The following is a 258,319-nucleotide window of genomic DNA, read 5'->3' as shown; positions in this document are numbered from 1 at the left end:
TTGGCAGTGACATTGATAAGTTTAAAGGAGGAGATAAAGATTTGTAAGGTAGATAATGACAGAATAATACAGTCATAGGAAAATTTAGTAGAGGTGAATGTAGTAATGCTTCAGAGCTTGTCGAAATTGCAGCGATAATGACCACTACGGATCAGTCATGAGAAGGAGGACAAAACTAATGGGGCATATGGCAATGAGTCTCATCGTAGAGACAAGTCAGATCGACCTTACACCATATGATATGGCGAACTGTTGGACACTCCGGAGAGGAGAAGGGATAGACACAGGTATGATTCTAGTTCTGATTCAGATAGGCACTATGATCGTCATCAATATCATCCTTATAGGAGGATTGATAGGGGGTATTTGTTGGATGAATTTAAGAAAGCAAAGCCACCTACTTTTGATAGGGAAATGAAGAAACCACATGATGAAGAGGCATGGTTTCTTGCCATGAGGAAGTTCTTCAGGTTGCATGATTATTCAGAGAACATGAAAGCTAGAGTAGCTACCTTCAGTCTCAAAGGTAAAGTGGACATTTGGTGGAAGATGTGAATAATGTCAAGTGTATTCATGACGAATATTTGTCTTGGAGTGAGTTTGATCGGATATTTAAGAAGAAGTACTTGTCAAAAAGGTACTTTGATTACAGGGAAAAATAATTTTATGAACTAAAGATGGGTTCTATGACAGATGATGAGTACACTAGCAGATTCTTGGAATTGCTAAGGTATATGCCTTATCTTACTAAGGAAAAGGCCTAGCTTCAGAGGTTCATTAGTGGATTATCAGTTGCATTCAAAGACAGGATTGAGTTCAGTGAGCCTATATCATTGGAGGAGTCCATTCGAAAGCTAAGACATTTCAATGAAAAATTGAAGTGCAAAACTAAGACTAAGTCATACTGGAGAGGTGATGTAAAGAACAAAGGAAAATGGGATAAAAAGTGAGCAAGACCACATATTACAGATAACAAGGAGAATTTTTCACCTCCTAAGAAGTTCAATGCATTAGATAGAGGACAAGGACATTGGCCTTAGGAGCAGAGTAAGGAGCCCATACGTTGTTGGACTTGTGCCAAAGACCACCTTAGGAGAGATTGTCCGTAGCATTAGAGTGGTAGACCTCATATATACAGTGCACAGGAGGTGTAGACTATTGGAGATGTAGTTTAGAGTATTCCCCATATCTATGCAGTCGTGGAAAACAAGCAGGCTGAGCATTAGGCATCTATCATTTAGCTGGATGGTAAGCTCTGTGATCAAGTTATTTCTATTTTGATTGAACAAGGATCTAATTATATCTAAGTTAGTCCTGACTTGGTGGATAGTGTGGTTTGAATAAGTAGTTGCATGCAAAGTCTTGGTTAGTGCAGTTGGCTACAGGTACGAAGAAGCGATTTCATCATTGGGTAAGAGCTTGCGCATTTGACTTAAATGGTATGCCTACCACAACACATTTGAATGTATTACTGTTTGGTTCATACAGTATGTTGTTGGGCATGGATTGGTTGTATATTCATAGAACCAAGGTAGACTACTATGACAAGGCCATCGAATGTGTTGATGAAAATGGAGGACCAAGAGTCTTGCAGGGTAAGAAGAAAGCCACATTAGTTAGGATGGTGACAACAATGCAAGAAAAGCGTAGCTGCAAGAAAGGGTGCAAGTTATTTGCAGTACATATTTCTAGTGATAAGGGTAAGGAGGTTGAGGATGTAGAAGTGTTGAATAAGTACCCAGTTTTATAGTAGTTTAGGGATGTATTTCCTTAGGAAATTACAGAGTTTCCACCTCATAGGGAGGTATAATTTTCTATTTAGTTAGTGTCAGGGGCAGCTCCAGCATCGAAAGCACCTTACAGGATGAGCACACCTAAGTTGGTTGAGTTAAACTTGCAGCTGAAGGAAATGTTGGACAAAGGATACATTAGGCCAAGTATATCACCATGGGGTGCACCAGTCTTGTTTATGAAGAAGAAAGATGGTACTCCTAGATTATGCATTGATTACAGGTAGTTGAATAAAGTGACTATCAAGAACAGGTACCCTTTGCTGAGGATTGATGACTTGTTCGATCAATTGAAGGGAGCAGCAGTGTTCTCGAATATTGACTTGAGATCCGAATACCATCAGGTACGCATCAAAGAGGACGACATATATAAGACTGTGTTCAGGACCAGGTATGGGCATTATGAGTTTGTTATTGTTCCATTTGGCTTAACTAATGCTCTAGCTACATTCATTTGTTTAATGAATAGTGTGTTGCATCCATATTTGGATAAGTTTGTTATTGTGTTCATTGATGATATACTGGTATATTCTAAAAATGAGGAAGATCATGTTGAGCACTTAGCAACAGTGTTGAGGTTGTTGAGAGAGCAGTTGTATGCTAATCTCAGCAAATGTATTTTCTTTCATATTGAGGTACACTACTTGGAACGTGTTGTCTCCAAGGAAGGTATTGCAGTAGATCTAGAGAAGATAAGGGCCATCATGGAGTGGGTATCTCCTAAGAGTGTGGATGAGGTGAGATCTTTCATGGGCTTGGCAGGATATTACAGGAGGTTCATCAAGAACTTCTCGCGAATTTCTTATCCCGTTACATCATTGCAAAGAAAAGGTAAGAAGTTTGAATGGATTAAAGAGTGTGAGACTAGCTTTGAGTAGCTTAAGTAGTTGATGACATGTGCACCAGTACTACAGATTGAAGATATGGAAAAAGAGTTTGTAGTATGTACAGATGCTCACAAGAGAGGGCTTGGTGGAGTCCTTATGTAGGATGGACAGGTGGTCTGTTAGGAGTCCCGAAAACTAAACAAACCCAAGCAGAACTACCAGACACATGATCTTGAGTTAGCAGCGATTATACATGCACTGAAGATGTGGAGACACTATCTTCTTGGCAAGCAGTTTGTTCTTATGAGTGATCACATTGGGTTGAGATATTTGTTCGACCTGCTGAATCTGAATTTTAGGCAGGTTATATGGTTGGCCACAATCAGCGAGCTTGACTTCGAGATAAATTACGTCAAGGGTAAAGAGAACAAGGTAGCAGATGCTCTTAGTAGGCAAGTACAGGTGAATCACTTAGCATCTATGAGCTCTTGTGGGACCTATTTGCAAGATAGGATCTCGCAGGCAGGACAGCAATGTCATGGAGATTGTGCACACGTTGCAGCGCGATGATAGTACAAGTACAGGTACAAGTCATGGTGCAGGTGCAGGTATAGGTAAATGTATAGGTAAAGCTATAGGTGGCAGTATAGGTACAGACATAGGTACAGGTGCAGGTGCATAGGACTTGGATTATTGTCTTACAGCAGATGGATTGGTCAAGTTCCAAGACATGACATATGTACCAAATAGCAGTGAGCTCAAGAAGGTGATCTTAAGTGAGTTTCATGCGAAATTGTATTCATGTCACCTAGGCTATCAAAAGACATTCACAACGGTGAAGAGATATTACTATTGGCTAAATATGAAGAGGGATGTAGCAAAGTTTGTGGCTAGATGTTTTGATTGTCAGCGAGTGAAGACAAAGTGCAAACATCCAGGTGGACTGCTATAGCCGATCACTATCCCGGAGTGGAAATGGGATATTTCAATGGATTTCATCACAGGGTTACAAAAGATAGTAAATCAGCATGACTCGATCATGGTCATTATGGATAGGTAAACAAAGGTTGCACACTTCACTCTAGTGAAGTCTAAATTATCAGCTAGTGATGTGGCACAGGTATTCATCTAAGACATGGTTAGACTACATGGTGTCTCGAAGAATATTGTGTCAGACAGGGATGCGAGGTTCACTTCCATGTTTTGGAAGGAGTTATTTGCAGGTTTGGGTAGAGAGTTGGCCTTCAACACATCTTATCATCTGCGGATAGATGGACAAACAGAGAGGGTAAACAGGATTTTATAGGAAATGTTGAGGTTGTATGTGATGCATCAATAGTAAAAATGGGAAGAGTATCACCCTTTGGTTGAATTGGCATACAACAACGGTTATCAAGATTCATTGAGAATGAGTCCTTTTGAGGCATTGTATGGGCGTAGTTGTAACACTCCCATCAATTGCAGTGATCCAGTTAGCAGGATATTGATTGGACCGAATATATTATCAGACATGGAACAGGATATGCAGGTAATCAAGAAGAATCTTAAGGCAGCACAGGATAGGCATAAGATCTATGCAGACATGAACAATTTGTTCAAGGAGTTCCAGGTTGGGTAACATGTGTATTTGCACATCAAACCGAAGAAGAGCTCCTTACAGATTGCATCATGTTCCAAGTTGGCACCACGGTTTAGTGGACCCTTCAGTATCACCGAGAGGATTGAACCAATATCTTATCGACTTGCATTGTCTCCGACAATGAAATTCCATGATGTTGTCCATGTCTCATTCCTCAAGAAGTATGTTAAATATTTTTATAATGTGATTGATTGGTTTGTATTGTAGGTGGAACCTAATGGATAATTCCAGTAAGAGCCTCAATGTATATTGCAGAAAAAGGTGCTCATGCTCTGGAACTAAGAAATAGAGCAAGTTAAAGTGCAAGGGAATCACTTTGGGCCCGATGAAGATACATGGGAGATGGCGGATTAGATGCAAGCCATGTATCCTTCCTTGTTTTCCGATTGAGGCAAAGCAGCTTTGATATGGTGGTTTGGTGATTGCTTATGGTGGTTGGTAGTTGCTTTATGGTGGTTTAGTATTTTCTTATGATCGCTTGGTATATGCTTCATGGTGGTTTAGTATTTGTTTTATGTTGGTTTAGTATATGTTTTATGGTGATCAATATATGCTTTATGATGGTTGATATATGTTATATGATGCTTTGATATATATGCTTAGATATGATGATGATATATGTTCAATATATGTTTTGATATATGATTTGGCATATGTTTTGGTATATATATTTTGATAATGTTGTTATATGTAAACTCGTGTATGGATGTAAATATTGTAACGAGTTGTGTTATAAAGCTCCACTATGTGGTATGTGTGTTATGTTATTATGCTATCATGACGTTGTGATGTTATATGAGTTGGCACTCAACAAAATGATCATTGTAAATATCGTAATGAGTTGTTTTATAAATTTCCACTATGTGGTATGTTTTCATGTTGTCATGATGTTTTTTTCTCTTGAGCAGATATTTCATTGTAAACCCCATTGATTGGATATTTCACCCACAAAACCCTTGTGGTCCATTTTCTCGCAAACCTAGTTCCCTATGGTTGTGGGAGTACCTCCCAAGATACAAAAAGCAACACTCCCTCTTAGCAAGGAGGTTCTTCCAATGTACGGAAGTAACCAGTGACATCAGCCCATTAGGTGTCCACCACTACAGCATACCATGTAGAATGGACCACACTATCTCAGTAGTGTCTCTACCTCATCAAAACCTATTGATGGGTGGAAATGTATTGCCAATAGCAAGGGTATATCCCCAGTGTAGAGTCCCAACTAGATTCTACACCATTTGGTTTAGGAGTCCCATATGGTATGTAGGCCCGGCAGCCATCATATTGCTTATAGTTATCTTTGGAAACAACAAACAACAGTCATTAGTGACTTATGGAATTTAAACACTTGAAACTTTATGCATATAACAACAACTAAATAGCATTGGCATGAATACTAAGAGAAGTAGTGTTAGTAAAACTTCAAATAAAACACATGTATTTAGTAAGATTAGTTCATTGATAATAAACAACTTTATAACCAACAATCTCATGAAAACATGTCAAAGTGCACAATTCTATACATAATATATGCTCAAATCAATGAAATAGTTCGCCAACATAAGCACACAATAAGCTCTACATGTACCATCTAATCATCGCAAGAGAAATATTACAATGATTGATAACACATGAAAGAATCATACACTTAGGCTCAAAGAGCATCAAAAGCATAAATACTCATAACATTATCACATGAAAATTCCATGACATCCATAAGTGGAAGTGCAAAATAATTATTTGCATTCGAAAAAGGTATATTAGCTCTCAAAAAATGTACACTAATTTAGTCCAAAACTAAAATTCCATTACATTGAGCCATGAGGATATATTTATAGGAAATGTGATGACCTTTCACCTACTCTTATGACTCTTGAGTTTCCTCATGACCTTTCATGTTCCTATGTGACTCTCTACTCTACTCTCTATTCTACTATTAATAAAATACAAACTACATGAATATGAAATAAATGAAATACTATCAATCAACTAATATAGTAATAGAGATGTATGGGACATCCAAATGTAGTTATTTTACTAAATATGCTTGTCAAAGCATGTACTCCCCTGCAATATTGAATATCTTAGGTTGTAACTCGTCCCCATGTCTCTGAAGGCACTCTAGAGCATCTAGTAACAAGGTAGGCTTCTTCTCTGATAGTCGATTTCATAGGGTCATGAGCTTAGTATATATCCTGACAAGTTCCACCACATAATGGGTAATTTCTTCCTTTTTAACCTCCAAGTCTTCTTTGACAACAACTTGCTTGATGGGGTTCAAGAATGCTTGGATTTCTTGTTTAACTTCTACCTTATTCCATGTTTAACCTATCGTACCAATGGAAGGGAGCTTGTGTAATTCAATAAGAGATTCTAGCCCACTACGCAAGTGTTTCTATGATGTTATTACCTTTTCCAAATCTCTAGCTAGTTTGTCATGCAAATGTGCCTTGATACGAACTAAAACTTGTTAATTTTTAATGTACCTTGGACAAGTGGTTTCCAATGGGTTAGTCCCTACATAGGAAAAAGTGTCCAAAATAATTATTTTCCTAAGTGTGACTTTATAAAGTGAAAGTGACTTTATAAGTGGTAAAGTCAATGTTAAATTATAAAGTGAAAAGTTACTTTAGACATAAAGTGCAATGTAGGTAGTTTATTTAATGGGTGAGTTAAAAAATAGAAAGAGAGAATTAAATGCACATTTATTCTCATCCCTTGATCTAAATGAATCTGAGCCATAGGGTTGCCCAAAAGTCATTTAGGGAAAGAAAAGGGGGAAAAGGAAAGAGATACTACATTCATTCTTCATGAGCAGATTGGAGAAAGGAGGCTGAGAGATGGAGAAAAGTTCTGAAGGAGAAATTTGTTGCAGCAAGATGAAGGAGTGATTTCTGGGCAAAGATGGGCATGGAAATCAAGGCATAGAAGATAGCAGAAGGTACAGTATGAACAACATTGAATGTTGTGAGTTGCACATCGTTCAAGAGAAGTTTTTGAAAAAAATGAAAAAAAAAACTATAAAGTACATACAAAGGTATGAAAATTTGTACAGTTCGTACGGAGTCTATGCAGTACACATTTCCAGCTTCAAGTGGGAATGGAAATCGAGGCAAAGTGGGCATAGTTTTCAAGGAGTTTTGGTTGAAGAGATAAGTTGTATTTTGTTGTTTTGTTTTGTCTACAAATTATTTTTCCTGAACTTTAAAGATAAATAAATTTGAAGAGCTCTCTAACAAGTTTCCCCCATAGAAGATTGAAGGGGTTTTTCCTAGGTCTAAGTTGACCAAAAATCTATGTATTTTTACTTGTGTTGCTAGTTTGGTTATGTCCATATTTATTTTTAGCATCTGTTAACTGTCCCATGTGTTTTAATTTGAAATTTTCATTTCCAGAATTCTATATGTTGAATGCATGTTTATGGGAAAGGGAATTTAATTGAATGGGAGTGATAAGGTGAAATTAAAATTGGGTTGGGATTGCAGGAAACTTTTTTTTTGTCATCAAATTTCAACATGGTATCAGAGCTACAGGTTGAAAATTGTAGTTTGAACAACAGAGAGTAGTCAGGGACAGCAAATAGTGGTTTGAAAAACAAACTAAATTTTTGAACAGCAAACTCAGTTTGGACAACAAATTTATATTTTGGGACAGCAACGTGAAATTTCACATAGACTGAACTTTTGGGACAGTAAGGTGTGCTGGAAATTTCATTTCTCCATTTTATTTTTTTGTAAATTTTGGAAAGCATTCATGGCCATGTTCTTAAAGATAGAGGATAGACTGGATGGGATATCCAACTATGTCATTTGGAAGGGAAAAATTCAAACAGTGTTTGAGAAGGTAGTAGTTTGGACATAGTGCGGCAAGTGGTTGTACATCCTACTGCTATAGATGAACTTGTTGAATTCACAAAAAATAATGCAAATAAAAAAAAAGGATTTTGATGGACAGTTTGAAGGATCATGTGGTTCCTCAGGTGAAAGGAAACACATATGCATATCATATGTCGAAACCTCTAACCACTCTCTATCAAAGTACCAATGAGAGCAGGAAGATGGTACTCAAAGAAAAATTGAAGAACATCGGAATGACAAAGGCTGAAAGTGTAGTTCATTATCTTGGTAGGGTCAAACAGGTACGTGATGATTTGACTGCTATTAATGAGGCAGTTGCACCCACAGAGTTAGTCAAGATATTTGTAGCGAGACTTCCTAAGTCTTTGGAGGTCTTTGGAGATCTTGTTACCTCTGGGGAGAATCTTCCCAAATGGGGCAGATTCTAGGATGATTTTGTGCAATATGGGATACGGAAGACTGGCAGTGGTGGGGTGAAGATAGAAGATGAGGAGGATGTAGCCTTGACAGCCAGGGGGAAGAACAAAGTGAAGGCCAAGAAAGGGCCTCATCAAATGGGGCTAAGGGAAAGGAGGAGAAGAATAAGAAAGATACGGATATGTCCGAAGTCAAATGTTGGGCATGTCAGAAGATGGGACACTATGCTGCTACATGTCCAGAGAGGAAGAACAAGGAGAAGAAGGTTAGTGCAGCTTCAGCAGAGGTGGAGCAGTTTACTTCACATTTTGACCAGGACTTTGCATTTATTACTTCTACATCTAGTAGGAGTACATCATCCGATGTGTGGTACATAGACAGCGGGGCTACCATCCATATGACAAGTGCACAGGAGTTCTTTTCAGAGCTTACAGAGAGGGCACTTGATATTGAGATTGTACTAGGATATGACCACACTGTGAGAGTTGTTGGTGTGGGGACTGTGACCTTTGAGAGGGAGTATTTTCCTCCTTTGAAGGTCATGGATGTTTTGTATGTTTTGGGGATGAAGAAGAACTTGATTTCAGTGTCTACTATGGAGGAGAAGAGGTTTGACATCACTTTCTCAGGAGGGCAAGTATTGATGCATCTCAGGGGAGCTTCCATCACTTCGGCCAAAGTGATTGGAGTCTGCTCTGGGAAACTATACAAGTTCAGTTTTTAGTCGGCAGGAGCATTGGTGAGTAGCACATCTGGTAGCACTCACACTAGTACCACCAGTAGTAGAGACTTGTGTGAATTATGGCACTGAAGGATGGCGCATATGCATCATGGAGCTTTGAGAGTACTGAGAGAGATCACTACTCGAGTTCCCGATTTCAGTGTCTAGAATTATGATTTCTACAGAGGGTGTGATTTGGGAAAGTACACCAAGTTACCATTCCCAGCGAGCGACATCAAATCTACAGGTATACTAGACTTGATTCATACTAATGTGGTTGTATGTCTCATGTGTCTTTGGGTGGTTATAAGTATTATGTTATATTCATTGATGACTACTCTAGGAGGACTCGGATATATTTAATGAAGACCAAGGGTGAGGTCTTTAGTTGCTTTAAAGAGTTCAAAGCTCTTGTGGAATATCAGACAGGTAGGAAGATTCGGTGTTGAGGTCAGACGATGGTGATGAGTACACCGATGGTGGGTGTTCTGACTTCTATGCATAGGATATTGTTCGGAGAGAGTTCACGGTTCCTTACAACCCCCAGTAGAATGGGGTGTCTGAAAGTAAGAACAAAGCTATTGTTGGGGCTGCTAGAGCGATGATTCATGATCGGGGGTTGCCTTTGTTTTTGTGGGATGAGGCCTGCGATATTGTTGTTTATCTTCAGAACAAGAGTCCTCATAGAGTATTGGGGAATATGACTCCAGAGGAGGATTTCACTAGAGAGAAGCCTCATGTGGCACATCTTCGTATCTTTGGATGTCTCACATAGCCTTATATCCCCAAGGAGCAGAGGACGAAGCTGGAACCCATGGCAGAGAAGGGTATATTTATGGGTTACAGTGAGACTTTGAAGGCCTATCAGATCTTCATTCCTTCTAAATGGAGAGTGATGATTAGGTGGGATGTGAAGTTTGAGGAGGAGAGGGCCTATCAGAGATCATGGGAGTATGATGAGGGAGAGTCACAGACTTCTCCTCAGCAGGGAGGTCAGGTATAGGGAGCAGGACCTTAGGGTTCTAGATCGACTAGTACAGGAGGTATTTCAATGTCAATGACATATGGGGCACCAATGGTGAGTTCATCGAGAACTTCTTTAGGGAGTCCTTTAGTACAGATTTCTCATGGCACTTCAAATGACATAGGCATAGGTGCCAATACAGGTTCTTCGAGAACAGGTGCTAGTACAGGCACACCAGGGTCAGTTGGTAGACCTTCAGGTTCACCAGACTAGGGGGGAGAGGATGAGGTTCCCTATGGGGAAGCTTTTTCGGGGAAGAGGAGGCCCAAGTGGCTTCAAGACACCTTGAAGGAAGCGGAGTCCGTTGGTCCTCCGAAGAGGGTGAATAGGGAGAGTGTGCCACCTGAGCAGTTATGTAGCTAAGGCTACCAGCATTATTGACTCTAAGCCTACTATCTATGAGGAAGCTGTCAGCCAGGAGGTATAGAGAGAGGCTATGGTGGAGGATTATGCCTCTATAATTAAGAACAATGTCTAGGAAGTGGTGCCTAGGCCTGAGAGCAAGTCATTTGTGACTTCCAGGTGGCTCTACAAGATCAAGCATGTTGTGGATGGCAGCATTGAGAAGTTCAAGGCAAGGTTTGTGGCTAGAGGGTTCTCACAGATAGAGGGAGTTGACTATGATGAGACCTTCACTTCTGTAGCTCAGTACACTTCTATCTATTCCCTTATTTCTATTGCTGCAGAAATGGGTTGGCAGATCTATCAGATGGATGTGAAGACTGCATTTCTGAATGGAGTTATAGAGGAGGAGGTGTATGTTGAGTAGCCACAGGGCTTTGAGGTACTTGGACGGGAGACCCATGTATGCCAGTTGAGGCGAGCACTCTACAGACTTAAGAAAGCTCCAAGAGCTTTGTATTCGAGGATTGATACTTACTTGCAGCAGATGGGTTTCACGAAGAGTGATGTAGATCCAAACCTATACTACATTGTTGTAGGGGATGATTTTCTCATTCTTGTGTTGTATGTTGATGACTTGTTCATTATTGGGGCAGAGAGATTGATTAGTGGTTGAAAGGAGGATCTTGTTATGGAGTTCGAGATGAAGGACATTGGGTTGATGCATTACTTTTTGGGGCTTGAGGTGTGGTAGGAGGAGGGGCATATCTTTCTGGGGCAGGGGCAGTATGTTGTAGATGTGTTGAGTAGATTTCACATTGCAGACTGTAGACCCATGTCTACACCTATGATCACCAACTAGAAGAATCTTCATGCTTCAGATTCTAGTTTGGTGGATACCACATTGTATAGGCAACTTATTGGGTCCTTGATGTATCTGGTCAACACTAGGCCAGATATATTCTTTGCAGTGAACACACTTAGCCAGTTCATGGTTGAGCCCAAGAGGGTGAACTGGGTAGCTGCGAAGCACATTCTTTGCTACAAACAGGGGAATGTTGATTATGGTATAGACTATAGGTGGGGAGATGGAGTGAGGCTGGCAGGTTACAGAGATGCAGATTGGGCAGGTTGTGCTTCTAACAGGAAAAGCACTTCAGGTTGTTGCTTCGGATTGGGTTCGGAAGTTTTGTCATGGTTCAATAGAAAGAAAAATTCAGTTGCTTTGATCTCTCATGGGGTTGAGTATATGGCTGCTAGCCAAGCCAGTTGTGAGGCCATTTGGCTTCACAAGTTGTTGTATGGCTCATTTGATCAGGAGTTGAGCCCGACGGTTATCCACTGTGATAATTAGAGTTGCCTTAAACTCACGGAGAATCCATTGTTTCATGATATGTAAAAACACATTGACATCATATATCATTTCATCCGGGACTATGTTCAGAAGGGGGTAGTGAAGTTGGAGTATATATCAACAGATGAGCAGGTGGTCGATGTTCTCACGAATTCTTTGCCAAGAGGCAAGCATGTCCATTTCAAGGAAAAAATGGGTGTGGTGAGAAACACTTTCCTTGGTAAGAGGGAGTGTTGATTTTTAATGTACCTTGGACAAGTGGTTTCCCATGGGTTAGTCCCTACCTAGGGAAAAGTGTGAAAATTAGTTATTTTCCTAAGTGTGACTTTATAAAGTGAAAGTGACTTTATAAATGGTAAAGTCAATGTTAAATTATAAAGTGAAAAGTAACTTTAGACATAAAGTACAATGTGGGTACTTTATTTAATGGGTGATTTAAAAAATAGACTCTAAAAATTAAATGCACATTTATTCTCATCCCTTGATCTAAATGAATCTGACTCATTAGATCTTAGGGTTTCCCAAAAGTCATTTAGGGAAACAAAAGGGGGGAAGAAAAGAGAGACTGCATTCATTCTTCATGAGCAGATTGGAGAAAGGAGGCTGAGTTAGAGAAAAGTTCTGAAGGAGAAATTTGTTGCAGCAAGTTGGAGTGATTTTTGGGCAAAGTTGGGCATGGAAATGATGGCATAGAAGACAACAGAAGGTACAATACGAAAAACATTGAATAGTGTGAGATTCACGTCGTTTGAGAAAAGTTTTTGAAAAAAAATGTACAGTTCGTACAGCGGTACGGAAATTTGTACAGTCCATACGGATTTCGTACAGTACAGTTTGTATAGTCGTATTCGTACATTACATATTTCAACTTCAAGTGTGCATGGAAATCGAGGCAAAGTGGGCATGGTTTTCAAGGAGTTTTGAGCTGAAGAGATAAGTTGTATTTTTTTGTTTTGTTTTGTCTGCAAATGTATTTTTCCTGAACTTGAAAGATAAATAAATTTGAATAGCTCTCTAACAGGTTTTTAGCGGAGAAGATTGAAGGGGTTTTTCTTGGGTCTAATTTGACCAAAACTCTATGTGTATTTTTATGTGTGTTGTTGGTCTGGTTATGTCCATATTTATTTTCAGCATGTGTTGACAGTCCCATGTGTTTTAATCTGAAAATTTCATTTCCAAAATTCTATATGTTGAATGCATGCTTATGGGAAAGGGAATTTAACTTAATGGGAGTGATAAGGTGAAATTAAAACCAGGTTGGGATTGCAGGAAAAAAAATTGTCATCAAATTTCAACACAACTTTACCATTTTATGTCATTATTAAATCCTTCCTTGGGATTGTTGCAGGTACATTCAGATACTAATTGTTCCACTCATATATGTTTTCTAGTTGCACTGGCCAGCTTAAGCATTGCTCCTCTCTCCTTATATTCTCTTTGCATAGTTGGGAATGGTGACATAACCTAATGTAGGTTTGTCATCTCATGGTAGACCAATTACATTACATCTTCTAATATTGATGCCTCTCTTAAAATAGATGATTGTAATTCCTTGATATGGGAATGGGAAACAATTAAGGCTTGGTTCCCACTTTGTTAGTTGTGTGTTTATTTTCTGAGAAAGCTAGCTTTGCCTTTAATTTTGGATTATGTTTCATTAGCAAGTTCATGTTCAAATCTATAGCAGTTAAAAAATGGTTCTAGTTGAGGCTATCATCTATGGGTTCATGGTGGTATTGAGGACAATTTCTTTCTTTGTGACCACTGATATGGGACTTAGTTGGATTCTTGGCATATAATTACGCCTTTCTTGCATGATTTAGAATTGAACCTAATCAAAGGTGAGCCTAGAAATGTTAAATACCTATTCCTCTTCTTCCTCTGGAATGCCCAGTTCCTGTAGCGGAAAATGCCCACCGTTGATGGGAACAGATGGTGGAATATTCAAGGCAGGCAATTGCAATTGCATCTATGATCCTTGTGTTTTTTTATCACTAGTTGCTTTGCTCTCTTGCTCTCTAAGAATATCTTGCTCTATTTGTTTGGTCGGAGCTTATTGTTTTCTTTTGGCCTCTTCCTCCTCTTTCTATTTAGTTTCTTCATATGCTCTCTTTCTTTGCTATGCTTCTTGTAGTTTCTTCTTCATTTCCTCCTCTTCTTGTTTCTTCTTTAGTTCCTCTTAATGTTTCTTCTTTAGTTCCTTTTCTTATTTCTTTCAATCTTCTTATTCTCTTTTCTTCCATTTTGAGTCTTTCTTCTTCCCTTTTCCTCCTAATTTCTTGTTTCTTTTGAGTTATTTCTATGTTTCTCTTTTCGAGGTCTTCTTTTCCCTTATTTTCATGTTCTTGATTTTTTAGGGTTTCATCTTATTCCTATTGTTTTTGTTGGGTTCCTTCCTACGTGCCAGCCTTTTATTTCTTTTGTTTTTATTTATTGCTTTATTTCCCCTTATTTCTTTTAAGGATGGTTGCCCTAGCTTCCAAACACATGCTTTCCTCGGTATCATAATTTGATTTCTCTCCCTCTTTTTCTTGTTGCTCATTTGGTCCTATTATCATGGAATCATTATAAAAATTTTCAATATTATCATCATCATCTTTAAAATGAGCATAAGACCATCCAAAGCTAATTTCCTTACAATGTGTGGATGCAATACCTTTTGATTCATATTTTTAGAACCTTAAATCAAAAAAATAGAAACCATTCAAGTCCTTAGCTTCCACTTCGATCTCCTTAAAGTTATCTAGGGTATATTCTCCAATTGTCAAAGGGAACACGGGCCATGGCCCCTTTTCACCTTTTACTAATGTTTTGGACAGCTAAGTAGTTAATTGATAGGAAACCTCCTGTAAAAGAACCTTGTCTATCACTAGCGTGGGGAGAGCGTGAGCAGGTTTTTAAGCGCCAAAAACCTTAATATATGTTGCTTCTTCAATAGGAAACTAATCTACAACATTAGGGAGTGTGTTCCTGGCCCTTTCAGACATGCATGGAGGATCTTCACCAAAGAGTGCAAGATACAAAGGAGCAGTGAAAGATTCTGCAATCATTTCATACATGCCTTTGCAGCTTGTGCTCCAAAAGCATTTATAATGAATATGTACAGGTTATTGCACTTATGGGGACCATTTTAAATTGAACCCCTCGAATTCACATTTTGCACAAATTGCTTCAAGGAGATAAGAAGCCATATAAAATTATGATGATTGACCTTTCGCTAGATTCTTGGTTGCCTAAATGTTTGACTTGATCAAGGATAAAACAACCTTATTTATAGAAAATGTAATGACCTTTCACCTACTCTTATGACTCTTGAGTTTCCTCGTGACCTTTCATGTTCCTATGTGACTCTCTACTCTACTCTGCTCTCTATTCTACTATTAATAAAATACAAACTACATAAATATGAAATACTATCAATCAGCTAATCTAGTAATATAGATGTATGGGTCATTCAAATGTAGTTCTTACACTAAATATTCCTGTCAAAACATGTACTCCCCTGCAATATTGACTATCTTAGGTTGTAACTCCTCCCCATGTCTGTTAAGGCATTGTAGAGCATATGGTAACAAGGTAGGATTCTTCTCTAGTAGTCCATTTCATAAGGTCCTGAGCTTAATATATATCCTAACAGGTTCCACCACATATTGGGTAATTGCTTCCTTTTTAAGCTCCAATTATTCTTTGGCAACAGCTTGCTTGATGGTTTCAAGGATGCTTGGATTTCTTGTTTGACTTCTACCTTAGTCCTTGTTTCACCTATCACACCAATGGAAGGGAGCTTGTGTACTTCAATAAAATATTCCAACCCACTAAGAAAGTGCTTCTATTATGTTATTACCTTGTCCAAATCTCTTTCCAGTGTGTCATGCAAATGTGCCTTGATGCGGACTGCAACTTTACCATTTTATGTCATCAAAAAATCCTTCCTTCAGAATGTTTCACGTGCATTTGAATACTAATTGGTCCACTCATATATGTTTTCTAGCTACACTGACAAGCTTAAGCATTACTCCTCTCTCCTTATATTCTCTTTGCATAGTTGGGAATGGTGATATAACCTAATGTAGGTTCGCCATCTCATGGTAGACCAATTACATTACATCTTCTAATATTGATGCCTCTTCTAAAATATATGATTGTAATTCTTTGATATGTGAATGGGAAACAATTAAGGCTTGGTTCCCACTTTGTGATTGTGTGTTTATTTACTCAGAGGTAGCTAGCTTTGCCTTTAATTTTGGATTATGTTTCATTAGCAAGTTCATGTTAAACTCTTTATCGATTAGAAAATGGTTCTAGTTGAGGCTATCATCTCTAGGTTCATGGTGGTATTGATGACAATTTCCTTCTTTGTGACCACTGATATGGGATTTAGTTGGATTCTTGGCATAGAACTTGTTATCACCAAAATAGGACCCTGATAGGCTGTTGATCAGACTATCTCAGTATAACTATTTCAAACCAATCTTTTAGCTAGGGCTTAGCCTCCTTAGCCTGAGAGGGCTCTCTCAAAGGGTTAATGATATTGATTAAAGATATGGATAGATGGCTAACTCTATGGTTTGGATTTTATATGTTTGTAGATTGGAAGATGGAGACTTGCTACCATTGGGCTATGGAGTCAATGACAGAGATAAGGACAACAAATAGCTCTTCTTATAAAACTGAGGCTTTTATATACTTCAATGAAAGAGTGACACATTCAAGAAAGTCTCAATAACTTGAAGTTCATAGGAGTCAGAGCATGTGGGCATGAATTCTGAGTAATGATACATCAACGTATTCAAAAGGAAAGAATTTAAAGTGATAGATCATAGTTTAATACCTAAAGGAAGTCAGGGCATTCAGCATTTAAACATTCAGAACATAAACTCATATGGGACCACACAGTTTATAAATGTATACAGGAAGTCAGAGCACATTCAGTGAATTCTGAGTGATTATACATCCATACCACTGTAAGAATTAACGAAAGGACAACATCACATATTCTGAACATAAAAAATCCTTCATGAATCCTGAGTAATAAGCATTAAGACTATGGAAGTAAAGCATTTCAAAGATAAAAGATGAAGCTCACTGAAGTACACTAAGAATCTCAGCTTCAGAAAAGTCCAACTGCTTCTGTATATATCAATCCCTGCATAGCATTTACAAAAGTAGTCTTTTTCTCTAACATTTTCCAACCCTTTGTACATCAGCTCTTCTGCTATATATAGAGCTCTTTACACAACTTAGATTCCTCTTCTAGGATGAGGAAAATTCGAATTCTACCTGACCTGACACCTAATGACACTCAAAACTAACTATTAAATGCAAATGACACCTAACTAGCAGTCCTAGAGACCTAATACAACTAGGAGTGTATCTCCTTATCATGATTACAACAACCTTATCTAAGCATTAAACACTCCTTTTGACAAACAAAAATCCATGAAGTCGAATTTGATGAAGCCCATAACCTTCCAGCTGGCCCTTGATGACTCATCCTTTTGGTGTTCCTAGAAACTAGGAGACTGTCCCTTGCTCTGTTCTGGCTGAAAAATAGGTCTTGGGACAGAGCTCATAACTTCTCGTAAAAAATGTATTTGGAAAAACTGAAGGAGGCTTTTGTGAACCAATCCATGCTGAACAAAAACCTCTCTTGGTTTTTTGAAAAACCTTCCCTACCTCCCAGAATGTGTCTTTGAAAAACAGGTGTAAAACAGGAGATGAAAAACTGCACCTACAGCAGTTTCGTAGCGCAACTTTGGTCATTAATTTCTCTCAGATCATAATGTATTTGGAGAAAGTGGAAGAGGTTTTTGTACTTAAGTATATTAGGAATGAAAACCTCTTTCACTTTTTAGAGATGAGTTTTTTAACTGCTCGGAAACGCTCCTAGAAGTTGACTGGTTAAAAACAAGGAGAGAAAGTTCCCCCTTTTTATGCTTTTCATTCTTATGCTTGTCTTCGAATCCTTCTGCTGACCATGTTGTCTCCTTTGCTTGATGTTTATACCTTGTAAGTAATCCCTTTCCTTGAATTGGGCAATCTCAAGGTTGGTAGACATCAATTTCTTTTCTGACTTCCTCAAAGCTACATTCTTCTTCTTGAGTGCTAACTGCCTTACTTGAGTTTAAATGGAAAACTCTGATGTATGTTGAACCTGAGCTTTGCCATGTGCTTCTTATGCATGAAAGGAGCATGAGAATAACCAAGACCAATTCTCCCTTACCTTACCCTTTTCCTTTGAAATCTTTTCAGTGATAACAGTGGCTCCACTTGGGATAGTGTGCCCTTGTGGTACACTAAGAACTCGCAGGTCCAGTGCCTTATCCTCTTATGATAAACGGAAATTTGTTTGACAAGCATCCCCTTTAAGCTTCTTGGGCCTTCACCTCGGGCTTAAACTTGATGATCATTGTGAGAGAAAGAAATCTACCACTATTGAAAAAAAAATGCTCAGTCAACCTTGAGCTTATTTGCATTTTCCTACCTACCTACCCTATTAATTTCAAACTTCTTTCAGCTCAATCAATGTGAAATTTCCAATGTAGCCAATCATTTGTCTTATCTGATGTTTGATTTCTTTGACTGCATCGGAGTTCAGAGCCACTATGATATTGTGATGACCACTGCCACTGAAATTGCCTCTGATCTTCATAGAAAAACTGAAACACTGGAGAGTAAAACTCTTCCATATATTTGGCTATAGGATCCCAGAATACATGATCAGCTTGATGATTCTTGTAACTTTCTGGTTGTGAAAACTGATCTTCAACAACAGTGTACTCTTCCTCAATCGTGAAAGAGAAAGGAAGCAACACTCTCTCCTTGTGTTCTGCCATAGAAAGCTTCTGAAAATAACGATCATGATTATGAAAACTATATGCCTGAATTTGACCTTGTAAACCTTCAATGTCTTTCTCAATGTCTTTAGCAACTTCATCCAAAAATTTCATCTTATCCTTTGCCTTGCACTCAAATGATTTTAGATACGAAGACAAGGACAAAGAAAAACTTTTATCTATTTCTTCATTAATATGATCATCATTCCATTGTTTGAAACCTTGAATTGAAGGAGAGTTTGCCACCACATCTGATCTATCTATCCATTCCTCCAAAAACATAAGCCAAAAGTCTTCAAATGACTTAATGGATTTGGTAGGAAAGCTTTCAATCCACTGTTTACATTTCCCTTGAAATGAATCATAGAACAACATAATGCAAACATCCTCATGTTTAACTCTAAGAAGCTCTGTAAAATCACAAAATTCTGATATATGCTTCAAAGTTAAATTCAAATCTTCTCCGTTGAATTTTGGACCATTCCTTAAAAAATATGCATCCTTGGGAAAATGATTTGGGAAACCATGAATTCCTGAAAAATCTATGCATGCATACCTTGAAATAAGAATGGTAGCATCTAGGTCCTTCATAACTCCAGTGGAATCACCATGAATGTATGAATTTTGAATTCTTCAACAATGGAGTCGCCAAGGTAGATTGCAGCCTCGAAAATTCTTCTGAGCTCCTGCTACCTTCAGAAGTTCAGCTTCATGATTTCGGGAACGAATAATCTTCAGACTCCTGGCAGACGCACCAAAATGTTATCACCAAAATAGGACCCTGATAGGCTGCTGATCAGACTATCTCAGTATAACTATTTCAAACCAATCTTTTAGCTAAGGCTTAGCCTCCTTAGCCTGAGAGGGCTCTCTCAAAGGGTTAATGATATTGATTAAAGATATGGATAGATGGCTAACTCTATGGTTTGGATTTTATATGTTTGTAGATTGGAAGATGGAGACTTGCTACCATTGGGCTATGGAGTCAGTGACAGAGATAAGGAAAACAAATAGCTCTTCTTATAAAACTGAGGCTTGTATATACTTCAATGAAAGAGTGACACATTCAAGAAAGTCTCAATAACTTGAAGTTCATAGGAGTCAGAGCATGTGGGCATGAATTCTGAGTAATGATACATCAACGTATTCAAAAGGAAAGAATTTAAAGTGATAGATCATAGTTTAATACCTAAAGGAAGTCAGGGCATTCAGCATTTAAACATTCAGAACATAAACTCATATGGGACCACACAGTTTATAAATGTATACAGGAAGTCAGAGCACATTCAGTGAATTCTGAGTGATTATACATCCATACCATTGTAAGAATTAAGGAAAGGACAACATCACATATTCTGAACATAAAAAATCCTTCATGAATCCTGAGTAATAAGCATTAAGACTATGGAAGTAAAGCATTTCAAAGATAAAATATGAAGCTCACTGAAGTACACTAAGAATCTCAGCTTCAGAAAAGTCCAACTGCTTCTGTATATATCAATCCCTGCATAGCATTTACAAAAGTAGTCTTTTTCTCTAACATTTTCCAAACCTTTGTACATCAGCTCTTCTGCTATATATAGAGCTCTTTACACAACTTAGATTCCTCTTCTAGGATGAGGAAAATTCGAATTCTACCTGACCTGACACCTAATGACACTCAAAACTAACTATTAAATGCAAATGACACCTAACTAGCAGTCCTAGAGACCTAATACAACTAGGAGTGTATCTCCTTATCATGATTACAACAACCTTATCTAAGCATTAAACACTCCTATTGACAAACAAAAATCCATGAAGTCGAATTTGATGAAGCCCATAACCTTCCAGTTGGCCCTTGATGACTCATCCTTTTGGTGTTCCTAGAAACTAGGAGATTGTCCCTTGCTCTGTTCTGGCTGAAAAATAGGTCTTGGGACAGAGCTCATAACTTCTCGTACAAAATGTATTTGGAAAAACTGAAGGAGGCTTTTGTGAACCAATCCATTCTTAACAAAAACCTCTCTTGGTTTTTTGAAACATATTTCCTACTGCCCAGAATGTGTCTTTGAAAAACAGGTGTAAAACAGGAGATGAAAAACTGCACCTACAGCAGTTTCGTAGCGCAACTTTGGTCATTAATTTCTCTCAGATCATAATGTATTTGGAGAAAGTGGAAGAGGTTTTTGTACTTAAGTATCTTAGGAATGAAAACCTCTTTCACTTTTTAGAGATGAGTTTTTTAACTGCTCAGAAACGCTCCTAGAAGTTGACTGGTTAAAAACAAGGAGAGAAAGTTCCCCCTTTTTATGTTTTTCATTCTTATGCTTGTCTTTGAATCCTTCTGCTGACCATGTTGTCTCCTTTGCTTGATGTTTATACCTTGTAAGTAATCCTTTTCCTTGAATTGGGCAATCTCAAGGTTGGTAGACATCAATTTCTTTTCTGACTTCCTCAAAGCTACATTCTTCTTCTTGAGTGCTAACTGCCTTACTTGAGTTTAAATGGAAAACTCTGATGTATGTTGAACCTGAGCTTTGCCATGTGCTTCTTATGCATGAAAGGAGCATGAGAATAACCAAGACCAATTCTCCCTTACCTTACCCTTTTCCTTTGAAATTTTTTCAGTGATAACAGAAATTACGCCTTTCCTGCATGATTTTTCATTAAACCTGATCAAAGGTGAGCCTAGAAATGTTGAATACATATTCTTCTTCTTCCTCTGGAATGCCCAGTTCCTGTAGCGTAAAATGCCCACCTTTGATGGAAACGAATGGTGGAATATTCAAGGCAGGAAATTGCAACTGCATCTATGATCCTTGTGTTTTTTATCACTTGTTGCTTTTCTCTCTTACTCTCTAAGAATATCTTGCTCTATTTGTTTGGTTGGATCTTATTGTTTCCTTTTGGCCTCTTCCTCCTCTTTCTATCTCCTTTCTTCATCTGCTCTCTTTATTTCCTCTGCTTCTTGTAGTGTCTTCTTCATTTCCTCCTCTTCTTGTTTATTCTTTATTTCCTCTTCATGTTTCTTCTTTAGTTCCTCTTCTTATTTCTTTCGATCTTCTTATTCTCTTCACTTCCATTTTGAGTCTTTCTTCTTCCCCTTTCCTCCTCATTTCTTGTTTCTTTTGAGCTATTTCTATGTCTCTCTTTCGAGGTCTTCTTTTCCCTTCTTTTCGTGTTCTTTCTTTTTTAGGTTTTGATCTTATTCCTGTTATTTTTGTTTGGTTCCTTCCTATGTGTCAACCTTTTATTTCTTTTGTTTTTCTTTATTTCTTTCTTCCCCTTCTTTCTTTTAAGGATGGTTGCCCTAGCTTTAAGAAACATGCTTTCCTTGGTATCATTATCCGATTACTCTCCCTCTTTTTCTTGTTGCTTGTTAGCTCTGCTACATAATCCAACATTTGAGGATCAAATGTAGTCCTGATTGGGTTGTTTGCGCACAGAAGGATGCCCAAAAATTGATACAAAGTGCCCCAAAAGCCTTCAAAAATCAAATCACAGGCTTAAGGATCCGCATTAATCTCAGCCGTTGGAGCTGGCCAATCAACGGTCCAGATCGCGTCGGCATATCGCAAGTCGGGGGAGGCAGCGGCAGCGACATGATACATCGCCGATGAGCGATCGCCGATATCGCATCGGCGTATCGCTATCGGCATTTACAATGGAGCATGGGCCTTTTATGTTTGCAATCCGATGGGCCGGACCCGATGGCGGTATTAATCCTTTTTGATAAATTTTCGGGTCCGCAGCAATATCGGCGCTTCACCAAAGATTGGGGCACAGGACATCGCCGATGAGCGATCGCCGATATTGCATCGATGCTTTCAAAGAGGGCAGGGCCTTTCGCGCATATATATATTTCCAACCCGATAAGCCGGATCCGATGGCGTTATAAGTTATTTCTGATAGATTATCGAGTCCGCAGCGATCGCCGATATCGTATCAGCGTATCGCTATCGGAGATTTCAAAGGGGCGGGCCTTTACCATGAGTTATGTTGCAATTGCGATGGGCCGGACCCGACGGCGTTACAATGCTCCATTTTTAATGTTTCAAATCCGCGCCCGTCGCATTTTCATTGTTTTTTATGTATTTTCTTTGTATAAAGAAAATACAAAGGAGGCCTTGGGCAAGTGCCAATTGCGATGGGTTTTCGGATCCGAAAGGGTTCAGAAACAAAATATATATATGATTCAAATCTGCCAAAGCCATTTTTCATGATTTTGCAACAGTTTTACGTGTATTTCTCAAATATTAAAAAACAAAGGGTTGGCCTGTTTAAATATGTATTGCGACCCTAAAGGCGGACCCGATAGTTGAATGAACCATGCCCAAACCTTTTAAAGTCAAGGTTGAAACAGTGATGGGCGAGAATGAATAGTGTAGCAGCGTTTCACTGTTTTAAAGCCAAACAGTCATGATTGAGTCGTTTTAATGATTCATCAGCTGCCATTAATCAAAAGTATGGCCGAGGAGGAAGCAGGACACCGTTTATCAGATCAGTGCATTCAATGGTTATGGCTCCTTTGGTATTTCACGCCACCTTCTCAAAGGAGGACTGCAGAGCAACAGAGGGGTCAAATCCATTTACAACACAGCCAGATTTGTACCAGAGGCCCACTCCTGAATGTAAATGTGGTTGGTGACCATTTATGGGCTCCTCCACGCATGGGTAGCAGAGATATTTTGTAATGTAACACCATCTATACTGAGAACACAGATGTAATGAAGGGATGAGTGTTAGATGAAGGTGACTCTGTTGTAAGGTTCAACTTCTGGAGACTGTAACTACCTTGTAACCTGCAACGTCTGGTCTTCATTTCCAGCTAATACAAGCTTCTTTTGTTGTTAATTGCTCACTTTCCACTTCTCTTTCTTGTTCCAGGCTATGCCTCTTTGCATTGATTCATGTGTTGTTAATGTTTAGCATTAGAGGGGCTATCATCCCACCTCTGTGTTAGGATTTAGCATGTATCATTGAACGTGGATGCAGGTTTCTGTTGTCTAATGCATAGAGAGTTGTCATCCTGTCTGTGTATTAGAAACTAGATTTACAGACCTTTTAACTAGTTGCAGCCGGCCATCACAGGGTCCTGTGCATCTGCTGGTGTGGTCAGTCTTCTCCATTATCACCTTATCCTCAAACTGTGAGTAATTGGTGGTTAAAATCCTTGTAGTCTAGCGGTGTTCACCCATGTCTGGAGTCAATCATAGTAGAAGTGGTTATCTGGCTTGAATATGCAGCATTTGTTTCATTCATCCACCATTTATCCAAATATTTTGTTGAATTTGTAATGCTCCCGAGCATCACCGATATGCAACCTAGGTGAGTTTCTTGGGGTGATAACATTGCTCATTTGATCTTATTATCATGGAAGCATTATAAAATTTCTTGATATTATCCTCCTCATCATCTTTAAAATGAGCATAAGACTATCCAAAGTTAATTTCCTTACAATGTGTGGATGTAATAACTTTCTATTCATATTTTCATAACCTTAAATCAAAAAAATAGAAACCATTCATGTCCTCGGCTTCCACTTTGACCTCCTTAAAGTTATCAAGTGTATATGCTCCAATTGTCAAAGTGAGCACGGGCCATGGCCCATTTTTTACCTTTTACTGATGTTTTGTATGGCTAAGTAGTCAATTGATAGGAAACCTCTTGTAAAAGAACCTTATCTATCACCGGCGTGGGGAGAGAGTGAGCAGGTTTGTAAGCGCCAAAAACCCTAATATATGTTGCCTCTTCAATAGGGAACCAATCTACAACATTAGGGAGTGTGTTCCTAGCCCTTTCAGACATGCCTGGAGGGTATTCACCAAAGAGTGCAAGATAAAAAGGAGCAGTGTGTAAGGTCCCACTTTACCAACCATCAATAGTGTAGAGAAGTAAAGGTCACATTGAATACTATTACTCAAATTTTATTCTTATTTTATTTTTGTTTTACTTATTATATGACTAACTTAGCTATCATGTAATCATGTTCCTTCAACTATTTCAATGTAAGAATATAACATAAGAAGTCATGGATAGATTTCCCTTAAGACCAATTCCAAAACACATTTCCCCTCAAGTTTAAACGATCATAACATGTGTTCTTTTCATACTTATACATGATCTCTAAGTAAGAGTGGAAATAAATTCTACCATAATTCCATGTGCGAACATTAAGCTAGATTGACCTATTTGATTTCCTAGATTATGCTAAATAAGCTTCATTTATTGACTCTTGATATCATAACCACAAAAGTACTATACTTCTTTTAAAAAATCACATATAAGCGTATGAGTATTAACCTACCTATAGCAAGGTAACTGAGGGAAGAATATGTTTCTCTTCATCAATAAATCTAATAAATATGATATTTTTATGAAATGGAATCACAAAATATATTGACCCAACAACATTTCCAAATTCATCAATTAAAATTCCCAATCCCAATTATTAAGGAAATGTTACAATCATGAGAATTATATAATGAGTGTCAAAACAAAAGCAACTACTGTTACTAATTCATAAGCATGTTATTCTTCAAAAAGTGTCTTGTAAAAAAATGAAACTACATAAACTGGACACAAGTAGTTGTTTTCTACAGTCATTGAACCACAAGAATGCACCCATGAATACATGTAGCTCAGACAAAACTTATTATGCTCACTTACGCAAAATCCTACAGAAAGTCACTATAAAATTGTTTCCAACAACCCCCCTTTTTTATGAACGGTTTAGATAATAAAAGTAACAACAATCATATTCTCTATTCACAATTCAGAAAATTATTAAATTAATTTTCACGTTCATACCAAAAACTTGTAGACATAAGAAGCTACATCCATCAAGTAGTCTATTCATAAATTTCTAGTACATAAAAACTACGGTAAGTAGGACTTTTACTCTAACAATTAATGTGCTTAAAAACTATAGCCATTCATGTCTTTTGACAAACACTTTGCATGACGGTAAGTAGGAATTTTACTCTAACAATTTATATGCACAAAAACTACAGCCATTCATGTCTTTTGACAAACACTTTTCAAACATGCAATCTACAGCCATTGAGACATTTTGACAAACACTTTGAAAGCATGCAATTTACAACCATTGAGGCATTTTGTCAAACACTTGGCAATAATGAATTTGAGATTCTTCTTCAATCTATTCAACTCAGAAAATTCACAAATTGAAACTTCAAAAGTTGGCATCTTAAAATAGGGACTAAATAATCTTAGTTTTTCTTCAAAAACTCGAAAACAGATGCATATAATTGACAGCAACAATCTGTAAAATCACCTAGATTTTCGATATGGGTTCTGCAAAGTACTTTTTTGCAATCAAATGGGGGGTTAAATGGCCAAATTGCACGAATACCCCCTGATGTTGAGCAGAAAAGTAACAAAATGTTCCAGAGATGCAATTTATTAAAACAGCAACAACAAAAACATTCCTACTATCTCATTTATCACTTTGTCAAACACTTAGTGTGCAAACTTCATATGTAGCTGAACATGGAGAAAAAAAACTCAAATTTATGATAGTATGGAATTGTAGTCAACTCATGGAAACCTGCAATGGACAAAAATTCATTATAAAAAGAACTTAAAACATTGGCAACACATTATTTTTTTAACCCCCCTGCATGTACATTCTCAACTACAGTTGCCATTCATTATTGGTTAGCTCATAAATAAATCTGTAAATATCTCATAAACATTCACAAGTAGAAATTTCCAATGAATTTTAAAGTTGTACAACACTTTTAAATTAATAATAAACTAAAATTTCAAGAATGCTTATGAACATACCTGGCAGTGTATTTATACAATTCCAAAAAGATGGAAATATGCTCCAGCTCCAATGAGATTGTGCTCCTGCTCCAATATCCTTACCAACTCATTGTGAACCGTCTAGTTTTCCTCCCAAACATATCCAAGGAGAACTTCTCCCCTGGAACCCCCTAGTTGTAAGAGCTCACAAACATTACCAGAATATAACAGTAGATAGATATCCAAGACAAGCTGAGGAAGATAAGTTTCACTTCCTCCCAACACCATTCATGGTCAGCTCCACCAGGAAGAGCTACATAGTAATTTATATTAGGAATTTCAAAATGATTTCGAAAGCAATTGGATACTCTCCAAGTCTCTCACTCTCATAATATTTTTCAAATCTCTCCAACTCTTGGTATCACAATGCACCTCCCTCCTCCTAAGTGAGAATACATGAGACACATATATATGAGGAGCAACAAATTTTTGTCATAAAGGAGGAGTAATATGCATGCATTTATTCCATTTAGAGGAGTGTAACTCATGCCATTAAGGAGAGGTATGCATGCCTTTGTTAAGGATAGTGTAACTTACGCATTAAAGAGAGTGTAAGAGGAATCTTTTATGACATGTCTTTAATGAGTTGAAGAGGAATATGCCATTCTTTGATGGGTGCCTAAAATAGAGTGTAATGAATTATTAAAAGAGAGAGATTTACATAGAGCCATGAAAGTCATCAAGGAGAGAGGTGTGAAGTGATTGAGGAGATGAAGGTGACTTGTAAGTCTCTTTTAATAATAATATCATAGTCTCATAAAAGATAATAATAATATTAATAATATTGAGGATTAATTCGAGATTGAACGATTAGGATTGATTAATGATAATTTAAGTAATTTTCCTTCAACTATACTTGATTGCCAATTATGTAAGTTGATTTACTATTTTGGAAAGTCATGCTTGAGATGCTATACATGACTTTCTATTTTTAGAAAATCACTCTAGGATTGTTAAAAAGGAGGTTTTATTAAGGAAATTCATCCTTGAGCTTCCCATGAGTGGTATTTTTCTTCTGGAGAATAGGGATTTCATACCCCTATTGCATGCATCTTCGTGCCTTAGTAGATTGAGGACTTCGTGCCCTGATCTACTCTAAAGATCCAAGATTCCACACCTTGATCTTTTTAAATATTCAGGACTCCGCGCCCTAAACATTTTATTATAGATACAAGACTCCATGTCTTTATCTTTCATGGATTTAGGACTTCACGCCCTAATTTCCATGGCTTCTCATCTACTCTGCTTTGAAACTCCACGCTTCACCTTAAGGTATTGATTGTGAGCTCATACCCATATGATGGTTCGTTGGTAAGGCCTTGTTCCAAGACCTACACACATCACAATCTCATAGATCAAAGGAATCAATGAATTTCATAATTAACTTATTCACATTTTACCAAAGATTGTGCATGACTTCCACAGCCATTTTGGTTCTAGAGAAATGACTTCCACAACCATTTAAAATTTGAACATCCTTGTTTTAAAATAACCACGTTCCATATCACATCCTTCTCAATACAAGATTAAGCATATAGGAAGGTTGATGCAGAAATGGAAACCCTAACCCTATCTCAGGCAGTCGTTCTGAGCAATGGTTACGGTTAACATTGCACCGTTTCCGCTATAACCGCCTGATCCCTGCAGAAGCATTGTCACTCTCCATTACCTGCTGGCTACCTTCCATGCTTCCTATTTTCATCGCCGCTTTCCATTATCACCGGGCCTAATGCATCATGGAGGATATGGAATTAGAGGAGGTGTATTGTTCCACCGACCCTAACCCTGATATTCCTATTTTTCGTTGCCCTAACCCTACGCCGGCTTATTCTGCTCACTGGGAATCATCTGATCTTCGTACCATCTATCCTCCCATCATTAGTCTTTCCGGACCATCTACATCCAACCTCCCCTTCACTACCCTCTGCATTGATTCCCCGGAGCTTGACTGCTCTCCGCTCTCACCAACAACCCTCCACCTGCTTGATGCTTGCTCTCCATCATCCCCTCCTTTCGAACCCTCGCCTTCTGGGGATCTATTGTGCTCGCCGCCCTTCGCGCCCACATTTGGGGCTGACCAAGTTGTCATGCCTGAGAAGACCCTGCCTGAGACTTTTGTCCCTTCTACCACTGTTGTGGCGTCTTCCTCCACAATCTCATTCAGTTTCTTCAAGACCCCGATCATTAAGGTCTGGAACTCTGCGTAGAATCACCACCAGGGGAATTAGGGCTCTCCAGGCCCTCTACAATTCCACCCAATTGTGCCTAGATTGGGCAAGCAGAAGATTAAGTGTGTGAAGGCCTCGAGTAAGGACCTCACCCTTAAATTTGGGGAAGGTTTAAACATGGGAGAGGTTGTCACTACAGCCAGTAAGGTTTTGGTGGGTAGGGTTCAGGGTCGTGCCTACTCCGCAAAGCGGCTTAGCCTCTGGGTCAAGGAGATTTGGGGCAACATATTCAAAGATCTTCCTGAAGTGCAGACATTGCCCCACGGTTGGTTTGCGCTCTATTTCTTGCAAGAGGAATACACCAATTGGGCACTTGCCAGATATTGGCACATCGAGATGGCCCCGGTCATGATGAGGAGATGGAGCCTGCTCTTCGACCCTGAAAAAGAATAGATTGGGGTTGGACCATTATGGGTTAGGTTTCCTAGACTCCCTCTGCAGTATTGGTCCGAGGATGTGTTTGTCTGTATCAGGAACATGCTAGGAACCTATTTGGACTACGATAGGTCCTATATCCAATCCAGGAACATGTCTCTGGCTCGCATATTGGTACATCCTGATACGAGAGAGGGATTAGAGGAGAAAATCACCTTGCAATGAAAGAATTTCACCAGGATTCAAATCTTGGACTATGAAGGAGTCCCTTTCAAATGCTGCAGGTGCCACATAGTTGGGCACCTATTCAAGGAATGCCCATTGGTGCGAAGGGACTCGGACTCTCCTAAGGGACCAGAAGGTGAAACTACAAAGGCTCTTGCATCCATTCCAAGGCTGACTTCTTCAGCTACCTCAGTGATGAACAAGAAGGGGACTCCAAATCAAATGTTGACTACAAGCGCTCCACGTCCTCCCTCCTCGTCGATGACCCGATCGAGGGTTGTTGCAGAGGCCGCTCGCTCCTTGGGTGGCCCTCCTCTCCCTGACTCTGTATTTAATTTTTCTCCTACTTGTTCTGCACTGCATATGCACTCTGCATCTGCATTGGTTCAGGGTTTCACCCCCCCTCCATCCCCTGTCCCCTCGTCTCTCATTAGTCGATTCTCTCAACCACTCCCCCATCCTTCCCTCCTGATATTCCTCCCTCTTCCGCTGAATTATCTTCTTCCCTCATGGGTCCCCCCCACCCCTACAACCACAGACCCTACCTCCCCCTCTCTGTGGCATGCTCTATATCCTCTAGTTTGGGACTGATCCCCCCTTCTCACCCCCCCAAATCCATCAGAGGTCGTAAATCCCATTTATCTAAAGTCATCCTAGTAGCCGGGGCAGAAGTGGCTTCGGGCCGACAATCATCACTTGACCGGGTTCTTAGAGCTTTGAACACCCTTCCTAAATCGCCCTCATGAAGTGGCTCTCTTTTAATTGCAAGGGCCTGGCTAGCTAGCCCTTAGATGACTATTTGAATCTAAGATTGTAGACATTATATTCATACAAGAACCAATGGGTGAGGCTAACCTTACCTCTTGTATTCTCCGCTCCCTAAAGCCTGGGTGGATCTTTCAATCCCTTGATGTCATAGGGAGATCTGGAGGATTGGCCCTAGGATATAACCCTCGTACTATTAACCTCAAGGCCTCCTGGGGTGGAGTTGGTTTCATTAGCATGGACATTTTCTCATCATAATTGGGAATAGATCTTCGATTGATCAATGTATATGGCCCATGTCAAAACAGAGAGGCCTTCTGGAACCACCTCCTTAATCTATCCCTTACAACCTCTAATAATCTCATATTGGTCAGTGACCTAAACTTCTCCATAGGATTTGGGGAATCATGGGGGTCAAATGCACAGGTGGATCCACTTTCGAAGACTATGGATTTATTGCTCGAACAACATCATTTGACAAATATCCCAATGGTAAATTCCCTCCCCACCTGGCGAAACCGGAGAATTGGTGAGGCAGCGCTGGCCAGGAGACTAGATCGATTCCTCATTAAGGACTCTCTGGTTCAAAAACTCTCCTTATATAGAAAATGGGTTGGTTCAAGAGGATTATAGGACCACTCCCCCATTTATATGGAGATCACAGGCCCCTCTTAGAAACCAAGGTCACCATATAAATTCAACTCCACCTAGCTATCGGACCCATCATATATTCAACTGGTATCTAATTTTTGGTTATCAAACCCTCCATCCTTGGGGAGAACTCTGACAGAAGGCTTCTGCACCAATCTCACTAAACTCGAGAGAGTTTCCATTAATTGGGCTAAGGAAAAAACAAAGAGGGATGACCAAACCATTGGTGATATTGAACAGACATTGGCCACTCTTCTGGATGATCAGAGTCGGGGTTTTACTTCAATGGAGGCAAAGACTCATCTTATAAATTTGGAAAAATCAGAGAACAAAAATTTTGGAGAGGGAAGAAACTTGGCAGCTCAGAAACCAAGCTGTCTGGCTAAAATCAGGAGATGAGAACACCAAGTTCTTCCAAAAATTTGCCAAGGGAAGGAAAGTCAGTAATACTATTTGGAATATGCCCATGGAGGATGGGGGCACGACAACAACCTATAATCAGCTCTCCCACCTTGGGAATTCTCATTTCCGAGAACTCTACAAGGATCCTCATGGTGCCTCTCTCGCTGAAATTGTCAGTATTGTGGGACATTTCCCCAGCTTTGTGGACATGGAAATGGCTGAGGAACTCACTTCCCTGTCACTCAGGTGGAACTAGAATGTACTCTAAAATGGTTCAAAAAAGATAAGGGTCCAAGGTCGGACGGCTGGATAATTGGATTCTACCTCGCCTTTTATGAGATCATTGGACAAGACCTGCTCAAGGTGGTGGAGTGCAGGACTAATGGGTGTATGTATGAGGCCATCAACACCACCTTCATATCCCTGATTCCTAAATCCGACTCTCCCTCATCTTTCAATGATTTTCGGCCTATTTCCCTTTGCAATTGTCTATATAAAATCATTGCCAGATTATTGTTAACTGGATCAGGCCCATCCTATCCTGCCACATCTCCCCTGAGAAATTCACTTTCCTCCAGAATAGACAAATCCATGAAGCAATCAGCACTACCCAAGAGGCCCTCCACTCCCTCAAAACAAAAAATCTAAAAGGGGCAATTCTCAAAATTGATCTAGCTAAAGATTTCGACCGGGTCAGTTAGCTTTACATTAAGATGATCCTCACCCACCTGGGTTTCCCCCCTCCCTTCATCAACTGGATCATGTGTTGTATCACCTCGACCACCTTCAGTGTTCTCATTAACAGTTCTACATCACATTTCTTCCACACTGAGAGAGGTCTTTGGCAAGAATGCCCACTCTCCCTGCTCCTCCTTTTTATTGTCATGGAAGGGCTCAGCAGACTCATTGCATCAACCAAGAGGGAAGGGCGATTACAAGGGATAAAAATGACTAACTACTGCTACCTCACTCATCTACTTTTTGTATATGATGTCCTCATCTTCCTAAATGGAAGCACCAGGGACTCATCAACTTTCCATGAAATTCTCATACTATTTTCCTTAGCTACTGACATGTAAGCAAATCACTCCAAGTCTACCATCACCCTTTCCAATGCAACTCCCCCAGAAGCTAGGCACGCACATCAAAAAATTTCCTTTTCAGAGCCATCATCTGGAGGATGGCCTCAAGTACCTAGGGTTCTGGATCAAACCACATTGCTACAGAATAGCTGATTGGATCTGGCTTATGGTTAAAATTGAAAGGCGCTTACAAAATTGGAACCACAGATTCCTATCTAGAGCTGGTCGGTTAGTCCTCATCAAATCATGTCTTGGAGGCTACCCCAGTCTATTGGATATCGTTGGCTTGGATTCCTAAAGGAATCATCGCCCGAATTCAAAAAATCTACTGCAGATTCTTTTGGAACAGATATAAAGAGGGCAAACCATTTGCTTGGGTGGGATGGAAGCACATTGCCCTCCCCAAGAAATGGGGAGGATGGGGACTAAAGGACTTATCAGTCTTTGCACATGCTCTTGCTGCCAAGATGGGATGGATCCTGCTCACATCACAAAACCTCTGGACTGAAGTCTCCTACCACAAATATATATGGCCTCATCATCTCTTGGATTGGATTCGACTACCCTCCTGGCCTCGTACATGGGTATATATGGTTTGGAAAGCAATTTTACATACCTTGCCTTCTATCAGAGAGGGTCTAGCTTGGAGAATAAATGATGGTTCATTGGCTCGTATAGGCATGGACCCATGGACAGGAGGGGGGAATTTGTATCAATTACCTCCAGACCTCATCCTATTTCTAAATCAAAGGAATATCAATGTAATTGCGCAGGTAGCTGATTTGGAGAACAACTCCATCTTTGAACAGGCTTGGTTATGAGCTCCACACTTGGGCATCCTCGAGCGTTGGTAGCAGACTTGGGATGGGTATAGCAATGCCCTGAAAGAATCCCATGTGTGCATCAAAGGAGGCCCCATTGAACTTATCTGGACGCTGATCATGGTATATACTCCCCTAAAATTAGATATCCCATCTTTCTCTCAGCGCATAGGCCACCTTCTCTCCTTGACTGGTGATGCAAGATTTGGAAGCTCAAAGAACCACCGAGAGTGAAACTCTTCATGTGGAATGTGCTCAGAAATAAAACTCCAACTAGAGAAAACCTTATGCATCAATCCCACTTCGGTCCACATTGGTGTGTACTTTGTAAACAAGTTGAGGAGACTAACGATCATTTGTTTCTCCAATGCCTGATGTGTGCTCAGCTATGGCTGCAAGTATTAAACATGTTATCCAAATCTGGTTGTTGGCTAGGACAATCGATTCCTGAGGCTTGGGACAACTGGACAACAACGAACAATGGCTCTGAATCTCACTGTCTCCCTCTCCTTATCTACTGGAAAATCTAGTTGATCAGGAATGGTAATATTTTCAAAGAAACAGAGGCCCGATGGCCACATGTTGCAGTGAACATTGTTGCTACTACCATGAGATCCCATATGAATCATACACTCCTACAAAATGCACCTATTCCACTGAGTCGATTGACCCCACCATTCTGTGGGCATACTTCGATGGCACCACCCAAGCAAAGGGATGTGGAGGTGGAATTATTCTCCATCTATCTGAACAACATCACTACAAAATTCAACTGGGTTTGGGAGAGGGAACAAACAATTATGTTGAACTGATCACGCTCATGCATCTTTTGCATTTTGCATTGGCTCACTCATGCAATAAAATTCAGATCTTTGGTGACTCCAAAATTATCATAAATTGGCTCAATAACATCAATCATTTCCATGCACATTCACTTAGAAACATCTTGGATGAAATTTTGGATTTCAAGCCACAATTTAACTCTGTTACATATCAACATATATACAGGGAATGTAACGCGGTTGCTGACAAGCTATCCAAAGGGGCTATGACACATCCCAGAGGCATGTGGATGATACGGGAACAGATTGGTGCAGAACAATATCAATACTACCACCGGCCCTACATTGATAGGGTATATCCTAGGGCGGACAGGCCCTAATTTTTGTTTTACTTTCAGTTGATGCATAATGCTGACTTATGTATATATTACTTTTTATATTTCTGTTACTAGACATATCGAGCACACTCTATGTGATGATCTATGTATAGCTCCTTTTGGAATGGCCTCGGCCATCACTTATTATTTTTTCACACTACTTGAATGGCTATGGCCAACAGTTATGCATATGCCAATGGCATCTACTATATGCAATTTTTCAAATTAATGGAACGTTACGACTTTTCCTTGGGAAAAAAGATTAAGCATATAAAATCATAAAAATCATGTATCATGACTTCCACAGTCATTTATAATTTGAGCATCCTTGTTTGCAAATAACTATGTACCTGCCACATCTTTCTCATTACAAGATTAAACATATATAATCATATAAATCATGTATCATCCATAAATCATAATTAACCATATGTTCCACATACCATGATCATCCATGGATCTATGTGTCTCAATCCTGAATCAACATCCATGTCATACACATATTTCAAAACTAAAATACCAAAAGAGAAAAAATCGATAATATGTTCTTAATCAAAATCAATTCTTATACACACAACCATAGATATTATCCTAAGCACACAACAACTAGGTGACCCAAACCATATCTATAGCGTATAAACATGTACATAAGTTTCTCACGCATAATAATATATCATTATATCAAAATCACCCTCTCTAAGTGTCATCAAAGCTATCTCACCAAGAAGGGACATTACACAGTGAAATATTTTGCGATCGTTTCATACATGCCTTTGTAGGTTGTTCTCCAAAAGCATTTATAATGAATATGTACATGTGCTTGCACTTATGGGGACCATTTTAAATTAAATCCCTCGAATTCACATTTTTCACAAACTACATCAAGAATATAAGAAACCATATAAAATTATGAAGATTAACCTTTTGTTAGATTCTTGGTTGTCTGAATGTTTGACTTGATTGAGGATCCAAGAATGCTTGCCCAATTAAATATTGTTCCCTTTATGGAATTGTGTGCATCAGAGGGACCCATTATCCTAGAAAAGTATCTATATCTACTTTCCTATACAGCCTGTTCATCATGGCAACCATTAATTGATACACCTTCTAGAGCCCTTATGTCTTATAAGCCTGGTCTACCTTAAGCCTCAACTTAGTTGGATCCTGCCACCATGATTTTAGTATTCCCTTGGTAGATTTGCTAAAATTTGATAACCATTTGGGGTTGAAGGCCTCTTTTCACTCAGGGAGCTTGTAATAGGTTGCAATGTCAATAATGGCGAAGGATGCTATAATCTCTCCAATATTCCCCCTGATCACCTAGTGATCTTCATCAGCATGCTACAATATCCACTCTATGGTTTCATAACATGGAAAAATTGGTGGATGTGCAACCACTTTATGCATCCAGGATTTCTTAATATTGATATACACTTTGAAATCCTCTTTATCCTATGGGATGTCCTTGTTTATAAACTTTGAGGAAAGGTCCCACCAAGTAATTTCTTTTTTCTTGTCAATATTGTAGGTAGTATATTTATATATGAGAAGAGTTGGTGGACTTTCTATGACTCCTTCAATGCTACTTTCAACTTTGCCAAAACTCTTGTCCAAACCTTTACGAAATTACAAGAACCCTTACATTAGAGAAATTTTGAGGTCTAGATTGGGCCTCAAAACAAAAATGTACCACCATGATCAAATTTATAAGAACCAATAGGATTCAAGATGATGATGTGAACCATGTGGAATGATTCACCATTTTTGGAGTAAAATTGTAAAAAGATATAATAATAATAAAAAACTACTTTTTCAACTCATATTTTTAACTTATCTCCCTACAGTTTTACTCAAATTTCGAGTGGGAGCACTAGTTTGCAAAATTTAATTCCTCATCCAGGGAATACCCATGTTGCATACTTTTGATGGACCTTGCTACATGAAAAATGAGAAATACATGAAAAACATGATTACAGCCATGTTTTTCATGTAACATGGTCCATTGAAAGCGTGCAACATGGGTACCCCTTGGATGAATAATTAAATTATGCATCTAGCGAGGTGCTCCCACTCGAAATTTGAGTAAAACAATAGGGATATAAGTTGAAAATACGAGTTGAAAAATCATTTTCTCATTTTTCCCTCTAAAATTTGATGGTGTAATCTAACCTTAAATTATTATTTCCACTATTATTTTATGATATTCCTTAGGAGCCCCATTTTAGACCTCAAAATTTCTCTGATGACCACTGGTGGCGCCATCTCTCTAGAAAAATATGATATGTTGATGCAATCTAAGTCGATGGTACCTGACAATTCAAAAATATGATCTGAGGACATAGATGTTAGCATGAAAAAATATAAATCACCAATTAACGATAAAAGAGTTGTTGTGGGTCCTCAAGGCGCTAAGTATAGGTGATTATATATTGACAGGAAAGATGCTTTATGGTGGTCGCAAATTTAGTTTATAGGATAGGTCACAAGTTTAAAATGAAGATTAAGTCACATTCTTGAAAATCACGATAAGTTGCAAGATTATAGGGTAGCATAATAGCTAGGGACTAGCGCCACATCAAAATAAAAGTTAAAACAATAGGATAGAGCCAAGGTACCCAGGCATGGAGATCAGGGATGAAAAGGGGAGAGGGTAAATGTTAATGAGATGCTCTGATAGAGGTAATCAGAGGAACTCTTAAGGTAGGTTCGATAACTATGGGAGTCATGTCGAAGTTTAAACATGCAAGGAGAACATGGTTAAGATGGTAACATGCAGAGACAGGGTGCAAGGGACAACACTTGTCAATTTGTAGCAAATAATAGTGATTTCAAGCATTACTTCCCTGCAAGAAGGGTCTCACCTGGTCATCAGTCGCTAAAGAGGATTCGATCCTTTGAGTGAGCGATAATGAAGTTTATGAGGGAGTGATAGAGTTTATAAGGAAGTAGGGAACGTGTGAATGTTCTCGCAACTCGAGGAAGCGCGATATAATTTTATCGCATGGGACTAATTTAAGGGAGAGGTCACCTGATGGATTATGCGGTAATATCATCACATGCGACAAAAGGAGCGGGGTCACAAGTGAAAGTCACATAGAGTTCTTGTCTCATGTGACCCACACAGCAGGTTCGCAAGACATAAATTTAGATCCCAAGAGAAGTCGCAATTCAAGCAACCATTGGGCAGCAGGAGGAGGGTTACGCGTTGGGAACGTGATTTATGACTTAGCGAGGTCGAAAATCATACATTCAATCACCAACAAGATGATCCATACCTTATGGCAGTGTCATTTGTGACTTATAGTATAGAGGAGTGCAAAGAGGGGTCGCAAAACACAAAATGAGAAGGCAATAGATTTGCAATTGCAAACTAAATTTGTGACTTGTGGCTTAGGAGTGAAACTTAGGTCTTAGGATATCTAGGGTTTAGTTTGCAAGGTCCATAGGAAACCATATATGGGTTAATCAAGCTTGAAACCCTTAGGAGATGACAGGCAAAGAATGACAGAAAGTTTGGTATAGTGGGGTCTCCAAAAATTTTAAAGACTCAAATTTTTGGGGTTGTATTGGCTACAACAATTGGAAATACACTGGTAGGACCTAAGAATCTATGTCTAACCTCTACTTAAGATGGATTCTTAACCTTAGAAGTATTGTCCTAGACTCATGAGTCCCATTGAATTTACTGTACAACCCTTTGTTAAAGGTGGTAGACCCTTGATACTCTTGTTGGCTTACTTTGAAACACTTCATCATTTAAGAGATGAACACCAATGACTTCAATTGAGGACCCGGATAATAATTCATGAGCTAAGAATGTTCAGAAACGAAGTGGGTCACTAGTTTTTCTCCACTGCCAACAAGCATTTTCAATACCTTGGCAGAGTCACTTCAAGAAATCGTAAACGTTGTTTCTCTATTAGCAGGCTTATTCATAACCTTGGTGAATTCATCTACATCACCACTCTAAGCAGGAAGCCTTCCTCAATCCTTCACCCTTGTATTTAATTATTTATTTGTATGTGCACATTAGAATCATTTATTAGGCATTCATTTTTCCAAGGTGGACGAGAGATCCTGACTTATTTTACAAGCAAGAGAGGTTGTTCCTCGTTTTTTAGAGACTTTATTATTCTTCCAAAAATATTTTTCTCATGGTAAGTTTCTCATGTTCCCATCTTGAGCCACTACGTTAGGTTATTGAAACCACAATTTGAATTTTGAAGCCAATTCAAGTGATGAGGATCCCATTAAAGATAGAATACATTCCAAATGATCAGGGTTCCCCAATTAGTCTAGTCAATAATTTCTTGTGGCATTGACTGATAAGGTATTCAAGGTAAAACATGAAAACAAAGATCAACAGCTAGCCAATGAGTGAATAGCTACCCTAGTTTCCACAATATGTTAGGATCATTGATGATGTTCCAGAAATCCTTATTCATATGCAAGGCCTTTATTTATGAACAAAAGGCATTTAAGGGGCTGAAAACAAAGCATAAAGGAAATGCATGGAACAAAAACAAGACATGAAATTGAAAGCATGAAAGGAAATGACAGGAAAGTGAATATGTATGTCTAAAGATGAGCGAGAAGTTGCAAGAGCTGTTAAGTGAAGTAAAATTTGAGATCTTGGCCATTCATGTGAAGAGGCTCAATCCTCTCGTATAGGGCTTGGATGTGATATGTGTTTTGGACAAGTTTCTCTTTAATCTGGTATGGACATATCCATAGTGATTGAAAATTTGTTTGCTTACCTTTATCCTCGTGGGCTTTATCCCATTTCAGGACAGGATCTCCCACATTAAATTCTTTTGTACCTGCAAATTTCTTGTCGAACCACCTCTTGATTCAACTTTGATGAGTGGAAAACTTTCCACGAGCTCTCTTTCTTTCTTCCTCCAGTTTAAGCAAGGTGTCAAGCCTACTTTGCATGACAGGGCATGACCTACTTCAAGATTTTTGGGACAGTTGTAGTGTAGGTAGGTACATGTTAGGAGGTAGGATGGATTCCTTTCTATACACCAAGAAATAGGGTGAGGTGCCCAAAGATGGTTTGGGATTAACTCGATCAGCCCAAAGAGCATTATTTAAAGCATTGTATCAGTTTCTTTATTGTGAGAGTAATTTTTTCTTAATGATGTAGATTAGATTCGTATTGTTAGATTCAACTAAACCGTTTCCTTGGGGATAATAGGTAGCAGAATGTTTCAAAACAATCTCATTCTCCAAAGCATAATCATACAACATTGATGACGAAAAGTAAGTTGCATTATCAAAAACAAGGGAGGTAGGAACACTGAACCTGGTTATGATGTTTTGATTAAGGAAATGAATTACCTCCCGACCATTGACTTTTCATAGTGGCACAACCTCTACCCACCTCTTGAAGTAATCCATAGTTGTAAGAATGTACTTGTGTTGTTTCGAGGAATGTGGAGTAATCTCCCTGATAACATCCAGGCCCGATTGTTGAAAAGGTTCCTCTACTGCAATCCGTTGGACTGGTGCAGCCGATCAAGATTCTCTTCCAACACACTTCTGACATATAGAGAAGTTCTGCACATACACGTGGGCATCCCTGAACAATGTAGGCCAATAAAAACTATCCCTTATGATTATGTGTGTTTTCGTGTCACCAACATAGTGTCCTCTCATTGGCCAGTTGTGTTGCTCTTTCAAAATTTTCTCGACATCATCAAATTCCAAGAATATCAAGAGAACATCATTATGATGCTTCTTAAATCGATCTCCATGCACCAATTGATAAGATGTATGTTTTAATTGGATGGTCGTCTTCTGCTTTGCTGACAAGGAAAAAGGCAAAGTACCATGTTCGAGATATTTTCTTAAGTCTCAATACAAGATGACGATGAGCTAGGTGTGACTACTTAATCATTTTGATACATCTTGATTTCTTGCTCCCACCCCATTATGTCTTCTTCGGGCTGATCAGAGGCTCCAACAGCTGGAGTGGAATACTCAAATATTCTCTAAATATATATATATAGGGCCCTGGCTTAAATAATCCCTTGGGCACATTTTCGAGAAGGGGCATGATCTTTGATCATGCCCCAATTACATAATTACCCTAATTACATATTTCATTAGTTTTTTTACATAACATTTCCTTCCTCTTTAAAGAATGCTTTGTCCTCAAAGCATACCTAACGAAGGGTGTTGTTGACTAAATGCTTCTGGAGACTCGGGTTTTTCATGTGAGTCTAACGATTTTTATGTATCCGGAGAATTGAGATGTTGAGTAGCTTCATTGTTCTAGGGTATTTGATCAGGAGTGATTTTCAACTTTTCACAAATACTATTCAACATTGCCATTGTCTGATTATCAACCTTATTTGAAAGGATTACATGATCCTTTTTGAATTCGTTATGGTTCTGCTCAAGCTGAATCTCTATTCTCTTTGTTGTATCCTGGAGCACCTTGATTTTTTTGCCATGTCCGGTCACCTTAGCCTCGATATCTATCAATATTTTATTAAAATCGATCATTGACATTGATGAAGACATTGATCGGGTATGAGATGTCATTTAATTGTGATGCTAGGTGATACTATTGCAAGCATGTCATCCAATTAGCCCTATGTTCACCCAACTCATGTTGCACAAACAATGATCTTACGGTCGGGTGAGGTATAAACACTATCACGTGGTTTTTCAATATGTAAGGTCTGAAGTGTTTGACATCTTTATAGATAGCATATTCTTGTTTATCCATATCGGGATAATTGAGCTTTGATCCCTACAAGCTGGTCCTCATAGAATATATAGGTTGTTTTTCGCCTTGATCATCTGTTTGATTCAAACGGCCACCAATGATTAATTTGATGCAAATGTGTATAACATGAAGTCTTTATCAAAATTGGGGTTGTAAAGAGAAGGAGCTTCGGCTATTGCTTGCTTGATACACTCGAAAGCCTCCTTCTCTTCTTGGTTCCATTTGAATACTGCATCATTTTTTATCATATCCTGCAATGGCTTCACTATTTGGGAAAAATTAAAAATAAACTTATGAAGGAAGTTAATCTTACCCAAAAATGACTGCATTGACTTCTTTCCATTGGGATGCGCAATTTACATGATAGTTTTTACATGCTTTAGGTCCACTGTGAAACCACTCTTTGCTATGATGTGCCCTAGAATATTACCCTAAGACACCATAAATATGCTTTTCTTGGGGTTGAGCGATATTCCGTATTTCCGACAACATCCAAAGATTTTCTTCAAAAGACATAGATGGTCTGATCTTTCCTTTGAGAACACAGTCACATCATCTAGGTAAACTACCATGCTTTGGCCAATTAGCCCTCTAAAATAAATACATGTTTCCCTTTGGAAAGTAGATCCAACATTTATAAGGCCAAAGGGCATGCGTCTAAAAGAAAAAGTCCCCTATTTCGTTCTAAAATTTGTCTTCAACCTATCTAGTTCAGCAACTAAGACTTGATTGTAACTAGAGAACCCATTGAACGGAGAGAACATTTAATACCCAGAGATTGTTTGTAAGATACGCTCCATGGAAGGGATAGGATAGTTATTAAAAGCCCGGTTAAGGTTTCGGAAATCAACATACAGACGAATCTCGTGGGACTTCTTCCTTATAGGTCCCAGTTTGGATACCCAAATGGAGTGCCTAACTCTGAATATTACCCTCAGACACCTCAAATATGCTTTTCTTAGGGTTGAGCGATATTATGTATTTCCAACAGCACTCAAAGATTTGCTTCAGAATACATAGATGGTCTGATCTTTTCTTTGAGAACACAGTCACATCATCTAAGTAAACTACCATGCTTTGGCCAATTAGCCCTCTAAAATAAATACCCATTTCCCTTTTTAAAATAGATCCAAAATTTATAAGGCTAAAGGGCATGTGTCTAAAAGCAAATGTCCCCTATTTCGTTCTAAAATATGTCTTCAACCTATCTAGTTCAACAACCAAGACTTGATTATAACTAGAGAACCCAATGAACAGAGAGAACATTTAATACCCAGAGATTGTTTGTAAGATATGCTCCATGGAAGGGATAGGATAGTTATCAAAAGCTCGGTTAAGGTTTTGAAAATTAACATACAAATGAATCTCGTCGGATTCTTCCTTATAGGTACCAGTTTGGAAACCCAAATGGAGTACCTAACTCTAAAAATAATTTGTGCATCCAAAAACTTCTTCAATTCTTTCTGAATGAGTGGCTCCGGTGTTGGATCCACTTTCCTCAGATTTTGCTCAAATGGTTTGACCCCATCCTTTATAGTTATGGCGTGCTGGATAATACGGGTGTCACATGTTTTCAAATCTTCATATGTCCTAGCAAAGACATCTTGATACTTCTTGAAAAAATCAATGAAGGCATGTCTTTCTTTGGGAGAGCAACAAGTACCAAGATTGATAAACTTTGGATCAGCCTCCATTACAAGGATGATTTCCTTGTGCAACAACATCGAACTTTGAGTCTTGGTGTTTGGTGGTCCCCATAACCAATTTTGTAAGTTGAAAATCTTTTCAAGAGTAAAAACACCTTTGGGCATGGGGTTTCCCTTCTGCATGTCATCATCTTCCAGCAAGGTCTTTATCATGTTCTTCTTTATCTATCACCGTGTCCTTGAATACATCCACATTAGCCATAAAATATAGTATTTGTTCATCATCATTAAAAACACGAAAATTAGTTATATTGTCCAGGACAGCAGGGTTATAAACAATTTCAATAGAAAAGTCATCCCTAAGTGGTGTAAATCTAGTTGCAACATTAGCTAATGTATCAGCACTGGCATTGTTAATCCTTGGAATTGATTTAATGCCAGAATATTTAAAAGACGAAATCCATGGCCATACCACTTGTTGGTAATTTTTCACGTGTGGTGATAAGAAATCGATGGTGTTCCATACCTGCCTTGTAATGATTTCAAAATCACTAACTGTCTTTAAACATTCAACCTTTAGGTCAACGGCTTTCTTCATCCCAAGAATTAGTGCCTCATACTCTGCGGTGTGTTAGTGCAATGAAATTCTAATCTACAAGAAATTAAAAACCTATTTTTTTTGGGCGTCCAACAAAATACAACTAGCATTAGCTCCATCTTGAGTCTTAAACACATCATAGTATAAAGTCCACATACGATACAACTAGAATCTAAACTAAAACTAGTTACCATCAGTTGGAGGACAGGGAAGGAGTTCCAACTCCACATCTGATGAGACACGCAATTGTATGGCTTCGTAACAACCAATTTCGGATTCCAAGAAACACATCCCCAATTCTTCATGCATGAAACTGATGGGCTCATTAGGTGCTTCCAGCTCGGTGACCGTGTGCTTCATATATGGCTCATCGTTTAATCTAATCTAATTGTTATTTACCTTGTAGGGAAGCCACGAATGTGACTAGTCTGTAGCAAAATATCCTTGCATCTTGTTGGATCAGTCTTTGCTTAGCAATAGTCATATGCTTCAAGGATATCGACGACCACAATGTCTATGAACTCATGCACACTTGAATTAGAAAATATTCTAATCAATGCATTATTTAATTCTCCAAAAGCTAAAACTTGAGATATATCGATTTGAATCATTTTTTCATCTGTCTTTTCCAATTCAATATTAAACTTCTTACAAACCGATAGAGGCATGACGTTCGTGGATGTGCCAGAATCAGTGAGGCAGTTGTGAACATTGTAATTAAAGATATCAAATATTAGCATGAAAGGAGGAGTTGAAGATCTATAATTAGCATTTGTGGCATTGACGATGGACTCAAGATTATTGATGTTTTAGACTGATTAGAGGAATCAACTTTGGAAGAAACACAAACCTTACCGGTGGAAGACATGGACGCAAAGGTCTTGAAAACCAACTCCCTTTGTTTGGCCAGCTTGGAAAGCTCGTAAAGTGAAATGTTTTCCCACGTAATCTTCATATATTCAATAATGTTATCTCCAATATCGGAGGATACGGTCTCCTCCTTAAATGGTTGAGAGGCAGTAGTCATCTAAGAAGACTTAGCAGCAACTTCGGGAGAGTTAGAGTTATTCTTATTTCTTGTTGAGGTACTCTTCGAGGACTACCCGGTTGTAGACTTAGAAGTCGATGGTTGGGTAGAGTTGCTCGAGGGAAGAATCCTTCTTAACAATGCCTTTTCTTCTCTTCTAGAGTGGGTTCAGGTATCGGTCCTTTACTCCTCATATTATAAGTCTTTGAAGGTTTAGGGGGAGGAGTTTCTCCAATCGAGGCTTCTTGAAGATACTGAACCTCGCCTACTTGAATAACTTCAAATTTTATCACAGAGGAACTGGCATCGTCATCTAGAGTAGAGGCTTATTCTTCTTCATCTTTTGCTTCCTCATCTTCGCCTCCAAACGTTTGATCCTCAAGCACTTTTCTCACCATAGTTGTCATAGTATGTATCCATTGTGGGCATGTCTTTTTTGAATGAGCGACTTGGTGAAAAATGCAATAGTTTTCCGTACAAAGATCTTCAACATTAGATTCATAATAGAAATTTTAGCCGAATTCGCGGGTGGATTGACACTCTTCTTGAAGAAGGCTTTGTAGGGTTTGTTGTCGGATGAGATCTCACTTATATTTCTCTTCAACTTAGACACTTCATTAGTTAACTACTTTAAAGATCTAGCTAAAGCTTCAAAATCATAAGAGCCTTTATCATGAGATTTACTAGATGAGGCCTAATATTTCTTACATAGCCTTTGAATCATCATGTGAATCATGCTTGACTGCTCCTATGGACATGAGGTCCTTTTCAACCACGAGAGAGTTCGCAAATTTCTCCACCAATGTAGTTTTTGCTTCTCTTTTCATGAACATAGTGATATCCTAGGGCAGTACCTTGGTATAATAATCAACAGTCATGGAGTTGTGGGGAGGAACATTAGTTGGGAACTTGTTCAAGATTGTAGTAAATCGTTGATTAAATTATTTGACCTTTTCCTTCTTTCCCATCTTCAGTGAACTTAGCTCGGTAAGCAGCATAGCAGGTGTCTTCTCTTTAGCAAACTTTTCAATAAAGGCCTTTCAAAATTCATCCCAATTTCGAATGGACACTACAGGCAGGGAATGATGCCATTTAACAACCTTATTTTCTAAGGTGTGTGGAAACAACCTGTATGCAACATCATCATGTTGCACTCTCATCATCTGCAAAAACAAATAGAAAGTATTGATGTGATCTTTGGAGGTAGTTCCCTTCTCATGGTCATAATTTGCGAGATGCTTCTCTAGATGTCAGGGCATGTCATGAAGTGGACCTCGGATATCCAAACGAGACTGAGCCATCCAAGCTAGAGGTTGTTACGGATTACCTCTTGGTTGATTTTGACCCATATTATTGTTGTCTTTCTCATCACTTTTTGAATTGGATCCTAGGCTTTCCCTACTGTTAGGGGGATTCTCTTGATTCCTTTGATTCCTTAGAACCCCTAGATTCCTTATATTTCTCATAATCCTCTCGTTTCTGAGATTCCTTTCATTCCTAAAATTTTCTGCATTCCTTATATTTTCTTCGTTTCTATTATTCCCTTCACCTCGCGGTCTTTGAACGTTTTCATGTCATCATCGATTTCCACCTTCAAGATTCTCTCCCCCAAGATTTTCTTCTCATGAACCAGCTTGGCTCTCTAGGCCTTAAATCGAGTGTGTGTCTACAAAATCATCCAAGGTTATATTAACAAGCTCCTTATTGAACCCACTAGGACCCCTTTAAGGCTATGGTGAGGTTGCATTAAACATGTATGCGAAAAGATCGAGTGTCTTTCAATAGTGTATACAAAATCATCCCAAGGTTATATTAACCATCTGCTCTAATGAACCCACTAGGACCCCTTTACAGCGATGGTGAGGTTACATTAAACATGTATGCGAAAGGGAAGTTGTTGCAGGGATAACTCTGAGGCTCTTAGAAAATTGACAATAATAGGGCATAGACCTCTCAGTTTCTCAGAGGTGACTTTATATAGAAGTTCGGAATTATTAGGTGGAAGGTCTTTATGTGGGGGTGGTTCTTGAGTTGGGGGGACGGGAGGAAGAGGAGCTTGATTGTGGGCTTGTTGTGAAAGGTCAAGGCGAGAACAAGCATTTGTACTAGCTATATGACAAGGATGACCCTCGTAGCGCAAAAAAATATGTTGATAGGATGGAATGTACCGCCAATAGCAAGGGGATCACCAAGGTGAAGAATCCCAACTAGATTCTACATAATTTGGTTTAGGAGTCCCATCCAGTTTGTAGGCCTGGAAGCCATCATATTTCTTATAGTTAGGGTCACAAATCTTCCCTCACATTGTCATTAATGAAATTTTGAAGTCCAAAAAGGGCCTTAAAACAAAAATGTACAACAAAAATCAACTTTATAAGAACTAGTAGGATTCAATATGATGATGTCAACCATGGGGAATAATTCACCATTTTCGGAGTAAAAAATAAAAATTAAAAAAAAATTACTTTTTCAACTCGTATTTTACACTTATCTCCCTATGATTTTACTCAAATTTCGAGCAAGAGCACTCATTGGATGCAAGATTTAATTTTTCATCCAAGGAATACCCATGTTGCATACTTTCGATGGACCCTACTACATGAAAAATGTGAAATACATGAAAAAACGTGATTGCAATCACGTTTTTTCATGTATTTCACATTTTTCGTGTAGTAGGGTCCATCAAAAGTAGGCAACATGGGTATTCCTTGGGTTAAAAATTAAATCTTGCATCCAATGAGTGCTCTCGCTCGAAATTTGAGAAAAATCATAGGGAGATAAGTGTAAAATATGAGTTGAAAAAGTAGTATTTTATTTTTCCCTCAAAAACTTGATGAGATAATCTAATCTTATTTTATCATTTCCACTCTTATTTTATAATATTCCTTAGGAGGCCCATTTAGACCTCAAATTTTATCTAATGGACACATCAGTTGCTTTTTTCACTCTTCTTTAAGGCTTACAAAATTGACCACACATAGTCACTCCTTGACTGATATAGGGCACATACAACTTATGTCCAATGCACATACAATAGACCTTCAACACACAATCTCCAGTGCTCCATGATAGCTATCCAACAACCCTGCCTTTGTCCATGCTTCATGCTCTTCTTTGACTGACTTTAGACTTGACTAGGTTGAATGTGCATGGATTGTAACAGCCCTAAACTAGGGCATCTAGATTTGGTGTTCAAACCCTTCAAATAGACTTCATTAACCTTCAATGTTTCCTTGAATCTACCCACTTCTCCTCACCTCATGACAACCCACATCACGCTCTACTCTTTTCCCCATGCACTTCTTTCATAGGCTTAAGAGTTGATATATGGTGACTATACATGCATTGAGAAAACCCTAACTAATGCGTCAAGGACCTGTTATAATAAACCCTTTAGAAACAACTCCTTTACAATAGCAATTTCACCATCATGAAGCATGCAACCTTGTATTCCTAGAGCCTTCAACACAACTCTAAGAATCCATAGTTTTGGGCACGAACTTTGACAGGAGACTAGGCCTAATACTCAGATCTTTGTGGCCTCCCTCTGCTAGGGTTACTTTAGTCATCCTTGAGCCTCGGTCACATCATACGTAGCCCTTAAAACCGTCGATGTTCCTCCTGGCTCCACTTCTGCAATAGGCTAGGATTTACGGCCCTCCATAAATAGGCCTTACATCCCTCTAAACTTCCTAAAACAAGGTCGCATCCATCCACTCCTAATTTGAAGAGGCAATTAAGACAAATATCCAAAAGATGTCTTCCTCTTTTAGTTGATTTGGCTCCTTTAGAGGTCTACGACCCTTTTGTGCTTGCCTCCTTATGGTGATCATGGCCTCCCTTGTAGCACTTTTTGGCCTCCTAGCTCAGCCTCCCTATAGGAGTACCTTTTCTCTAGCCTCTATGATTAATATGATCCTCACATTAATTTCTAGGTTTGATCCTTAGGCCTCTTTAAATTCTCCTTTAGTCTCTTAGGAACCCTCTAGACCTAGGGTTTTAGTCCTCTTTGCCTTAGGAAATAATAATAATTTTCTTTTTAGATTTTAAACCCCTTCTTGGGTCCAAAACCCCACTGCTTGGGTATTTTTCCCACAAAACCCTTGTGGTCCATTTTCTCCCAAACCTAGTGCCCTAGGGTTGTGGGAGTACCTCCCAAGCTACAAAAATCAACATTCAGCACTTGGAAAAACCATAAGGGAACTTGGATTCTATGTATTACACAACTCAAACTTACAATACTAAAGAAAAATCATTAAACTTCTAGAAAAAATGATCGGAAATAATCCTTGGAAAAGGGCCAAAACATCTATTAGTTATACTACATTGATAATGTATTCCACCATTATACCCATTTGAAAAAACAAAGTCGAAAATAGCTCATTGAGGGGAAAATTCTTAAAACCTAGTTTTCTATTGATAAGAATTTGAAACAATTCATTCAATTACATTGTGATTAGTAATCCCAAAAACCCAAGTTCAACAACTTAAAAGGTTACAAATCCTAATTTGGTAAAAGCTTGAACCATTGTACAAACAAACCTCTGATGCTGAAATTTGAACTTTGTGGAAATTGTTGCTTCTATAATCCTACAGCTTGACACCCCACATCATCCTATTTATATGTTATTGGATTCATACTAATCACTATGCTATATTTCACCATAAAGAATCATCAAAGCTATGCTCAATTTTCCACCCACGCATTAAACAATGCATGTGAACATGTCCTCATATGTAACAATTAAAGGTTATAACCTTATGCTCTAGATCTACCTTTGTTTAAATCATCACCAACATATCCTTTAGATGCTCTTTTCACGTTTACATCTTTGATATGCTTGTATCTCATGAATCCCTTTATATAATTTCCCATGCACTCTCGGGAGCAACTTTTTTTATCATATCTAAGAATAGACAAAAACTTCTTAACACCATTTGCTTATAGTCACTATCACCACTTTCACTCATAATGAGCTCTTCTTAAATATTGTCATTTCAACCACTGCCACTCGTGAACATTAAAAAATTGTTTGTCAACCCCAAGTGTTATGAATTAGAAGGCATCACATAATCAACAAGGCAACAAAGCATCCTCGAATAAAACATATTATTGTGCCATTCACTTTACAAAATCCATTTTCTAACATCCTCAACCTCAACCTTCACTCTTGTTGTTGCATTGAGAGAGAGTTAGCTTGCAAGTTACCTACTCACAATACACACTTTCATGTATTGATTAGAATTCAACGTTATAATGCATTATACAATCATATATATTCCACATGTATGATAATAGATATGGAAAATTGGGTTGCCTTAATATTTTCCATGTGTTAATTGCCTCTGGTCATGCATGTCCACCCTGCGTGATGATGCATCGACGCACAAGTATCACATATGTAACCCTTGAATTCACGCATGAACTGAAGAGAGGGAGGGGAGGGGAGGGGGGGGTGGGGGTGGGGGTGGGGTGGGGTGGGGTTGAGGATCCTTTTCTTAAACCATTCATCCATCATTCATTAACTTCAAAATATTAAACGTGTGTAAACTCAAATCACAATACATAGAGTTTAACATGGAAACCCCTGTGAGAGAAAACCACTAAAACTTATCTTTATAAGTGTCTATAAGAACCAAGTTAGTAGTACAAAGCTTGTAGGAGCTTTTTAAGCACCAACCTACTAAAGACACCAATATCCTTAGTTGAGCACCAACATAGCTAGATATTGCAGAAGTACCAACCAACTGGAGACACCACTCTCCTTAGCTAAGCATCAATTTAGCAAACCTTGTATAAGCACCAACCTAAGGTCTTCATACACAGAGTACCTCTAACTTCACTTACACAATTCATGCATTCCACAGCATCATCATACCCTTACTTTCACACTCCAACGCCTCTCCTTACTTCATACACCAAACATAGCTTCAAACCCTATTCAAATTTAGCCTTCATTCCCTAGCAAACCTCATAGTATCAATCCTCACAATATAATCCCAAACTAATGCACTTCATAGTGTTACCACCCCGAAACAATGCACTGCACATCGTTGTAGACCTTAATCCTTCATAGCACACCCTTAGCACTCCAAGAAAACTCCTTAAACTCCTCTTGTGCACCTTTAAACCCCATGATTACTCAAATCCTCTTGCACACTTCAACTCTTTTGCGCACTTGACTTTAATATTATTGCTTGAGTACAATTCAAATGCACTCATCCATCCTTTATTTATCGTGTTTATGTGTTCACTTATGGGGCCAATTTGTAAAAGCTAGCTAAGTCGATCTATACTTTATGGTTGGGCCAACCTGACAAAATATTTTATATCTTATATCCTCATTCCTATGGAGTTAAAGGGAGTGTCATATACCGTTGGAAAATCCTCAAAATAAGTTTTTCAACCATATATTCTATGCTCACATTAGAGCTAGGACTTTGGAGTAAAAACGCCTTCAAAGATAGGGTATCCAAACTAGACATCAAAAGTCTAAAAATAATACTTCCAACAATCTCCACCTTGCAATCTTTATCTTAGACATTTGTAATTTCACCTTGTCTTTGACATCAATGGCAACAATATTTCCAACAATCTCCCAATTTGTTATTGGTGACAAACCTTACTCAATTGATTCTTCCTCTTTTGTAACCTCTGCCCCTTTGACATCAATGGAAAAACGCTACTCCTTATGGAAATGTGCTTCCCTTCACTAACTAGATGACAAGAATATAACTCCTAGCTTTTATCTAAGATATTCAAATGTTTCTTTGGCACCATGCTCGTTAAAATATCTATAACACATTCCTTGGTGGCAATGTATTCTAGCTTGCAATTTCTTCAACTACTTGTCCTCTTAGGAAATGATACTTGATGGGAATATGTGTCGTGTCATCCTTGAGTGCAAATGATTAAGATTTGTTGGTCATATTCTACCTTGATATCCTTCAATCCCTGCTTCATCCAAATAACTTGTATGCAACACAGTGTTGCTACAATATACTTCAATGTTGTTGTGGCTAGAGAGATTGTAGTTTGCCTTTTACTCTTTATATTCAACCATGATATTAGACATTCGTCTACAAATTGCTCCTCCACTTGTATTTTCCTTTTCATCAATAGTTATGTGTCAATCTGCATCTATATGTGTTGTTAAAGTGAATCCCTTACTTCTTGAATACAACAAACCAAGGTCCAATGCGCCCTTCAAATATCTAAATATTCCTTTTACGAATCCCACGTGTTTCATTTGGTGTAGATTGGTATTTTTCTTTGTGAGGTATTGCTTCATCCACTCTTACATCAATACTTTCTACAACCTTGTGCAGTGTTTTGTTGTACCATTTGTAGGTCTTGCTTCCAAATGCATAGTGAAAAAGGATACCTTGATTTGTACTATAATCAAATTTGCCTAAATTATCTTCATTTATATTTATATAGCACATATACCCAAATACTTTGAAGTATCTAACTGTAGTTGGTCTACCTTTCCATCAATCATAACGTGTTGTGTTCTTGTCCACTCTAATTTATGCTCTATTCAAAAAGTAGATTGATGCATTCGCTGCTTCTCCCCAAAAGTTGTCCAGTAATTTTGTTGTGTTCATATTGTTCTAACCACTTATTGTAAAGATTTTTCCTTCCTTTTTACAACTCCATTTTGTTGTGGAGTCCTTATTGAAAAATGTCACTTGATTCCATGCTTCTCATACAATTCATCAAATTCATTTTAGGTATGTTCTATGCTAGAGCAATTTATTTCAATTTCTTTTCCACATTAGCAATCACATCAGTGTAAAGTAAACCGCAGATAGAACATAAATATAAATCGTACAAGACAAGCCAAGACAAGAGGACACAAAATGTGGTGCCAGCCAGGGACAAACCCCAATGTGGGGAACCCTTGATCAATTCTTCTTTTATGTTCTTCAAAGTTCACAAAGAAAGTGAGAGAGATAGTACATTTACAATAGAAGTCAATTACTTTGACTTTTGATATCAGCATGAGATCAATGGAAGACATATTGCTTCAATTGATTCTCTAAGGTGACTCGTTCACCTATCATAATGCTGCATCTCGTCTATTTCTTGCACATTACCGTGTAACACCTTGTTGTACTGTCACATGTGTTGAACCTTGATGACTGAGATGCTCTCATCTTCATGTTGCTCATCGTGCTGCATCTTCCATGGTCTTATTCATGATCAAGCTGTCCATGCTCATGATCTCATTCATCATTATGCTGCCCATGCTCATATCATCATGATGCTTATTACGCTGCCCATGATCTCATATATCATGCTGCCTTCCTTCGGAAACAGATACTCCGGCTGTTTCGACAATTCCCAGTGGTTCTGGCTTTTCCGACAATTCCGGCATTTCTGACTTTTCCGGCTTTTTCGGCGTTTTTGGCTTTTCCGGCTTTTCCGGATTTTTCCCACAGTTCCAGCATTTTCGGCAGTGCAGGCTTTTCTGGCTATTCCGGCTTTTCCGGTAGTTCCAGTGTTTCCAGCAATTCCAACTTTTCCAACTTTTCCTTAGGATCTCTCCTCCTACTAAAACCCAAAGACAAGTAGAGAGAGGAAGAGATCCAAGTGTGTGTAAAAATGACTTGAAGTCCTCTTCTATTTATACTAAAACGTAGAGGTTGAATAGACATGACTGTTGGGCTTCTGAGCCTACATAAGTCACTGGTCGACTTAACAATTTGTCCATAACATAAATAAATTCATAACTTCATAAATACTTATCGGAATCGAATGATCTTTAGATCAATCCTACACCTCTCAATGAGAGGGATCCAATAAAAATATCAACTGTCATAAATAATATGACCCCCATGGAGTTTGGCCCTAGTTGCCAATTTTAACACTCCCTATCAACTAGGGAGAACTCCATCCGCTAATCCATATGTCCAACTGTACTATCTCTGCTATCAGTGCCCTGCACTGCTCTTCTCAAGCTCTGTTGGCTCTGCTCAGCGCTGCTGGCTCTGTTCTGCTCTGTTGGCTCTGCTCTGCTCAGCTCTACTGGCTCTGCTCTGCTCTGCTGGCTCTTCTCAGCTCTGCTGGATCTGCTTTGCTCTGCTCAGCTCTGCGGTGCTCAACTTAGCTCTGTTGAACCATGAAGAAGAACAATTGACCGAGAATGTGTCATACCATTCTCCACTGACCCGAAGTCAGTGTCAGAGTGTATACCACTGGTTCCAGACCAGTCCTCAACCGACACAAAGTTAGTGTCATAGTAGGTACAACTCTTACCACTGGTCCCAGACCAGTACTCTACTGACTCGAAGTCAGTCTCAGAGTATGTACCATTGGTCCCAGAGCAATCCTCAACTGACCCGAAATCGGTGTCATAGTGGGTACAACTCTTACCACTGGTCCCAGAGCAGTATCATTGATCCCAGATCAATGAAGGTCACCCTAGCATAAGGTGTACGGTAGATACAGCGATGCGTCCATCGGTACTACTATGGTTCCTATCCTCATTTCCCTGCTCATTGATCAAATGAGAGGTACTTCCCATCATGAGTCCCAGACTGCATGGGTAGGATGCCTCAATAGGCGAACTTAATCAATCCTATCCTCACAGGAGAACTAATCATCCTGCTACACAATCACCATGGAGAACACATCATCCAGGCCTCACAGGAGAACTAATCATCCTGCTACACAATCGTCATGGAGAACACATCATCCAGACCTCACAAAAACTAATCATCCTGCTACACAATCGTCATAGAGAACACATCATCCAAACCTCACAGGAGAATTAATCATCTTGTTACACAATTGTCATGGAGAACACATCATCCAGACCTCACAGGAGAATTAATCATTCTACTACACAATCGTCATGGAGAACACATCATCCAGACCTCACAGGAGAATTAATCATCCTGCTACACAGGAGAGCGAATCATCTTATCCCACAACAGAGCAAATCATCTTGTCCCACAGGAGAGCAAATCATCATGTCCCAGTGCGCACCACTAGAGGAGGGTGAGTCACCCTGTGGTCGTATGTTGCTCTAGTAAGAACCACAAGCCCCCAGAGCTCCCAGAGCTCAATGTATACAACATGCAGGACCCTTGTACAAGGGTCTCTTGACGACTCCAAGTCGTTCAGGAAAATCACAGATTTGATCTTTCCCCCAAGGCTTTAAACAAAGTGTGGCGGCCTGTACATCATCTCATAGCGATGGAGCTTCCTTGCTCATAGACTTACCATATCCCAGATAAGGTAGTATCTAATGTCTATCAGCTGGAGCAATCGTCGAATACGGGATTCCTCAATAATCGAATCCCACCTCTGGTTGTCACAGAGAACCACAGTGGTACAAACAGCTCACTTGAAGAGCTTCCCCAACCAGACAGCTTCATACGAGATCATACTCGTAGATATGTATCCGGTCTCAACGGTGCTTATAACAACAGACTTCGGCTTCCTGCTCACCATGATATCGAAGCAGAATCCAAGGAGAAACAACACTAAGAAGTGCTCTAATGATCCTCCACACTGCCTGCCCAATCAACATTCGAATAATCATGCAGTTTCATATTTCCAGCAGTGTATCTTAATCCATGAGAGATTGTGCCCCAAAGACATCTCAGAAGATTCTTGGCACCAATCCAATGAGGTTCAACCAAATATGAGCTCACCATGCTAACTGCAAAACATATGTCCAGATGGAAGTTCACCAAGATATGTCCAGATGGAAGTTCACCAAGAACATCAACGTGAATGAGTTTATGAGATTCAGAGACATTTCCCAAATCTGGTCTGACATCACTACCATATAACTTCTGAAAGTTAAGATCCTCGAGGTAGTCACAGGCTTGCAGTGCACCATTCCACATCTGGGATCCAACTCCCTCTTACTTCTACAAATGAGAGGGTCTGCACCTGTTAGAAGTAGGTCGTCCTCATAAGGTGCTGGTATGAGAGGTCTATCATCCACAACCTTCGGATGGTTTGGATCCGTTTCACTCCTAGTGAATCTCAACTTTATCAAACAGCTATCGATCCTCTCATACTATGCCCGGGGTGTTTTGCTTCAAGCCATAAAGGGTTTCTTCCACCTGCATATGTGAGATTCCTGATTATCAATCTCAGACCCCTTGGGTTGTTCCAGACCTGTGGACCTGCTACATGAGAGGAATGGTCCCCTTGTAAGACTTTCCTTCGGTACATCTCAGACATGTACTTTCATGCTCCTTTCGAATTCAGGGATCCCTATCACCATATGACTCACAGACCTTCGGTGCTACGTGACAATGGACATGGTCCCCAGTGGACTTCCTGCAATTAGATACAACCCTGAACTCAAAAACATCTTTGAAAATTCGATTTCCAAACACGTACCTTTCCATCGATGAGTACCACCCTGAAACCTTTGACTTCCATTTCCGAGATGGACACCAGGTTCTTCTTGCAATCAGGTACATAAAAAGTGATTCGGGGTTCCTTGCTTTCTTTGAAGAGTCGACCATTTCCTTGATGACCTGCATTACCTTCGAACACTCCTTCGCATAATGGTCGAACTCATTGCAACCAAGGCATCCACCTTTCCTTCCACCCTTATCTGAACTTCCCAATGAAGTGATCTTTAGATGGGCCATCAAAAACTTCCACTACGCCATTCTGATAATATGTTCTGCTTCGACTTCACCCTTTGTGAACTTAGAAGAGAGATGTGGAACCCATTAATCCTTTTGTCTTGTCCCTATTTTCTTTGGTGATTGCTCTTTCACTCTTGCTTGGGCATTGGCTTCACCTTGGCTCTAATACTATGTTAATTTTAGGTATGTTCTATGCTAAAACAATTTATTTCAATTTCTTTTCCACATTAGCAATCACATCAGCATAAAGCACACTGCAAATAGAACATGAATATAAATCGTAGAAAACAAGCCAAGACAAGAAGACACAAGATGTGGCACTAGCCAGGGACAAACCCCAATGTGGGAAATCCCTTAATCAATTCTTCTTTTATGTTCTTCAAAGTTCAACAGAGAAAGTGAAAGAGATAGTACATTTAAAATAGAAGTCAATTACTTTGACTTTTGATATCAGAATGAGATCAGTTGAACACATATTGCTTCAACTGATTCTCTAAAGTGACTCGTTCACCTATCATAGTGCTGCATCTCGTCTATTCGTTGCACATTACCGTGTGACACCTTGTTGTACTATCACGTGTTGAACCTTGATGACTGATCTGCTCTCATCTTCATGTTGCTCATCACACTGCATCTTCCATGGTCTTATTCATGATCAAGCTGCCCATGCTCATGATCTCATTCATCATTATGTTGCCCACGTTCATATCATCATGCATCATTACGCTGCCCATGCTCATGATCTCATTCATCATTATGCTGCCCATGCTCATATCATCATGTATCATTATGTTGCCCATGTTCATATCATCATGATGCTTATTATGTTGCCCATGATCTCATAAATCACGTTGCCTTCCTTCGGAGACAGATGCTCCCATTGTTTCGGTAGTTCCCCGTAGTTCCGGCTTTTCCGGCAGTTCCAACAGTGCCGGCTTTGCCGACGTTTCTGGCTTTTCCGGCAGTTCCAGCTTTTTTGGCAATTCCGGCTTTTCCGGCAGTGCTGATTTTTCCGGTATTTCCAACTTTTTCAGCGATTCCGGCTTTTCCAACAGTTCCAACTTTTCCGGCTATTCTGGCTTTTCCATCAGTTCCAGCTTTAAAAGTTATTCCGGCTTTTCCAGCTGTTCCTCAAAATCTCTCCTCCTACTAAAAACCCAACGACAAGTAGAGAGAGGAATAGATCCAAGTGTGTGTAGAAATGACTTGAAGTCCTCTTCTATTTATACTAAAATGTAGAGGTTGAATAGACATCACTGTTGGGCTTCTGACCCTACATAAGTTGTTGGTCGACTTAACAATTTGTCCATAACATAAATAAATTCATAACTACATAAATACTTATTGGAATAGGATGATCTTTAAATCAATTCTACACCTCTCATTGAGAGGGATCCAATAAAAATATCAGTGGTCATAAATAATATGACTCACATGGAGTTTGGCGCTAGTTGCCAATTTTAACAATTAGAGGGATACACAAATCCTCTCTAATATTAAGCACTTAATTGTCAAATCAATTTCATTTTCAACTAGATCTTTGATAGATTTAAATCTTTCAAATGTTTTAGATTTTTCTTTATTGTTTTAGCAAACCTCATATTATAATTACCCATAATATAATCCTACAGTAATGCATTTCACAACATCAACCCCAAAATGCACTTCATAGCTTGTAGACCTTAGTCGCAAGAATACTCCTTAGCTGCAAGTATACTCTTCAACTTTTTTTTATGCACCTCAAATCTCTTTTCTACCCTTGTTCTTGATCCTGTTGTTTGGATCAAGGAAAATTTTATGGGCTAATATTCTTTAAGTGGGCTAATTTTCCATAGTTTTTCCAAAAATAAGATTCACCAATTTCCATTTTTTCCTAAAAGTGATTTGCCTAAATTTTATGGCATAAAATTATGTTATCCTAAAAATCGCTAAAAAATTATAGAGACTATATAAAGTCATTAAGAATTTGGATATCTTTAAAAAAATATAAACAAACTTTCCAAAAAAAAGATTCGCTAATTTCCATCTCCATTTTTTCCTAAAAGTGATTCATCTAAATTTTATAGCATAAAATTATGTTATCCTAAAAATCGCCAAAAATTTATAGAGCCTATATAAAGTCATTAGAAATTTGTATATCTTTAAAAAATATCACCAAACTTTTTACAGTCTGCATAGTAGAGACTTGTAAGATTCGCCAAGGTTTCTAAAATTTAAGATAAATTTCAATCCTTAAAATTTTCCCCAGTTTGAATACAATTCAAATGTGTTTATTGGTCCTATATTTCTGGGGTTTGTGTCACTTACAAGGTCAACTTGTTAAAACTGATCACCTGTAATCTATGGTTGGGTTGACTTGATAATATCTTCATATCTCCCCATTTCTTTTGAGTTAAAGGGTGTGTCATACACCATTGAAAAAATCTCAAAATAAGTTTTCAACCATATATCCTATGCTCTCATTTGAACTAGTTCTTTAGAGTAAAAGGTCTTCAAAGATAGGGTATCGAATTGGGCTCAAAGGTCCAAAAACAATATTTCCAACAATTTTCATCATGTAATCTTTATCTTGGACATTTGTAATCTCATCATCTTTTTAACATCAATACCAACAATATTTCCAACATTAACGTGGTCATGAAAACACTCATGGATATGATGAATGCTCATGTACACCTTGGCTGCCATGACTTTGAATATTGACAACAAAATCCTTGCACGTACAAAATATGCCACCAATAAAAATTATTAAAAATATTCCACCTAAACCAAAAGAATATTTCCAATCATCTACATCATAAGTACATTTTGCAAGGCCACAATATTCCACACCTACACCAAAAGAATACTTCCAATCATCTACAGTATAAGGACATTTTGCAAGGCCATCTGTAGTATGGACTTGAAGCTAACCACTATCTTCAAGTTGTTAAGGAAAGTTGACAATTCTAACCACCATTCACAATCAAAGATGAAGCCACTATATTAGGATCATTTACACAATACCTTCAATGAAGTTAGTCCAATAAATCAATCCTCAATGTTGGTCATGGCTCGCCATGCATTTGATTCTTTAAGCAAGAAAACTACCTACGCTTGAACTACCATTCACAATCAAAGTTCAAGCCACTGGATTAGGATCATTTACACTAGCTACGATAAAGTTAGTACAATAAATCTCCCAATGTTCACGGTTCACCATGCATTTGACTCTTCAAGCAGGAAACTACTTATGCTACTTCATGCACATGACTGGCATGCCATTGAGTGGAACCATTCATGTCACATATAGCAAGCAATGACTATTACCACCAAGGTAAATCAAATGAGCAAGAAGATTTCATAAGTTCACTACCAGCAAACTGTACCATATGGAGGTACAGTTTTCACTAAAACAGACTAAAAACACTTATAAAACAGCATTCCACATGAAAAGAAATATCGAATTCCATGTTTAATCGTGCAAGAGACTTAGCAACTATAAACAAGATTACTTTCATTTGGGCACACCCCTACTCTGCTAAGAAGGAAATACAAAACAGTACAAGGCTTCCAGGTTCAGGAGCAATAGTGCCCATCAAAGTCCCTTAGCAAGATGAGTAATACTGACAAGGATGGATAATATGTATGCAAATTATCAGACAGAGAACCAAGACAACATCAAAACGTGGTTCCCCAATCGAAGAGTAGTACTCCTAGACAAACCATATGGAGCTACAATTTTCACTAAAACACTTATAAAACAGCATTCCACATGAAAAGAAACATTAAATTCCATGTTTAATCGTGCAAGAGACATAGCAACTATAAACAAGAGACATACACATTTAGACAACCAACTCTATGCTAATCTAGAGCATCTCCAGAGATGAAATCCGAGATATTTTTCATGTTTTTTTTGAGAAATAAGTTGGGAACAATACTCTAGGATAGGTTTTAGAGCCTCCACCGATTTAAGGGTCTGACATCATTTCTTATTATGATGCTATCATATGTTAAGCAGCCTATATTTCTATTAAACTGATTTATTTTCAGAATCAAAGCATTCTATGTTAGTTTTGTTCTACACAGGATGTGAACTTAAGATTTCCATCATGAGACCAAGAGGGTACAGAAAATAGGAAGCATATCATAACTAAAGGACACAAACCACATCTGCTTTGCGATTTCAAAACTCAACTAACATGCCTAACTACCATTATGACAAAATTGCTTGAAATTCTTTGTTAGTTAAATGGATGTCAAAACCAATTAACTGTGTTCTTGAAGAATGTGCAATTGGAATTGCCAAACTGCTAAATTACCATTTTCTGTATTTTTCAATGATGAAATGGTCCATTGCACCAGCATCACCATTATTAAGAATGCTAGAAAAACATCCTCGGCTATGATCATAATGATAGGTGCAGCCAAAATATGAGTACATTAATAGTATAATTATCAGCTACCTTTTCCCAAAACAGGAAACTACCCAGGTGGGACAAGCATAAAGTACACTATAATGCCTTGATTTTGGGCGATGTTTGTGAGCAATACCAATACTTTTCCATGTGCAGTAAACTCTCAAAGTGTTCTTGAACTTTGAAACATAACAACAAACGTAGCAAAACCTTAATTGCCATTTATACACTCATGAAACCTCTTGTACAAAGAATGAAGCAGCCCCGAATAGAACACTAGTTAGTTGAACAAGCAGGATTTACTATATTAGCATAAACTTCAAATAAATAATGAAGGATGACAAAGTTCCTACATGACTTTGCCAGAAATACCTGCCACAGCAATAAAAGAACAAAGTCAGATTAAACTACGGTCATTGCACATAATTTACAGTGAAACAATCATCATATGGTTGAAGTAGAAAGTGGAGAATATATAAAGAAAAAAACCCGATCTGCTACTCATCCAACCAATACAAACACCACCATAATTACAATTGTTCAATATAATCAAAGCCCCATTTAAGTAGTAATGATCATTACACATGCATAAATATTAAATAGACTCATATTTAAGGCACCAGATATAATTCTTACCACAAAAATTGGAAATTAAATCAAAATAACATCTTTGGACAAGAAAATAGGTCAATGAGGCTACAGTAAATTGGCAAGCAATAACAATAACAAGCGCACACCTAAGAGAGGTTCAAAAGAATCCCCAGCTACAAAATATAAAAATATCAAAATATCAAATATACTAAATATTTAATAAGGTTCAAGAGAAGCCGCAGCTAAGAAAATTGCATCCAACACAGAAAGAAAAGAACAGACAGATGTAGCATATAGCTATAGCCAAATATATGAGATAAGAAGCCAACCCTCCCCGACCTCATAAACGAACAACAAAATTATAACCAAATGCCTGCCAGAGAATTTCCAGTGTGGATGCCCAAACTGATTCAACTTTTGGAAGAATCCTTCCTGGACTCTTAAGCCTTCCAACAAAAGAACAGATGCAGAAACACCGCTGCCATGAACTAATCCCTGTGAATGAGACAAATGTCATGTAGCTCCCACACCTCTTTGTATTGTGAACCTAAAAATATGGTCACCTGGTGACTAATCCCAGTCAAAAAGCAGTGTCTAGTGGGTCTGAAGCTGGCATCGTCAATATCTGTATAGCCATAGGCCATTTTTTCATGCTACCAATGCCCATGATAGGGAAGAAGAAAGAGGCCAAGCTACACTTGAATGGTAAACACCTCTTTGAGGAATGAGACTAGAAATCTCTAATCAGGACTTCTGGAGAGGTCATAAAGATTGTCCAGAGTATTTGAAAAGGTAATAGCATTTCCACATGATCTCATTATAAAAAGTCAAGCAAATTAAGCTAAAAATCCCGTCTCCACCTCTTGGAAGACAAAGACTGCAGATACATTCCTTACAAAAGGAATGTCATGGTCAATTTCTATTCCCGTCTGCTGAGAACACACCTCATGAGGTGGCCAAGCGAGAACCTAAAGCCCATCTGGCCAACTGCTAAAAGTAGAAACTTTGACAATTTAATCCAGAGTCTGAATGAAGTTACTAAATAGATCATCCCTGATAATGGTATTAACCTCCCTCTTGGGGGGGGGGCTAATAAAGGGAAGTCATCCAGAGAGAGGCTGTACAGACATAGGCAGTTGATACAGACACCATCTCTCTGCAAAACATGAGAAGCTAGCTTCTCAGATATCTGAGTCATGTAGAAACAGTGTCTGCCACCCCATCCACCATTTGAAGATAAGCAGCAAAACTCTGAAACAGTTTAAAGAGAGTAGATGAGCCTCAAAATCTACCAATACAACGCACAGGAATGGCCCATTTCCAACAAATAATTCAATCATGATAGTTTGCACTCTCTGAACATGAGCCACATTGTGTTGGCCCCAAAAATATTGAACCTGAAACATGTGGGGATTTAACAAGCTTTGTTTTACAACCTTAGATAGAAGTTGAAAACAACCAATGGTGCATATCTTGTGCACATCTGAATCTAGCATGTGGGTTTCAAATTCAAAAGGGCATATGAATTGTACCTCCGAAGAAGATTTTAAGTAGCAACACCACTAGCCGGTGCCTGAAAGATGAGATAAGATTTATTAACATCCAACTAAATGGCCAAGAAATACATAAACAACAGTGGAGAGTACAACCAGTGGTCGATCAACCATGGGAGTGTCCATAACACTCAATAGTTTTAAAAAACGGCCGTTTCGAAACGGAAACGGCCAAGTTGGTCCGTTCCATTGCCCTCCGGAGTGACTCGGTACAAAAACGGCTACGTTGGCCGAGTCATGTATAGCTTGGCCAACTCGGCCGTTTCCCGTACTGACTCGGCCGAGTCACAAACAGCGGCCCGTAACCCACTAAAACAGTGATTTGACATTATTTTAATGAAATTTTAAGGGGTTTGCTGATTGGTTTGGACTTCAAGGTGTTTTATGAATTAGCTAAATGTTATTTGGGGCAATGTTGTGAAAAACGCGATCGGGATTAAATCCGCGCGGGGAAGAAATCAGAAAAAATCGGAAAAATCGGGAAAAAATCGGAAAAAATCAGGAAAAAATCGTTTGGTACAAAAATATTCATTTTTTCATTTTTTTCAATTTTTTTAATATCTAAACCATCTACAACATAAAATAAATACATAAATATGATAAAAAAAACTAATATATAAGATGTTTAATATCATTTCTAGCGCTAAAATCACACATAACATTGAATCATGTCCTGAATAGTAAGTCCTGACTCTAGAGTCCCAACTCAGCGTCAAAATATCAACAAAAAATATGATAATGTATCTCATCCTATTGATTTCCTCTGCCCCTCTTGCAAGAAAATGCCACAGCTTTCCCTTTCCCTCTAGATGTAGATGCTGGTGCATGTGTTGGTGGAGATGGCAGTGGAGTCTGATGAGCTCTAGAAGCTGAAGAACTAGAAGTAGGAGCTATAGGAGGTAGACCACGTCCTCTACTGGTGGCAGGGGTAGCCCGGGCAGGTGGTGTCACCTAGAAACATTACAATCTCCCAATCCTGAAATCCTGAAAAACTGATAAGTCGGCTGGATTTTAAATGAAATCTAAAATTCTACTTTCTCCATATGAAATCCAATGAGGCTGGATCCACTCTCAAACATCTTGAGTCATTTCATGGTAATGTTAAAATTTAAGTAAAAGGATGAAAATGAAGATTAAGGAGAATTTAACATTACCATGAATAGCATATCCATATTAGGGCCTAGACCTAAGTCACATGACACGAGGACACGAGACAAGGAGGACACGTAAATACGAGTATTCAATACGAAACGCAGCGACCTGAAAACAGGACATGGGGGACAAGTTTTATATATATTTAATAAATATATATATATATATATATTGAAATATAGTTTTTTATCCATATTAAATTGCAGGTTGCAGCTTATCTAATCAAATTAAAATATAATTACTTCTCAAAGTTCATAGTTCACTTTAAAAAAATAAATAAAATCAAAATTTACTATTTAGAAATTAGAATGTGATATGCTTGGTCTTGATTCTTGAATATTCAATGTTCATTGTTCATGTACAACTTACAAAAACATAAGAAAATAACTGAAGTCTAGTCCTATTGATTTCCTCTGCCCCTCTTGTGAGAAAATGCCACAGCTTTCCCTTTCCCTCTAGATGTAGATGTTCGTGCTGGTGGAGTTGGCAGTGGAGTTTGCAGTGGAGTTTTCTATGCTCTAGAAGCTGAAGAACTAGAAGTAGGAGTTATAGGAGGTAGACCACGTTCTCTACTGGTGGCAGGGGTAGCCTGGGAAGGTGGTGTCACCTGGAAACATTACAATCTTCCAACCCTGATATCCTGAAAAACTGATAAGTCTGCTGCATTTTGAATGAAATCTAAAATTCTACTTTCTCCATATGAAATCCAATGAGGCCGAAACCACTCTCAAACATCCTGAGTCATTTCATGGTATTGTTAAAAATTTAAGTAAAAGGATGAAAATGAAGATTAAGGAGAGTGTCACTTTTACTTTAAGAATTTAACATTACCATGAATAGCATATCAATACTAGGGCCTAGACTTGATCATTAAGCTGCCCCACTCAAAAATTATTTGTTTCTTTCAAAAAAATTGCAGCTTATGCAGGCAACGTTTTCTACCAACAAAATACGCATTTTCCAAATTCAGGACACAACGAAAACCGGCAAATACATATTCCATTTTACAGGACACAATAAAAACCGTATTCGACACGTATTAGGGCCGTTTTCGTGTCCAGTACGTAAAATACGGGACACGGGACCCTGGAGGACGTGTCCTGTGACTTAGGCCTAGACTTGATCATTAAGCTGCCCCACTCAAAAATTATTTGTTTCTTTCAAAAAAAATTGCATGAAAAAACCCAAAAAAACGTTATAAAGCTATGCTGTCGCGACCCCCGGCAATTTTTAAGTTTTGATCGCGATTTTTTCGTTTTTATCGCGATTTTTTCAAAAAAATGCGATTTTTTCAGTAAAAATTGGCAAAAAAAATACCAGCGATTTTTTCGTATAAAAATCGCGATTTGATCAGCAGAAGGAAAAAATTGTGATTTTCACAACACTGATTTGGGGTCCATTTCCCCCTCCCAAACCCTATTTAACACACTCAAATGCTCTCTACTATTGATATGCTATTCAAATTTCATGGTAATGTTAAATTCTTAAAGTAAAAGTGACATTCTCCTTAATCTTCATTTCCATCCTTTTACTTAAATTTTTAACATTACCATGAAATGACTCGGGATGTTTGAGAGTGGTTTCGGCCTCATTGGATTTCATATGGAGAAAGTAGAATTTTAGATTTCATTCAAAATCCAACAGACTTATCAGTTTTTCAGGATTTCAGGATTGGAGGATTGCAATGTTTCCATTGAATTTTGTCATGTATTAGGGTATGGAACTCGTATTTAATCAAGAGCACCAATCCCTCTATGTACCTTGATGTTAGTGACATTGGTTGTCGAACTCCTCTGGGATTCGCTCCCAAACCAACAGCTTCTAAAAATGTCGCTCCCGCTCTCGTTTTCGCTCCTGCTCCCGTTTTCGCTCCTGCTCCCAAGTAACACAAAGAAGAGAAACTGTTTGGATCAAATACGGTTAAATGATCTAGTTTATGTCCAATACAACCTTCGGCTCAGACGAAACCATTTATGATTTGCTAAACAAAAGACCTGACTCAGATCCCATTGTGTTGGAAGACATTGATCCAACATCAGATTGGGTAGTGGAGAGTCGTCCAGCAGAGTTTGATCCTGATGAGGATGTTGATTTAGATTTAGATATCGAGACATCAGTTGAACTTGAACATGTTGTTCAGTTGAATGCAGATCCCAATCCACCAGCCTCAGTCTCACAGCCAGCAAGGACTCCAGTTGTAGGTGCTTCCTCTGCTCAACCACGACAGAAGCGTAGCCGCATATCTACTCTATCTCAGCTTGCATCTGCTGCAGTTGCACAGCCTACTAGTGGTACCATTTCTACAGCTGCAGTTGGAGATGATGATGATGATGATGAGGAGCCATGGGGCCCCCTGTATGACTCTGATGATGATCCAGAGATTGATCGACATGATCTTGGCTCCTCTGGCAGTAGCTACTAGCCAGTAGCTGTAGTACTAGTACTGGAGTCTGGTCACAGTTTACTTTTGTTGTAGAGGCCATTTCTAGCCTCCTTGGTTATGTGTTTTTGTTTTGAGTCTTTGATCATGTATGACAGTTGACTATGTATTGCCATTGGGTACCATTTTGATATAATGGATTGGTTCATGAGCCTACTTTGATCATATGTTGTCTTCCATCTATATTATAATGCTGTGTGTTTGGAAACATGAATGAAAATCTTTAAAATTATGTTTAAAATCTTTAAAATTATGTTTTTTATAAATAAAAAAAAATATTTAATGTATTTTTTACAACGACCGAGTCATTGAAATCGAGTCGGCCGAGTCATTACCGTTTCGGAGTCGGAGTCGGAGTTGATCCTCGGCCGAGTCGAAGTCGGAGTCGGAGTCGGAGTCGGAGTTTTAAAACTATGCTATGGCCATTATGAGTTTCTGGTTATGCCTTTTGGGCTGACCAATGAACCTGCTACATTTCGGTCTTGTATGAACAATGTGTTCAACAAGCAGTTGTGTAAATATGTGCTAGTATTCTTTGATGAAACCTTGATCTACAACAAAACATGGGAGGAACACTTGCAACACTTGGAGGAGATATTGAAGATTTTGGAGGAACAACAATTTTATGCTATATTGTCCAAGTGCGAATTTGGTTTGACCGAGATACTCTATTTGGTGCATGTGATTGGACAAGGAGTTAAGGTCGAGCTATTGTTGATTGGCCCACTCCAAGAACATGACTACGTTGAGAGGTTTCTTGGGTATTTGCACCTACTATAGACGATTTGTTAAAGGATTTTTACAATTGGCAGCTCCCCTTACAGATTTGACCAAGAAGGAAGCTTTTCTCGACCTTTACGATTTTTTCATTTTTGGGACCCTTGTCGATTTATTCTCAATGTCGACTTTTTCAACGTTGGTTTGAAGAGCTTCTATTATGAATCATGACACACAAAGGTTTTGCATTGTTGTTTGTGCAAACACAATGGTTAGTATGGTGTGTGGTCAAGGCAGTGTTGCAGGAAACGTCCCCCTACCTCCCCCCGTTTGGTGGAAGTTATAAGTTTTTGTGCCCTCATGGTTGTCATGGAAGAAAACAATATAGTCGTTCATAATACCCGTGTGAGGAGGCATCTTTGTGGGGTGATGGGCAATGATGAGAAAAAGGGTGTAGTGGGGATAGCAATTTGCCCAAAGTTTCAGTTGAACAGAGAAGAAAATACATCCAAATGGAGGAGGTTGCACAACAAAAAAACAAGAAACAAAAAACTCAATCTGAATCAAGTGCAACCTCTAGATTTGGTAGTAGCTCATCTCCTCGTGGAAATTCTACAAGTTCTGGAGGTAAAAGAACAATAGGAGATTTCCTTAATGTTGTTGGGTGGGATGATGTAGATGGAAAGATAGTTTGATTTCTTTGTGCTTGCGGTATACCATTCAATGTGCTTGGCTCTCCTTATTGGCATGAAATGGTAAAGGCCATCAATTAAGCCCCAAAAGGATACAAGGCCCCCAACAATGAGAAAGCTAGAAAAGTGTTTTTAGAAGGAGAAAAAGTAAAGGTTCAAAGAGCTTTGACACGTTTGACAAATGGGTGGGTGGATTGTGGGGTATCCATTGTATCGGAGGAGTGGACAAATATTAGAAACCAACATTTCATAAATGTTCTTGGTGTTTCTGCTAGTGGTGCAGTATTTATTACATGTCATGACTCCCAAAACATTGTAGATCTCCTATTGCAATCAATCAAAGATGTTGGTCCTAATAATGTGGTTCAAGTGATCACAGATAATGCAGCGAATTGTAAGGCAGTAGGAAATGTTATTGAGCGTACTCATCCACACATCTTTTGGTCTGGGTGCTTGGAGCACACATTGAACCTTTTGATGCATGATATTCTGAAGCATAAAGAATGTGGGTGGATTAATGAGCTTTACAAGAGAGGGAAGCAACTCATTAAATTTATCACGGGGCATACAAGGGTAAACTACTTCTATGGCACTTACTCCAAGTTACAGTTGCTTAAACTGCAAAAACAATATTTGTAAGTTATTACCTCACCTTTAGGCGACTAGTGAAGGTTAGACAAGATCATGGTAGGAAATTAACACTGATAAAGATGGTGCTAATGTAGCCAAGGACACTATTCTTGACATGTTCTTTTGGTCACAAGTTAAATATGTTTTGCAATTCACCAAACCAATTTATTACATGATCAAGTTTGCAGATTCAGATCGGCCAATAATTGGGGAGGTGTATGACCAAATGGATAGCATGTTGGGGCAAATTAAAGACATTGTTGAGCCTAGAGATATCACCTTGTACAATTATATTCGTGTAGAGGTGGAAAAATAGTGGCATATGCTAAATGTTCCATTGCATGCATTAGCATATGTTTTGACACCTAAATACTATCATCCATCATGGCTTTCAACACCAGCACTTGAAAGGGGAAAGGGGGGGGGAGGAGAAAACCACACCTAGATCCAGAGGTTCTAGAAAAATATATGATTGCATTGGATGAATTAGTCCCTGAAGAGGAGGAGGTTGCCATGGTACAGAAACGGTTGAGCAACTATATGCTTAGCACTGGTCCATTTGGGAGCATGGATGCAATTAGAGATTGAGAGACTTTTTCTTCTCTTTAGTGGTGGAACATGCATGGAGGTGCTACTCCACTTCTACATACTTTGGCATTGTGGGTGCTATCACTTCTTCTGCAGAGAGGCGTTGGATCCACAGTGTTAAAAGGAACAATTTGAGTTTAGACAGTGCAGAGAGCTTCATTTATGTTCATTACAACTTGCGATTATTGTCCCATTACTATGATGATCCAAAGACTAATAAAGACATTAAGGTTTGGGACAGGAATCCAGGGAGCCCAATTTGGAGAATGGAGTGTTGAGATTAGAGCAATTAGAGGATGCTCTTATCCAGGATGATAATGATCAAGTTGAGATGCCACCCCCATCTGGTCCCTTGGTTCCCAGGTTGCATGGTTCAACACCAACAACAGGGGCTTCGTCTTCATCAGTTTCAGTGCCACAACTTTCACAGCCACCATCTTCTTCATTGTCGCCACGTGGAGGCCCACTATCACGTACTCTTCGTGGTGGAAGGAGGCGATATTAGTAGATATATTCACAACTTACCACTATTGTCATAGATTAGACTTGTAGGCTTGTTGTGAATTTGAACTTTTTTGTCTTGGTAGTGGACAAGTGACCTATTTTGTAAACATCATCATTTGAATTTTGGACATGACTAATGCTGACAATTGCTCACTTGCTAGATAATATGCCTTATCTTTTACGTTTTATAATATGCTTAAAAACTTGATGTATGTTTGTAATCGCTGGAATATAGATGGTTGATGCTCAAATAATTAATCATTGATGTACAATGGAATCATGGATGCCATATCTATCTTGATTTATGTAAAAATATGCATGTTTTCATGTCTTCTACAACTAATTTGGTATTTGGGATGTTTGTTTTGAATATAAATGCAAAATATATATATATATATAGTAGACACTTTTGAGACGCTTCGCTTCCTATATTTTTGGAAAATGATGCTTCTGCATCCCCGCTTCCAAAAAACGTCCCTGCTTCGTCCCCGCTTCGTGCAACGTCGAGTCAAGGTTATCTAATGTATGTGATTATTGCTTGTAGTGAAGTTTTGTGAAGAGTATATTGTTGCTCAACGGGCATTGGAAGAATAAGAGTATCCCAACGTCATTGGGTGAACAATCCAAATTAGGCAATCTGTTAATGCAAGCAAGTGAAAGAAATTTACATCTTTTCATTATCAAGTTTTCAGGATTTCCAGCTAACCCATCACTAAATTAGCTTATGCATTATTGAGAGTAAATAATCATAAAATATGGTGTATTACTGAATTTTTAGTTTTATGAAAATAGTTATCTATCCACTTATTATGCTCATGGATTTATCATATCTGATACAAACATGAATTGCAATTTATTATGAATCACAATATAAATATCAATTCTATGAGATAAATAATTAGGTGAAGGAATGATTTCTAAAACCAATATTATGACAGGAAATAAATTTAACAAGATATATACAAATATATATGAAGAGAAAAACAGTAGAAATGAAACTATCGATAACAAAACAAATAAATAAAGTGGAGGGAAATTGAATTTCCCTCATGAAACCCTAAACAAAAGAATACAAAAAAGGCTTTGCGTGTTGTTTTTCTCATTTGTTATTTGTTGCTTATGGGTCAAAATAGAGATAAATCTTATCATTCAAAGATTGTGGCATCACTTTCGAGAGACAGCTCTCTGACTCAAAATAGCCTCCCACATGAGGACAATGCTCAAACCAATATTATGACAGGAAATAAATTTAACAAGATATATGCAAATATATATGGAGAGGAAAACAGTAGAAATGAAAATGTCGATAACAAAACAAATAAATAAAGTGGAGGGAAATTGAATTTCCCTCATGAAACCCTAAACAAAAGAATACAAAAAAGGCTCTGCGTGTTGTTTTTCTCATTTGTTATTTGTTGCTTATGGGTCAAAATAGAGATAAATCTTATCATTCAAATATTGTGGCATCATTTTTGAGAGGCAGCTCTCTGACTTAAAACAGCCTCCCACATGAGGACAATGCTCATTGTTAATTTTCTAATGCCAGCAAGATATATTTTCTCGCGACAATTTAATTTATCCCCGACAATTTATTTATTTACCCAAAAAACTAATGAATCACCGAAAAACAAAATCACTAGTATTTTTAACTTCTAGAAGTAAATAAATGCAGTGGAAATAAACCAAAGAGATCAATTCTACATTGCAAAATAATTCACCCACAACATTCTCCGTCATTTAATTATTTGGAAAAATTGGGTTTCTCTACCCGCAAAGATACAAGGAAAAATACAAAACCCTGGAACCTATAACATAGCTCCCCTGTAACGAATTTGGCCCAAAAATACTCAACCAGCAACTACAACTAATGCACATTAGGGAAAACTCAGCCCTCCAACAACTCGGCCTCCTCCAAATAAAATCGATCTCCTTCCAACAACTAGGCCCTGCAATCTCCTCTTATTCGGCCTTCCTGAATTCTCCCCAATCCACTCACGCTTCTCCCTCTTTGCGCACTCTACCAGGAAAGCACCTAGAAGAGGCAAATAGTCTCTTCCACATGCTAAGACACAAAGCCTATGTAGAAGACCTTCTGAAGCTACCACTAGCTTCAACACTCCCTCTTAGCAAGAAAGAGATTCTCTACCACACCTAGCTTATCTTGGTACTTCACAAACTTCCCTTTCACTAGAGGCATAATGAGAACATACGCAACCTACTCCTCTATAGAAATGTATTGCAATCTCACAGCACCTCTCTGGACCATGTCTCTAATGAAGTGATCTTGATATGCTTGGACCGATCATGAAACATAGGATCCTCAGAGAGCTTAATGCAACTCTAATTATCACACTAGATCATTGTTGGTCCCATTTGCAGATCAAATAGTCCTACAAGCATCTTAAGAAGCCACACTACCTCATAACTAGCCACACTTGTTGCCATGTACTCTGCCTCTGCTGAATTGAGTGCCACTGATTGTTGCTTCCTGCTAAACCACAAGATCATGCCTAATACCAAGCTAAAAAAACATCCAGATGTGGACTTTTTGTCCATCACACTCCCTGCCCAATCAAAATTTATGTACCCCTACAACTCCTATACCGTTCTTGGCTCCTTCTCATGAGATCTCCCAAGCGTACTACCCTCATCAAATCTGACATCCCGACATAATATCACCTTCCTCTATTATCCTAGAATGTAGACTCAATACGCTTTTGAGACCTCACTATAGCCCACAAATATGCCCCTCTCAAACAAGGGCTCTAGCCTAGTCCTCTTCTTTGTATCAACATGGACATAAAGGAGGTTACCGTATATGTGAATGACTCACATTTGGTTTCACTCCTGTGAATAGCTCCTCAGGAGTCATGTCCTCCAACACCTATGAGGACTCCTATTTTGCACATACACAGTTGTATTGTAGGTTTCCGCCCACAAAAACACAAGCAACTCCTAATCATATATTATTGCCCTCATTGTCTCCATGATGGTCCTATTTTTCCTCTCGAAAACCCCATTTTGTTGAGGGTTGTAAGGTACTATGAGTTAAACTTCCTACTTCCTGGCAAAAATCCTAAAACTTGTTGGAGTTATACTCACCCCCATTATCTGATTGCAACACCTTAATCTTCTTCCCTTTCTAATTCTCCAGAAGAGCCTTGAACTCCTGAAATCAATCGAAGACCTCATCCTTCGTCTTCAAGAAGTAGATCCATGTTTTCCTGGAATAATCATCTATGAACATCGCAAAGTATAAATACACTGTGATAGATGTTACAAAAATAGGACCACAAATATCTGAGTGCACCAAGTCTAGCACTCCCTTAAACATGGTCTTGCTATGAGGATACTCAACCTTGGCCTGCTTGCCAAGTACACATCCATTACACACTCCATCTTGCTCTACGCAGATCTCTAGACACCCAGTAGGAAGAGCTTTGTAGTGTAGGTGCCCCATCCTTATGCCAAATCTCGTGTTGGTTGTCACTTTCATGAATGAGAGCCTTTACCGATTGCCTTCTCAACAGCTAGATATCCCTCTCCCTTCTACCAAACACTCGCTTCTTACCAAAATCAATCCCTTTCAACCCGACAACCACTTCATTTCCCATAAAGCTGACCTCCAGTCCTCTGTCTTCTATAGTTGAAACTAAAAGGAGATTTTTCTCAAAACCCCAATATATATAACACCTCATTCACCTACATGATGCCACATGAGTCCAACTGGAACTTGATACTCCCATGCCCTAAATTACATACATGCCTTGTCACTAAGCTCCATATGTACATCTCTAGCCCCATGGTCATGTTGGTGAAGAAGTCTTGAGATCTCGCTATATGATGAGATGCCATATTGTCCACAAAAGGCAAGATACTACGGTAAAGTTTTTCTCAAGCTTCTCGAAAATTTCCTCCATCTGTGCAGTAGCTATTGTAGCAATCTTTCCCTTGCCCCTCATTTTGTTTGGACACTGACTGGCAAAATGCCTGAACTTGTGACAAGCAAAGCACTTGACTTTGCCCATATCCTTTTACTTCTTGTTCTGTGAAGATCCTCCTCCACCCTAGTTCTGCTTGGTCTTCGCTTTGGCCCTTTCGCTTGTTCAACGAGAGTAAGCTCATCCCATAACCAGCTCCAGTCAAGATGTTGACAAGCAAGAATCCCACCCACAAAAGTGGACCAATGCTTTACGCACCCCTTCGAAGCAACTTTAACAAACTCCAAATCATGCACAATTTCCACAACAACTACAAGCTCATCACGAGCCTGTTGGACCGTCATGAGATAAGATGGCACGGTCTCAGATTTATTCATTTTAATGTTGTTCAACCTTTGCTGCAGCACCATTTTTTTGTCCTCAATTGTACTCTGATAAAGACCAATCAGTGCTACCCACATCTATCTTCTGGTGCCCTTCCCTGTTATGTGAGGTTTTACAAGATTCATATCTAAAGGAACTTGCATGTCTCTGCACTAAATCCCAGAGACCATTCATCTTTAAAATCATGGAAATTTGATCCTTCCAGGGACTAAATTTTGATACCCCATCCCACCTGTCTTCATATCTCAAACTGCTCAATGATGCCATCTCCACAAATCAACCACGGCCACAAAACCCAACTACAAAATTTTAAGAAATAATTGTGTTGCCACAAAAAGGAAACTTGTTGCCGCAAATCCTCGTGATCTCAAATTTGTATTTCAGTGTCTTCAAGATCGCTTTGATACCATGTTAAATTTCTAAAACCAACCACAGATTTATTTTCTCCTAGCAATTTAATTTTTCCCCAACAATTTATTTATTTACCCAAATAATTATTGAATCACGAAAAACAGAATCACTAGTATTACTAACTTCTAGAATTAAATATATGCAGCGAAAATAAATCAAAGAGATCAACCACACATTTCAAAATAATTTGCCCACAACAATTCTCCGTCATTGAATTATCTGGAAAATATGGGTTTTTGAACTAAGAGAAATACAAGGAAAAATACAAAACCTCAAAACCTATAACACAACTCCCTCAGAATGAATTCGACCTCGACCTCTAGCGAATCAACCTCCAGATGAAATGACCTTGGATAATTCAGCCCAAATACTCAACCATCAACTCGACTTGTGCCTTCCTTGCATGCCACTAATGTGCACTAGGGAAAACACGGCCCTCCAACAACTCAGCCTCCTCCAAATAAAATTGATCTCCTTCTAAGGACTCTATCCTACAATCTTACTCGGTCCTCCTCGATTCACCCCAATCCACTCAAACTTCTCCTTCTCTGTGCACTCCACCACGCAAGCACCTAGAAGAGGCAAATAATGTCTTACACATGCTAAGACACAATGCCCATGTAGAAGACCTTCCAAAGCTACCACTAACTTCAAAATTCATTTGCTACAAATTATAGTAATAAACTTTTTATTTTGCAGATCCAGATTTATTTTATTTCGGGCTTATGTAATTTGCAAAGGTATGATATTTCTTTCAATTTGTTGGTATTAAAAACATAATAATAATGTATAATACCTCTTCACCATGTTAATTAATTAATGGCCATCACATCTTCCACAACGACCGAATAAGAGTTTTTCATACCACTATTCATAAGGTCATGTCCATACACATTGGGACTATCATACACGACGATATGATAATTCGATAGTGGAATCAAAGAGTCGATCGAAAACTACATTAAGAATGAGAAATGACAAGGACGAAATGAAAAAGACACTTCACTACAATAGCAAAAGAACTAATCAGTGAATTGAGAGGGTAGATATATCATTTGTAGAATCATTAGCTTATCGAAAACAAACATCAAGTCAACAATCACAAAATACAAGTGACCTAGAACATCAAGAAGCACCTTAAGTAATTTTTTCAACCAATTAGTATCACACAAAAGGTCGAGATAGATATTATCAAAAAAAAAGGAGTTATCGACCCTGATAATAAGGAACATAAAAGAGAAGGCATTTGAGTCAAAAAATGGAGGGTATTTTGGAATTGAAACCCCCACTAGGTGAAAAGGAAAGAAGTAAGCACAGACTCTAACAACTTAGAAGGGCAAGCTTATGATTGCTTTCTATGGTGGTCTAGAAAAAGGTGACACTCGTCCTTTTCACTAGAAGAGTTTCACAACTACCTTATTAAAAAAGCTTTCATGATGAGAAACACAATGACCTGTACAACAAATTCGTACATCTTAAATAAAAAGGCAACATAAATGACTATTCACACGAATGCAAGGTTCCTGCATCAACACAAAGTGGATTCGTTGATGAACAATTACTAATAATGTACATATGTGGGTTGAAGGATTCCATCTATAGTGAAATAAAACTATGGAAACCAATGAGGATATTAGATAAGCGACAAAATTAATTGAACCAAAAAACAATACAAAGTCATGAGGCCATTATTCACCAGAGAAGATGAAAATTAGCATCAAGACTTAAAAAAGAAAAGGGTAAACCAGTGTAGCTATTGTGATGACAAATGGTCGCCAACAATAAGAAATTATGTAATTTTGAAGTAGAAAAGGGCTCAGACACATCTAGCAGTGAATCAGAGAAACTAGAAAAAAAAAAACAAACAAAAAAAAACAATTTTTGTGGGCGTCGGGAAAATTGGACACCGGGACATATGTGGCGACATGTCATTACGTTACTATAAATTTTGGATTGAAAGCAAGTAGATACAAAAGCCAAATGATAAAATTATTATAACATACAAGGCATGTTCATATCAAGATGATATACCACAAAACGCATCACTAATTTCGTTCCACCACATCCTAGAAGGTAGAGGATCTAGTCTTTAAGAAAAAAACAAAGTAATGATGCAGTTCTGCCAACAACCATGAAAGGGTGACCACAACCTAAGACCCTAAAGCTTAAAGGAGTCATAAGAGATAGAAATGTCACAACACTCATAAATTCTGGTAGTACTCATGATTGTAAAGACATTGTTGTTGCTAAACTTAACCCTTTTGTGTACCCCACAAAGGATCTTACCTTGACAACTTCCAGTGGACAAAAAGTCAAAGAAGTAGGGAAATGACATAAAATTCCAATTCAAATACAAGAACTAGAACTACAAAAAAAGATCTAGAGTTTACGCTCTACTGCTCGAAGAGATGGATATAGTGCTAGCTGTAGAATGGTTGATGCAATTGCAGAGTTATACTACGAACCTTGAAGAATAATTCATGGAGTTTAATTGGCAAGGTAAACACTATAAATTATAAGGTGTTGAAGCTTCCACTCTCAAAAATATTCAGACAATACACATGAACCTTACCAACACTCAACATGTACGAAATCAAACCCATAAAAATAGATCAATTTCATTCCACCTTAGAAATGTACTCGACTAGAGAAAATCTTATTTGTTGTGCTTTGAGGACAAAGCATTTCTTAAGAGGGTGGCAATGTTATAAACATAATAATAATAAATAATAATAAGTTAATTATTTAATTAAAAGTCAACGCTATAAGTAAATCATCCCAAGGGTTAGTATCATATTTCTATCAATCATTTTTTTCAATCAATATATTTTACAGATAGAATCATTCTGTCTTCACCCACATAAACAAGGATTGTGTATAACAGTTGGCTTGGAGTTTCCTTTTTTTCCTTCAGATGTGACTATACTCTCATGGCTTCTGGCATCTATATATCTTGAATTTTTGCACAAGTATATTTGTTACAAAAAAATATTTGTAGGAGGTATATTTCCTTAAAAGAAAAATCCAGTTTAAACGCTTTTTTTTGTCTTCTCTTATCAACATTTTTTCGATTGGAATTGTGCAAGACTTACCTAGAAGGGGTCACCCGTCCAACTATTTCCTTGAGGCAATAGTGGGAGGCCACATGTCATGCTTGCATGGATGCAACGTCAAGGATAAACGTTGGACCATGGCTGAAATAGCTATCGTAGTCAAAACCCCACCCTCTATAATTTGTTATTTTTAAATTTCTCTTATTTAAAAAATACACATGTACTATATTGTTTATTTCGCAGTTTATTTTTGTTTAGAATTTGGTGTTTTGTGTAGTGATGAGATGAGGGATATGACTTTTCCATCCAAGCACGAGCTTATTTGTTGGTGTTCATCCCTCTTAAAAGCGATTAAATCCCTCTTAAAATGATTAAATCGACGCTTTTCTCATTTTGAAAATATTGCGATTTAATTGCAATTTTTTGGGAAAACATCACGATCCAACCCCAAAAAATTGCAGCCCCCAAAACAATGACTTTTTAAAATGTTTCATTGAGTTTTTTAGTTTTATTTTGCAATCAGAGGGCAAGGATGAGAGCTAAGAAGAAGGAGAAATAATCTACAAGGTCGAGAGAGGAGAAAACTAAAGGAATCTACAATCCCAAGCAAAGAAATATTGAATTTGGACCAAGATTCTTCAGCAAGGCGTGGATTTCAAGTATGGGCATCAAATTTGGCTTTATTTTTTTGTTTTCTCCTTGTTTTCCCTTGGGTTTAGTCACCCATATATTTTCCATGATTTTTGCTTGGGTTTGAGTGTGCTTTTTTTGCCATTTTTGATGTACTTGTAGAGGGTTTTTTTGTCAAAAAATCAAAATGTTGATTGTTAATTTTATTTGTTTAAATTCTTCTTGTGCCCTAGGTTTTTTCCATGATTTTTGCTTGGTTTTGAGTGTGTTTCTTTTGCCATTAGTGGAGGGTTTTTTGGATCAAAAATTCAAAATGTTGATTGTTAATTTAATTTGTTTAACTTTAAATTATTCGTAGGCCCTAGGTTCAATCTTACAATAAGAGTTCAACAAACATGCCAAGAAAACTAGACCCTATGTGGAAATATGGCGAACCCGATGGAGGGTTTAACGGATCAAATTTGACTTGCAAGTCATATGGGCAGCATATGACAAGGAGAGTATGTTGATTGAAATTCCAACTTGCACAAATTCCAAGACATAAAGTAGGGATTTGCACAAATACAAATCCAAAAATCATTTGTAGAGCCCTCATATTATTGGAAGATATACAGACAACCAAATTAACCAAGGCAGCTCTGAGGAATCAAATGGAAAGGGGTGGAGTGGTGGGAGGTGACCATGAGAGTGGTTCTTTTTCAGCGTGAATTTCTACAGTCAACCCCCCAGCTGCCTCATCGTTTTTTGTTCCTAGAACCACACCTGGTGCACAACCATCTATCATGTCAGCTCTTAAAAAAAAGAAGGAAGAAGTTGACCAGTTGTTGTGCAGGTGTCCTCTCTGGAGTGGCATTCCCTTCAACATTGCTAGGAACAATCCATTTTTCCAACCTACAATTGATGTTATTGCTATAGTTGGCCTGGGCTACAAAGCCCCTTCCTATGATAACTTTAGCGGGCGTATTCCTTAGAATGAAAAGGAAGAATGCAATACAAAATTGTAGGAGTTCAAGGCATCATTAAAACAGACGGGATGCACTATGATGTCCTATGGTTGGACTGATCAAAAGGGCACCCTTACTAACTTCTTGCTTAATTATCCCAAGGGCACAATGTTTATGAAATCTGTTGATGCATTTGCACATATCAAAGATGCACAATTATTTTGTGATTTGTTGGACGTGTTCATTCAGGAGATGGTTCCACAACATGTCCGAGTCATAAAAACCAATGCAGCAAATTATGTTGTTGTTGTCGAGATGCTTATGGAGAGGCATCTTAACTTATTTTGGACACCTTGTGTTGCACATTGCATTGACTTCATGTTGGAGGGCGTAGGAAAAAATTCTTTTGTCAAGGATACTGTTGAATCAGTAAAAAGCTTTACAAAATTTAGATATACTCGTGCTTTTGCGCTTCATTTGATGAGAACATTCACCGACAACAAGGAGTTGGTGCGCCCTGCTATTACACAGTTTGCCACTAGCTTCATACATCTTCGATCTCTCTTGAATTCTATGTAGGATGTGAAGAGAACGTTTCCTTCAGAGCAGTGGCATACATTGTCATTTAGCCACAAACCAAAGGGAGACGCCATATTCAGGCTAGTTTCATACTAGGAAAGCTTCTAGGCAAGAGTGTAGGAGGTATCATTACTGAACCTTTGGTAAAGGTTCTTCAATTAGTTGATGGAGACACACCCACAATGGGCTTCTTGTATGAGGCCATGGATAGGGCCAATGAATCCATTCACAGTTATTATGATGATAAAGGGGATGAGGGGTTTGAAAAACAACAACTAACATGGAAAGTGATTAATGAGCGATGGAACAATAAACTCCATCATCACATTCATGCTACAGGGATCTACTTGAACCTCACATTTTCTTACTCCTGTGGTTTCATATTTGATGTTGAGGTCATGGATATTCTTCACTTGTGTTCAGAATAGGGTTTCATCTCAAGCAGAACGTGAAGAAATTTCTAAAGAAATGGAGATATACAGGTGGCAAGTGGCCTATTTATCTTTGACATGGCTATCCATGATAGGACAACCAAAATTCCATGTAAGCTTTAGTTTCTTTCAATTTTCAAATTTCATTGTCTCTTCATACTTTGCTTCAACTCTCAAATTTCGAATTTTTTCTTTTGTTTCACTTATTTGTTGCAGATGCATGGTGGAGAAGCTATGGTGGCAAAGAACCCAATCTCCAAAAGCTTGCCATTTGGTGCTCAGCCAAACATTAGCTCCTCCGGATGCGATTGCACCTAGAGGGTATTTGAAAAAATACACACCAAGAAGCGTAACAAGTTAAAAAAAAAAATCCAATTAATTTTTTGAATTCATTAAATAATAAAAAAAACAATATTTTTTTTATTTTTATAATTATTAATTTATAATTATGACCCTCATACAAGTTGGAGTCCCAATGCCTTTAACAACATGGTCTACATCTACTACAATCTTTGATTGTGGCTGAGGCAACTTGAAAGGACACCTGACGTGCGAGCCCTCTCATTGGATGGGATTCACACCACTTTTGCATGGAGGGTTGAGGCCGAGAGGCCTATCACAGAATCCAGAGGAGGACGAGGAGCAACAAGAGAAGGAGGTGACACCACCTACCGTGATCACCAATAGAGGACGTGGTCTACCACCTCCAGCTCCTAGTTCTTCAGCCTCTAAAGGATATCAGAGTCCAATGCCAGCCCCAACGCCTTCTCCATCTAGAGGGAAAATTATTAAATTTTCTCGCAAGAGGGGCAAAGGAAATCATTAGTCACTTGGTTCATTTCATTGTATATGACTCATGATATGAGATACATTATTATAATTTTTGTTGATATTTTGAGGTTGAGTAGGGACTCAAGATTCAGAGGAATGATTCATTGTTATGTGTGATGTACCACTAGACATATTACACATATTATATATGTGTTCTCTTTTCATATTTTATGTGTCAATGCATTTATTTTATGTTGTGGATGCTTTAGATAATAAAAATTTGGAAAAAAACGATTTTTTGTATTTATTTTAGTTTTGCCAATTTTTTGTCGATTTTTACTGACTTTATCTTGATTTTTTCCTTTTTCAAACCCTCGTCGATTTAATCCCGATTGCGATTATCACAAAATCGATTTTAACCATATTCCTTCCAAATTGTGCTTCTTCTACCAAATTCAAATTTTAAAAATTAAGATCTATTTGAATAATACAAGTTTAACTAAATCTAAAAAAATATTACAAAGATTATGTGCATGTATCCCAGCAAGAACATATTTTCACATTGAATTCGGCACTTCCAATTAAAACAACTAAATAAGTCATAAATTGTTGTTTACATGAAACAGTTGAATGAATATATAGGAACATATCAAGCTAATAACTGAAATATGTATTGGATGTATTGAAGGTATCTAGTCAAGCTATAACCTGATGACAAAGACACACACATCTAAATATTATTTTAAAGGACAATTACATAAATATAAGTTTTGTAATTGTTGCACAAAAATTTTATATTACACAGGCATGTACAACCACCAATCATGACAACAACATTTAAAGGAAACATGAATTTAGATTTAGTACATATCTCTTAATAATTATGAACATAACAGAAATAAGAGAAAAAAATGAGATTGGCAAATATAGATGACAATTAGCATGATATCAATGCCATCATATGCTTCAAAAGTGGAAGCATTTTATTTTCCACGTAATACCTCGTAGTGAAACCTCTAGGCATTTCCCTGCATTTTTCTCATGGTACGTGGTGTCAACTTGTCACCCATGATTATGGTTCCTAACCCAAAAAAGACATCAAGTGAGGAACACAATAGAGGTAGTATCCTAAAGGATAGACCCTGAGACCTCTTACATGAAGCTAAAAGCATATAATTCAAGTGTCAATGTGAAGTCTTGTAGACGAGCACAACAAGAGCCACGAGGGGATGCATCATTGATCTCAAAGGAAATCAAAATTTAAATTCTCATGGAGATTAGGTTGTGTAGCACAAGAACTGAGGCCATTAAGGAACCTTTAGAGAGCGAATGTCTCGCAGATAGGAGACTTAACAATTAGCATCTAAGCTTTGTTCCTTGTTTTTTCAAAAAACACTCTTTCTAAAAGTTTTTGAGGTGGTGTCCTTCAACATTAGGCAATGATTTAATGCTAAGGTAGAATAAATAGCTAAAAAAGGCGTTCTTCATATTGATGGTACATTGTGGGTTTGCTTGGAGGAGTTGAAAGTGTCTCCTCCTCCCCTCTTGTGAACCATGCTCCAGAGGAAAAGATAACTTGGATCAAATGGTCCCTTCAAAAGTAGTGGCCACTTCAAGAAACAACACTCCTCTTAGATGGAGTTTTCTTCCAAGTATGCATCCATTGTTTTAACTTTTATGGCAATAATACTCCACACATATAGACTATTCGACGTGTTTATGATCTGATCAAATTGTTGTGTCATCCAGTCCTCCAAAATAGATGACACCACTCTCCCACTCCTCTGATTGAAACTACCCATAGATAACACGATTTACTTTGGAATTCTCTTCCATTCCATCCCTCAATTTTTATCTCATGTCTTCCTCAACCATTTCATTTTGTTAGTCCTATTTTGACAATCAACAAAAGATAACTTGGATCACTGCTTCATTGAAAGCATGGTCACTTCAAGAAATGTCACTCTTCTCAAATGGTGTTCCTCCCTCAAGTCTCATTCTATTGTTAAGTCGCACTCTATTGTTTTATGGCAACATACTCCAGAGTCCACACATAATAAACTCTTTGACATGCTTATCATTTGATCATTGTAATGTCATCCAATCCTCCAACATAGATGTGAGTGTTCTCTCTCACACCCCTCATTGAGTATGCCCATTTGCCATGTGATTTACTTCGAAATTCTCTTGCAGTCCCTCACTCAACTTTTATCTCATGCTCCCCTCAGACATTTCATTTTGTCAAAATCTTGATTTGATGCTCCTCTACCTCTAGTTATCTTTTCTTTCTACTCGCAATTTCTCTTATTCGAACCTGGTCTCATGCATTGTTCCAGACCATGTTCAACAAGAACCAAAACCAATCAATTTGACCAAGACATGTAATTTACTTTGGAATTCTCCTGCATTCCTTCACTCAACTTTTATCTCATGTCTCCCTGAGACATTCATTTTGTTGGAATTTTGATGCTCGTCTACCTCTAGTTGCCTTCTCCTTCTACTCCCAATTTCTCTTATTCAAACTTGGTCCCATCCATCATTTTAAACCCTATTGAACAAGAACCAAAACCAATCAAATTGACCAACAAGGTCTTTAGGCTAATCAAATTGGCCTTCACACCAGTTAAGGGACCAGTTTTGCATTGCCACTAAAACAATAGCTTCAATATGAAATCTATACAAACAAGCCAATTCGACCTAGTCTATAATGAACTAATCACCTACAAATTGGATGGGTTTGGACCACTCATTCTTAATAAAATTAAAAGATGAAGCTAGACTTTCTCGCCCATTGCACCCTAAAGTGACATTATATTGAGCCATACCCCACCCCACCTGCGCCCCATTTGCCTCACATCTCTCTCATTGAGCATTTAAGAGCACTTGGGTTTTGTGGAATTGTATTAAAGAGTTGTGATTTGTAGTCAGCTTCGAGCTTTCTTTGCAACCCTTGTGGGTAGTTTACAATTGACTTATGTATTTTGATTTAGATATGAATTGCACTTCATCCCATCTTTCCATATTCATCCTTACATGGAATATTCTTATTCAAACTTCTCATATTTTGCCTTTAATGGATAGAATCTTTAAAATGTATTTTTTGATTCAATTTAATATTTTATGTATTTTTAGGTAAATTTGGTTAATAATGTATAAATTTGGCTAAGTATGATCCGAGTTTGGCCAGACCCTTGGTCTCTTAAGTAGAGAAAATGTAATAGCTTTCCCTCTAGCTTTCATTGCTTAAGTAGAGTATATGCCTTAACAAACCCTTTAACAAGGAATAGGGGTGTTTGTGTGTTGTGTTAGGAGGTGTCTATAATGTTGAGAGTTAGTTGAGGTGCTTGGAGAGAATATCTTGAAATAGAAAAGGGTGAACTATCTTTAACCCTATATTTGGAGAATTAATTCTATTGGTTGTTGTGTCAATGTTGCTTCCCTAAAAGTTAAATTGCTAGATATGTTAATGGCTAGTTGAAATATAATTGTATATTCAGGTTGTTAAGATGATCCATTCTAGTGCGAAAACACACAATTCAACCTCTATTGTATAAATAAAGATGTAGTTATGCCAACTATATGGAAAACCAATAAACGGTCAAACTTATATCTCTTTGTAGAGTGCTTTGATTTGTATTATGTTATGTTCTTCCATGGATCTAGCACATTATATGAATAACATGTAATGGAATAATTAAACGTGTAAAATGTTGATCACTCACTTGCCTTTCCAGGCACTCCATATATTGCATTTGTCCCAAGAGTTGCTTCTATCAATTAGATGAATATGTACTATGGACTACTAGTTCCAACTTCCAAGTTCAAGTTATACCTCTCATTGGCATATGGTTTAATGGCAGAGAGTTTAATGGGAGATTGATGGCATAAGGGAAAATTTCTTTACCCACCATCTGGATGAGAATCACTATGTAATTTGTGCATGTGTTAAATATTTGTTGCAACAATTTCGGTAAAACTTGTCATACATTATGTGTATTTCCATTTTAAATTTTGATTCTATATATCACGTGTAAAATATATCATGGGATTTTTGAGCTTAAATGGGACTCAATGCAAGGATATTGTTATGTACAGATCCTTATTTCCACTACAATTGTAATTGGTATCAACATTGAGACTAGATTGAATGTTTAAACTTGTTATAAGGCTTTTAGATAATGAATTGGACTCATAGTACGTAAACTCCATTCAAAGATGAAAGATTTATTGAGGTACCCTGATAGTGAAGGGAGGTAGGTCTAAGTACATCACAATGACATTCCTGCCCACCTTTTTTTATCAAGAGAATTAGTAGACCTATCGCTTGTCACCAAGAGGGCCCAAGGTTAAGGAGTGATTTCCCCCATGCTCCTAAGCCTAAAGCAACCAGCCACAAGCATGCTTGGAAAGTTAACCAAGACTCAAACCTAAGTGGGGCCCCACTATTAATCAGCAAATGCCTTGCTATTTGACACATTCATTGTTCTACCTAGCTTAATCGGCTTTATTTTAAGAGAACATGGGAGTGGGCCATGATCCACCTATGTGTGCACAAGTCACAAGACCATTTAATATAATTTCTCTAGGTGCAACCACATGTTTGACCACTACCTCAAGGTGCCCCCATGGCTCCAAGCTAAGCCCTTGAGAATTGAACCTTGCCCAATGGTAAAAAAACCCTCGCTCTCAACCCCTTAATAGATCCATCCTCTGCAAGTTGTCTAATGAAGTGGCAATGTATCTTAGCATTCTTAATATGCTTGTCGATGATCGAACTCTTGGGCAGCTTAACCACCCTTTGATTATAATTGAGCAAGGGAGTCAACTTTGTCTATTACATCTCCATGTCTGAAAGAAACCTCGTGAGCCACTACATCATACACTACTTTCACTGCTACCCGATATTCTATTTTTGTAGTTTAAAAGGCTATTGCATATTGTTTCTTGTTGGTCCATGCGATTGCACCAGAGCCAAGGCTAACTACATATCCACAACTAGTGTTTTTTTATCATTCACTCAACCTAATCAATCTAAATATGTATACCCACGTAGTTGAAGGTCTTTGCTTCTACAATAAAGAATGCCAAAGTCGAGTATCCCCTTCACATATCTCAACACACATAGCTCAAAGCATACCTCAAATCAAGCCTAGTGGTCATAATCTATATCAAGCTTTCGCATTAGCTACTTGTAGACTGAGTCATTAACTACCAAGGAGTCCATCTTCCTTGAAATTTTTAACCCTTTCTCCATGAGGGTAGATAATATTGTAATATATCATTCTAAACTTGTCAAGCAAACCCACAAAACATTTTGTTTGTGAGACAAAAAAAATTGTTACCAATTTGCCAAACTACTACACCTAGATAATAATATCAAAGGCCTAGAACAATCATGTCAAAAAAAAATTGACACATAGATTTGTTCGTTTTAAGATTGTACAATTAAATCTTACAAAGCAAACATATTCTTAATAAAAACAGAAAAGGTACAATGGCATACACACACACACACACATTTAATGAGGAGACTTGCGCTAGAAATCCAAAATCGAGAAAACTAGAAACAGTTTTGAGTATATTATATCTTTACTCCATGGACTAGTGGTGCTTGCTAATTTAGCGTCTTGATGCCCCCGAATCAATGCACGAATCAAATAAACTAAGCTGATCTACCAATCACTTGGTCATGAATGCAAAGAAGGATAGCTCCCCTATATGTTTCATGACATTAGCCTTCTCTTGAGGCCCTCCTTGGCTGGTTTTCAAACCAACCAACCTCTTTTTACAGTGTTCCGTTATATAGCGTGCCTTGCCACAATAGTGACATATGATGTTCCAGGGACTTCTGGTTGAATCTTCACCACTGGCTTGACCTCTCTTCTTTTGCCACTTGTCTTTCCTCTTAAGATTGGCTACAAAGGCATATTTTGAACCCTCTATCCCAATACCGCTACCACATTGTTTCTTCCATCTGTCCTGTTGCAAGGGTTCATTGCATAGTTCATCAAACTTCAGGTCAACATCTGTAGTGGTAATGTTTAGGGTCTCAATAAGGTGCTAGTAAGCACATGGTAAGCTTTTCATTCTGACTACCACCATTTCCTCCTCTTCCATCCTCTAACCAATGCCTAATTACTAATCTGCAATATCCGTCATTTTGAGCAAATGCTCCTGCAAGCATTCACCCTGATCCACCGTGTTCTAGAACAACATATTCTTCAAGAAAAAGGATCTGTCCTTGTCTAACATCTCACACAACTTTTCCAAATGCTTATAAATTGCTGCCAAAGTCTTCTCTGTCTACAAGTCCTGAAGCATATCATATGTCATGGATAACTTGACCAACATAATTGTTTCTCTGTCTTGCACATCAAACTTGTCTTGGTCTCGACTCTCTACCCATAGCTTGTAGTTGGGAACATCTACCTAGGACAATATCAACCAAGCACCTCTACTCAAATATGACAAACATATGTTGCTTACACATGCATGTAGCATTTGCCAAAAATTCCATGGCTACCTTACAACATGATGTTGGGTAAAAAGGCCAGTGATACAGGTCATAAATGCAGAAATAGACACTGAAACATAGTAAAATGCTGAAAATTCAAAATAGATTTTCCTCCCTCCCTCACTCTACAATCTTGAGGACAAACCATTGTATATGGGCTCTCAACACCAGTAGGCAGCCACGTATCACATAGATTTGTGAAAAAACTGCCCTCAAACAAGAACAAAACACAAACATTTCCAAAAATCTGCTCTTAAACAGTCAAAAATCCCACAGATTTTGATAAATCTACACAAAATCAACAGTGAAACACATGAATATGGATTTCTGATTAATCTACCCAATCTCTGTGGCAAAACACTCAGAAATCTATCAATTTCTTCTTGAATCACCAAATCAGCAACCACTTCTCCCAGATATACAAATCTCACCAACAATACAAGGAAAAACAGATCCAGTCCACTGCCAAATCATCTGATCGGCCAATAAAACTCAGAAATTTCAATGATTAACTATCTACACAGGCCTCTATTTCAATTTGTTCAAGCTTTGTCTCCAAGGGCTCTGCAACTGCTCCCGCACTTCAAAAAATCGAATCTTGTCTTCCTCGCTTTGTACGAGATACGCAATCGATTAACCCAACAACGTTAGAAGAAATATCATCGGGTTCTGGAGGTTTCCAAGCAGACTCAGCTTTCAGCACCTTAATTAGTGGTTGGGGTAAAAAGTCAAAACCAGTTCCTCCCTCTCCTCAAAATTTGTAAAGAAAGCTGATAATGCTCCTACCACGGAGCTTCCTTCAAAAAAAATTCGAGTCACAACCCTTACCCTGTCTGGGTCTGACTTCCTTGTCTTCCTCTTCCTTGCTGGGAGACTGACAGCCCCATCTACATAGGAAACTCTCTTGCAAAGTTTCTAGATAGATCTGAACTGAAGCATAAACAATATGTTTGTCCTTGTATTTGTGTTGAAGTTGATCTAGAACAAGCTCTTCCAGAGAAAATAATCCTCAAAAATGGAGACTGAATCCATGAGCAGACTCTGGATTATCAACAGATCCATTATAAGTGCAAGCTTTGTCACGAATATGGTCGCTTTGCCAATGATTGCAAGTCCAAAACCTCTGTTGTAAGTCCCTCGGGAGAATGTCATGTCCCTAAGAAAACATGTGCAAGGCATGTCAAAGCTGGATCTTCGTTCAGGAAAGAGGTTGTAACTACCACTCCTTCTAACCCTTTTGACCCTTTCACTACCCTTCCTGACATGGTAACCCAACAACAGAATCTGTTTGCCCTGAAGCAGATGACCCTCCTGCTGATTTAGTTATTCTTTACACCTCTCCTGTCATATCTTCCTCTCCAATAAAAAAGAAAAACCTTCAGTGGACAACACAGCCCCCTCACCCCATGACCCTGCTAACTCATCTCTCATTGAGAAGACCTCGCTAGTTGAAGTTTTGAACCTCTTAACAACGAAGGGTCTCCTGTTCCTCATCCTAATAGGAACATCAACACCTCCTGCAAGTAGAAGAAATCAGATTCCTGGGCTGATGGGGAACATCTTGAGCATGTTGAAAAGGGATTCAAAAATATGGGAAGAAAACCTCACAAGGAGAAAAGAGATGACGCCACTGCCATTGAGAAAATATTAGGCAAGCAGAAAACATTAGAACAGCAACACAAAAACCAGCAGAATGCCAGAAAGGAATAAATGAAATACAGGGACAAGGAGAAGGAAGCATCTCTGCGCACCTCTCAATGAAAATAATTTCTTCGAATATAAGAGGTTTGGGGAACACCATCAAAACCCTGGCAGTAAAGGATATAATAAGGACTGAGAAAGCAGGCATTTTATTCCTTCATGAAACAAAGATGGATGCAAATGAATTTGAAAAAGCCAAGCAAATTTGTTGGGCCAGCAGCAAAGGTGCAATAGTCAGTGCGAGAGGGGACTCAAGAGGCCTTGCCACCCTATGGAACCCATACAAATATCAAGAACTAGAAAAAAAGACAACCAGTTCTGGATTAAAACTGTTTTGAAAGACCTCTCCTCCAACAAGATTTATATTATATACAATGTATACTCCCCAACCCTGTATGTCGAGAAGGAAGAATTCTGGAACATATTAGGCAATCAGAAAGTCTTAAACATCTATCAAGAAGTTATAATAGGAGGAGATTTTAATACAATAATCTCAGCTAATGAGAAAAAAGGAGGCAGCATAATCAGGGATCCATACAGGGAGAACATGGAGGATCTAATGGTTGAATGGGACTTGATTGAAATAGTGCCAAAGAAAGGTGCATACACTTGGTCCAACAGAAGAACAGGGATAAACTATAAAGAAGAGAATGAGACAAACTAAGGAATAAACTATAAAGAAGAGAATGAGATAAACTAAGCAATTCATATCGTTAGAATGTAAATTCAGAAAGAACCATAACCCTGTATATAAAATGAGATATAGCAAACTTAAGATCACAAGAATAGGGAAAGAACACTTTGTCATATTCTAGCTACAGTTGTGAAGAATATGATAAGGATCAGTGCCTCCTGGATGTAGCCAAGTAGACAATCATCCAAAGACAAAATGGCAGCATAATTACAAAAGAATTATATTCACCAAAAACGGTATAACTATATTTGTAACTAATATCAAGCATACGCATCCAACCAACTCTTCAATGCATATAAGAAAGATAAGCAATGCATCAATAGAATCATTTTAACTCTTTTCTGGCTACCCTATACAGCTTTCAAGATTACAGTTCTTTGGACACTAAAAGAAGAGCAACATAGACCAGTCATCAAAGCTGTGATTATATTCCTGTAAGAAACGAACTTCAGAAGTTAAATCATGTATAAGGAGCAGGTCCAATTTTTGACTCCAAGAATAGAATCATTACAGTATCAATGCAAACTAACACTCCAAAGAAGGTATCCAATCAGGGAGTAAACACTAAACAATATATATAAAACAAAACGCAGTTAATAGAAGTTGCCTGAAAATCCAATTACTTCACAACGAAGGGCACCAAAACAAGTCCAACTAAAATATATCTAGAGTAATTAATTTGTGCGACACCAAAGGAATCGAGTGGGAGAATTTAACTCACAATTAGAAACATTTGCCTGAGATACCTGATGGGACAGCAGTGAAGCCTCTACTCCATCAGGCATTCCATTTGTTTTGTGCCAATAGTACCTAAAGCAATCTTGGACATGATCCTAATAGAACCTCAAGTAACTTGTAGTAATAAAACTCCCGAATCACCCCCAGTTCCATATCATTTGGAGAAAGCTAGAGACTTGGCATATAATATTTTCAGCAGTGCTCATTAAGTGAATCATTGTGTCTGCTCATTCAAAAGATTTCTGAAGTAGTTAGAAATAGCAAAAGGTCAATCACACTAGATACATCCATCAGCCAATCCATTTCATTCATTCTGACCCTAAGAGAGCTCCAAAAACAAAGTAAGGAAAGCCTATTTATATCTACTGAAATCAGAAATGAACCAACAGATAACAAACAGAGCAAAATGTAGAATCGGATGTAATAATCCTATACCTTTTGACGCTTGGAAGGAGGAGAAACCCCAGGGTAAACATCATCAGAATTCTCTGATTGGTGTATCTCGGCATTAGATGGAAGATTTCCATTTCCATTAACATTGTCTGCTTCATCCTTTGGAAGACAATGACACACAGGAAGAAAGAAAATACGTTGCATTCAGAAATTTTTACTCGTATACAAAGAGCAATAAGTGCAAATCATGTGCATGCATGGTCACATGCACAGACAAACGCATGCATGCACAGAAATTAACACCTTTACACATACATGGATGCATATATGCGCACAAAACCACACACATGCATGCATGTATGCACACACCCAAACATAGCCACATACACACATGCCTTCAGCTGCAGTCATGCATGCGCACACACACACACAAATGTAATCTCACATATATGCACACATTACCTGAGGCTTTTGAGCTCCTACTTCTTTCTCTTCTGCTGAATGCTGTTCCTCATTTGAGATTCTGGTCTGTGTCTCTCCATCTTGATTATATGCTTGACTGCCTGAACTTGAGGCTCTAGGTTGTTCCTCGGCAGCATTTTGAGATACTGGGGCCTCAGATTCATTGCCTAGGACTTGAGACGCAGCAGGCATCATCTGTTGCAACAGTCCTGAAAAATCAACATTTTGATTCCTATTTAAACCTGAGAACATCTCTGCTAGATTTCGACTTCTTTCTCCTATCCGCTCCATCATTTGCAATTGACTGCCTCTTGAAAAAGGGTTTTGCATAGCCTGCTCAATCATGCTACTTATTCCAGAAGGAGCAACTGTCTCAGTTTGTCCTGCAGACTGTCTCGAAATACTGCTTCTTGCTGGATAGTGAAGAAGCTGAGATATGAAGTCCACAGTTTCTCTTCTTCCATTATTGGTTTGTCCTCCAGAGACCATGCCAGTAAATAACTGACCAAGTCCATTCGGTAGCTGTATTGAAGAGCTTTCTTCAGTACTCGTTGTCCCAACATTTCCCTGAGGATGACCTTCTTGCATGTTATGGCCCTCAACATCTATGATAAAGCCACGCACATTGGCTGGTCCTTGACCTAAGTCCTGCTCTGCAGATGAACCTGTAAAATCAGAGATCAACATCAACAACCTTTAAAATTTATTCCGTTAAATTCCAATCTCTTCATGGCTAACAAGTGTTTCATTGCATTAAGTCTGAAGGATAGATAATATATCAAATAAATCAAAGACAATAATTAATTCCAACTATCTTTTATTACCATGTTTCTCAGTATTACGGAGAAGCAACTAAAATTACCACTAAACTAGTAAACTTGTAGGATTGCCAACATTTAGAAACCTGAGTTGCTGATATGCTTATAGACCTACAAGAATTTAAAGTAAGTTTTGGGAAAATATCAATGAAAGATCAGCTGCTCTATGGAGAAGGCATCTTATGATTACCAATGACATGTCTGTTAAATCTAAGCCTAGACTCAATTTTTATTCAGAAGCATTTTATACTGCAATATCAGACTAGCAATCTATCAAAGTTATAAACCAATTTAACAAGAATATCCCAATAAATATTGTGTACGCCAAATATAGATACAGAACACAACTCCTGATTTAACTGACAATGATGAGGTTCACAAAAACTCATTACGGTTAAGAGAATAACTCCAAAAATATCAATGTCAAATAATTATCATATGCAATTGTGAGTGTGAATGACTATACTGACCTATATATACTCATATCACAAATGTAGACCCAGTTCCAAGTGACCTATTTAAATTTTACTATACAAGCAATCCCTTTTATTTGCTAGAGGGTCATAAGCTTTATTTAGTGCTGACTTAAATGTTGTAAACCATTGTTGTATTAATGTGTCTAATTGTTATATTGTATTTTCTTTGAAACATTTAATGGACAGTTGCTTTATATGTTTTTGTTAATTCAGCAAGATTTAAATATATGTTAACGTAGAAGGTTAGTCATGCATCTCTGTGCATAAACATGTCATAACGAATCAATTGGTATCAGAGCTATTGCTAATGAATTATACAAGCCAGGATAAACAATAGAACAAAAATCCAGCATGTGGAAAGCATAAAAGGGTCTTACACTGTCAGTGTGACTCAGCACGAAGCTTGAGTTTTCTATGTAGCGTAAACCAGAGTACAACATCTGCTGCTATTGTCGAGCAGGAAGCTGTTTGTGTTTGTAGCTCAGACGGATCTCCATGAGGGTGTCTACTTATGGAAATCATCATTAAATGTATTCTATGCTCTTTTTAGAAGTTCACTTCATTAATTAATTAATAAAGTGAACATTTTTTATTAAAGTGACTAAAGTGGATTACTTAATGATCTAATTAAAAGAGAGCCATTGATCTCACGGTTAGATCAACTTTACAAAAGGAGAGGGCAAAAAAACAAAAACACAAACAGAAAATCAAAGATCTACTTTTCAGGCATTGGTGAGAATTTCAGCAGTAATTCAGCAAGGAGAAGGCAGCTAATCTTCGGCAAGGACAGTTAGCAAGTCAGCAGCAATGAAAAGAGCAGACGTACAATTGTCTGTACAGATTGGAGGGCAGGTTGCCTTGATTTCTGAGCAGACTAACATTTTCCGATTTGCTGTTTGTTTGATTAATTTCTCAAAGCCATTTTCCCTATACAGGAGCTCTTGTAAGTTTTTAAGATAATTTTAAATGATGAACGGATCTAGGAGAGCTGAAATAATTGTGCACTGTATAATTATTTTTCTTGTTTTCTGCTGCATGCAAGAGTTAAGAATTCCAGCAAGTAACTAGATCTGATCTGTTTGCTTAGATAGCTGGTTTTAGGATATTTTAACAACAAATACATACAACAATTCCAAGATAGATGAAGAGGAAAAGTAAATTTACAATCCTGCCCTGGAAACTAATATAAACTAAAATAAAAGGCTACACATTTGAGTTCTGGCAAAATCATAACCCGAGAGGACAGGGAAACTGAAGCCTCACAGAAACTGCATTTATAATCAACTTTCAAGAAGCACTGAAATTCCTTTCAACTAATTTGCAGTAGGACCATGGCAACGAGCTATTAAATAGAAGGGAATACATGTTGTTAGCACGTGAGTAAATACTAACCATATTTTGTTGAACCAGAAGAACGATATGGGCAAAAAGACCATGGATACAAGAATACACACTAACATCAATTTTCTGATCAGGTTGATCGATAAATTCACCATCATATATGATCGCCAAGAAGAAATAAAGAAAGAAAAACAGATGCATCTCCTTGATCCTATCATCCTAATATTCAAACCTAGGATTGTTCTCACTTGAATGCTCTAGCTGGAATTCTAATATTTACTAAAAGCTGGAATTCTAATATTTACGTTATAGCTGTATTAATTTTGATGTAGACCCGAACTAAACGAATTAATATGGCACCTGCTTTGGCATACCCACCAGGTTGTCTCTGTGGCATCCCTTGCACTAAAGGTTGATTTTCACCAGCTGAAGTTGCACCTGCTGAAGCTGGGAAATTAGCCAATCGCAATTCTTCCTGGCTGACACCACTTTCACTAGCTGTCGGCACAGAAGCCTGCACCTGCACTTGAGGCAAGGTAGTCGATAAGGAAACCGATCCCGGGATCTGTTGTTGGGCAGTCTCAGCACTCCTAGGATTGTCTCCAGAAAAAACTGTGTGGGGTGAACTTCTAATTTGAGTTATCTGTGAAGGGTTCAGCTGCTGAAATCTTGCAAGAAGTGGATAAAAGACACCAAGTGCACCACCAGTTGATTCACTAGGAGGACGTGCATTTATTGCTGCAGGGACAGCAGCAACTACAGTTCTCACTGGCACTACCCGTACAGCACTTGTTTCCCCGAGAACCGACGAAACACCTTGTCTTCCAAAAGCACTTGAACCCTGTCCTTCTGCTTGTTGCACACTACCATGTTCTCCTTGCTCACCATTTGCACTAGGAGCTGATGATGACCCTGTTTCATAAGGAACACAAAGTATGGGCACTTGTTGCCAAAAAGAAGAAAGCAAATAAGCAAATTGGTTAAAACATTCAGAATACCTGATCTTATATGTATGTCGATGTTCCTCAGTACATCACCTGGAGTGACAGAACCTGCTGTCATCCTTGTACCTTGTTGGGTGGATCCAACAGGAATTGCACCAAAACTTGAGCCAGGCACAAAAGGAAGGGGCTGCTGACAAGAACATAAACAGAAAGCAACCAATTACGTGATTTAGAAAAGAAAACATAAAAGGCCTCATAATTGTTAAAAATATGAATGCCGCTCGCTACGCAGCATACAGCATACCTGAACCATTAAAGGGTTAGGACCAGAAGTAGAGACAAATACCGCTGGCCCAGCATTTACTACTGCCTCAGCCTGCAATTAATAGCAAAGAAAACCAAAACTTATTTCATTCTGGAACTGAGAAATTAAACAGAATCCACACCAAGTTAGCCAGGACAAGCAAAACATACCGATGACTGTCCCATACGCAATGTCATTGTGGTGCGTCCAAGCTCTAACAACAATGCACCCAAATTCTGCATCATAATTCCATTCCGCATGGCAGCAGCCTGAATCTCACCGCGTGCCAATGCATCAGTTACAGTTGCTTCACCTTCCAGCTGCGTGGCAAGTTGCTGGCACCACCAAAAGAAAAACAGACTGATTTAGTAAAATAGCAGAACCCAAATTTCAAGTCCAATATACCAGAGTACAACTTCAAAGCCAAAAAGTGCCACACAATGTGCCTCTCATGAAATTCATATAACATCAGCCAGTGAAAAGAACATTATTTACTAGAAAAAAATAAATGAAATCTCCAATGTATCTGACCTGACTATAACCAGGTTGCCAAAATTAGACACTGCGACAGAGAATCTCATGTTTACTTACAGCTGCATGTCTATTTGAATTGGATGAAAACAATGCAATGTTAACTAGCAGCTACCTCGATTTTGTGGCAGTCCAATGAGTGTAATCTCTGTCATGTTTACTTACAGCTGCATGTCTATTTGAATTGGATGAAAACAATGCAATGTTAACTAGCAGCTACCTCGATTTTGTGGCAGTCCAATGAGTGTAAAGGATAACGACCTTTATTAGGTCTCACAAATCCATACGAGAGAAAAGGCATAGCCAATGCTTTAAATGTGACTTGTCTAAAAAAATTAAGGTAAGGCCAATAAAGTAAACCTCAAAAAAGTACTCTTCAAGACATAGGAATTCAACCAACACAACCTTTCACTTCATGATGAAGTGCATGTCCATTGATCATATTCAAAGATTCAATGTCTTTAAAATACTGCTCATAACATCAACAACAACAGTCTGACCATCAATTCCATTTCTTTCAAGATGCACCCACAATAACTCAGGCAGCAAAACCAATGGAAGTTGGGTCTGGTGCATCACGTAATATGACCCAAAGACCACAATGTCAGCTTCAAGCAAAGATAATGTAATAGTTGACCCTTGTCCTTACTAACAGCTGAGACATTGAAAACTCATCAGAGGCATCTCATTCAGTGAAGACAAGAAATTCTGAATTCAGTACCATGCCATTTACTAGCTACCCCAATGACTCCTTCAGCCTACCCTGCTAAGAAAGACCAATGTATGAGATTAGCACTTTCAAATTAACCTTTGACAATATATCCCGGCTCGTATGTAAGGTGTTCATGGAGGCAAATACTAAGTTGTACCATTATGTTGGGTCCAGAAAATTAGTGATCAAATTTGCAGACAGATCCTGGAGCTCCCATACACTTAACAGCTTTCACCTTATTTATTATGTGGTTTGTGCACTGCTATTTCACGAGAAATTTGCCAGAATGCCTAAATACAGTACTATAAAGTACTTTCATTCAACACTGAAAGTTAACTCTGGGAAAGAGTTCTATATATTTACTAGTGAGACAACCTGATGGAAGAATGCAATTAGGCCTTCACAAGAAAGACTGACTAATATTTCAAGAAGGATTATATACTTATACCAGAGCTTACAGTTTCAAAGAGTTCCCTATCCTTACCCCCAACTTTGTACAGTACGAATTGCTCTTTCCACAATTATGTAGAAAAATTACCTCTGTTACTGTCTGGCTCAAACCGCATGCAACATAAGACTCTTCTTCACATTTCCTTTCCAGTTGGCATAATTATCACTGACTTTGGTCAATGCCAATACTACATGCAATTTGAGGGGTTTGGAACTCCATGGTGAGTTTTAGGTGGACATGAAACAACTTATTTTTAGAGGAAGTTGACTTGCAAGTATCCAGTTGAAAAGGATTATACAAATCCTGTAGATTATGATTGAGTAACAAGGACACAAGAAATTTCAGATATGGGAGACAACAAACAATCCAACATTGATAATAAACCAAGTAATCATTGTAACAATGATGAAAATGATGGTTAAGTTCTATAAGATACTCACGTTGCCACTAGCAGAACATGGCCCCAAAGATGCCCACAAACAATTCAAAGAGTGTCAACAAGGGTAATAATCCCAATCAATACCAACCATCAACAACAGGGAATTCCTCCAAACACAAAGCTAGAAAGAATCGCACTGTTAGAAATGTAACCATAGAAGAAAGAGATGATTGGGATAATGACCCTATAAAAAGCAAAAGAGAAATAAAACTGATCACAGGGAAGATGCCTCCAAGCCAAACAATCCAATAGTTTCTGAAGCAACCGAAACAGATAGAGAGGGAAAACATGAAGAATCAATGCAAGAAGCTCCAGCTATAGATATAGGCCAGTCTCACAAGGATTACCCTACCTCATTGAAGCCTACAGCTAAAGACGCTCTGAGTGTTACTATGCAGCTAAAAAGCTCAGAACCTGTCCAAGATATGGGCCTAATTCCACATGAAACATTTGCTGAACATGAAGATTCTTGCTTACAGTAGACACACTCTAAGGGAACACCACACATATCAGACAGCTCCATGCAATGTTATCAGAACCAAACCAGTGATCAAACCAGAAAACCCTCTAAACTGAGAAACGGACGGAACAGGTAAAAAAACTGGACCAAAAAACCAACAGACCAAAAACACATAAAATATTCAAATTTTAAAGAAAAAAATACATATTCTTGTGCATCCATATGAATCCAACCCATTTATACACAAATAAGAAAAAGTTTTAATTTACATAGCATGTAAAGGTGCACATAACCCAAATAGCACCCAGTGCAATCCATCTCTGAACCAAAAATACATCAACAAACAGGCTCTAAATGGCCTTGTTAACGCTCAAACTAGCAGGGGTCCTAAGAGGGGATCCTATAGAGCAACTACTAGATCAACGGCAACAATGGAGGGATAGCGCACTGTCGCCTCGGCTAAGGCTCCCTTCTCTTTACGGACTTTCACCGATGGGAGGAGACCCGGTATAAGGGGAATCACTAGATGAATGGATCAAATAGGAGGACAAGGAGTGATTCTAGAGGCCTATTCACAAGAGAGACTCAATTATATGGCTTTCTTCCTTGAAAAGCAAGATGATATGTTCTCTAGGAAGGGCTAAGAGGATTCTTGAGGCTAGGGTTTGGGAATATATCTTGTCAAGAGGTTTCCTAGACCCAAAAAATCCTTATGGAGAATTGCCCTTTATGTGATCTTTATGGAATTGGAGTTGTAAAGTTGTGGAACCACACAAGAACAAGTGGACCCAAAATTAGGTCAAGGGTATGGAGTAGATCAACCGAGGGGCTTGACCTAATTATGGAAGAGAAGAGAATCAAAGGGCAAATTTTCTTTTGAGATTTGAATGCAATGATCATGATGAGGTCACTAACCCAAAATCAACCTAGGGCAAGAAATGGTCTTGTGGTTAGGGCTTTCTATATCTTGGTATTCCATCGTTAGAATTTCTTGAAATTTGGAGTAGCTCTTGAGCAAACTACAGGGCAATAGTGGACCAATTTTCAAGGGTTTTGGATGGCTACAAATGATTTCGTGTGATGCCCAAGGAGACCTTTTGGGATAGGCCTAGAATTGGAAGAAATGAAAAAAAAATGTTATTTGACAACCAAAGGGATACGAGGATCAATGCCTTATTGCTTGGGCTTAATGGAGTCACATACACAAAGATCATGGAATTTCGTGAGCTAAGGAGCCCTAATTGATCTTTGCTAGCCTCTCCAAGGCCAGCAACTAGATCAATAAAGATTTATACTTCAAATTTGCGAAGGAGACAATTTCGAGGTCTTTAACCTAAGAGGTACCTCTAGGAACATTCGCCGAATTACTCAAAAGGTCAACACATGCATTTACTCACTTATTCAAGGTCCAAAAAGAATTTCACATTACATTTAACCCATACAAGAATAAAGGTAACAACATACATGCCGTTAACCATTTTGATAACAAGAATAACATCAAATTTTTTACTTACATGAGAGAGAGAGTATATGCACTTATCAACCTCGCATTAGAGAAGCTCTAAAGACAATAGCAAAATCCAAACATCATAGTGCATCAAGAAAAGCTCCGAAAATTTATCACAGCAAAAAGTGCAAAAATCTCATAAGAGATACCAATCTAATCCAACTGATGATGATAAAAATGAATTATCTCACTTCCATTTATACAATCCTAAGGGATTCAAATGGCCTAATTTGGACTAATAATTCCCCTAAAATAAAATAATGTGCATAATAACAATACTTTTGGTGACAACCCCACCAAAATAGCTCAACAAAACAAGAATAAGCCTCTCAAAAGAGAAAAATGACCAATATAGTGAGTCGTTGGGCCTTTGAGGAGGCCTAATGAAGTCCTTGGGGTGCCATGATGTAAAACTAGACTCCAAACATAGTGGACAAGGGGTTGGCCCTTTGTTTTCCAAGGAAGAGCTTGTGGTGCTCCCAAGTGGGTCTGGGGGCACAAGGACATCCTCATGGGTCTTCAAGTGGATCAAAAATGCCTATAGACCATATGTAAGGGCTGGGATGATGGCATAAGCCCTCCCTCTATAGCGCAAACATCCTCTAGACCCTGGAGCATCTACCAAGCCTATGGTGCATGTGTGGAGTAGGTTGGGCATGGTGAACCAAGTGCATCATCCTCATCCAAAAGGTGGAACACGAGCAATCAATGAGTGGTGTTGGGGATCCATGAAATACTCTCTACTATGGTGGAGGCCAATGGCTCTCAACACTCACCCTACAAGTGCCAATGTGGCCCTCTGGAGGGCTAAGACCTTGTATAGGGTGACCAAGCCCAATATGGAGACCCAGTTGCAATCCTACATAAGATCCAATGAGTCCCCTTGCCCTCCAGTACAGCAAATCATTAGAATAATCAAGTAAAAGAGCTTACAAGTCATGGAATCAATGGGACACTTTATGGTTGCATGCCCTTCCATAGTGGGCTTAGCATGTACAAGTGTATCCAAGCTCAATAAGGGGCTAATCAAAGACCCTACTAGAAGGTTTCAACCTTTAAACGAGGTGACATGTCCATGGTACATCCCTCAAGTGATAGGTGGCAAAGGATATAATAATGGAACAAAGTGGGGATCAGGGGACTCATCCAGACCACATGTCATGGTACAAGGATAGCTATAATAAGGGAAGCCCACACCTGGGTTATGTGAATGTAGGAGGGAGCAAATCATGGTACATAAGTTACCCCAACCTTGTTTTTCCACCCTTCTTCATATGCCTTTTTCCTTTGATTGATTTTTCTTCATCACTGCTTGGGGCTACATGGGATGAGAGCATGATGTGTAGTATATGGAAGTGGATACCCCCTTAAGGTGGGGTGGTTCATTGCCCACTAGGAGTTGGGACAATCATGGGTTTCTTAATGATGGAGGGGGCTCATTTAGGGCCCATAGGAACCAAGGTGATGGCCATGTATATGGTGTAGAGCTCATGTTTGGCTTTCGCCCATGTGCTAAATTTGTATGTCTAGGTCATCTTTTGCATTTTATGGTACATTTCCTGTTGAGTGTGGCCAAATTATGCTTTTTCTTTTCCTTAAAGCTACATCAACCTTCGGGAATCATTATAGGCTTGACCCAAGGTGTGGACAACAGGAGGGGGAGGCTAACCCTATGTGGACCCAATGGACACATGTGGACCCAGATGGGAAAAGAGATGAATAAAGCTAAAATGAGTGGAAGGGGGTGATGCATGTGGTGTCGGGATGCAGGACCACGCAACCAAAGTCAGGGTTTTCCAAGTAGTGCCAACCTTAAAGCTAGTGATCAATAAAGGAGATCCCACAGGACTAGGATACAAGGCTAACCACGGAATCGGGCAGTGGAGACAAGAGTAGAGACCCAGCCCACTCTTTCCACCGGATCCCCCCACCAATCCATGCCCAAAAGTGCCCATGACAAGTAAGGAAAATTACTCAACTACACCAACGAAAAGTTGGCATACCTTCAGGATTGGGAGGTCAGCCTTCAAACATACAATCATAACAAGTGGGTGAGGGACTACTGATCTGTTCGCTACAAGGGGCTGTTGGTTGCTAGTTGAGGACCATCTAGCAGAAAAAATTTCTCCTATATACACTACCCACAGGTGGTCGGTAACTAGCCTCTAGCATCCAAAAGAAAGCATGCTACAACAAATACCTACATATCATTCAAATCATTGTCTATAGTAGGATCTCCATCATCAATATCACCCTCTAAGCATTAAAATAAGATAGAAAAAACATAGCATGTCAAACCGAGATTTTGTTTGAGTGATGGTTACATTTTTAGTAGGGTCATGATAGAGGAGTTCAACAACCAATGTCACTAACTCCAAGGGAGATATAGGGCTTAGTTCTCTTGATTAAATAGTATTTCCATACCCCCGTACATGATAAAATCCAATGGAAACGTTGCCATCTCTACAATCTTGAAATCCTGATATAAGAGAGAACAAAGAAAAAAAAAACTATTAAGTCTAAAGGATTTTAAGTGAGATCTAAAATTCTACTTTTTCCATATCAAATCCAATGACGTCAGAACCACTCTCAAACATCCTGAGTCAACTCATGGTAATGTTTAAAATTTAAGTGGAAGCATGAAAATGAAAGAATTTTACTTAAAGAATTTAGCATTACCATTAATTGCATAGAATAAGTAGGGTGATAGGCTTGAATATTAAGTTGTGTTTGGAACATCTTTGGTCACATTGTATGGAACCAACCAATTCGGTACAAAATCGGTCAATTCGGTATCGAATAGGCCATTTACAATTTCAGACCACAAACCGAACTGGTTTGACCCCCAAACCAGCCTGATCGACTGGACTGACCGGTTCCACCAGTTCCAGTCTAGTTTTGATAACATTGCTTTCATCTTACCTATGAACTAGTCTTGCTCAAAAGACCCCACTCTTCATTTGAACCGGCTTGATCGGCTTGACCGACCGGTTCCACCAGTTCCAGTGTGGTTTTGATAACATTGCTTTCATGTGACCTATGAACTAATCTTGCTCAAAAGACCCCACTCTTCATTCGAACCGACTTGACCGGCTTGACCGACCAGTTCCACCAATTCCATTCTGATTTTGATAACATTGCTTTCATGTGACCTATGAACTAGTCTTGCTCAAAAGACCCCACTCTTCATTTAACGTTCACAAAGAACAACAAAGTCTTGCTATGAAGACTATCGGTACCAAAGGCAACAAGCCAAAAGGGAAAGCCCTGATGGAAAATCCAAGTACACTGATCAATTCCTCGAAGACATGTCTGAAATCAACAATGTTAAATTGCATCAAACCATCAAACTATATTTGAGGATGAAGTCCAAAGACAAACTCTGGAGAACGAGGAACCAAAGAAGAAAATATCAAAGCATCTAACAAAGCTTTTATTAGATTATGCACAAATAGTGAGTCACAGAGAAGCGGAGAGATAGTGAAATAGATTGATGAAAATAGATAAAATTATTTTATTAAAACGACAAAAGCAAGTCAAAGGGATTATACGAGTACATTCAATGTAATTCAATGTGATAGTGTGAAAGCAACTCCTAGATCAATACTAAAAGAAGAAATAATTAAGACTTAAGTGTCTAGCTAAAAGCTAAAAATCTATCCAAGAAGATCTTAGTGCTACAACAAAGGAGAGGATGTCAAGGCCTTCTGCAACTAGTGCTCATCGTCAAGGTCATGTGATTGGACTACAATACGAGCTTCTCATGGCAGTCAACAATATTTTGAAGGAGCAGCAGCATTAGTGGAACATATCCCCTAGGGAGTGACCAAGCCTAGTGCTAAAACAAAGCAGAGGATGTCAAGGCCTTCTGCAACTAGTGCTCCTCGTCAAGGTCGTGTGATAGGACTGCAATACGGGCTCCTCATGACAGTCAACAATATTTTGAAGGAGCAAATGCACTAGTGGAACATATCCCCTAGGGAGTGACCAAGCCAGATAATTGTATGAGCATAGGTAAAGCAAAAAAACAAGTGACCCATCACTCCATACATCCAACGTGTTGTTGAACAAACCCTTGATTGAACCAAGGTTGTTTGAGCAACCCTAAGGGGTGGAGGAATGGACAAGGGGGGCATACTTGAGGTCACATTAATCAGAATTTGAGGTCTCATGAATCTCTACCTATAACCTTGGTGCCTCAATCAAACTAAACAAGTAGTATGAGGTGATCCTCCCGAACACCTCCAATTAAAGGAAGAGAGAGGTTGTCATATGTGTTTCAGTAATTCCCTCACCAAAAGGGCAACACATTTCTAGTAAAATCATTGAACAAGCATTAAAAGGGAACACCGTGAGTTTGAAAATATGCAATAGTATCCCCATTTGATCTCATACTAGATTAGTTCTTGAAAAATTTGATACTCGTCTATCTCCAACTCTTATAGTTGGCATAACTAACAACCCTCCCTATCTAACCCATGAGAAGCATTGCGTTATCTCAATCCAAAATCTATCAAATCCTACCCAAAAATTCTAAGACAGATCCAAAGTGCATGTATCTAGAGTCTCCCTATGTATCAAGATCAAAAACAAGTCCATCTCTCATTAATGACACAACTTTATGAACCATAATTGTTAATGACACGTAGCTTTATGAACCATAATTATTATGACATATAGCTTCATTTCATTGTTCTCAACTTAGTTATTAGTATGACGTGACTTTCTTACATTATGTCCTAAGTCACTTTATTATCTAATATTCAAGATTAAAAATACATGATATGACCATTAGAATATGTTAACAATGTCAACCCCTCAAATGAAAAACTTATTAAGACAGAGAATGTTCTAAATGATGCTTACAATACCCTTCTAAATTGCGCAAAATATTATCAAGTGAATGTTATGATACCAGAAGTCAATCTATTGGAATTCTCCAATACATTGTTTAACAATGTAGCATTATTCCATTAAACTTTTTTGAACCCCAAATTTATGGAAAGTACAAGGCAATATGTTGAAAATCCTCCAATACATCATCTATAATCTCACATCCCAATACCTATTGCATAAGACCACATGCATCTCTTAAATGCGATTGAAAAATCAACTTTTGAAGTTGCCAAACAAGAGAGAGATGAAGCTAACTTCATGACAAGAAACAAGCTTCATCAATGTAAGATTTGCCAAGTCACTAACCACATGTTTAACCAATGACTTGTTTAGTGCCAATGTTGGTTGAAAATTTCTCCCCCCACACCACAATTCAAAACTTGGTTTGAATTCCAAAAGGTTGCTCTTTTCTACACAAGTACCAAAATATAGTCTTTAAGAACTAGGGCTTTGGTTCTCAAGCATAACATCCATCTTAGCAACAAACTACACCTCACAGTTGATGTTTAAACAACACTCATTAGATTCACATTGCAATCCACTAGCAAAATTTAATGAAACAATTGGCACTATATTAACATGTGCAACCACACTACATCAGCAATACTTTCATCAACTCATCTTCATCTTCTATTTTCCAGAAATGTACAATTCAAAAGACTTTAAATTGCACACCCCTCTTATCTCCCACTTTTTTGACCTTATACTTGTTCCTTCCCTCAATACTAACTTGTGAAAATTCTTCCTCCCCCGCATTTTCAAACCTACACTTTTCCACCATACCCTCTAAAGCAGAGCACCATTTCCACTTCTCCTAAAGTATTTATTGCAAATCCTATAACTCGTCCTTTATAGTGTCACATGGTGATAGCCTGACACCTTACAAATGACATTCTTGCAAACCAATCGATTTTGCAGCTTCAAGTGAACAATCATCATACATTTCAAAGTCCAATGTTACATGATTTATGTAATGTTCCAAATTAGGAAAAACAGTGATATGCAAAGCAAACAATAAATACACACCAAGAATTTTCAACACTCAGTGAACACCCATGTAAACTCCAGAAATGATAACCAGCTAAGCCATTTTATTAAGCAATTAGGGCAATAGTACAATAGTGTGGAAGAAATGCACACTGGGCTTGCCTCAATGGCAAGCGCGACAAATCCTAGGTGATAAAATAACAAGCTCAGATGATAGAATCAGCTGCTCCAATGATGCCTTGTGTTGCCCCATAAAATTGTATTGTTTGCTAGAAAGAAGCTATTGAAAACCCCACCTCCGCTGCTCAAAAAATTTTGCAAAATTAACCCCAAGCTCCTCAGAAATAACCCACCAAAATCCAGAAAGGGTTTGGTATGGTTTTGACCCCAAAATACCACGTCCTCCTGTAGCTGCTAGGAAATACGACCTACCAACAATTCCCAGAGAAAGCCCTCCAAATCACTCCAAAAAGGCTAACCTTCACTCCCCCAAGGTTCTCCTAATTTCCCACAGCAAACTCTAGCTCCACAACTCGTCCTACAAACTCCCACGTATGCCAAGTGAGAGGCTCCTCCGCTGGCCCTGGATGCTGCAATCTGTGTTGCCTTTAAGCAATAATCTCCTACACCAACACTCCTCCAAAACGCTGATATCCCACTAAAGCTTCTATACCAAAGTTCTCCCGGCAATTGCTACCCGAAAAACCCCTGAAATGACACTTGTGTATTCCCTTCCTGTGTCCTGCTGGAACACGCACTAGCTGAGCAAATGGTTGAGTGATAAGCTATGAATCCCCTCCAACTCTTCTCCAAGTTGGTACGATTTGACCTCCCTAGGGTGGCACTCGAAGTCCCCCAAAGAAAGGGCAAGTTCTTCGCTTGGAAAACTCGATGCTAAACAGCAAGTGACCCAACTAAGCAACTCGAGCAACAAGAGTGAGTTCAATTGACAAAAGACCCCAAATGAGGTTGAGCTTCTCCTATTTATAATTAGTGAGCTTCCTTTTCCAATGTGGACCCCTCCCCCTAACTCTTTGACCTCACTTACTTGGCTATTCGAACTTCTCCCCTGGCAAGTGTGTTTTTGCTTGTGAATGTGGCCCCTACGCTCCACTAACCAAATATTTCGGCCTCCCTTTTTTCTCCTAAGTCTTTCTTCAAAATTTTGTGGGTCCCATGGTCACCAAAAATGTCAAAATTGTAGAAAAATAAACTTGGGAAAAATTAATTTAGGAAGGGACATTACAGTCCTCCCCTCCCAAATGTTGCTTGTCCCCAAGCAACTTTAGCGTTGGATGCTCAAGTATGTGTTCACCTTCCCAGGTGGCATCCTCATCCGGTAAGCTCCTCCAACGTACTAAATACTCCTTGATAGTTTTGTTCCTTAGCTTCCTCGCCCCAGTTTCCAAAATGGCTTCCAATTCCAGAACCTGATATCCCTCGTCATCAAGTGGAGGCAACTCCGTAGTTGTTGTCACCTGCTGCCCCAACACCTTCTTGAGGCATGAGACATGAAAGACATTGTGAATCTTGCTCCCTGGTGGGAGCTCCAACTCATAGGCCACCTCACCAACTCTCCTAGACACCCTGTACGGCCCATAATTATTGAGCTTCCATTTTCCCACGTGGGCCCCTCCATCTAGCTCTTCGACCTCCCTTCCTTGGTTATTTGAACTTCTCCCTTGGCAAGTGTGTTTTTCTTTGTGCATGTGGCCCCTAACCTCCACTAACCAAATATTTTGGCCTCCCCTTTTTCTCGTAAGTCTTTCTTCAAAATTTTGTAGGTCTCATGGTCACCAAAAATGACAAAATTGTAGAGAAATAAACTTGGGACAAATTAATTTAGGAAGGGACATTACAATTTATATCTAATTTTCTCATCTCTTCTAACATTTGTGCTCATTGTTGTCGCCCAAACTGTACAAGCAAGATGCAACAACGCTTAGGGCGAGGCTTGTCACTCAGATCCCCGCCCTCTCCGTTCTAGTTGTCTCTCTATAGCAAGCTATAGGGGGTAGTCTCTATGAAATGTGAAGATTGGAGACTCATTGGCAACCAATAAGCACTCTTAAGTGTATCATTCCTCTTAATTGTTTTGAAGCTAGTCTCTAGAGTAAGTTGTGAGAGAGAAACCAAGGGGGACGCAAGCTAAGGCTTGATTAACAATACCTGCCTATATATAAGAGGTACTCAACCTCATTTTTGACACATCCAATTAGTTCGATCAACGAAGAAAAAGAGACCTAAAAGGAGCGAAGAAGAAGGAGAAACAAGGAGACAAAAGCGAAACTGAAATCTGAATTTTTGGGCTACAATCTCTCACATATGCGAAGCGATTAGGGCATCAATTGTTGCAACAAGACCGAAAAATTGGAATTATATTGGGAGGCTGAAACCAAGTCCCAAAACGACCATCTTGCCAATTGAATTACTTAGGAAGAAGGAGCTCCTCAAGCAAAGGAAGAAAGAGACATAATTCACCATCTTTTCCTACACGTGCAAGTTAGGGTTTTTGCAGTAGAGGGCAAAAATTGCAGACCTGAGGCAGTGACCGAAAATTTGAAGCAAAGACCAAAATCTGAGGTCTGGAGCAGGTTGAATTGAGTTGGCTTTGTGAAGCACAATCTCATCAAAAGGAGAAGTTGACTTGGTCTTGGATGTTGAGAAATATATAGGCCAGTAGTGAGGATAATTTCTCCTTCTACGATAACTGCTTATGATGTCATTTTACTTTTTCTTACTTATTGGCTTCTTCTCTTATTATTATGTTCGTTCTTATCATCAAACAACGACCCAAACAAGAACAATAGTACACAAGAACACAAGATATAGGTTACAAGCCAAGGCCAAAACCTCTCCACTTGAGATAAAAACCCATATATCTCTTCTCTTCTTATAGATTCTTCAATTGACGAATTCCAAGATCTCTAGACCAAGACTAACACCCTTCCAAGACCAAGTCCAGCCTTCTTGATGATGTGCTTTCCTTATCCAATTCAAACCCATTCAAATCTCTCCCAGCAACACAACAACTTCGACCCCCAAAAACAGAATTTCAACCTCTACTATAGGTGTGAAATTTTCAGCCCTCCCAGCAGCCGCTACTTCCACACGTGTGAGCTTATTTCAGCCTTCCAAGACTTCTTCAGACCTTCGCTTGACTTTCTTTCTCTTCTAGGGCTTGAGGATGACCTAATGAACCCTCCTTCAATCTTCTTTCTGCACTTCTTCCAACTTCGATCTGCAGCAGCAAAACCCTAACCCAGAAACAAAAACCCTAGCTTCCTTCCTTTGCACGAGTGAGGAGAGAGAAAAATAGCCCAAACACTTTATCTTCGTCCTCCTTCCTTCGCTAGTCACTTCCTTCTTCTTCTTCGCTCACTTGATGAGAGAATGAATTATGTCCCTAGGAGGTCGAGTTCCCTCTTATATATAGGCTTCCAAGGTGGACGAAGTTCCTCAAACTAGGTAGACTTCTTTGCTAGTAGGCCGACCTGGTCTTGGAGGGTTTCTTGACACTTTAAAATACAAAAATAATTCTTTTTACAAGTTACAATGTGCCTGAAGGGGTCTTCAACATATGACAATGACTCTTTTGACTTCTTGACCTAAGACAAACCCTAGAAGCACTCAATGGGTGCTTGACCTCTAAAATAAAAGACCTTGAGCATGAAACCCATGCTCCAAAAATAACAATAATAATTTTTCTTTCTTTTTACAAAATACAAGAATCAAAATTACATTTCATATTTATGAAGAACGAACCTAGTTACACATTTTTAAACATTGGAGGGGTCTTTACCTTTTAATTTTTATCAAGTCACTTTAGGAGACTTTCACTTTATAAAATTAAAGTGATTTTTCATTAGCTTAGGATATGTCCCCCTTTCACTCCTTACGCAATTATAACATTTTCCTTGAAAAACTTCCCCACCTTAGCCTACTGGAACTTATTAGGCTAGTGGAACCCGTCTTACTTCCCCTAAGTGGTCGAGGACATTACAGTCCTCCCCGCCCAAGTTTGCTTCCCTTCAAGCAACTTCAACTCTCGATATTTGAGCACATGTTCACCTTCCCATGTGGCATCCTCAACCAGTAGATCCTTCCATTTAACCAAGTACTCTCTCATAGTTTTGTTTCTCAGCTTTCGCTCCCTTGTTTCTAGAATCTCCTCTGCAACCAAGTTTAGCTCTCCTTCCCCATCCAAGAGAGGGAGCTCAATCGAGGTAACTACCTGCTTACCTAAGGCCTTCTTGAGACAGGATACATTAAAGTCGTTATGAATTTTACGTCCTTCAGGAAGCGCAAGTTCAAAGGCCACTTCTCCAACTAGCCTCATGATTCTGTATGGCCCACAGAACCAAGGTTTTTGCGTTTCTACCCCCTTTGTTTTCAGCGATGATTGTCGATGGGGTTGAACACAGAGCCATCCGCAGGTTGTCCTTGAGGATTCGCAATATATCTTCACTCTTTTCAGTCCATTCTTTAGCTAAAGGGGCACGGTTATCCCCAAATATTCTATCTACAAATGTTGGGGCATCATATACATCTATAGTGCTTTGAAGGGCGTCATACCAATGGACATGTGGAAAGTGGTGTTGTAGCAATGTTCCCCAAGATGCAACCACTTAACCCATGCCTTTTGTTGGCTAGATACATAGTTTCAAAGATATCCCTCCAGCCACTTGTTGACTATCTTAGTCTGACCATCGGTTTATGCATAATAACTAGTGCTTGGTGTCAATCCAGTCCCCACAGTTCTGAATAACTCCTGCTGGAAGACGATCATGACTCTATTGTCTTTTTTACTCACTATGGTCTAGACCTCCCTGAAGAATAGTTCAGCCACCTGTGATGTTGAATATTTAGATGGTATGGCAAAGAAGTGCGAAAACTTCGTGAGCCAATCCACCACTACATATATGCAATCATTTCCCTATACTAGAGGTAGGCCAATGATACTCTTTCACTTCTACTCAAGAATAGGGAGTGGTTGTAGCAATCTCGTTGGATGAGTATGTTTAACTTTTTTTTGTTGGCAAACGTTCCATTCTTTCACAAACCTCAGCACATTCATCTTGAGACCCTTCCAAGTGAACTTCTCACTGATTTGCCTGTAGATTTTCAGGAATCCTAGGTTTCCTACCAAAGGTGAGCTATAAGTTGCCTACATTATTTTTTTCTTCAGTTTTGATTCTCGTACAAGATAGATTCGGTCCTTATTGTAGATGACGTCGTCCACTACTCGGTATCTGTCATCCTGTATCAACCCCCTCCAGAATCTCACAGGAGAATTTGTTTTTGGAGTATTCTACAAGCAACAGCGACATCCAGTCACCTGTTATCTCCATGAGTGAGAGACTAGATGGCATCCTCATGTGATCATCTGCTACTGCATTATGTTTTCCCTTGACATACTCTATCTCGAATTCCTAGGCTTGTAATTTACTGATCTGCTTTTGTTGTCTCTCACTTAGGCCTTTCTGCTCCATGAGGAATCTCAAGTTGATATGATCTGTTTTTACTTTGAACCTCTTCCCCACAAGATACTGTCAAAATTTGGCCAATGCATGCATGATGGCCAACATTTCCTCGTCATAAATTGTGTAGTGTCGCTCATAATCTTTGACTTTGCGGCTCTCAAACATTATTGGATGGTGATCCTGCATCAAAAAAGCTCCTATCCTAGTCTCTGAGGCATCACACTCTAGAAAGAAGGGTTGGGCGAAATCTGGTAATGCAAGCACAGGGCACGAACTCATCATCTGCTTCACCTTCTCAAATGTTTCTTGTGCCTTTTCGGTCAAACTAAAAGCCCCCTTTTTGGTAAGGTATGTAATAGGCAATGTCAACTATGAAAAATGGTTAACAAATTTCCTATAGTATGTGCAGAGTCCAAGGAAGCTTTTAAGGTAAGTTATATTTTTCGGGGCAGGGCACTTGATGATTGTCTGGGTCTTCTCTTGATAGACCTAAACCCCATCATTCCCAATTACATGCCCTAAGTAGAGCATCTTTGTCATACCAAACTCACACTTGGGCTCCTTCGCATGTAGTTCTTGCTCCTCTAGTATCCCCAGTACCTCATCAAAGAGCATCAAATGGTCCTCCCAAGTCTTGTTGTAGACAAGAATATCATAAAAGAAAACCAGCAAGTACTTCTGCAATTGTTTATTACACACATGGTTCATGCATAACTAGAGAGTTGTAAGGGTGTTGGTTAGCACAAATGGCATAACCAAGAACTCGTAGTCCCCATAATGGCACCTAAAAGTTGTCTTCGAGATGTCCGGCTCATGAACTGAAATTCGATGGTAACCTAAACGAAGATCTATCTTTGAAAAATATTTCGCTCTCCTCAGTTCATCCATCAACTCGTCTATCATGGGCATAGGATACCAATTTTTTATTGTTCTCTTGTTATCAGCCAAGTAGTCTATACAAATCTGCAAGCTACCATCCTTATTCTTGGCCATGACCACCGAAGAATCGAAATGACTGGAACTAAGCCGAATGTCACCCAACCTCAACAACTCCTTAATGGCCTTCTAAAACTCGTCTTTGTAAACCCTAGGGTGTTGGTAAAGGTTGGTAATCACTGCCTGTACACCCTCCTACAATTCTATAACATGCTCAAAACCCCTATCAGGTGGTTTACTTAGAGGTATGTCAAAAAAAACTTTTGGTGTTTATGGAGTAATACCTAAATGTTGTCGTGATGTTGTCGTAGTTGATCTGGTTGTTTCTTGTTTGAAATAAAGCGCTCAACCGCCCACCCTATATCACCCCGCCTCAAGACTGCTTCCATGTTGTTAGGTGATACTATCTTCCATGGATATTGATGCATGGCCCTCAAAACTACCTTTTTGCCATCCACTGAATCCTTGAATTCCATCTCCACATCCAACCAATCTGTAGTATACTTCCTGATGTAGAAGAGCCACTAAACACCTAACACCACATTGGTGCCTGGCACATCCACCATGAAGAAGTCATCAATCATTATATGGCTCCCCATGGTTAGTTGCAGCGTGGGGATATATCTAGTGCAATCCCTCTGATGGCCATCGAATATGGCTACCACAAAGCCATCGACCTCCTCAATAGGAATCCCTCTATGTTTAACGATGGTTACATCTATCAAGTTGTTGAAAGCCCCACCATCGATCAATAGCATAACCTTGTGTCTGCCAGAACCCCTTTGACTCAGAAAGTATGATACCTAGGGAACCCTAACATAGATGCAATAATAGCAGCTTTGCCTTCTACTGTGAAGTCTCACCCTAATTGTCTGATGTATCTATCCATGTACCTATTCTTGCACCGGCTCCTCATCTCCATCATTATTGTCACTCTCAGAGTACACCTCAATATAGTGGGTCTTGCCCACCTTGTCCTTTGTTGCGCACCTGTGCCCTGGTGTCTAAGGCTGCTTACAATTGAAACAAAGCATCTTCTTTCTCAACTCCTTTTGGGTTTCTTCATCCATCTTTGGTTTCCCAGTGCCCTCCCTTTGAAAGGTTTCACTTCTTTGCCTTTCCAAAAAAAGGAAGGCTTGGGAGGGAATCTGCTCTTAGAGACGGCATCCTGCGGGGTCTCTACTCTTGTTAATTGTTGCACAAAGAGTGGTGGGCTCAAAGCCTTTTACCCAACCACATAGAGACTTAGACAACCGCTCCACGCATAGCATCACTAACTTAGCCTCTGAGATACCTGTGATCATAACTACTAGTCTCTAAACTCGGAAATATAGGCCTCTGGACTGCCTATCTGTCTAACTTGGGCCAGCTCCCTAAAATGAAGATATGAATCCTTCCTATCAAATCACTCAATAAGCCCCTGAGTGACCTCAATATATCAAGTGATGATATTGTGACCCATTGTCACCAACCCATGATACCACCATTCATGGGCTTCGTCATCCCAAGTGTAATGTGCCCAACTTAATGGCATCCTCCTCCGTCATCTAATGCAATTGGAGATATGTATCCAGTTTTTGAACCCATGATCGAGTTGAGCATTTAGATGACCCATCAAAGCAAGGAATGGTCTCTTTCCCCAATGTCTTTTGCAACTTGTTATTCTACCTGAAAGTTTTCTGAACTATTTTAAGCTTGCTTTTTAACTGAAGGTGGCAGAAATAAGTGAAACCCATGACAACCTGGAACTCATGTCCCAATGCTCTATACTCCTCCAAATAATTTGCATAAGGGATCCCTTGACTTGTGTGTTCCATTTGGTCCTTGGTTTTATCATGTAGGAATTGAGGCATGAATGGCTCAGTGTGGCAATCTAGGCATGATTGCTCTTTGCACTGTTGGACCCTTCCCCATTTACAGGATATCTTTCAGTGAAAGTCCCCTTGTTTGATATTCCTGTCGTGAAGTCCACCATCTCCTTTTGGCCCTCAGCCAAATCATTCAGTCCACTGAGCAAGTTGTTAAATGCTTGAGTCTCCTTGTCCCCCATGTCTAGTTTTTCTCTCTCAAGCGACGCTTCTACCCCTTTCTTCTTACTAAGGTTTTCTTCTTCTATTTCTAGAATCTATTCTTGTTAAAATTGGCAACTAGGGCCAAACTCCAAATGGGTCATCTTATTTATGACAGCTAATACTTTTCTTGGATTCCTCTCTCCGAGAGGTGTAGGATTGATCTAGAGATCACCTGATTCTAACATTTAAATGAAGTTATGAATTTATTTTGACTACGTTCAAATTGTCAAGGTCGGCCAACAAACTTTTGTAGGCTCAGAAGCCCAACAGTCACGTCTATTCATCCTCAATGTTGCATATAAATAGAAGGTGACCTAGCGTCATTTGGACACACTCATCTTCACACTTCTCTCCCTCTCCTCATTGATTGGGTACGAATTTTTGGGCCTCTCTCTCTCCATGAGGCCAAAATTTTAGGAGGCTAAAATTTCAGGAGACCGAACTTCCGACCTGTTGACCAGCGTTGACTGCAGATAGGGCTTACCACAGGTGGGTTGTTTGACCAAATTTTGACTGGTTTGAATTTGACTATTTTGAGGGTTGTTTTATCTTGTTGTTTGGAGGCTGAAGTTGACCAATTTGTTGAGGGTCAAATATGCCCTATTGATCAGTGTTGACTTTTCTGGTTAGGGCTCTTTTGTTGATGTTATAAATTATCAGATTTGTAAATTGTACTATATCTCTCTGTTGAACTATTCCAGACTAAAAGAAGATTTGATCAAGGGTTTCCCCACACCGGGGTTTGTCCCTCACTGGTGCCACATCTTCTGTCCTCTTGTCTTGGCTCTTGTCTTGGCTTGTCTTCTACTATTTATGTTTATGTTCTATCTGCATTTTACTATCTTGTTGATGTGATTGTTAATCTAAATATTGATATAGGCTAATAAAGAAATTGAAGTAAAATTGCTCTCAAGCATAGAACATACCATTGTTGCCTAAAATTAACATGGTATCAGAGGTGAGGTGAAGGCAAAGCCCAAGCAAGAGTGAAAGAGCAATCCCCAAAGACAGTTGGACAAGGACAAAAGGTTCAATGGGTTCCTCGTCCTACTTCCCGGCTGAAGACAAGTTACATGATAAAAAAGTGATGGACTGTGTGGAGGGTAAAATCCTTGAACCTCCTTCAAATGCACCAGTTGCTGCAAAGACCAAGTACAATAGGTTGAAATCAAAGCAAAGAAGATTATCAGGGATTCCATTGACAAGCATCTGGTGGCCTACATCTCCAAATTGAAGACCTCCAAGGAGATCTACGACAAGTTGGTCGGCATGTTCAAGGTTAGTAATGCTAATCAAATTCTATTTCTCAAGAATAAGTTGAAGGATATTAAGAAGCGCAATGACGAGGATATTCAATCCTATTTCTTGAGGATTACTGAGATCAAGAATGATCTACTCTCGATTGGAGAAGTCATTCCTGACAGGGAACTTACTCTCACCACCCTTGGAGGACTCCCACCTGAGTGGTATGTATTTAGAACCACTGTCCTCAACAATGATCGAATTCCAGGGTTTGAAGAATTGATGTCGAGATGCATTCAAGAAGAAACAAGAATGGTGGAGCAAGAAATGCCTTCTAATAGAAGCAACCCCACTACATTCTCCGCCCATGCCAAAAGGAGAAATAATGTGGGGTCTAAAGGTCATTTCCCTAGAAAGCGTGGATCTATGGGAGGAAGGAAGGGCAAGTGCTTTGTTTGCAATAAGTTTTTCCACTATGCAAGGGAGTGTCCAAATAGAAGGGACACGTCGCATGATGATGGTCACAATCATTCCAGGGGCAACTTCAACAACAACGATCAAAGAAATGGCAAGTCCAATGGCAAAGGAAAAATAAATGTGAGACATCAAGGAAATGGTTGACCCTCCAAGAAATCAAGGAACTCCAGGTATGAAGAATCAAATGTTGTTAACAATAAGCAAAAAGAGTACTATCTTATATTGGCCCTCTCCACTGCCTCTCCTCCGGACACTTTGGGAAATTGGTTGATTGATAGTGGTGCCTCAAGACACTTCACTAGATACATGGAAACCCTCCCTAAGTTGATAGAAAAGGAGACAAACTTGGAGATTATCCTTGGAGATGATGCCACCTATCCCATGAAAAGAGTAGGGAATGTTACCCTTCAATTTATTCTAGGTAACACTATTCATTTGCAAGAAGTACTATATGTACCTAATCTCAAGAAGAACCTGGTGCCCATTTCAGTCATGGAGGACAAAGGATTCAAGGTGGCATTCATCGATGGAAAGGTACGTGTTTGGAAAAGAAATTATAAACATGCTTTTACTCTTGGGTTCAAGGTTGACACTTTGTATCAAGTTGGAGGGAAGTCCAACAAGAGCCATGTCTTCTGACACATCTCTACAATCTGAACTATGGCACCGAAGGTTTGCCCATCTTCATTTTAAGGCCCTACCCGATGTGGGACAAATGGTGACAGATAGCCCATGTTCAAACTAGAGCATGAAGGTGTATGTCCAGGATGTGCCAAAGGAAAACTTACAAGGGGGCCATTCCCCTCAAGTAATAGCAAGACCACAGATATATTGCAATTGATCCACTCCAACATATCTAGTATGATACCTGTAAACTCTTTGGGAGGATACTTATATTATCTCACTTTTACAAATGATTTATTCTCGCAAGACCTGGATCTACTTCTTGAAGAAGAATAATGAAGTGTTCACCTGGTTCCGACACAAGAACGCCTTGATCGAAAACCAATCCAAGAGGAAAATCAAGATATTGAGGAAAGGTACATATTTGGAAAAGAAACTTTAAACATGCTTTTACTCTTGGGTTCAAGGTTGAAACTTTGTATCAAGTTGGAGGAAGTCCAACAGGAGCCATGTCTTCCGACACATCTCTACAATCTGAACTATGGCACCAAAGGTTTGCCCATCTTCATTTTAAGGCCCTACCCGATGTGATACAAATGGTGACAGGTATGCCCGAGTTCAAAGTGGAGCATGAAGGTGTATGTCCAAGATGTGCCGAAGCAAAACTTACAAGGGGGCCATTCCCCTCAAGTAATAGCAAGACCACAGATATATTGCAATTGATCCACTCCAACATATCTAGTATGATGCCCATAAACTCTTTGGGAGGATACTTATATTATCTCACTTTTACGAATGATTATTCTCGCAAGACCTGGATCTACTTCTTGAAGAAGAAGGATGAAGTGTTCACCTGGTTCCGACACTTGAAAGCCTTGATCGAAAACCAAGCTGAGAGGAAAATCAAGATATTGAGGACTGATAATGGGACCGAGTACAAATCCAATGAATTCCAAGATTATTGCAGAGACGCTGGCATTAAGAGGGAGACTACAACGCCATACACTCCTAAGCAGAATGGTGTGGCTGAAAGGAAGAATCGCTCTATTGTAGAAGCAATTTGTGCCATACTTCATGATCAAGGCCTTCTGAGGTTCCTATGGGCTGAAGCTGCAAATACCGCCGTGTATGTTCAAAACCGATGCCCTCATCAAGCATTGCACTCCAAGACTCCCGAATAAATGTTCACTAGTAAGAAACCTGATGTCTCTCATTTTAGAATTTTTGGAAGTCTCATATCTTTTCATGTGTCGAGAGAGAAAAGAAGCAAATTGGGTGCAGCATCTGGGAAGAAAGGAATCTTTGTGGGCTATAGTGAAAATTCTAAGGGATATAGAATTTATGTGGCTGGTCAAAAGGAAGTTGAGATAAGTCATGATGTCACCTTCGACAAAAATATGGCCCTCAGGAAAATCAACAACCTTCCTATCCTAAGGAAGGACAAAGAAGCTGACACCGGAAATCAGGGTGCAAAAGAAGACGAAACGATGCCTGATGTTGATGAACCTATGGATCCTCTTGATCCTCCTCCTCATGAGTCGTCCTCCTCCAAAAGGAGGCCCTCATTGCTTAGGGAGACTCTCGAAGATGCTAAGAGACACATTCCACCAACGGGGACTTTCCTTGAAACCAAGAAATAGAACAGGTATCAAGGATATTTGACTGCCACTAGCACTATTATTCAAAATGAGCCTTCATCATTCGAAGAAGTCTTGAAGCATCAAGTATGGAAGGATGCTATGAATGAAGATACGAGGCAATTATGAATAATGATGTCTTGGATGCGCTCCCTAGACCCCAGGACAAATCGGTTGTCAACTTTAAGCGGCTCTACAAAATCAAGCATGGAGCTGATGGATGTGCAAAAAAGTTCAAGGCTCGCTTTATTGCTCGAGGCTTCTCTCAAAACGAAGGTGTAGATTACGATGAGATATTTTCTCCTGTTGCCCGATACACCACCATCCGCTCGATCATAGCCCTTGCTGCCTCTCAAGAATGGAACCTACATCAGATGGATTGAAGCAAGCACCTCGGGCTTGGTATGAGAGAATCGATAGCTATCTAATGAAGTTCGGATTCACTAGAAGTGAAGTTGATCTAAACCTTTACTTTAAGGTTGAAAATGATAAACCCCTCATTCTGGTACTTTATGTGGACGACCTCTTTCTGACAAGTGTAGAGCCTTTCATTGACAAATGTAAGAGGGAGCTGGCTTCTGAATTTGAGATGAAGGATCTAGGACTAATGCATTATTTCCTAGGGTTGGAGGTCTGGCAAAAGCCAAGTGAATTTGATCTAAACCTTTACTTTAAGGTTGAAAATGATAAACCCCTCATTCTGGTACTTTATGTGGACGACCTCTTTCTGACAAGTGTAGAGCCTTTCATTGACAAATGTAAGAGGGAGCTGGCTTCTGAATTTGAGATGAAGGATCTAGGACTAATGCATTATTTCCTAGGGTTGGAGGTCTGGCAAAAGCCAAGTGAAATTTTCCTCTCTCAAGGAAAATATGTTGTGAAGATATTGGAAAGATTTGGGATGGTGGACTGCAAGCCTGTGACTAGTCCGATGGAACTTAACTTTAAGAAGTTATGTGGTAGTGTTGCTAGACCTGAATTGGGAAATGCTTCTAAGTATCGTCAACTCATAGGAGCACTGATGTTCTTTGTGAACTCCCGTCCGGACATATGATTTACAGTTAACACATTGAGCAAATATATGGTTGAGCCTCATCATATACATTAGATTGGTGCCAAGAATCTTCTAAGGTATCTTCGGGGCACAATCACTCATGCACTAAGATACACTACCGAGGATGTGAGGCTGCATGGTTATTCTGATGTTGATTGGGCTGGCAATGTGGTGGATCGCAAGAGCACTTCTTGATGTTGTTTTTCTTTGGGTTCTGCGTCGATATCCTAGATGAGCAGGAAGCAGAAATCGGTTGCCTTGAGCACTGCCGAGGCCGAATACACAGCTGCTAGCTGGGACTAACTTCGGGTCAACAGAGAATGGTATGATACATTCTCGATCGCTTCTTCTTCTTCATAGTTCAGCATAACAGAGCAGTGCATTGATGGCAGAGATAGTACAGATTTGCAAATAGATTAGCAAATGGAATTCTCCCTAGTTGAGAGGCACTGTGAAAATCGGCAACTAGGGCCAAACTCCACATGGGTCATCTTATTTATGACAGCTGATATTTTTCTTGGATTCCTCTCTCCGAGAGGTGTAGGATTGATTTAAAGATCATCTGATTCTGGCATGTACAAATGATGTTATGATTTTATTTTGATTATGGTCAAATTGTCAAGGTCGGCCAGCAAAATTATGTAGGCTCAGAAGCCCAACAGTCACCTCTATCATCCTCCACGTTGCATTATAAATAGAAGGTGACTTAGCCTCATTTGGACACACTCATCTTCACACTTCTCTCTCTCTCTCCTCATTGATTGGGTACGGATTTCAAGGCCTCTCTCTCTCCACACGTACGAAATTTCAAGAGAGCAAAATTTCAAGAGGCCGAAATTTTAGGAGAGCAAAATTTCAAGAAGCCGAAATTTCAGGGGACCAAATTTCTATACTGTTGACCAACGTTGACAGCAGCTAGGCCTTATCGCAGGGGGGTTGTTTGACCAAACTTTGACTGGGTTGAATTTGACTGTTTTGAGGGTTGTTTTATCTTGTTGTTTGGAGGTTGAAGTTGACCGATTTGTTGAGGGTCAAATCTGCCCTGTTGACAAACATTGACTTTTCTGGTTAGGGCTCTTTTGTTGCTGTTATAAATTATCAAATTTGTAAATTGTACTATCTCTCTCTGTTGAACTATTAAAGACTAAAAGAAGACTTGATCAAGGGTTTCCCCACATTGGTGTTTGTGACTAGCTGGTGGTGCCACCTCTTGTGTCTGCTTGTCTTCTACTATTTATGTTTATGTGTCTATCTGCATTTTACTATCATGTTGATGTGATTGCTAATCTAAATACTGATACTGGGTTAATAAAGATATTGAAGTAAAATTGCTCTAAAGCATAGAACATACCATTGTTGCCTAAAATTAACAATTCTTCCACTTGAATGGGAGTGGGCTCTCAGGTTTTGTAGTGTCTTTTGTAAGTAACATAAGTTGATCTTCTAAAATCATCCACTGTGGTTAAAAAAACCCCACTTGAACCTCACAATTGTCCAAGAACATGCTTTGATAGCATTGTAAAATTCTCTTCCAGGAATGTCTTGGAAAACTCGACTCATTTATATCAGAATTTTGTTGGCAAGAATACAAGTTGATTCAACCTCCCTTGAGATGGGCAACTCGTACTATAGGAAGCCAAAAGTTTGGACTCTATTGCTTTATGGAACTCAACCGCTTCTCTAGTGAACTCGTCCAGCACAAAGGGAGAGAGATTCGACCTCCTTCAACAGTCACTAGGATACCAATTTGAGCTTGAATCTTCCTCCTATAAAAACATGTATGAAGTACACAAAATCAAAAGATAAAATCAACTAATAAGACCTCTTTACCTTATTATCTTTTGCAATTCATCTTTTGCTTTGAATCTCAATGGTGAAATCTAAGTCATTCCACTCTCGAGACCAACTACGGTGTCTAGTTTCTAGCCCGAAGCTAGCAAATGGTGGCTAGGGTTTTTGAAACCATAAGCTTCTCTCCAAACTCTCCAAGAACTCATTTTCTAAAAATGCAAGTGTTAGAATGAGTAGAGACTCCTCACTTTTCTCTTTTTATAATTGAGTGACCATTTTTGTTGCCTTTTTACCTTTTTAATTTTTATTAAGTCAATTTAAGAGACTTTCTCTTCATAAAGCCCCTAGCCTTAGCTTTTCAAGTTAGAGCCATCATGCATGACATAAATGCCACCGAAGTTCAGATGGAAATTCCTCTCACAGTCTTTGTCAAATCCCTTTATCCCATGCTCTCACTATCTTGAATCCCTAAAAGCTAGAGCACAACTCAATGCCATTACTTTTGACTCTCCTATAAGAAGTTCGCAGAACAAGAAAAAGCTTTTGGGTAGAGGAAGGCAACATCTTAGTCCCCTAAAGAAACAATGTTCCTTGCTCAGAATGAAAAGAATAAGTCACATGATTCTCCTAAAAGAAGAGGCGGCAAAGGAGGGCGTAGAAGGAAGAATCACAGAGGTAAGGGAGGTAAACACCATCAAGGTGAAAGATTTCATCTCCAATGGATTTGTTGTGACAGAGATGGAAATGATGCATCCACATGCAGAATCCCCTAGTATAGAATCAAGAAATACCACAAAGAAAAAGGTAAAGCACTAAATTTGTGCATTACATTGTTGCCCATTGTAATATTGAAGTAATTGATGATTTGTTTCATACTTCCCCTACTTCTTGGAGAGATGCATGGTTACTTCATATAGGTGCAACCTGCCATTTTGAAAAGACTTCTTTGAAGACATCAGTGACAATGTAGATGGCGCAATGTACTTTGTAGACAAGACAAGTCTCAAGCCATACAAACTTGGCACAATCAAGCTTAAACTTCCATGACTTTTGACTTTCTTCTACATGATGTACTCTACCTTCTAGAATTGCGAAGAAATCCATTGTCTCTTGTTCACATTCACTAGATCAAGCACTCCATTCATATGTTTAATGGAAAAGTAGAGATAAGGAAAGCATTTGACAACACAATCATCATAACTAGAATAGATGAGGAAAGACTACTAAAGTTGTAAGTAACATCTACTGGTGCACAGAAGTCTCAACAAAATGGTGTAGTTGAATGAATGAACAAGAAAATTTTGAATATGGTTTGCCCCATGACGTTTTTCAAAAATGTAAAGTTGATGTTTTGGGTTGATGTAGTTATATTTGAAGTGTATCTCAAAAACAGATGTCGATCTCATGTTCTCACAAGTAAAGCTCCTTATGAGATGTGGTATCGCCACATTCCTTTGGTAAGACATCTTAAAAATCTTTGGTTCCACCTACTATGCCTTTGTTCCTAAGGAACAAAGAGCAAGCTTAATGTAAGAGTCAAAAATGCATCTTCTTGGGGTATTCATATACCACCAAAGCATATAATCTTTACGATGAGGTAAAGATGAAGTTTGTATTATCTAGAGATGTGATTTTTCTTGAATTCCAAGACAAGCAACATTGTTCAATGGCAATTTGATCATTTGGATAGAATCAATCATTCAAAACCTTATCATGAATTTTATAATGAGACTCCACATCTTGGAGGGGGGGTCCCTATTTTGGATCAATCTATGAATCTCCTTCTAAAACACTATCTCCGCCTCATGAAGTTTCAACCACTTCTTCAGATCAGGAAGACCCTTTGATTGATGTGATTGAGAGGATTGTAAGGCTAAATCTTGATACAACGCCATATCAAAAAACAGAGCAACCTAGACCATCTCAAAAAGGTTCCCCAAAATGGCTCACCAAAACACTTGAAAATGTTCATCATGATGAAGTCGAAAAGACAAAAACCAGAAGTTCCACTAAACGAGATGGAGGTGATGTAGATAATTCTAATTTAGTTGATGATATGGATGTTTCATATGATTATGAATTTAATTTGTCCACTAATATTCAACCAACTTCCTTTAAAGAAGTTGCTTCTCATGATGAATGGAAAGAAGCAATGCAGAAGGAGAAAGATGCTCTCATAAAGAATGGAACATGGAAACTAGTCGACTCTCCATTTGCAGTCAAACCAATTGCCTACAAGTGGGTCTACAAGAGCAAGTACAAATCAAATGGCTCACTTAATAAGCACAAAGCAAGGCACGTGGCAAAAGGATTTGCACAAAAAGGTGTTGATTATGAACAGGGCCTTTCCCCCACAACAAAATGGGCAACCATCCAAACTCTCTCTTTGCCTTGGCAGCTCAAAATGGATTGAAGATTCATCAAATAGATATGAAGACTGCTTTCTTGAATGGAAACTTGAAAGAAAATGTCTTCGTGTCTCAGCCAGAAGGTTTTGTTGTGAAGGAACAAGAACAAAAAGTATGCAAACTCATCAAATCCTTATATGACCTAAAAGAAGCATTGTGACCCCGGTATGAAAATTCCACTAATCTTATGAAATTAAACTTCAAACACTTAATTTTAATGATGCAACTCTATTTGTCAAGAAAATTCGCAAAAATTGTTATCTATCTTGTGGGATATGTAGATGATCTATTGATAACATAGAACAATGAAAACTATATAATGCATCCATAAAGAAAAAATAAAATCATTTGATATGACAAATTTGGGAGACCTTCACTACTTCTTGGGCATTGAAGTGACTCAACATCCAAGGACTATATTCCTTCTCAAAAGAAGTACATTGGAGAATTGTTGAACAAGTTTGGCATGGCCAAATGCAACCATTTTTCCACTCCAATGGAACAAAATATAAATCTCACATCTAAAGAAGGGAATGAATTAGAGAATGCAACTAAGTATAGACAACTTGTGGGGAGTCTTATCTACCTTACCACTACCAGACTAGATATTTCATTTACCGTTCGAATCCTTTGCAAGCTTATGCAAAATCCTTATCAAGGACATTGGTCTGCTACAAAAATAGTTCTAATGTAGTACATGAAAATAACTCGAGACTTTGGATGCAAATATTCGTAGGTGGATGACTTCAACTTGATTAGATATTCTGATTCAGATGTTGATGGAGATAAGGAAAGTGGAGTGTCTACTTCAAAGTACCTTATAAGTCTTGAATCAGGAACTGTCTCCTGGGAGACATGCAAACAATCAGTTCCAGCAGATTGCACATCACAGGCAAACTATGTGGCAGTTGCAAAAGCAACAAAGGAGATTGTGTGGTTCAAGAAAATTCTTAATCACTTGCAAGAGAAACAAGAGAACTATACTTTTGATTGACAATACTTATACAATTAAGTTGGCCAAGAATCCCAAATTCCATGATCGAACCAAGGGTTGCGAGGGAAACATCCAAGGTCAACAAACTCTGAGAAGAGTTGAAAAATATGGCAATATCGAACTCAAAGCTGAAGTTCTTGTGACATCCAACGTCAAAAAACTCTGAGTAGAGTTCAAAAATATGATGATGTGCTCCTATCCAAGATAATTAGAGCAGCTATGGGAAGAAGTAACAACCGTACACCAACTACTAGTTGCTCCCATGACAAGTTAATCATTGAGAAATTCATGTTCAGGGGGCATTAAGTGATCTACAACTATATATCAATATCTCCAATATCTGTATTGTGCCTCATAATGCCATTGGGTAACATAGGTCTAAAGAAAGATGTGATCTGCCGACAAAAATAACAAAGAAATATGCCCCGACCCCTGCAAAGAAAAGCTTACAAATTAAGTTCATATAACAGAAAGATGAAATACTAGCATAGAAAACATTGCTTCCCACTAAGCCTTCCCTGTAAAACTGCTGTTGAAATTAAATTGATGTAATTTTTATTGGTTATCTACAAAGAACTAGAGGAATATCGAGGTTGACAAGAATGCCAAATTGCTTCCCTAGGGTAGCTCGCGCCTAGAAGATAGTTAGAAGATAATAAGAACGCATCATATGCATCTTATAAATAACACCTTCAATGAAAATAAAGCACTTGGAAAATGCTTTGTGTACAGTTGCAAGAAAGATATCATCGTGAACAGCTTGTAAAACTTGGATATGACAAAATTTTGAAGCATAGAGAGGTGATACTGAAACTCAAGATAGATCTCAAAGAACTTGGATATGAAGCATATAGAGGCGGAACTAAATGTCAAGATGGATATCAAACCATCAAAACTAAACACGGCTGAAAACAGTTTTCAAGGTTCTCATGGTAGGCATATAGAAGGAAGTATTTCCTTGATAATACAGAAATTAAAGGAGCAGATTTGAGCAACCAGGCAAGCAGGATTTACATCAAGTGAAGCTCCAGCCTGCTGAGTCAGTAACTGTTGTGTGGACCGAATGACTGCTCCCAACACTGCTGGTGTTGGCAAACCTCCAGCAGCTGATTGTAAACCCGTTGATCTGAAACCCTCTGCTTCATTGCTTTCTAAGGTACTAGTTTGTGATTGATTATCAAAACCTGTGACATGTATGAATAGAATTCAAAGTTTCATCCACAATATCTTCCATCCAGGAAAATCTATGATCCATTTTGTGAGCAGGTATAATTCCATTTATTAATTTTAATTCAATAAGCAGCCTAATAAAGAAAAAAGAAATTATACTCACTGTTTAGTGCAAATTCATTCCTCATACGATTTAAATAATGGGACAATGTTGTCAATGAATCGGGGATAACCTGCAAAATCAAGGAAAGAAAATTCAATTCATTCCACAATAAGACTACAAAAAACTTCCTATTCACTTCATCCAATGAATGAGGATAAAAGGCACCTTGCATTTTAAACAAAGCTACAACATGTATGGAGATTATAGGGAACCCCACCGTGGCTTGCTGAAAAGGCCTTAGCAATGGTGCTGCGGGGAAACGAAATGAAACATGACCAGGATCAACTTGAACATCTGAGATATGATCAGCCTGTGGCTGATTGGTATCTGATCTGCTACCATCATTGCCTGCCCTTTCTTGCCCTTGCAAACCAGTTCCTTGCTGGCCATCAGATGGTAAAACAGACTGAAAATTTGAGAAATCCAAGGGATAATCTTATTTAAATCCAATCATAATCATGAAGGAAAGCCTCAAAAATCTAGAAATAAGGAGTGGGACTCCATAGCAGCACTCACAGCAATAGTACTTGACCCATTGCCAATGCTAGCATTTACAGGTACTAGACTACCAATGCCAACAGAATTCAACACTGCTGAAACAATCTACACACAACAAAAATGCAAATCCATCAGACCCCTGAAACTAGAATTTAATCTCTTTCATCGCTTGGGAGACCTTGTAAAATTTCAAACGTTAAATGACAATAATATACTCATACCAAAATAGAAGTACTACGTACAAACATCATTTCCTCTGAGATGCAATACATTGCAAATTTATTAACTTACCCTGTTTAAATCTGGAATACCCCCATCACCTTGATCTGGAATGTTAAAGGTCCCAAGCACCACACTGTGGGACACTTGCCCACTCCTGTTTCGAGTATCACCTGCAATAGGAACAGCTCCTGTGCCATAATAAGGTTCAGATTTCTTTTTCAAATATGATTTCTTAGCAACCCTTACTAGCTATGCAGATGCTACATTGTAATCATGCTTCTTTTGATTGTTTAAAACTTAATTATTGCCAAATATTATTACAAAGTCTAGAACACATTCTCTAAAAGCATAATACTAAAGAGATTACCCTGAACTAGAAATATTATAAATGGTGGTCAACCACCAATTTCAATCTGTATCACAACTTACTACTTTCCTGAAACATGACTGACATAAGCAAGATAGGCTCAACATCACTTAGTAAAGTCCATAACCTATTGTTAAACAGTGTGTCATAGAAATTGTTAACTGGTCATAAACTATCAAATTTCATTCCACTGGTTCACAACCTAGTCAATGTTTCCTCCATAGGTTCAGCCTCAAAAATGAGCTATGAACTACTGCATGATTAGTATTCTTACATGCACAAAGGTGACGACCACAATCACTCTAATGTTTGTCAAGCATACTGTATATTTCCTCAAATATGATTAATATAAGCAAATACTACCTAAAAATCAATAGCAAAGTTCAAAACATTATGTCCAAGAGGTATGTTATACAGATTTTTAAAGTTACTCACATGAAAAACACAATGGGGCATAATAGTGAACTAACAAATTTCATGCCACTTGTTCCTAAGTTCTTCATTTCTTGTCCAGATTCAACCTCCACATAAGAACTTCAAAGTTTAAACTACTATATGCTTAACAATCTTACAATCATGATCACATTAGAATGCCATATATATTTGACAAGAATAGCAAAATTAAGCACAAGCATGTTGCATGTAGCAATGGTTTTCTTTCCTCTTAATAGAAAAGTGCAATTTATCAAATACATTCAGATAAAAGAAAATTCTGGAAATCCCCCGAAGGGCAGCTCAATTGGCAATGGCCATATTACAAAGCATCACGTAAACTATACGATATGAGATTCAAACCCCACTGATTAACTCGTGTCTGCAAAAGGGCCATAGGTAGGAACCTGGAGGCTACATCGGTAGCACTCAGAATTGACCCCACGTCACACAAGTATGAAATCAGTCCACTTGTCAATTCCTCTAGATTCAAAACAAAACAAAACAAAAAAATTGGAAAATAACTAACTGACTTTGTTAATTATAATTAACTTCTGCAAGAAAGACAGCTGAATGTTTTTCAAATTTGGAGTGTCTTCATTGCTAGTTACAATTATAAAGGCACAGTCTCAAATCTATTTGCACTAACTCGAATAAAGAGAATTTTAACAGATACTAGGTTGTTCAGTATAACTGATTGAGACTAAAAGTAAAAGGGGCATCTTAGAATTATTACATAAATAAATCATAAAATAGCTATCTGATTCACAATCCCAACAAAAGATGACATACAACTTTGACAAGCATTTCATCTCTCATTTATGCAATCAAATATTCAAATCCAAATCAAGTCCTCTGATACCTCTTTCTTTAATGAATTTCTTTTTTCAATTCAGACAAGATGCTCAAAAAGAAGCCTAAAACAAAAGCAAACGAATCTTCTCAGTTGCAAGTACCCATGCCTACAGAGCCTCGTTGATCTCACAAATGTTACAGAAAGTTAAGGCCCTTTAATCTATGTTTGGATTATTCTTTATAAAGCATCATGGACCTTGTTATCCTTCTCTAAAAGGCAGCTATTTTATCCAGAATTCAAGAACCAGCTCATTTTGCTCTGAGAGGCAACGCTAAGAAACGTGTTTATGCAAAACCAAAAAAGAAAAACAATAATAATTGAGTGGAACGCAATGAAAAATAATAGTACAAGTTCAACAATAACTAAAAAAACTCTATAGGCAATGCAAAGCAAATTATACCTTGAGACTCAGAATGGCCATCACCAGCAATTCCTGCCATAAATGAAGGTGGTTGTTGAAGGGGCTGTCGAACCACCAAATGTAGTGTGTGTCCATCCTCGACATCTAATTATGATTAGAAAAACAAAAATCTCACATGCACACAATATAATAAAACCATTAACAAGGAACATGAAAAACACAAAGTCGACTGCAAGACTGATACTCGGTGAAAAACAGAATAATTCACTGTAGGATTTGGAGATTAACTGTATGCAGTGTTGTGTTACTATTTTGAAAACTCAAGATGCGACACCAAAATTATCATGATAAAAGAAACTCATGGTCATGATTAGAACATGTAGACCATGTTGACCACTAGAGTAGCACCTGATGATTATATGAAAACTCCATGCCCAAGGATGATCCAGAGGACACTTGTACCATCAGATATCATCAGTCAACAGAGTTTTTTAACTCTACTTTTATCTTATCATCATATTTCTTGTTTCCATATTCCACACCCTGCGGGGAATTGTAATAAGTGATGCTAGTAATGATGAGTTTTTGAATCTGTAACAAGCCTAGGATGTTGGGACTTGATCAACATACGAGTACACCTTGCAGTATTTTTTTTATCCGGTTAATTATGCCTTCTTTTTTAGAGATAATTTTCTTGGTTTTTTCACTCATTTTTAACCCCAAAGCCGGGGTGACGGTTTGAAGGTTGAGCCCCTAACACATCTTAGTGTCTAAAGTCGATGTATATTACCATACTAGATCACACAAAAAAATTCATGGAATTTGGCTAGGTCTAAGTAGGATTTTTTAATAATTAAAAATTTCCCGCAAAACGGGATTTTTTAATTATTTTCTATGTAATGGTATAAATAAGTGGCCTTAGGAAATGTTTGGGCATGTGACTACTCGAAATTCATCCTCAGAGGCCCAGCATTATTTTAGGACCCACTTTGGCGGTCAAAAAATGACTTATAGTCCCTCAAAAGCCGATTTTTCAAATGACAGTAGCAAAAATGAGGAAAAAATTCAAAAGAATGAATAATTGGAAAAATTTATAAATTTTTCCAAAGTCAAAATAAGTCAAATTTTGACATGGAAATTATGTGGAGAGTCAAGGGTGATGTAGCAGCAATGTGGGGCCCACCACATGAAGCCACAAAGAAAGTCAAAGTTCCAAGTCAAATAAAGTCAAAGAGGGCCCACGTTGAGTTTATGAGCCACATCGAATTGTTAAAAGTGGTGATTTATTTCAAAAGGACGAGAAACTCAAAATATTAAAGGTGGACACATTAAACTAGTTCCAAAGTTAAGGGGGGACAATAAAAGTGACATGGCAGATCTTGTCCCCACTTAAAATCACACGGTGGCAATTTGTTAGTGGTGTACACATTAGCCAATTTTTAGTGGTGTACGCATTAGCCTTGTCTGGAAAAGGTGGCAGGGTCAACAAACCACAAACAGGAATATTATGTTTGGGAATAAGCCAATAGTTTGTGTTACACCACATGTTGTATGGGGTGTCCAAGGACCATTTCATGACACCTTGATGACACTCATGAACTTTCCATGTACCAGTTGCATATCCTGGGAGTTATTATGGTGCAAATGTTAATTTTGGGGCTAGTACGACGGTTTTAAAACCCGGCCAGGTTGAACTGCTACCCAGTCAAACTGGCCAGTTCATTAGGCTCAGAGGTCAACCCGGCCAATGACCCCGGTTTGGACCGAGGTAGACCCCGATTTGGGACACCAAACCAGCATGAACAGGTATAACCTGGCCAGTTCCTTCATAACCCAGCCGTGTCACTGCCAACTCCCATATGCGCAGCTGCGAACCCATGCTGAGCTGTTTTGGATGGCTGTGAGTGGTTTTTCGGGAAACTAGGGGATGTTTTCCCTCCAAAAACAGCCCCTCCATGCCTACAAAATCAATCCTCCCCTCTCATTTACCTTGCACATCTCATTTGGAGTTTTAGTGAACTTCATTGTGAGCTTGGAAAGTGTTGAGTTTTTGCAGAGGTAGTGTAACAGCAGAAAGTTTAGGCTGTCTTTGCAATCTTGGAGCTGTCTAGTGGAATTGGCATCTTCAGGAGGAGGTTAAGGCAGCTAGTTTAATTTCCAGACAAGGCTTTTCACTTGACAAAATACATATTCCATTGCTGTCCATGTATTTAATTTATGTTTGTTCTTTCAAGTTTCAATTTTTAATTTTCAAGTTTTAAATTTCAGCCTGTTTGTAGGCTAAATCTGCCCCTTTTTTTCCAAATTTATCTTAGGTTTTCCATGTTTCTTAACAGCAACTTCTTTTTTCAAATTTGCACGTTTATTTCCTTTACAAATTTCAAACATTTCATAAGCCACCATGCCCCAAGAAGCCAAGGACACTGCAAGGACTTATTGTGATATGATTGATGGCAAAATTATCTGCAAATATTGCCAAAAATCTGTTGAGGGAGAGGATATTCACAGGATTCACATGTTTAAACAACACTTGACTGGGAGAAGAGGCCAAGTAAAGCCATGTAAAGCACCAAATGAAGTGATAGCGCATATTAGGGCAGAATTCCTTGGGAGGTTTGAGAACTTTGGGTAAGGCTATCCAAAAAAAGTTTGCAAGGAAGATGGAACTTGTACAAGCCATGAGAGCAGGTGGGTGTGAAGAGTTTGGGATTCAAGACACCGCTTCTATCACTTCCGCCAACGTCTATGGCCCCTTCCATTATGTTCAGCCTGCTCTTAGGTCTTACAATCAAGGCCGACAATCTATATGGATGAACACCAAGAGTTATTTCTCAACTTCCCCCACCACTGCCTCTGCCACTGCCACTTCCTCCTAACCAAGTGTAGCTCAACCCACGCCGGATAACCATTGCAAAAAGCAATGCAAAAAAGTTGTGTTTCAATACATTGCTAGATGGTGGTATGATGCAGATATCCCCTTTACTGTTGGCCACTCATAATATTACCAAGCTATGTGGGACTCCGTTATATTTGCAGGAAAGGGCTTCAAAGGCCCTCGTATGCATGACTTGAGGGCAAGTCTTTAGCAAAAAGCCATTTTTCCCATTGAAGAAAATTTGACTAAGAATAGAGAGTCATGGACCAATACAGGTTGTTCCATCATGTCAAATGGATGCACCGATGGAAACAACCGCGCTATCTTTAATTTCCTTGTTTCTTTCCCTGAAGGAACCACGTTTTTGAAATAAATTGATGCATCCAATAGAGTGAGGGATGCAAACATTCTATTTGAGCTTTTGGATGAGATAATTATGACAATGGGGGAGGAGAATGTTGTGCAAGTCATCACAGATAATGCCTCAAACTATGTTCTTGCTAGAAAGACGCCAGAGCCCAAATATGGGACCATATTTTGGACCCCATGTGTTGCATATTGCATAGACATCATGCTTGAGAGCATAGGCAAAGTGGAGCGGGTAAAGAACATTGTAGAGCATGCCAAGTGTATTACAAAATAACTATGTTGCACGGGTTCGCGAACCTGAGGGTGGGGTTCTCGAACCCATCCCAGGTTCTTGTCCCCATGTACCGGATTCGGATACGAGTGCTACTAAGAAGAACCCATAAGAACTGGGTTCTTCTATGAAGAACCGGGTTCTCCATTGAAAAAAGTTGGGTTCTTTTGTCTTGACGGGTAGGGAGAACTCTTATGGTGGGTACTTAGAACTCCAAAATCAAGTTCTTTAGGGTTCATTTTAGTTTTTATTTTTAAATTTTTAACTAATTTAATGGGCTTCCCCTAATATTAATATTCCAAGTAGCTAGTTCTTCATCTTGCGACTCATTGGAGTACTTATGCCTTTATCCATTCACTAAAGAGAAATAGGTTGGGCTCAAAGAAGGCAAAGAACTTAGTGTACATTCATAGCATACTCCATCTCATATCTCGAAAAGACCCTAGGTACAAGGAGGGTCCTTTCAAGAGATGGGACCAATACACAGATGATGCTATGTGTGTGGACGAGGAGATACAACCAGATGGCCTTACTGAGCAACCTCCAATTGCTATGGATGCGCAAGAGCCTCAAGATGAGAGTTATTCCTACCCAGAGAGCATGCTAACTGAAGATCTAAGTGATGTTGATCACATGGCTTGAGGAAGATATTGTTCGCTATTAGCTATTTTTATTTTAGTATTTTAAAATTTCCTAGTTCATGTTTGGAGATGCCTTAAGTCAGATGTTGAATGTAGTATGACAATGGACATATATCATAATTCTTATTAATATGTGAACTCAAATTTGCACTTGATATCAAACTAGAAATTTTGAAATTTCAATGGGAATTTTGAATGTTCAATGATGTGCCTGTTTAAATCTTTAGAATTTAAATTATAAATATTTTAGTTTTCTTGTTTAAAGTTGAAAAATATACAAATTCATATATATATATATATATATATATATATATATATATATATATATAAATAATATTTATATATTATATATATAAATTATAACATATCCCCGAAGAACCCACACACCCTGTTTCAAAAAATGACGTACCCGTCCCCATCCTTGTCCCCGAAGCCACGTTTCCTGGCAACGTAGAAGAATAAATATACAACCACTCATGGGTGTTGAGCTTAATGAGGGAAAACATTGGGGGCAAGGAGCTTGTTAGGCCTCCAATTAAGAGATTTGCAACTCACTTTGTTATATTGCAATCTTTAGAATTTAAATTACAAATATTTTAGTTTTCTTGTTTAAAGTTGAAAAATATACAAATTCATATATATATATATATATATATATATATTATAATTTATAAAAAATAATATTTATATATTGTATATATAAATTATAATATACCCCCGAAGAACCAACACACCCTGTTTCAAAAAATGATGTACTCGTCCCTGTCCCCGAACCCACGTTTCCTAGCAACATAGCAAAATAAATATACAACTACTCATGGGTATCGAGCCTAATGAGTGAAAACATTGGGGGCAAGGAGCTTGTTAGGCCTCCAATTAAGAGATTTGCAGCTCACTTTGTTATATTGCAATCTCTCAATTCTCAGCGACAAAACTCTCTGAAAATGTTTTCTTTTGATGAACGGTATCATCTTAGTAGGCTCGTAGACGAGATGGCAAAGACACCAAAAAGTAAGCTTTTTTGACAACTCTTTTGGGTAAAAGTCAGCAAAGGTTGTCATAATTGGCAAGCCCTTTGCTAAGGTCTTACGACTGGTGGATGGGGAAATATTGGCCATGGGCTACATCTATGAGGCTATGAATCAAGCAAATGAGCACATACAGGCAATATACAAAGATAAAGTAGGTCAGCATGGGTCGATTTGGGAGATCATTGTCAATAGACGGAACAATCAACTCCATTGTCCAATACATGCAGTCAGGTATTTCCTTAACCCAAAGTACCATTCTAAAGCTCAGCTAGGAGAAAATCAGACTGGGGACTTCATAGACGGATTGTATGATTGCTTCAAATGCATGGTCCCTAAGCAATCCAACCAATTGGAAATACATAAACAACTTTGATTTTTCACTAAGGCCTTAAGCACCTTCGGCAAACACTTGGCAAAGTTGGCAAGAGATGTGGGTCAACCATGTAAGCAATTCAACCTGTAAATACTTGTCTTTCTAGCCAAACTCAGAAATGAAATTATTGTACAATGCTAGTTTTTAAAACCCGGAACCTAAACATTGAATTTCTACGGTAAAGCAATTGAAGTTGAAACTTAATTCAATGCTATGTTGAGTTTCCTAACTTGCATGCACAACGGAAGGTAAATAAATCTGAAGACAAACAAGCATAAAAAAATACATGTAAATAGTATATACCCAGGAAACCCCAACAAGGGAAAATGTACAATGCATGTGTGTTCATTTTATTTCTTCTCAACAAATGCTATTTCAGAAAATTACAATGGGCAGGGAAACTCCCTTTAATCTTAGCAACTCCACAAATTTTCACTGTGTCGAAGCTGGTCTGCGCATAATCCACTCAACATTTCTTCCTGAGCGTGGCCATCTCTCAACCTGCACATTGTACAAAGTTTGAACTGGTCTACACAGTCCTCTGTGTAGCCTTTCTGAGTTGAAACTCGGCTTGGTTGTAGATATCACTTAGTTTGAAAAATATTATGGTCAAACGTCCTCTTCCTCCTAACCTGGAAATGATGCCCTAGTGCTGGGTAAATTGGCTGCAATAGCTAAGAAGAACACACACACAACTTATGCAAATTGAACTGACCACCAGCTACCATATCTGAGTATCCCCTCCTTAAGAGCTCGAACTAGGCCCACAAAGCACTCACAAAACTAGTGGACTATGGGTCCCCCTACTAGGAAATAATAATAAAAAGGCAGATAGTGGTTTGTGGGTCCCTCTGCTAAGTTTAGTGCACCTCTAAATTTAGATGAACCCTTCCTCCTCTAACTCCATTTAACATACAATGAACTAACTAATGTCTTTGTTGTCGCAACACATAGGTGGGAATGATTTGGCAACCAATGTCCTTATTTGCAAAAGTTTGCAGTTAGAATCCTCAGCGAAACTTGCAGTGCTTCTATTTGTGAGCGCAATTGGTCTGCTTTTTAGCAAATACACACAAAGAAGAGACATTTTATGGAACAAAAATGGTTAAATGATCTCGTCTTTGTCTCACACAACCTTCAGCTAGGGCGCAACCAGTTGATGAACAAAAGACCTAATCTAGATCCCATTGTGTTGGATGATATTGATCCAACATAAGAATGGGTGGAGGAGACTCAACCAACTAAGTTTGATCCTGACTTTGATATTGATGCCATGGCATTAGGGGGGTTGATCCCAATGCAAATTTGGTAGTGACAAAGGAACTAAAATCAATAGTTGAATCAAGCAAAGGCAAACATCCAATGAAAGGCACCAGTCGTGCAACTCAACTAACTCGTGCTTTCATTAGGTCTAGTTTTGTTGCTACTACTACCACTAAGGTTGCAAAGGAGTCTAAGGAGTTCTTAAACTCTGAGTTAGATGATGTTTATCTAGCTCTTGTTGATGATCCCATGTCTAGTAGAAGTGATGAGTTTGATGAGTGATCATGTTGATCACTGATATATGTAGACTTGTAGTAGGCCAATGGCCCCGAGATTGTAGCATTGTTTTTACACTCTAGAGGCCATTTAAAACCTCATAATTATATATTTTGTTGTTGATATGCATTGCACTCTATGCCATTTTGATATAGTCACCTTTACATGGTATATAGATGAGCAAACTTTGCATATTTTGTCTCAAATGGTTTGGAAGCATGGTTTTAAATCTTAATAATACTTTTTTCATCAAAATTTAATTATTTCACTTATTTTTTTGAAAACCGATTCATTGAGATCTGACCAATCCAATATTTTTAGTTCTAGTTCAAAAACCGATACGATAGGTACATCGGGTCAATCACCGATTCCAATTTTTAAAACTATGGGTGCTACCATTATGGGTTACCCAACCCCTACCCAAACAAGGCAAAAGATGGTATTCTTACACAAAGACTTGGCACAATCATTTGTCATGCCTATTTCACCCTTTTCAACATATAAGATAGATTAGTTATGTTTCTACCGTTGGTGGTGGTTGCTTCAATAGCATATCAGGTATTTTCATCTTGTTACAGATGTTTGTCCATGGTTGATCATAGTTTGGGTGACAATCTTTTTGTTTCCCTTGCTCATGATGCTTTAGTCACAGACATAACTAGGTTGTTTAATGTTGAAAATAGTACCAAGGAAAGGTGTTACTAGGATTTTATCCCTTTTAGCCTAGTGAGCACATTAATGGACTTTTGTCTCAATGACATTTATGAGTTAAATTAATGTCATGTGTGAAGAAGGTATATAGAAGTGTCGTACCATGTATTTTTTCTAATATTAAAATCACTTGTGTTTTATAAAGTGACTTTATGTGTAAAGTACATAATGTACTTTTCTAATATTAAAGTGAGTTGAAAAATCAATTTATGAGAAAAATAGAAAAGATACACAACTTGAAAAATGTACTAGGAGACTTTTAAGTGATGGAGCCAATGTAAGAAGGGAGTTATTTGGAATAATTGATCTCAACCACAAATCTTAAGATTTGGAGATTAAATCTCAACCATTGGATCTTAGTTTAAGGATTCAATCTTTTCCAAGGAGACAAAAGAGGTAAAAGGGATCTCATTCTTCACTTCACTTGAAATAGCATGAGGAGGAGAAAACTTCAAGGAGAAAATGCAGCAGTGAAAGGAGGGCTCAAAATTCCAAAGAGGAGAGTTGAGCTAGGGCACAGTTTTCTAGGAGAAAGAGGCAGCACAGAAATCAAAGAACAGCAGCTCGAATTTCAAGGCGAGGCTGCATGAAAATCGAGGAACACAGCAGCAAACTCAGCACAAATTTCAAGGCAGCAGGCATGAATTTCAAGGGAGTATGCAGCGCTGTTCATGCAGCCTCAGGCAGCGCAGATCTTGAGGTCTGCAGCTGTCTTCTGGCACAAAAATCAAGGCACAACAGTCACTCATGTGCACAGAAATCGAGGCAGCAGTTAGCATTGATTTCAAGGCATAATTTGGGCACAAAATTCAAGGAGCTGAGCTGTGAGAAAAAAACAGCCATTCTGGGCATGATATTTTGTGAAAATCTGAAAATTACAGTTGGCACAACTTTTCAGAAATTTGCATTTAATGCTACAGCTGAAAAGGGAGATAAGTATTGTGTTTACTTTATGTACTATTATTTTCTCAAGCAACAAATCCTCCTTTGAAAACCGGTTTTCCCCAAAAGACTGTAGGGTTTTTCCGGGGTCAACTTGACCAAAAATAAGTCTCTCATATGTTTGAATGCTTGCCTAAATTTTGTATTAATTACCAGCTGATAGGAAAGTGAAAAATAGTAGAAGTACTATTTTAATGTTTGTAATGAATGCATACTGAAATTTATATCAGCATGACAAAACATGTGGGTTGGGCCTTGTTCTTAGTTGTTGACATCCTCATGTTGGGGTATTCTCCTAGTGTTTTACCTTTATCCACTCCCACTCATCACTTTTCCATCATTTTTCCAAGTTATCTTCCATTTTTCAACATATTACCACTTTCCAAATTCCTACAAACCATATTACATACAATTCCAACTCCTAGAGGGCGCATGAACATTTCATTCATGATTATATAGTTTTCCCTTCAAAACTACCCTTTCATTTGGAATATTTCATTATTTCACCTTTTCCATGTGTGAATATGCCAAACTAATTTGGGATATTTCCAAAAATAATCCCAAATTAAGTACTACATTATTTCCTTGTTATATTTCAAAGTTTTAAACCTTCATCAGAGCCTTATTCCCTTACTCCAATTTGAACAGGAAAAAGAATGAGAAAAAAAAAAGGAAATAATAAGGGGAAAGAAGTAGAACAAGGGAATAAAGCTTATCCTTGAGTGGCATTCGTACAATTGTAGTGAGCATTCCCCTTTGGCACGCATGTTCAGGCAATCCAACATTAAAAACTAATATTTGTTAGTGGTTGTTCACACTCACATGTGCCACATCTTTGACCATTTTTAGTTTTTAATATTTGGAACAAACTGCATACTTTGTCAGACTGTTTGAGCAAGCAATACACTTTGTTACCCTAGCATCCTAATTAGTGTTTATTTATCTCTTACTAAATATGAGAGCCTTCATTTCCAGTGGGATTTCAATCTTTGATCATTTTAGCTTCACACTCTTAGTTTCAAATTTGACATCTCTTCATCTGGAATTGCCTCTTTGCAAATTCCCCCATTTTCTTGCATACAATTAGGCTATTTACGTTAGCCCCAATACAGAGTAAATTGAATTTGAATAGGTCCTAGAACTTGAACTCAAAGTTATTTGTCTTTTATTGATTATTTTGAATAAAATGTACAGGGCCTCATTCAAGTTGGAAATGGTTTTCTTTGCCACACCCTTGATTCACCAAGGTCAAGAGTTAGGCACCCAACATGTTATAATGGAAATTATCAGATGCCCTACACCCCCGCAAACAACAACCCCCCACGACCTTTTATACTGATGAGATGTCATTTTGTGATATTCCCACTTAGCAATATTTCTAAGGGGAAATCTCAATTTTGTCATATTTTGTACTTTCACTTAGGAAAAGTGGGTTGCGGGACCCCACTTGAAGCTTTGGAGCTAAGGCAAGGACCCAAAATAGGAAAAAGGGAAAACCGAATAGCTAGTGGATGATGGGGGCCACACCAAAAGGGTATATGCTCCCCTCTTGGGGACATGCACTCTTGGGGGAAAAGGATGGAGGGAATCGATGGTTGGGCCCCACATGAGCAAATTGGAGGCACAATGACAAAATAGGAGGAGGCACTCATTTTGCGCATATTTGATCATTGAACATTCACTTTCACTAGCACACTTGAGCTGAAAGCCAAGTCTGCATGTGCTGTTGAGCAAAGAGATTTTCAGGAGAGAATCTCAGCCTTGCTTCAGTGGACCTCAAGTGCCAGCACTAGGAGGGAGTCTTCATCACCTTCAGTCTGATCTGGGAGCCTTTTTCAGTGTGTTTGTGGCGCTGGTTCAGCAAAATGACTGTGTGGGCCTGCGCAATACCTTTTCGTGCCACACGTGGGGCATTGAAAGGAAGAGGAGTTTGGGGCTAAGACTTGTGGAGGAGTTCCAGAAGGGGATTTGTTGAATAACTCGACCATTTCGGGAGCCTTCAGCAGTCAAATTTATAGGTGGGTTGAAATACCAAGCAGCAAAGGAAGGAGAAATTGGGGATGGTGGGTGCCACACCAAAAAGGTAATATGCTCCCCTCTTGGGGACACGTACTCTTGGGGGGAAACGATGGAGGGAATCAATGGTTGGGCCCCACATGAGCAAATTGGAGGCACAATGACAAAATAGGAGGAGGCACTCATTTTGGGCATATTTGATCATTGAACATTCACTTTCACTAGCACACTTCTGAAAGCCGAGTCTGCATGTGCTGTTGAGTACAAGAGATTTTCAGGAGAAAATCTCAGCCTTGCTTCAGTGGACCTCAAGTTCCAGCGCTAGGAGAGAGTCTTCATCACCTTCAGTCTCATCTGGGAGCCTTTTTCAGTGTGTTTGTGGATCTGGTTCAGCAAAGACTGCGTGGGCCTGCGCAGTACCCTTTCGTGCCACACGTGGGGCATTGAGAGGAAGAGGAGTTTGGGGTTGACTTGTGGAGGAGTTCTGGAAAGGGATTTGTTGAATACCTCGACCATTTCGGGAGCCTTCAGCAGTGAAATTTATAGGTGGGTCAAAATACCCAACAGAAAAGGAAGGAGAAATTGGGCCGCAAATCCGAGGTCAGTGTTTGGACAAACCCTTTCTGGGTTTTCGAGGGTTATTGGAAGAGAGGTCAGGGTTAATTGAAATTTTTTGAGCACCGAAAGGGGGTCAAATCAGCCATTCTTCACAACCAGCAATTCAATTTTCTGGGTGTTCAAAGCAGAGCCATAGAGGGAACAGCTACGCACTAGTTGGGGCACTTGCTTTCATCACTTGGGCTATGCTAGCTTGCCTTGGGAAAGCCTAGGTGCACACTTTCCAAACATCTATTGTAACCCCATACTTTGATAATAAAATGGCTCAGAGCAACGCAGTTTTGGCTTATTTCATGGTGTCTGATTTATGTGTGATTTTTGTGGGTGTTTTTACTATGCATGCTTTGTTTATCATTGTAAAATTTCCTTAGGGATATTACAGTGGTATCAGAGCTCATAGTCTTGGCTCAGCCTGTGGGAGCATCTTAGTCTATGACACCAGAGGATAAGCAGAACATCACTTACAGGAGGTACAGGTATAGAAGCAAGGAAAGGCAGCTACAAATCACTCTTGACCCAGTGACCGTTGAACCGGAGGTTGAGAGGCCAGACATGGGGGATAATGGGGGAGACAAGATGAGTAAAGAAGAGGAGTTTTCCCAACATATTCTAAACGCCATCAACGATCTGTCTAAGGGCATTGATGAGTTGCGGCAGCAGAATTGCAGCAACAACAAGGGAAAAGGGATTTAGAGAGAAATCCATTTGGGTGAAGGCTCAGCCACTTCGCACCATGAGACAGCAAATCCACCCAACGCACCACTTATTTCCAGCACACCACCCAAAACTACTCTCCCCGTATTTCTAACATCTAGTGCTGGAGGGTCGCAAGGTCGGGAGGAGATGCCCATGGGGGACTATTTTGTGGAGTATCAATCCCTATGTTGCCAGGAAACGTGGGTTCGGGGAGGGGGACGGGGACGGGGACGGGACGGGGACAGCATTTTTGAAAACAGGTGCGTTGGTTCGTCGGGTAATATAATAATATTAAAATTTAATAATTATATTTTATAAATTATAAATTTATAAATTATAACTAATAACATATATGAAATTTGAATTTGTATATTTTTTCAACTTTAAACAAGAAAACTTTAATCATTTAAACATGCACATCATTGAACATTCAACATTGACATTGAAATTTCAAAATTTATCACCAAAAAACTGTTCATTGTTTACATATTAATAAGAATCATGAATCATGATATATGTCCATTGTCATACTACATTCAAAATTTGCCTTAAGGCATCTTCAAACATGAACTAGGAAATTTTAAAATACTAAATAGCTAAAGCCTAAGGAACAATGGCTTCCTCAAAGACCAAAAAACTGGAAAATACAAGTTATTTGACCTCCAATATTATTGCATCCCTTTTTATTAAAAAAGAACTAATAGGTATAAGAACCAAGGCTGCTTGGAAGTGGGAGCCAGAGTGGGGGACACAATTTTTAGAAGCTTCCAGATCGAGAGCATTTTTTATACTATATATATTTTGAATCATTACATATAAATTCTGTGGTTTTTTTTTAGGCTTGTGGCTACATTAAAGTATAAATTATGGCTGCTGGCAGCATATATTTCACTGCTGTCCCACCAAACACACAAGGCAGCCCAATAAAATAAAGTTTAAAATGTTGAGTCTTTGAGAACTCAGAATACTTTAGGATTTTTGAGCGTACTCCTGAGTTTGTAGGAAACTTGGCTAGTGTATCTCAGTCAGCTGTGTGTGACAAAATCTGTCCCAAGTTTCACCAAAATAGCTGAGTCTAGCATTTACTTAAGTTAAGTAAATGTTGGACTCGCTGCTTTGGCATTAGACATCTTAGTATCTTACAATGTTACATGTAAATTCTTATTTTATGTTTGAATTTTTGAAATAACTTATAAAGTTATAAGTAGCATAAACATGTCATTCATGCATGCCGTATCCTAGTATGTATTTTCAAAATATAGTTTTTTTAATATAGTTTTTTTTATGAAGAACCCAAAGAACCTGAAGATCCCAACCCGAAGAACCCGAAGAACCTGAAGAACCCAAGAACCCAAAGAATTTTTTTTTTGAAAACCCGGTTCTTCTGGGTTCTTCTGGGAAGAACCCGTACCCGAATCTGGTACTTAGGTCGGGAACCCAAGACGGGTTCGAGAACCCCACCGTCGGATGTGGGAACCCGTGCAACATAGATCAATCCTATGGGCACGATTTTAGAGATGCCATCACCTTCAGGGACTTCTGCCAACTCAAGGGCAACGATAAGAGCAAGGGACGAAGTGAAGGAGGCTACACACATGGCATTGACCTTCAGCGCACGATGGGGAGATTATTACTCCCAACATTTGATGGCTCGGCCAAGGCATGGGTTGAGAAGCTAGATGTTTATTTTCAGCTCAACTAGATGACATAGGCAGAGACAAATTAAAATTGCCACACTGCACTTAGAGGGGGAGGCCCATGATTGGTGGTTCCATGGATTAACCACTATGGGACATGCGGGAGTCACGGCCTATGCGGGAGCACTTTGAAGAGTTGACACGGCTCAAGCAGACGAGGAGTGTTGAGGCCTATATTTCCGAGTTCCTAAGATTGTCAGTGATGGTGCCAGATTTATCAAAGGCCAGTAGGGATTTCATGTTCTTGGAAGGGCTAGCAAAGCCAATGAGGGGTTTGGTGAGGTCCAACAAGCCCACCACTTTGCAGGACACAGTTGGTAGAGCTCAGGACTTGCAGGATGCTCTACCCAGGGCCAAACCGCAGATACCACCCAAACAGGTGTTCCAACAAAGGGGGAGAGACACTAGGGCTCCACCACTGAGACCCAATCAGGGCGTGGACAGTTGGACATGGAGACCCAGAGAGACCTATGGAGGGGGAAGTTATGCTTCACCTATCAGGAACCTTGGGCACCAAGACACAGATGCACATCGGGCAAGGCCCATTACATGAAGGACTTCTCTAACAATGACAAAGAGGATAGCGTAGAGTTCGAGATGGGTGGAGACGACAGTGTGGCAGATGCGGAGAGGGGACCACCACCACCTCCACCACCAGGTGGATAAAATTTCGCGCCAACAGGATGGGTTCCTTACGTCCTTAAGCGGGGTACCCAAACTTTTGACTTTGGACGAATCTCAATTTTGGGCGACAGTAGACACCATGCAGGGACAATGTGTCTCAGTTTTGGTGGACAATAGACATTGTGCAGGGACAACATGTCTCAATTTTGGTGGACAATGGGGCCACCCAAAATTTCATCAATGCACAGATGGTCCAAAGGAGGGGTATCACGACCGAGGAGTTTGAGGGCTTCTCAGTCCTTGTGCCAGGGGACAAGACCATGCAATGTACGCAATATGTTCCCGCTTTGACAATGACCATGTAGAACTATTCAATGACAGACCATTTCTTCGTGGTGGATGTACTAGACACCAATGTGGTGATGGTTGTCCAGTGGCTTTAGTCTCTTGGACAGGTCACTACTGATTGGAGGAAGTTGGAGATGGAGTTTACAAGGTCAAATGGCAAATTGGTTGTTCTATGGGGCATGCATTCTTACCCTCCACAGACAGTCTCAGTGCACGGAATGGAGGCTGACCTAAGGCATGGTGCCATTGAGTGGGCAGTGGAGTAGAGGATTTCTGAGGTTGGGGGTGAACCCAAGCCACCACACCCAGACATACAAGCCATCCTAGACAAATACTCAGTAGTGTTTGGGGGCATACCGCCAAGGCAGGCACCTGACCGAGGGTTTCAGCACATGAATGAGAGAGAGCGAGGGATACAGGTCGTTATTACCACTGCATACCGACATCCCAAGGCCTAATGGGATGAGATTGAGTAAGCCATTCATGAGCTGCTGGCACTTGGGCATATTAGGCCTAGCTCTAGCCCCTTCGCTTCATCAGTTGTCCTGGTGAAGAAGAAGGATGTGACGTTGCACATGTGCATAGATTACTGGGCAATCAACAAAAAGACCCTGAAGAACCGCTACCCCATTCTACACATAGATGAGTTGATGGATTAGCTGAGAGGAGCTATGTACTTCTCCAAGATAGACTTGTGTTCGGGGTACCACCAAATCAGAGTGAGGGATCAAGACATCCCCAAGACAACTTTCAGGTGTCAATATGGGCACTTCAAGTTTCTGGTTATGCCTTTCGGCCTAACCAACGCACCTACCACCTTCCAGTTCTGCATGAACCATGTGTTTCATGGGCAGTTGAGCAGATGCATATTGGTATTTTTCAACGACATTTCGATCTATAGACAGACCTGGGAGTAGCATTTGCAGCACTTGGAGGTGGCGTTGTGCATTCTAGAGGAATAGCAGTTCTATGCCAAATTGTCCAAGTGTGAGTTTAGATTGACAAAGATGCTTTATTTGGGGCATGTTATTTGGGAGGATGGTGTGAGAGGGCGTGAGGAGAAGATTAGGGCCATCCAAAACTGGCCAGTACCACGAAATGTGACAAATTTGAGGGTTTTCGTGGGTAAATGCACCTACTATAGGAAGTTCATGAAGGGCTTCTCCTAGTTGGCAGCCCCCCTCACTGATTTGACCAAGGGAGCATTTGAGTGGACCAATGGAGCGCAGAAGGCTTTTGAGCGCCTCAAACAGGTGATGAGCAAATGCCTGGTGTTGGCACTTCCATATTTCACACAACCCTTTGTGCTTGAGTGCAATGCATCAGGGGAGGGCATAGGAGCTATCCTGATGCGGGGGGGGGCACCCGATAGCTTTTGAGAGTCAAAACCTACTTCCCCACAAGCGACTATACTCCATATACGACAAGGAGATTTTAATCATCATGCATGCACTGGCCAAGTTTAGACAGTACTTAGTGCGCAACAGATTCCTGGTGAAAACATATCACAATAGCCTCAAATTCTTTTTGGAGCAGAAACAGTTGCAGGAGAGGCAACAAAAGTGGGTGAGCAAACTTCAAGCATGTGACTTTGACACTAAGTACGTCAACAGTCGGCACAACGTGGTAGTTGATGCATTGTCCAAGAGGTCGACCACTATTTCGATGATGAGCATTGCTTCGGATTGGAGGGTGCAATTGCTAGTGGAGTATTCCAAGTACCGATTTGCATGTGAGGTGCTTGATGGCGCAGTTATGGATGAACTGTACAAGGTGATGAACAAGGTGATCTACTATAAGGACCGAATTTATTTAGTGCCCAACTCCCCATTGAGGGGGAAGATTATGCAAGCCACCCATGATTCACCGTTAGCAGGGCATCAGAGGTTTACCAAAACATATAGGGCTATCAGGGAGCGTTTTGCATGGAAGGGCCTTAAGGGTGATGTTTTGAGGCACATCTGGGAGTGTGATACGGGGCAAAGGAACAAAGGTGAGCAGACACACCCTGTTGGATTGTTGCAGCCTCTTCCTATCCCTGAGGGGAAATGGGAGAGTATTTCGATGGATTTTATCAACAGGTTGCCTACAGTACAAGGCAAGAACTTCATTTATGTGGTGGTAAACAGATTAACCAAATTTGCCCACTTCTTCGCTATTTCCACCGGGTCTTCAACCTCACAGGTAGTTGAACTATTTTTCAGGGAGGTGTTTCGACTTCATGGTCTTCCGAAGACTATTGTTAGTGACTGGGACAACAAGTTCTTGGGGGGATTTTGGCAAGAGTTATTTCGGTTGGTGGGTACTGAGCTCACGCCGAGCACTAGCTACCAAGAGTTATTTCAGTTGGAGATTGTAAACAAGTGGTTGGGGGGATATTTACACAACTATGTGACGAGCCAGCAATGTGCACGGATAAGGTGGTTGCATTTGAGCTCGTATTGCTACAACACAACATACCACATGTCCACAAGTATGTCCCCATTCCGAGCTTTGTACGGTTATTATGCATTTACTTTCGCTGATATGATGTTTGAAGACAGTCGAGCCCCAAGGGCCAAGGATTGGATATAGGAGAGCCAGGATATCCTATAGGCGGCTCTCAAGGACAACCTACAGACTACCCAGAACCAGCAAAAGCTCTATGCTGATAAGGGTCGAGTAGAGAGGCAGTTTGAGGTTGGAGATCTGGTTTTCCTGAGACTTCAGTCATACAAACAATCCACGCACAAATAGAAGGGGGACGAAAAGCTCAAGCCCCGATTTTATGGGTTGTACAGAGTCACCAGGAGGGTTGGATAGGTAGCGTATGAGATAGAACTACCCCCAGGGAGCCAAGTTCACAACATTTTTCATGTGTCTTGCCTGAAAAGTTATCGCCCATGGATGAGAGGGGCATCCGGTTTTCGAGCCTAAGGCTATCTTGGACACCCATGAGGGATGCTTGCGGCACAGGGTCATCAAAGAGTTCTTAATCAGATGGAGGAGTCCACCTGATGAGAATGCCACTTGGGAGGGAAAGAAGATATTCCAGCATCCATCCTTACAGTTGCTTAAGGGCAAGCAACATTTTGGCAGGGATGACTGTAATATTCCCACTTAGCAATATTGCTAAGGGGGAATATGAGTTGTCAATTTTGTCATATTTTGTACTTTCACTTGGGAAAAGTGGGTTGCAGGACCCCACTTGAAGTTTTTGAGCTAAGGCAAGGGCCCAACATAGGAGAAAGGGAAAAATCGAATGGCTAGTGGATGGTGGGGGCCACACCAAAGAGGGAATATGCTCCCCTCTTGGAAATACGCACTCTTGGAGGGAAAGGATGGAGGGAATCAATGCATGGGTCCCACATGAGCAAACTGGAGGCACAATGACAAAATAGGAGGCACTCATTTTGGGCATCTTTGATCATTTGAACAGCTACGCACCAGTTGGGGCACTTGCTTTCATCACTTGGGCTATGCTAGCTTGCCTTGGGCAAGCCCAGGTGCACACTTTCCAATCATTTGTTGTAACCCAATAGTTTGATAATAAAATGGCTCAGAGCAGCGCAATTTTGGCTTATTTCATGGTGTCTGATTTATGTTCTATTTTTGTGGGTGTTTTTACTATGCATACTTTGTTTATCATTGTAAAATTTCCTTGGGGATATTACACATTTTTGCACCTTGTCTGGAAATGTACAAAGGCTACAGAATTTTATAGGATCTCTATTTTCTGTACTACCAAATTGTATGCACCAATTACCTAAAAAGAGGCTGTGTTAATGATTTTGTGGAACCCCTGATTTTAAGGTACATGATAGCTGACCAATATAAAATATGTTTAATTTTATTTGCATCAAGCACGATCTAGCATGCATTGTACCCAAAGAAATATCCTAATCCCAGCAACCAACATGCAAATTCAACAATCTATACCTAAATCATGCAGCAAAATATTATAACTAATGGAATTAATTTTAATAAACATTTTTATCCCAACATTGACAAAAGATAGAATGACTCAAAATATAGCTTTCATTGTCTCCTATATTTCCAACCACACAAAACTGCAACCAAAATAAAAGGATACGATACGCTGATAAAAGCTGGTCATCCTTTAAGACCTTTCCCCGACAAATAAGTCGCTGCTGGTCTGAAAGCACCCCAGTAACAGTTGCAATTTGTTCTTTCAATGCTGGAACAGGCATCTGCAGGACATGTACTCAAAATATATGTAAATGAGATTACATAATATTGAAACCCAAAAATTCTAACATAATCAGAAAGCTTAGCATTTCCGAGATAATTAGAGTTTGGAGAGACTAGGGAAAAGAGAACAATGTAAATAAACAGCTTTGCATCCACGTAATCATTAAAAAAATACTGTGAAAGCCATAAAATTTACTGTGGCTTCATTAGTAATAAAATGGTTAAATATAAGAGGTAGCCATCTAAATCTCATTACCACCCTGAATATGCACACTAAGTTGAATTGTCCAATGAAGAGCAAACAGCATACAAGTTAAAAGGTCATCAACCAATTAAGACAAAAATTCATTTAAATTACAGGTGAGCAAAGATGCTGGGAAGACATTAAATAATAAGCTAAAACAATGAACCTAGAGTAGAATGCACCAGCACAACACAATCACAATCTAACACAAGCGCAATCATAAATGTAAATTTTGAAGTCATTCATCCTCACAAGAGTCAAACCAGAGACCTGTGAGGAGGATAAAAGCAAGCTTTCTAGACAGGGTCATACAGGAAATGAGAAAAACGCAAGGGTTAGTTAAAAAAATTGCCTGAATAAATGCAACTAGTTACCAGACAAAGGTCAGCAACATTCCAGTGCAAGATAAGTAGAATACCTACTGCTGCTACAAAAGCCTATACAAGAGAATGACTTGACAAAAGCAACCAAAGTAAATGGAACTTCTCAAGCCAGTACTCAACTCGAATACTAAGTAGGATAAACAAACAAGACATTATCTTGAACATGACACATTAAGGGTTCTCCCATTCAAAAACAAGAATTTAAAATAAGAAACAAGGGCATTAGAACAGCAGTTACTCTTGTCTAATTATCCACAAATTCTAGAACTGATTCTTAACAATTGCAGATATGTCTTGCCCCATATTGAACTCTCTGTTGACTCAATGCCAAGAGCATTGCATTATACTCAGTCAAACAGCTCATTTTGAAAAGTAAGAAAACCCAAAGTCTGATTGTTGTTTGAGAAGACCCCTCGACTCGATTACACTACAATGCATTAACATGTATGTTCGAGTTAAACTTCAATCTCAGGCAAGGTTTTTGTTTCACCCTAAACTATTAGGAAAGTGGTCATAAATTTGAAAATCAATTTGAGGGAGGCTTAAGTTCCATAAATTTTATGAAGTAAAAAAAAAAGATATAGGATATCAAGACATATAACCTAATGGGAAAGAGACTTGATTAGTCTAAATTGCAATGTTTCAGCAAGTTCTCAAGACAACGGGAGGGGGGCACAGGAAGACGGAAACCTGCTCGGGGGACATGTAAAGACAACCCCAAAATTTTAAGAAATGTCATAGCAATTGTTGAGCACGAAAAACAATCTCAGGGGTCCAGTGGTGAGACCCCAAAAATTTATGAAATGTCATGAGGCCTATCCAAAATTCTTAAGAAATTAAGATTGAGAAACAATGACAGGTCAAAAATGTTATCAAAGAAAAAATTAATTAAATATTCACTTGATTTTTCCGTGTTTTGAGAAAACAAATTTGACATTTTCAAGGCCCTTCAGTGAAAATCAAAGGGGACACTGAAGAATGCCACGTTTTAGAGCGGAGGTGATTAGGAGTCTTCCACAAAATGCAGACATCTCCTACTTCTTGGGAAACACCCCCCTGCATTTCTCGAAATGAGCGGCTAGGGAAACATCCCCTGTTGGGCTTCCCTATGTTGCAAAAAGGTGAGAGGTGTGAGGGACATGCCACCCACCTAGGGGAGTGCATCCTTGCGTAACATATCTAAATTGACAAAGGTTTTTTATGTTGGAAAACTTTGTATACTAGTATATTTTAATTCAACTTCTTATCAAGCAACTTAATTAGAAATTTGCTTATTATTTATCTCAGATGGACCGAACACCAAGACTAAATTACTCAGCTATATTTTAGGTGGCAAAATGAAGACCCTGGTTATTGTAAGTATAACTTTACACTCACGGAGAAGCTAAGATAGGTTAGAACTTAAAACTTAAAGTTTATGTCCACGAGAAGGATTGAAAACACCTAAGCTCTGACATCTAGGTCAAAGGAGATCCACAGTGTAATGTTGGATACAATAAAAATTATAATCCAAAATGATCCCAAAGGAAGTTGTCTAAATTACACAACCTTAGCCCATGGGTTCACATTGACCTCTGGCAATGGCAGCTTTTAGCGTTATAGCTACAAGATCGCTCAAACAGGTAAAATAATAATTTAATAAATTATAACAGCAGCCTTCAAGTGATTGGTGGCTCCAAACTTTTGGCTGCTCGATGCCCCTATTTTCCATAACCGGTAGGCATCTATAGTGATGGGTCGGCTCCACCTGAGCATATGTTGCCTGGAATATGGACATGAATCATAAATTTGTCACTTTAAATTTTTTATGACTATATGAAAAATCCGCAATTTATGGGTTTTAGTATCTAAGTTCTACTTCTAAATTTCTAGTTTTATTTTATCAATCATGATATTTCTAAATTTCTAGTTTCTTATGTGCTTGAACAATGAACATTGAACTGTGAACATCATTGATGTGGTAAACTAATAAACTAACTGTGCTAAAAGATTGAATGTTAAATTAGCACTACATAAACTAACTAGTGCTTGAAGGCTGAATGTTAAAGAAGATTGAATGTTGAACTCTTTTGATGAAGTTTGTCCATGAATGTTTTGGGAAACACTGTTTGAGGGCAAAAGTACAGTGATCTGAAGGGTAGTTTCATTGTTAGTTGCGGACCTCTATTGGAAGCCAATTTTACAGTGATTTGGCAGGCAAGTTCACTATGAGAAGGCTAATTGGTTGAGTCTGAGTATGCAAGAGATTTTGAAGAGGTAAACATCCTTGTGAACAGCTAGAGTGCAGAGGCTTTGTAGCAGCAAAGTTCTCTGTGAGAGAGGTGGTGAAGGACCTGCCAGGTACACCAAGGACAAGAGGACCAAAAGGGCTGTAAGTGAAGTGCATCTACAACAAGTCATTGTATTTGTTATTGTTATGTGGGTAGATTGAGAGTCAAACTTTGTTGAACTTAAACCCTAGTTCTTCCTTGTATCAGAGCTTTGTAAGGGCCATGATCCCTTGTATGGGAGCCCTATGTTTGATTTATTAAAGTTGTAATAAAATCAAGTTTTGGGTCTGGATAAATTCTGGTATACTTAATTGGTTCATTGTTGTTACATTTCCATTGTACAAAGTGCTTGGAGTGTGTGTATTTGAATGTGTTTATGCTCGCAATTAGACATACACTTAATTCTGAAGTACTAGGAAAAATCAACACAATATGCAATGGAGAAGACAAGCACTATCTCCCATAACTCCTACTAGGTGCTTCATGGTAAGGACAAAGAAGAAATTAATGTCATTAAAAAGGTTCTCAAATTCGTTCATTGATTTAAGACCTACATATTATGTACCCACTTGAGCTAAAGGTCAATAGCTTTACCTTGAGCTTGACCTTGCAATATATTCAGCATCACACAACATCTTTCCATACCTTACATGAAGGCCAAGCTGGGGTAAACACTCTTATCTTAGCCGAGTTTGAGGCATGTCATCAATCAAGGAACTAATCCATCTAGCCTAGTCGTATAGGTACTACTTAATCTAGATGGTAAGGTTCATGAAACTACCAACCTATATACATCCAGTGTAGCAGAAGAATATGCAAGGCTTTGGAACTAATAAGGTGAATATCTCCCAGAGGTTGATTGGCTTTTGTTTGTGGAATTTAACTTTGTGAAATCTCACAATAACATATTTGGGGCTAATCATGTTCACATACCACTCAGGTGTCGTTCTACTTAGAATGGCCTTGAGGCTAAGCTTGTTCTATACCTTCCAAACCTCTGGTTTACTTGGTCCAATATCAAGAGGCACCCCTAAGCAAGTGATCAAGCCACTAGATAGATTCATGCTCTCAAGGAAAAAATATTTTTTCCTTTTATTGTGATGGTAGTGGAACAAGGAAAGAGATATGCGGAGCACTATTTGAGACCATCAACCAATAATTTTTTTCCATTTCTTGAGGGACTAAAATGAGAATGCCCAAACCATGGACTCTCCTCATCGAACATGCATCCAAGTTGTTTGAAGAGATTGGAACCTATTGCCTAAACCACAAAGAGAGGAACACTAGATCGAGTGATGAAATGAAGCAATTGAACAAATGATTGCATTTGTGTGTGAATTTGGTGAAGCAATTTTTCTCCATCTACGCCACAATGTAGCCAAGGTTGAAACTTGAGACCATTTCTAAGTGGTAGCATCTTGCCGCGTCTGATGATATCCTACAAAGGGAACATCAAGCCTTTCTTGGAGGTGGAGAAAATTCGACAAGCGTGACAAGCCCAAATTCAAGCTCAACTTCATCTATTCAAGTCTAGGGGCAAATCCACATATTCTTCTAGTCACTTGCAACCAAAAGAGGCCTCTATGAAGATTGGACAATTGAAAGCACTCGTCGAAAGGATCCCCAAACATGAAGGGAATAAACAAGAGTTTATGGAACAATATTGCATAGTTTTCAATCCCAAGGTATGACAGTCTCATAATGTGGCCATGTAAATGCACATTGACCTTGTTCCTTAAAAGCCTCATTTGATTAGAAAAATATATGTGACTACGATCTATCCTCACCAAAGATGACAGAATCCCTAATGGCAATCATTGATAACAAATCCTGATTCCCTCATATTGGAATAATGCCCTTATGAATTTTTCAAATCCACCTACAATTGTGTTGGACAAAACCCTTTGCATGTATTCAACGAATCATTCAAAAAAATTCCTTGGCATCAAAATAGGTTTTATTAAATTCATTGCCAAAATTGAGGGAGATTGAGTTGATCACCCAATTGGAAATTCCTTCCTTCCCATTCCATTCAATTTACTAAAGCACACTAAAGTTAGCCAATCTCAAAATGCTAGTAAGATTCTGCTAGTTATATGCTCAACACATGCAAGTCCTACCTACAATGCCAAGCCCTGTCTCTCCACCCAACTTCAACTCAATCAAGATCAATAAATGGAACTATGAGCGTGTGTCTGACTTTGAGAGAGATAGAATCAGGTCGTTATGCACTGGATAAATTCGCATGATAATAACAAAAGTAGTAGTACAATATGGTACATCGCTATCATAATATACATTCTATGTTGTATTGTGTTAGTAGGAATTAGCCAATTTATACAACTAAATTTACTAGAGAGGGGTTGGTGAAGTGACTCTATTATGCCATCAAATGTTTCATGTAAGCTTCTAGTTAATAGGAGCCAAAATCCATTAAGGAGCTAAAATTGATAATGCTATAAAAAATTACAAATGATTGAAGAAAATGTCGAGTATCCATTGTATGTAATGGATGGACAAATGTTAAAGGCAAGCCACTAATAAATGTTCTTGGTGTCTCCACCAGTCGTGTAATGTTCCTTACAACACATTACTCAAATCATTACAAGACCATTTAATATAATAGAGCCCTTACTAAAAGCCATTTACAAGATTAGATCATACAATGTCAACAAGTCATTACTAGTAATCTTACTAATTATAAGCAAGACATATTTCCTAACATATTTTGATGCATGACATTATTATATTTATGAAGTATGATTATAAGTCGATTGGTCACCTACATAAGGAGAAGAGGATGGTAACATTTATCACCAATCATAAATATGCCCACTTCATCTTTTTGCTATCACTCAAAAATTATAGTTACTCAAGCCTATAAAAACCGAATTTACTAGAAAATTATCTTCTCTCAGGACACCTTTTGGAAGGTAACACAAGCATTTACTAGTACAATGGTGAGAGATTCCTAACAAGATTCATAATTGATGTAGCTTCTATATCCTAACATATTTTGATGCATGATATTATTATATTGATGAAGTATGATTATAAATGGATTGGTCACCTACATAAGAAGGAGAAGAGGATGGTACCATTTATCACCAATCATAATTATGCCCACTTCATTTTTTGCAATCACTCGAAAATTAGAGTTACTCAAGCCTATGAAAACCGAATTTACTAGATAATTATCTCATCTCCAGGCACCTTTTGGAAGGTAACACAAGCATTTACTAGTACAATGGTGAGAGATTCATAACAAGATTCATAATCGATGTAGCTTCTACATCTGATTAAGAGAAATTTCAAAGGTCAAGGACATCGTTCATGATAGTTGACTTTGGGCAAGTTAGCTATGTTTTGCAATTCACCAAACCCATTTATAATATGATTCTATTTCCAAATTTAATCAACTAGTAATTGGAGAGGTATATGAGCATATGGATAGCATGCTAGGCCAAAATAAAAGGAATTGAGCTGGAAAATGTCATCTTGCATGATCATATTCATAAGCATGTGATCAAAGGTTCGATAATCGAAATGTTCCAAAGCATGCTTTAACATGTGTCCTTACACCATATACTATTCTATAGCGGTTGGCCCAACCAACATCTAGGGGTACAATTATGATGAATTACGTGGAATAGTGGAACACGTATGGAAGTTCTACCACACATTTACATAAATTAGCAGTGAGTGTACTTTCACAAATTGTAAAAACTTATTCCGAAGAGAGTTTTTTAAGCATATAAGAGACTTTCAACTTAGAGTCATTATCCTATTATTGTGAGGCATCGAAGAATGATGGAACATATAAGACTAGGGACAACAATGTAGAGGAGGAGGATGTTCATAATGTAGGATTCCAAATGCAACAGCGTTAGCTTCACAACCTCCATCGTGTAGCTCATGATGGTGCTCATCCCAATGTTCCATGACCACTTCAACCTACCTCTATTCATAAAGAAAGGTAAAAGTAATAATAACAATATATTATAATTAAATAAATAAAAATCAAGAACTACAATGTAGAGGAGGATGATGTTCATAATGTAGGATTCCAGATGCAACAGCATTAGCTTCACAACCTCCATCATGTAGCTCATGATGGTGCTCATCCCAATGTTCCATGACCACTTCTACCTACCTCTATTCATAGAGAAAGGTAAAAGTAATAATAACAATATTATATTATATTATAATTAAATATAAAAAAATCAGGGACTGCTCATGTCAAGAACAAAGCTTAATAAAGAGCATAATTGTTTGTCTTCTACAATTTAGAATCTAGATTCTAGAACTTAGAATTATTTTCTTTATCATGGCATATTCTATCAAACATTTTATGAGAATTTACGTTTGAACTCATGACTCCAATTACAACAATTTGGTCATGTTGTGCAATTTCATTCAAGGTTGTGTGTAATTTGTTGCAAGTCGTTGATGTAAAATATTACCTATTAAGACTTAAAACTTTAAGGTTGATGCCTAATGTTATCATCAATCCTTTGATAATAATGTTAAAAGTTATAACTCCAAGACAGTTCATGTTACTTGTGTACTAAATGGTTGATGCTTTAGTGATCATCATTAATCTAGTAGTTAAATCTATGTTTTCGTATTTTCCACACAAACTTCGACATCACACATTTTTTAACGTCAAAAAAAATTAAAATATGTATTATTTAAAATGCTCTTGAAATGCTTCGCTCTCAAAGTCTTCTAAGAATTGTCACTTCACGCTCCCACTCCAACAAAGTCAATTCAAATCAATGAATAATGATTAGATAACACAAGTTAAGCTAAGATGTTTATTTATTTTTATATTTTCTCCCCTCCAAGTTTTTTCTGAGAGACAAAAGTAAAGACCTATGACTCTAAATATGTTGTAAAGAAATGTGAATATATATTCTGATATTTCTCTTGATATGTGGATAGTGTGAGCATATCAAGGCACAGAAGGGTTAACTCCTTTTACATCCAAGGCGAAATAGAAAAAACTCTGAATAGAAACTTCTCTACAACAGGAGCTAGTGGAGGATCTAATTTGTATGTTATGGTATTGCTTGTTGTTGAAATTCCCTTGCACCCTACGCCCGGTCTATGATTAGACTAGCACATAAACACACTAGGAGTGCTCAACAATGAACACTTTGCACAGCGAAATATATCAACAGTTAAATCAATAACAATACACAAGATATATAGGCCCAAAACTTGTTCTTATCTGTCCATCAAAAAAACCATCAATGGCTCTCGTACTAGGGGTCATGGCCCTTTTAATAACCCAAATACAATGCTATTATATACAATATATAATAGCTAGGACTTGAGGCCTAATCCTTTAGACCCTCAATCTGCCCAACAAAACAAAGACAAGACACACAACTTATTTGTTCGTTGACCTCCCTTTTCAATCAACCCTTTCAGTCATATTGTCCACAAAAGATCAGCTCCCTTCTGTCCTTTGTCTTGGCTATCCTTTACCTCCAAGATCATACAAAGATTAGCTACATTAAACCTCTATCACATAATTGCTCATAGTAGGGCTACTCCTTCAACTCACTGTATAAATACGAACAACAAAATACTTGTTGTTAGGTCTCTCCTTTAACCTAACTGTCTTCCTTTATCAGCGCTCTTCATTTTGCCTTCACTTGTTGTCTGCTCTACATCAACCTTCTCCAACTCAACTAGCCCTCAAAGTTTGTTGTCCACCATAATCAACACTTCAGCCTTCACGTCAAACTTTGTCCACACATCTAGCAGCCTCAGCCTATCTCAAATCAACCTTGGGTAGGTCTGCTAGGTCTGTATAAACCCTCAGTCGTGCTCTTAGGGCTACGCCAGCCTGTGGCCTATGACCCTGTCACAGAATAAGCCAAGCCCTAAAACAACTGTTTTCGAGATCAGACTTGCACTTCAGCTCGAATACCTTAGACACACTCGACCTTCCTACTCCTTTTACGGCGTGAACAGGAGTCCATCCATCCCACTTCTAAGGCTCAAATCAGCCTCAAACAAGCACAAATAGGGAACAAAACAAGCTTTAACCCTCATCCTTCATGAGGAGAGATAATCAGCCTCTTCTGAACGAGAGAATTATTCTTCCAAAACAAAAACAAACCACACTAACTCGTCCTCTTCTAGTTGTGTCTCTCTTTAGGGGTTCATTAGGCTTGTTACCCACCACTTTATGGGTGATCTCCCTAGGAGAAAGAATTTCTCTGTGATGGTCCTTAGCCAGCAACCATTAGCCCCTTGCAGCCACCAACTAGCTCATTGTGCCATTTCTCCACTACCTGAGCCAACCATGTGGTCCCTCACCCATCTGTCATGATCGTATGTTTGAAGGTGGGCCTCCCAAGCCTAAAGGAATGACTTGTCATTTAGTAATTAAGTATTTTAGTTTACCTATCATGGAAACTCTTGGACATGGAATAATGGGGGGATTCGGTGGAAAGAATGGACTAGGTTTGTGCTCTTGTCCCCTAGATCTCTTTTGGGATGTTATCCTTGAACCCTAGTACCATGGGATCTCTTTTATTGACCTTTGGGTTTCTATGATGGTATTACATGGGAAACCTAATATTGGATGCGTGGTCCTACTCCCCAATTCACATATATCACCCCCCTTCCACTCATTTTAACCCTTTTCATCACTTCTCCCACCTGGGTCCACATTCTTCTACTAGGTCCACATAGGGTCAACCACCCCCTCCCCTTGCGCACATCTCAGGCCGGGCTTGGAATGATGCCCCAAGAGTTCAATGCAGCTGAAAAGAAAAGAAAAAGCATAATTGGCCACATTCAACAAGAAATTGTACCACAAAATGCAAAAGATGGTTAGGACAAAACATTTAGCATGTGGGCAAAAGCCATTACATGAGCTCTACCCCTTCAATGGCCATCACCCTAGTTCCTAGAGGCCCTAAGTGAGTCTCCTTTATCAATCAAGAACCCGTAATTGTCCTAACCCCTAGAGGGCGATGAACTGCCCCACCTTAAAAGGGGTTACCCACTGCTATACTTTATACATCATGCTCTCATTCCTTTGAGCCCCAAGCAGTTAACCAAAGAAAATCATAAAGGGCAAAAGACACAAAAAAGGGTAGAAAAATCAAGGTCGAGGTAACTCATGTACCATGATTGCTCCCTCCTAAACATCATTTACCCAAGTGTGGGCTTCCCTTTTTTGGCTAGCTACCTTTGTACCATGACATGTGACCCCGGTTGTTCCCCTTCATCAACCACTCCATTCCATCATTGTATCACATGCCACCACCATTTGAAGAATGTACCATGAACATATCCCCCTGCGCTTAGAAGCAGAAACCACCAATAGGAAGATTGGTTAACCCCCCTTTGGAGCTGGGAGACATTAGCAAATACCAAAGCCCATTATGGAAGGGCATGCCATTATGAAGTGCCCACTTGTTTTCCATGGTTTATAAATTCTTTTACTTGATTGCTTTAGTGACTTCATATGCTGGAAGGTACGAGGACACAATGGATCTTATGAAAGATATCAGATGGTCTCCATTTAGGGTTTGGTCACTCTATACGGTGTCCTAATCCTGCAGAGGGCTACATTGGCACATATAGGGTGTGTGTAGACAACCATGGGCCTCCAAAGCAACAAGTACCATTACATGGATCCCCAAAGTCATTCAAAAGATCGCTTATGGTTCACCTATTGGACGAATAAGATGCACCCGGATCACCATGCCCAGTTGGCCCCACAGTCACATTATGCACTTGGCAGATGACCCGGTACCTGTATGATGATGTGGCATCATTTATACTATCATCTGAGCCTTTGCAGATTATCTACAAGCATGACCCATGAGGACACTTGTGTGCCCCCACACCCACTTGGGAGCACCACAGGTTTACTAATTGGAGAACAAGGAGCCACCCGCTTGTCCACTACTTTTGGGAGTCCTATCTCACATTATGGAACCTATGGACTCCATTAAGCCTTCTCCAAGACCCAACGACGTGCATTACTGATCATTCATCCTTTGGAGAGGCTTATTCTTTTGAATTTGAGCTAGTTTGGTCGGCTTGTCACCAAAAGTTAGTTATCTTGTACATTACTTTATTTTAGGGGCTAAATTAGGCTTGAGTAGGCAAATCAAATTCATTTGGACATGTATAAATAAAAGTGATGTGGCTTCATTTTAGGATCATCACTTGGTTTTGGAGTTGTATCTCTTAAGAGATTTTCGCTATCCTTCTTGGTGGACGAAATTTTGGAGCATGGAATGAATTTTGATGTTTGGATCATTGTTCTCTTGTCTTCGAGCTTCTTGATTGGCAAAATTTTGATGGTTAGATATATTCTCTTACATGTAAGTACAATTTAATGCTATTCTTTCTTTTACTTTGTCACATGCATTGATGATGAAATTTTCGCTATACTAGGGCTAATTTGTTGCATCCATTTATGCGAAGTTGTGGAAATTATGTTTCTAGATAGTGCTTCTTCATGTATGGGCCATGTATGATGAATGAATGTTCCTAGGGATGTTCCATTGTTGAATTTATCTCAATAAGCCATCCAATCTTGCAAACGAAGTATAAAGCTTTCAAAGCTACTCTCCTTTGCCTTAATGCTAAGCAAAGTTGTCTTTGAGGCCTCCTTGACCTAGAAAACGAAGTCCATATTCATTATTCTCTTGACTCCAATCTTCCCAAAGGACTAAGCATTGGTCTATCATAAGGTGATCACCTTAAACCCTATCTTTTCTCTCACCCTCTCCCCTTTTCTAGGCCTTGTCCCATTAGGTCTCCTAGGGCATCACTTTTCTTGCAAACCACTCACCCAAAAAATTCAATCTCTTGGCTCCTATTGCTGGTGTGTCTCCTAGGTCTCCTCCAAATTTGAGGGAATTCTGACGGTGGGATTGTGAGATATCCCAAGCCCTAGCCTCGTGATCGAATCTTGCCCTTGGTTTCCTTGGACTTGTAGCCTCATTGGGATCATCATATTGCCTTTATTAGAAATTCTTTCTTTGATCCCTTTCTCTTCCCTAGTTGGGTCAAGTACATCGTTGGTTGCCAAATCCCATTACCTTGACCTATTCGGGGGTCCACTTGGTCTCGTGTGGTCCCATTCCCTATCAAAATTGATTCTTCAAAAACCACTTGGGAAACCAAGTTCCATAAGGATTTTAGGGATTAGGAAGCTCCTTTGCAAGTCATATTCCTTAAACCTAGCCCTCAAATCCTCATCAACCCCTCCTAGAGAACCCTACACCTTGCTTAAAAAGCAAGCAAGCCCTAATTTTGAGTTTCTCCTGGGAAAGGGTTATTGGAATCACCTCCTATCCATTTCATTGATCTACCCTTCATACGTGATTCTCTATATCTATTGGGTCTCCTCTCGTCAATGAAAGTCCGTAAAGAGTAGGGAGCTTTAGCTATGGTGACAATGGGTTATAGCTCTATTGTTGCTCTTAACATAGCAAGTGCCCCTCTAGAACCCCTGCTAGTTTGAGCGATAACATTGTGGCACTACTGCCCGAGAGGAAGCAGGTCTACCGCCCTAGTGAATCATTGAGGAATTGATTCATTGACGACACTTATAAACATTCCTCTAGCGACTCCATTCATTGTCCAAACCCCTAGTTTACTTGAAGGTGACAATATCCTCCTTTAACTAGGGTCGCTGCAAAAAGGGGAGAACGAACTCCAGCCGCTGTTAGAATTACTCTTCTTCCTGAGTTCGAAAAGGTCAGTGATCCCACCCCAAAGATGGCATCTAGTTCCACCACTGACCGTCCCAAAATGACCAAGAGTGAGAGACATTTGGTTAGTGTCTTTGCCCCTTTGAAGTTGAGTGATGATCCTAAACCATTACATGAAAAGTATAATCGATGGTTACCCAAATTCAAGGGTGATGCTACCATGAGTGCCCGTGACTTTGTTGAAGAATTCTATTGGCACATGTCCCCTAGAATGATTTTTGATGAGGATAGGCTCATGGTGCTTTTTGCTTTATCACTTGAAGGACAAGTGAGAGAATGGTACCTTAGTCTCCCCCATGCATGCATAGAAGATTCTGATGTATTTAAGGACCTATTCATGAAAAGATGGTCATGCAATGCCCAATGAACCTTTAACATTGAAAAAAAATTATCAAATAACTAGGGGAAAGCGAAGACATCCCGAAATTCATTCAAAGTTTGATAACGTAGTCACGGACATCCCTGGTCATTTAAAACCCCTTGATGCCAACATCCTTGACAAATTCATAAAAGTTGTGGGTGGCCACCTGATGAGCCCCAAATTTGGTAACTTGTTGGGCTCATTTGGCTTAATTATCCTTGTTCCATCCTTCATTTTTCATAGCTTATGCATTATTTTTCAGTATGTTTATGTCATTTGTACGAATAAGGGTAGTCACTCTTCCTAGGTGGCTAACACATGCTCATTTCAGGTTTTTTGGCACATGTTGGAGCAAAACCAAGCAATCATGGGCTAGAAGACAGCCAAGCTCGAGGTGAGGATTCGTAGGGGGGTTGTCTATGGCATTAAATAGCCTTCCTCGGGATCTTCACCCCCAACTCCGAGCTCCAAAGGCCACCAAAACCGGATCTAGAAGGCAACCAAGCAGATTTTGGAAGGAGTTGTCTACTCACAGTTTGGGCAGCCAAGTCCCATAGATTTAGGAGGCCAACTAGGGCCCTCGTGGTGTATAAATGTTAAGGCCTCAGCCTTCGTGAGGGACTTTTTGAAACCATTGCATATTTTGCACTACAGTGTTGTTAGCTCTACTTTGTTCTCTTGTAGCCATCTTGGGCATAACTCTTGACTTATGACTATTTTTTGATAATGAGAAGCAGTCCGATTTTATATCAACTTGAGTTTTCTATAGGAGCCATAGCTCTCAAGGTTGGGGCCCAACCTGAGAACCTAGGGCTTCCTTTTTGTACTGTTACCTTTCCTTTATGCATCGTTGTTTTCCTTTTATGCATTTGAAACGTATTTCTGTTGGGCAGATTTAGTTGTGTAGGTTAAATAGATCATTGTTTATGAATAGAATTGCTTCAGATGTTTAAAATGGATTGGTAGGATAATAATAGGAAGAAGCTCCAAGAAAAGGGTCAACAACACTCTCTGTTTCGCCTCATCCTTATTGGATCAAGGGTTGGAATTGAAGAAACAGTGTTGCCCCAACAAAAACACTAGTTTGCTTGACCATGCAATCCTTAGTGTCCTGTTTTCATTTGCAGAAGTTAGTTATGGGTTCAGATCTCTGAAATGTTTCTTTGCATGATTGATGTACATGGTTTTCTTTCCAAATAAAGTTGTTGTTCATTCGTTTTATTGACAGTTAGATTAGATTAGCTAGGACTTTGATTATTTGTAAGACGTTGTTGATTCAGTTAAATGTACATTGTGCAGGGCATCTCTACCACTCTCTCATCCGCCTAAGCTTCATCAGAGCCAGCTGTTCCATCTCCTAGCTAGGATCCTTGTCTCACACCTGTCCTTTTGCCCACGTAACCCTACCTTCTTGCTCCATCATTGTCTTAGCCTTCTTTAAGCCAAGTCAGCCTTCTACACCCTCTCACCACTCCATCCACCAGTCCCTGGGTCACTCCAGGCCCCTATCCTACCTCCCTATCCATTCATGCATCTTCCCTCACTCACCCATCCTCTAAAATCCACGTTTCAAACATCCTGTAGAAATTTCTGAACATCCTGTAGAAATCTCTGAACATCCTGTAGAACCCCTGCAGACTTCCTGTAGAAGCTCACAAATGAGGTTTGTTGATAGCCAAACTTTGTGAAACTCTCCGGAAGGGTGTAGGGACTCCTTAGACCCTCTCTGAACCTTCCCGACCTCTTCCAAGCATTTCTCCTCCTTGATCCACCCCTGCACAGTAAAAAGCCAGTTAAAAAGCACATGCATGATAATTCTAATAACTTATTCAAAAATACAAAAAGATGTTTTCTTCAGATAGAGGTAGTCTAGACACATGTATTTTACCTTCATAGAAGTAATGGCATCTCTTCCAGTAGTTTGCATTCTCTCCTTTGCATCAGTAGGACTAGCTGGTAGAATTAGGGTTTGCTAGGGTTTGCGTTACTTTTTGGCTTTCAGTTTCTTTCCGCAAGTAGATTAGCTTCCTTTGAGTTAGCTTTCATCCATCAGTTAAAAAGCTTCTTCTAAGAGCTCATAGAAGTTGGCTTAAGCCCCTAGCGGACTTGTGCCAGCTGACCAAGTGACAGTTGCGGCAAGAGCTAGTACTTGTGCATACAGCACCGTCGTTTCCAAGTTTGTTACGAACTACCGGGTTGATAAAAGTAAAGAAGAGAGTCTCAGGAGTTGCAGCATTATTGTTGCAATACTGGAGCCCACCACCACCTAACCTATGCATGAAGAGATAAGAAACCTTCCACATTGGAGGAAGCTAAAGAGACATCAACAGAAGTAGAAGAAAACTTACGAATCTCAAAAGTGGATGCCAATGACCACCCTAGAGCCAAAGTCGAGGTCAAGAAGGAAAAATCCAAAGATCAACATGAAGAAACCCTTTTGGCCATCCTTAAGAAAATGGAAAAGCTTAGTGACGAAGTCAACTCACGTGACAGGGTCATCATGAACAAAATCACTGCCTTGGAAAGGGCCCAAAAATCTAGTTACATCCCAAAAGGAAAACCCTTTCCTAAGAAGCAAAATGAAGAAGATAAGCTAAGCTCATCCCGAGTCCCAAACACTTTGGCTCCGATTAATGTAGTGGAGAAGATTCATCTTCTAAAGATGAGGAAAGTGAAAAGGATGAGAATGATGATGAGGAAGGAGATGAGCAAGCTAACCTAGTAGAATTTGACGACTTCAACATTTTGTTGGGAGGTTCATGCACACATCCTCCCATTATTGAGGTCACCATTAAAGAAGAAAAGGAGGGGCCCATTCTTAACACTGATGGATAATGGAAGATTCAAAGGAGTCCAATATTCACGAGTACAACAATAAGGACCCCACAACCTCTAGGGAACCCAATAAAGATGACTCATTTCCCAAGCAAGCCCCTCCTAAGGAAACTCCCCCTAAAATCCCTCCTAAAAAGGATCCCAAAACTAAAGCCAATCCAAAAAAGGATCCCCTAAGGAAAGAGAGCCTCAAGAAGAAAGAGAAGGGCAAAGACACTGGACTTAACATTGACATAGAGACTACTATAGGGAAAATAACTATACCCGTTCCTTTCAAAGAGATTACGAAAATTCCTGAACAACACCAGCAAATTAAGAAATCCCTAGGCTTTGAAGAGGAAGAATTGCCCAAATACTTGCAAAACATTCATATTCCTGATCGAAACTCTAGGTGTAAGCCATTTATGCTCACTTTGGCTATCAACAACCTGCTATTACATAATTGTATGTTAGACTAGGGGGCTTTCACAAACATCATGCCTTTGAAAGTCATGAAGCAATTGGCTCTCAACATCACGTGACCATATAGAAAGGTGTGTGGTTTTAACTCCAAGCCCGTGGAGGTGGAAGGTCTCATAAAAGAACATAAGGTCTCTTTGGCTAGGAATCTCGATATATGACTTCTCATCGATGTTGTGGTCATAGACATTCCTGATGTCTGTGGTCTTATCTAGGAAATGGGGAGCCACTGTAGGAGGTCATGTCCAAATGGAGTTGTCATATGCTATTATCCCACAAACTGATGGAACCCCTTTTGTCCTCTATAGGGAGCCTACCTACCCTTCTCATGTGATTGAGCCTGGACCAATCCCATACTATGAGACACATGACATTAAGAACCCATCTCATATTCTCCCTTCACAAGAAGTTTGCATTCTCAAACGACCAAATCACAAAACAAGCAAAAGGTAGGCCTAAAAAGGAGTATAAGGTCAGGGACTTGGTCTTGGTCGATAAAGACCCAATGCCTGTCAAGATTCATGGGAAAGTTGGGGAGGACTATTATTACATTGCTAAACTCAACGACGAACTATGGCCACAACCGGTCAAGTTAAGTCGTATCACCCCTTTCCTTGATACTTGACATTGTACTATATGCATGGTAGGGTAGGATGCATTGGATGCTGATTTTCGCATTTGAGCTAACATCATATGATATTTCTCATGGTAGATTAGCTACATTTAGATAAAAATTTGCATATTTTATTTCTCTATTGATTTTAAGGCCTAATATTAAGCATGGGTGATCATAAGACACCATAGAAACATGTTGCCCCGTGGGTTTAGTCTTTGATATGTGTAGGTAACAAGCCTACGATAACCAAGAGATTGTTGGGGTTCTCATGACCTCCCGTTGGAGTAGATTTGCCCACTTTTCTGAGAGATCGTGTCCCAATTGGAGCTAGTTGTTACCCACCACTTTTTGGGTGATATCCCTAGGAGAAAAAATTTCTCCATGATGGTCATCAGTGGGCAACTAGCAACCCCTTGCATCCACCAACTAGCTCGTTGTGTCATTTCTCTGCCACCTGAGCCATCAATGTGGTCCCTCACCCATCTATCATGATCGTATGTTTAAAGGTGGGCCTCCCAAGCCTAAAGGTATGCCTTGTCATTTAGTAATTGAGTATTTTAGTTTACTTATCATGGAAACTCTTGGACATGGAATAATGGGGGATTCAACGGAAAGGGTGTACTAGGTCTATGCTCTTGTCCCCTAGGTCTCTTTTGGGATGTTAACCTTGAACCCTAGTCTCATGGGATCTCTTTTACTGACCTTTGGATTTCTGGGATGGTATTACATGGGAAACCCTGATTTTGGATGCATGGTCCCGCTCCCCAATTCACATATATCACCCCCCTTCCACTCATTTTAACCCTTTTCATCACTTTTCCCACCTGGGTCCACATTCTTCTCTTGGGTCCACATTCTTGATACAACTGAAAAGAAAAGAAAAATCATAATTGGCCACATTCAACAAGAAATTGTACCACAAAATGCAAAAGATGATAGGGGCAAAAACATTTAGCTCATGGGCAAAAGCCATTACATGAGCTCTACCCCTTCCATGGCCATCACCCTAGTTCCTAAAGGCCCTAAGTGGGTCTCCTTTATCATTCAAGAACCCGTGATTGTCCCAACCCCTAGTGGACTATGAATTGCCCCACGTTAAAAGGGTTGTCCACTACTATAGTTTATACATCATGCTCTCATTCATTTGAGCCCCGAGCCGTTAACCAAAGAAGATCATAACAAGAAAAAGCCATACAAAGAAGTGTGAAAAAATCAAGGTTGGTGTAACTCATGTACCACGATTGCTCCCTCCTACACATCATTTACCCAAGTGTGGGCTTCACTTTTTTGGCTACACTTGTACCATGGCATGTGACCCAGGTTGTTCCCCTTCATCCCCTACTCCATTCCATCATTGTATCACATGCCACCACCATTTGAAGGATGTGCCATGAACATATCCCCCCCTTTAGGAGCATAAACAACCTAATAGGATGATTGGCTAACCCCCTTTAGAGTTGGGGGACATTAGCACATATGAAATCCCATTATGGAAGGGCATGCCATTATAAAGGGCCCACTTGTTTTCCATGATTTGTAAATTATTTTACTTGATTGTTTTAATGACTTGATACGCTGGAAGGTACGGGACGCATTGGATCTTATCCAGGATTGCAAATAGTCTCCATTTAGGGTTTGCTCTCCCTATACGGGGTCCTAATCCTCCAGGGCTACATTGGCACATATAGGGTGAGTGTAGAGAGCCATGGGCCTCCACAGCAGTAGGTACCATTCCATGGATCCCCAGAGTCATTCAGAGATCGATTATGGTTCACCTGTTGCACGAAGAAGATGCACCTGGATCACCATGCCCAATCGGCCACACAGTCACATTATACACTTGGCATATGACCCAGGACCTCTATGATGATGTGGCATCATTTTACTATCATCTAAGCCTTTGCAGATGATGAAATCATGTGACAAGGTCATCATGAACAAAATCACTACCTTGGAAAGGGCCCAAACATCTAGTTACATCCCAAAAGGAAAGCCCTTTCTTAAGAAGCAAGATGAAGAAGATAAGCTAAGCTCATCTCGAGTCCCAAACACTTTGGCTCCAACTAATGCAATGGAGCAAGAATCATCTTCTGAAGATGAGCAAAGTGAAAGGGATGAGTGATGAGTGATGATGAGGAAGGAGTTGAGCAGGCTAACCTAGTAAAATTTAACATCTTCAACATTTTGTTGGGAGGTTCATACACACATCCTCCCATTAGCGAGGTCACCATTACAGAAGAAGAGGAGCCCATTCTTAACGTTGATGATAATGGAAGATTCAAAGGAGTCCAATATTCACGAAAGGACAACAATAAGAACCCCACAAGCTCTAAGGAACCCAATAAAGATGAGTCATTTCCTGAGCAAGCCACTTCTAAAGAAACTCTCCCTAAAATTCCTCCTAAAAAGGATCCCAAAACTAAAGCCAATCCAAAAAAGGATCCCCCAAGGAAAGAGAGCCTCAAGAAGAAAGAGAGGGGCAAAGACACTGGAGTTATCATTGCCATAGGGACTACTATAGGGAAAATAACTATACTCGTTCCTTTGAAAGAGATTGTGAAACTTCTTGAACAACAACAACAAATTAAGAAATCCCTAGGTTTTGAAGAGGAAGAATTGCCCGAAGACTTGCAAAACATTCATATTCCTGATTGAAACCCTGGGTGTGAGCCATTTATGCTCACTTTGGCTATGAACAACCTCCTATTACATAATTGTATGTTAGACTGGGGGCTTCCGCAAACATCGTGCCTCTAAAAGTCATGAAGCAATTGGGTTTCAACATCACGCGGTCATATAGAAAGGTGTGTGGTTTTAATTCTACGCCCATGGAGGTGGAAGGTCTCATAAAAGACCTTAAGGTATCTTTGCCTAGGAATCCTGATATATCACTTCTCATGGATGTTGTGGTCATAGATATTCCTAATGTATGGCGGATGCTCTTATCTAGGAAATGAGGAGCCATTATTGGACGCCATGTCCAAATGGACTTGTCATATGCTACTATCCCATAAACTGATGGAACCCCTTTTGTCCTCTATAGGGAGCCTATCTACCCTTCTCTTGTGATTGAGCCTGGACCAGTCCCATACTATGAGACACATGACATCGAGAACCCATGTTATATTCTCCCTTCACAAGAAATCTACATTATCAAACGGCCAAATCACAGAACAAGCAAAAAGTGGGAGCCTAAAAAGGAGTATAATGTTAGGGACTTGAGATTGGTCAATAAAGACCCAATGCCTATCAAGATTCATGGGAAAGTTGGGGAGGACTATTATTACATTGTTAAACTCAACGACGAACTATATGCATTTCATGCTGATTTTCGCATTAGAGTTAACATCATATGATATTTCTCAAGGTAGATTAGCTGCATTTAGATAAAAATTTGCATATTTTATTTTTTTGTTGATTTTAATGCCTAATATTAAGAATGGGTGATCATAAGACACCATAGAAACATGTTTCCTTGTGGGTTTAGTCTTTGATATGTGCAGGTAACAGGTCTATGGTAACCAAGAGATTGTTGGTTCTCATGACCTCCCATTCGAGTAGCTTTGCCCACATTTCTGAGAGATCATGTCCCAGTTGAAGCCAAATGTTACCCACCACTTTGTGGGTGTTATCCCTAGGAGAAAAATTTCTCCATGATAGTCCTCAATTGACAGCCCCTTGCAGCCACCAACTAGCTCGTTGTGCCATTTCTCTGCCACCTGAGCCAGCCATGTGGTCCCACAACCATCGGTCATGATCATATGTTTGAAGGTGGGGGGTCTCCCAAGCCCATGAAATATAAAGGTCAACTATTCAATGTTGATAAAATTAATACGATTCTATTAAATTAAGCCTTGAATCGTTAACCTTAATTTGAAATCAAGGGCACCATTGCAGTGGTTAGTAACAAGGGTCTTCAAAAATTAAGCAAGCAATTTTTGTGAAAAAACTATTGCTAAAAAACAAGAAACCCTATATTAAGAATATAATTATCTTTGTGGACTATGACCAAACGAGATGGTGGCAACTATTCAAGCAGAGGAAATAAATAAATTCATCAACTTAAGAAAATACCTAAATGAAGTAGTAAGGTGGTCAACTATTGAGTGTTGATGGGTGTGGAAGCTTTAGCGAATGTGGAGAGGAGTGCTAGGGTTTTATCATTTGCAGCAAGGAGCATCGTGTTGTCATAGAATTTGGATTCAAGCTCATCAATGTAGATTATTGTGCCTCTCCTAAGGGGATTTGAAAGAATCGACTACTAGAATGGAACTAGCCAAATGATTTGATTTGAATAATGAAGGTATAAGAGCTTCACTACTATACAAGCCCAATGGATTAGCTCCACCAGTTATGGCCAATGTTGCACTAGTTACAAGTGTTTTGTGATGATTTACACATAATTCCTATCAAAGCCAACAATCAAGCCATGAGCACATATCCATCATATTCACCATGGCAATTATTAAACACCTCACCTTCAATCTAACACAACCACTAGCCATTGCACTTTGATTCAACCACCCACAAATTTGGATTCCATTATACCATTATTAAACACCTCACGTCCAATCTAACACAACCACCAACCATTGCCCTTTGATTCAACCACCAACATAATGCCACCACTCATGTCATCCATCTCCAACTATTAATTTTCGCTCATGTGGCTCCCTTCATGCAAGCCCATCAAAATTGACCCAAGAACCACCAACAATCAACGGGGGCCCATCCAATTGTTGAAATTCAAGTCGAAACTAGAATTTTTTATCATGATAATTACTAGTGACTGATATAAAAATCTCCTTTCAACATTTACTTTGTTTAGTTATGTCAACAAGCAATTATACATTTAAAAACATATAGAAAGTAAAGAGCATAGTACACAAGAGACAATAGACAATAGAAATTAGGCCAATGGCTAAGGCAAACCCACAAGGGGAAAACCTAACAATCCTTTCCTTATAGCATCTTTGTCAACAAGAGAAATCCAAGTCATAAACAAACTTACCAGTGATAACTAGATGATTACTCTCCAAATGCCAAGTCAGCCTCTCAAGATTTCCAAAATAAGGTGCCTCAAATTATCGTCAATTAGGTCTGCAAAGGAGTCTTCTTCAACCTTCAGGAAGGGTCGAATTTCGTTTTCCTCATCAGATCCTATCACAGGTAACACTTCAAAATGAGAGCCTCAGATATTCATCTAGTTCAACAGAGATGCTTCCTCAAACTTTGCTGTCTACAACAAAGATATGTAGCCTCAGATTTTTGTATGCTTCCATACATGTATCTTCTCTTGCATTGCGTCTTTTGGAGGGAGACGAAATGACCTATAAATAGTCTTCATCAAGAGCGAATGGGTGTGTCCATAGGCAAGTCGACATGACTTCTTGTAGGGCCGACAAAGGCATTTTGGAGAGACCTAAATATGTTATAAAAGATGAATTTTCTTTCTTTTTAATGTCCAAATGGGAAATAATAAAAATAACTTTTTCTTCTGACTCAAATACATTCTTTTTTACTCTTTACAAGGTTATGATTTTGAAGACCGAACCTAGTTACAACTTCAACACTCCCTCTTAAATAGGAAGGTATTCATAATGACTATCAAGGTGTTCTAAAGTTGACAATTTTATAAGGAAGGATTATCAAGGTTAAGATAAGCATCATCATCAATATCATCGCCAACGCCAACCACATCGCCATAACCTAGACAGTACCCCTGACATACGGCACAAATGCATCGTTTGGTAAACAAGCTCACTCTAAAAAGAGATCTGAGCACCACGCAAAACAAGCTCACTCTAGAAAGAGATAAGAGCACGATGTTGGGAGTTATAACCTCTAGGACCACTCTCTCTAATCTAGGTCAAAGTGACACAGATAAACTCCCTAATCAGGTCATTATTCAATGACAGAGAGAATGACAATCCTTTGTCAGCCCATTTTCCTATACAAGTCAAAGTGACACAAGGACTACATCCCTAATCAGGTCACTATACAATGACATAAGAAAATGTCTGTCCACAAGACTATTCTTCCTAATCAGGTCAAAGTGACACAGGGACTACAGCGCTAATCAGGTCATTATACAATGACATAGGAAGAATGTCAGTGAACCGAACCATTCTTCCTAATCAAGCATACGTACTTGACACGGGTATAACCTTCCTAATCAAGTCAAAGTACATGACACAAGAACAATGTCAGTCCATAATGCTATCCAATCTTTCAAACCATTCTCCAGCCAAGGTCTAAATGAAACAGGGAGAACTTCTCCAACCAAGGTCAAGATGACACAAGGAGAATATCAAACCATTCTCCAACCAAGGTCATGAAGACACGAGGAGAATGTCCATCTCATTAGCTCTCCCTCTCAATGAGACAAGTAATCTCCACAAGCCCAAGCTAAGTCTACAGTTGTACTTCTTAAAACATCCATGACCAACTATACCATGCTAATAACACATGTTGAGCGACAAATCTTGGCTCGACCATAGACTATTATGATCCCTTCATTAGATCACAAATGCTTTCTGGATACCCAAACCAAATGCTCCCTCTCACACTAACAGCCCATCATCCAGGAATTTGAGGTCAACTTTCTCTAGGGTCATAACAGGGCTTTCTAACGGCTCCCTCTAGAGGCAATACCTTCTCCATGGCTACTCCCTCTAACATATGAGTCCTCCTTGTCAGAGACAAGCCATATCAGATCATCAACTGAGCCAAACGTCTTGACATGATCCTCTCCCTCTTTCTAGGAGAACCTTCTCAAACCATGTTGTTATCTGCTACATGCTAGATCTCGACTTCTCTTAAGCACAATCAAGGCATACTTCAAACTCCTCGCTCCCTCTAAACTTGGGTCTCATCTAGTACAATATCCTTCAAGTAGCAATTCTAGAAAGTCCTCTTGCTTTGCTTCGTTCTTCCACTTCTTCCAAACACTATCGAAACCCTGGCAACTTCTACAATGTACCTGCAATCCTCACAGGAGGTCATGGAAGAACAATTACAACCAAGTACGAGATATAAACACAAGAGACTAACTACTAATAAAAACAATAATGGTAATAACTCAAAAAGAGAGATACAAAATAATTATCTTTTGAGAAGAAAGTCAGCTCCCTCTTGATCTTTAGCCTTCATGCATCCATCTACAACTTTGTCAGCTTCATTCACATTGTTATCATGATGGCATTCCTTACTAGGGTTAGGGTTTCTTCTTTCAGCAAAAACATCTATCTTGGTCTAGCTCTAGGATTTTTCTCTACAAGCCCTAGGGTTTCATTACCCTAGATTTTGCATTCTTTGCAAATCAAAAACCAAAAGTCTAGATAGGGTCTTCAAGTTTCAGAATCAAAGATGACCCACCTTGATGTCAGGCAAATATCTTCTAATAAGTTGTCTTCATCACAAAAGGGTAAGGTGGCAGACTTTCAAAATTCTAACAATTATGCTTATCAAAAAAAACTCCTTTACTATCAGACCATTACTGCAACTTGCCTCAACCAATAGTATACTCTCAAACTATTGTGGCAATATTTGAATATTTATAATTTGAAAATACGAGCTTTCTTGATGCATTCAAGAGATTGTCCATTCACAACTAAGAACTATCTTTAGACTTATTACTCATATATCAACAAATAAATTCTTGATTTTATGAAATTGCCATGATTCCAGAAGCCATATTGATTTGTATCTTCTTCTCTTTATTCCTTTAATCAGTATCAACAATCAAGTTTTTCTTTAAAAAATGATGTCATTTGCAAAATACTCCTTAGAATTTTGTCGAGACTTGCCTTGCAATTTTTCTAAGATATTTCGGATGTTTAACAAATGAATTGCAACCTTAAGGTTTAAACAGAGGTTCTCGACCTTTTAGGCATCCCCTTAATAAGCATAAACAAAACTTTTAATGTATTCTTATGATCACAACTTAGATACAAAATGTTTCGAGCAAGCGCTTAAATGATTGATTCCTTTAGCTAAGGTCTCTAAGAATATTGTCAAAGTATTCTTTTGATTCCAAACGTACCTTACACTCCAATCGTAAAACTCCAGTCTTATACTTTCCAAACCTCATATTCATATTGTAGCAACCCTGTATCATCACGTAGAAGCCTTTCCCTACCTTCATCATATGTTGAGGTTACATGGATCTTCTTCCTACACCTTAACATGCCTTTCGGCCCTTCTTTATTAGTAGTCTAAGACCCTCAATCCTCCTTCAACAACAGAGGTATCATGGCCTTGACCTTCATGCAAAAAAGAGATGAAACAAGCCTCTTCTAGGTAACTTGTCATCCAATGTTTGACTGCCCAAAACTATGGTGATAGAGGATGCACAATATAAGTAACTTTTCCTTAGTCAAACCAGCTTGAATTGGACTAGTCCTCCTCTTTCATTGTAGCATCGGTTAATAATTGTTTCACAGAAGTTTAGCACAATTCCACAGAGGTTCAGATTTGTTACAAAGGTATTCATAGGGAATAGGAGATTAATACTTATCACATTGCATAGGTTTATCATTTAATTAGTTTGGATTACTTCAGATATTACTCGGATCAAAGAGAGGATTTGTTCCTTAACTTGGGAAACCTTCAAACTTCTTCACAGGAATAATTTGGACCACCGAAGAGTTGATTTGGACTTCATTACAGACTGCTTCTCGAAACTAGCTCTGAAACCATGTCGAAATTTGAGTGGAAACTATAATTTTTTATCATGATAATTACTTGTGACTGATATATAAATTTCCTTTCAACATTTACTTTGTTTAGTTATGTCATCAAGCAATTATACATCTAAAAGCATACAGAAAGTAAAGATCATAGTACAAAAGAGACAATAGACACCAAAGATTAGGCCAATGGCTAAGGCAAAACCCACAAGGGGAAAACCTAGCAATTATTTCCTTATAGAATCTATTTCAACAAGATAAATCCAAGTCATAATCAAACTGACCAATAGTAACTAGATGATAACTCTCCAAATATCAAGTCAATGTTGAATTTCCACGAATCGTTGGCGCTACCAAACCAAGAATCTCTACAAAGCTACTTTGCACAATGAAACAATATAAAGTAGTAAATCACACATGCACAAATATAGACAACTTTTTACAAATTTCAACCCAACTCCATTATATTAATCAACATATAATACAATTGTCTAGGGTTCCCATACAAGGGGTAATGGCCCTCAATTATCCATAAGTACAAGAATACAAGATACAATGACAATCTCGTTGCAGTCTCTATGTCCTATCTCATCCTGCCAGTCCTTTGCTCCCGTTCCAATCTCTAGTTACCCCTTAGTCCATCAAAGGACAACACATAGAGGCTCCAAGAGGACTACCACCTATCACTGTAGCAAGTCACTCATGCTTCAATGAACACGGGCTTATCCAATCTGCTCTACTAGGCTGGCCAATACATGAGCTTCAATCTACCAATCTAGTAGCTTCTTTTGTCCACCAAAGAGCTACACATTTGGCTCAATCCTTCACCCAACCTTCAGATGTCAAGCTCTCGTTATGACTACTTATCAAGGGCTACTTTGGGCCATCAACACACTGCCCTCCACTAGTCCAACGATTCCCAATATAATCAGTGTAGGATCTACTCCTTGTTGAGGTTTCCAACCATCTAAGTCAACCTCAACACATGGCTCCTACACGCTGCTACAACTGTCCAAACATGGACCATCCAACTAGAAACCAACTCAACACTATCTCATTAACAAGTACATACCTTCATGGGTTGAACATTGTTGTAGTTTTGTGGTCCGGTTAGGGCACAATAGAACTCCATGTCAGCCCTCCCAATCTACCACCTAAGCTCCTTCCCTGTTGTGGTTGTATTTTCCTTGATGGATTGCTTCTATACGCTGGCTATAAGGCCACTCCCCAACCCTCTGTTCACACTTTCGACCCTCCCCGAAATGGTGAAACAGAACTCGGCCTATTGTACCAATTTGTTGCCTCAATCAAGGGTCTGTCCACACAAAAACTTGCCCAGAATTACCACAGTACTTCAGCCTTATCTCCTAATCCAAACATGGACCATCCAATTAGCAACCAACTCAACACTATCTCATTAACAAGTACATACCTTCATGGGTTGAACATTGTTGTAGTTTTGTGGTCTGGTTAGGGCACAATAGAACTCCACGTCAACCCTCCCAATCTGCCACCTAAGCTCCTTCACTGTTGGGACTGTCCTTCCTTGATGAGATGCTCCTATACGTTGGTTATATGGCCACTCCCCAGCTTTTGTTCACACTTCTGGCCCTCTCAAAAAATAGTGAAACAGAACTCAACCTGTTGTACCAATTTGCTACCTCAATCAAGGGTTTGTCCACACAAAAACTTGCCCAGAATTACCACAATACTTCGGCCTTATCTCCTACTGAGAATTCAGACCCAAACAAAGAAGAATATCACATAAATCATGCCCTGATTTGCCCTCAGGCCTGCGACCTTCCTCCTCTAGCAACTCAACCTAATCACAAGTGTCAAACTCACCCAAACAGAGACCTAAACACCTTCGAGCTTGGCCTATTTCAGAGAGAAATCTATGAGTTGATGCACATTTGGATGCTCTAAAATGAATCCTCTCACCTTCTATTTATACACAAAAAGAAGGGCTCAATGAATCCATAAAGAGACATGTCTTTTGGACTAAATTGCCCCAAGCATACATGACTTGAATGTCCAAAAATTCATCGTTAACTTCAAAAATTCACAACTCATCTTCTACAACTCGGATTTCGACGATTCTTGTTGCATTGGATTCTCCACAACGTCCTCTATCATCTCCATCCATCACATGCAGAAAATGCCTCATGGTTTTGACCCAAACATCAATAGGTGCAAAACCCCAACCTTGGGTTCCAAGCCCACAAATAACTTTTGTGGCGCTTCACCCTCCAAACCTCGAACACTAGGGCTTGGAGTACCTCACAAGCTACTTAAAAATCAACACTCCCTCTTAGAGAGGGAGGTACTTCCAAGACTAGGAAGTAACTCATCGTCATCATCACTGCTCGCAACACTCGCCAACTCTTGGCACTCACAATTGCAGTGATCCCTGTAGCGTGAACTACGCCTCTCTCAGAAGTGTCGCTATCACTAGAAGCATCCTTCTTCTTCTTCTTCTTCTCTTAAAATGTCTTCCACTCTCTCCATGATTCCTTCTTGGCAGCTATAGGAGCACCCTTGCTCCCCACTGACCATGCGCTCTTCTTGGGTTGCAAAGTCTCCCTCTGAATATGCAAGCTCCCGCTAAAACTTGACTCCCTCTAAGCCTCTGGTACCTGGACCTTCTTCTCTGGAACCTGTACCTGTACCTCTGAAGCCTACACCTGCATCTACTTCTCTGAACCTGCACTTGGTCCGCTTGCTTCTTCTTCCCATGATCCATAAGCTTGTTCGTCAGCATGTATAGACCATGCTCTGTAACTCCAAGCACAATACCTGTGGAGCTATAGCCTCTCAGTCTGAATCTTGCCTTCCCATCCTGGAACAAGACCTCAAACCCCTTCTTCTCAATCATCGAGACAAATATCACACTATATCTGAGTCCTGGTACAAACAGTACATCCTGGACCCACATCACTCATCCTGTCTCCATCCTGAATGGCACAACTCTCGATCCTCAGATCTCCTTCTGACTCTTGTCGCCCAACACCATGTGCAACTTGAATCCCATTCAGCTAGAGTCTCAAAAACCTCCTGTGACCCTATTATATGTTTCAACACACCACTGTCCACATACCATCCATCCTCATTGATACCCTGCGAGAAATGAGAGATCATATCAAAGTCCTCCTCCTCCAATCTCCTGGGGAAAGCATCTATCTCAGCAGAAGTGGCAACACTGACGACCCGCTTCCCTTTCTTCTTCTCGTCATCTCCCTTCTTCATCGGACATCTCGACGAAAAATGATCCATCTCGCCATAGTTGAAACACTTGACTTTACTCAAGTCCTCCTTCTGCTCACCATTCATTCGTGCTACAAGTGCCATGTCATCATCTGAAGCCCTCTTCTTCGGATGAAGATCCTCATCTCGCAACTATTCCTAAATGACGTCATCCCACAGCCTATTCCAGTTTGGCAACTTCTCTCGGGCAACGATCCCTTTAATGAAGGGCTTCCATTCCTCGGTGAACCCTTTCAAAGCAATCCTCACCATATCAAAATCTGAAATAGCCACACCAACAACAACAAACTCATCTTTGACATGAGACAATCTCGTCAGATACGAAGTCCATCCTATACCTTATTCTAATTCTTATTCTAGAACAAATTTTGATGAGTCATCCACATCTCATGTGCAGTGTTGTTCTTGGACAAATGAGGTATTAGGGGATCCTTCAAACCATCAAGGATGATCAATCTCGCCTTCGTATCCAAATCCTCGTACACTTCCAGCTCCTTTGGGTTGGTTGGCTTCTTGATGGCTTTCTCAGCGAACTCCCAAATCCTATTGACCTACAAGACCAACTTGATCCTTTCCTTCCATGGTCTATAGTTGGGAAACCCCTCCAACCTGTCCTCATACTAGAGACCAGCCTGCAACTTCGACATTGTAGTGAACCCTTCACCTACAATGTGACCAACTCCCTCTTAAAGTTGTACTTTGTTGTGCACACTCTAATTCATTGTTGTACTTTGTTGTGCACACTCTGATTCATTGTCCTCCAAAGTAGCTCAGACACCCTTTGGTACCATGTTGAATTTCCACGATCTTGGGTCTAAGATAGAATCTTAGAATCTTTGATGCTACCAAACCAAGAATCTCAACAAAGCTACTTTGCATAGCAGAACAATATAAAGCAATAAATCACACATGCACAAATATAGACAACATTTTACAAATTTCAACCCAACTTCGTTATATTAATCAACATATAATACAATTGTCTAGGGCTCCCATACAAGGGATAATGGCCCTCAATTATCCACAAGTACAAGAATACAAGATACAATGACAATCTCGTTGCAGTCTCTATGTCATATCTCGTCTTGTCGGTCCTTTGCTCCCATTCTGCTCTCTAGCTGCCCCTTAGTCCATCAAAGGACAACACATAGAGCCTCCAGGAGGGTTGCCACCTATCACTGCTGCAAGTCACTTCTGCTTCAATGAACACAAGCTTATCCAATCTGCTCTTCTAGGTTGGCCAACACCTGAGCTCCAATCTACCAATCTAGTAGCTTCTTTTGTCCATCAAAGAGCTACACATTAGGCTCAATCCTTCACCCAACCTTCAGCTGTCAAGCTCTCGTTATGACTGCTTGTCAAGGGATACTTTGGGCCATCAACATGCTACCTTCCACCAATCCAATGATGCCCAATACAATCACTGTAGGATCTGCTCCGTGTTGAGGTTTCCAACCACCCAAGTCAACCTCAACACGACTCCTACAGGCTGCTACAACTGTCCAAATATGGACCATCCAACTAGCAACCAACTCAACACTATCTCATTAACAAGTACATACCTTCATGGGTTGAGCACTGTTGTATTTCTGTGGTCTGGTTAGGGAACGATAGAACTCCACATCAGCCCTCCCAATCCGCCACCTAAGCTCCTTCACTGCTGTGGTTGTACTTCCTTGCTGAGTTGCTCCTATACGCTGGCTGTACAGCCAATCCCCAACCCTCTGTTCACACTTTCAGCCCTATCTAAAATGGTGAAACAAAACTCAGCCTGCTGTACCAATTTGTTGCCTCAATCAAGGGTCTGTCCACACAAAAACTTGCCCAGAATTACCACAGTACTTCGACTTTATCTCCTGCTCAGAATTCAGACCCAAACAGAGAAGAATATCACATAAATCATTACCAGATATTCCCTCAGGCCTGCGGCCTTCCTTCTATAGCAACTCGGCCTAATCACAGGTGTCAAACTCACCCAAACAGAGACCTAAACACCTTCGTCCTCCTTCTCTTGAGCTCGGCCTATTTCAGAGAGAAATCTATGAATTGATACACATTTGGATGCGCTAAAATGAATCCTCTCACCTTCTATTTATACATCCATGAAGAGACATGTCTTCTGGACTAATTCACCTCAAGCCTACATGAATTGACTGTCCAAAAATTCATTCTCAACTTCAAAAATTCATAACTCATCTTCTACAACTCAGATTTCGACAATTCTTGTTGTGTTGGATACTCCTCAACGTCCTCTATCATCTCCATCCATCACATGCATAAAATGCCTCATGGTTTTGACCCAAACATCGATGGGTGCAAAACCCCAACCTTGGGTTCCAAGCCCACAAATGACTTTTGTGGCGCTTCACCCTCCAAACCCTCAACCTTAGGGCTTGGAGTACCTCCCAAGCTACTCAAAAATCAACAGTTAACCCTTCAAGATTTCCAGAATAAGGTGCCTCAAATTGTCTTCAATTAGGTCTGCAAAGAAGTCTGCTTCAATCTTTTGTTTTCTTCATCGGATCGTGTCACAGGTAACACTTCAGAATGAGAGCTTCAAAACTTCATCTAGTTCAACAGAGATACTCCACCTCACCTAAGGAACATTGATAAGACTCAAGACCCAAGAAATGAAAAAGAATCATATATTCCTACTTGTAGATGGAAAAATACTACAACCTATGAACACTCGAACTTAGATGAATCATAAAATTAGGAATGTCACAATACTAAAAAGTCTGTAGCCCATAGCACACATAACTTTGTAGACATCAATATCACTAACAGGTCAGACATTTTTGTGTATCCTACCTAGGATCTCGCTAATACAAGAGCTAGCAAATAGGAAAGCAAAGTTGTAGAAAATGCCATGAAATTTCTTTATAAATATAAAAAAATTGGAACTAACAACAAAGTTCTATGCCCTATCACTCAATATGAGGGATATGGCATAGAACTCAGGCCAGAATCACAAAAGAACAATTCATGGGATTTAATTAGCAGGGACAAAATTAAAAATCGTAGAGATTTGAAACCTAGTGTTACAAGCAAGGTGCTTCACAAGTTAAAAAAAGGAAAAGAAACACAAACACACATGCAACAACATCAGAAAATTAGCTCAAAACTCCTCACTTTAATCAAGGACAGAATTATTTTACAAATTAATCTCATGGTTTCACATTAAACAATTCAGATGAAAACATTCTTAAGTATGATGCACACACAACAAAGGAACCTTGTAGCATTCAACATCAAATCAAGAACCAAGCAAAACCCTTGCAGCAGGATAAAGAAAGATGTTTCCCAAGAAGACATGATCGGTGGTAGAAAAGTCCTATTATATGTGCTTTGAGGAAAAAGCAACCTAAGATTCATGTCATGTACATAAACTAAGATTCAATAAAGATGAACTAGACACACAATAATAATTAGAAAACAAAAGGTCATATATGTTCATGCTCATGACCAATCAATGTAAATGGTATATATCATCACAAGGCACATGTAACTTCATCAATCAATCTGTATTCAATCATTTCTATATATATTTACAAGCACGTCTATGTTATCTTTGTAATAACCACATTGTGTTTATTTCAGGGGCAAAGCAACAATAATGAGAACAGGAACAGCGATGAGTACAATGTTGCTAGAGAAAGAGGTCAAAAAATACGTCTCTTCTTTCTTATCCTTGATCATTCAAAAGCATTAACATTTCTTCCAACTTCCTCACCATAACAGTCACAAATACTAGACTTAAGGCGTTCACATTGGCTCCATAACCAAGTGGCTTATAACTTGTTCATTTAAACAACAGACAAATTGTTCAAAATAAGTTATAACAATAACAAGTTACTTTAAAAGAGATTGCAATATCAACACCTTTGGTACCCTTCACATCAAACATATCATAAATACCACCCATCTTTGCTCTCTTACATTATGGTGTTGGAATGTCTTTGGAAAATTTTGAAGGGGCATGTTATGAATAAAATATATATAAAATAATATAAATAAAAATAATAATGATAATTGTAATAATGATTAATTAACTAGTAATTAGTATTGAAAAGGCATATCTCTAAGGACATGACCGTTTGTGAAGAGATACCTCCCTGAGTATATATGCAGGGCCTCACCCTCATTTGTAATCATCTCACTTGTATTCAAACATTTTTATATATAATTACCTATCCTACAATGGATGTCTTTGTCTTTGAAGTATTCTGAAGATTATTGCTACATATACGAACCTTGCTCGTTACATTGGTATCAGAGCATTCCTCTGAGTATACGAACTTTGTTCATTACATTGGTATCAGAGTCGTTCAATCCTATGACAGCTCAACCGCTGCATAGAGCGGCTTGATCCGATCTTTGGCCATTATATCTACGTCAATGTTGATGTCGTCATTATTGAAGCGTTTTCACTACAAAGTTTTGGAAATTCTCCATTCTGGTGGTTTCACCATTTAGGCCTTTGGCCACTTAATTTAAAATATATATATATACAACTATAAAATATATATGTGTATATATATATATAAAGAAGAATAAAGAAAAGAAAAAAAAACGAAGGAAATAGAAAAAGAAAAAAAAAAACACACAAAAAAATATTATAGAAACAAACAAACAAACAAACAAACAGAAAATTATATACTTATAAAAAATATATATTAAAAAAAATTGAAAAATAAAGTTAAAATATATATATATAGAAAATTACAAAATAATAAAAAAATGATATAGAAAAAAAAAATATAAAAAAAATGATTGGATAGCTACACAGTCGCGGCCGCAACATTCCTGAGGCACCACAGTCACTGCAGCCTACAAACGTGTTGAAGCGGACGGCCTTCGCAGCAGTTTGCTCCACCCTGACCAACCATTTTCCAAGCCATCTGCCGCCACCACTACTTCGTGTCCACTACCCGTCACATAGGTCCATCTACCACCACCAAGTCGTCGTTGCTCGTCCTGTTTCCCCACCACACTACTCCACCTGACAGACGCAGTACCCTCACTATTGCACTGCTTGTAGACACAGTACCACTAACTTTTTGTGTCCTCAACCGCAATCCTATCTGTTGTCGTCTCTTCATCATTCATGTTCAGTAGGCCACTATTTCAATAAGCAGACGGTATTATTTTGGTGGAAACTATTATTAATTTCCAGAAGTTTCGTTTCAAGTGTTGTAATCTTCCACAGATTCAATGATCAATTAATTAATCAAGCCATTGCGGCTAGCATAAGTTATGAGGCTTGGAAACAAACAAACAAATACGTTTCGAGTACAAATTAAATTAATCTATTCGAAGGTGCTATCAGTAAATATTGAGAGGCATTGCAATATTGAAAGATAAGTAAATAATAAAATAAGAGTTCAAGTAAAAGTCAAGCATCGATATCCAAGGTGGATAGGTGGGTATAAAAGAAAGGAAAGAAAAAAAGATTACTAAAGTAAAAAAAAAGAGAGAGAGAGAGAGAGAGATTATAAAGAAGTGCAAAAGTATATAAAGGAGAAAGGTATTATAAAAATAATACCTATATAATAAAATATTGAAGGTAAAATATTATGGTAATGGAATCCATCTTTGAAGAGAAGGGAAATTTGGAGTCTAATTCAAAAATGAATGGAGTTATGTATTCCATACATAATTCTACGTTTTGGACCAAATGTTTGTTTTGTCGAACTGAATATGTGCATTCATCGATTTTTGTTTTGTCGAACAGAATATGAGTATTCATCAATTTTTAAAAATCGCACAATATTTTGTCCAACATGTAGAAAATTGTTTATCTTGGAAGAATATTAAGGTAATCCACATACACAAATTAAAAGATTAAAAGAAGAGCTCGTAGAACTTCAACAAAAAAATGCGGCATCTAAAAAGAATTATAAGGATCTTGAAGATCGATTTTACGAAGAATCAACAAAAAGTAACAAAGAAATATGGCATCTAAGAGATCATAGTCAACAATTACTCGAGAAGGTCAAGAAATCCCAAATTACAAAGAAAAACTAGAAGAGAAAGAATATCTCAAGAAGATATTCAAACGAAAACCTATCTCAGAGAGAAGAAAATTTGTGCTTAAAAAACCTTAATCAAAAGTTATTAGAACAAATCAGAGATCTAAAAGATGAGAAGCTTAAACATCAAAACATTGAAAATAAGAATGATGAAGCACGAACTAAAAAACTCTTACGTCTCAAAAACCATAATCAAAATCTACTCAATCAAATTAATAAACTTAAAAATGATAAAAAATCATTAAAGAACAAATTTGAAGAACTTATCGCAAAAGAAGCATCAAAATCTTCAAATGTAACAATCCAAGATGAAGAAAAATGAACGAACACCGATCTAGTCAACTTCTCAACTCAAGAAGTTAAGCAATCAATTGAAGTAAAAACATATTCAAATGTGGCAGTTCAGACGATGAAAATTCCAAGTGAAGATTCTATAACCAACTCAACTACATCAGTACCTAAATCAGTCAAGAAATTACCGCACACATGTTAAAGGAAGGTCAAATAAAAAGAACTTATTTGCATCTGAATCACAAGAACAGACACTTCAATCAATCTACAAATCCATATGACTCAGATAATAAACAACAAACTTATGTTCCAAAGAATACTGAAGTTTGCACAATTCAGTCCAGTGACAACAGTTCATCACAAGTTTCTAGTAACCGAAAGATTCCACAAAAGATTGATTTAGGATGGTCAAATCCCTTCTCAATGCAAAGAATAGGTTTATCACTAAAAGGATCCTATCATCATGTATCAACAAAGATGACAATTCGAAGAACTCCAAAAAATAAGAAAAGATTAAAAGATACAGATGACGCCTTGTCAAGCAATAAGGCTTTGAGGACAAAGCTTTCTGAAGAGAAAGGCAATGTTATGAATAAAATATATATAAAATAATATAAATATAAATAATAATGATTAATTAACTAGTAATTATTAATTAGTATTGAAAAGGCATATCTCTAAGGGCATGACCGTTTGTGAAGAGGTACCTCCCTAGGTATATATGCAGACCCTCACCCTCATTTGTAATCATCTCACTTGTATTCAATTAATTTTATATATAATTACTTGTCATACAATGGAAGTCTTTGTCTTCGATGTAGTCTGAAGATTATTGTTGCATATACGAACCTTGTTCATTACATTGGTATCAGAGCATTCCTCTGAGTATACGAACTTTGTTCGTTATAGCGCACTTGTTCATCACCATAAGCATTATCATTAAATGGCATTGGTCCACCTTGAGATTCATCATTAGGGTGTGAGATTTCAAGTTATAAATAAAAATTATATACCTAAAAGGATTCATCACCATAAGCATTATCATTAAATGGCATTGGTCCACCTTGAGATCCATCATTAGGGTGTGAGATTTCAAGTTATAAATAAAAATGATATACCTAAAAGGCCTTTTGTTCATCAAATGGCCAACCCTCAATGAAAATAACCGAAGGGTGTCATATAATACAATAACTGTAAGTGTATCACATCCTATTTATCATCATTGGGGTGAATTTGCTCTATGCAATTATATAATCTATCAATTAGCTTGTTACCTAATGAGAAGTTGGATGCATTATAATGTTTTGGGTTTAAAAAATACCTAGACGCATGAAAAGCTCAATGGAGTTGTTTGTTCCATCTCATTGATAATTTCCACATTGGAAATTGCATGCTTCATTTTAAACATTTTATAATATTTCTTTGACTTAATCCAAGGCATCATGGAACACAATATGAGGGAGATGTGCACTATAAGGTACGTTGATGGGGCAGGTCTTGGCAAAAAAATAAATTAAATCAAATAATAATAATAATAATATAAATAATCCACATAAAATAATAATAATAATAATAGTATTGGGGCAGCAACAACAAAGGCGAGTCATATTTGACTCAAAAGGAAATCAAGAATTTGAATTTGACACACCCAACAAATAAATGAGTTTATTGTGATAAGCTAATACATGATAATTTAGAGCAATTCAGAAAGATTGTTTAAACTACTCCTTATCTCAAATTGTGAGAACGATCAGTCAAGAGATTATGCAAGTCGATAAAATATCCTTTTTTTCATGTGCTTCACCATCAAAATGAATTGGTAGATTGTCAAGAAAACCGAGGGGAGGCAATCAGAGAGGGCAACATTTCATTACCCCCCACAAAAATTAAGGTCTCTCTAGAATAACAGTTTTAAGTGCTTACAATGTAAATCGCCCTCTCTCGATGCCAATGGAACAACAGTGGGACTTCACTCTGTTGAAAAATGTGTAACTAGGTTCGGTCTTCATAAGTATGAAATATCTTCTTGTAAATATAAAATGAAAAATATTATTATTATTATTATTATTGGAGCATGTGTTTCATGTTCAAGTTCTTTTACTTTATAGGTCAAGCACCCATTGAGTGCTTCTAGGGTTTGTCCTAGGTATAAGAGTCATTGTCATATATTGAAGACCCTATGGGCACATTGTTAAGTGTAAAGAAAAAAATATTGTCTTTAAAGTGTCGAAATAACTCCAAGATCACGCCGGCCTAATGAGCTATCAAGCCGGCCTACATGAAGAGCCATGTCCAACCTTGAAGAAGCCTATATATAAGAGGAACTTGTCCTCCATTTGGATCACTCACTCACTCATCTCTTATGCGAAGGAGCAAAAGAAGAAGTCGAAGAAGGAAGTGCGAAGAAGAGGAAGTCGAAGAAGTCGAAGTTTCTAGGCCTCATATATTCTTCTGGGAGGATCGAAGTTAGGGTTTTTGTGTTGGATCTTTTGGGGTTCGATTTTGAAGGAGAAGAGAAGGGAAGACAAGTGAATGTATCTTAAGGCGTCCTACTAGCCCAAGGACACAAGTCAAAGCAAGCGAAGTCAAAAGGAAGGCTATTAGAGGGAGATTGAAGTCTTCTAGAGAGGCAACAGCAGTTGTTGGGGAGCAAAATTTCGAATCTACTAGGAGGTCGAAGAAATTGCAACAAGAGGTCATGGTAGACCTGATCTTGGAGGGTATTCATCAATTGAAAGATCTAAAAGATAAAGAAGAGATTTACGAGTTTTCCCCTCAAGAGGAGGGGTTTTGGCCCTGGCTTGCAGCCTATATACTATGTCATTATTCTTACTGTTTTGGTAGTTGTTTGATGTATTGCAAATTGGAATAATAATGAACAAAGCTAATCAAGTAAAAGGTAACACAAACAGTTATCAAGTTAAGAGAATTAACATATTCATTGCCCTATTGAATTCTCAACGCACTCTTTGTTCCTTCTCACATGCAAATTAATATGTATCACAGGTACTCTATATGGTTAATTAATGTGGCTCGCAAATTCAAGGCAAGAGCCATTTCAAAATTTTCAAGGGATTTTCAAGCAGTGTTTGGATTGAGTATTCATGTATTCTTTTGGTCACGAGGCAACTCGTAGCTATCACCACATTTTCCTTCCCCAACTTTGAGATTGCACCTCTCCTATCTATAGGAGAGTGTTTCAAATCTATAGCCATGTGAATTAACTTCAATTGGTGATTGGTTTATTTGGTCTCCACTTCCAAGTATAGCCCTACTATATGAATTCTAGTTAGTGCTTGGTTGGTTCTAAGAGTTGGTTCTAGAAACTGTTGGGTGTAGCAACAAGGTAAGGCAAAACCTTCTATCGAACCCAATAGTTGGAGAGCAATGGTGCATTGTGCGTGCAGCAAGTATCTTGAATGAAAAATTAAAAAATTGAAGCAAAGGGTTCAGTATTGTATGGAGAAGGTAGGTGAGGTACATTATGTCGTTATTAGCCCCCACATCAAATCAGATCATTAACAAGAAGAGATGGAAAAGAAATTATTGCATATCTGCAAGATACACGGTACACCTATGCAATTGACACAACAAAGCAATCTAGATCATAGAAAAGAGGTAAATGATTTCTAGCACTTAACTCATAAAAAATATGAAGATTTCATTACAAGTTGACTCCATTAAACCACTGCTTCAAAGGAGGAGGTCCCATCTAGGTATCCTAAATCTAGTTTTGCTCCCCCCCAATCAATGTAACTCTTCTTCAGCGTAATACTCCTCTTGGGCATCTTTAGCCTCCATGCAAATCAATGCTCATTTAAATGAAAAAAACAAAGAGTTGACCTATTGGGAGCATGAGGAAAAGGTTGAGAACAACAGAGAATTTAAGAGGAACAACATAAGCCATGATTTCAATGTCTGTTTTATTTTATGTCTTAAGATGTAGTTATAAGTTTAATTGTTTTTCTTCATCAATTTGTCAGCTAATGTCGTTGGCAATTTCTAGTAGGCCTTTTTTGTAATCCTAAAAGCCATGAGAAAACATGTTCATTTGCATTAATTTTGTATGTAGGGCACAAGCTTTCCTTCTTTTTTGTAATCATTACGTGGCACAACCACAACCCCCTTTTAATATGTATTTTAACCATTTCCATGAAAAAATATAATAATATTAATAGTAAATATAAATATATCATCAGTCACTCTGATATCTTTACAAGAAACAAATAAAAAATATACATGTATAATAATGGTGTGGCTGCATGCTAGGGGCGGCATGGTTCACCTAGAGGTTATAGTGGTAGTGAATTGAATCAACCCAGCGTCATGCGAGTACGAGACAACCCATTTGTTGATTCCTCTAGACATATACACCCACGAAACAAAAATATAAATTAAATAATAAAACATATATATATATTATATATATATAGATAAACTAATAAATAAAAAAATATATTTAAACTTCCTTTTCTTTAAATTCTTTTGAGACGATGGGATATCTACCATTTATGTAAATTTTATATTTGTCCTTTTTTATGCAATTTTTTTGTATTTTGAATCTAAAAATGTTGATTTTAATTTTTTCAAATTTATGTTGTGCCCTAAGATCAATCATTACATTGAAGACTAAAAATGCCAAGAAATTTCAACCCTATATGGGAACATGGTGAACCTGAGGGAGGGTTCAATAGACAAAATTATGAGGGAATATGACCAACCCCAATTTTGATTATGAGGGCTCTTCATCTATCCCTTGCACTGATGCATCCAACCCATTTTGCTATGTTCCTCCCTCTTTGGAGTCTATTCAAGAAAAGGTTAAGCGTAAAATGAAAAAGGGGTGTTATTAAAAGTTATTTCACACCCTTCTCTCCATCAAATGCACATGATCCTCAAGCTAGTAGAAGTCATATGCAACCCACTTTAGATGACCATTGGAAGAACGAATTGAGAGAGATTGCTTGTGATTACATAGCTATATGGTGGTATGAATCTGATATCCCCTTCAATGCTTCTCGTTCACCATATTATGAACCTATGTTTGATGCCATATTTGTTGCTGGAAAGGGCTTCAAAGGCCCAACTATGCATGAGTTAAGGGGATCTCTTTTGTGAAAAGAAGTTTCCTCCATTGATGAATATTTGAAAGATTTCAAAAGCTCATGGGCAAAAACAGGATGTACCATCATGTCAGATGGATGGACTGATCAAAGGAATCATACCATCATAAACTTTCTTATTTCTGCCCACAGGGAACCATGTTTCTAAAATCAGTTGATGCATCTGATAGGGTGAAAGATGCACACTTCTTGTTTCATCTTTTGGATGAGGTTGTTGAAGAGGGTGGCTAATGTTGTTCAAATCATCACAGATAATGCCTCTAACTATGTTCTTGTTGGTAAAATGTTAGAGGAAAAACACAAAACCATCTTTTAGACCACATGTGTTGCACATTCCATACACTTCATGCTCGAGGATATTGGCAAAATAGATTGGGTCAAAAACACTATAGAGCATGCCAAAAGCATAACAAAATACATCTACAATCACTCATGGATTTTGAGTTTGATGAGGAAACACACAGGGGGTCAAGAATATTATTAGCCATGCAATCACTCAATTTGCAACTCATGTTTTAACATTGCAATATATGCTTTCCCAACATAGAAACTTGCAAAGGGTGTTTTCCAGTGATGAATGGAATGAATGTCAATGGTCTAAAGAGGATGGCAAAGATGTGAAAAAGAAAGTTAATGAAGAAATATTTTGGAAAAAGGCAGCAGAAATTGTGAAGGTTGTTGAGCCACTAGTTAAGGTGTTGTGGTTGGTGGATGGGGAAGATTGGCTATGGGCTTCATTTATGAGGCTATGGATCAAGCAAAGGAACAAATAAAGGCAGTATACAAGGATAGAGTGGCTAGGTATGGGCCCATTTGGGCAATCATTAATGAAAGATGGAACAATCAACTCCATCGCCCTATACATGCAGTCGGGTTTTTTCTAAACCCAAGGTATCATTATAAATCCCTGGAGCCAGACGATTTGACTGGGGAGGTTAGATATGGATTGAATGACTGCATTGACCGAATGATCCCTAAGGAGAGTGATCAGTTGGAGGTACACTAACGGATCACTTGTTTTAGCAAAGCCACAAATACCTTTGGCAAGAACCTAGCAAGGATTGCAAGGGAAACAAATGAGTCGGGTAAACAAACAATTTCAATTTTCGAATTCTTATTTTGTTAAATTGTTTATAGTTTGAAAGTTGGATATAATTTGTTGAGCTAACTCATTACACAACTATGTCTTTTGCAGCACAATCGTGGGAGGCATTTGATAGCCATTGTCCTCAATTGCAGAAGTTTACAATCTGTATTTTGAGTCAAACTTGTAATGCTACTAGGTGTGAGCGCAATTGGTCTGTCTTTGAGAGGATTCACACAAAGAAGAGAAACTGTTTGGAACAAAAATGGTTAAATGATCTAGTCTATGTCCAATACAACCTCCGACTAAGACGCTACCAATTGTTGAACAAAAGACCTGATACAGATCCCATTGTGTTGTAAGATATTGATCCAACATCAGATTGGGTAATGGTGAGTCCTCCAATAGAGTTTGATTTTGATGAGTATTTTGGTATTGATTTGGATTTACAGAGAGAGGTATTAGCTGAAGTTGATGTTGAACATAATGTTCAGTAGAAAGCAGATCCACTTGTACCAGGCCCAGCCCAAGTCCTCCAATTACAGGCACTTCCTCTACTCAGCCACGACAGAAGCGCATATCTCATCTATCTCAGCATGCAGCTGCTAGTGCTACTACTTGTACAGATGGAGATGGTGATGAGGAGAAGGAGCCATGGGTTTCCCTATCTGAATCTAATTTAGAGTTAGAGCCAAATGATGTTGGCTTCTCTAGTAATAGCCAGTAGTACTGGTGATTAGTGATGTTTTACAGTTTACTTTTGTTGTAGAGGCCATTTAGAGCCTCCTTTGGTTATGTGTTTTTGTTTTGATCTCTATATCATGTATATATTGGACAGTGCATTAGGTGCCATTTTGATATAATGGATATATTCATGAGCCTAATTTGATCATATGTTGTCTTCTCTCTATATTCTAATGCTTTGTGTTTGGAAACATGAATCAAAATCTTTAAAATTATGTTTTTCATAAAAAAATAAATATTTAATGTACTTTTTACAACAACCAAGTCATTGAAATCAAACCGGTCGAATCGATACCGAGTCGGAGTATGAATCAGAGCCAACCCTCGGTCGGTTCTAAACCCGAGTCGAAGTTTTAAAACATTGAATATTGTATCGTTGTCCTCGTACTCACTTTTTATTATATTGCTCACTGTTTATTTACACTGTCATTCTTATCTTGAGCATTTCCTTGAAAGTACATTTTATTTCTGTTGTGCAAATTATTTTTATCTGCTCATATTTGACAGTGTCATTTCTTTTGCGCTAACACTTCTTCAGCATTGTTGTTATTGTAACTTGAACATCTATTTACTTGCAAGTCTCTAAATTTCCATTGAGCATTGTAAAGGCAATGGTTTATCATATTTAATCTTATATTTGCCCCATTGATCCTAATTGAATCCATTTTAAAACATTGCTCATAAACTCTTAAATCATGCTCTAATTAACAATCAATTTACTCTAATAATAATTGCCTTGCCCTTAAATCTTCTAGACTTGTTGCAACAAGTTTTCCTTCATTTATCATTCTTAGGGACTACCCCCCCTGACTTAGCTAGGAGAGAATCTAAATGGAGTAAATAGGGATTTAGAGTGACTGCCCATGTTCAGAGCGTTGTGCCTTAGGTGTACACTTCAAGCGACAACACCTACCTTTTAATTTATTTGGGTCGTAGATAGTATGCCTACCTTTAACTATTTTGTGGTTTGAGTTACTAACTTTCTTTGTCCAGTATTGTTGTTCTCAGTGGCAATACGAAAAGAGCAATCAAGCTATCTTGTTAAAGCCCTAAATGACCTCCATTCTTTCTTGAAAGTGCCTAAACAAAATAAATTGGAAGCAAATATCATTCAATTCTATTCTTCTAGTCTACAGAGATATATATTTCTAACTATGTCTAGAATGAAATTCAACCTAAAAGAAAAACATATGCTTTTTAGAATAACATCCTACCCAAATGTTCAACCTATAATATCAAACTTGAATCTTGTTATAAAAAGGATCGGAATTTTACATCAGTATTCAACACAGATATATCACAGGAACAACATCATTTCAAGGGTGTCTCGAAACTTAAATTGATGATGACAAAATTTTTAAAAATGCATTTTACAAGCCAAGTCATATTTGAAAGAACATGATTTAAAAAAAAAAAAGATAATGTCCTTTCTGCTATAGAGCAAATGTAATTTATGGAGCAATTCAATATATATCAAATAGGAATGATAATTAAATTTAAATTTCATAAGCTCTACAAAGTCGCTTTGTTAGGGTTTTGCAAGCCAGATCTACTTTGGCACAAGATGATCAACCACAACAACGACGATGATGGGAGTGGGAGTGGCAAGAAGCCCTCGTTTATCCATGGAGGGGGAATCTCTTAGGGAATAATCACTCTAGAACAATGGGAAGTCGAGGGATTTACTATGGATAGTCTCCTAGTCGACAATGGAAATGTTATGGGGTCACTTGTGGCACGATCCCAATGGAATTTGAAGCTTCTCGCTTGTGGAAGGAATAATGATTTTTGCACCAAAGATCATGAAGTCTAGTCTTTGAGATCTAGGGATGGGCTTCATAAAAATCAATATATTGTGCCTAAAAACCTTCATCCATATGTGGGTCCTTTCAACCTAGAAATGGACCATTTCACAGTCTTTGTGAGACCAATCACAGGGGGATCCTTCTGTTTGCAGGTCAAAGCCTTAGATCTCGTCTCCTCACTCACAGCCAGACTACAAGAAAGGGTAAGAATCCCATATGAAAATATATGGCTCCTTCACGAAGGACGACAGCTTCAGGATCAAAAGTCTCTTAGCAAGTATGGCATAACCAAGGATGCCTCGATTTATCTTGTACCAAGAATAAGAAGAGGAGCTAAAGGTTGGGGTGTGTCCTCCTCATCCCAACCAAATTCCTTCACAGATGCCATCAAGCCAGGGCCCAATCCTCTGACACATAAAGAACTCTCAGGGCCTGCTTTGAAGTTTTCATTGTGGATCAACAGAAAGATATCCATGTTATTAAAGTAGATCACCATATCTCCTAGGATTCTAGCATGGATTTTGGGTTGCATGTTGTTATTTTCCATTTTAACGAGTTATGGCCATTGATAAATGCGCTTCGGGACGAGGTCCATCCGACCTAGACAACGAATGTAGATTTGTTCTTTTGCTCTAAAGGTTTCTTTGTGGTGAAATTTAAGGATATGAAGGACAAAGATAAGGTTTTTATCGAAGAACTGTAGTTTTGGGGTCAAGTTGGGCTTTGCATGAAGCCATATTTTTATTGTTTTAACCCTCTTTCTATGCCATCTTTGCCCATGCCCATTTGGGTTAGGCTCCTGAATATGCCCCTTCATCTGTTGCATCCAGATATTTAAGCTGAAGTGGGTAACTCAATCGGTTGTTTCATCAAAGTAGACACAAACAAGATGGAGAAGGGTATTGTTACATTTGCCCGCATATGTGGAATATATCTCTTTGTTGCATTGCCAAATAAAATCCTTCTTCACTAGAAAGGCCTGACTTATACACAATTGTTGGATTATGGAAATATGGCTTTCTGATGCAGGATTTGTCAACAATCAGATCATCTTCTGAATGTCTGCCCTTCATCTCAAGGGCGCTCTACCCCTCTGGCTACCAAGAATAGACCGCGAGGACGAAAAGACCCAAAAGTTTCCAAGGAATCTAAGAAATCTGCAACACACCAGCCAAATAACTCTCAACACCAACAAACCTCTACAGATAATTCAAGTCCTTCAGATTCAGCTCAACCACATGCAGTGCCATTACATCCTACGGATGTTGGGGTCCACCCCTCAAACACAGCCGCAGGAGACACAACTATGGTTTTAGCTTCGTCAATAAGCAAACACAAACACTTCCATGAATAAGATCACTCAGATAGTGATAAGGAAGCAGCTACAAATGTAGACCCCCAGTATTGGAGTTGAATCAAGAAAACAATACTATTGTACCATCTACATCTGCTCCTCACAATTTGTCAGGGTGGATAGCTGTCTCCAAGAAAAAAAGGTAAAAAGGATCCACAGAGGGATCCATGATCATTTCCAGATTCATTACCCAAGATAAAAGTAATGTATGGGCTAGGTAGTGAATGTATTGCTGTGTATTGAGCTTATCAGTGATGGAAAGATTGATGTAATTGGATATTTTGAAGTAATACAAATCAACTTACAAAAAGATATAACATATAGAACTTATTAGAGACAAGATAACAAACTTCCCGTCAATGTAACTATGTGAAAAATATTAAAAATATCTTCACTGCAGAAAGGTGTAAATATAAAACTCCACCAAATAGAATGATATCACAGAGTGAGCACCTCAAAGTAAGATAAAAAAAAAAAAAAAAGATAAATGTATATAAATATATATAACATTCTAAAGTTTCTGCCATTTTGCCCATTTCTTTTCTGAATGCTATAATAAAAGCTGTAGCAGAACATCAGCATTCAGAGCTTAATGAATTCACAATTAGTGTGGTCATTTCCAGTTTTAACTCAAATTAAAATTAAGATAAATAATGACCAGAAAATAAAATACTTACACATTTATCGACTCTTAAAGTGTACGTCTGTGAATCCAGTGTTTTAACCTTTATCTCAACAGTTGCATCTGAACATTCACCTTGATCTCTTTCAGCAATTATGATTTCATTTACATTGTTGTCTGCCATGCTGTACTGCCTCTTGATTCCTGAAAAAACTGCACAATATCAGAAAGCAACTCCCAAAATAAGTGGACTTGCCAATTTGCGTCGAAACTCTATAAATACCACATTATTCTGGACACTTAGAATACTATTATTGCAAATGAAATCATTCCAAAGAGAGTGCACTAATGATTGTAAGCTCAACACACTCAGCCACCTGTGAAAGTTACAACTATTGATAAAAAATGCTTTCATGGTATGGATAAATGGACTGTTAAACTAGATGGCTTGCAACAAAGTAAGTGCACTGAATGCAAATAGGTGAACCTTCGACCAGATAAAAAAGGAATTGGGCATCCTATGGTGTTGACATCTGCATTACCAGGATTCAGGTCCGGATACAGATATGTATCCACCAGTTTTTTGAAAAAACCTGTCTGGACTCTGTATATGGCAGGGGCATGGAAAGTACAAACAATATATATAATTTTTTTAAATAAAACTTAGATAAAAATTTCAAAAAAAAAATACAAGTTATATAACTTGTATATCTGTAATATGTAACATTTATATAAAATAATTTATATATTAGATTCATAAACTGGTTATTAACATATTATTTATGTGTAAAACACGCATTATTTTATATAAATTAAATTATATATTTTCTCAACGTTTACCATTATTAAATAGTTAAAATATAACATTTAACTGTTATAGAAATTATAAACATAAACTAAGGGGGTCCAAACTGTTTAATAAACATTCCTTTACAACATAACCTATCACTCACCACAGGTCAAATATTAATAATCATTCATTTCTAACATGCATTGGATTTACAAATTCAGTCACATAAATCATCCGGGGCCAAACAAGAGGAATTTAATAATCTAGAGTTTGATTACACAGTGTCAGCATTTCAAAATTCACATATACCACAGTAAGTGTGCTACAGAGCGGATCCTAATAAATCCAGATGCAAATCCATATCCAATCCGTGGATCCAAAATCCCAGCCCCACAGATCTGGTAACATAGGTTGACATAGACTTGTGATATTCACTTGGTGCCAATTGTAAAGATGTCAATTTGCTAGCAGCTAATTCATGACACAAGGGCATGGGGCACAGAGAACACAAAAATACAAGTATCCAACATAGGACACATCAACCTTAGAAAGAGTACATGGGGGGCACATTTTATATATATGTACATATATTAAAAATACAAATTACAAATACTGAAATGAAACATAAAGGCCCAAATTATTTTAGAAACTAGAACATTTACAAAACACTTGGAATCAATTCAAATCTCAATTTTACCCTTCACCTGCACAATGAGAGACTGTGAGAGCTCTTTCCCTGAATCCCTACAGCTGGAAGAAGGAAAATACCGATGAAAAAACATTTTGTAGAGTAGGACACACGGGACACTTCTAGGGCATTTGTCTGATATGTGTCTGTCAAATGTCTTGTGTTTTAGGGTCACATTTCTAGGGCACATGTCTGGCACATGTCCTATTTTTTTAGGGTCACACTTCTAGGGCATGTGTCTGGCACCTGACCTGTTTTCTTAGGGTCAGGCACATCCAGGGCACATGTTCTAGCATGTATGTGTCTAATACATGGGATCATGCATGGGCCCCTAGTTGAGATGTCCAGTTTCTTAGGCTAGTGGTTGACCGAATTAGAACACAAGCAAATCAGCAACAGAAATCTTTTAAGATCTTTTATTTTCTTTTAGTGCATGAACTTTTCCCAATCCATGCATTGTGGATCAGTTGAAGGGAGCTCTATTGGATTTTGATCTCCTCGTTTATAATGAGATACATCTTTGCACCATTGGCAAGAAACATGCTATTGGTTTGGCGAAATTGAATTTCCATTCAATTTTGTAATGGCCTAGGGTAATTATTTACAAAATATCGAGGGTTTGACATACATTTCCAATTGCACATTTGTTTCAGTTGCAATTAATAATAATTCCCTTAACAATCCAACAAATTAAACCCTTGATAGTGCAACAGAAAGGTAAACATAAACTGCATTGTTCCAATATCCAAGTGCATTGTCCCCACATAAACTGCACATGAACTATTCACTGAACATAACACTTTATAAGGTTTCGATATCCAATTGTTATGACAGTGGCGAGCGCACTGTCCCCACACATAAACTATTCACCGAATAACCACGAGTCCTTAAATAATTTTGCCACAGATTCTGTATGCACTATATAATAATCCTGACTTTATTAACCTCGAACTTTAGACGCCTCAGTGATTGAATATGATCATATACCTTACAGACCAAGGGTTACGAAACCCCGCTAACTGGTTGCCGATCCCTCCAAAGCAGTCACAGTCGCAATCCTGGCTTGAGTTTACAGCATCTCAGGAATCCAACAAGACCAACTTTGAACAATTTTCTGATACTCCATCAGTTGCGGATTCTTGCTACACTATATGACAAAGCTCATCAAACCTCCATACAAACTTAGAATTTTTGCGGATTTCTTCCTTATTTCGTTACAGGGACTTGTACTCGAATTATCACTCAGTCTCCAGACTTTGCTCTGATGCGTTCTCGGGGATCTAGGTACGCGCTCTACCCGAGTCCTTCGCACAAACTACCCAGAAAAACACAAACCTTCGCAAACACAAGTGACATCTCTGTATATTGTAATTCCTCGCCGCCTGAGAAAAGATTTCCTGTGCTCAACAAGTCTCGAATTGCACAGGGTCAAGATTGCTATAGAGGCTTGATATCTGAGGAATGAAGCATCGATGACACGCTGACTCGAAAAATGATGCCCATACGAACTTGCTATGTGAGTGAAACACAGATGACTCGCTCACTCAAGAATGATGCCCAAATGACTCGCTGTCATAGAAGGTCGTACCCAAGGGTCACGCTGTTACAAAAAAATGTCAAAAACCCACTCACTGCCTCAAGAAAGACTCTGTGAATTGCACAGAAGTGAAGAGAGAGTTCTCTAACCCATACACAAACTTTTCAACAGAGGAAACAAGAAGGGGAGACAAATTCTTGCACCCATACACAAATTTGCACCCAAGCCCTTGCTATACATTTAGATGATCCATCAAATGAGGGTAAAGGAAGTTTACTCACCTTGCAGGCTAATTCTCCATTAAGTTGTCCTCAGGGTCTATTCTGGTACCAAAAGTCACTGTACTCATTGAAAGACATAGTTGCTCGAGTATTTTCTTTCAATTGTGCATAGTCCTAAGCATAAGTGTTTAGGAGTTGATTTGGCTCAACTGCTTCTTGGCGTACTGGCACTTGATTGTCTGTAAATTGAGGTAGAAGTGGTCGGCTATGCATCATGTTGTTGGCTTGGTTGAGAGGTGGGACTGGATTATGATTCCCACTTACTTCAGTTGTAGTTCTATTAGTGCCAGCAACATTCGCCTGACTGGTGAGGTGAGCAATTAGCACCGCAATTTGCTGTTGCCCTTGGGTCAAGGCCTGAGCTATCTGCTGCTACCCTTGAATCATTTGTCGCCCTTGTTGGTGCAACTGTTGATTCATTTGTTGTTGCCCCTGTAACAATTCTTGTAGTAAGATACTAGGGTCACGTTCTACTCTGTCCCCCATAATGGAGTGATGGTTATTCCTTCTCCTTCTTACAGTGATGTGGTTGGTGTCTTCAAGAAGCATAAACTACCATTCCCCACAAGCTGGCAGGATGCTTGTGCTCTGATACCACTGTAATGGCCTAGGGTAATTATTTACAAAATATCGAGGATTTCACATCCATTTCCAATTGCACATTTGTTGCAATTGCAATTAACAATAATTCCCTTAACAATCCAACAAATTAAACAATACTTGATAGTGCAACAGAAAGGTAAACAATATAAGTTCCAATATCCAAGTGCATTGTCCCCACATAAACCGCACATAAACTATTCATCGAACATAATACTTTATAAGGTTCCGATATCCAATTGTTATGACAGGGCATTGTCCCCACACAAACTATTCACTGAATAATCACGAGTCCTTACATAATTTTGCCACAAATTCTTTATACACTGTAATAATCCTAAATTATTATTAACCCTGAACTTTAGACGCCTCAACAATTGAACATGACCATATACCTTGCAGACCAATCACTCCAAAGCAGTCGCAGTCCTGGCTTGGGTTTATGACATCTCAGGAATTGGGTTTATGACATCTCAGGAATCCAACACGACCGATTTTGAACAGTTTCATGATCCACCCTCAATTGTGGATTCTTGCTACGCTATATGACAAAGCCCGTTGAAAATCCATACAAACTCATAATTTTTGCGGATTTCTTCCTTATTTCGTTACAGGGACTTGTATTCAAATTGTCACTCAATCTCCAGACTTCGTTCTAATCTAAGTATGCACTCTGCCTAAGTCCTTCGCACAAACTGCCCAGAAAGACACAAACCTTCGCAGACACTGGTGACATCTCTATATATTGTAATTCCCCGTTGTCTAAGAAAAGATTTCATGTGCTCAACAAGTCTCAAATTCCACAGGGTCAAGATTGATATAGAAGCTTGCTATCTCAGAAATGAAGCATCGATGCCTCACTGACTCAGGAAATGATGCCCAAATGAACTCGCTATCTGAAGAACGAAACGTAGGGAAATGATGCCCAGATGACTCGCTATCACAGAAGGTCGTACCCAAGGGTCACACTGTTACAGAAAGGAAGGACTCTGTGAATTGCACATAAGTGAAGAGAGTTCTCTAACCCATACACAAACTTTTCAATAGAGGAAACCAAGCTTAGAGAATTCATTTATCCTACAAAGACTTCCTGCAACAGAATAGAGATGAAAAGAGAAGCAAAGCCAAATTAGAGTGGAATCTTTCACCATCGAAATTGGCATGAGTAAAGGGGTCTTAAAACCCTTAGAGCTAAAGCTCAAAAACAAATGAAATGATCCACAGTTAATGCCTCCAAGTTAATCCAAACCTCCCTAATTTATAGACTTCTATGAGGGGTCTTACTTTCTTAAGTGGTTGACTGTGTCATACTCAACGCCCCGATTTTGGGTTTTTCACCCAACTTACCCAAAACTCGCCCACAATGGAGGTTTTGGGGTTTTATCCCCTTTTTTGGAGGACTAAAGCCTACAGGGGCAGATAGGATACCAAGTCCATTGGTCCTCAATTCGTTGAGGACATCACAAATTCAAAGTTAAGAAACATTCATTTGGAGCATTTGAATTGCCATTCAATTCAGGGTAAGAATATTTTACAAAGACCTTCTCACAGACTTATACACCCATCATACCTTGAACGCAAGAGTCTGGAATATTTAACACTGTGGATCCAAGGGGTTACAAAAAGATAAATAATTCGAGAACAAAAACAACGAAAGTTACAGTTGCAAAAAATCACACCACTAGAAAGATGCATACCTTTGTCTTTGCCTCAGTGTTATTTATATTTAGATATACAGGTTATAAACATCTGAATTAATCATAAATTTATGAGATCACGACTCACTTTATAATTAAGGCTTATTTTTTTCTCACAAACGAACTGAATTTACAATTCTAAAATAGATAACACCTCTAACTTGGTTTTTATTTACAAGGAACAAAGAAAGTTTACAATTGAAATTAAGATATAATGACAAATATCACTCAAACTACATTTGTAAGACAAATCAAAGTAATAGGAGCACTGCAGACTCCATATACATCAACTGCGGGGATAAGTATTTAGCATTTCATACCATAAACAACTGGTCTCTGCAGTTATCATCTTTTCCAGGCCAGTAGTAACTGACCAGTAACCTTGAATTCCAGATTTCCAGTAGGAAAAAAGCGTTCAGAATAAATGCTTACAGTGGTGGTGTCAGTTTCAGACATGCTGGCAGTTGTTAAGAGCGTTAAACACTTTCATGTGGAGCAGTTGTAACAGTTAATATGGGTGTCATAGTATAGACCGACTTCCTTCTAAACAGGGTTAGAAGATAAATTTTGAGGGTTAAACTTAGGGATTGTTAGCAATGAATGTTCCAAGGCTATAAAGGTTGTTTGGAATAATATCACTTCTTATCTCATGGGCGGGTAAATGTATTTATCTTTGAACCAGACCCAGCACTCACTCCTGTCCACAAAGTTTCAGCAAAAACGCTGCAGTTGAACAATCCGACAAATAACTAACTAATTTTCAGTTGGGAACAACCAATTGGAGAAAATATGGACGCGAAGGGGTTGCACTATAATGTTTCATACATTTCAACTAACTAATTTTCAGTTGGAAACAACCAATTGGACAAAATATGGGCGCTAAGGGGTAGCACTATAATGTTTCATAGAGTTAAATCATACTTCATTCTTATCTTACATACTGCTAGGAAAGAAGTATACTCTTCACGTAATAAAATCAAAAAAAAATAGCATCCACAGTGGCAAACTTACTGTGATTTACGTGAATTGGAGAAAAAAATATGCAGAAATAAACATGCAAACACAGGAAAACGGTCCTGGTAAATTGAGGTAAAACGTGAGCATGGAGAGTCTTAAAATAGCTTATGTTCTCGCAATAATCTGACCAAAAAATTCAGAAACCCTGATTTAAACGGAGGGACTTATTATCTATGTATATAAGAACCACAAAAGGAAAAGGAGATTCAGATCGCTGGAACCCTGGCAGAAAAAATAATGACTTGACAGTATCGTACAAGCCCTCGCAGGCACTTGTGAAGAAACTCGTACCAAAAAAACACAAACCAATGACTGTTTCAGAATTTTCACCGAAGAAATAATGGATGAATATGAAAACTCACCTGGCAGTGGCAGAAAAGGAGAGGAAAAAATCCCTTAATTTTGCAGGCAAAGAACTCCGAAACCTTAACGATCCCCGCGGAAAGGGGAGTGTTAGGGGTGGAAATGAAAAAGGGAAAAATGGGTACGCGAGCAAAAACTAAAATCTCTTCATTCGTAACGTAGGAGCCAAATATAAACGCGATTGAAACTTCTTTTCACGTCCGCCTGGAGTGGTCCTCCCTTTTCAGATTTTTAGCTGCCTATGCAATCAAATCATAGATTGTTCACAACGTTGGTGTATTTTCAAATTCCTAGTCGCCTTTATATTAAACACAAGAGGTTGCTTTTCCTTTAACCTTTACTTCACCTTAATCAAGTTTTTGTTTTTGTATATCAGCGTACCCCAGGTTGGTAAGAAAACGCGTGGATTCAGGGATAAAGGGAGGAGCAATCAAAAAAAAATTGGAAAATTGGGCCGTATTATATGGTGGGAGACAAAGAAATTGGGTTGTATTGTTCTTTCTTTTTAATATCTATATTTTTTTTAATTATTTTTTTTTAAATGTGAGTTGCGTTTCCAAAGTTCATATTTGTGTAATTGTTTTTGGGAAGATTAAAAGTATTTATAAATATAATATGATAAATGGCAATTTCATTCCCCTTTTCATTACTTTATTTATAAGTTTTAAGGATATAATAATTGGATTTAATTATGTGTATAACTGGATTCATGTTAACTAGGGATCTAACATGAGCTTAAGGGATAAAAATTATATAAGGATCTAACATGAACTTAGAGGGATCAAAATTTTAGAGTGTAAAATACAATGTGTTATTTTTAATTGTTTAAATTGTATTTTTGAATACTAAATAGAGTATATATAGGACCAAATAAAAATTTTAACCATTAAAACTTAATCTTTTCTATATATAGATATATATGAAGTTGGCATCGACATAAATTAATTAACATAGATTTTCAAATAGTTTATTTAAATCTCTTGTTGAAAAATTTTTGAAAAGTATAAGATTTAAACATCTAGTTCACACATTTTTTTTACTTCTAATTACTTTAGCATATTTATTTATTTTTCTATTTAGAACATATTTTTTATTTTTATTTTAAAGGGGCACGGACGAACAAACTTACATATCCCCTCATACTGGGTTGTAGCATGAGCCTCTCGGTGGGTGTTCAATTCCCCAAACATATTCAATTTAACTATAATTTGATATGTATTGAATTTTGTTTCTAATTTGCTATATTATATGTAAATTAGAGTATTATCTTGTAGATTTTTCTGTAGATTCAATAGCTCATGTGATATAGTAAAACATAAGACAAGAATCTACTCTACTCTTTATAGCGGAAACCAATAATTATCGATGAAAAACAATAATCAAAAAGAGGAAGAATATCAATTGCACATAACACAATATTTCTCTGGGGAAAGTCACTGCTCAAAACCCCGACTATTTATATTGCATTAACCAAAAGATCTAAGAAGAAAATACAATGCTTGTTCTAGCTAGAACAATTCATGCAAGTATGATCTGACTCTCTGCCTCACAAGTCAGTTCAAGCCAACACTTGGCCAATTTTATTTCCTGTCAAGCCCCTACTTCCTTTCGCAATTCCTGAGAGAAACGGCCCATATTTAATTGGGAAATCCTTCCTCCATAACTAGGCAATCCAAACTTAGGTCCTCAACTAATTACGTGCATTGTTTATACAACTCGGAAAACTATACCATTGATAGTACATTGTCCTTGCACTCTAATCTCAACTGGGTCTTCCTATGAACTTACATGCATGAGTTATCTATGAGTGAATCTTCAGTTAGCTAGTGTGGTTTTGGTGCACTAACTCACTACTAGACCCTTACTACTTCCTCCAAAAGTTATAACTAGTTTAACTGACTATAACTCAGTTAGACCGGGTTATTTAATTACAACTCCAAAGAACTCAACCTGGGCCACTAAAATTTAGGGCTCACTCTACATGACTCTAGATAGACTTCCAACTCAAATTTCCTAAGTCAATTTAACTTAATTAACTATTTACAAGTTGTTATGAGATTAGAATTTGATTTTAATTCACAATTGAATTCAAGGACAAATTAAATTGGAATTTCTTGTTGTTGTTTTTAACACTCTCTCTCAACAAGAAAGGGATTATCAGCTACCCCGATCCTGTCTCTTTGAAACTCGAATTTACATCTTGACAATGCCTTTATCAAAATGTCAGCATCCTACTCCTATGTGGGAATGTACTGCAACAACATAATTCACCTTTGCACACAATCTCAAAGATAATGATTGTACACCCCCTCCCAGGTCTACCCAAAGTAACCATGCCAATTGGGGTAAACATGAGGAGAGATGCTACTACAGTCATATTTGACCTCTTATGTCACCTTAAGGAAGTGGAATCGACGGAACATCACATACAGTCATCAAACATCGTCAACAAACCCCTCAGGAGACAAGTCAACCACTCAGACAGCCTATCCCTCAGTCTCATTGCTATTATGCAACTCTTATGCCTCAGTGGCTCTCATGGTATGGACAAGGGAGCGTCCAGCAACCTAAAGTCACTCTCACAGACCTGCCTGCTAGCGACTGTGGTCTAGAATTGCCAGTGACCCCGGGATTTCAGCCACTTTTCTAGCCCAAAATATTGGCCTCTGCCTAGAACTTGTTGTAAGTTTCAAAAACCATTAAGAACATGATAACCATGTTGATCAATCAAAATCACCCTCAAGACTAGGCCTGAGCATCCCCAACCGGGACTAACATTATGTCAAACACTTGGCATTAATGCAACCTATAGGTCTAGGATACAAGACAGAGCATCAATGACTGAAACAACTTATGAAACATAACCAGAAGGATCACCTCTTTCTCCATTGAACTACTACATCATCAATTAGGTCTTGAATCCATCCATTTAACATTTACAAGTAAGTATATGAAATAACCATGACATGAACCAATAATTCAACCATGCTTATAACCAGCATAAAACCATATAAATATCAGAAATATGACAATCATTAAATCCACATATAAATCAGTGCAAAAGTAACAGAACTTAGATTTTATTAATCATAGGCAATTCCGACCAGGATCGGGACTTCCATGTACCACCTGACCATAGACATGGTTGAACCAAATCTCTCTTTTAGCGAGTCACCCTCATGCCATATTCCAAGCATGAATGTGGGATCTCATAGAACAACTAATCTAAGAATAATCAAGGGAATCTAGAGGTTAAACCACCTCCACCCTCATCCAACCGTGATCACACCAAAACCGGTGCTCTGATCACAACCGAACAGAACTTGGAATGCCATCCAGAATCCATCACTATCCTTGAGGAATTTTTTGTCTCCTTATCTCTCAGGGTTTACTGCAATCCAAACCCAGATCACTATGCCCTAAACCGAGACTGTTCCCTCAAGCTTTACCGTGTATCCCACCAAAATTGGTCAAGGGATTCCTAGGCCTTTGGGAAAGAACCTTGAGACCACCTCCGCCCCGGATTCCAAAATCCATTTGGCAATTGCAAAGTTCCAAAACCGAAATAAACATCCCAACATACCATGGCATCTGGAAAAAGGCTAGTCTAGGCTGAAAACCACTGTCATAACCTGACAAAACCATGCCACCAATAGTAAGATAACCATACACCAACATGCAAATCCATGCATGTCCAAACCAGCTAGGAAATCACACATGCAAAAGGTTACCTGCAAGTATTCCTACTGAAGTTGCTTGATCCTGCTTTCCTTTCCTTATTCCTTGCTTGTTTTTCCTTTCCTTTCCTTGCCTTCCCTTTCCTTTGCTCCAAACTAGAGTGCTCCAAGAAAACTCTAAGTGACCAAGAGAGTGTGAGAGAGAGAGAATAATGAGAGAGCTCCAAACTTAAACTTGACAAAAGCCATGAACTGATCCTCAGAAGCCTTTTTATGCATGAGGCCTCTAATTTCTTCATTTTCCATTATTTTCCTTCAATTTCCTCCTCACATGCAACCTGTGACCTTTTACCTTCCTTTTCTCCTAATTTCCTTTATTTTCATAAATAAATGTGCCAAAAATGTCATTTTGCCTTTTAATGCCTTTGCCTTAGCCTTTGCCAATTTCGTTAGCCATAAACACACATCCACTGATACCCACTAGAATATATTTGCCCAATCATTCAACTTGGAATAAGTGTCCCTTAACCATGGTCTTATTTTTCCTTTATTGACTTTTATTACATGAAATTTTCACCAGGGCTATTACAGAACCCTCCCCCTTGGGGAACACCATTCTTGTTGTTAAACCACACCAAGACCTCAACAAAATTGTTGAAAAGCAAACATACTGCCTATGGAGCTTTATAACTTAGCTCGTTGCAGTATTTACAATGAAGAACCTGCTCAAAAGAAAAACATCATGACAACATGACAAGATATTAACCATACCGCTTATTGGAGCTTTATAAGTTAGCTCATGGTGGTATTTACATCCATATACATATACATATACAAATATCAAAACATCAGCAAGGCATATGACAAACATAACCCAACATCAAACCAAAAGTTATTTGCCTCAATCGGTAAACAATGAAGGATATAGAGCCCGCATCTGATCCGCCATCTCCCATGTAGCTTCTTCAGGTCCAAATGCTTCCATTGCACTTTAGCTTGCTCTATGGCTCTGTTCCTGAGCATGAGATGTTTCCGCTACAATATGCATTAAGGCTCCGACTAGAACTCTCCTTCTTGCTTCACCTAAAATACAGATCAATCAACATCCTTCACATACTTCTTAAGCAATGAAATAGGGAAAACATCATGGACTTTCACTGTTGGAGGTAGTGCAAGTCGATATGCCACTGGTCCAATCCTCTCAAGTGAACAGGCGCTCAGTATTTAGGTCAAAAATCAAAGTTCTCAGAATGGCTCGAAACTTGAACAAACACGTTTGTCTCGGAAAAACAATCCTAACGCAACTTGTTTCACTGAAAACTGAGTTCGTATGAGGAAGTTATTGAGTTTTGTTCGCTTTGCTAAACAGGCAAAATTTGCAAAAAAATGCCCAGTCACTGCACAGTCAGGAGTCCGTACTGCTGATGTGGAAAGTGACTAGGTAGGGTCAACATCTAATGATAGTGTGACAAGTGTCATGTTCTTATTGGGTTTCATATTGGTGACGTGGTGCAGGTTGATTGCTCAGTTTTGGACCAATGAGAGAATGCCACGTGGCAAGCTCGGAGGCCGCCACGTGGCACCTCCCAACAACCTAGGCAGAGGGAAATTCAACAAAATTTTTGTGAAGGCATTGTGGTTCGACCCTACGACCTCCCCTCTGCAACCAAAGCCTTCTACCATCTCCGCTACATTGGTTCTTAACCCGTAGAGTGCGTCAATTATATTTAAACTTTACAAGGATGAGGGTTGGCGGTTAGGGGAGGGTCAGCCTATAGGCCAACCCTCCCCATGTCAACGCGCCCATGGTCATCATAAAGGGTTAATGCAAATGGTCCACAAAACCACACTGCAAACGGTTAGTGCAGTCCATATGTGAACGCAACAGATAACGTAGTTAAGGTTACTGTAACCGCCAGGGCTCCAATTGCGACAGTTATCGCAGCTATGTGAACACACATAACATGACACAACAGTTAACGTCACACCAAACAGTTAACCTGACGGCCATCGCTAACAAATGGTTACCACAACATGTGAACCTTCCGCAGAGACCGGCAACGGTTTCGGAAAACAGTCAAAGTTATCTGCGCGATTAGCGCTAATCCTCCAGCTAATCCTGGTTTAACATTTAGTTAATCTGCAGTTAACTCTAAGTTTAAATCGGCGTAAATTTAGCGGAATCCACCATTTTTGGCACCAACCCCAAATTTAGCAGCCCTAACTGGAGTTCTTCCAAATTTGGAGCAGAAATTGCAGGGAAAACTATTTGAGCCATCATTGGCACAGTTTTCGACCAAATTGAGCTCAGGAAAAGTTGTTCCTAGCTAAACTCGACATTCTGAACACATTGGTGTAGGTATCAAGAGCAGTAGAGCTTTGTAAACAACATTTTTTCCATATTGCGCTAATACAGAGGCCCAAGCCATGGAAGCTAGACCAAGGAGATGTAGCCCAGGAGGGGTGAACTCCTTCATCAAAACACTATGTTAAAGTGTTCAATTGATGGTTTGTTGTACTTTTTATTGTTGTTGTTCAACATTGTTCTTTTAAGCTATTTTTCTCATGAATGTCACATTAAACTTGATGAAATTTACCTGTTTCAATCACCAAACAACCTAAGGAAATCTATGCACAGGAAGCAATGAACAAGCATGTGTTTATAAATCTGTAATTGAAATTAGCACAACAAAACTAACATTCAATAACAAATCAAGTTGGTATCAGAGCAAAGGTTTATTTGATTAATTGCCTGAGTTTTATGCAAGTAAGGTTTTAATGGTTGCAAAATTATGATGCTTACAAGGTTAAGGTTGCAGAGAGGAGAAGTGAAATTGTTGGTTGCAACTCCTGAGGTAATGCCCAGAAGAAGGAGAGCCACAAGGCCACAATCTCCACCACCCAAAGTTCCAATTCCAACTGCACTTGAAACTCCTCAAGTTTTTCCTTCAACTGAGATTGAAGAGGTACAAGCAGTACCAGTTTTTGAGCCTGAATCCACAACCATTATGTTTGGAGAAAGAGAGCCTGAAGGTCCTTCTTCAGAAGAGGAAGAATTTAAGAAAGCTTTCTATACTTTAACTGAGATGGTTAAAGTCCTCTATGAAGAGAGGAACACTAGAATGGTTGGAGAGAGTTCTAAACCTCCATATGGAGAAGGAAGCTCAGGAGACAAAAAATATGATAAGAAGGATTCCAAGGGTAATGAAGGGAAACCAGCTCCATCTCCACCATCTTCCTCATCTTCCTCGTCATCTTCATCATCCTCAACATCTCAAACATATTCCACTTCCACCACCAAAACTATACATACTCATTCCCAAACCCCAAAAGGAAAAACTCCCTTACTCAAATTGGACATTAAGGTTGAACTTCCCATGTACAATGGTGAATTGAATACATAAAAGTTAGACAATTGGATTCGACAATTGGAGGTATACTGCAGAATTCAGAACCTTCAAGAAGATGGCATAAAGATCCAGCTGGCTAAATTGAGGCTAGAAGGAGCAACATTTGTTTGATGGGAAGCAAAGACTCAAGAGGAAATGTGAATTCATTGTAGTATATCCATTTCTTGGGTTGAAATTGTTTTTGCAATTAAAAGACAATTTTACCCTTTAGCCTATATGCAAAAAGCCATTATGAGTTGGCAAAATTTTAGGCAGCTTAAAGGCCAAACAGTCCAAGACTATACACAGGAGTTTAGAAAGAGGGCTTTGTTGTTAGGAGTAAACTTGAATTCCCAAGATACACTGTTGAAATATATTGGGGGTTTACATTCCTATTTGAAACATACTATCCTTATGTTCAATCCAAGCAATTTGGATGAGGTTTGTGTGCAAGCCACGCACCTTGAAGCAAGGGGAAAGAACATTTAGGAAGAGGGTAGTAAGAAGAAGCCTTTCAAGGGTAAGGAGAAAGAGAAGGGGGGGAAATAGAGGAGAAAGAAGCATGCAAGTGTGAAGAAAGAAGGGGAGAAAACTATATGCCAACATTATTCCAAAGCTAGGCATGATGAAGCCCATTGTTGGAAATTACATCCCGAACTAAGGCCCAAGAAACAAAACAATAAAGGAAAACAAAAGACGACCACTACCACACAACATGACCTTGGTTCAGATTCTGGTGATGAGACCATGATTTCAGCCATGGTCACAAAAGGGAAAGAAGTCGTTGCAAGCACTAGTTCCTCACACAGTCAAAACAACACTCCAAATGAAGAATCAAGAATAGAGTTGTTTCATGTAAGGGTAATTTCAAATCATACAAAGATTGATGCATTATTTGATAGTGGGTCAAAATCAAACTTAATTTCAGAAGACTTGGTCAAAAAGCTCAACCTTGAAACTGTACCTCATCATGAGCCATATATATTGGGTTGGATAGTTAACAATGCAAACTTACAGGTTACAAGGAATTGTTTGTTCAAGTTCGCCATTACTGAAAAGTTCATTGATGAAGTTGATTTAGATGTAGTTCCACTTGACATCTCAAGAATCATTTTGGGTAGTCCTTATCTGTATGATAGGAAAGCAATATTTTATCGCTATGAAAACAAATACTTATTGCTCAAGAATGGGGTGGAGTACATTGTGAGAGCCCATTGCAAAACGCTGAACATTTCTTTGGTTAATGCAGAGCAGATGAAGAGACTAGTAAATGCAAGTAAAAATGTTGTGCTTCTCGTGATCATGAAAAAGAATGATATTGATTATGAACCTTTTGAAGGTTGTGATGACAAATTGAAATCTGATTTGTTTGATGTGGTAAGCAAGCATGGCGAGATGTTTCGGGAACCAAAGGGGTTACCTCCCAAGAGGGGAATTCAACATGAGATATAGTTGTAGCAGGATGTTCCACTTCCAAACATTGGCATGTATCGCATGTCAATTATGGAGAGCATGGAAATCAAGAAGCAAATTCAAGAATTGTTGAACAAAGGTATCATACGCCCATCTACTTCGCCATGTGGTTCGCCCATTGTCTTGGTGCCAAAGAAGGATGAAACTTGGCGCATGTGTGTGGATTTCCATGCACAGAACAAAATCACAGTAAAGAATCATTATCCACTCCCAAGAATTGATGATTTGCTTGATCAGTTGAGGTATACAAAGTATTTCACTAAGTTATATTTATGAAGTGGTTATCATCGAGTTAGAATAGCTGAAGAGGACATTTGGAAAACCGCATTTAAAACTAAACAAGGATTGTTTGAGTGGCTTGTTATGCCTTTCGGTCTTACAAATGCTCCAACTACTTTCACGAGAGTAATGAATGGTATATTGAGACCATTTCTAGATGACTTTGTCATTGTGTACGTAGATGATATACTCATATTCAACAAATCCATAGATGAACATGTCATGCATGTAAACAAAGTACTTGATGTCTTGAGAAAAGAACAATTGTTTTTAAAGATGTCAAAGTGTGAATTTGAAAAGACTTCTTTAATGTATTTGGGACACATTGTCGGAGGAGGTGAGCTCAAGATAGACCCCTCTAAGGTTGAGGTCATTCTGAATTGGCCCAAGCCCAATACAGTTATAGAGGTAAGAAGTTTTTTAGGGGCAACACAATATTGGAGAAAGTTTATTGCTAATTTTTCTTCCATTGCATCTCCGTTACATGCATTGACAAGTGTCAAGAAAATCTTCCATTAGGGAGATGTACAGCAGAAATCATTTGATGCTTTGAAGCAAAATATCAGTTCAACACCGGTATTGGCTCTTCCGGATCTTAGATAGCCATTTGAGATTCAAACGGATGCTAGTGATTATGCCATGGGAGCAGTTCTTATGCAGCATGGTAAGCCCATTTCATTTCATTCTGAAATTTTTAATGGAGCTGTAACTAACTATCCCACTTGTGACAAATAACTTTATGCAATGGTACAAAGTGTTAAGAAATGGAAACGCTACTTGATGGGAAAGGAGACCATTATCCATACTGACCATCAACCATTACAGTACTTACAATCACAGTCAAAGTTGCAGCAGTCACGACATTTGAGATGGATGGGTTTTCTACAACAATTGCATTTGGTTATCAGGTACAAAAAGGGAATCTACAATAAGGTAGTCGATATTCTTTCAAGGCCTATTGTAAATTTATCTGTTATACTCAAGCATAATTCTGTTTTACATGAAAGTTACATTGAACAATATGCAAATGATAGTGACTTTCAAGATGTGTATGCAATCTTGAGTTAGGGAAACCAAATTGAAGAGTTGGATTATCATGTACATAACAATTTGTTGTATCATTTGGGAAAGTTGTGTATTCCACAGGGAAAAAGAAACAATATCATAAGGGAGGCGCACACTTCATTGATCGCTGGACACTTTGGTGTAGGAAAGACAATAACAAATCTCAAAAGGTATTGTTACTGGCCATGCATGTTTGATAGTTTTTCTCGTTTTATAAGAGGATGTTCTTTGTGTGCAATAAGTAAGCCTAGAAATAGGAAACTTGGATTGTACACTCCACTTCCATTACCTTCACATCCATGGGAGAGTATCTCAATGGATTTTGTAGGAGGTCTTACATGAATTATTAATATAATAATTACTAAATATTTATAATAATGATTATTACCTTAGTTATTAATATTAATATTAAGATTATTATTAAGGTTTAAGATTAAGGATTGTAATAATAATTAATAAATTAACTCATCAGTAATTAATCAAAAAAAATTCAAAAATCTACAATTAATATTATTAAAACAAGTTGACATTCATCTCATCCTTAAATCTACTCTCCCCATAACTATTTTAATTCCTAAAATAAGCTCTTCTACTATCAACATTCAAGAAGTCCTAATGATGGATCCCGGTTGGGATTTGAAACGTTGACTGAAAATGGTTTTTACTGTGGATTCTCCGGTAACTAAGTCAAAAGGTCTTCCATTGTCAAGGAAAGGTCATGATTACTTGTATGTAGTTGTAGACAGGTTCAACAAAATGTGCATATTAACACCATGTAAAAAGAAAATTATAGTTGAACAAACAACTCATCTTTTATTCCAAAACATTTGGGTTCATTTTGGGCTTCGTACTTCTATTGTAAGTGATCGAGATTCTCGATTTGTTGGCAATTTTTGGTCAAATTTGTGGGACATGATGGACACAAAGTTGAATAAGAGTACAACCTTTCATCTGCAAATAAATGGACAAACAGAGGTGGTTAACAGAACAATCATTCATCTTCTTTAAGGATATTGCAACAAAAATCCCAAGTTGTGGGATGAACAGTTGCATTACATACAACATGCATACAATAAGGCAAAGCATTCTTCCACAAACACATCGACATTTGAGGCATTTTATGGGTACTTGCCAAGATCGCCATTGCACTTCATCTTTGAGAAAGATGCCGCCATCGATGGTCACAGTGACATCGATAAGGCAAGGAAGTTCATAGAGCAAATTCAGTTGATACATCATACAGTGTAGGAATAGCTTGAGAAAAGTCAAAACAGCTACAAGGCAAGGCATGACAAACAGTGGGTTGATCAGAAATTTCAAGTCGGAGACGAAGTTTGGTTATATATTAGCAAAGAGAGACTTCAAGGGGGAGGTAAAAATCTTAAGCCAATCCATTATGGTCCTTTTAAAAGTATGGAAAAGATTGGTAACAATGCATTTAAGTTTGGTTTGCCTCCTTATATGCAAAATATACTCTGTTGTTAATGTTGAAAATTTGAGATTGTTTGAGCCTCCTTTGATTGATGATCAAGGGGAGCATCTTCAGCTGCCATCAATAGATGATTTCTCGCTAGAATATCTCGATGAACTTCAATAGGATGTCATACTTGATAGAAGAACCAGGACTTCGAAAAGAGGGGACGTCGAATACCTTAGAGTGGGACTCAAGGGACAAAAGCCTTCTAAAGCTAAATGATTGCAAATCGAGAAGGTGAGGGAGTTGTACCCTAACCTGCTAAACAATTGATAATATCTTTTGGGGTCCAAAAGGCTTATAGTGGGGAGAAATGATTAGGGGCTCAGTATTTAGCTCAAAAATCAAAGTTCTCAAAATGGCTCAAAACTTGAATGACCATGTCCGTCTCGAAAAAATGATCCTAACGCAACTCGTTTCACTGAAAATCAAGTTCGTATGAGGAAGTTATTGAGTTCTGTTCGCTTTGCTAAACAAACGAAATTTGCAAAAAAATTGCTCAGACACTACACAGTGAGCAGTCTGTATTGCTGACGTGGCAATTGACTAGGCAGGGTCAACGGATGGTCAAAATCTAATCACAGTGCAACAAGTGTCGTTTTCTTACTGGGTTTCAGATTGGTGATGTGGCACAGTTTGATTGGTTAATTTTGGACCCATGAGAGAATGCCACGTGGCAAGCCTCGAGGCCGCCATGTGGCACCTCCCAACGGCCTAGGAAGAGGGAAGTTCAACATTTTTTATTTTTATTTATTTATTTATTTTGGATGTGTCGGGGTTTGACCCCGCGACCTTCGCCTTCTACCATTTCTGCTACATTGGTTCTTAACCCTTATTGTGCGTCGATTATATTTAAACATTGCAAGGATGAGGGTCGACAGTTAGGGGAGGGCCAGCGCGCAGACCAGCCCCCCCCCATGTGAACGCGCCCATGGTCACCGCAAAGGGTTAATGCAAACAGTCCACAAACCACACCACAAACAGTTAGTGCAGTCCATATGTGAACGCAACGGATAACGTGGTTAAGGTTACCGCAACCGCTCAGGCTCTAACTGCAACGGTTACCGCAGCTATGTGAACACACACAATGTGACACAACACTTAGTGCAGTCCATATGTGAACGCAACGGATAACGCGGTTAAGGTTACCGCAATTGCTCGGGCTCTAACTGCAACGGTTACTGCAGCTATGTGAACACACACAATGTGACACAACACTTAACGTCACACCAAATAGTTAACCTGGTGGCCAGCGCTAACAAATGGTTACCACAAAATGTGAACCCTCTGCAGGGACTGCCAACGATTTTAGAAAACAGTTAGAGTTATTCGAAAGATTAGCGCTAATCCTCTAGCTAATCCTGGTTTAACATATAGTTAATCTGCAGTTAACTCTAAGTTTAAATCGGAGAAATTTTAGCAAACTCCACAATTTTTTGCGCCAACCCCAAATTTAGCGGCCCTAACTGGAGTTCTTCCAGATTTGGAGGAGAAATTGTAGGGAAAAACTATTTGAGCCATAACTGGAGCATTTTTCGACCAAATTGAGCTCAAGAAAAGGTGTTCCTAGCTAATTTCGACATTCTGAACACGTTGGTGTAGGTATCAAGAGCAGTAGAGCTTTTTAAATAGTATTTTTTTCCATATTGAGCTAATACAAAGGCCCAAGCCATGGAAGCTGGACTAAGGAGATGTAGCCCAGGAGGGGTGAACTCCTTCATCAAAACATTGTGTTAAAGTGTTCAATTGATGGTTTGCTGTACTTTTTATTGCTGATGTTCAACATTGTTCTTTTAAGCTATTTTTCTCATGAATGTCACATTAAACTTGATGAAATTTACGTGTTTCAATCACCAAACAACCTAAGGAAATCTATGCACAGGAAGCAATGAACAAGCATGTGTTTATAAATATGTAATTGAAATTAGCACAACAAAACTAACATTCAATAACAGATCATCAAGGGTCTCGAAAGGCCTATAATACCGTAGTGCCAACTTGGCACATGAAAAAATCCTCAAAGAGCTTTTCTTGGGCTTGATGCGCAAATACACGTGCTCCCACCTGAAACTCTTTGAACACCCTATGTTGATCTACATAACTCTTCTATGTATCTTGTGCTTCCTTTAGATTTTTGTTTATAACCTGCATTTCCTACTCCATGCTTGCTAACATGTTTGGTCCAATAAGTACATTGTTCACTAGATCACTCCAGCTGATGGGGGTGTTACAACTCTGCCTATACAATGCCTCGAAAAGACTCATCCTCAATGACTCCTGATAACCATTGTTGTATGCGAACTCCACCAATGGTAGATACTCTTCCCATTTCATCTGTTGGTGCAATACGTACATCCTCAACATATCCTCCAAGATCCTGTTGACCCTCTCTGTCTGACCATCTGTTTGTGGATATTAATTTGTGTTGAAGGCCAACTCTATACCCAAGCTTGCAAATATCTCCTTCCAAAACTTGGAAGTGAAATTCCCTGTCCGACACAATCTTCTTTGGAACAACATGTAGCCTCACTATTTCTCTGATGAACACCTATGCTACCTCACTGGTTGAATATGTAGCCTTCACGGGAATGAGATGAGCTACCTTGCTCAAGCTGTCGACCACGACCATAATAGAATCATGTTGCTTCACTGTCCTCGAAAGACCTGTGATGAAATCCATGGAAATGACCTCCCATTTCCATTCTGGAATCACTACAAGCTGTAGTAAACCACTTGGATGCTTGCACTCTGCCTTTGCCTACTGACAATCTAAGCATCCAACCACGAACTCAACCACTTCTTTCTTCATATTTGGGCAATAATATAACTTCTTGACCGTCATCAATGTCTTTTGATATCCTAGATGACCCGAATACAGTTTCACATGAAACTCCATCAAGATAAGCTTCTTGAGCTCACTGCAATTCGACACATAGATCTTGTCTCGAAACCTCACCAAGCCATATTGCGTGAGACGAATGTCAGCATCCTGATCCCATGTGCCTGTACCTGCACCTGCACTTGTACCTGTACCTATACATGTACTTGTGCTCTGTTGTAACTTGTGCATTATCTCCATGTATTTGTCATCCCACTAACCTACCTGCAAGATCCTATCATGTATCTTTATCCCATAAGAGCTTATAACTGCTATATAATTTATATGTACCTTCCTGCTAAGAGCATCTGCAACTCGGTTCTTCTTCCCTTTGATGTATTTGATCTCAAAGTCAAACTCACTAAGGGTAGTCAACCATCTATCTTGCTTGGAATTTATATTTGGTTGGTCAAACAAATACCTCAGCCCACTGTGATCACTCATCAATGTGAACCTCATGCCCATAAGATAGTGTTTCCACATCTTCAATGCATGTATAATCGTTGCTAGCTCACGATCATGCGTCGGATAATTCTGCTCATGCTCATGTAGTTTCTGTGACTCATAGCACACTACCTGTCCTTCTTGCATGAGAACTCCACCAAGTCCCATTTTGCAAGCATTTGTACACACAACAAAATCATGGTCCGGATCTGCAATCTTTAACACTGGTGCATGTGTCAACAATTGCTTAAGTTGCTCAAAATTATCTTCACATTCCACCGCCCATTCAAATTTCGTACCTTTTCGCTGCAATGATGTGATAGGATATGCAATGTGTGAGAAGTTCCTAATGAACCTCCCATAGTAACCTGCCAATCCCATAAATGATCTCACCTCACCTACATTCTTAGGAGTTGCCCACTCCATGATGGCCCTTATCTTCTCTGGATCTACTGCAATGCCCTCCTTGGAGACAACATGTCCCAAGTAGTGTACCTCAGTCTGAAAGAAGTTGCACTTGCTAAGTTTAGCATACAATTGATGCTCTCTTAGCAATCTCAAAACTATTGCTAAATGTTCGGCATGTTCCTCCTCATTCTTAGAATATACCAGTATGTCATAAATGAATACAATAACAAACTTGTCCAAATAAGGACACAACACACTATTCATCAAACACATGAATGTAGTTGGAGCATTAGTTAAGCCAAATGGAACAACAACAAACTCACAATGCCCATACCTAGTCATGAACGCAATCTTGAATGTATCCTCTTCCTTGATCCGTACTTAATGGTATCCCTATCTCAAGTCGATCTTAGAGAACGCTGCTGCTCCCTTTAGCTGATCATCAATCCTCGGCAAAGGGTACATGTTCTTGATTGTTACTTTGTTCAGATGCCTATAATCAATGCACAATCTAAGAGTACCATCTTTCTTTTTTACGAAACACTGGTTTGCCCCAAGGTGATATTCTGGGTCTGATGTATCCTTTTTCCAACATTTCGTTTAGCTGTAACTTCAACTCTACCAACTCAGGTGTGCTCATCCTGTAAGGTGCTTTCGATGCTGGAGCTGCCCCTGGCACTAACTCAATAGAAAAGTCTACCTCCCTGTGAGGTGGCAACTTTGAAATGTCCTCAGGAAATACATCCCAAAATTGCTGCAATACTGGGTACCTACTCAACACATTAGCATCCTCAACCTCCTTACCCTTGTCACTGGAAATGTGTACTGCAAACATCACACAACCTTTTCTGAAACTACGCTTAGCCTGCATAGCGGTAACCATCCTTACTGATGTAGGCTTCTTCTTTCCCTGCAAGGTCCTCTTTTCCCCACTATCATCCACACACTCAATGGAATTTTTGAAGCAATCCACTTTGGTTTTGTGAAGGTATAGATAATCCATACCCAAAAGCATACTATACGATCCCAATGGAAATACATTCAAATGCGTTGTTGTAGGCATACCATTTAACTCAAATGCACAAGCTCTTGCCCAATGGCGAACTCGCTTCTTTGTACTGTAGAAAACTATACCCACCAAGATTTCGCATGCACCTCTTTTTATCAAACCACCCTTATCCACTAGGTCAAGATTAATATAAGTCGGATAGATCGCCAACAAACTTAGCTTTGAATAAGATCAACAACGAGAAGAGAGTTAGATTCAGGATCAATCAAAATATAAACAACTTGATCACAAAGCTTACTGTTCATCTCGATGATCGATGCCTGATGATCTGCCTGCCTGTTGTCCACATCTGCATAAACATGAGGAATGTTATGACCAACATCACCAATTGTATGTGCCTCCTGAGCACTGTAGATATGGGGTTTACCACCACTCTGATACTGCGGACAATCCCTCTTACGATGATCCTTACCACATATCCAACACTGTAATGGTTCCTTACCACCGCCTCTAGCCTGCTGCTCTCCATGTCCCTTCTTAGTTGTATTGAATCTCTTGTAAGGAACTACATTATCTTTCTCACTTGCATCTTGAGGTCTTCCTCTCTTTGGTGGCCATTTTCCTTTAGCTTTGTTGTTTCTCTTCAAGTCATGTTTAGGCTCAAATTTGCGCTTCGACTACTCATAACAATGCTTCAACTTTCGAATGGCCTCCTCCAATGATCTAGGCTCATCGAACTCAATCTGGTCTCTATATGCAATTGGAAATCCACTAATGAATCTCTGAACCTTGGCCTTCTCCTCTCTAAGGTAAGGCACATATCTCAACAACTCCAAAAATCTACTAGTATACTCCTCATCTGTCATAGAAACCATCCACAACTCATAAAACTCCTTAGCTCTATCATCATAGTACCTCTCAGACAAGTACTTCTTCTTGAAGAGCCTTTCAAACACATGCCAAGTCAACTCATCCTCATGTATGTCCTTGACATTCTTCACATCTTCCCACCAAATATTCGCTTTACCTTTGAGACTGAAAAGGGTTATCCTTGCTTTCATGTTTTCCAAGTAATTGTACAATCTAAAGAATTTATGCATGCCAAGCAACCAAGCCTCCGCATCCTACGATTTCTTCATCTCTCCATCAAAGGTAGGTGGCTTTGCCTTCTTGAACTCACCTGACAAATATCCCCTATCTTTCCTCCTGTATAGATGATAATGATGACAATCATGATGTCTATCAAAACCAAAACTAGAGTAATACCTGTGTCCAATACCTCTGCTATCCAGAATTTCCAACAACCTGCCATCTCTGATAGTGTCAGATCTGTCCGACTTGTGTCTACTATGAGACCTACTGCCATATTCCTCATTAGTTCTATCCTCATGTCCATGGCTGATCCGAAGAGATCCCTGTCGCTGCAAATCTGACAAACTCTGAAGTAATATCGCATTCACCTCTGCTTGTTTCTCTTGTGCCTACATGTTTTTGTCATTGTCTGTTTTGCAATTCCTTATTTCTTCCTTCAACCTTCTCAAGGTGTCTGCTAAGTCAGAATAGTTCCCCACACCACGATGCCCATCTGATTCATAGGGATATTCTATGTAGTCTACCACCTTGTTGGCCATCTGATCTCTTTCCTGCAAGGCATATTATGTCAACTAAACCAAATCACTATAAATCAACGTACCTTAGCATACTCAGGGAGGATACCTTATCTGCAAGATCATCAAATCAACATGATAAATGTATAACGTAATCATAACAACATATAGACATATATCGAATAAGTGCATCAACGCATAACCATCATACTAGCTGGGGTCTAGTCATCAATGTAAGGCCATATCAACACTGCATGCTATGACCGCATGCATGACAACAACTAATACTCCAGCATACACATTGCCTCATGCAACAATCCACCTGCATAAGCAATGCCTAATCAACTATACATACACATAACCACATGTAGTCGAGCATAAGCAATCAATTCTTGTAATCAACCTACAAGACTGATGCATGTAATCAAATAACCAAGAATGCAACCAAACATACAAGAATGTAATCAAGTTGCATGTAATTGTATAACTAGTCATATACCCATGATGATGCATTCCTTAAAATCGACATCAAGTTACTCATGATAACCTTACTTCTACCATGATTAATATGATGCAGTGCAATAAGCACACATGGAATGTTATGAAACCAGCTCACCAAAAGATAGAAAAGAGAGATCCACGCCTTAGAATTCAGCCTCTTCGAGGGGGCAACCTCCTTTACATTACATAAATGAGCAATTCTTGGATGATACAAATGAAAAGACCTGCTTTCTATATATAGGAGTCTAAGGGGTCATAACATAATCAGAGCCGACATAACAATAATAATGTAAGGGCACAATAACAACAATAGTGGGCTTCTATGGGGCACAATAGTAACAATATGGGCACTACATGGGTACATCAATATAATAAGTGGGTTGTACTAATAACAATAAGGGGTTACACTAGTAGTATATGGGCCTAACATGCCCCTCTCCTTCAAAAAGCGTTGTCCTCAACGCTTGAGTAGTTCTTGATGCTTCTGTATAAAATTCTTGTCCTCCCATGTGGAATCTTCAGCGGGTAAGTTCTTCCACTTGATGAGATACTCTGAAATTGATCGATTTCGTATTCGTCGGGTTCTTGTTTCTGTGACTGCTCCAGGTTCCAATATGATTTTTTCTTCCTCTTCAATTTCTGGCAATATTGTTTGAATTGGGATCTTTTGCAACTTTTGAATAAGTGGCCATACTTCATCGTCCTTCTTCCATTCATCCTTTGCTTCGTTTATCCAATCTGGTTGGATAATAGAAATAGCACAAAACAATGCTTCCACATCCTCATCCTTGAAGAGTCTTCCCATTTGGTAAGGTCGCCATTTTTTAAGTGCATGTAGTATTGCCAACATTTCCTTCTCATAAATAGCTTGCTTGAGATGTAGCAGTAAAAATACCCAATCACCTACATGATCCGGATTTAAACAGGAATGCAATAGATTATAGAGGTAACCATAAATACAGAGATGCGATAACCATAAAAACAGAGATGCAGCGGAAATAATATTTCATTAATGGAGAATACTGAAATATGCTTACAAATAGAAATAACCCAGTTAGGGCGATGGTAGCTTATCTCTGAGAAGAGATGTGTCGGCTACATGCCTCTGAACTGTTTCGAACTGAGTTACAATGAGGCTCGAAGGCCTATTTATTGTTGAGAAACAATGGAAAACCCTTCACATTCCAAAACCTAACCCTAGAAGATGAAACGCCAAATTGTGGGCCCCGTTTGGGTAAATTGGTACATCAATTTCCCGGGGTCGTAACTTTGGCATACGATCTCCGTTTGACGCGCACGATAGCTTGTTAGAAAGATCTATCCGAGTACTACCACTTTGGGAGGCAACATCGGTCCATGGACCCATGTTGCCACAGATTCCCAAAAAAAACTTCGTTTAGGGCCTCAAAACGGCTCCGGAAGTTCAGGACCTGAAAAACTGCTAAAAATAGTAAACTGTGCTACAATTTAGGAAACTGAAAAGACTGAAAGAGACAGTTGTGGGGGTCCAAATGGGTTAGGTGGGTGGCCACCAACATCCACTTGGATCATTCCTCCCCTCTTAGGAAGCAATGGTCCCCATTGCGTTGAGTTCCTCCATCTGCTGAACTTGTCCTGCAATCTCTGATGTGTCCAGTAATGGTGGGAAGCATGGTCGATGATGGTCCATATTGAACACTTGGTGCAAGCAAAGGAATGGAGGAATGATGTGCTCCAAAGCATTGTTCCCCACAGCCTTGGTACTGCTGTAAGGACCATGTTGGAATGGTCTGAGCTTCTGATGGGTTCTAGTAAGGCGTTCTCTCTGCAGATGCAACCAGACTTTGTTGCCCACCTGAAACTTGTGTGGTATCTCTGTGGGTGAGGAGAAGTTGTTCCTGTGTTCTGTCATGACCGTATCCCTTTGCTACTGCTGCTGCATGGAGGAACCCTTTGCAGGGGTCATGGAGGTAGCAACGATCTTCCCCTTACTTTGGGAGTGAACCAGACAGATAAATTTCCTGGTCTGTGAGATGAGCTTGCTGCCTTTCTTAGCAGTGATCAAAGATGTGGCAGTAGGTGGGGCTACCTCTGGTATCCTGTATAATGAATTACTCAAAGAAATAATGACAGCACGAGGCCTTGACTCATACACAGCATGTCGCCTCCACAAGTATGGCTGGCCTAATAATACATCACAAACATCCAGAGGTGTAACATCACACAATACCTCGTCTGTGAAGGGCTTGATGCTGTATGGAAGGCGGCACTGCTGGCGAACTTTCAGATCTCGTCCTTCGTGAAGCCACCCGATACTGTACGGCTGCGGGTGCGGTGTAGTCGGTAGGCCCAACCGCTTCACAACCTCTGCTGAAATGAGGTTCTTTTGGCTGCCACTGTCGACAATGAATTGTAGCGGCGAACCCTTCACCCACATCTGTGAGTGGAAAAGACGCTCCCCCTCTTCTGGATCTGTAGGTTCATTCTTCTGGATCTTGGCAGTGGCAACAGTGGCGCTGGGATCCGCATCAATGATCTGCTTCCCTTTGCCATTCCCCTTGTCGGGTTCTGGCTCAGGGTCAGAACATGCATATGATTCAGAAGCCTTCAACTCGGCCACAAGCGACTGCTTGGTCCGACACTCACTTGTGTTATGAGTGGGACTCTTGTGGAACTCACACCACTTTCCTGTGTCCTTCTTTGGCTTCGTGGTGTTGTTCTTTTCTTGCGGCTTCGACAGGTTGTCTTGGGTCACCCCGCCTTGGCTTTGTCCTTTGGGCTTCGGATTTGCAGATCCAAAGTCTCGCTTCTTCTGTTTGAACTTTTGCTCGATTTTGACAGCATATCGGTATGCTGTGCCAAGTGAGGAGATGTTCAAGAACACCATCTCTTCCTGGATGTACTTGTGCAGGCAGCCACGGTATTTGAGTACCAGATGCAGCTCAGAATCTTTGATACCCAACGGTGTGCGAAGGGTATGAAAAATATTTGTGAACTCCGGCACATCTTGGTCTCGTCCCTGCCGCAGTGTGGTCCATTTGATGTATTTGTCCTCATAGGTTCCGACAGGGTAGTACTGCTCCTTGATGGCATCCCGGAAGTCATTCCAAGTGGGTGCGGCTGAAAATAGTGAGCCTGTACTTTCATTCTTCTGCTCGCAGTAGGTTTCCCACCAGTCCTTGACGTGGGGGGCTGCTTTGAGAAGAGCGAAAACAATCTTTTCCCGACTTGAAAATTCATGAACAGAAAAATACCCATCTAGCAGATTTAACCATTTATCTACGGCATCTGCGTCTATTTGACCCTCGAATATGGGGATTTCAAAATTAACTTGTACCTTGAAGGGTGTGGCATTTCCAGAGTCGTTGTTGGAAGCCGATGCGTCGCCTCTGGGTAGCCGCTGAAGAATCTGCGCAAAGCTATCCATCATCGCGTTCCTTTGCCGCTCGAGGGCTTCTTCGAGCAAGATTTTGATAGGATCTCCTGCCCCCTCGTCTTTCTTCTCGTCCGCCATGGGAGGCCGTCGGGATTTGCGAGGCTGGTCTTGCAAAGGTTCAACCAGTTCAAGACCTAACTCCTTATATCCCGACCTCGTTGGGGACATGCAAAGAAAAACAGAGAAAAAACAGACCGCTCTGATACCACTGATCCGGATTTAAACAGGAACGCAATAGATTACAGAGGTAACCATAAATACAGAGATGCGATAACCATAAAAACAGAGATGCAGCGGAAATAATATTTCATTAATGGAGAATACTGAAATATGCTTACAAATAGAAATAACCCAGCTAGGGCGATGGTAGCTTATCTCTGAGAAGAGATGTGTCGGCTACATGCCTCTGAACTGTTTCGAACTGAGTTACAATGAGGCTCGAAGGCCTATTTATTGTTGAGAAACAATGGAAAACCCTTCACATTCCAAAACCTAACCCTAGAAGATGAAACGCCAAATTGTGGGCCCCGTTTGGGTAAATTGGTACATCAATTTCCCGGGGTCGTAACTTTGGCATACGATCTCCGTTTGATGCGCACGATAGCTCGTTAGAAAGATCTATCCGAGTACTACCACTTTGGGAGGCAACATCGGTCCATGGACCCATGTTGCCCCAGATTCCCAAAAAAACGTCGTTTAGGGCCTCAAAACGGCTCCGGAAGTTCAGGACCCGAAAAACTGCTAAAAATAGTAAACTGTGCTACAATTTAGGAAACTGAAAAGACTGAAAGAGACAGTTGTGGGGGTCCAAATGGGTTAGGTGGGTGGCCACCAACATCCACCTGGATCACTACATCAAAACATTTTTCACTACTATGTTGATCTACCTGTTGTTTCATTTGATTTTTCACCAAAGTGGCGTTATCCTTTAAAATTTGGAGACCTTCTTGTTGATGCTCGATGTGATCTTTCACTGCTTGAACCTTTTTCTTCTTGATATGTCCTTCTATCTCTAGAGTTTTAGGAGTGGTAATTTCTTCCAATCCTTTACAAGATATGGTCGGATTCATTTCTTGATGCTCGATGTGATCTTTCACTTCTTGAACATTTTTCTTCTTGATATGTCCTTCTATCTTGATAGTTTGAGGAGTGGTAATTTCGACCAATGAATTACAAGATATGGTTGGATTCATTTCTTCTTTCTCGATGTGATCTTTCACTTCTTGCACCTTTTTCTTCTTGATATGTCCTTCTATCTTGAGAGTTTGAGGAGTGGTAATTCTTGCCAATGCTTTACAAGATATGGTCTGATTCATTTCTTCTTTCTTTGGGGTGGGGTCCTGGCGTATATGTTCTTATTTTGATGTTTCTTGATCCTTTTCTTCCTCTTCTTCATATTCTATGTAAAATAATTTCTTCTCAGCACACTTATGACCTTTAGTGCATTTGCTATCACAATTGTAACAAAGCCCTTTTTCTCTTTTTTCTTCCAATTGTTGTGGTGTAACCCTTGTAGGTTGTGGAAGGCTAGGAGAAACAACACTTCCATATTTATAGTTGTGAGGGGTATGCTTCCTGGTTTCCATAATTTTGCTTTCCACTATTTCACAAAGCCCTTTTACTCTTTCCAATTGTTGTTGTGTTGCTCTTTGTATCCTCATAATGTGCTATCATTTCCTCTGTGAAAATTGACCACATAACAAGTTGTTTACGAGAACAAAGCCCTTCATACCATAAAAATTGATCCGGTTTGCAATACATACCTTTTGTAATAGTGGTACACCATGTAGATCAAAATATTGCTCCATCTGAAGTATCCAATTTACCGGATCCTTGCCATCAAACTTCCTCATCTTGCTTTTCTTGATTTTATGAGCTCGATCTTGAAACGACTGTAACTCTGTACTTTTGGATCTTTAAGTTTTGAAATTGTGACCTGTAGTAGCCCTCTGTGTCCTCTTTCTAATGCCACTGGTTTGATCCAAATTGGATTCTCCAAGAAAGAGTTATGCACAATCTCCCAAGATGACCTGATTATAGACTAGATCAGTAGAGCGAACTTGTATGACTTGCCACGAGTCATTGTTTTGACCTTTGGCTCTGAAAAACATATATAAGAAACTACAGGCCGTCCTCTTTCTGTACCTTCTTACAAAATTTCAATCCGATGATCAGAGAGAAAGTTATGACGATTTTCCCTAGGTCACCTGTTTGGAATGCAATTCAGGAGTCTGCAAAAAGACCAACTTCCTTAGATCATATCTCCACAAATATAGCGCGAAATCCTCTGAAATTCGGACCCGAGGTTCAGCGCGATGTCTTCTCAAATGGGTTTTTTTAAGCTTCTGAAACATCAAAGAAAAAAATTTATAGCGAAAATGCCACGATGACCTATTTGGAGCAGCGAAACCCTAGAATCCAAGGCTCTGATACCAAATGTTATGAAACCAGCTCACCAAAAGATAGAAAAGAGAGATCCACGCCTTAGAATTCAGCCTCTTCGAGGGGAAACCTCCTTTACATTACATAAATGAGCAATTCTTGGATGATACAAATGGAAAGACCTCCTTTCTATATATAGGAGTCTAAGGGGTCATAACATAATCAGAGTCGACATAACAATAATAATGTAAGGGCACAATAATAACAATAGTGGGCTTCTATGGGGCACAATAGTAACAATATGGGCACTACATGGGTACATCAATATAATAAGTGGGTTGTACTAATAACAATAAGGGGTTACACTAGTAGTATATGGGCCTAACATGGAACATCAGTGTAAGAGCCACACACATTCACCCATATCTATACCACCAGATATGACCCAAAGAGAGTGTAACCATGTTATGATACCAATGTATAACACCCCCTCTTAGGTCTACCCAAAGTAACCATTCCAACTGGGGTAAACATAAGGAGAGATGCTACTACAATCAAATTCGGCCTCCTATGTCACCTTAAGGAAGTCGAATCGATGGAACATCACATATAGGTATCCAACATCATCAACAAATCCCTCAGGAGACAAGTCAGCCACTCAGGCAGTCTACCCCTGGGTCCCACTACTATTCTGCAGCTCTTAGGCCTCAATCACTCTCATGTTATGGGCAAGGGATCATCTAACAACCTAAAGTCGCTCTCATAGGCCTGCCTGCTAGCAACTATGGTCCAAAATTTCCAGTTTTGTGCCAGCGACCCTTGGATTTTCTAGCCCAGAATCTTGGCCTCTACCTAGAACTTGTCATAACTTTAAGAAATCATTAAGAACATGATAACCATGTTGATCAATCAAAATCACCCTCAGGACTAGGCCTGAGCATCCCCAAGTAGGACTGACATTTTGTCAAGCACTTGGCATCAATGCAACCTACAGGTCTAAGATACAAGACAGAGCATAAATGACTAAAACAACTTATGAAACATAACCAGAAGGATCACCTCCTCCATTGAACTACTACATCATCAATTGGGTCTTGCATCCATCCATTTAACAGTTACAAGTAAATATATGAAATAACCATGACATGAACTAATCATTCAACCATGCTTATAACCAGCATAAAACTGTATAAATATTGGAGGTATGATAGCCATTAAATCCACATATAAATCAATGCAAAAGTAAGATAACTTAGCTTTTATTAATCATACGCAAATCCGACCAGGTTCGAGACTTCCACGTACTACTCGACCATAGACATGGCTGAACCAAATATCTCTTTCATCCAGTCACCCCCGTGCCATATTCCAAGCATGAATGTGGGATCTCACAGAACAACCAATCCAAGAACAATCAAGGAAATCCAAAGTTTAAACTAACTCCAGCCTCATCCAACCGTGATCACACCAAAACCGGTGCTTCGATCACAACCGAACAGAACTTGGAATGCCATTCGGAATCCATCACTATCCTTGAGTAATTTTTGTCTCCTTGTCTCTCAGGCTTTACCACAATCCAAACCCAGATCACTAGGCCCTAAACCGAGACCACTCCCTTAGGCTTTACCATGTATCCCACCAAAATTGGTCAAGGGATTCCTAAGCCTTTGGGAAAGAACCATGAGACCACCTTCGCCTCGGATTTGGAAATCCATCTGGAAATTCCAAAGTTGCAAAACCGAAATAAACATCCCAACATACCATGGCATTCGGAAAAAGGCTAGTTTAGGCTAAAAACCACTGTCATAACCTAACAAAACCATGCCATCGACAACAAGAGAACAATACACCAACATGCAAAGCCATGCATGTCCAAACCAGTTAGGAAATCACACATGCAAAAGGTTACCTGCAAGTATTCCTGCTGAAGCTGCTTGATCCTGCTTTCCTTTCCTTGTTCCTTGCTTGCTTTTCCTTTCCTTTCCTTGCATTCCCTTTCTTTTGCTCCAAACTAGAGTGCTCCAAGAAACCTTCTACCTTCCTTTTCTCCTAATTTCCTTTATTTTCATAAATAAATGTGCTAAAAATGTATTTTTTCCTTTTAATGCCTTTGCTAATTTCCTTAGCCATAAACGCACATCCAGTGATACCCACTAGGATATATTTGCCCAATCATTCAGCTTGGAATAAGTGTCTCTTAACCATGGCCTTATTTTTCCTTTATTAACTTTTATTACATGAAATTTTCACCAGGGTTGTTACAGTGATACCAGATATCAATATGCTTGGACCAATCATGAAAAAATGGATTTTCAGAGAGTTGGACACAACTCTGATTGTCACAGTAAATCACAGTTGAATCCATCTGCTTACTAAACAAACCAACCAGAATCTTCCTCATCCAGATGGCCTCACAAGTTGCTTAACTAGCAGCCATGTACTCTGCCTCTGCTGAACTAAGTGAAACTATTCTATGTTTCCTGTTGTACCAAGAAACAACTGTTGACCCAATACTGAATATTCCTCCTAATGTGCTCTTCCTATCAAATGGACTCTCTGCTCGATCTGCATCGGTGAAGCCTTGAAGCTTCACTCCCTCTGTCTGTCGGTACCACAATCCATATTAAGTAGTGCCTCTGAGGTATCTTAACACATGCTTGGTCGTCTTCCAATACAACTTGGTCGGCCTAACCATCGCTTGACTAAGTTGGTTAACTGCATAGCACATGTCCCGTCGCATGTTCACCAAATACATGAGTGAAGCCACAAGCTGCTTGTAAACAATAGCTTCCACTACTTTACTCGAAGTAGCATCCTCCTTCCTCCAGTTACCTGCTAGAGGAGTCTCCATGGGTTTACTACTCTCCATGTGGAACCTCCTGAGTATCTCGTTGACATACTTTCCCTAAGAGACAAACAATTCCCCATCACCTTGTCATACTTCCATGCCAAGAAAGTAGTGCATGAGCCCCAAGTCCTTCATTTCAAACTCTCTTGCAAGATCCTCCTTGCAAGACTTTATCATCTTATCATCACCTGTCATAATCAAATTGTTGACATATAAAACGATAATCAACAATTTACCTTAAACCACAATATGGTATAGGTTCGCATCTACTTCACTTTTGGTGAAGCCCAACCCAGTGAAATAGTTATCGATCCTGGTGTACCAAGCACAGGGTGCTTGCTTCAGCCCATATAACACTCGCTTGAGTCGACACACATGCGACTCATGGTCAAAGGTCTTAAAACCTTCAGGCTATTCAATATACACCTCTTCCTCAATCATGCCATTAAGGAAGGTTGTCTTTACATCCATCTCATGTATCTTCCAACCCATCTACATTGATAGTGCCAAAATGGATCTGATTGATGAGTACCTTACAACAAGAGAAAAAGTATCATTGTAATCAATCCCCTCTACCTGAGAAAAGTCTCGGGCCACGAACCTGGCTTTATGTTTCTCCACACTACCATCCGTTGGTTGCTTTACCTTGTATAGCCATCGGGAACTCGCCACTGAGTTGTCTACCTGTCTTGGGACCACATCCCAAACATTGTTATGAACAAAGGAGTCATACTCCTCCACCATGGCATCAACCCAAACTGGTTGCTACACTGCCTCCTAAAAATAAGACGACTCTGTCTCAACACATCTGCTCATAAGAGCCATGCATCCAGTGTACCTCTCAGGTGACCTCCTCTGCCTACGATGTGATGTGGGTGCTCCCACATTCTCTCTCGCATCCTACAATAACATGCCAACCTCTTTGGTGCGCTTTCTCCCATCTCTGGAAGATTCTGCCTGAGTGGATGTCTCCACTCTTGGATCCTCTGCATGTGGCTACTCCACGTCAATCTAAGGCTCCTCCTTAGGAGCTAAAAGATCCTGAACCACATGTAGTTGAAGCTCGCTCTCAAGGGAGCATCGCATGTCCTTCTCTTCATCGAATTTGACATCCCTGCGAACCACTGTCATCCTGCTGGTCGACAGATACACCTGATAGTTGTGATTTGTATCAGTGTACCCCACAAATATCCCCAACTCTGTTGTCGACTCAAGCTTCTTTCGTGCATTTTTTGTCACATGGAAATATACCGATGAGCCAAAAATCCTGAAGTGACCCATATCTAGTCTCTTCCCTGATAAAGCCTCCTCTGGTGTACTCATCCCAAGAATCCAATGAGGGCTTATGTTATGCAAATGAACAGTTGTGTTACATGCCTCAGCCCACAAAAGTAGTGGCAGGCCCTGATCATGCAACATCGCCTGTGTTGCCCCTACAATGTTTATATTCTTCCTTTCAACCACCTCATTTTGTTGTGGGTTATGGGGTGCTGTCAATTCTCGTTTAATGCCTTTTACCGCACATAAGTTTTTAAACTCATTTAGCACATACTCTCCACCGTTATCACTCCTGAGAGCTTTAACCTTCCCGCCAGTATCTTTCTCGACCAATGCTTTAAATTCACAAAAGTTTTCAAAATTTTGATCTTTCTTCCGCATGAAAAAGATCCAACATTTGCGAGAAAAATCATCAACAAATATAACCTAATACCATTGTTAAGCCGTGGATGCTGTCGAGAACAGTCCACACACATCTGAATGGACTCGATCTAGGATTGCCTGTGCTCAATTGTCTTTGTTATGAAAGGAAGCTTTGGTTAATTTTCCCAAAGTACAGCCTTTACAAGTGTCAACTTGCTCTAGTGTGCCTTTGGGAAGACCAGTAGAAATTTGATGTATGATTTTCAAAGCACCATGATGCAAGTGGCCCGACCGCCTGTGCCACAACTCACTGATGTCTTGGCTCTGCACCTTCTCTACTTTCACGCTCAAGGCAACACAATCTTCTACCTCCAATTTGTAGAGATTCTTCACCCAAATCCCTATCCTCTTTACCTATCATGTGCTTATGTGACGAAGGAATGCCTTTTCCTTACTAAAGATCACATAATAGCCTCTATCCTCCAACATGGCAACAGATACCAAGTTCTTCTTCAAACCAGGAACATACATAACATCTCGCAAGGTGAGAGGAGCACCTGACTCCTTCTGAAAGGTAACTGTACCTAACCCAATAACACTATACCTCCCGTCATCACCCATCTCGATATGGATTTGGAGATCCTTCTCCTTCAAGTCACTGAAGAGCTCCTTATTACCAGTCATGTGGAAAGAAGCTCCATTGTCTAGGTACCATACACTACCCATCATTGATGACACCATGCATGCGATGAGGCTAAAGTCCAATTCGAATTGTGAGGCAAGAGCCTCACCTGCTGCTCCTCTTGAGGAATTCTTCTTAGACTTCTTAAGCAGACAAATTGTAGCAAAATGTCCCAGCTCATGAAAATGAAAGCACTTGACTTTTGACATGTACTTCTTCTTGCCTCCATGACAAGAATCTGATTTGGAATGGGACGCCTTCCCCTTCCCTTTCTTTGCCTTACCAGCTAAGGCACAATTTCCTCATCATCAATCTTTGATGAGGATCCGTCTCTAGTGTTCCTATGAATCTCATCCTGTACCAAATCCGACCACAGTCGTTCCCAATCTGGCAGCTTCTCCCTCCCATTAACAGAGTCCTGATAACTGTGCCAACTCTTGGGGAGTCCTAGAAGAGCTAGGCTCACCATATCATCCTTAGAAACAATAATCCCAACACTTCCAAGCTCATCACAATAATGAGTGAACTTGGTCAAGTATTTCAGAATTGAGTCACCCTTCTCCATCTTGATCTTTTTGAGTTTGTCCTTCAGTGCCAACTTCCTATGGTCACTGTTATTCTGAAATAGGTTTGTCAATTCCTTCCACATTGAGTATGGAGTTTCCTTGCCATGGAGACTCGAGACAATGTGGTCTCGAACTCCCTCAAGAATAATCTGCCTCGCCTTTGCCACACACTTTCTCCATTTAGCCAGATCTTGAGCATCTGATGCTAGAGGCTTAGGAATGTCTTGATCAATGAATTCCTTGAGGCCATTGTCTTCCAACACTGCTTCCATCATGTCCTTCCATGCTATGTAATTCGAGCTGCCTTCCAAGGCATACTCAAGTCGCAACCCGTAGAAATACATATTGTTGATCTGAAGTATGAACTGCAAATTCGATTTTCACCTACACAAAAAAACTCGAAATCTCCTCTTCTATATTGTCTTCAGCTCTGATACCATGTAGATTTTTTTGTAGATTCAACAACTCATGTGATATACTAAAACATAAGACAAGAATCTACTCTACTCTTTACAACGGAAACCAATAATGATCGATGAAAACAATAATCAGAAAGAGGAAGAATATCAATCACACATAACACAATATTTCTTTGGGGAAAGCCACTGCTCAAAACCCCGACTATCTATATTGCATTAACCAAAAGATTGGAGAAGAAAATACAATGCTTGTTCTCACTAGAACAATTATTGCACAAGTATGATCTAAATCTCTACCTCAGAAGCCAGCTCAAGCCAACACTTAGCCAATTCTACTACCTGCCAAGCCCCTACTTCCTTGCGCAATTCCTGAGAGAATAAACCCATATTTAATTGGGAAATCCTTCCTCCATAACTGTGCAATCCAAACTTAGGTCCTCAACTGATTGCATGCACCATTTGTACAACTCGGAAAATTATACAACTGATAGTACACTGTCCCTGCACTCTAATCTCAATTGGGTCTTCCTTTGAACTGACATGCATGAGTTATCTATGAGTGAATCTTCAGTTGGCTAGTGTGGTACCGAGGATGCACTGGTGCACTAACTCATTACTAGACCTCTACTAGTTCCTCCAACAGTTAGAACTAGTTTAACTGACTATAACTCAGTTACACTGAGTTATCTAATTACAACTCCAAAGAACTCAACCTGGGCCCCTAAAATTTAGGGATCACTCTACATGACTCTAGATAGACTTCCAACTCGAATTTCCTAAGTCAATTAAGTCAATTTAACTTAATGAACTATTTACAAGTTGGTATGAGAATATAATTCAATTTTAATTCACAATTTAATTCAAGGACAAATTAAATTGGAATTTCTTTTTGCTATTTTTAACATACCTTACATTTTGTTATTTGGGGAACAAGTTTTTGCACACAGGACTTAATGGGCAAAAATATTTGATTAAAAGGATCTTATCTACATGGGACTTTATGAGTAGGTAGGTGTCTTATGAAAAAGCCAACACACATATAGTTCTTGGATGAAAGTAGTGTGGTTGGGTTGGTTGGTTATAAAGTGGTGGTCCAAACAAAAGGGAGTGATGGATAGTTAATGTCTTTCTATCTATAGGGTCTCTAACTATTTAGCTAAGGATTTATGAAGCCCTAGACAAGCCCCGTGTTAATTATAAAACCCTTAATTAAACCCTAGATATTGAATTATTACATTTTTATTACTATATTATTATGTAGGTCATAACCTTTCATTATACCCTTTCATTATAATTTCACTCTTTGTCTCGTATATAAATATGAAGAAGACCTAGTCTCAATATCATCTCATCTCATCTTATATATTGTATTGTTTGTAAAACGAGGGTTCCCTCTCGAAGTGGACTATGGTTATTGACTTCTTATCATTTTTTAGGCACCTAGTTCATAACAATGTTGATCTTATTGGTAGGCATCATATATTTTGACTCGCATTTATTGAGGTGGGTTATGAAACTTAAGGGCACAAAAAGCAAAATTATGCTCACTTGACAAATGGGAGAGGAATCTTCAATTTATGTTATTCAGATATTTGAATTCTATTAAGAAATCAATAAAGTGTGAGTGAATTGGTTGTCTGTTACTTATATGCTATAAAAAATGTTCCACGTAAGTTTGCGCTCCGAAATGCCACTATGGATATTTCAATATTTCATAAAGTTTACTTAGCACTTCTCACACAACATGTTTCAAAACAGTGTCAACTTGGAGCAAAAGCTCTCTTTAAAAATATGTTACAACAAGTATTATTGGTTAACCATCATTATTTGTACTTGGATCTTGCAAGGCCTCATTATAGGGATACTATGATGGAGAATGGATCTTTCATGACCTTCTCAATCACAACCTCCCATCATACATCCATTGAAGATTAAACCATTAGAAGCTCTTTTTTATTAGCACTGGATGTGTGATTATTGTTTGCATATGACACTCAAGCACCCTCAATTACTAAATGCAAACCTTTGACGAGTGTATCGTCAAAATAGAGAGCTTTTTTGATCTTTGTGGATTATTCCATATGATTTGAACATATAACCAAAGGATTGTTGCTCATTTCCATAATGAACATGCCCACTACACAAATAAAAAATCCTCATAATTTTGTGGATCTATACATGCAATTTAAACTTATAACCCATGTGTTGTTGCTCATTTGGGTGATAAACATTTTAATCCTTGTTGATGCCAACCCAAGTTCAATGTGTTTTCATTTCAAATATCTATTGTCTTAGTTTTTAGATTCTTCAATACATACCCTCTCCAACTCCATCCACACCCATTTTTCTAAACCTCTAGACCCCGTTTGTGACTTTCAAGCAACTTACCATTTGGTATGCTCACAATATTTTAATACATGTTTACACACAAGGTTTGTGTCTATTATGCAATACACCAAGCAACAAGTTGCACATAAATTCAACCATGAATTCAATTTATCTTGTAATTTTCACACCATGTGGTAATAAAATCATTAGAGGTTATATTCACGTATAACTTGTTGCTCTATGGGGTTGAAATTTGGATTCCAATCTTGTGAATGTAGTGTTATGCATATCAATACCACAACCACACATATTAACCTAATTCAAATCCCATGCCCATTGCATACTATGGTGAAATCTAAACTCAGGCCCCACTTGTGGCCTAAAACCCGCCTCACAATTATTTTACTTGTGTTCCTTTGTATGATAATGTCATCAATAGATTCCCAATGATACCATACTATGGTCTTCTTTTAGAAGAAATCATTCTTCCTTTTAACTAACATTAACATGTTAGACCCACTTTCCTTTCCACCAATCACAGTCACATTTACATCTTTTTAAGAATTTTGATAACTGCCACATTGACTTGATGACTTCACAACATAAATAATTCAGACTCTTTCTTGCAATGTGTACATTCCTTGTCCACTTTGGCAATATTTCACCCATTTACTTTGAAGGCATAGAAGATCACTATATTTTGATTAGTTGTGTAAATCAAAGAACAATTTATATATTTTGGTATTTCTTTCTACTTTATGTGGTTTTGGATTGTACATGACAAGTGATTGAGATTTGCAGAAGTATTGTAGTTATGTCAAGCTTGTAGCTCATTATGGTGCCTCGTCTGGAAAAAAGAGGTGAATAAAGATGAGAGGGATGTGAGAGAATAAGGTGTCATGAGTAGCCACCTAGACAATGAGGTGAGCAAAGTTGAGAGAAATGTGTGATGACAAGTTGTCGTTGGTTCTATCTGACTAATGAAATTCTAGTTGGTTGCTTTAATTGTGTTATTCTCACTCAATAGTTTATTTCTCTTATATCCCTTATATCCTTAATATTCATCTCATTATATATGTGGTAATTTGAAAAATGAATATTTCACTCTAAGCTTCAAAGAATATGAATAAAATATTAAATATTGAAACATAAACAAGCTGAAATAATTTGTAGACTTTCTTAATAACTAAGAATTATTTTTCTCATATATATTGAAAGAGTCATATCTCTTAAGAAGATTTGTCATTACTTTTCTCTTGCTCACACTGGTAGACCTATCCTCTATGAATATATGATATAGATTTATCTACATACATAAATTTCAACATAAAAATTGTTTTGACTATCATTTTACATGGCAATTGGAATGTGTGGAACTACATGTTAATAAATCAAATGCATTATATTACAAATATCAATAGTAAGATTGATTGCGATAAATATGATAAGGATAGACATTGACCATGCCTAAGAAGGACTTTAAGACTTTAAGAGTTTAATGTAACACTATTATTGCAAAGGGTTATGAATTTCAATGGTACTTTATTTTTTTTTACAATAATAATAGAAAAGGGATTGCTCAATGTGAAGGCAATTATATGTTCATATCAAGTTTGCTCTCATACTAGTCAACTAGTTGCAACATACTTGTGCATTTGTTTGTTTTCTTACATGTTGTAAATGAATATTGCAATAGATTATAAACTGAGTATTGGTAATGGTTAGAATCAACATTAATTGATATGGATTTACATGCTTAACATCTTCACTAAAACACATTAATAATTTCTTAATTGCATATGAATCATTTGTGATATCCCTCAGCTTAATGTTTTATTGTAAATAAATGCACATAAGTTTAATTTTGATTGAATATGCTAGATTAAAAAATAGATAGACATTCGATTATTAATAATTTTACTGATAATAACTGATGTAAAATTTGTTGTTTGTAAAGTTTAGTTATATTTTATTTTATGAAAAACTAGGAAATTAATGGTTGAAGTACAAATGGTTGAAAGAAGAAAAATGTTAAAATCTATTTTGGAAATTATTATCCATCCGAAAGTCCTAGACATCTAATCCTGGTAATCAGATTTGATTATGAAATCGTTATATTGGTCAATTTAATGTTTCCTAGAAGATAGGGAGTTGTCATTAGAAGTGGGAAACAAGAGTTCATAAATGAGCAGTTAACTACCTTCCACTTGTTGGTGAGGTGGAGGTAGATAATAACACCCAAAGAGTGGTAGATGGATAATATCTCTGGAATTTATGGCTTTTATCTCATAATTTTATGAGAAGAGAATTGAAGAGAAGTAGTGAGAAAAATAGAGGCTTGAGGGGATAAGTTGATTGTTATGTCAAGGTTGGGTGGAGCTAAAGTAATCAACCCTTATTTCCCATAATTGTTCACAAGTCAGAATTACTTTGCAAGTCGATGTTTCTAACTCTTCTATTTTTTTTTCCAAGGAAAAATCGTAATCTTTCATTCTATGGTGAAAAATTACATGTAGTAAATTCTATTCAGCATATGCGGATTCCTTCATGACTTAAAAGTCTATGGTCCTTCCTGTACATGTCTATATCATAATCAAAAAATCATCATGCAGGATAATATTGTATCAAAATGTCAAAAATAAACACCACGCAGGATGTATGTATAGTAAGCAAAATATATACTTGCATCTCGCAGGATGTATGTATAGTAAGCAAAATATATACTTGCATCTCGCAGGATGCTGCTCATAAGTTACTAGATTTCTTTTTATCAGCTTATATACATGGCAAAATCAATGGTCGTCCACCCGAGGGTAGACTTGATCTATGTAGGGCCTGTGGTAGTGTTGATACTGAGTGTTGCCCCTCTGTTCGTTGATTATCCACTGTCCTCCTGGTATGTGCGTGGCTTCCTTGGATAATCCGTTGGCACAGTGATTGTGTTCCCTGTAAATATGACGAACAATGATGATGTTAAATTGTGCTTTGAGGTGCATCACTTCATCCAATATATTTAAGAGTGTGTGTGCATGGCATCTAGATTTCATATTGATCCAATTAATGATAATGTTTGAATCCCCAAAAATCTGTAAATCTCTGCAGTCATGATTTAATGCAAAATGCATAAGGTGTCTGATGGTTATGAGTTCAGCGAAATTGTTTGTTCCCATGCCTAAGCCCATCTTCACTTTGTAATGATGATTCACTGTTAAATATAGAATGAACCCCCCGCCACATCCATGCTGTTGTGCAGCGCCATCGAAAAAGGCCCATGGAATAGATTGGTCAATGGGATCTGGGGCGGCTGGTCTGCGGGTGCGAGGAGGGGTAATTGCCGGCAGTTCATGGTATGCTGCGATGATTTTGGCGGTGACAGTTTGCCAGCGAATCGAGCCATTTTCGAAAATCATTTTGTTCCTCGCCAACCAAATTGCCCAGCTAATGATAAGGGGAAGACACACACGGTTTGTTTCGGAGTGTGCCTGATACCAATTCTCCCATGCTATAGTGATGTTTTCACTCTCCCAGTTACTCACAATACCGAGCTCCTCTGTCACCATCTTCCATATCTGTTTAGTAATTCCACATGCAAGAAAAAGATGAGTGGTCGATTCTGATTGCTGCTTACAGAGAATGCACCAAGTGGGGCCATGCACAGATCTGCGCATGAGCGCTTCCCCAGTGGGGATCTTGTTCCGGAGTAAGCACCAGAAAAAGAGTTTAGTTCTGGGAGGGGTCTTTAATTGCCAGATGATCTTCCACCAGCTCTGCACTATTTCCGGCTTTTTGTTCCTAATCAAACACAGGTACCCTTCCTTAGGGGTATAAAATCCAGATTCTGCCTTATCCCACATAAGCTCGTCTGGACCTTCTTTAATGCGAATATGAGACTCACTTAATGCATTAGTGTAATCTTCCCAATTTTGATGCCATTCCGGAGGCAGATTTAGCTGCGCTGCTGATTTCCATGCCTGTGTAAATATGGAAGAGTTCTCCTGATCTGCTATGTGGGCTATAACTCTAGTATTCTGCTGCTCAAGTATTTGAACGAGCTCATGTGGGAGATAACACCTCCCGCCACCTCCTGTCCATGGATCCATACCAATACGAGCCCTGGATCCGTCATTTATTCTCCAAGTCTTACTCTTCTATTGTTCAAGTACTTGCAAATAAAAATTATATTGTTGTTGTTACTCTAGTGTAGTTGAATGATTTCTCTTATAGATGAGTTGATGAAAAGAAAATTTTCATTCTTTTCTTTGGTATTAATTATTCAAGTAACAAAATAGAAATACCAATGATATGGTTCTTTATCTTCTTTCACATAAAACAAAAACACTATTCTTGTCTTTTTCATAATATATGTTGGAATTACACTAAATTTGAAACAGAGACTTAATGCGTATACAAATATTATGCATGAATCTATGTTTTTTGTTTAGAAGTAAAAGAAGCTCTTGTGTTATGATATGTTGAAAAACTAAAGTCTCAGAAAGGGAATTTTATACACAAGAGAAACATTTAGAAGGGTTATATTTTTCATAAAATAAAGAACTGTAGGAAAAATACTGAGTTGAATAATAGAAGCAAAAGAAGGATGAGATCACAATGCTATAAGCACAAATTTCTAGATATATAGCTAATAAAAAGAGGAAAATAATACCAATAAATTACTACATTGACAAATTTATATATAGTATTCAGGTGTATATTGAATTGTATCAATGTAGGAAAATATTTAACAAACACCACAGAGAAAAATTATAGAAGTATTTGTAAGATTTTAAAATGTAGTCCGCTCGGGGTAGCTCAATTGGCAATGGCCATGAAAATGAAGTCGCACCGAACCAGAAGTCTTGAGTTCAAATCTTGTGCTATCCCCTCGATCGGGGTGAGAAGTTGGACATGATGAAGATGTAGTCCTACCAAGCTTACAAAAAAAATTAAAAAATCATTGTGTTGTGGAAGATTAAGAGTACGTCTCTTCTAAAAGAAATCATTTTACTTAGTTCTATAGGGTCGAAGACTCATAATTGAGGTATAAATGAAATTAATTAAAACATAAAAGTAAACCCTAAGGGTAGGGTTTCTAGAACAACCTTTGTGTTAAAATAAGAATACATGACCAAAATATTATGGGTTTGTAACCCTTAAATAAAAATTGTGTTTTCAATTCTAGTGGAACTATCAAATTCCTAAAAGACAACCCATATAAGGGTTATAAGTATAACTACACTAACAATAAGAACTATGTTAGCTGAAGAAAATAATTTATTCTTGTATAAGGATTAATGAAGATAATTGTAGGTATGCTCCAATCTAGTAAGAATAAGACAACTTGGTTAGGTTTTCTCTTGAATCATAGCAAATGTACTTGCCAAGAAAAACTCTTCAAGAGGAGAATAACTTATGGAATGAAGCACATTGTGAATGTACATGTCCATAAACATAGAAACTTTATGAATATGTATGTCAAAAAAAATATTACCGAATATGTCAAAAGAAGGAATGGAAGGAAGATATTTTTGGAAAATATATCTGACGAGGTTTATCACTCTGTCTCAGTAAAAACCCTACACAGAATTGTAGAAAAGTTAAACAAAATTTTAGATGGAATTGTCTTGCCAAATAATAAGTAGAAAGTTAATTATATTTTTAGTATGAATTCCATACTAGAAGGACCAAAAAAAGAAAGTAAATGAAAAATGTGCAAACTGATCGACTGCAAGTAGAGTTGACCATATCGAATACAAATACCATGTTATATTCAGAAATCATGATAAACCCTAGGTTTCTTGCCACCGATATTTTTTTTGAGAATGATAGTAGTTCCGGCGGTTTTGGGAAAAACATAGAGAGAGACACAGAACATAAATCTTCAAACTAGACTATATATTAAAATACGACACAAATAGAAATGGACCAATCTTTGAAATTGTCATAGACCCTATGATGAGAGATGTAGAAGGGTTATAAACACTTCCTTCATTCAAAGACCATTAAAAATAGTCAAATTTCGAAAAAAAAAACCGAGATACAATGAAAAATAAATTCTAAATGTCTGAAGATGCATGAAATGACAATGTAGGGTACGTATATTACATTTATTGACTGGAAAATCCCTTTTTAATATTGCATAAAAATCAACGACTTCAAAATATCCTTATAAGACAATATGAATAAGGATAAGGGATCTAGTATGAATCCTCTGAAAAACATGAAAAATAAAATAAGAAGAAAGTTAAGGAATACTATAAATTAAGAAACAAAACCTTGATTAAATAAAAACAAAATAATTGACCAATAATTACCTGATGGGATCTCAGAGTGGAACAAAAGAGTTTTCCTCAAAGAAATTGAGCGAACCTTAAAGATACATAGCCTCCAAAACTAAAAATAAACTTCAAAAAAAACCTGCAAGAAATGGAAGAATTCTATTACACTGTTATATATAATTTTCAACTATAAATTAGGAAAAATTTGAAACACTAGAGTTACAGTAAAATTTAATGTTACCTTCAACAAGGTTTTGACACATGTCAGAGGAGAAGGAACTCCATTTGACAAATTTCATGGTCAATGGCCACTGTGCTACATGGAGAAGGAACTCCATTCACCATGAAACATGTTTGGAACATCCCTAAATAAAAGGAAGAAAACTTGCCTTGAAAGCATTCAAAAGAGCTTATCAAAAACCTTATTTTGCAAGCCCAACGTTACTTTTGTCATGCAAATCCGCATTGGTAACCTCTGGCATTACACATGTCTAGCGCTGCCAACGCTACTTTTATCACGAAAATCTGCGTTGGTCCTCTTTAGACAATTTTTCCCAAAATTGAGGAGAAGCTTCTCTCACTAGAAAGATTGAGAAAGACAATGTGATTTCAGGTGAATGAAGATTGGAACGAGACCTCCCATTCCTAGCCCTTGATCCTCTTTCCATATATCTCTCCCTTGAGATGTGGAACTCCTCCCTCTTTTCATGGATCCTCAACTCCCTCTCCTTCCCTATAAATGAATTGCCCACCATCCACTAATGGTTGGTTGTTGGTTGGTTGGTTTCCATCCTAGTGCTGAATTGTGCCCAAATGTTGCCCATTTTCAAAGGAGAAAAGGTGTTTGAAGGCTAAGGCTTGGACTTGGAATCTCACTTGAAGGAGGCTTCCAACATCAAGGCTTCATTGGTTGTAATGCTCCCTTTTCCATCTATTAATAATACAATATATGTTTTCTTTCCATAAATGTGTCAATTATTGTTGATTTATTATCATGCTCCTCGATCTGTTACATAATTTGTATTAGAAAATGTTATGATTTGCATAGTTTTTTTGTCTCCACTTGATCTTTCTTGTAGGCACTCATCTACACTAGCGAAGAGGAAATGGTGAGCTTGGAAGCCAAAAATTCAAGGTCGACATCAAGGGCATTAACATGAGAGAGATGTAGGAGATGTATCCTCCTTTGTATTTTCTAATATGAATTAGGAAAAAATGCATGTAGTTTCCTTATGTAGTTTCTAGGTCCTCCCATAGGACTAAAGGGATCATTTATGTCCGTAGAAAGGATTGCCTGCGCAACAAAATGGTGACTCCACTAGGGATTACATAACCCTTCAAGCCTCCTTTTGTTTTTGGTCTCGTTTGATAAGTTTGGCCAACCTATTAGTGGTCCATAACTTTGATTGATTATGGATCCACATTCCAAGTGGTGTGTGGTTTAGAGTGTCAAATCTAGGTCTATGTTCAACTTTGTTTGTTCCTGAGAAACAGAGCGCTGACAGAACTAATTTTGCTGATTACAGTAGCGCTAAAGACCCTGTCAATCTAGATTTTTACCATTACAGTCGCGTTGGTCCAAAAAAAAATGAGATTTTTTTTTTAATGGTTTTTGACAGAAGATCTGGAATGTCCTAATCTCTAAAGTTTTTCTCCTGCTTTATGTGCATATAATTTTGACTTATTGTTGTTAGATTCTTTGTGGTTTGCAAAAGTTTATCCCATGTTTAAGTAGTGAAAATGAACTTTGGTTAAATATTTAGTTCTTTAGGTAATCGAATTTACTATTTTTTTGCTTGCATGTGTTACTGATTTGTTGTCTAATAAGCATTTTTAGTTCTTTTGGAAACCAAAAAGAAATTGCATTTGCATTTTTTAAGCCTTCATCTCAAAATTGATCATTACTTTTGGAAATTGCATTAGATTACATTGCACTAGAAAGGTGTTTTTTGAGATTTTCATTGAGCATAGATTACATTGCTTGGTGTTGAAATCTCATAAGTGCATCTTCATTCATTTGAAAAGAAAAAAAAATCATGTAGGTGAACTTTAGTGAATTAAAATTCATTTAATTTTTTATCATTGCATTGGAATTGTGGAATTGAAAGATCTAGTTAGGAAGCTATTGTTGGTTACATATTTTATTGTTGCATCAATGTTTGCACTTCTTCCCTACACTAGATAGCTTTCATTGAAATGAAAAGAATCATTTTTTCATATTAGTTTCATCGTAGGTGTGTTAAGGTGACATCGATTTTTGAGCCTTGAAACCGAAACATAATTCAAGATCAACTTTAAAATTTATTTCAATTAACCTAAGGAGCATTTGGAACATTAATGAAAAACATCTAGAGGTCTAGGCTAGAGATGTGTTTCGACGTCATTAAAAGTAGGAATTGTCGTTGTTTGCCAGCGTTGTATCCCAGGGGTGAAATCCTGTTCCACGTACGGAAGTGTATTGCATCGTTCTCCACATACCTTCGAGTATATCGGACGATGTTCCACGCATGATAAGTATATGGGAATGCTCTCATCGAATAATTATGCATTAGACAACACTACTATGGATTGCACTCCCACGTACCATTGAGTATAGTTTGGGAGTCCCCTATAAGTTGTTATCCATCCATAGGTAACTGAGTTTGCCACGTTGTATACCGTGATACACCAAACACAATATTCAGGGAGATTATCGTCATATGTTAAGTCCTTGGTTCGCCAAGGTGTATATTTGAGTTCACGGTTGTTTGGTAAACCCTTTTGCCTAGTTACTCTTTTTTTTTATGTCTTTAATTTCTAAAATTAATTAATTGACCGCGGAACAACATTCTCCCCGTGGAAAAATTTTAGTAGATCGTAGGATGAGACTAATGGCAACAATTCCTGAGTCCACCAATCAAGGAAACCCATTTGAATGGGAATCCTAGTCCTTTTACTTATTTTGGAAATATTAGTGTTCCTTATATGGCAGCGTTGCCCCTTCCTTGATTTACCATTGGTTATTTTCGACCCCTATGGTTCTTAATGTCCAAACTGCTTCTCAACCAGGTTCTCCTCCAATTGATCCTAAAGTTGACTCTTTGCCTTCTTCACCTGTTCGATCTTCTTCCTCTCCGTTTGGTGAAAGCCTACAAGTTAGTAACCAGGTGGATAAAAAGAATAAGAAAAGGAAGATTAATAAGAAGAAAAATAAGCAGGGGGACAACCAAGCAGCCATTGTTATGGATGCAACTAGTATGGAGAAACCTTCCAATTAGCCCTGCAAAGTTAAATTCCCTTGCATGCTTTGTAAGGGTGACCACCTTCTTAGAGATTGTCCTAGTATTCCCAAGGTATTAGAAGTGTGGTTGATAGGCTCACATCAACCTTTTTGATCGACCTATGGAGATCATGTTGGTAACAAACCATCAACTAGTGATAGTAAGGTTCATGGGAAAAAGGGTAAAGTCAAATTTCCCTGTAAGTTATGTGAAGGGAATCATCTTATTCACCTTTTTCCTTGTATGGATGAAGCCTCAAAAGTGTTGGACAACCTTGCAGCTTCTCAGCTTCGTCTTTTGACTGGTTATTTAAAGCTTTCCCTTGATCCTCCACCAGTTGATCAACCGATTGATCATAATTCATCTCTAGTCAATCCCATTCTCTCTGAATGTGAATCCCATGAGCCCATTCCTGACCAACCATTGGTTGAGAAAATGGTTGACTCAATTCCACCTTTAGTTGATCATGCCTTTCTCGTAGAGAGTGAACTTCATACCACTCAATTTCTTCTTGTTTCTTCAGATTATAATGAAATACAGGGCAATCCTCTCTTTCCCACGGTACAGGGGGGCGATCCTCCCAATCCCATAACGCAAGGGGGAAATTATCCCATTCCCATGGCACCCGCTCCAAGTAGTATGGTCACTTCCTTTAGTTGGAGTCAACTTACAGTATATCATCTTCCTCCTTATGTGCCCTTCCAGATCATAGTACAGGCTTATAATATACCTATACCTGGCACAACCATAGATGAAGGTGCATCGATTAGTATTATATCTTCAACTACTTGGCAAGCTTTAGGTTCTCCACATCTTGTGCCCGTTACCCATAATATGTTAGCTTTTAACAGAGGAACCAGTCAAACGTTAAGGATCCTTCCTAAGCTACCAATTACTTTGGGAGGAAAAACCGTCTATATCGATGTGATGGTTGTGCAAGGCCCTTTGGATTTTAATTTACTCCTTGGCCGTGACTATGTTTATGTCATGGGGGATCTTGTCTCTTCTCCCTTTCATGTCAAATGTTTCCTACATGAAGGAAGAATTGTGACCATAGATCAACTTTCGTTCATTGGTCCTAATTTGACTCCCAATGAACCAACATCCCTAAATGGTCCTTATACACAAGTGGTATCACCCCCACCACAGGTTAATTATGTGGCCACCTATTCCATGCCCGCATTTACTAATGATCTTGTCAATGATATAGTGCACCATGTACTGGGGGCATTGGAGCCCGATCTTTCCATTAGATCCCTTGATAGGTGTCCCTTCTGGAGTGTTTTTCTCCCATCTGATGAGAACCTCTTGGAAGCCATGGCCTCTTGTGGACCATGATGAAGGTTATCAGAGCAGAGTTCCTTGTCTTGTGTCAAGCTCCTTAACAAATGAATCAAGGTTTCCAAAGTAGAGTTCCTTTACTTGTGTCAAGCTTGTTAAAAAATGAATCAATGTTCCCAGAGTAGAGTTCTTTGTCTCGTGTCAAGCTCCTTAAGAAATGAAACAAGGTGTCAGAGCAGAGTTTTTGTCTTGTGTCAAGCTCCTTAAAAAATGAATCGAGGTTCTCAGAGCATAGTCCCTTAACCTGTGTCAAGCTTGTTAAAAAATTAAACACATCCCCTTCCAATTCGAGTATTTGATTAGATCTCGTAAATTCCCAATCGAGTCTTTCACTTGATCTCGTAAATGAACCTTCATTCCATCCACCTGTTAGTAACCAGTAGTCTACTTAGGTGAATGAAATGAAGCTTGGGGGGCATGCACCTCGAATTGAGTCATTATACTAGGGGCATGCAAACTTATCTCAAGCATATTTTTTTCTTTGTTTCAAGCTTGTGGAAAAATGAAGCCAATCTCAAGTTTGTCTCTATTTTAAGCTTTTGTAAAAATAAGGCCAAATTCAAGCATAGTTTTTTCTCATCTTTCAAGCTTGTGAAAAAAATAAACCATCTTCAAGTATCCTCAAGCATAGTTTCCCATGTTTCAATCTTGTGTAAAAATGAAGCACTTTACCTCTCGTGATTGTCGTTTTTATCGGCTTATTTTTGCTAGATGAGCCTTGGTTTTTTCATTCCATCGTCACCATCTCTTTGGCCGATCATATGCTTTCACTTGGTTGTTTTACCCTTTTATGAGGAACTACTGCGATGAGTGGTCTTATTAGCTAGCCTCTTGACCTGTACATGTTTTTAGCAGTTCCATCATGACCGGAACCAGTTGCTACCCCTTTATACCACTCGTTTGTTCAGGTGGAATCCTCTTTCAACTTTTTTCAGACTCCAAAAATTTGAAAAGATTGTCGAGCACTTGTCTTTTTGAACTTGTAAAAGTAAATGAAAATACATCCAGTCAATATAAGTTTAACCCTTTTTTGAACTAAGATAGACTAGCTACAAAAAAGGAATACCTTAGTGTAACATGTCTAAGAGGTTCTCTTGAGTATTGTTCTCTACATTTTCAAACTTAAGAGGCTATCTATGAAAAGGGAAATTTGGAGTTTTCTTTTCGCCTCTTTTTCAAACTCTCTAAACATGAAAAATATGTCGAGTTACCCCTTTGTCGGACTCATAAAACTAAAATGAAGGAGGACTTGTCACCATGACGAGACCGAGTTACTCCTTCCTAGGACTCTTTATAAATACTAGAATGAATTAATCTGAAGATGAACTTATACGACAAGCATATGGTGTCCTCTTCAAGCTTGAGATTAAAATAAAGAGGTACTCTCTAGAAATAGTGGGGGGAATGAAAAGAAACATATATCTTGTAGTTTGTGTGAAAGGCAATATGTCGCTCTTGAACGTGACACTTATCTATATCTTGTTTTGGGTTTGGGGTATCCTCACTTCGTCACTTGTCTTACTGGGTTTGGGAAATCCATTTGCCTCTCATTTGACTATATCCTATTATCACCATGACCTCTTATCCTATTTTGAGTCAAATGCTACCAAATTTTAGAGTCGTGTCATCGATATGTTCAAGAGAAGTCCCATTTGCAAATTCAAACCACTTATACCCTATTTGAATTTTCCTGTATCAATCATGAATCACTCTTGCCAACTTTGCAAAATCTTATGTTCCATGTTGATGATGTGGGAAATATTATGGCCCTCCTTCGACGGATCACCTCCTACCGACTCCAACTCATTATCCAGGAGGATGATCTAGAAACTCCCTTTCAATACCTTGGAGCTTGCATGTCTCAATGGCAGGTTCTTCGCATTCGACGATAGGTTCACATCACTAGCCTTTGATCGAATGATTCTGGAAGCGTTCGACTTCAACTTCATTGTTCACACTTGTGGATTGTGTTGTTGTACCTTGAGATCCATCGTCATCATTGGTGGTTTATCTCGTGCCTATTAATGATTTACATCATTGGTCGGTAATCAGGTGGTTTCTACCATGTTCGACTACAACCCATTTATGTAGGTTTTAACCCTGTACAAAAATTACCTACATAAAACTATAAAAATAGAAAATGAACAATGACAAGAGCATAAAACATAACACAGATATACACAGAGATTTTCCCCTGGATCCCAAAATCAGGACTACTAGATTGATTTTTCATTATGTTCCTTTCAATGTTACAATACATATATATACATGTCAGAGCATCTATAAACTCCAATCCATTAACCCTGGATTAGAACATAACCATAGTTCCCTTGACCGAATCTAGAAAATACCATGGACAAAAAACCATCATGCCCAAAACCATGTGCGAAATTCATGCACAAAACCATAGGTAGGTCCGCCCACCTAATATAGGGTCCAAAAAAAATTCTCGGGGCGCTGCCCCCTTGCATACCCCTCGACAGGGGGGGCAACCACCCCCCTTGTGACCCTCCGGTAGCCCCTGACATAATGTATAGGGGGGTCTAACACCCCCCTGTAACCCCCCTGTAACCCCCCTGCACATGGGGTAGTCGTGGAAAGAATATAGCACAACCCAACAATTTATTTGCATGGTGAGATTCATACTTTGGTTGGATCGAGACAGAGATGAAGACCCTGGGTTTTGTTTGATAAATCCAGGTTGCATGGAGTTATTAAGTATTCATGATTGTAAACATGATCCTTTCTATATGGATGGTTGTGTCCATGTCATGGATCCATGTATTGTTAGATGCTTACACTTTAAGCATACTTACATCAGAGATGTTAGATATATTGTATTATGTGTGATTTGCAGGTCTCCTGATGGTGGTTCTCTAAGTCCTTGCCTTTTCTTGTAAAGCATTTCAACCATCACTTCCCGTTTTGACTTCATGCTTTAGGGGGCATCTGTTATATAGTGTTTTGTCACACTCCTAATCTCGTATCCTGAAGTGTCGCACTTTCTATCGTCAATGTTGTAATTGTTGCAAAGTGATGAAAGTTGTCACAAACAATGTATTCACCATGAAACATGTTTCGAACATCCTTGAAGAAAAGGAAAAAAAATTGCCTTGAAATCATTCTGAAGAACGTGTCAAAAAATTTGTTTTGCAAGCCCAACACTACTTTTATCATGCAAAGCTGCACTGGTAACCTCTGGCATTACACATGTCTAGCACTGTCAGTGCTACTTTTATTAGGAAAAGCTGCATTGGTCCTCTTCAGGTAGTTTTTCCCAAAATGGAGGAGAAGCTTCTTTCACTAGAAAGCTTGAGAAGACAATGTGGTTTCAGGTGAATGAAGATTGGAACGAGAGCTCCCATTCCTAGCCCTTGATCCTCTTTCCTTGGATCTCTCCCTTGAGATGTGGAACTCCTCCCTCTTTTCATGGATCCTCAACTCCCTCTCCTTTCCTATAAATGAATTTCCCACCATCCACCAATGGTTGGTTGCCATCCTAGTGCTGAATTGTGCCTAAATGTTGCCCATTTTCAAAGGAGAAAAGGTGTTTGAAGGCTAAGGCTTGCACTTGGAATCTCACTTGAAGGAGCCTTCCAATATGAAGGCTTCATTGATTGTAATACTCCCTTTTCCATCTATTAATAATATAATATATGTTTTCTTTCCATAAATGTGTCAATTATTGTTGATTTATTATAATGCTCCTTGATCTGTTACATAATTTGTATTAGAAAATGTTATGCTTTGCATAGTTTTGTTGTCTCCACTTGATATTTCTTGTAGGCACTCATCTACACTAGCGAAGAGGAGATCGTGAGCTTGGAAGCCAAAAATTCAAGGTCGACATCAAGGGTATTAGCATCAGAGAGAGGTAGGAGATATATCCTCCTTTGTATTTTCTAATATGAATTAGGGAATATTGCATGTAGTTGTCTTCTGTAGTTGCTAGATCCTCCCATAGGATTAGAGGGATCATTTCTGTCTGCAGAAAGGATTGCCTGCACAATAGGAATATTTGTAAATCTGAACAAATAACATCAATAATGATGATATTAATGTCAAAATGTATACACAAGGTTCTGCAATAAGTTTCCAACGATTTTTCATTCTTCATAACTCATCTTTATAGAAAATACTGCAACTTAAAACATGTTTCTAGCACATTCTTAATCATTGAGTCTAAAAATAACGACGTACATATCAAATACATGCATATACAACTTTTCTAATCCTATATGTATCTAAATCATAACAACATGCTACAAATATGTTTGAAAAACAAGGTCAAAATGGTGATTGATCTTTTGCCTCCTTCGTTGGAATTCGTGCTTTGTCACCCCTCCAAAAACATCATTTGTTGAACAACTCCTCCTTCTTGTATTCTTAATCTGATAACGCTGACAATCTTATTGTTATCCTTTTGAAGCCGGAATATGACAGTTTCGCTAACAAGTAGACTACCAACTCTTTTATTTAAGCTGCTTGCCAAAAATGCGCTAACAATGAAATTGTCAACACCCATTTACCTTTACCAGCGTAAATTCATTGATAGGCGAGTTGTCAGTCTATAGATCAAAATTTCACCTTGATAGTGAGCGATCAAAACTGTGTGGTCAAAAAATTAACTAGCTATGTGTGCTAGCTACCTCTAGTAGAATATCCACATTCGTCCTCCTCTGTCTCTTACTCTTTTGACCCTCGACAGTAACCTCCTTCTTTGAGTCCTTTTCTTTCTTTGATATTTTTGATCTTATATCCTTTTGAGGAGTCTTGTCTACATCTATGACCTCCTCATCTAGCTCAGGCTTATGCTTCAATTTGATGTTAAGTTTTAGTTTGTTCCATGGCCTAGTGTGGGGTCTCTTTCCACCTTTAAACATTTATGCCAAGGTGGGTTCCTTCTCTACTAGTGTCTTCTCAGCTTCGGGCTCAATCATTTTTCCCTTATCTTTCTTTGTCTGTTTGTTGTCTGTAGGTAGGGTTTAAGTGGGAGGAGGGGTCTCCTTCATTTTCTTTAGCCTATCACCTTTCTTGGTATAAACCCTAGATAATTCAGGAACCAGAGGAGGAACTATTTCTACTTTTTTATGACTCCTTGTTTGTACATAGGAGGTTCCCTGAGGTGAAGTCCCTACTTCAGGGTTTTGTTTTTGTCTAAGTTTATTTTTACTTCCCTTCTTCCTACCCCTTTTTGGTTTTGTAAATTGAGGTTGAAACCCTCCCCAAAACAAAAATGCTTCCAAGTCCTCCCAACTTTTCTTAATTGGCTTTCAATTAATAGTTTTATTAGACCCTTATGATATATAAAATGGGAGCAACCATCTGTTCTTGCTCTAACCCTAGCACACATGTGCTTTAGTATTTCCAATAGAAAATAAGGGGTATTGATTCTCAACTGACCTACTATGTGAGCCAAAAATCAGAAGTGATAAAGATTAACATGGTTGTAGCATCCTTCACAGGTAAAATATGATTGGGAATTCGTAGGAGATAGTGTCATTCATCCTTTAGACAAGACCTCTGCACCCCTAATCTCCACTTCATTTATTTAAATTCATCTCTCTGAAAGAAGGATACATCAACGCCAGCTAAGACATGACTTTTGAACACCCTCTCTCCATATGTAGGCAATCTTGTAACTTCAACAATCAACTCCTCTATCACCTGAAAGGTAACTCCTCCAACAAACACTTATTGACCATAGAAGCCTTCAGAAAATGCTCTAGTGACATTGCCATGGTAACCTGCACACCGATTGAAAAATCCCTCCCATCCTACTTCCCAAAACTGCTGTTGGATTTCAGGATACACTTCGAGTAGGTCAGGAGCCTTGGGTTCACTCCTATTCAATTTTTCGCTTTTTCCCATGTTTGTCACAACCAAGTGAAAGGATAGGAAAGGGATCACGATTAGATCCTATCTCTCCGGGGAACACTTAACAAACCATCTGCATTTAGCATAAGGCAACAACATTTCAAGCATGGATAATATGGGTAATTTATATATGGGGAAACTTATTCCAAAATGTGTCAATATGTTCATCATTATAATGAACTGACAACTGATTTGAAAAAATATTATCATGTGATCATAATTTTTTAAACCCACATACCTCTCGGCAGCAAAATCCAGCCACATATCACGTGATATTACAATCTGACTACCCAACACATGTTTGATCCATGATTTCTCGATGGCTAATGTGGATTATGTCAACGCGGTATAAGGCAAAAAAAAAAATTCTCCATTTGGCGTTGATACCTTGGATGTGAGCGTAATTTTAAATTTTCAATACTATAATAACGTTGAAACTCCCGTTGTCAACACTTTAACCCTGTTCATTACAAATTCATGCTGACACTCCCGTTGTCAGCACTTTAACCTTGTTTATTACAAAATCACGCTAATACTCCCGTTGTCAACACTTTAACCCTGTTTATTACAAATTCGCGCGGACACTTCATTTGTCAGCACTTTAACCTTGTTTATTACAAAATCACGCTGACACTCCCGTTGTCAACGCTTTAACCCTGTTTATTTCAAATCCGTGCTGACACTCCCATTGTTAGTGCTTCAAAAAATTACAAACTAAAAAATGTGATAACAGAATGCAAGGTTGCACATAACACTATAATACATATTGAGTATGAGCAAAAGGTGATTGGATATAAGTCCACTCTTTTAATATAATGTAAATCAATCCATAATATTTTGAACAGAAGGATTATAATATAGAAACTAAAGATACACACACACACACATATGCCTTGAAGTGTGAAACTCTAATAAAACTATGTATAGTAGAGATTCCAAAATATAGTGGAGTCACGCATTCATAAACAATACAAAATGGGAAATCTAATAAAAAACATTAATTCAATAAAATTACATTATATTCCTCAGTATAATATGGTTTCATTGATAAAAGCTCAGAAAAACAAATGCAGTTAAGGGTCTTTACAAGCGGTATGAGAGCCAAGTTGCAAATTGGGCCTCTTTTTGGTCCTGAAATTGAAACCATTATATATGTTATGAACAAATTACGAACAAGAGCAAAAGAAGTAAAAAATGGTTGAGGAATTTAATGGATAAACTTATGCGGGATCACCAAGGGGTGATGCAAAACATGACATTGAACTAGGAATGGTTGGGGGCGGAATCAACAATGTAGATAAGATATTGATCCGTTACAAGTAATAAGGAATCTAAAAATTGATCTGGATGATATTAAAACGAGTGAGGAAAGGTTGATCAAATCTAGATGAGATCAATAAGAAACCAATGAATACATGTTAAGAAAATTGGAGAAGGAAAAACTAGTAAAAGGACTCATAGGAAGAGACCTAGAAGTAAATAGGTTAGTACTATAAGCATAAGAAATTCAAAAACTTTTACTGATAATAAAACTAATGAGTCTAGTGATCAAGATGAATAGAAATCAAGTAGCAACCTTTCTTCATCCAGAAAAAGAAAATCATCATCTCAGTTACAGGGAGAATTTAAGAAAATTAGACCTCCCAATTTCGATGGTGAATTTGAAAAAGGAGCATAGGCATGGCTCCTCAATATGTCCAAATAATTTGAAGTGTATAATTATCGAAGCAACATTAAGGCAAGGCTGGGCACCTGTCAGTTAACTGGTAAGGCTACCTTATGGTGGGAAGAAAATAAATAAGTTAAAAGGATTAGAAGCAAATATTTAACTTGGAAATTGTTCAGAAAAGAATTCAAAAAGAAGTATTTAACTGAGAGATATTTTGATGAGAAAGCTAGGGAGTTCCATGAGCTAAAATTGGGAAAACTTACTATGGATGAATTTGTTAACAAATTCATGAATATGTTGAGATATGTTCCATACTTGAAAGAAGAGAAAGCAAAAATCCAAAGATTTGTCAGTTGTCTACCTTTCTCATATAGAGAAAGAATTGAATTTGATTAACAAAAAACAATGGATGAGACCACTAGAAAAGTAAAATTATGTTTCAACCAAAGAAAGAAAAAAGGAGATAGCTATAAAGGATGGGTGTCAGAGAAACCTGAAAATTTTAATAGCAAAAGAAAAGGGTTTAAAAACTAGGAAAATACAACATAAGTTTTAATCAACAGAAAAATATTGGACATTAAGGAGGATTTGATGTGGTCAACCAAAATTTCAGTGATTCTGTGAGATCACCCATAAAATGTTGAGGTTGTGGTGAAAATAACTTGTGGAGAGATTATCCACATAATCCTCAAAAGAAGAATACAATGTTAAATCAAGTTCAAGAAGCATCAACAGTACATGATGTCGCTTGTATTATACCCAAAATGAGTGTTGTACTGGATGGAAGTCAAGTAGACCATCAGTCAACTATGGTTGAAGTCCAAGGTAAGATTTTTGATGAAAGTGTATTTGTACTTATAGATCCAGGATCTACCTTGAACTATGTTTCCCCTGCTGTAGTTGAGAAGTATAAACTTAGAAAGGAAAAATAGCATAAGCCTTGGTTAGTACAGTTGGCCATAGGAACCAAAAGAAAATATCTGAAATTAGTAAGGATTGAACTATAGACCTTAATGGAATGCAAATTGTCCTCAATCTAAATATTTTACCATTAGGATCTTATGATATCCTTGTAGGAATGAACTCGTTAGAAAAACATAAAGTGATATTAAACTGTTTAGAGTAACCCTTTACCTATGTTAATGATGAAGGGAAAGCTTGCATGGTTGAAGGAACTCCAAGGAAAAATTATGTGAGGCAAATTTATGCTATATAAGTGAAGAAATATGTTAGGAAAAGTTTCCTATTGTTCTTTGTCCAAGTACAAGATCTATCTGAAAATAAAGAACAATTATCATTAGAGAAATATCTTGTACTAGAATAGTTTAAGGATGTATTTCCAGAAAAAATACCAAGATTGCCTCCAAGAAGGGACATTGACTTTACCATTAATCTTATTCCTAGTGTTGTTCCAGCTTCCAAAGCCCCATACATAATGAATGTTCCTGAATGAATGGAATTAAAGATTCAATTGCAAGAATTATTAGACAAAAAGTACATAAGATCAAGTGTATCTCCTTGGGGAGCACCTGTGTTATTTGTGAAAAAGAAAAATGGAATATTGAGACTATGCATAGATTATAAACAAATGAATAAAATGACTATAAAAAATACACACCCCTTGCCAAGAATAAATGACTTATTTGATCAAGTTAGAGGAGCTTCTATATTCTCTAAAATTAATCTAACGTCACGATTTCATGAAATCAGGATCAAGGATGAAGATATACACAAGATAACTTTCCGCACCTGCTATGGGAACTATGAGTTTGTAATGCTGCCATTTGGGTTGAATAATGCACCTGCAACATTTATCTGCCTCATGAACAATGTACTAAGGCCATTCGTAGATAAATTTGTGCTTGTCTTTATAAACGATATTCTAGTATACTTAAAGAGTAAGGAAGAGCATGACCAACATCTGAAAATGGTCCTCCAAACTCTAAGAGAGAATGAACTATATTCTAAATATAGCAAATGTTAATTTTACTAGCAACAAGCTCATTACATAGGACATGCAATATCAAAAGAAGGAATTGTTGTAGACCCTTACAAGAGAAAAGAAATTGTGGAGTGGCTAGTACCTAAGAATGTAGAAGAAGTCAATTATTTTATGGGCATCACATGCTATTATAGAAAATTCATAGAGGGTTTCTCTAAAATTGCTTATCCAATCACTAATTTACAAAAGAAAGGCATCATATTTGAATGGAGTCAAAAGTGTCAAGCTACTTTTGATAAACTAAAATAAATTTTGGCTACAACTCCAAATTCTAAAACTAGTTGACCCCAATAAGGAATTTGTGGTTTGTACATATTCAAGTAAAGAGGGATTAGGAGGAGTTTTAATGTAGGATGGTTATGTTATTTGCGATGAATCCATAAAATTGAAGGAACATGGGAAAAAATATGCTACTCATGATCTGGAATTAGCAACAATAATTCATGCATTTTAAATGTGGAGACATTACTTAATAGGGAAAAGATTTCAGCTAAGGATAGATAATGTTAGTCTCAAGTATCTATTTGATCAGCCTAATTTAAATGTTAGACAAGCAAGATGGTTAACATTTATTAGCGAGTATGATTTTAAGATTATACAAATCAAAGGGAAAGAAAACAATATATTTGATGCTTTAAGCATAAAACTTAATCAATTTGCAATACAACAATCAATTGGTCAACAGATTTGATAGAAAGAGTCAAAACAGTTGGAAAATCTAATTTAGAATATCTGGAAAATTAAAGAAAAGGTGCAAAAAATTGATAAATTGGAAGGAGAGGAAGCTGATTTTTTAGTTAAAGGTCAAGATGTATTGTTGTTTAGAGACATAATTTACATACCAAATGACATAATTTTTTATTTATTTTATTTTATTTTTTATCCTAGATGAGTTGCATAAGAGGCCAACAGTTGGTCATCTAGGTTATAAAATGTTGATCACTATGTTAAGAAAGGATTTTTATTTGTGAAATCTGAAAAATGAGATAGATGAATATGTAGCAAGATGTCTAAAATGACAACAAGTCAAGGCATCTCATCAACACCTGCTATATTGCTACAACCATTACCCATTCCAGAGTGGAAATGGGAAATCATTTAAATCGATTTTATTATTGGACTACCAAGAAGTAGAAAACAACATGATGCCATCATGGTTGTAGTTGACAAGCTCAATAAAGAAGCACACTTCATTTAAGTCAAATCCACTTTTAATGCTATAAACATTGTAGTAATCTTTATGAGGGATTTTTTTAGGCTCCATGGAGTACCTAAGGTTATAATTTAAGATAAAGATGCAAAGTTTACCTCCAAATTTTGGAAGGGGTTGTTTGAAAATATGGGAACTAAGTTAAAATTTAGTACATCTTATCATCCTCAAACTGATGGTCAAACAGAAAGGACCAATAAGATATTAGAGGACATGCTAAGAATGTATATGAAATATAAGCAAACTAAATGGGAAGACTATTTGCATCTAGTTGAATTTGCCTACAACAATGGTTATCAAACCTCTTTAAAAATGAGTCCTTTTGAAGTCATGCATGGAAGAAGATGCAAGGTACCATTAAGTCGGGATCATCTTGAGGATAGATTGATACTAGGTCCAAACATGTTAAAAGAAATGGAAGAAATAGTCAAGCAAGTCAAACAGAATATGAAAACAACCCTAGATCATCAGAAAAGCTATGCAACCTTGAAAAGAACTTAGAAAGAATTCCATGTGGGAGATCATGTATACTTGAACGTCAAACCTAAGAAAAGTACACGTTGACTTGGCAATTTTGCTAAGTTATCTCCTAGATATTGTGGACCCTTTAAAGTGTTACCCAAAGTTATACATGTTGCTTACCAACTAGTCCTACCAGCCAACATTAATATTCATAATGTGTCTCATATTTCATTAGTGAAAAAGTATGTACACGATCCATCTCATTTGATTTATTGACATGTTTTATAGGTGGAACCAGAGGGAGAGTTCTTAGCAAAACCGCTACATATTCTAGATCGGAGGATGATTACACTTCATAATAGAGATTTGGTACAGTTAAAGCTTCAATGGAAACATTTCACTCTAGAAGAAGCAACCTAGGAATTAGAGGATGCTCTCGAAGAAGCTTATCCATTCATGTTTTGAAAGGAATTCTAAAATGGTTTCCAAGAAGAGTGTTGAATAGACACCAGGACAATGTCAAATTTAAGCGAGGGAGGGTGTGATATCCCTCAACTTAATGTTTTATTGTAAATAAATGTACATAAGTTTAATTTTGATTGAATATGCTACATTAATAGACAGATAGACATTTGATTATCAGTTATTTTACTGATAATAACCAATGTAAAAGTTTTTGTTTGTAAAGTCTAGTTATGTTTTATTTTATGAAAAACCGAGAAATTAATTGTTAAAGTACATATGGTTGAAAGAGGAAAAAAGGTTGCAATCTATTTGGGAAATTATTATCCATAAGAACATCAAAGGCATCTAATCTGGGTGATTAGATTTAATACTGAAATTATTATGTTGGTTAATTTAATGTTTCCTAGAAGATAGGGAGTTATCTTCAGAAGTGGGAAACAAGAGCTCATAAATTAGTTAACTACCTCCCACCTGTTGGTGAGGTGGAGGCAGTTAATAACCACCCAAAGAGTGGTATATGGATAATATCTCTGGGATTTATGTGTTTTGTCTTGTAATTTTTTGAGAAGAGAATTGGAGAGACTAAAGAGAAGCAGTGAGAAAAATAGAGAACAAATTGCAGACATGTTTGCTTGGGGGGACAAGTTGATTGTTGTGTCAAGGTTGGGTGGAGCCAAAATTGTTTACAAGTCAGAATTACTTTGCAAGTCGATGTTTCTAACTATTATATTGTTCAAGTATTTGACTAATCTAGGTGGATATTGGTGGCCACCCACTATCCCACCTAGACCTCAAGTCAGTTTCATTTGTTTCCTTGTTTATTCCAGCATTTACTATTTTAGTAGTTTTTTGGGTCCTGAACTTCCGAAGCAGTTTTGACCCCCTAAACGTTGTTTTTTTGAGGTCCGTAGCAGGCCCGTAGTCATAGGTAGGTGACTGCGGCAAAACCTGTAGCACTGGGAGAGACCTTTCCAACAAGGTATCGTATGCGCCAAATGGAGATAATATGACCAAATTATGACCCCGGAATGTTGGCTGCCCAACTAACCCCAACGCGACCCACAAACTTTTGGCGTTACATCTCCTAGGGTTAGGGTTTTAGTTGTTTAGGATTTTCTCATGTTTTCCAATAATAAATAGGCGCTTGAGCCTCATTGTGACACAGTTCATAGGCTAGTAGCCGCCACATCTCTTCTCAGAGATAAGCTACCATCTCCCGATCTAGTCTTATTTCCATTCTGTTTGTAAGCATATTTTAGTATTTGATATTAATGAAATGAAGTGTTATTTTTGTTTCATCTTTGTGTTTATAGTTATGTCTATAATTTGTTGCATTCCTGTTTAAATTCGGATCAATGGTATCAGAGTGGTCTGCTCATTCTTTGTTTTTCTTTGCATGTCCCCAACGAGGTCGAGATATAAGGAGTTAGGGCTTGAATTGGTCGAACCTTTGCAAGACTAGCCTTGCAAATGTCGATGGCCTCCCATGGCGAAAGAAAAGGAAGATGAGGGGGCACGATATCCTATCAAAATCTTGCTTAAAGAAGCCCTCAAGCAACAAAGGAATGTGATGATGGACAACTTCGCCCAGATCATTCAGCGACTACCGAGGGGCAATACATCTACTTCCACCAACTACTTTGGAAGCGCCACACCCTTTAAGGTACAAGTTAAGTTTGACATTCCCATATTTGAGGGTAGATAAATGCAGACGCCGTAGGTAAATGGTTAAATATGCCAGAAGGATATTTTTTTGTTCATTATTTTTCTAGCCGGGAAAATATTACCTTTTCTCTTCTCAAAACCACCCCCCACGTCAAGGACTAGTGGGAAACCTACTACGAGCATAAGGATGAAAGTATTCCCTCACTATTTTCGGCTACACCCACTTGATTTTCGTTCCGAGATGCCATCAAAGAGCATTACTACCCTGTCGGGAGCTATGAGGATAAATACATAAAGTGGACCACACTGCGATAGGGAAGGGACCAAGACGTGCCAGAGTTTACCAATGTTTTTCATACCCTTCGCATGAAGTTGGGTATCAAGGATTCTGAGAAACATTTGGTACTCAAGTATCGCGACTGCCTACACAGGTACATCCAGGATGAGATGGAGTTCCTGGACATCTCCTTGCTTGGCACGGTGTACCGATACGCTGTCAAGATTGAGAAGAATCTTAAACAGAAAAAGAAGACTTTGGATCTACGAATCCGAAGCAAGGGAAAGGCACCCCCAAACCGCAGAGCAAAGGGAAAATCTAAGGCGGGGCGACCCAGGATAACCCACCGAAGCCACAAGCAAAGAAAAACACCACAAAGATAAAGAAGGACATGGGAAAGTGGTGTGAGTTCCATAAGAGCTCCACTCACAACACAAGTGAGTGTTGGGCCAAACAGTGACTCGTGGCTGAGCTGAAGGCTTCTGAGTTCGACGCATGTTCTGACTCTAAGTCAGAACCTGACAAGGGGAATGATAAAGGGAAGCAAATCATTGACGCAAAGCCCAGTGCCACTATGGCCACCACCAAGATCCATAATATCGAGCTTGAAGATCCAGAAGAGTGGGAGAGCCTATTCCACTCACAGATGTGGGTGAAGGGTTCTTCGCTGCAGTTCATTGTCTACAACGAGAGCCAAAAGAACCTCATTTCAGCAGAGGTCATGAAGCGACTGGGCTTACCTACTACAACACATCCGCAACCTTACACCATCAGGTGGCTTCATAAAGGACAAGATCTCTGCGTCAGCCAGCAATGTCGCCTTCCCTACAACATCAAGCCCTTCACGGATGAGGTACTGTGCGATGTTACTCCTCTTGAAGCTTGTGATGTATTATTAGGAAAACCATACTTATGGAAGCGACATGATATATATGAGTCTAAACATTGCTCTGTTATTATTTCTTTGGGTACTAAGTTATAGAGGATATTGGAGGTAGCCCCACCTACTGTTATCTCTTTGCTATCTACTAAGAAATGCAGTAAGGTCATCTCCTAGACTGGGAAATTTGTTTTCTTTCTGATTCACTCTCAAAGTAAGGGGAAGTTCATAGCCATGTTTATGGCCCCCGGGAAGGGTTCCTCCAAGAAACAGAAGTAGGTGGATGCGGTCGTGGAATAATACAGGGGCATCTTCTCCTCACCCACAGGGGTATGCTTGCATTGTCAAGTCAAGCATTAAATTGATCTGACTCCCGGAGCACCTCTTCCCAACATGCCGATATATTGCCACTCCATTATGGAAAATGAAGAGATCAAGCTGCAAATCTAGGAGTTCTGCAAAAAGGGCACATCTGACCAAGTTCCTTGCTTTGTGGGAGCCCAATTGTAGTGGTACAAAAGAAGGACAGAACTTGGAGGCTCTGCATTGATTATCGTGCATTAAACAAAATCAATGTTAGGAATAGGTATCCAATCCCATGGATTGATGACCTGCTGGACCAACTCAAGGGGGCCAAGTATTTCAGCAAGATTGATCTAAAGTTTGGTTATCACCAGGTTCCAATAGAGCCTACAAATGTATGGAAGACTACCTTTAAATCCAAGGAAGGCTTTTTTGAATGGTTGGTTATGCCCTTCGGGTTGAAAAATGACCCCACTACTTTTATAAGGCTAATGGATGACATCTTATGACCCTTCACCAAGTCATTCATGGTAGTTTATCTGGACGACATCCTCATCTTTAGCAAGAGTTGGGAAGAACACTTGCAGCACATTCGACAAGTCCTTCAAACTCTTCGACAACACAAACTGTGTGCCAACTTGGAGAAATGCACCTTTGGGATGGACCATGTCCAATACTTGGGGTACATCATAGATGAGTGTGGCATGCATGTGGACCTGACCAAGATCCAAGTCATTCGAGATTGGCCAACCCTGACCACTCTAACGAAGCTT

The 258,319-nt window shown here is 38.7% G+C and overlaps 1 protein-coding gene across 9 annotated transcripts; it reads right to left on the bottom strand.

The window, feature by feature from the left end:
- Positions 1–60,243: 60,243 nt before the first annotated feature.
- LOC149222370 (uncharacterized) lies at positions 60,244–199,523 on the bottom strand. Of its 9 annotated transcripts, none has more exons than XM_089385409.1 (17): positions 195,699–196,523; positions 194,868–195,480; positions 192,458–192,606; positions 146,349–146,466; positions 127,565–127,669; positions 125,579–125,697; positions 125,306–125,392; positions 125,007–125,195; positions 124,790–124,859; positions 124,471–124,640; positions 94,926–95,090; positions 94,756–94,827; positions 94,506–94,641; positions 93,868–94,419; positions 90,873–91,537; positions 90,453–90,569; positions 60,244–60,731 (listed from the first exon to the last, which is right to left on the bottom strand). In XM_089385409.1, exons 3-17 carry the CDS (start codon positions 192,584–192,586, stop codon positions 60,636–60,638), a joined length of 2,790 nt encoding a protein of 929 aa, XP_089241535.1. In that variant the 5' UTR covers positions 192,587–192,606; positions 194,868–195,480; positions 195,699–196,523; the 3' UTR covers positions 60,244–60,635. The 9 variants fall into 9 exon arrangements, 7 of the variants coding, with proteins under 7 accessions (XP_089241535.1, XP_089241534.1, XP_089241533.1 ...); XR_016249425.1 differs by lacking the exons at positions 194,868–195,480; positions 195,699–196,523 and adding exons at positions 90,001–90,240; positions 199,375–199,518 and having other exon boundaries at positions 60,658–60,731; XR_016249426.1 differs by lacking the exons at positions 194,868–195,480; positions 195,699–196,523 and adding exons at positions 90,026–90,240; positions 199,375–199,518 and having other exon boundaries at positions 60,658–60,731.
- Between the last annotated feature and the right edge of the window lie 58,796 nt (positions 199,524–258,319).

This window comes from Pinus tabuliformis, chromosome Q (genome assembly GCF_031772625.1).
Source record: "Pinus tabuliformis cultivar Carrire ecotype Pingquan chromosome Q, CPIR1, whole genome shotgun sequence".
Lineage (NCBI taxonomy): Eukaryota > Viridiplantae > Streptophyta > Pinopsida > Pinales > Pinaceae > Pinus > Pinus tabuliformis.
The sequence above is the reverse complement of the archived record's forward strand: the minus strand, read 5'-3'. Positions and strand labels throughout refer to the sequence as shown.

Bases quoted from the DNA above. Each gene is read 5' to 3' on its own strand.
- LOC149222370 (XM_089385408.1), bottom strand. From the start codon at position 192,586: ATGGCAGACAACAATGTAAATGAAATCATAATTGCTGAAAGAGATCAA. The intron at 95,091-124,470 runs GTAAATCCTGCT...TGGTGGTGCCAG, and splicing joins AGGCTGGAGCTTCACTTGAT to CAACTTGCCACGCAGCTGGA. The intron at 94,828-94,925 runs GTATGTTTTGCT...TATTAATTGCAG, and splicing joins TGCGTATGGGACAGTCATCG to GCTGAGGCAGTAGTAAATGC.